The sequence below is a fragment of the Ursus arctos genome, unplaced genomic scaffold, assembly GCF_023065955.2.
Source record: "Ursus arctos isolate Adak ecotype North America unplaced genomic scaffold, UrsArc2.0 scaffold_32, whole genome shotgun sequence".
NCBI lineage: Eukaryota > Metazoa > Chordata > Mammalia > Carnivora > Ursidae > Ursus > Ursus arctos.
The window spans coordinates 32,959,087-33,239,910 of NW_026623008.1; positions in this window are offsets into that span (position 1 = coordinate 32,959,087).

Sequence of the window (280,824 nt, forward strand, 5' to 3'; positions counted from 1 at the left end):
TAGAGAACTTTTAAATTACCTGATATGTTTGTAATAAAGAGGAAGATTTAATATGCAGTCTTAATATTTTTATAACATGCACATTAGAATCATTGAAACCTGGCCTATCCAGGAAAATGAAAGATTTTGAAGGTGTCTCCTGGACCCAGAGATTTCTGGCTCCTGGGTCACACTTACAAAAGGGAAGCCTATCCCAGATCATGAAAACATTTCATTTTGGGGCTTCACATGCGCAGTATTGTATCAGCAATATTCCTTTGTAGTGAAAAGGGTTTTTTTTTTTGTTTGTTTGTTTCTGTTTTTGTTTTTCTGTGTTTGTTTGTTTTTTAAGAGAAAAAAAGCTGAAAAAAAAAATGAATCACTCATAGGTTACGTAGCTAGATACAAAAAGGCCACACTGCCTGATCCCACACACATGAAAACCCAGAAGAAGTAACTCACAGAGGCGGAGATGAGAGGGGAGCCGTGGCTACAGGGACTGGGCTGAGGGAATGAGCAGTATCTGACGAGTGGCACGGGAGTGTCTGGGAGGGAAATATTGTAGAAGGACAGGTTGTGAAACACTGTGTACCTAATGACACCTGGAGGTACAGTTTAAAAGGATCAGAGTAAAATTCCATGAAAACTCAATTTATCCTTTATTTATAGACCAGGATGTATTAAGCTATGAAATAGGTGCATGAACAACGCAAAAATTAGAAACACTGGAATGACAGGGGAGGGGAAGCCGTCCTTTGGGGATTCAGCGAGCAGGAACTGCTGCTCCGGGGCCGGGGCCGAGGCCGTATGCTCCACTGAGAGAGTTGGTAGGCGGCGCCCTTCGGCAAGCCCGATAACTGATGCTGTAGCCTGCTTGGACTCCGGGGCTGCCAAAGGTGCAGGTGGCTCTTGGAGCTGCTGACAGGGAGTCAGAGCTCTGTGTATATCCTCCGCTGGCTCTGAGAAGGCAAGTGACATCAGGGGCCCTTCAGGGACCTCCATAGTTAGTGCCGCAGCGTGCGCGGGCACCGGGGCTGCCAAAGGTGCAGGTGGGTCTTCAAGCTCCTGACAGGGAGTCAGAGCGCTGAGTATATCCTGCCGTGGCTCTGAAATGGGAGCTGTCATCACGCGCTCTTCAGGGACCTCCATGGCTGGTGCCGGAGCCTGCTCAGGCTCCCGCGCTGTCAAAGGTGCAGGTGACTCTTCTTGCACCTGAGAGAGGGTCAGCGCCCTGAGTATATCCTCTGTTGGCTCTGATATGGGACGTGGCCTAAGGGGCTCCTCAGGGACCTCCGTAGCTGGTGCTGCAGGCTGCTCGGGTTCCGGTGCTGCCAAGGGCGGAGGTGGCTCTTGGAGCTCCTGACAGGGAGTCAGAGCAGTGAGTATGTCCTGCGCCGGCTCTGACAGGGCAGGTGGCATCAGGGGCCCTTCAGGGACCTCCAGAGCTAGTGCTGCAGCGTGCGCGGGCGCCGGGGCTGCAAAAGGTGCAGGTGACTCTTCTAGCTCCCGACAGAGAGTCCGAGTTGTGAGTATAGCCTCCGCTGGCTCTGACATGTCACGTGGCCAAAGGGGCTCTTCAGGGACCTGCATAGGTAGGACTGGAGCCAGCTCGGGCTCCGGGGCTGCCAAGGGCGCAGGTGGCTCTTGGAGCTTCTGACAGGGAGTCAGAGCTGTTTGTATCTCCTGCGCCGTCTTCGACAGGGCAGGTGGCATCAGGGGCCTTTCAGGGACCTCCATAGCTGGAGCTGGAGCCTGCTCGGGCTCTGGGGCTGCCATAGATGCCAGTGGCTCTTGCAGCTCATGACCGTTCGTCAGAGCTGTGAGTGTATCCTCCGCTTCCTCTGACATGGCAAGTGGCATCGGGGGCCCTTCAGGAACCTCCATAGTTGGTGCTGCAGCGTGCGTGGGCGCCGGGGCTGCGAAAAGTGCCGGTCGGTCTTCAAGCTCCTGACAGGGAGTCAGAGCTGGGAGTATATCATCTGTGGGCTGTGACATGAGACGTGGCCCAAGGGGCTCTTCAGGGACCTCCGAAGCTGGTGCTGCAGGCTGCTCGGGCTCCGGCGCTGCCAAGGGCGGAGGTGGCTCTTGGAGCTCCTGACAGGGAGTCAGAGCAGTGAGCATGTCCTGCGCCGGCTCCGACAGGGCAGGTGGCATCAGGGGCCCTTCAGGGACCTCCATAGTTAGTGTTGCAGCATGCGCGGGTGCTCGGGCTGCGAAAGGTGCAGGTGGGTCTTCAAGATCCTGACATGCTGTCAGAGCTTTGAGTATATCCTGCCGTGGCCCTGAAATGGGAGCTGTCATCACGCGCTCTTCAGCGACCTCCATGGCTGGTGCCGGAGCCTGCTCAGGCTCCCGCACTGTCAAAGGTGCAGGTGACTCTTCTTGCACCTGAGAGAGGGTCAGAGCCCTGAGTATATCCTCTGTTGGCTCTGATATGGGACGTGGCCCAAGGGGCTCTTCAGGGACTTCCGTAGCTGGCGCTGCACGCTGCTCGGGTTCCGGTGCTGCCAAGGGCGGAGGTGGCCCTTGGAGCTCCTGACAGGGACTCAGAGCAGTGAGTATGTCCTGCGCCGGCTCCGACAGGGCAGGTGGCATCAGGGGCCCTTCAGGGACCTCCATAGTTGGTGCTGCAGCGTGTGTGGGCGCCGGGGCTGCGAAAAGTGCAGGCCGGTCTTCAAGCTCTTCACAGGGAGTCAGAGCTGTGAGTGTATCATCTGTTGGCTGTGACGTGAGACGTGGCCTACGGGGCTCTTCAGGGACCTCCGAATCTGGTGCTGCAGGCTTCTCGGGCTCCGGCGCAGCCAAGGCCGGAGGTGGCTCTTGGAGCTGCTGACAGGGGGTCAGAGTGCTGTGTACATCCTCCGGTGGCTCAGACATGGCAAGTGGCATCAGGGGCCCTTCAGGGACCTCCGTAGCTAGTGCTGCAGCGTGCGCGGATGCTGGGGCTGCGAAAAGTACAGGGCGGTCCTCAAGCTCCTGACAGGGAGTCAGAGCTGGGAGTATATCCTCTGTTGGCTGTGACATGGGACGCGGCCTAAGGGGCTCTTCAGGGACCTCCGAAGGTGGTGCTGCAGGCTGCTCGGGCTCCGGCGCTGCCAAGGCCGGACGTGGCTCCTGGAGCTCCTGAGAGGGAGTCAGAGCAGTGAGTATGTCCTGCGCCGTCTCCGACAGGGCAGGTGGCATCAGGGTCCCCTCAGGGACCTCCATAGGTAGTGCTGGAGCCTGCTCGGGCTCCAGGCTTTCCAAAGGTGCAGGTGACTCTTGTAGCTCCCGACAGAGAGTCAGAGCTGGGAGTATATCCTGCCGTGGCTCTGAAATGGCAGGTGTCATCACGGGCTCTTCAGGGACCTCCATGGCTGGTGCCGGAGTCTGCTCAGATTCCCGCACTGTCAAAGGTGCAGGTGACCTTTCTAGCACCTGACAGAGAGTCAGAGCTGTGAGTATATCCTCCGCTGGGTCTGACATGTCACGTGGCCTGAGGGGCTCTTGAGGGACCTCCATAGCTAGGACTGCAGCCTCCTCGGGCTCCGGGGCTGCCAAGGGCGCAGGTGGCTCTTGGAGCTTCTGACAGGGAGTCAGAGCTGTGAGTATGTCCTGCGCCGGCTCTGACAGGGCAGGTGGCATCAGGGGCCCTTCAGGGACCTCCATAGCTGGAGCAGGAGCCTGCTCGGGCTCTGGGGCTGCCATAGATGCCAGTGGCTCTTGCAGCTCATGACCGTTCGTCAGAGCTGTGAGTGTATCCTCCGCTTCCTCTGACATGGCAAGTGGCATAAGGGACCCTTCAGGGACCTCCAGAGCTAGTGCTGCAGCGTGCGTGGGCGCTGGGGCTGCGAAAGGTGCAGGTGGGTCTTCAAGCTCCTGATAGGGAGTCAGAGCTGGGAGTATATCCTCTGTTGGCTGTGACATGGGACGCGGCCTAAGGGGCTCTTCAGGGACCTCCGAAGGTGGTGCTGCAGGCTGCTCGGGCTCCGGCGCTGCCAAGGCCGGACGTGGCTCCTGGAGCTCCTGAGAGGGAGTCAGAGCAGTGAGTATGTCCTGCGCCGTCTCCGACAGGGCAGGTGGCATCAGGGTCCCCTCAGGGACCTCCATAGGTAGTGCTGGAGCCTGCTCGGGCTCCAGGCTTTCCAAAGGTGCAGGTGACTCTTGTAGCTCCCGACAGAGAGTCAGAGCTGGGAGTATATCCTGCCGTGGCTCTGACGTGGGAGGTGTCATCTCGGGCTCTTCAGGGACCTCCGTGGCTGGTGCTGGGGCCTGCTGAGGCTCCTGGCTTTCCAAGGGTGCAGGTGACTCTTGGACGTCCTCACGGTGGATCAGAGCTCTGACCACCAGCTGCACTGGGCCCGACACGACAGATGACGTCCCTGCTCTTTTGAGTTGCTGAGCTCCAGCAGCAGTGATGGGATTTTCCAGCTCAGGCTCTGAAGCTGCATCAGGCACCACAGTGGGAGCTGGGACTAGCTTTCGGCGCGGTTGCGGATCTCGCTGTGGGGCTGCTGCTGTCGCTCCAAGAAGAGAAAGTATGGTCATCATGATTGTCTTTCCATGTCCCTTCCAAATGAAGGCAACTTTGCCCACCACTCAGTATTGTCTAAGAACCCATCCCTGGGTGGTCTCCCCAAACTGTAGCCCATGGGGACAGTGATCTGAGACCACTCCTTGCTCCCAGCCACACTGCAGTCTGTGGAGGCTTGCTCTGTGTGGCCCACTCTCTCCCCTCCACAGGCCTCCATCAGTCACCCCCAGTCCTCCTCACCCCCAGCCTCCGGCTCAGCGGGCTCGAGGTGTCGCAGCCGAGAGAGGAGGAGCCAGGCACGTTGCTCCAGGTCTGAGCCTGGCACGAGGAACCCTACGTATGCCAGTAGTGTCTTTAGGCAGGGAAATTCCGGGGGCTGGAAGAAATCTTCAGGGTAGTGGTCCAGCCAGGTGCCCAGGATGGAGGAGATGCCCCTGGGGAGAGACAGGTGGGCAGAGGAGTCAGAGGACAGGGCACCTCCCACGCGGATGCCCCAGGGAGCCCCTGTCGGAACCTGGGCCCCTGGGTCCCCGGCTCCTGGCTGTCAGAGCCCATTCCTACTCCATGTCCACCTGTGATGTGGCAGAGCTGCCTGAGGCAGGCCTGGTCACTGAGGAGGGGCTGGCCCAAAGCCTCTGTGAGTGGGAGTCCTTGACCCCTGGTGTGACCATTTCTGTCCTCCAAGCGGAAGCTGGACACCCTGCTCAGTCTCCCTGCCCACTTGCCGCGTGACTTGCACTGCATGTGGGCAGGGAGGGGTGGCGTGTCTGGCGTGGTCATTGCTATGACTATCCAATCAAGGAGGGAACTAAGGGACTCTGTCCCATCCCTGGCCTTCCCAGGACCCTCCCGATACCGCCCACTTCCCCTCCCGTGCCTACGTGCTGCCTCGTTCAGTAGGTGCCAGGAGAGGGTGTCCTTGCGTGGACACTAATCTCCCACTGGCTGGGGGACGTCCAGTCCCCGAGCCCTCCCTGGGTCTCCTGAGTACCTGCTGAGCACCCAGTGTCGACGTTCCACCAGATGTGTGGAAGCCACGCCCTTTGTTCTGGGTCCCAGGATTAGGGTAGAGACAGGGCTGAGAGGCGGCGGGGATGGGGAATGACTCTGTTAGGGGCTGAGGCGGCCCTCCAGCCCGCTCTGCTCTCCCACAGTGCCCACACCCCACCCAGGGCTCTCCAGGCCCCCTTTCCTCTTCTGCAGAAGCAGCCCTCAGACCTGGACCCTCTCACAGGAATGGCAGATGTGTGGGATGAGGGTCCAGCAGCCCCCAGATCACAGTCCCCTCGCTGCCCTCTCGAAGAAGGAAGGGCCCTGTGCATTAGCCAAAGCTCACTCACGTGCCCCGCTGCTCCTGGTCTCCGCCGATCTCGTCCCAGGAAGAGAGGACGCATCCGTAGCTAGAGGAGGCCGGAGGGGTGGTGGGGGGATCGCATGAAATGCCCTGTGAACCCTCCCTCTCATCGTATCTAGTGTCACTGTCTGACTGCCGACTAGAATGGAGCCCTGGGGTGCTCCCGGGTGCTGTCTGCTGTGTGCGTGGGATCACAGTCAGCGCCCAGGGAAGCGTCTGCAGGTCTGCACCTAGAAGGGCATCCATCCTTTATGCTCGATGAATGAAAGGGCCCCCACCAGCCCCATCCCAGAGAGCTGAGTGGGCCTGGGGCCCCCTGCTCATGCCCGGGCATGCCTGCTCTGGTCTCACCCAGGACACAGACCCCAGATGGAGTGTCAGATGTCCTTTTCCAAGGGGAAAAGAGCCCAGCTCAAGACCGTGGTGACGGTGAGGGCTGAGGCAGAGGCTTCTTCATGGGGAGCGGGACGATGATCCACGAGCACGACCACAGCCCCCGTAGAGGACCTTTCCACAGGGCCAGGCGCCCAGGTGTCCTTACCCTCCAGGACCCCACTGAGTCCCTGTAATAACTCTGCCCCAGTCCGAGGAGCCCACTGAGGCTCCGCGAAGTTGGGTGGCATTCCCCAGACTCCCAGGCAGGAGGTGGGCAAATCCCACTGGGCTGTGGAGGGGCAGGGTGCTCACCTTGTCACCAGCTGGTCCAGCACCTCCTGGGTGGTAGCATAAGCTCTGTATGTGGCCAGGAACATGGAGACGTAGCTGAGGTCTCCGTCTAGGAAGGCGGGCAGCAGGTGTTCTACTCGCTTCTTCAGCAGCTCTGCCCGTTGGGGCCGCACCACGCAGGTCCCATTGCTCTTCACGGTTGAGGCCTTTCTAGCCTGAGGTGGGACAGGGGAGACATGCGGTCTTCACTGCGGTCACCAGGAGGGTTGGGGGTTGGAGCCCAGAGCAAACCCCCAGGCTCTCGGTGACGTAGGCAAAGAGGTGGGACAGGAGGGCCCACAGTAGACAAAAGGAGCAAGGTGCCTGGCTGGTTCCGTGGGTTCAGGGTCCGCCTCTTGGTTTCGGCTGAGCTCCTGATGCGCGCGTCCTGAGATCGAGTCCGTCGTCAGGCTTCGCACTTAGGGCAGGGTCTGCTTGAGGATCCTGTCTCTCCCTCTGTGTCTCCAACCCCCGTCTCTGTCTCTGTCTCTGTCTCTGTCTGTCTCTCAAAAACATAACTCGTGCAATCTCTTTAGGGAAAAAGGAGAATGGCAACAATACGGGGATGTGAGGTGGGGGGTGTGTGAATGGACGTCGGTATCTCAGGTCAGATCGTTAGCGGAGTATTGACAGCCGCTCCCTGCACTAACGGCATCGTCCCTGTGATTTCTGACGATGTATGTCAGGCTTGAGAACACAGAGACTGTTTCATGGGTGGGGGTGCTCGGGATTTTAGGGCACGTAGGATGTTCCGTGCAGCGCTGTGAGTTGGCAACAGAAGGGAATCACATGAACGTCCTGCCTCTGTGAAGGGCTCAGTGGCTGCGGTAACGGATGGGCCTTCTGGAATGTTGTGCAGCACAAGGAGGCGCCTGCTCCGGACCCTGGAGGGGCCCCAGGGATGGGTTCCTTCACAACCAAAGGGCAGAGCAATAGGCATAGTACCATGAGCCCCAGGCCCCTTTGGGGAAAAGTCTCCCAGCTCAGCAGGATCTCGAGCAAGGGATGAGAGGTGGTTTAAGGTCGCTTTTCTGATATTCGTACAGATATGTGGATAGGGACTGTGCATGGGGCCAAGGCCGTTGGCAGGGCCCTGACGGCAGGTTTGGGGAGGAGATGGGGATCCAGGTTCACATGGGAGCAGGAGTCCAGGAGGGAGCCCCGAGGAGCCCAGAGGCTGGTTTCTGGGATCTGGGTCCCTTTGTGCCGCATCGGTGCCCTGGGTGCTGGGTCCCTCCGGCACCTCCACTCACCCTGAGCCAGCGCTGGACTTTGTTGGCAGTAGGGGACTCCTTCCTGTCCTTCAAGGAGGTGGGGCAGGGGATCCCATCGTTCAGCTCCTGCCCTGTCTCCTGTGTGGAGCTCTGTAAAGACAGTGCCCGGCAGCCAGGCGGGAGGCCTCGGAGGTCTGTCTGGCTGCCTTTGCTGGTCCTCAGACCCAGGGGACTCCCTTGCAGGCCCACCACACCCCAGGATGCACGCAGCTCCACCATGGAGAGAAAAGTGACACAGCTCGAGGGCCTTGGATTCACTCTGGCCCTGGTGAGAGGCACCTCAGGAATCCTCTTTCCACCCTGCCCACCGTGGCATCGGTGTGAGCATGAAGGCATCCCCAGGGTATCCACTGCCCTGCAACCTCCTCCAGCCCAGGGCGGGACCTCCCCCACATACCCCTCTTTCCCTGAAACTGGGGGGATGGGGCTGCCCAGGGATGGCTCGGAGAGGTGGCCTGGCCTGGCCTGGCCTGGCCTGGCCTGGCCTAGGCCGCTCAGTATTACCTTCCGGCACCTCCTGGCAAAGGCCCTGCGGCGTCGGGGGCGCGGGTTGAGCCAGTGTCTGCAGCAGGTGAAAAGTCCCTCAGCCCGGGGTTTCTGGAAGCCAGAGCCCCGGAAAATGGGCACGCAGCAAGAGAACATCTTTCGCTATCGAATGTCTCTGGCCAAGTGAGCCTGATACGGGACCGCACTAGAATGTGGGTGCCTGGTGACCAGGGTTCCAAGTTCTGTGGGGGTCGGTTATCAGGGAAGTGACTTCACTTCCTGGGATCCCCTCCCCGAGTCCACACCTGGACTAGCACCTACACAAACAGTGCTCTGGGCTGCCGACTGCTCATCCCCTTTCTGCGTGCCATGCCACATGCGTACCCGGTGACACCAACACAACCCTCTCCGCAGGCCCTAGGGAAGGTCTGGGTGCAGCCAGGGCCCCAGCTTAGAAACACCCCGGGCTCTGACGCAAGTCTCCATCTTCCCTGATTGGGACCCCGGAGAAGCCGTTGTGCCCGTCAGGGATGGTCTGTGTCTTGCCTGTGCGATAGGGATTTTTCCAGCGGACTTCTTGCGGAAGTCCACAGGCATAGGTGGGATACCATCTAAGAAATTGGGGGAGTGGTGTCCCACGTAGGGAATACCTGCCACCACATTTTCTTCCTTTCTCACCTTCTCTGAGTCTGTAGCTCCTCCGATGCCACCCACAGTCCCTATTGTGTTGTGTGTGTATCTGTGCACATGTGTGGGCCCCAATACTCGTATTGTGCAGGCCCAGAAGATGAGAGTCCCACCTAGGGGTGGATGGGAAATAGCTTTCCCAGGTCTTAGGCTTTCTAATTTCCAAGGCAAACCCTGCAGAAGGCATTGGAGCCTTGGCTTAGAGGGGCTGAGCCCACCCTTACCCCTAGACGCTGCCAGTCGTGTGTCACGAGCCATCCCTCCTTTCCTCTGGGTGTCCTGCGGGCAGGGGTGCCGTCAGTGGGTTGCCCTGGCCTGGGCTCCTCCTCAGACGGGTACGTGCTGGGATGCCTCCTGCCTGGGATGTCGATGCTTCTTCTCATCACCCCCATACCATGTGCAGGTCTACAGCCAGTTCCAAAGCACAACCTCTTCCCGAGCTCCCAGTGAGTAGCTAGGTTCAGCCACGGCCCCACCGTTAAGGACACTCGGAGAGCTGGGTTCAGGCCTGGTTCTGCCTTCTTACCAGTCTGTGATTCTGGGCAAGGCACGGACCCTGCTGGGGTCTTCCCCTTGTTGCAGAGGCTGTCTCTTACGTAACTGATTTTCTTTTATTTGAAAGATTTTCTGTGTTGGTTTGAGAGACAGAGTGTGGGGGGTGGGGAGGATAGAGGGAGAGGGGAGACAGAATCTCAAGCCGACTCTGTGCTGAGTGTGATGCGCAACGCTGGTCTTGATCCCAAGACCCTGAGTTCGTGACCTGAGTCCAGATCACGAGTCGGAGGCGTAAGCAACTGAGCCACCCAGGCGCCCTGGCAAAAGAACACTTTCGATATATTTCCAGGCAATGCAGGGAAGTGACTAGTGCAAGGGGGAAGACAAACATGAGGGACTCTGCATTTCCCTAACTTACTGCCTAAAGAGATTTCATTTCTAGTCTACGGGTCAGGAATGTAGAACACAGGCGAAGCTCAGCCATTTCCATGAGTTGGAGACAGCAAGGTGGAAGTTTGGAGAAGTCAATATGGCTGTGGTTTACAGTACAGAATACTGAGGAGAGCTGCACAGAGAAAGAGGACCTCAGAAAGCCATCTAGGATCACTTTTGAGTTGTCATAGAATTCCGCAGTAGGGCACATGTGTGAGGAACGTAGGTGGTGTGGGGAAAATAATAGCGCAGGGGAAGCAGAGAGGAAAATGTCACTAGCCTTCACACACAATCAGGAAAAGTCTGTGCTACCGGCAGCAGGCAGAGTGGAAAACCTCGTAATTCGTGGGACATTGCAAAGAGAGCTCAGAATACCAACAGAACAGTAGCAAAATACATTGAAGACTACTGTGATACCACCTAACAAACCTTTGGAAAGCTAGTCTGGAAGGATAAAATAGTTTTCCAGGAACCTCCCCATCAGAACAATCCTCAAGGGTATGTGTAGAAATATAAGCCATAGTTAATATCTAACAATTAAAATTCACGATAGCTGCCTTCCAACAAAAGATTACCAGGATGCAAAGAAGGAGAAAAGTTCACCTCGTACTGAGGAGAAAGATTAAACAATAGAAACCTACCCAGAAATGAAAAAGACGATGGAAGTATTGCACATGGACATTCAAACCACTGTTAGAAAGAGGTTTTATATACGTAAGAATGTACACAAAGGATGAAGTGAAACAGAGATATAGAAAATATGAAAACAAGGAAAACCCAACTTCTGGAGCTGAACAGTAGCACGTCTAAGATGAAAAATGTAGTAGATGGCCTTTCTTTCACGTTAGACACTAAATAGCAAAAAGAGAGAGAGAGAGACAGAGACAGAGAGAGAGAGAACGTGAATGTATGATCATTGCAGTTGTCCAGAATAAAGCAGAGAAAAGGAAGGGTGCAAACCACGCCCTGCACACAAACACTAGAGTATGTGTGAGCTTTGTAGCAATTTCACGTGGCCTGGTAGATAAGAAATTGGCTGAGGTACAGAAAAAAACTGTTTGAAGAAGTAATGTCTGATTATTATCTGAATTGTATGAACCCTCTCCACCCAGAGATTCAAGAATGCAGGAATCCGGCCAACAAAACCCCCAAACATAAAGATCATGAAAAAAACCCTCCTTATCAACCTACATCCCAATAAAATTGCTTCAGACCAATGATAAAGAAAAAATCTAAAAAGCAGATGGAGATGAGTCCATTGCGTTACCTGTCACGTCCCTAATTCTGTAGATGGTCTCTGTTTCTTTCTGGTCTGTGGTACTCTTGGAGTGTCTCTTCACTTACAGGATCCCCCTTCCTATTTCTTGCAGGGTGGTTTCGCGGCCAAATCCTTTGAGTTCCTTTCTGTCCTGGAAGCTCTTTATCTCTGCTCCTATTCGGAATGCCTCCTTGCTGGGTAAAGTATTCTTGGCTGCATGTTTTTCTCATTTAGTACCCTGACTCGATCACGCCAGCCCTTTCTGGTGTGCCAGGTCTCCGTGGATAGGTATGTGGCTAGAAGACCCTCTTGTCTCAAGCTGCTTTCAGGATTTTCTCTTTGTGTCTGAAATTGCAAACGTCACTGTATATGTTAGGGTGTTCCTCTATTCCTGTGGATTTGGGGAAGAGTCCTCTCTACCTCTTGGACTTGAATGCCCGTTTCCCTCCCAGATTGGGGAAGTTCTCAGCTACGATCTACACAGACAGATCTTCTGTCCCTCTGTGTCTTCTCCCTCGGGGCCAGAAGTAATTCCAATATTGTTTCCTTTTGTGGCATCACTGATTTTTCGATTCCCCCACCCATGGTCCATTCGTTGGCTTTCTCTCTTTTCCTCGGCTTCCTTCCTTTCCGTCAGCTTGTCTTTGGTGTCCCTGACTCTGTCTTCTGCCTCATTGACCCTGGCCGTTAGAGTGTCCACATGCAATGTAGACTGCATCTCAGTTAGAGCCTTTGGAATTTGGGCCTGATTCGATTTCATTTCTGCACTCTGAGAGTCTCTCGTGTCATTTAGACTTTTTTCAAGCCCAGCTAGCAACTCTGTAATTGTCATCCTGAGTTCCAGCTCTGACATCTTACTTAAAACCGTATGCATTAGATCAGTGGCCGAGAGGGTTACCTCTGGCTCTTTCTTTTGCCGTGAATCCCTCCCTCTAGTCACTTTTCCCAGAGAAGAATGGATGGGGGAGAGAGAGATTAGGATCTCACAGGGTGGACAAAACAGGGTGAGCCACTTGGTCCCGAGTGTCTGTTGGTCTGTGTGTTGGAAGTCACTAAATCCCAAAATGGTAAAGAAAGCCAAACTCATATATACACAGAAATCAAATTGAATATAGCGACAGGAATCCAAGAATGAAGAATATGTGTATCAAATGTCAATGTAAAAAATGAAAGTTAAGAAAAGATTGAAAAATGAAGAGTTGCTAAAAGAAAAAGAAAAAGTAGTTGGAAAGGGAAAAAAGACAGAAAAAAAAAAAAAACAACGAAATGGAAAATGTTGAATGGAGAGAGAAATGAATGATGAGAAAAAGCCTCGAGCTCTAGGTGCTATTTTCCCCTAGCGCTGGAGTTTGGCCGTCCTCTTTGGTCTGTAAACTTGCTGTTCACTTGTTGTTTCACCTCGTTTTCGGGGGGCAGGGGCCTAGTGCCCTGTTTCGCAGGTGTTTTTGCCTGGACGGGGATGCACTGCCCCTTGCCAGGGGGCCCGGTGGGGCTCAGGGTCAGCGGGTTGCTCTGTGTGCCTTGCGTTCCCAGAGGGCTTTCCCCGCCTCTTGAGAGGGTGAGAATAAAAACGGCCGCCCGCATCTGTAGGCGCGGAGGTGTGATGCTGTTGTGCGCCAAGTTGTGTAGACGTCTGCGGTGCTCCCCACACCAAAGCTCCTTGGGGGAAGGCGGAGGGTCACAGCATTCCTGTCCTTTGCAGGGCTCCCAGACGGAGAGCTTCTGATCAAGTGGACTCCCCGTCAAGTGACTTCGTGCGAGGAGAGGGATCTCTCCCTTCTCCTCACTTGGGTCTCGAGCAGGAAGCGTAGGCACTGCTCTCACAACAACTGAACCGGAGGGTTATCGGGAATTGGGGCTGGCAGGGGCAGGGGGTCACTGCTGGAGGAGCCTGAGGGGTGTGGAGGGGCTATGCCCAGTGCCAAAGCCGCCGGTTGAGGCTCTGTCCATCCTGCAGCTTCCATGAGCACCCAGTGTGCTTTGGAAATGAGGAGGTCGTGGAATATAGGTGAGGTTCAGTGGGGTGGAACCCGGAGCCGACGACCAGGAGAGAATTCTTGAGACGTCTTTGGTGCAAAACTGGTGGTTTCTGACAGGACCCGTGGCAGATAGAGCTGCTGCCCCGGCTTGTGAGGGGTGGCTGATGATAAGACTATGGGGTTGGGGGAAGGGAAGGGAAAAGGGAGGTTGAGATAATACTTGCATATGTTAAAGAAGACTCCCAAGGTACACAGGCCTTGCCATTGTCTAGGGAAGGTGGTTTTGCCCTCTAGCAAGGCATGGACATTAAGACGGTTGGGAACTTCCTGGAGGCTGCAGATTAGAAGGACATTTCATTGTATCTACTTTCCCTTCAGGAAGCTAAGTAATTGATAGAAAGGCTTGGTTCTTGTAAAGTGCTAAGACGTTGGGAAACTGAGGGAGACTTAAGTCTTGCAGGATTGTGGTGTCTATAGGTGAACTATTTCTTTGCCCTTTAGGGCAGCCGGGAGTGCCTGAGGAATGTCACGTCCACCCCATGGTGGGGGGTGGGTGTGGGGTGTCAGTTCCGGCTTTGTCCTCCTCAGCTAGCCTTCTCTTGCCTCCTCAGTAAAGGTCCCTCCTGTTCACAGAGGTTCAAGCAGTTCTCGCTGTTGCCACCTAGTGGACATATGGATGAACACATTCAGGTCATGTCTGTGACTCCCTGAGCTGAGCGGCCCTGAGAGGTTGGTTCCTTCCTGCGAGGAGAGGGCCCAAAAAGGATGGACCCGGAGCAAGCAGACAAGTGTGGCCCGGCCGACGCCCCTCTGCTGGCCTGGAAGCAGGACCCGGTTGCTCTACTTAGAAGCTGAGTTCTAGAGCAAGAGGGGCTGGAGTGGCTGGGGTGTGTCCCGGGACGGGGTCTGGATGAGGGGTGTTCCAGGACGGGGGGTGGGGGTGGGGTGGGGGGGCAGGGCTGCTTGTGGAGGGAGGATCCATGAGGGCGGTAGGGACAGGCTCTCCCGTGCTCCACGGGTCCCGCCCAGGTAGCCTGGTGGCCTCAGTGCTGGCTTGTCTTCCTCGTGATTTCAGGGTTCATCTCTAGTCTCCGGGGACCCTCCTTTCCCGAGCAAGGCTCCACGGAAAGAAAGAGAGTATAGCTAGAGGACCCTGCAGCCAATACTCCCAACAATGGGACTAGCGTGTGTTCCAGAAATTGTGCTTTTAGGAAACAGCCCTAAAGCAGAAGAGATTTACGGCACATTGTACTCTTCACTTTAAGGAGGAGACTCAAAGAATTGGAGAGGTCTCAGTTGTTGGGCAGGTGGTGCTGCTGAGTAAATGATGTGTAGCCCCTGAAAATGCAGAAGGGGACAGGAGAGGAGTAGCAGTGCCTGTCCACTGTGGGGACCTCAGGCCGAACAAGAGCCCAGCTGTGGAACCCTCCCTGCCCCACCCTGTCCCCCACACAGGCAAACCCCCTCCCCCGCTCTCACTCACCCATACACTCCGAGGGAAAGGACTGGAAGAGGGACGCCATGTGTTATGGGCTATCATGGTAGAAGGTAGAAGGAATGTGTCTTCCTTTCTTCATATTTACATCACTCTTTTGCTACCAAAACGTAATCTGGCTGAAACCTTAGAGAACTTTTAAATTACCTGATATGTTTGTAATAAAGAGGAAGATTTAATATGCAGTCTTAATATTTTTATAACATGCACATTAGAATCATTGAAACCTGGCCTATCCAGGAAAATGAAAGATTTTGAAGGTGTCTCCTGGACCCAGAGATTTCTGGCTCCTGGGTCACACTTACAAAAGGGAAGCCTATCCCAGATCATGAAAACATTTCATTTTGGGGCTTCACATGCGCAGTATTGTATCAGCAATATTCCTTTGTAGTGAAAAGGGTTTTTTTTTTTGTTTGTTTGTTTCTGTTTTTGTTTTTCTGTGTTTGTTTGTTTTTTAAGAGAAAAAAAGCTGAAAAAAAAAATGAATCACTCATAGGTTACGTAGCTAGATACAAAAAGGCCACACTGCCTGATCCCACACACATGAAAACCCAGAAGAAGTAACTCACAGAGGCGGAGATGAGAGGGGAGCCGTGGCTACAGGGACTGGGCTGAGGGAATGAGCAGTATCTGACGAGTGGCACGGGAGTGTCTGGGAGGGAAATATTGTAGAAGGACAGGTTGTGAAACACTGTGTACCTAATGACACCTGGAGGTACAGTTTAAAAGGATCAGAGTAAAATTCCATGAAAACTCAATTTATCCTTTATTTATAGACCAGGATGTATTAAGCTATGAAATAGGTGCATGAACAACGCAAAAATTAGAAACACTGGAATGACAGGGGAGGGGAAGCCGTCCTTTGGGGATTCAGCGAGCAGGAACTGCTGCTCCGGGGCCGGGGCCGAGGCCGTATGCTCCACTGAGAGAGTTGGTAGGCGGCGCCCTTCGGCAAGCCCGATAACTGATGCTGTAGCCTGCTTGGACTCCGGGGCTGCCAAAGGTGCAGGTGGCTCTTGGAGCTGCTGACAGGGAGTCAGAGCTCTGTGTATATCCTCCGCTGGCTCTGAGAAGGCAAGTGACATCAGGGGCCCTTCAGGGACCTCCATAGTTAGTGCCGCAGCGTGCGCGGGCACCGGGGCTGCCAAAGGTGCAGGTGGGTCTTCAAGCTCCTGACAGGGAGTCAGAGCGCTGAGTATATCCTGCCGTGGCTCTGAAATGGGAGCTGTCATCACGCGCTCTTCAGGGACCTCCATGGCTGGTGCCGGAGCCTGCTCAGGCTCCCGCGCTGTCAAAGGTGCAGGTGACTCTTCTTGCACCTGAGAGAGGGTCAGCGCCCTGAGTATATCCTCTGTTGGCTCTGATATGGGACGTGGCCTAAGGGGCTCCTCAGGGACCTCCGTAGCTGGTGCTGCAGGCTGCTCGGGTTCCGGTGCTGCCAAGGGCGGAGGTGGCTCTTGGAGCTCCTGACAGGGAGTCAGAGCAGTGAGTATGTCCTGCGCCGGCTCTGACAGGGCAGGTGGCATCAGGGGCCCTTCAGGGACCTCCAGAGCTAGTGCTGCAGCGTGCGCGGGCGCCGGGGCTGCAAAAGGTGCAGGTGACTCTTCTAGCTCCCGACAGAGAGTCCGAGTTGTGAGTATAGCCTCCGCTGGCTCTGACATGTCACGTGGCCAAAGGGGCTCTTCAGGGACCTGCATAGGTAGGACTGGAGCCAGCTCGGGCTCCGGGGCTGCCAAGGGCGCAGGTGGCTCTTGGAGCTTCTGACAGGGAGTCAGAGCTGTTTGTATCTCCTGCGCCGTCTTCGACAGGGCAGGTGGCATCAGGGGCCTTTCAGGGACCTCCATAGCTGGAGCTGGAGCCTGCTCGGGCTCTGGGGCTGCCATAGATGCCAGTGGCTCTTGCAGCTCATGACCGTTCGTCAGAGCTGTGAGTGTATCCTCCGCTTCCTCTGACATGGCAAGTGGCATCGGGGGCCCTTCAGGAACCTCCATAGTTGGTGCTGCAGCGTGCGTGGGCGCCGGGGCTGCGAAAAGTGCCGGTCGGTCTTCAAGCTCCTGACAGGGAGTCAGAGCTGGGAGTATATCATCTGTGGGCTGTGACATGAGACGTGGCCCAAGGGGCTCTTCAGGGACCTCCGAAGCTGGTGCTGCAGGCTGCTCGGGCTCCGGCGCTGCCAAGGGCGGAGGTGGCTCTTGGAGCTCCTGACAGGGAGTCAGAGCAGTGAGCATGTCCTGCGCCGGCTCCGACAGGGCAGGTGGCATCAGGGGCCCTTCAGGGACCTCCATAGTTAGTGTTGCAGCATGCGCGGGTGCTCGGGCTGCGAAAGGTGCAGGTGGGTCTTCAAGATCCTGACATGCTGTCAGAGCTTTGAGTATATCCTGCCGTGGCCCTGAAATGGGAGCTGTCATCACGCGCTCTTCAGCGACCTCCATGGCTGGTGCCGGAGCCTGCTCAGGCTCCCGCACTGTCAAAGGTGCAGGTGACTCTTCTTGCACCTGAGAGAGGGTCAGAGCCCTGAGTATATCCTCTGTTGGCTCTGATATGGGACGTGGCCCAAGGGGCTCTTCAGGGACTTCCGTAGCTGGCGCTGCACGCTGCTCGGGTTCCGGTGCTGCCAAGGGCGGAGGTGGCCCTTGGAGCTCCTGACAGGGACTCAGAGCAGTGAGTATGTCCTGCGCCGGCTCCGACAGGGCAGGTGGCATCAGGGGCCCTTCAGGGACCTCCATAGTTGGTGCTGCAGCGTGTGTGGGCGCCGGGGCTGCGAAAAGTGCAGGCCGGTCTTCAAGCTCTTCACAGGGAGTCAGAGCTGTGAGTGTATCATCTGTTGGCTGTGACGTGAGACGTGGCCTACGGGGCTCTTCAGGGACCTCCGAATCTGGTGCTGCAGGCTTCTCGGGCTCCGGCGCAGCCAAGGCCGGAGGTGGCTCTTGGAGCTGCTGACAGGGGGTCAGAGTGCTGTGTACATCCTCCGGTGGCTCAGACATGGCAAGTGGCATCAGGGGCCCTTCAGGGACCTCCGTAGCTAGTGCTGCAGCGTGCGCGGATGCTGGGGCTGCGAAAAGTACAGGGCGGTCCTCAAGCTCCTGACAGGGAGTCAGAGCTGGGAGTATATCCTCTGTTGGCTGTGACATGGGACGCGGCCTAAGGGGCTCTTCAGGGACCTCCGAAGGTGGTGCTGCAGGCTGCTCGGGCTCCGGCGCTGCCAAGGCCGGACGTGGCTCCTGGAGCTCCTGAGAGGGAGTCAGAGCAGTGAGTATGTCCTGCGCCGTCTCCGACAGGGCAGGTGGCATCAGGGTCCCCTCAGGGACCTCCATAGGTAGTGCTGGAGCCTGCTCGGGCTCCAGGCTTTCCAAAGGTGCAGGTGACTCTTGTAGCTCCCGACAGAGAGTCAGAGCTGGGAGTATATCCTGCCGTGGCTCTGAAATGGCAGGTGTCATCACGGGCTCTTCAGGGACCTCCATGGCTGGTGCCGGAGCCTGCTCAGATTCCCGCACTGTCAAAGGTGCAGGTGACCTTTCTAGCACCTGACAGAGAGTCAGAGCTGTGAGTATATCCTCCGCTGGGTCTGACATGTCACGTGGCCTGAGGGGCTCTTGAGGGACCTCCATAGCTAGGACTGCAGCCTCCTCGGGCTCCGGGGCTGCCAAGGGCGCAGGTGGCTCTTGGAGCTTCTGACAGGGAGTCAGAGCTGTGAGTATGTCCTGCGCCGGCTCTGACAGGGCAGGTGGCATCAGGGGCCCTTCAGGGACCTCCATAGCTGGAGCAGGAGCCTGCTCGGGCTCTGGGGCTGCCATAGATGCCAGTGGCTCTTGCAGCTCATGACCGTTCGTCAGAGCTGTGACTGTATCCTCCGCTTCCTCTGACATGGCAAGTGGCATAAGGGACCCTTCAGGGACCTCCAGAGCTAGTGCTGCAGCGTGCGTGGGCGCTGGGGCTGCGAAAGGTGCAGGTGGGTCTTCAAGCTCCTGATAGGGAGTCAGAGCTGAGAGTATATCCTCTGTTGGCTGTGACATGGGACGCGGCCTAAGGGGCTCTTCAGGGACCTCCGAAGGTGGTGCTGCAGGCTGCTCGGGCTCCGGCGCTGCCAAGGCCGGACGTGGCTCCTGGAGCTCCTGAGAGGGAGTCAGAGCAGTGAGTATGTCCTGCGCCGTCTCCGACAGGGCAGGTGGCATCAGGGTCCCCTCAGGGACCTCCATAGGTAGTGCTGGAGCCTGCTCGGGCTCCAGGCTTTCCAAAGGTGCAGGTGACTCTTGTAGCTCCCGACAGAGAGTCAGAGCTGGGAGTATATCCTGCCGTGGCTCTGACGTGGGAGGTGTCATCTCGGGCTCTTCAGGGACCTCCGTGGCTGGTGCTGGGGCCTGCTGAGGCTCCTGGCTTTCCAAGGGTGCAGGTGACTCTTGGACGTCCTCACGGTGGATCAGAGCTCTGACCACCAGCTGCACTGGGCCCGACACGACAGATGACGTCCCTGCTCTTTTGAGTTGCTGAGCTCCAGCAGCAGTGATGGGATTTTCCAGCTCAGGCTCTGAAGCTGCATCAGGCACCACAGTGGGAGCTGGGACTAGCTTTCGGCGCGGTTGCGGATCTCGCTGTGGGGCTGCTGCTGTCGCTCCAAGAAGAGAAAGTATGGTCATCATGATTGTCTTTCCATGTCCCTTCCAAATGAAGGCAACTTTGCCCACCACTCAGTATTGTCTAAGAACCCATCCCTGGGTGGTCTCCCCAAACTGTAGCCCATGGGGACAGTGATCTGAGACCACTCCTTGCTCCCAGCCACACTGCAGTCTGTGGAGGCTTGCTCTGTGTGGCCCACTCTCTCCCCTCCACAGGCCTCCATCAGTCACCCCCAGTCCTCCTCACCCCCAGCCTCCGGCTCAGCGGGCTCGAGGTGTCGCAGCCGAGAGAGGAGGAGCCAGGCACGTTGCTCCAGGTCTGAGCCTGGCACGAGGAACCCTACGTATGCCAGTAGTGTCTTTAGGCAGGGAAATTCCGGGGGCTGGAAGAAATCTTCAGGGTAGTGGTCCAGCCAGGTGCCCAGGATGGAGGAGATGACCCTGGGGAGAGACAGGTGGGCAGAGGAGTCAGAGGACAGGGCACCTCCCACGCGGATGCCCCAGGGAGCCCCTGTCGGAACCTGGGCCCCTGGGTCCCCGGCTCCTGGCTGTCAGAGCCCATTCCTACTCCATGTCCACCTGTGATGTGGCAGAGCTGCCTGAGGCAGGCCTGGTCACTGAGGAGGGGCTGGCCCAAAGCCTCTGTGAGTGGGAGTCCTTGACCCCTGGTGTGACCATTTCTGTCCTCCAAGCGGAAGCTGGACACCCTGCTCAGTCTCCCTGCCCACTTGCCGCGTGACTTGCACTGCATGTGGGCAGGGAGGGGTGGCGTGTCTGGCGTGGTCATTGCTATGACTATCCAATCAAGGAGGGAACTAAGGGACTCTGTCCCATCCCTGGCCTTCCCAGGACCCTCCCGATACCGCCCACTTCCCCTCCCGTGCCTACGTGCTGCCTCGTTCAGTAGGTGCCAGGAGAGGGTGTCCTTGCGTGGACACTAATCTCCCACTGGCTGGGGGACGTCCAGTCCCCGAGCCCTCCCTGGGTCTCCTGAGTACCTGCTGAGCACCCAGTGTCGACGTTCCACCAGATGTGTGGAAGCCACGCCCTTTGTTCTGGGTCCCAGGATTAGGGTAGAGACAGGGCTGAGAGGCGGCGGGGATGGGGAATGACTCTGTTAGGGGCTGAGGCGGCCCTCCAGCCCGCTCTGCTCTCCCACAGTGCCCACACCCCACCCAGGGCTCTCCAGGCCCCCTTTCCTCTTCTGCAGAAGCAGCCCTCAGACCTGGACCCTCTCACAGGAATGGCAGATGTGTGGGATGAGGGTCCAGCAGCCCCCAGATCACAGTCCCCTCGCTGCCCTCTCGAAGAAGGAAGGGCCCTGTGCATTAGCCAAAGCTCACTCACGTGCCCCGCTGCTCCTGGTCTCCGCCGATCTCGTCCCAGGAAGAGAGGACGCATCCGTAGCTAGAGGAGGCCGGAGGGGTGGTGGGGGGATCGCATGAAATGCCCTGTGAACCCTCCCTCTCATCGTATCTAGTGTCACTGTCTGACTGCCGACTAGAATGGAGCCCTGGGGTGCTCCCGGGTGCTGTCTGCTGTGTGCGTGGGATCACAGTCAGCGCCCAGGGAAGCGTCTGCAGGTCTGCACCTAGAAGGGCATCCATCCTTTATGCTCGATGAATGAAAGGGCCCCCACCAGCCCCATCCCAGAGAGCTGAGTGGGCCTGGGGCCCCCTGCTCATGCCCGGGCATGCCTGCTCTGGTCTCACCCAGGACACAGACCCCAGATGGAGTGTCAGATGTCCTTTTCCAAGGGGAAAAGAGCCCAGCTCAAGACCGTGGTGACGGTGAGGGCTGAGGCAGAGGCTTCTTCATGGGGAGCGGGACGATGATCCACGAGCACGACCACAGCCCCCGTAGAGGACCTTTCCACAGGGCCAGGCGCCCAGGTGTCCTTACCCTCCAGGACCCCACTGAGTCCCTGTAATAACTCTGCCCCAGTCCGAGGAGCCCACTGAGGCTCCGCGAAGTTGGGTGGCATTCCCCAGACTCCCAGGCAGGAGGTGGGCAAATCCCACTGGGCTGTGGAGGGGCAGGGTGCTCACCTTGTCACCAGCTGGTCCAGCACCTCCTGGGTGGTAGCATAAGCTCTGTATGTGGCCAGGAACATGGAGACGTAGCTGAGGTCTCCGTCTAGGAAGGCGGGCAGCAGGTGTTCTACTCGCTTCTTCAGCAGCTCTGCCCGTTGGGGCCGCACCACGCAGGTCCCATTGCTCTTCACGGTTGAGGCCTTTCTAGCCTGAGGTGGGACAGGGGAGACATGCGGTCTTCACTGCGGTCACCAGGAGGGTTGGGGGTTGGAGCCCAGAGCAAACCCCCAGGCTCTCGGTGACGTAGGCAAAGAGGTGGGACAGGAGGGCCCACAGTAGACAAAAGGAGCAAGGTGCCTGGCTGGTTCCGTGGGTTCAGGGTCCGCCTCTTGGTTTCGGCTGAGCTCCTGATGCGCGCGTCCTGAGATCGAGTCCGTCGTCAGGCTTCGCACTTAGGGCAGGGTCTGCTTGAGGATCCTGTCTCTCCCTCTGTGTCTCCAACCCCCGTCTCTGTCTCTGTCTCTGTCTCTGTCTGTCTCTCAAAAACATAACTCGTGCAATCTCTTTAGGGAAAAAGGAGAATGGCAACAATACGGGGATGTGAGGTGGGGGGTGTGTGAATGGACGTCGGTATCTCAGGTCAGATCGTTAGCGGAGTATTGACAGCCGCTCCCTGCACTAACGGCATCGTCCCTGTGATTTCTGACGATGTATGTCAGGCTTGAGAACACAGAGACTGTTTCATGGGTGGGGGTGCTCGGGATTTTAGGGCACGTAGGATGTTCCGTGCAGCGCTGTGAGTTGGCAACAGAAGGGAATCACATGAACGTCCTGCCTCTGTGAAGGGCTCAGTGGCTGCGGTAACGGATGGGCCTTCTGGAATGTTGTGCAGCACAAGGAGGCGCCTGCTCCGGACCCTGGAGGGGCCCCAGGGATGGGTTCCTTCACAACCAAAGGGCAGAGCAATAGGCATAGTACCATGAGCCCCAGGCCCCTTTGGGGAAAAGTCTCCCAGCTCAGCAGGATCTCGAGCAAGGGATGAGAGGTGGTTTAAGGTCGCTTTTCTGATATTCGTACAGATATGTGGATAGGGACTGTGCATGGGGCCAAGGCCGTTGGCAGGGCCCTGACGGCAGGTTTGGGGAGGAGATGGGGATCCAGGTTCACATGGGAGCAGGAGTCCAGGAGGGAGCCCCGAGGAGCCCAGAGGCTGGTTTCTGGGATCTGGGTCCCTTTGTGCCGCATCGGTGCCCTGGGTGCTGGGTCCCTCCGGCACCTCCACTCACCCTGAGCCAGCGCTGGACTTTGTTGGCAGTAGGGGACTCCTTCCTGTCCTTCAAGGAGGTGGGGCAGGGGATCCCATCGTTCAGCTCCTGCCCTGTCTCCTGTGTGGAGCTCTGTAAAGACAGTGCCCGGCAGCCAGGCGGGAGGCCTCGGAGGTCTGTCTGGCTGCCTTTGCTGGTCCTCAGACCCAGGGGACTCCCTTGCAGACCCACCACACCCCAGGATGCACGCAGCTCCACCATGGAGAGAAAAGTGACACAGCTCGAGGGCCTTGGATTCACTCTGGCCCTGGTGAGAGGCACCTCAGGAATCCTCTTTCCACCCTGCCCACCGTGGCATCGGTGTGAGCATGAAGGCATCCCCAGGGTATCCACTGCCCTGCAACCTCCTCCAGCCCAGGGCGGGACCTCCCCCACATACCCCTCTTTCCCTGAAACTGGGGGGATGGGGCTGCCCAGGGATGGCTCGGAGAGGTGGCCTGGCCTGGCCTGGCCTGGCCTGGCCTAGGCCGCTCAGTATTACCTTCCGGCACCTCCTGGCAAAGGCCCTGCGGCGTCGGGGGCGCGGGTTGAGCCAGTGTCTGCAGCAGGTGAAAAGTCCCTCAGCCCGGGGTTTCTGGAAGCCAGAGCCCCGGAAAATGGGCACGCAGCAAGAGAACATCTTTCGCTATCGAATGTCTCTGGCCAAGTGAGCCTGATACGGGACCGCACTAGAATGTGGGTGCCTGGTGACCAGGGTTCCAAGTTCTGTGGGGGTCGGTTATCAGGGAAGTGACTTCACTTCCTGGGATCCCCTCCCCGAGTCCACACCTGGACTAGCACCTACACAAACAGTGCTCTGGGCTGCCGACTGCTCATCCCCTTTCTGCGTGCCATGCCACATGCGTACCCGGTGACACCAACACAACCCTCTCCGCAGGCCCTAGGGAAGGTCTGGGTGCAGCCAGGGCCCCAGCTTAGAAACACCCCGGGCTCTGACGCAAGTCTCCATCTTCCCTGATTGGGACCCCGGAGAAGCCGTTGTGCCCGTCAGGGATGGTCTGTGTCTTGCCTGTGCGATAGGGATTTTTCCAGCGGACTTCTTGCGGAAGTCCACAGGCATAGGTGGGATACCATCTAAGAAATTGGGGGAGTGGTGTCCCACGTAGGGAATACCTGCCACCACATTTTCTTCCTTTCTCACCTTCTCTGAGTCTGTAGCTCCTCCGATGCCACCCACAGTCCCTATTGTGTTGTGTGTGTATCTGTGCACATGTGTGGGCCCCAATACTCGTATTGTGCAGGCCCAGAAGATGAGAGTCCCACCTAGGGGTGGATGGGAAATAGCTTTCCCAGGTCTTAGGCTTTCTAATTTCCAAGGCAAACCCTGCAGAAGGCATTGGAGCCTTGGCTTAGAGGGGCTGAGCCCACCCTTACCCCTAGACGCTGCCAGTCGTGTGTCACGAGCCATCCCTCCTTTCCTCTGGGTGTCCTGCGGGCAGGGGTGCCGTCAGTGGGTTGCCCTGGCCTGGGCTCCTCCTCAGACGGGTACGTGCTGGGATGCCTCCTGCCTGGGATGTCGATGCTTCTTCTCATCACCCCCATACCATGTGCAGGTCTACAGCCAGTTCCAAAGCACAACCTCTTCCCGAGCTCCCAGTGAGTAGCTAGGTTCAGCCACGGCCCCACCGTTAAGGACACTCGGAGAGCTGGGTTCAGGCCTGGTTCTGCCTTCTTACCAGTCTGTGATTCTGGGCAAGGCACGGACCCTGCTGGGGTCTTCCCCTTGTTGCAGAGGCTGTCTCTTACGTAACTGATTTTCTTTTATTTGAAAGATTTTCTGTGTTGGTTTGAGAGACAGAGTGTGGGGGGTGGGGAGGATAGAGGGAGAGGGGAGACAGAATCTCAAGCCGACTCTGTGCTGAGTGTGATGCGCAACGCTGGTCTTGATCCCAAGACCCTGAGTTCGTGACCTGAGTCCAGATCACGAGTCGGAGGCGTAAGCAACTGAGCCACCCAGGCGCCCTGGCAAAAGAACACTTTCGATATATTTCCAGGCAATGCAGGGAAGTGACTAGTGCAAGGGGGAAGACAAACATGAGGGACTCTGCGTTTCCCTAACTTACTGCCTAAAGAGATTTCATTTCTAGTCTACGGGTCAGGAATGTAGAACACAGGCGAAGCTCAGCCATTTCCATGAGTTGGAGACAGCAAGGTGGAAGTTTGGAGAAGTCAATATGGCTGTGGTTTACAGTACAGAATACTGAGGAGAGCTGCACAGAGAAAGAGGACCTCAGAAAGCCATCTAGGATCACTTTTGAGTTGTCATAGAATTCCGCAGTAGGGCACATGTGTGAGGAACGTAGGTGGTGTGGGGAAAATAATAGCGCAGGGGAAGCAGAGAGGAAAATGTCACTAGCCTTCACACACAATCAGGAAAAGTCTGTGCTACCGGCAGCAGGCAGAGTGGAAAACCTCGTAATTCGTGGGACATTGCAAAGAGAGCTCAGAATACCAACAGAACAGTAGCAAAATACATTGAAGACTACTGTGATACCACCTAACAAACCTTTGGAAAGCTAGTCTGGAAGGATAAAATAGTTTTCCAGGAACCTCCCCATCAGAACAATCCTCAAGGGTATGTGTAGAAATATAAGCCATAGTTAATATCTAACAATTAAAATTCACGATAGCTGCCTTCCAACAAAAGATTACCAGGATGCAAAGAAGGAGAAAAGTTCACCTCGTACTGAGGAGAAAGATTAAACAATAGAAACCTACCCAGAAATGAAAAAGACGATGGAAGTATTGCACATGGACATTCAAACCACTGTTAGAAAGAGGTTTTATATACGTAAGAATGTACACAAAGGATGAAGTGAAACAGAGATATAGAAAATATGAAAACAAGGAAAACCCAACTTCTGGAGCTGAACAGTAGCACGTCTAAGATGAAAAATGTAGTAGATGGCCTTTCTTTCACGTTAGACACTAAATAGCAAAAAGAGAGAGAGAGAGACAGAGACAGAGAGAGAGAGAACGTGAATGTATGATCATTGCAGTTGTCCAGAATAAAGCAGAGAAAAGGAAGGGTGCAAACCACGCCCTGCACACAAACACTAGAGTATGTGTGAGCTTTGTAGCAATTTCACGTGGCCTGGTAGATAAGAAATTGGCTGAGGTACAGAAAAAAACTGTTTGAAGAAGTAATGTCTGATTATTATCTGAATTGTATGAACCCTCTCCACCCAGAGATTCAAGAATGCAGGAATCCGGCCAACAAAACCCCCAAACATAAAGATCATGAAAAAAACCCTCCTTATCAACCTACATCCCAATAAAATTGCTTCAGACCAATGATAAAGAAAAAATCTAAAAAGCAGATGGAGATGAGTCCATTGCGTTACCTGTCACGTCCCTAATTCTGTAGATGGTCTCTGTTTCTTTCTGGTCTGTGGTACTCTTGGAGTGTCTCTTCACTTACAGGATCCCCCTTCCTATTTCTTGCAGGGTGGTTTCGCGGCCAAATCCTTTGAGTCCCTTTCTGTCCTGGAAGCTCTTTATCTCTGCTCCTATTCGGAATGCCTCCTTGCTGGGTAAAGTATTCTTGGCTGCATGTTTTTCTCATTTAGTACCCTGACTCGATCACGCCAGCCCTTTCTGGTGTGCCAGGTCTCTGTGGATAGGTATGTGGCTAGAAGACCCTCTTGTCTCAAGCTGCTTTCAGGATTTTCTCTTTGTGTCTGAAATTGCAAACGTCACTGTATATGTTAGGGTGTTCCTCTATTCCTGTGGATTTGGGGAAGAGTCCTCTCTACCTCTTGGACTTGAATGCCCGTTTCCCTCCCAGATTGGGGAAGTTCTCAGCTATGATCTACACAGACAGATCTTCTGTCCCTCTGTGTCTTCTCCCTCGGGGCCAGAAGTAATTCCAATATTGTTTCCTTTTGTGGCATCACTGATTTTTCGATTCCCCCACCCATGGTCCATTCGTTGGCTTTCTCTCTTTTCCTCGGCTTCCTTCCTTTCCGTCAGCTTGTCTTTGGTGTCCCTGACTCTGTCTTCTGCCTCATTGACCCTGGCCGTTAGAGTGTCCACATGCAATGTAGACTGCATCTCAGTTAGAGCCTTTGGAATTTGGGCCTGATTCGATTTCATTTCTGCACTCTGAGAGTCTCTCGTGTCATTTAGACTTTTTTCAAGCCCAGCTAGCAACTCTGTAATTGTCATCCTGAGTTCCAGCTCTGACATCTTACTTAAAACCGTATGCATTAGATCAGTGGCCGAGAGGGTTACCTCTGGCTCTTTCTTTTGCCGTGAATCCCTCCCTCTAGTCACTTTTCCCAGAGAAGAATGGATGGGGGAGAGAGAGATTAGGATCTCACAGGGTGGACAAAACAGGGTGAGCCACTTGGTCCCGAGTGTCTGTTGGTCTGTGTGTTGGAAGTCACTAAATCCCAAAATGGTAAAGAAAGCCAAACTCATATATACACAGAAATCAAATTGAATATAGCGACAGGAATCCAAGAATGAAGAATATGTGTATCAAATGTCAATGTAAAAAATGAAAGTTAAGAAAAGATTGAAAAATGAAGAGTTGCTAAAAGAAAAAGAAAAAGTAGTTGGAAAGGGAAAAAAGACAGAAAAAAAAAAAAACAACGAAATGGAAAATGTTGAATGGAGAGAGAAATGAATGATGAGAAAAAGCCTCGAGCTCTAGGTGCTATTTTCCCCTAGCGCTGGAGTTTGGCCGTCCTCTTTGGTCTGTAAACTTGCTGTTCACTTGTTGTTTCACCTCGTTTTCGGGGGGCAGGGGCCTAGTGCCCTGTTTCGCAGGTGTTTTTGCCTGGACGGGGATGCACTGCCCCTTGCCAGGGGGCCCGGTGGGGCTCAGGGTCAGCGGGTTGCTCTGTGTGCCTTGCGTTCCCAGAGGGCTTTCCCCGCCTCTTGAGAGGGTGAGAATAAAAACGGCCGCCCGCATCTGTAGGCGCGGAGGTGTGATGCTGTTGTGCGCCAAGTTGTGTAGACGTCTGCGGTGCTCCCCACACCAAAGCTCCTGGGGGAAGGCGGAGGGTCACAGCATTCCTGTCCTTTGCAGGGCTCCCAGACGGAGAGCTTCTGATCAAGTGGACTCCCCGTCAAGTGACTTCGTGCGAGGAGAGGGATCTCTCCCTTCTCCTCACTTGGGTCTCGAGCAGGAAGCGTAGGCACTGCTCTCACAACAACTGAACCGGAGGGTTATCGGGAATTGGGGCTGGCAGGGGCAGGGGGTCACTGCTGGAGGAGCCTGAGGGGTGTGGAGGGGCTATGCCCAGTGCCAAAGCCGCCGGTTGAGGCTCTGTCCATCCTGCAGCTTCCATGAGCACCCAGTGTGCTTTGGAAATGAGGAGGTCGTGGAATATAGGTGAGGTTCAGTGGGGTGGAACCCGGAGCCGACGACCAGGAGAGAATTCTTGAGACGTCTTTGGTGCAAAACTGGTGGTTTCTGACAGGACCCGTGGCAGATAGAGCTGCTGCCCCGGCTTGTGAGGGGTGGCTGATGATAAGACTATGGGGTTGGGGGAAGGGAAGGGAAAAGGGAGGTTGAGATAATACTTGCATATGTTAAAGAAGACTCCCAAGGTACAGAGGCCTTGCCATTGTCTAGGGAAGGTGGTTTTGCCCTCTAGCAAGGCATGGACATTAAGACGGTTGGGAACTTCCTGGAGGCTGCAGATTAGAAGGACATTTCATTGTATCTACTTTCCCTTCAGGAAGCTAAGTAATTGATAGAAAGGCTTGGTTCTTGTAAAGTGCTAAGACGTTGGGAAACTGAGGGAGACTTAAGTCTTGCAGGATTGTGGTGTCTATAGGTGAACTATTTCTTTGCCCTTTAGGGCAGCCGGGAGTGCCTGAGGAATGTCACGTCCACCCCATGGTGGGGGGTGGGTGTGGGGTGTCAGTTCCGGCTTTGTCCTCCTCAGCTAGCCTTCTCTTGCCTCCTCAGTAAAGGTCCCTCCTGTTCACAGAGGTTCAAGCAGTTCTCGCTGTTGCCACCTAGTGGACATATGGATGAACACATTCAGGTCATGTCTGTGACTCCCTGAGCTGAGCGGCCCTGAGAGGTTGGTTCCTTCCTGCGAGGAGAGGGCCCAAAAAGGATGGACCCGGAGCAAGCAGACAAGTGTGGCCCGGCCGACGCCCCTCTGCTGGCCTGGAAGCAGGACCCGGTTGCTCTACTTAGAAGCTGAGTTCTAGAGCAAGAGGGGCTGGAGTGGCTGGGGTGTGTCCCGGGACGGGGTCTGGATGAGGGGTGTTCCAGGACGGGGGGTGGGGGTGGGGTGGGGGGGCAGGGCTGCTTGTGGAGGGAGGATCCATGAGGGCGGTAGGGACAGGCTCTCCCGTGCTCCACGGGTCCCGCCCAGGTAGCCTGGTGGCCTCAGTGCTGGCTTGTCTTCCTCGTGATTTCAGGGTTCATCTCTAGTCTCCGGGGACCCTCCTTTCCCGAGCAAGGCTCCACGGAAAGAAAGAGAGTATAGCTAGAGGACCCTGCAGCCAATACTCCCAACAATGGGACTAGCGTGTGTTCCAGAAATTGTGCTTTTAGGAGACAGCCCTAAAGCAGAAGAGATTTACGGCACATTGTACTCTTCACTTTAAGGAGGAGACTCAAAGAATTGGAGAGGTCTCAGTTGTTGGGCAGGTGGTGCTGCTGAGTAAATGATGTGTAGCCCCTGAAAATGCAGAAGGGGACAGGAGAGGAGTAGCAGTGCCTGTCCACTGTGGGGACCTCAGGCCGAACAAGAGCCCAGCTGTGGAACCCTCCCTGCCCCACCCTGTCCCCCACACAGGCAAACCCCCTCCCCCGCTCTCACTCACCCATACACTCCGAGGGAAAGGACTGGAAGAGGGACGCCATGTGTTATGGGCTATCATGGTAGAAGGTAGAAGGAATGTGTCTTCCTTTCTTCATATTTACATCACTCTTTTGCTACCAAAACGTAATCTGGCTGAAACCTTAGAGAACTTTTAAATTACCTGATATGTTTGTAATAAAGAGGAAGATTTAATATGCAGTCTTAATATTTTTATAACATGCACATTAGAATCATTGAAACCTGGCCTATCCAGGAAAATGAAAGATTTTGAAGGTGTCTCCTGGACCCAGAGATTTCTGGCTCCTGGGTCACACTTACAAAAGGGAAGCCTATCCCAGATCATGAAAACATTTCATTTTGGGGCTTCACATGCGCAGTATTGTATCAGCAATATTCCTTTGTAGTGAAAAGGGTTTTTTTTTTTGTTTGTTTGTTTCTGTTTTTGTTTTTCTGTGTTTGTTTGTTTTTTAAGAGAAAAAAAGCTGAAAAAAAAAATGAATCACTCATAGGTTACGTAGCTAGATACAAAAAGGCCACACTGCCTGATCCCACACACATGAAAACCCAGAAGAAGTAACTCACAGAGGCGGAGATGAGAGGGGAGCCGTGGCTACAGGGACTGGGCTGAGGGAATGAGCAGTATCTGACGAGTGGCACGGGAGTGTCTGGGAGGGAAATATTGTAGAAGGACAGGTTGTGAAACACTGTGTACCTAATGACACCTGGAGGTACAGTTTAAAAGGATCAGAGTAAAATTCCATGAAAACTCAATTTATCCTTTATTTATAGACCAGGATGTATTAAGCTATGAAATAGGTGCATGAACAACGCAAAAATTAGAAACACTGGAATGACAGGGGAGGGGAAGCCGTCCTTTGGGGATTCAGCGAGCAGGAACTGCTGCTCCGGGGCCGGGGCCGAGGCCGTATGCTCCACTGAGAGAGTTGGTAGGCGGCGCCCTTCGGCAAGCCCGATAACTGATGCTGTAGCCTGCTTGGACTCCGGGGCTGCCAAAGGTGCAGGTGGCTCTTGGAGCTGCTGACAGGGAGTCAGAGCTCTGTGTATATCCTCCGCTGGCTCTGAGAAGGCAAGTGACATCAGGGGCCCTTCAGGGACCTCCATAGTTAGTGCCGCAGCGTGCGCGGGCACCGGGGCTGCCAAAGGTGCAGGTGGGTCTTCAAGCTCCTGACAGGGAGTCAGAGCGCTGAGTATATCCTGCCGTGGCTCTGAAATGGGAGCTGTCATCACGCGCTCTTCAGGGACCTCCATGGCTGGTGCCGGAGCCTGCTCAGGCTCCCGCGCTGTCAAAGGTGCAGGTGACACTTCTTGCACCTGAGAGAGGGTCAGCGCCCTGAGTATATCCTCTGTTGGCTCTGATATGGGACGTGGCCTAAGGGGCTCCTCAGGGACCTCCGTAGCTGGTGCTGCAGGCTGCTCGGGTTCCGGTGCTGCCAAGGGCGGAGGTGGCTCTTGGAGCTCCTGACAGGGAGTCAGAGCAGTGAGTATGTCCTGCGCCGGCTCTGACAGGGCAGGTGGCATCAGGGGCCCTTCAGGGACCTCCAGAGCTAGTGCTGCAGCGTGCGCGGGCGCCGGGGCTGCAAAAGGTGCAGGTGACTCTTCTAGCTCCCGACAGAGAGTCCGAGTTGTGAGTATAGCCTCCGCTGGCTCTGACATGTCACGTGGCCAAAGGGGCTCTTCAGGGACCTGCATAGGTAGGACTGGAGCCAGCTCGGGCTCCGGGGCTGCCAAGGGCGCAGGTGGCTCTTGGAGCTTCTGACAGGGAGTCAGAGCTGTTTGTATCTCCTGCGCCGTCTTCGACAGGGCAGGTGGCATCAGGGGCCTTTCAGGGACCTCCATAGCTGGAGCTGGAGCCTGCTCGGGCTCTGGGGCTGCCATAGATGCCAGTGGCTCTTGCAGCTCATGACCGTTCGTCAGAGCTGTGAGTGTATCCTCCGCTTCCTCTGACATGGCAAGTGGCATCGGGGGCCCTTCAGGAACCTCCATAGTTGGTGCTGCAGCGTGCGTGGGCGCCGGGGCTGCGAAAAGTGCCGGTCGGTCTTCAAGCTCCTGACAGGGAGTCAGAGCTGGGAGTATATCATCTGTGGGCTGTGACATGAGACGTGGCCCAAGGGGCTCTTCAGGGACCTCCGAAGCTGGTGCTGCAGGCTGCTCGGGCTCCGGCGCTGCCAAGGGCGGAGGTGGCTCTTGGAGCTCCTGACAGGGAGTCAGAGCAGTGAGCATGTCCTGCGCCGGCTCCGACAGGGCAGGTGGCATCAGGGGCCCTTCAGGGACCTCCATAGTTAGTGTTGCAGCATGCGCGGGTGCTCGGGCTGCGAAAGGTGCAGGTGGGTCTTCAAGATCCTGACATGCTGTCAGAGCTTTGAGTATATCCTGCCGTGGCCCTGAAATGGGAGCTGTCATCACGCGCTCTTCAGCGACCTCCATGGCTGGTGCCGGAGCCTGCTCAGGCTCCCGCACTGTCAAAGGTGCAGGTGACTCTTCTTGCACCTGAGAGAGGGTCAGAGCCCTGAGTATATCCTCTGTTGGCTCTGATATGGGACGTGGCCCAAGGGGCTCTTCAGGGACTTCCGTAGCTGGCGCTGCACGCTGCTCGGGTTCCGGTGCTGCCAAGGGCGGAGGTGGCCCTTGGAGCTCCTGACAGGGACTCAGAGCAGTGAGTATGTCCTGCGCCGGCTCCGACAGGGCAGGTGGCATCAGGGGCCCTTCAGGGACCTCCATAGTTGGTGCTGCAGCGTGTGTGGGCGCCGGGGCTGCGAAAAGTGCAGGCCGGTCTTCAAGCTCTTCACAGGGAGTCAGAGCTGTGAGTGTATCATCTGTTGGCTGTGACGTGAGACGTGGCCTACGGGGCTCTTCAGGGACCTCCGAATCTGGTGCTGCAGGCTTCTCGGGCTCCGGCGCAGCCAAGGCCGGAGGTGGCTCTTGGAGCTGCTGACAGGGGGTCAGAGTGCTGTGTACATCCTCCGGTGGCTCAGACATGGCAAGTGGCATCAGGGGCCCTTCAGGGACCTCCGTAGCTAGTGCTGCAGCGTGCGCGGATGCTGGGGCTGCGAAAAGTACAGGGCGGTCCTCAAGCTCCTGACAGGGAGTCAGAGCTGGGAGTATATCCTCTGTTGGCTGTGACATGGGACGCGGCCTAAGGGGCTCTTCAGGGACCTCCGAAGGTGGTGCTGCAGGCTGCTCGGGCTCCGGCGCTGCCAAGGCCGGACGTGGCTCCTGGAGCTCCTGAGAGGGAGTCAGAGCAGTGAGTATGTCCTGCGCCGTCTCCGACAGGGCAGGTGGCATCAGGGTCCCCTCAGGGACCTCCATAGGTAGTGCTGGAGCCTGCTCGGGCTCCAGGCTTTCCAAAGGTGCAGGTGACTCTTGTAGCTCCCGACAGAGAGTCAGAGCTGGGAGTATATCCTGCCGTGGCTCTGAAATGGCAGGTGTCATCACGGGCTCTTCAGGGACCTCCATGGCTGGTGCCGGAGCCTGCTCAGATTCCCGCACTGTCAAAGGTGCAGGTGACCTTTCTAGCACCTGACAGAGAGTCAGAGCTGTGAGTATATCCTCCGCTGGGTCTGACATGTCACGTGGCCTGAGGGGCTCTTGAGGGACCTCCATAGCTAGGACTGCAGCCTCCTCGGGCTCCGGGGCTGCCAAGGGCGCAGGTGGCTCTTGGAGCTTCTGACAGGGAGTCAGAGCTGTGAGTATGTCCTGCGCCGGCTCTGACAGGGCAGGTGGCATCAGGGGCCCTTCAGGGACCTCCATAGCTGGAGCAGGAGCCTGCTCGGGCTCTGGGGCTGCCATAGATGCCAGTGGCTCTTGCAGCTCATGACCGTTCGTCAGAGCTGTGACTGTATCCTCCGCTTCCTCTGACATGGCAAGTGGCATAAGGGACCCTTCAGGGACCTCCAGAGCTAGTGCTGCAGCGTGCGTGGGCGCTGGGGCTGCGAAAGGTGCAGGTGGGTCTTCAAGCTCCTGATAGGGAGTCAGAGCTGAGAGTATATCCTCTGTTGGCTGTGACATGGGACGCGGCCTAAGGGGCTCTTCAGGGACCTCCGAAGGTGGTGCTGCAGGCTGCTCGGGCTCCGGCGCTGCCAAGGCCGGACGTGGCTCCTGGAGCTCCTGAGAGGGAGTCAGAGCAGTGAGTATGTCCTGCGCCGTCTCCGACAGGGCAGGTGGCATCAGGGTCCCCTCAGGGACCTCCATAGGTAGTGCTGGAGCCTGCTCGGGCTCCAGGCTTTCCAAAGGTGCAGGTGACTCTTGTAGCTCCCGACAGAGAGTCAGAGCTGGGAGTATATCCTGCCGTGGCTCTGACGTGGGAGGTGTCATCTCGGGCTCTTCAGGGACCTCCGTGGCTGGTGCTGGGGCCTGCTGAGGCTCCTGGCTTTCCAAGGGTGCAGGTGACTCTTGGACGTCCTCACGGTGGATCAGAGCTCTGACCACCAGCTGCACTGGGCCCGACACGACAGATGACGTCCCTGCTCTTTTGAGTTGCTGAGCTCCAGCAGCAGTGATGGGATTTTCCAGCTCAGGCTCTGAAGCTGCATCAGGCACCACAGTGGGAGCTGGGACTAGCTTTCGGCGCGGTTGCGGATCTCGCTGTGGGGCTGCTGCTGTCGCTCCAAGAAGAGAAAGTATGGTCATCATGATTGTCTTTCCATGTCCCTTCCAAATGAAGGCAACTTTGCCCACCACTCAGTATTGTCTAAGAACCCATCCCTGGGTGGTCTCCCCAAACTGTAGCCCATGGGGACAGTGATCTGAGACCACTCCTTGCTCCCAGCCACACTGCAGTCTGTGGAGGCTTGCTCTGTGTGGCCCACTCTCTCCCCTCCACAGGCCTCCATCAGTCACCCCCAGTCCTCCTCACCCCCAGCCTCCGGCTCAGCGGGCTCGAGGTGTCGCAGCCGAGAGAGGAGGAGCCAGGCACGTTGCTCCAGGTCTGAGCCTGGCACGAGGAACCCTACGTATGCCAGTAGTGTCTTTAGGCAGGGAAATTCCGGGGGCTGGAAGAAATCTTCAGGGTAGTGGTCCAGCCAGGTGCCCAGGATGGAGGAGATGACCCTGGGGAGAGACAGGTGGGCAGAGGAGTCAGAGGACAGGGCACCTCCCACGCGGATGCCCCAGGGAGCCCCTGTCGGAACCTGGGCCCCTGGGTCCCCGGCTCCTGGCTGTCAGAGCCCATTCCTACTCCATGTCCACCTGTGATGTGGCAGAGCTGCCTGAGGCAGGCCTGGTCACTGAGGAGGGGCTGGCCCAAAGCCTCTGTGAGTGGGAGTCCTTGACCCCTGGTGTGACCATTTCTGTCCTCCAAGCGGAAGCTGGACACCCTGCTCAGTCTCCCTGCCCACTTGCCGCGTGACTTGCACTGCATGTGGGCAGGGAGGGGTGGCGTGTCTGGCGTGGTCATTGCTATGACTATCCAATCAAGGAGGGAACTAAGGGACTCTGTCCCATCCCTGGCCTTCCCAGGACCCTCCCGATACCGCCCACTTCCCCTCCCGTGCCTACGTGCTGCCTCGTTCAGTAGGTGCCAGGAGAGGGTGTCCTTGCGTGGACACTAATCTCCCACTGGCTGGGGGACGTCCAGTCCCCGAGCCCTCCCTGGGTCTCCTGAGTACCTGCTGAGCACCCAGTGTCGACGTTCCACCAGATGTGTGGAAGCCACGCCCTTTGTTCTGGGTCCCAGGATTAGGGTAGAGACAGGGCTGAGAGGCGGCGGGGATGGGGAATGACTCTGTTAGGGGCTGAGGCGGCCCTCCAGCCCGCTCTGCTCTCCCACAGTGCCCACACCCCACCCAGGGCTCTCCAGGCCCCCTTTCCTCTTCTGCAGAAGCAGCCCTCAGACCTGGACCCTCTCACAGGAATGGCAGATGTGTGGGATGAGGGTCCAGCAGCCCCCAGATCACAGTCCCCTCGCTGCCCTCTCGAAGAAGGAAGGGCCCTGTGCATTAGCCAAAGCTCACTCACGTGCCCCGCTGCTCCTGGTCTCCGCCGATCTCGTCCCAGGAAGAGAGGACGCATCCGTAGCTAGAGGAGGCCGGAGGGGTGGTGGGGGGATCGCATGAAATGCCCTGTGAACCCTCCCTCTCATCGTATCTAGTGTCACTGTCTGACTGCCGACTAGAATGGAGCCCTGGGGTGCTCCCGGGTGCTGTCTGCTGTGTGCGTGGGATCACAGTCAGCGCCCAGGGAAGCGTCTGCAGGTCTGCACCTAGAAGGGCATCCATCCTTTATGCTCGATGAATGAAAGGGCCCCCACCAGCCCCATCCCAGAGAGCTGAGTGGGCCTGGGGCCCCCTGCTCATGCCCGGGCATGCCTGCTCTGGTCTCACCCAGGACACAGACCCCAGATGGAGTGTCAGATGTCCTTTTCCAAGGGGAAAAGAGCCCAGCTCAAGACCGTGGTGACGGTGAGGGCTGAGGCAGAGGCTTCTTCATGGGGAGCGGGACGATGATCCACGAGCACGACCACAGCCCCCGTAGAGGACCTTTCCACAGGGCCAGGCGCCCAGGTGTCCTTACCCTCCAGGACCCCACTGAGTCCCTGTAATAACTCTGCCCCAGTCCGAGGAGCCCACTGAGGCTCCGCAAAGTTGGGTGGCATTCCCCAGACTCCCAGGCAGGAGGTGGGCAAATCCCACTGGGCTGTGGAGGGGCAGGGTGCTCACCTTGTCACCAGCTGGTCCAGCACCTCCTGGGTGGTAGCATAAGCTCTGTATGTGGCCAGGAACATGGAGACGTAGCTGAGGTCTCCGTCTAGGAAGGCGGGCAGCAGGTGTTCTACTCGCTTCTTCAGCAGCTCTGCCCGTTGGGGCCGCACCACGCAGGTCCCATTGCTCTTCACGGTTGAGGCCTTTCTAGCCTGAGGTGGGACAGGGGAGACATGCGGTCTTCACTGCGGTCACCAGGAGGGTTGGGGGTTGGAGCCCAGAGCAAACCCCCAGGCTCTCGGTGACGTAGGCAAAGAGGTGGGACAGGAGGGCCCACAGTAGACAAAAGGAGCAAGGTGCCTGGCTGGTTCCGTGGGTTCAGGGTCCGCCTCTTGGTTTCGGCTGAGCTCCTGATGCGCGCGTCCTGAGATCGAGTCCGTCGTCAGGCTTCGCACTTAGGGCAGGGTCTGCTTGAGGATCCTGTCTCTCCCTCTGTGTCTCCAACCCCCGTCTCTGTCTCTGTCTCTGTCTCTGTCTGTCTCTCAAAAACATAACTCGTGCAATCTCTTTAGGGAAAAAGGAGAATGGCAACAATACGGGGATGTGAGGTGGGGGGTGTGTGAATGGACGTCGGTATCTCAGGTCAGATCGTTAGCGGAGTATTGACAGCCGCTCCCTGCACTAACGGCATCGTCCCTGTGATTTCTGACGATGTATGTCAGGCTTGAGAACACAGAGACTGTTTCATGGGTGGGGGTGCTCGGGATTTTAGGGCACGTAGGATGTTCCGTGCAGCGCTGTGAGTTGGCAACAGAAGGGAATCACATGAACGTCCTGCCTCTGTGAAGGGCTCAGTGGCTGCGGTAACGGATGGGCCTTCTGGAATGTTGTGCAGCACAAGGAGGCGCCTGCTCCGGACCCTGGAGGGGCCCCAGGGATGGGTTCCTTCACAACCAAAGGGCAGAGCAATAGGCATAGTACCATGAGCCCCAGGCCCCTTTGGGGAAAAGTCTCCCAGCTCAGCAGGATCTCGAGCAAGGGATGAGAGGTGGTTTAAGGTCGCTTTTCTGATATTCGTACAGATATGTGGATAGGGACTGTGCATGGGGCCAAGGCCGTTGGCAGGGCCCTGACGGCAGGTTTGGGGAGGAGATGGGGATCCAGGTTCACATGGGAGCAGGAGTCCAGGAGGGAGCCCCGAGGAGCCCAGAGGCTGGTTTCTGGGATCTGGGTCCCTTTGTGCCGCATCGGTGCCCTGGGTGCTGGGTCCCTCCGGCACCTCCACTCACCCTGAGCCAGCGCTGGACTTTGTTGGCAGTAGGGGACTCCTTCCTGTCCTTCAAGGAGGTGGGGCAGGGGATCCCATCGTTCAGCTCCTGCCCTGTCTCCTGTGTGGAGCTCTGTAAAGACAGTGCCCGGCAGCCAGGCGGGAGGCCTCGGAGGTCTGTCTGGCTGCCTTTGCTGGTCCTCAGACCCAGGGGACTCCCTTGCAGACCCACCACACCCCAGGATGCACGCAGCTCCACCATGGAGAGAAAAGTGACACAGCTCGAGGGCCTTGGATTCACTCTGGCCCTGGTGAGAGGCACCTCAGGAATCCTCTTTCCACCCTGCCCACCGTGGCATCGGTGTGAGCATGAAGGCATCCCCAGGGTATCCACTGCCCTGCAACCTCCTCCAGCCCAGGGCGGGACCTCCCCCACATACCCCTCTTTCCCTGAAACTGGGGGGATGGGGCTGCCCAGGGATGGCTCGGAGAGGTGGCCTGGCCTGGCCTGGCCTGGCCTGGCCTAGGCCGCTCAGTATTACCTTCCGGCACCTCCTGGCAAAGGCCCTGCGGCGTCGGGGGCGCGGGTTGAGCCAGTGTCTGCAGCAGGTGAAAAGTCCCTCAGCCCGGGGTTTCTGGAAGCCAGAGCCCCGGAAAATGGGCACGCAGCAAGAGAACATCTTTCGCTATCGAATGTCTCTGGCCAAGTGAGCCTGATACGGGACCGCACTAGAATGTGGGTGCCTGGTGACCAGGGTTCCAAGTTCTGTGGGGGTCGGTTATCAGGGAAGTGACTTCACTTCCTGGGATCCCCTCCCCGAGTCCACACCTGGACTAGCACCTACACAAACAGTGCTCTGGGCTGCCGACTGCTCATCCCCTTTCTGCGTGCCATGCCACATGCGTACCCGGTGACACCAACACAACCCTCTCCGCAGGCCCTAGGGAAGGTCTGGGTGCAGCCAGGGCCCCAGCTTAGAAACACCCCGGGCTCTGACGCAAGTCTCCATCTTCCCTGATTGGGACCCCGGAGAAGCCGTTGTGCCCGTCAGGGATGGTCTGTGTCTTGCCTGTGCGATAGGGATTTTTCCAGCGGACTTCTTGCGGAAGTCCACAGGCATAGGTGGGATACCATCTAAGAAATTGGGGGAGTGGTGTCCCACGTAGGGAATACCTGCCACCACATTTTCTTCCTTTCTCACCTTCTCTGAGTCTGTAGCTCCTCCGATGCCACCCACAGTCCCTATTGTGTTGTGTGTGTATCTGTGCACATGTGTGGGCCCCAATACTCGTATTGTGCAGGCCCAGAAGATGAGAGTCCCACCTAGGGGTGGATGGGAAATAGCTTTCCCAGGTCTTAGGCTTTCTAATTTCCAAGGCAAACCCTGCAGAAGGCATTGGAGCCTTGGCTTAGAGGGGCTGAGCCCACCCTTACCCCTAGACGCTGCCAGTCGTGTGTCACGAGCCATCCCTCCTTTCCTCTGGGTGTCCTGCGGGCAGGGGTGCCGTCAGTGGGTTGCCCTGGCCTGGGCTCCTCCTCAGACGGGTACGTGCTGGGATGCCTCCTGCCTGGGATGTCGATGCTTCTTCTCATCACCCCCATACCATGTGCAGGTCTACAGCCAGTTCCAAAGCACAACCTCTTCCCGAGCTCCCAGTGAGTAGCTAGGTTCAGCCACGGCCCCACCGTTAAGGACACTCGGAGAGCTGGGTTCAGGCCTGGTTCTGCCTTCTTACCAGTCTGTGATTCTGGGCAAGGCACGGACCCTGCTGGGGTCTTCCCCTTGTTGCAGAGGCTGTCTCTTACGTAACTGATTTTCTTTTATTTGAAAGATTTTCTGTGTTGGTTTGAGAGACAGAGTGTGGGGGGTGGGGAGGATAGAGGGAGAGGGGAGACAGAATCTCAAGCCGACTCTGTGCTGAGTGTGATGCGCAACGCTGGTCTTGATCCCAAGACCCTGAGTTCGTGACCTGAGTCCAGATCACGAGTCGGAGGCGTAAGCAACTGAGCCACCCAGGCGCCCTGGCAAAAGAACACTTTCGATATATTTCCAGGCAATGCAGGGAAGTGACTAGTGCAAGGGGGAAGACAAACATGAGGGACTCTGCGTTTCCCTAACTTACTGCCTAAAGAGATTTCATTTCTAGTCTACGGGTCAGGAATGTAGAACACAGGCGAAGCTCAGCCATTTCCATGAGTTGGAGACAGCAAGGTGGAAGTTTGGAGAAGTCAATATGGCTGTGGTTTACAGTACAGAATACTGAGGAGAGCTGCACAGAGAAAGAGGACCTCAGAAAGCCATCTAGGATCACTTTTGAGTTGTCATAGAATTCCGCAGTAGGGCACATGTGTGAGGAACGTAGGTGGTGTGGGGAAAATAATAGCGCAGGGGAAGCAGAGAGGAAAATGTCACTAGCCTTCACACACAATCAGGAAAAGTCTGTGCTACCGGCAGCAGGCAGAGTGGAAAACCTCGTAATTCGTGGGACATTGCAAAGAGAGCTCAGAATACCAACAGAACAGTAGCAAAATACATTGAAGACTACTGTGATACCACCTAACAAACCTTTGGAAAGCTAGTCTGGAAGGATAAAATAGTTTTCCAGGAACCTCCCCATCAGAACAATCCTCAAGGGTATGTGTAGAAATATAAGCCATAGTTAATATCTAACAATTAAAATTCACGATAGCTGCCTTCCAACAAAAGATTACCAGGATGCAAAGAAGGAGAAAAGTTCACCTCGTACTGAGGAGAAAGATTAAACAATAGAAACCTACCCAGAAATGAAAAAGACGATGGAAGTATTGCACATGGACATTCAAACCACTGTTAGAAAGAGGTTTTATATACGTAAGAATGTACACAAAGGATGAAGTGAAACAGAGATATAGAAAATATGAAAACAAGGAAAACCCAACTTCTGGAGCTGAACCGTAGCACGTCTAAGATGAAAAATGTAGTAGATGGCCTTTCTTTCACGTTAGACACTAAATAGCAAAAAGAGAGAGAGAGAGACAGAGACAGAGAGAGAGAGAACGTGAATGTATGATCATTGCAGTTGTCCAGAATAAAGCAGAGAAAAGGAAGGGTGCAAACCACGCCCTGCACACAAACACTAGAGTATGTGTGAGCTTTGTAGCAATTTCACGTGGCCTGGTAGATAAGAAATTGGCTGAGGTACAGAAAAAAACTGTTTGAAGAAGTAATGTCTGATTATTATCTGAATTGTATGAACCCTCTCCACCCAGAGATTCAAGAATGCAGGAATCCGGCCAACAAAACCCCCAAACATAAAGATCATGAAAAAAACCCTCCTTATCAACCTACATCCCAATAAAATTGCTTCAGACCAATGATAAAGAAAAAATCTAAAAAGCAGATGGAGATGAGTCCATTGCGTTACCTGTCACGTCCCTAATTCTGTAGATGGTCTCTGTTTCTTTCTGGTCTGTGGTACTCTTGGAGTGTCTCTTCACTTACAGGATCCCCCTTCCTATTTCTTGCAGGGTGGTTTCGCGGCCAAATCCTTTGAGTCCCTTTCTGTCCTGGAAGCTCTTTATCTCTGCTCCTATTCGGAATGCCTCCTTGCTGGGTAAAGTATTCTTGGCTGCATGTTTTTCTCATTTAGTACCCTGACTCGATCACGCCAGCCCTTTCTGGTGTGCCAGGTCTCTGTGGATAGGTATGTGGCTAGAAGACCCTCTTGTCTCAAGCTGCTTTCAGGATTTTCTCTTTGTGTCTGAAATTGCAAACGTCACTGTATATGTTAGGGTGTTCCTCTATTCCTGTGGATTTGGGGAAGAGTCCTCTCTACCTCTTGGACTTGAATGCCCGTTTCCCTCCCAGATTGGGGAAGTTCTCAGCTATGATCTACACAGACAGATCTTCTGTCCCTCTGTGTCTTCTCCCTCGGGGCCAGAAGTAATTCCAATATTGTTTCCTTTTGTGGCATCACTGATTTTTCGATTCCCCCACCCATGGTCCATTCGTTGGCTTTCTCTCTTTTCCTCGGCTTCCTTCCTTTCCGTCAGCTTGTCTTTGGTGTCCCTGACTCTGTCTTCTGCCTCATTGACCCTGGCCGTTAGAGTGTCCACATGCAATGTAGACTGCATCTCAGTTAGAGCCTTTGGAATTTGGGCCTGATTCGATTTCATTTCTGCACTCTGAGAGTCTCTCGTGTCATTTAGACTTTTTTCAAGCCCAGCTAGCAACTCTGTAATTGTCATCCTGAGTTCCAGCTCTGACATCTTACTTAAAACCGTATGCATTAGATCAGTGGCCGAGAGGGTTACCTCTGGCTCTTTCTTTTGCCGTGAATCCCTCCCTCTAGTCACTTTTCCCAGAGAAGAATGGATGGGGGAGAGAGAGATTAGGATCTCACAGGGTGGACAAAACAGGGTGAGCCACTTGGTCCCGAGTGTCTGTTGGTCTGTGTGTTGGAAGTCACTAAATCCCAAAATGGTAAAGAAAGCCAAACTCATATATACACAGAAATCAAATTGAATATAGCGACAGGAATCCAAGAATGAAGAATATGTGTATCAAATGTCAATGTAAAAAATGAAAGTTAAGAAAAGATTGAAAAATGAAGAGTTGCTAAAAGAAAAAGAAAAAGTAGTTGGAAAGGGAAAAAAGACAGAAAAAAAAAAAAACAACGAAATGGAAAATGTTGAATGGAGAGAGAAATGAATGATGAGAAAAAGCCTCGAGCTCTAGGTGCTATTTTCCCCTAGCGCTGGAGTTTGGCCGTCCTCTTTGGTCTGTAAACTTGCTGTTCACTTGTTGTTTCACCTCGTTTTCGGGGGGCAGGGGCCTAGTGCCCTGTTTCGCAGGTGTTTTTGCCTGGACGGGGATGCACTGCCCCTTGCCAGGGGGCCCGGTGGGGCTCAGGGTCAGCGGGTTGCTCTGTGTGCCTTGCGTTCCCAGAGGGCTTTCCCCGCCTCTTGAGAGGGTGAGAATAAAAACGGCCGCCCGCATCTGTAGGCGCGGAGGTGTGATGCTGTTGTGCGCCAAGTTGTGTAGACGTCTGCGGTGCTCCCCACACCAAAGCTCCTGGGGGAAGGCGGAGGGTCACAGCATTCCTGTCCTTTGCAGGGCTCCCAGACGGAGAGCTTCTGATCAAGTGGACTCCCCGTCAAGTGACTTCGTGCGAGGAGAGGGATCTCTCCCTTCTCCTCACTTGGGTCTCGAGCAGGAAGCGTAGGCACTGCTCTCACAACAACTGAACCGGAGGGTTATCGGGAATTGGGGCTGGCAGGGGCAGGGGGTCACTGCTGGAGGAGCCTGAGGGGTGTGGAGGGGCTATGCCCAGTGCCAAAGCCGCCGGTTGAGGCTCTGTCCATCCTGCAGCTTCCATGAGCACCCAGTGTGCTTTGGAAATGAGGAGGTCGTGGAATATAGGTGAGGTTCAGTGGGGTGGAACCCGGAGCCGACGACCAGGAGAGAATTCTTGAGACGTCTTTGGTGCAAAACTGGTGGTTTCTGACAGGACCCGTGGCAGATAGAGCTGCTGCCCCGGCTTGTGAGGGGTGGCTGATGATAAGACTATGGGGTTGGGGGAAGGGAAGGGAAAAGGGAGGTTGAGATAATACTTGCATATGTTAAAGAAGACTCCCAAGGTACAGAGGCCTTGCCATTGTCTAGGGAAGGTGGTTTTGCCCTCTAGCAAGGCATGGACATTAAGACGGTTGGGAACTTCCTGGAGGCTGCAGATTAGAAGGACATTTCATTGTATCTACTTTCCCTTCAGGAAGCTAAGTAATTGATAGAAAGGCTTGGTTCTTGTAAAGTGCTAAGACGTTGGGAAACTGAGGGAGACTTAAGTCTTGCAGGATTGTGGTGTCTATAGGTGAACTATTTCTTTGCCCTTTAGGGCAGCCGGGAGTGCCTGAGGAATGTCACGTCCACCCCATGGTGGGGGGTGGGTGTGGGGTGTCAGTTCCGGCTTTGTCCTCCTCAGCTAGCCTTCTCTTGCCTCCTCAGTAAAGGTCCCTCCTGTTCACAGAGGTTCAAGCAGTTCTCGCTGTTGCCACCTAGTGGACATATGGATGAACACATTCAGGTCATGTCTGTGACTCCCTGAGCTGAGCGGCCCTGAGAGGTTGGTTCCTTCCTGCGAGGAGAGGGCCCAAAAAGGATGGACCCGGAGCAAGCAGACAAGTGTGGCCCGGCCGACGCCCCTCTGCTGGCCTGGAAGCAGGACCCGGTTGCTCTACTTAGAAGCTGAGTTCTAGAGCAAGAGGGGCTGGAGTGGCTGGGGTGTGTCCCGGGACGGGGTCTGGATGAGGGGTGTTCCAGGACGGGGGGTGGGGGTGGGGTGGGGGGGCAGGGCTGCTTGTGGAGGGAGGATCCATGAGGGCGGTAGGGACAGGCTCTCCCGTGCTCCACGGGTCCCGCCCAGGTAGCCTGGTGGCCTCAGTGCTGGCTTGTCTTCCTCGTGATTTCAGGGTTCATCTCTAGTCTCCGGGGACCCTCCTTTCCCGAGCAAGGCTCCACGGAAAGAAAGAGAGTATAGCTAGAGGACCCTGCAGCCAATACTCCCAACAATGGGACTAGCGTGTGTTCCAGAAATTGTGCTTTTAGGAGACAGCCCTAAAGCAGAAGAGATTTACGGCACATTGTACTCTTCACTTTAAGGAGGAGACTCAAAGAATTGGAGAGGTCTCAGTTGTTGGGCAGGTGGTGCTGCTGAGTAAATGATGTGTAGCCCCTGAAAATGCAGAAGGGGACAGGAGAGGAGTAGCAGTGCCTGTCCACTGTGGGGACCTCAGGCCGAACAAGAGCCCAGCTGTGGAACCCTCCCTGCCCCACCCTGTCCCCCACACAGGCAAACCCCCTCCCCCGCTCTCACTCACCCATACACTCCGAGGGAAAGGACTGGAAGAGGGACGCCATGTGTTATGGGCTATCATGGTAGAAGGTAGAAGGAATGTGTCTTCCTTTCTTCATATTTACATCACTCTTTTGCTACCAAAACGTAATCTGGCTGAAACCTTAGAGAACTTTTAAATTACCTGATATGTTTGTAATAAAGAGGAAGATTTAATATGCAGTCTTAATATTTTTATAACATGCACATTAGAATCATTGAAACCTGGCCTATCCAGGAAAATGAAAGATTTTGAAGGTGTCTCCTGGACCCAGAGATTTCTGGCTCCTGGGTCACACTTACAAAAGGGAAGCCTATCCCAGATCATGAAAACATTTCATTTTGGGGCTTCACATGCGCAGTATTGTATCAGCAATATTCCTTTGTAGTGAAAAGGGTTTTTTTTTTTGTTTGTTTGTTTCTGTTTTTGTTTTTCTGTGTTTGTTTGTTTTTTAAGAGAAAAAAAGCTGAAAAAAAAAATGAATCACTCATAGGTTACGTAGCTAGATACAAAAAGGCCACACTGCCTGATCCCACACACATGAAAACCCAGAAGAAGTAACTCACAGAGGCGGAGATGAGAGGGGAGCCGTGGCTACAGGGACTGGGCTGAGGGAATGAGCAGTATCTGACGAGTGGCACGGGAGTGTCTGGGAGGGAAATATTGTAGAAGGACAGGTTGTGAAACACTGTGTACCTAATGACACCTGGAGGTACAGTTTAAAAGGATCAGAGTAAAATTCCATGAAAACTCAATTTATCCTTTATTTATAGACCAGGATGTATTAAGCTATGAAATAGGTGCATGAACAACGCAAAAATTAGAAACACTGGAATGACAGGGGAGGGGAAGCCGTCCTTTGGGGATTCAGCGAGCAGGAACTGCTGCTCCGGGGCCGGGGCCGAGGCCGTATGCTCCACTGAGAGAGTTGGTAGGCGGCGCCCTTCGGCAAGCCCGATAACTGATGCTGTAGCCTGCTTGGACTCCGGGGCTGCCAAAGGTGCAGGTGGCTCTTGGAGCTGCTGACAGGGAGTCAGAGCTCTGTGTATATCCTCCGCTGGCTCTGAGAAGGCAAGTGACATCAGGGGCCCTTCAGGGACCTCCATAGTTAGTGCCGCAGCGTGCGCGGGCACCGGGGCTGCCAAAGGTGCAGGTGGGTCTTCAAGCTCCTGACAGGGAGTCAGAGCGCTGAGTATATCCTGCCGTGGCTCTGAAATGGGAGCTGTCATCACGCGCTCTTCAGGGACCTCCATGGCTGGTGCCGGAGCCTGCTCAGGCTCCCGCGCTGTCAAAGGTGCAGGTGACACTTCTTGCACCTGAGAGAGGGTCAGCGCCCTGAGTATATCCTCTGTTGGCTCTGATATGGGACGTGGCCTAAGGGGCTCCTCAGGGACCTCCGTAGCTGGTGCTGCAGGCTGCTCGGGTTCCGGTGCTGCCAAGGGCGGAGGTGGCTCTTGGAGCTCCTGACAGGGAGTCAGAGCAGTGAGTATGTCCTGCGCCGGCTCTGACAGGGCAGGTGGCATCAGGGGCCCTTCAGGGACCTCCAGAGCTAGTGCTGCAGCGTGCGCGGGCGCCGGGGCTGCAAAAGGTGCAGGTGACTCTTCTAGCTCCCGACAGAGAGTCCGAGTTGTGAGTATAGCCTCCGCTGGCTCTGACATGTCACGTGGCCAAAGGGGCTCTTCAGGGACCTGCATAGGTAGGACTGGAGCCAGCTCGGGCTCCGGGGCTGCCAAGGGCGCAGGTGGCTCTTGGAGCTTCTGACAGGGAGTCAGAGCTGTTTGTATCTCCTGCGCCGTCTTCGACAGGGCAGGTGGCATCAGGGGCCTTTCAGGGACCTCCATAGCTGGAGCTGGAGCCTGCTCGGGCTCTGGGGCTGCCATAGATGCCAGTGGCTCTTGCAGCTCATGACCGTTCGTCAGAGCTGTGAGTGTATCCTCCGCTTCCTCTGACATGGCAAGTGGCATCGGGGGCCCTTCAGGAACCTCCATAGTTGGTGCTGCAGCGTGCGTGGGCGCCGGGGCTGCGAAAAGTGCCGGTCGGTCTTCAAGCTCCTGACAGGGAGTCAGAGCTGGGAGTATATCATCTGTGGGCTGTGACATGAGACGTGGCCCAAGGGGCTCTTCAGGGACCTCCGAAGCTGGTGCTGCAGGCTGCTCGGGCTCCGGCGCTGCCAAGGGCGGAGGTGGCTCTTGGAGCTCCTGACAGGGAGTCAGAGCAGTGAGCATGTCCTGCGCCGGCTCCGACAGGGCAGGTGGCATCAGGGGCCCTTCAGGGACCTCCATAGTTAGTGTTGCAGCATGCGCGGGTGCTCGGGCTGCGAAAGGTGCAGGTGGGTCTTCAAGATCCTGACATGCTGTCAGAGCTTTGAGTATATCCTGCCGTGGCCCTGAAATGGGAGCTGTCATCACGCGCTCTTCAGCGACCTCCATGGCTGGTGCCGGAGCCTGCTCAGGCTCCCGCACTGTCAAAGGTGCAGGTGACTCTTCTTGCACCTGAGAGAGGGTCAGAGCCCTGAGTATATCCTCTGTTGGCTCTGATATGGGACGTGGCCCAAGGGGCTCTTCAGGGACTTCCGTAGCTGGCGCTGCACGCTGCTCGGGTTCCGGTGCTGCCAAGGGCGGAGGTGGCCCTTGGAGCTCCTGACAGGGACTCAGAGCAGTGAGTATGTCCTGCGCCGGCTCCGACAGGGCAGGTGGCATCAGGGGCCCTTCAGGGACCTCCATAGTTGGTGCTGCAGCGTGTGTGGGCGCCGGGGCTGCGAAAAGTGCAGGCCGGTCTTCAAGCTCTTCACAGGGAGTCAGAGCTGTGAGTGTATCATCTGTTGGCTGTGACGTGAGACGTGGCCTACGGGGCTCTTCAGGGACCTCCGAATCTGGTGCTGCAGGCTTCTCGGGCTCCGGCGCAGCCAAGGCCGGAGGTGGCTCTTGGAGCTGCTGACAGGGGGTCAGAGTGCTGTGTACATCCTCCGGTGGCTCAGACATGGCAAGTGGCATCAGGGGCCCTTCAGGGACCTCCGTAGCTAGTGCTGCAGCGTGCGCGGATGCTGGGGCTGCGAAAAGTACAGGGCGGTCCTCAAGCTCCTGACAGGGAGTCAGAGCTGGGAGTATATCCTCTGTTGGCTGTGACATGGGACGCGGCCTAAGGGGCTCTTCAGGGACCTCCGAAGGTGGTGCTGCAGGCTGCTCGGGCTCCGGCGCTGCCAAGGCCGGACGTGGCTCCTGGAGCTCCTGAGAGGGAGTCAGAGCAGTGAGTATGTCCTGCGCCGTCTCCGACAGGGCAGGTGGCATCAGGGTCCCCTCAGGGACCTCCATAGGTAGTGCTGGAGCCTGCTCGGGCTCCAGGCTTTCCAAAGGTGCAGGTGACTCTTGTAGCTCCCGACAGAGAGTCAGAGCTGGGAGTATATCCTGCCGTGGCTCTGAAATGGCAGGTGTCATCACGGGCTCTTCAGGGACCTCCATGGCTGGTGCCGGAGCCTGCTCAGATTCCCGCACTGTCAAAGGTGCAGGTGACCTTTCTAGCACCTGACAGAGAGTCAGAGCTGTGAGTATATCCTCCGCTGGGTCTGACATGTCACGTGGCCTGAGGGGCTCTTGAGGGACCTCCATAGCTAGGACTGCAGCCTCCTCGGGCTCCGGGGCTGCCAAGGGCGCAGGTGGCTCTTGGAGCTTCTGACAGGGAGTCAGAGCTGTGAGTATGTCCTGCGCCGGCTCTGACAGGGCAGGTGGCATCAGGGGCCCTTCAGGGACCTCCATAGCTGGAGCAGGAGCCTGCTCGGGCTCTGGGGCTGCCATAGATGCCAGTGGCTCTTGCAGCTCATGACCGTTCGTCAGAGCTGTGACTGTATCCTCCGCTTCCTCTGACATGGCAAGTGGCATAAGGGACCCTTCAGGGACCTCCAGAGCTAGTGCTGCAGCGTGCGTGGGCGCTGGGGCTGCGAAAGGTGCAGGTGGGTCTTCAAGCTCCTGATAGGGAGTCAGAGCTGAGAGTATATCCTCTGTTGGCTGTGACATGGGACGCGGCCTAAGGGGCTCTTCAGGGACCTCCGAAGGTGGTGCTGCAGGCTGCTCGGGCTCCGGCGCTGCCAAGGCCGGACGTGGCTCCTGGAGCTCCTGAGAGGGAGTCAGAGCAGTGAGTATGTCCTGCGCCGTCTCCGACAGGGCAGGTGGCATCAGGGTCCCCTCAGGGACCTCCATAGGTAGTGCTGGAGCCTGCTCGGGCTCCAGGCTTTCCAAAGGTGCAGGTGACTCTTGTAGCTCCCGACAGAGAGTCAGAGCTGGGAGTATATCCTGCCGTGGCTCTGACGTGGGAGGTGTCATCTCGGGCTCTTCAGGGACCTCCGTGGCTGGTGCTGGGGCCTGCTGAGGCTCCTGGCTTTCCAAGGGTGCAGGTGACTCTTGGACGTCCTCACGGTGGATCAGAGCTCTGACCACCAGCTGCACTGGGCCCGACACGACAGATGACGTCCCTGCTCTTTTGAGTTGCTGAGCTCCAGCAGCAGTGATGGGATTTTCCAGCTCAGGCTCTGAAGCTGCATCAGGCACCACAGTGGGAGCTGGGACTAGCTTTCGGCGCGGTTGCGGATCTCGCTGTGGGGCTGCTGCTGTCGCTCCAAGAAGAGAAAGTATGGTCATCATGATTGTCTTTCCATGTCCCTTCCAAATGAAGGCAACTTTGCCCACCACTCAGTATTGTCTAAGAACCCATCCCTGGGTGGTCTCCCCAAACTGTAGCCCATGGGGACAGTGATCTGAGACCACTCCTTGCTCCCAGCCACACTGCAGTCTGTGGAGGCTTGCTCTGTGTGGCCCACTCTCTCCCCTCCACAGGCCTCCATCAGTCACCCCCAGTCCTCCTCACCCCCAGCCTCCGGCTCAGCGGGCTCGAGGTGTCGCAGCCGAGAGAGGAGGAGCCAGGCACGTTGCTCCAGGTCTGAGCCTGGCACGAGGAACCCTACGTATGCCAGTAGTGTCTTTAGGCAGGGAAATTCCGGGGGCTGGAAGAAATCTTCAGGGTAGTGGTCCAGCCAGGTGCCCAGGATGGAGGAGATGACCCTGGGGAGAGACAGGTGGGCAGAGGAGTCAGAGGACAGGGCACCTCCCACGCGGATGCCCCAGGGAGCCCCTGTCGGAACCTGGGCCCCTGGGTCCCCGGCTCCTGGCTGTCAGAGCCCATTCCTACTCCATGTCCACCTGTGATGTGGCAGAGCTGCCTGAGGCAGGCCTGGTCACTGAGGAGGGGCTGGCCCAAAGCCTCTGTGAGTGGGAGTCCTTGACCCCTGGTGTGACCATTTCTGTCCTCCAAGCGGAAGCTGGACACCCTGCTCAGTCTCCCTGCCCACTTGCCGCGTGACTTGCACTGCATGTGGGCAGGGAGGGGTGGCGTGTCTGGCGTGGTCATTGCTATGACTATCCAATCAAGGAGGGAACTAAGGGACTCTGTCCCATCCCTGGCCTTCCCAGGACCCTCCCGATACCGCCCACTTCCCCTCCCGTGCCTACGTGCTGCCTCGTTCAGTAGGTGCCAGGAGAGGGTGTCCTTGCGTGGACACTAATCTCCCACTGGCTGGGGGACGTCCAGTCCCCGAGCCCTCCCTGGGTCTCCTGAGTACCTGCTGAGCACCCAGTGTCGACGTTCCACCAGATGTGTGGAAGCCACGCCCTTTGTTCTGGGTCCCAGGATTAGGGTAGAGACAGGGCTGAGAGGCGGCGGGGATGGGGAATGACTCTGTTAGGGGCTGAGGCGGCCCTCCAGCCCGCTCTGCTCTCCCACAGTGCCCACACCCCACCCAGGGCTCTCCAGGCCCCCTTTCCTCTTCTGCAGAAGCAGCCCTCAGACCTGGACCCTCTCACAGGAATGGCAGATGTGTGGGATGAGGGTCCAGCAGCCCCCAGATCACAGTCCCCTCGCTGCCCTCTCGAAGAAGGAAGGGCCCTGTGCATTAGCCAAAGCTCACTCACGTGCCCCGCTGCTCCTGGTCTCCGCCGATCTCGTCCCAGGAAGAGAGGACGCATCCGTAGCTAGAGGAGGCCGGAGGGGTGGTGGGGGGATCGCATGAAATGCCCTGTGAACCCTCCCTCTCATCGTATCTAGTGTCACTGTCTGACTGCCGACTAGAATGGAGCCCTGGGGTGCTCCCGGGTGCTGTCTGCTGTGTGCGTGGGATCACAGTCAGCGCCCAGGGAAGCGTCTGCAGGTCTGCACCTAGAAGGGCATCCATCCTTTATGCTCGATGAATGAAAGGGCCCCCACCAGCCCCATCCCAGAGAGCTGAGTGGGCCTGGGGCCCCCTGCTCATGCCCGGGCATGCCTGCTCTGGTCTCACCCAGGACACAGACCCCAGATGGAGTGTCAGATGTCCTTTTCCAAGGGGAAAAGAGCCCAGCTCAAGACCGTGGTGACGGTGAGGGCTGAGGCAGAGGCTTCTTCATGGGGAGCGGGACGATGATCCACGAGCACGACCACAGCCCCCGTAGAGGACCTTTCCACAGGGCCAGGCGCCCAGGTGTCCTTACCCTCCAGGACCCCACTGAGTCCCTGTAATAACTCTGCCCCAGTCCGAGGAGCCCACTGAGGCTCCGCAAAGTTGGGTGGCATTCCCCAGACTCCCAGGCAGGAGGTGGGCAAATCCCACTGGGCTGTGGAGGGGCAGGGTGCTCACCTTGTCACCAGCTGGTCCAGCACCTCCTGGGTGGTAGCATAAGCTCTGTATGTGGCCAGGAACATGGAGACGTAGCTGAGGTCTCCGTCTAGGAAGGCGGGCAGCAGGTGTTCTACTCGCTTCTTCAGCAGCTCTGCCCGTTGGGGCCGCACCACGCAGGTCCCATTGCTCTTCACGGTTGAGGCCTTTCTAGCCTGAGGTGGGACAGGGGAGACATGCGGTCTTCACTGCGGTCACCAGGAGGGTTGGGGGTTGGAGCCCAGAGCAAACCCCCAGGCTCTCGGTGACGTAGGCAAAGAGGTGGGACAGGAGGGCCCACAGTAGACAAAAGGAGCAAGGTGCCTGGCTGGTTCCGTGGGTTCAGGGTCCGCCTCTTGGTTTCGGCTGAGCTCCTGATGCGCGCGTCCTGAGATCGAGTCCGTCGTCAGGCTTCGCACTTAGGGCAGGGTCTGCTTGAGGATCCTGTCTCTCCCTCTGTGTCTCCAACCCCCGTCTCTGTCTCTGTCTCTGTCTCTGTCTGTCTCTCAAAAACATAACTCGTGCAATCTCTTTAGGGAAAAAGGAGAATGGCAACAATACGGGGATGTGAGGTGGGGGGTGTGTGAATGGACGTCGGTATCTCAGGTCAGATCGTTAGCGGAGTATTGACAGCCGCTCCCTGCACTAACGGCATCGTCCCTGTGATTTCTGACGATGTATGTCAGGCTTGAGAACACAGAGACTGTTTCATGGGTGGGGGTGCTCGGGATTTTAGGGCACGTAGGATGTTCCGTGCAGCGCTGTGAGTTGGCAACAGAAGGGAATCACATGAACGTCCTGCCTCTGTGAAGGGCTCAGTGGCTGCGGTAACGGATGGGCCTTCTGGAATGTTGTGCAGCACAAGGAGGCGCCTGCTCCGGACCCTGGAGGGGCCCCAGGGATGGGTTCCTTCACAACCAAAGGGCAGAGCAATAGGCATAGTACCATGAGCCCCAGGCCCCTTTGGGGAAAAGTCTCCCAGCTCAGCAGGATCTCGAGCAAGGGATGAGAGGTGGTTTAAGGTCGCTTTTCTGATATTCGTACAGATATGTGGATAGGGACTGTGCATGGGGCCAAGGCCGTTGGCAGGGCCCTGACGGCAGGTTTGGGGAGGAGATGGGGATCCAGGTTCACATGGGAGCAGGAGTCCAGGAGGGAGCCCCGAGGAGCCCAGAGGCTGGTTTCTGGGATCTGGGTCCCTTTGTGCCGCATCGGTGCCCTGGGTGCTGGGTCCCTCCGGCACCTCCACTCACCCTGAGCCAGCGCTGGACTTTGTTGGCAGTAGGGGACTCCTTCCTGTCCTTCAAGGAGGTGGGGCAGGGGATCCCATCGTTCAGCTCCTGCCCTGTCTCCTGTGTGGAGCTCTGTAAAGACAGTGCCCGGCAGCCAGGCGGGAGGCCTCGGAGGTCTGTCTGGCTGCCTTTGCTGGTCCTCAGACCCAGGGGACTCCCTTGCAGACCCACCACACCCCAGGATGCACGCAGCTCCACCATGGAGAGAAAAGTGACACAGCTCGAGGGCCTTGGATTCACTCTGGCCCTGGTGAGAGGCACCTCAGGAATCCTCTTTCCACCCTGCCCACCGTGGCATCGGTGTGAGCATGAAGGCATCCCCAGGGTATCCACTGCCCTGCAACCTCCTCCAGCCCAGGGCGGGACCTCCCCCACATACCCCTCTTTCCCTGAAACTGGGGGGATGGGGCTGCCCAGGGATGGCTCGGAGAGGTGGCCTGGCCTGGCCTGGCCTGGCCTGGCCTAGGCCGCTCAGTATTACCTTCCGGCACCTCCTGGCAAAGGCCCTGCGGCGTCGGGGGCGCGGGTTGAGCCAGTGTCTGCAGCAGGTGAAAAGTCCCTCAGCCCGGGGTTTCTGGAAGCCAGAGCCCCGGAAAATGGGCACGCAGCAAGAGAACATCTTTCGCTATCGAATGTCTCTGGCCAAGTGAGCCTGATACGGGACCGCACTAGAATGTGGGTGCCTGGTGACCAGGGTTCCAAGTTCTGTGGGGGTCGGTTATCAGGGAAGTGACTTCACTTCCTGGGATCCCCTCCCCGAGTCCACACCTGGACTAGCACCTACACAAACAGTGCTCTGGGCTGCCGACTGCTCATCCCCTTTCTGCGTGCCATGCCACATGCGTACCCGGTGACACCAACACAACCCTCTCCGCAGGCCCTAGGGAAGGTCTGGGTGCAGCCAGGGCCCCAGCTTAGAAACACCCCGGGCTCTGACGCAAGTCTCCATCTTCCCTGATTGGGACCCCGGAGAAGCCGTTGTGCCCGTCAGGGATGGTCTGTGTCTTGCCTGTGCGATAGGGATTTTTCCAGCGGACTTCTTGCGGAAGTCCACAGGCATAGGTGGGATACCATCTAAGAAATTGGGGGAGTGGTGTCCCACGTAGGGAATACCTGCCACCACATTTTCTTCCTTTCTCACCTTCTCTGAGTCTGTAGCTCCTCCGATGCCACCCACAGTCCCTATTGTGTTGTGTGTGTATCTGTGCACATGTGTGGGCCCCAATACTCGTATTGTGCAGGCCCAGAAGATGAGAGTCCCACCTAGGGGTGGATGGGAAATAGCTTTCCCAGGTCTTAGGCTTTCTAATTTCCAAGGCAAACCCTGCAGAAGGCATTGGAGCCTTGGCTTAGAGGGGCTGAGCCCACCCTTACCCCTAGACGCTGCCAGTCGTGTGTCACGAGCCATCCCTCCTTTCCTCTGGGTGTCCTGCGGGCAGGGGTGCCGTCAGTGGGTTGCCCTGGCCTGGGCTCCTCCTCAGACGGGTACGTGCTGGGATGCCTCCTGCCTGGGATGTCGATGCTTCTTCTCATCACCCCCATACCATGTGCAGGTCTACAGCCAGTTCCAAAGCACAACCTCTTCCCGAGCTCCCAGTGAGTAGCTAGGTTCAGCCACGGCCCCACCGTTAAGGACACTCGGAGAGCTGGGTTCAGGCCTGGTTCTGCCTTCTTACCAGTCTGTGATTCTGGGCAAGGCACGGACCCTGCTGGGGTCTTCCCCTTGTTGCAGAGGCTGTCTCTTACGTAACTGATTTTCTTTTATTTGAAAGATTTTCTGTGTTGGTTTGAGAGACAGAGTGTGGGGGGTGGGGAGGATAGAGGGAGAGGGGAGACAGAATCTCAAGCCGACTCTGTGCTGAGTGTGATGCGCAACGCTGGTCTTGATCCCAAGACCCTGAGTTCGTGACCTGAGTCCAGATCACGAGTCGGAGGCGTAAGCAACTGAGCCACCCAGGCGCCCTGGCAAAAGAACACTTTCGATATATTTCCAGGCAATGCAGGGAAGTGACTAGTGCAAGGGGGAAGACAAACATGAGGGACTCTGCATTTCCCTAACTTACTGCCTAAAGAGATTTCATTTCTAGTCTACGGGTCAGGAATGTAGAACACAGGCGAAGCTCAGCCATTTCCATGAGTTGGAGACAGCAAGGTGGAAGTTTGGAGAAGTCAATATGGCTGTGGTTTACAGTACAGAATACTGAGGAGAGCTGCACAGAGAAAGAGGACCTCAGAAAGCCATCTAGGATCACTTTTGAGTTGTCATAGAATTCCGCAGTAGGGCACATGTGTGAGGAACGTAGGTGGTGTGGGGAAAATAATAGCGCAGGGGAAGCAGAGAGGAAAATGTCACTAGCCTTCACACACAATCAGGAAAAGTCTGTGCTACCGGCAGCAGGCAGAGTGGAAAACCTCGTAATTCGTGGGACATTGCAAAGAGAGCTCAGAATACCAACAGAACAGTAGCAAAATACATTGAAGACTACTGTGATACCACCTAACAAACCTTTGGAAAGCTAGTCTGGAAGGATAAAATAGTTTTCCAGGAACCTCCCCATCAGAACAATCCTCAAGGGTATGTGTAGAAATATAAGCCATAGTTAATATCTAACAATTAAAATTCACGATAGCTGCCTTCCAACAAAAGATTACCAGGATGCAAAGAAGGAGAAAAGTTCACCTCGTACTGAGGAGAAAGATTAAACAATAGAAACCTACCCAGAAATGAAAAAGACGATGGAAGTATTGCACATGGACATTCAAACCACTGTTAGAAAGAGGTTTTATATACGTAAGAATGTACACAAAGGATGAAGTGAAACAGAGATATAGAAAATATGAAAACAAGGAAAACCCAACTTCTGGAGCTGAACCGTAGCACGTCTAAGATGAAAAATGTAGTAGATGGCCTTTCTTTCACGTTAGACACTAAATAGCAAAAAGAGAGAGAGAGAGACAGAGACAGAGAGAGAGAGAACGTGAATGTATGATCATTGCAGTTGTCCAGAATAAAGCAGAGAAAAGGAAGGGTGCAAACCACGCCCTGCACACAAACACTAGAGTATGTGTGAGCTTTGTAGCAATTTCACGTGGCCTGGTAGATAAGAAATTGGCTGAGGTACAGAAAAAAACTGTTTGAAGAAGTAATGTCTGATTATTATCTGAATTGTATGAACCCTCTCCACCCAGAGATTCAAGAATGCAGGAATCCGGCCAACAAAACCCCCAAACATAAAGATCATGAAAAAAACCCTCCTTATCAACCTACATCCCAATAAAATTGCTTCAGACCAATGATAAAGAAAAAATCTAAAAAGCAGATGGAGATGAGTCCATTGCGTTACCTGTCACGTCCCTAATTCTGTAGATGGTCTCTGTTTCTTTCTGGTCTGTGGTACTCTTGGAGTGTCTCTTCACTTACAGGATCCCCCTTCCTATTTCTTGCAGGGTGGTTTCGCGGCCAAATCCTTTGAGTCCCTTTCTGTCCTGGAAGCTCTTTATCTCTGCTCCTATTCGGAATGCCTCCTTGCTGGGTAAAGTATTCTTGGCTGCATGTTTTTCTCATTTAGTACCCTGACTCGATCACGCCAGCCCTTTCTGGTGTGCCAGGTCTCTGTGGATAGGTATGTGGCTAGAAGACCCTCTTGTCTCAAGCTGCTTTCAGGATTTTCTCTTTGTGTCTGAAATTGCAAACGTCACTGTATATGTTAGGGTGTTCCTCTATTCCTGTGGATTTGGGGAAGAGTCCTCTCTACCTCTTGGACTTGAATGCCCGTTTCCCTCCCAGATTGGGGAAGTTCTCAGCTATGATCTACACAGACAGATCTTCTGTCCCTCTGTGTCTTCTCCCTCGGGGCCAGAAGTAATTCCAATATTGTTTCCTTTTGTGGCATCACTGATTTTTCGATTCCCCCACCCATGGTCCATTCGTTGGCTTTCTCTCTTTTCCTCGGCTTCCTTCCTTTCCGTCAGCTTGTCTTTGGTGTCCCTGACTCTGTCTTCTGCCTCATTGACCCTGGCCGTTAGAGTGTCCACATGCAATGTAGACTGCATCTCAGTTAGAGCCTTTGGAATTTGGGCCTGATTCGATTTCATTTCTGCACTCTGAGAGTCTCTCGTGTCATTTAGACTTTTTTCAAGCCCAGCTAGCAACTCTGTAATTGTCATCCTGAGTTCCAGCTCTGACATCTTACTTAAAACCGTATGCATTAGATCAGTGGCCGAGAGGGTTACCTCTGGCTCTTTCTTTTGCCGTGAATCCCTCCCTCTAGTCACTTTTCCCAGAGAAGAATGGATGGGGGAGAGAGAGATTAGGATCTCACAGGGTGGACAAAACAGGGTGAGCCACTTGGTCCCGAGTGTCTGTTGGTCTGTGTGTTGGAAGTCACTAAATCCCAAAATGGTAAAGAAAGCCAAACTCATATATACACAGAAATCAAATTGAATATAGCGACAGGAATCCAAGAATGAAGAATATGTGTATCAAATGTCAATGTAAAAAATGAAAGTTAAGAAAAGATTGAAAAATGAAGAGTTGCTAAAAGAAAAAGAAAAAGTAGTTGGAAAGGGAAAAAAGACAGAAAAAAAAAAAAAACAACGAAATGGAAAATGTTGAATGGAGAGAGAAATGAATGATGAGAAAAAGCCTCGAGCTCTAGGTGCTATTTTCCCCTAGCGCTGGAGTTTGGCCGTCCTCTTTGGTCTGTAAACTTGCTGTTCACTTGTTGTTTCACCTCGTTTTCGGGGGGCAGGGGCCTAGTGCCCTGTTTCGCAGGTGTTTTTGCCTGGACGGGGATGCACTGCCCCTTGCCAGGGGGCCCGGTGGGGCTCAGGGTCAGCGGGTTGCTCTGTGTGCCTTGCGTTCCCAGAGGGCTTTCCCCGCCTCTTGAGAGGGTGAGAATAAAAACGGCCGCCCGCATCTGTAGGCGCGGAGGTGTGATGCTGTTGTGCGCCAAGTTGTGTAGACGTCTGCGGTGCTCCCCACACCAAAGCTCCTGGGGGAAGGCGGAGGGTCACAGCATTCCTGTCCTTTGCAGGGCTCCCAGACGGAGAGCTTCTGATCAAGTGGACTCCCCGTCAAGTGACTTCGTGCGAGGAGAGGGATCTCTCCCTTCTCCTCACTTGGGTCTCGAGCAGGAAGCGTAGGCACTGCTCTCACAACAACTGAACCGGAGGGTTATCGGGAATTGGGGCTGGCAGGGGCAGGGGGTCACTGCTGGAGGAGCCTGAGGGGTGTGGAGGGGCTATGCCCAGTGCCAAAGCCGCCGGTTGAGGCTCTGTCCATCCTGCAGCTTCCATGAGCACCCAGTGTGCTTTGGAAATGAGGAGGTCGTGGAATATAGGTGAGGTTCAGTGGGGTGGAACCCGGAGCCGACGACCAGGAGAGAATTCTTGAGACGTCTTTGGTGCAAAACTGGTGGTTTCTGACAGGACCCGTGGCAGATAGAGCTGCTGCCCCGGCTTGTGAGGGGTGGCTGATGATAAGACTATGGGGTTGGGGGAAGGGAAGGGAAAAGGGAGGTTGAGATAATACTTGCATATGTTAAAGAAGACTCCCAAGGTACAGAGGCCTTGCCATTGTCTAGGGAAGGTGGTTTTGCCCTCTAGCAAGGCATGGACATTAAGACGGTTGGGAACTTCCTGGAGGCTGCAGATTAGAAGGACATTTCATTGTATCTACTTTCCCTTCAGGAAGCTAAGTAATTGATAGAAAGGCTTGGTTCTTGTAAAGTGCTAAGACGTTGGGAAACTGAGGGAGACTTAAGTCTTGCAGGATTGTGGTGTCTATAGGTGAACTATTTCTTTGCCCTTTAGGGCAGCCGGGAGTGCCTGAGGAATGTCACGTCCACCCCATGGTGGGGGGTGGGTGTGGGGTGTCAGTTCCGGCTTTGTCCTCCTCAGCTAGCCTTCTCTTGCCTCCTCAGTAAAGGTCCCTCCTGTTCACAGAGGTTCAAGCAGTTCTCGCTGTTGCCACCTAGTGGACATATGGATGAACACATTCAGGTCATGTCTGTGACTCCCTGAGCTGAGCGGCCCTGAGAGGTTGGTTCCTTCCTGCGAGGAGAGGGCCCAAAAAGGATGGACCCGGAGCAAGCAGACAAGTGTGGCCCGGCCGACGCCCCTCTGCTGGCCTGGAAGCAGGACCCGGTTGCTCTACTTAGAAGCTGAGTTCTAGAGCAAGAGGGGCTGGAGTGGCTGGGGTGTGTCCCGGGACGGGGTCTGGATGAGGGGTGTTCCAGGACGGGGGGTGGGGGTGGGGTGGGGGGGCAGGGCTGCTTGTGGAGGGAGGATCCATGAGGGCGGTAGGGACAGGCTCTCCCGTGCTCCACGGGTCCCGCCCAGGTAGCCTGGTGGCCTCAGTGCTGGCTTGTCTTCCTCGTGATTTCAGGGTTCATCTCTAGTCTCCGGGGACCCTCCTTTCCCGAGCAAGGCTCCACGGAAAGAAAGAGAGTATAGCTAGAGGACCCTGCAGCCAATACTCCCAACAATGGGACTAGCGTGTGTTCCAGAAATTGTGCTTTTAGGAGACAGCCCTAAAGCAGAAGAGATTTACGGCACATTGTACTCTTCACTTTAAGGAGGAGACTCAAAGAATTGGAGAGGTCTCAGTTGTTGGGCAGGTGGTGCTGCTGAGTAAATGATGTGTAGCCCCTGAAAATGCAGAAGGGGACAGGAGAGGAGTAGCAGTGCCTGTCCACTGTGGGGACCTCAGGCCGAACAAGAGCCCAGCTGTGGAACCCTCCCTGCCCCACCCTGTCCCCCACACAGGCAAACCCCCTCCCCCGCTCTCACTCACCCATACACTCCGAGGGAAAGGACTGGAAGAGGGACGCCATGTGTTATGGGCTATCATGGTAGAAGGTAGAAGGAATGTGTCTTCCTTTCTTCATATTTACATCACTCTTTTGCTACCAAAACGTAATCTGGCTGAAACCTTAGAGAACTTTTAAATTACCTGATATGTTTGTAATAAAGAGGAAGATTTAATATGCAGTCTTAATATTTTTATAACATGCACATTAGAATCATTGAAACCTGGCCTATCCAGGAAAATGAAAGATTTTGAAGGTGTCTCCTGGACCCAGAGATTTCTGGCTCCTGGGTCACACTTACAAAAGGGAAGCCTATCCCAGATCATGAAAACATTTCATTTTGGGGCTTCACATGCGCAGTATTGTATCAGCAATATTCCTTTGTAGTGAAAAGGGTTTTTTTTTTTGTTTGTTTGTTTCTGTTTTTGTTTTTCTGTGTTTGTTTGTTTTTTAAGAGAAAAAAAGCTGAAAAAAAAAATGAATCACTCATAGGTTACGTAGCTAGATACAAAAAGGCCACACTGCCTGATCCCACACACATGAAAACCCAGAAGAAGTAACTCACAGAGGCGGAGATGAGAGGGGAGCCGTGGCTACAGGGACTGGGCTGAGGGAATGAGCAGTATCTGACGAGTGGCACGGGAGTGTCTGGGAGGGAAATATTGTAGAAGGACAGGTTGTGAAACACTGTGTACCTAATGACACCTGGAGGTACAGTTTAAAAGGATCAGAGTAAAATTCCATGAAAACTCAATTTATCCTTTATTTATAGACCAGGATGTATTAAGCTATGAAATAGGTGCATGAACAACGCAAAAATTAGAAACACTGGAATGACAGGGGAGGGGAAGCCGTCCTTTGGGGATTCAGCGAGCAGGAACTGCTGCTCCGGGGCCGGGGCCGAGGCCGTATGCTCCACTGAGAGAGTTGGTAGGCGGCGCCCTTCGGCAAGCCCGATAACTGATGCTGTAGCCTGCTTGGACTCCGGGGCTGCCAAAGGTGCAGGTGGCTCTTGGAGCTGCTGACAGGGAGTCAGAGCTCTGTGTATATCCTCCGCTGGCTCTGAGAAGGCAAGTGACATCAGGGGCCCTTCAGGGACCTCCATAGTTAGTGCCGCAGCGTGCGCGGGCACCGGGGCTGCCAAAGGTGCAGGTGGGTCTTCAAGCTCCTGACAGGGAGTCAGAGCGCTGAGTATATCCTGCCGTGGCTCTGAAATGGGAGCTGTCATCACGCGCTCTTCAGGGACCTCCATGGCTGGTGCCGGAGCCTGCTCAGGCTCCCGCGCTGTCAAAGGTGCAGGTGACACTTCTTGCACCTGAGAGAGGGTCAGCGCCCTGAGTATATCCTCTGTTGGCTCTGATATGGGACGTGGCCTAAGGGGCTCCTCAGGGACCTCCGTAGCTGGTGCTGCAGGCTGCTCGGGTTCCGGTGCTGCCAAGGGCGGAGGTGGCTCTTGGAGCTCCTGACAGGGAGTCAGAGCAGTGAGTATGTCCTGCGCCGGCTCTGACAGGGCAGGTGGCATCAGGGGCCCTTCAGGGACCTCCAGAGCTAGTGCTGCAGCGTGCGCGGGCGCCGGGGCTGCAAAAGGTGCAGGTGACTCTTCTAGCTCCCGACAGAGAGTCCGAGTTGTGAGTATAGCCTCCGCTGGCTCTGACATGTCACGTGGCCAAAGGGGCTCTTCAGGGACCTGCATAGGTAGGACTGGAGCCAGCTCGGGCTCCGGGGCTGCCAAGGGCGCAGGTGGCTCTTGGAGCTTCTGACAGGGAGTCAGAGCTGTTTGTATCTCCTGCGCCGTCTTCGACAGGGCAGGTGGCATCAGGGGCCTTTCAGGGACCTCCATAGCTGGAGCTGGAGCCTGCTCGGGCTCTGGGGCTGCCATAGATGCCAGTGGCTCTTGCAGCTCATGACCGTTCGTCAGAGCTGTGAGTGTATCCTCCGCTTCCTCTGACATGGCAAGTGGCATCGGGGGCCCTTCAGGAACCTCCATAGTTGGTGCTGCAGCGTGCGTGGGCGCCGGGGCTGCGAAAAGTGCCGGTCGGTCTTCAAGCTCCTGACAGGGAGTCAGAGCTGGGAGTATATCATCTGTGGGCTGTGACATGAGACGTGGCCCAAGGGGCTCTTCAGGGACCTCCGAAGCTGGTGCTGCAGGCTGCTCGGGCTCCGGCGCTGCCAAGGGCGGAGGTGGCTCTTGGAGCTCCTGACAGGGAGTCAGAGCAGTGAGCATGTCCTGCGCCGGCTCCGACAGGGCAGGTGGCATCAGGGGCCCTTCAGGGACCTCCATAGTTAGTGTTGCAGCATGCGCGGGTGCTCGGGCTGCGAAAGGTGCAGGTGGGTCTTCAAGATCCTGACATGCTGTCAGAGCTTTGAGTATATCCTGCCGTGGCCCTGAAATGGGAGCTGTCATCACGCGCTCTTCAGCGACCTCCATGGCTGGTGCCGGAGCCTGCTCAGGCTCCCGCACTGTCAAAGGTGCAGGTGACTCTTCTTGCACCTGAGAGAGGGTCAGAGCCCTGAGTATATCCTCTGTTGGCTCTGATATGGGACGTGGCCCAAGGGGCTCTTCAGGGACTTCCGTAGCTGGCGCTGCACGCTGCTCGGGTTCCGGTGCTGCCAAGGGCGGAGGTGGCCCTTGGAGCTCCTGACAGGGACTCAGAGCAGTGAGTATGTCCTGCGCCGGCTCCGACAGGGCAGGTGGCATCAGGGGCCCTTCAGGGACCTCCATAGTTGGTGCTGCAGCGTGTGTGGGCGCCGGGGCTGCGAAAAGTGCAGGCCGGTCTTCAAGCTCTTCACAGGGAGTCAGAGCTGTGAGTGTATCATCTGTTGGCTGTGACGTGAGACGTGGCCTACGGGGCTCTTCAGGGACCTCCGAATCTGGTGCTGCAGGCTTCTCGGGCTCCGGCGCAGCCAAGGCCGGAGGTGGCTCTTGGAGCTGCTGACAGGGGGTCAGAGTGCTGTGTACATCCTCCGGTGGCTCAGACATGGCAAGTGGCATCAGGGGCCCTTCAGGGACCTCCGTAGCTAGTGCTGCAGCGTGCGCGGATGCTGGGGCTGCGAAAAGTACAGGGCGGTCCTCAAGCTCCTGACAGGGAGTCAGAGCTGGGAGTATATCCTCTGTTGGCTGTGACATGGGACGCGGCCTAAGGGGCTCTTCAGGGACCTCCGAAGGTGGTGCTGCAGGCTGCTCGGGCTCCGGCGCTGCCAAGGCCGGACGTGGCTCCTGGAGCTCCTGAGAGGGAGTCAGAGCAGTGAGTATGTCCTGCGCCGTCTCCGACAGGGCAGGTGGCATCAGGGTCCCCTCAGGGACCTCCATAGGTAGTGCTGGAGCCTGCTCGGGCTCCAGGCTTTCCAAAGGTGCAGGTGACTCTTGTAGCTCCCGACAGAGAGTCAGAGCTGGGAGTATATCCTGCCGTGGCTCTGAAATGGCAGGTGTCATCACGGGCTCTTCAGGGACCTCCATGGCTGGTGCCGGAGCCTGCTCAGATTCCCGCACTGTCAAAGGTGCAGGTGACCTTTCTAGCACCTGACAGAGAGTCAGAGCTGTGAGTATATCCTCCGCTGGGTCTGACATGTCACGTGGCCTGAGGGGCTCTTGAGGGACCTCCATAGCTAGGACTGCAGCCTCCTCGGGCTCCGGGGCTGCCAAGGGCGCAGGTGGCTCTTGGAGCTTCTGACAGGGAGTCAGAGCTGTGAGTATGTCCTGCGCCGGCTCTGACAGGGCAGGTGGCATCAGGGGCCCTTCAGGGACCTCCATAGCTGGAGCAGGAGCCTGCTCGGGCTCTGGGGCTGCCATAGATGCCAGTGGCTCTTGCAGCTCATGACCGTTCGTCAGAGCTGTGACTGTATCCTCCGCTTCCTCTGACATGGCAAGTGGCATAAGGGACCCTTCAGGGACCTCCAGAGCTAGTGCTGCAGCGTGCGTGGGCGCTGGGGCTGCGAAAGGTGCAGGTGGGTCTTCAAGCTCCTGATAGGGAGTCAGAGCTGAGAGTATATCCTCTGTTGGCTGTGACATGGGACGCGGCCTAAGGGGCTCTTCAGGGACCTCCGAAGGTGGTGCTGCAGGCTGCTCGGGCTCCGGCGCTGCCAAGGCTGGACGTGGCTCCTGGAGCTCCTGAGAGGGAGTCAGAGCAGTGAGTATGTCCTGCGCCGTCTCCGACAGGGCAGGTGGCATCAGGGTCCCCTCAGGGACCTCCATAGGTAGTGCTGGAGCCTGCTCGGGCTCCAGGCTTTCCAAAGGTGCAGGTGACTCTTGTAGCTCCCGACAGAGAGTCAGAGCTGGGAGTATATCCTGCCGTGGCTCTGACGTGGGAGGTGTCATCTCGGGCTCTTCAGGGACCTCCGTGGCTGGTGCTGGGGCCTGCTGAGGCTCCTGGCTTTCCAAGGGTGCAGGTGACTCTTGGACGTCCTCACGGTGGATCAGAGCTCTGACCACCAGCTGCACTGGGCCCGACACGACAGATGACGTCCCTGCTCTTTTGAGTTGCTGAGCTCCAGCAGCAGTGATGGGATTTTCCAGCTCAGGCTCTGAAGCTGCATCAGGCACCACAGTGGGAGCTGGGACTAGCTTTCGGCGCGGTTGCGGATCTCGCTGTGGGGCTGCTGCTGTCGCTCCAAGAAGAGAAAGTATGGTCATCATGATTGTCTTTCCATGTCCCTTCCAAATGAAGGCAACTTTGCCCACCACTCAGTATTGTCTAAGAACCCATCCCTGGGTGGTCTCCCCAAACTGTAGCCCATGGGGACAGTGATCTGAGACCACTCCTTGCTCCCAGCCACACTGCAGTCTGTGGAGGCTTGCTCTGTGTGGCCCACTCTCTCCCCTCCACAGGCCTCCATCAGTCACCCCCAGTCCTCCTCACCCCCAGCCTCCGGCTCAGCGGGCTCGAGGTGTCGCAGCCGAGAGAGGAGGAGCCAGGCACGTTGCTCCAGGTCTGAGCCTGGCACGAGGAACCCTACGTATGCCAGTAGTGTCTTTAGGCAGGGAAATTCCGGGGGCTGGAAGAAATCTTCAGGGTAGTGGTCCAGCCAGGTGCCCAGGATGGAGGAGATGCCCCTGGGGAGAGACAGGTGGGCAGAGGAGTCAGAGGACAGGGCACCTCCCACGCGGATGCCCCAGGGAGCCCCTGTCGGAACCTGGGCCCCTGGGTCCCCGGCTCCTGGCTGTCAGAGCCCATTCCTACTCCATGTCCACCTGTGATGTGGCAGAGCTGCCTGAGGCAGGCCTGGTCACTGAGGAGGGGCTGGCCCAAAGCCTCTGTGAGTGGGAGTCCTTGACCCCTGGTGTGACCATTTCTGTCCTCCAAGCGGAAGCTGGACACCCTGCTCAGTCTCCCTGCCCACTTGCCGCGTGACTTGCACTGCATGTGGGCAGGGAGGGGTGGCGTGTCTGGCGTGGTCATTGCTATGACTATCCAATCAAGGAGGGAACTAAGGGACTCTGTCCCATCCCTGGCCTTCCCAGGACCCTCCCGATACCGCCCACTTCCCCTCCCGTGCCTACGTGCTGCCTCGTTCAGTAGGTGCCAGGAGAGGGTGTCCTTGCGTGGACACTAATCTCCCACTGGCTGGGGGACGTCCAGTCCCCGAGCCCTCCCTGGGTCTCCTGAGTACCTGCTGAGCACCCAGTGTCGACGTTCCACCAGATGTGTGGAAGCCACGCCCTTTGTTCTGGGTCCCAGGATTAGGGTAGAGACAGGGCTGAGAGGCGGCGGGGATGGGGAATGACTCTGTTAGGGGCTGAGGCGGCCCTCCAGCCCGCTCTGCTCTCCCACAGTGCCCACACCCCACCCAGGGCTCTCCAGGCCCCCTTTCCTCTTCTGCAGAAGCAGCCCTCAGACCTGGACCCTCTCACAGGAATGGCAGATGTGTGGGATGAGGGTCCAGCAGCCCCCAGATCACAGTCCCCTCGCTGCCCTCTCGAAGAAGGAAGGGCCCTGTGCATTAGCCAAAGCTCACTCACGTGCCCCGCTGCTCCTGGTCTCCGCCGATCTCGTCCCAGGAAGAGAGGACGCATCCGTAGCTAGAGGAGGCCGGAGGGGTGGTGGGGGGATCGCATGAAATGCCCTGTGAACCCTCCCTCTCATCGTATCTAGTGTCACTGTCTGACTGCCGACTAGAATGGAGCCCTGGGGTGCTCCCGGGTGCTGTCTGCTGTGTGCGTGGGATCACAGTCAGCGCCCAGGGAAGCGTCTGCAGGTCTGCACCTAGAAGGGCATCCATCCTTTATGCTCGATGAATGAAAGGGCCCCCACCAGCCCCATCCCAGAGAGCTGAGTGGGCCTGGGGCCCCCTGCTCATGCCCGGGCATGCCTGCTCTGGTCTCACCCAGGACACAGACCCCAGATGGAGTGTCAGATGTCCTTTTCCAAGGGGAAAAGAGCCCAGCTCAAGACCGTGGTGATGGTGAGGGCTGAGGCAGAGGCTTCTTCATGGGGAGCGGGACGATGATCCACGAGCACGACCACAGCCCCCGTAGAGGACCTTTCCACAGGGCCAGGCGCCCAGGTGTCCTTACCCTCCAGGACCCCACTGAGTCCCTGTAATAACTCTGCCCCAGTCCGAGGAGCCCACTGAGGCTCCGCGAAGTTGGGTGGCATTCCCCAGACTCCCAGGCAGGAGGTGGGCAAATCCCACTGGGCTGTGGAGGGGCAGGGTGCTCACCTTGTCACCAGCTGGTCCAGCACCTCCTGGGTGGTAGCATAAGCTCTGTATGTGGCCAGGAACATGGAGACGTAGCTGAGGTCTCCGTCTAGGAAGGCGGGCAGCAGGTGTTCTACTCGCTTCTTCAGCAGCTCTGCCCGTTGGGGCCGCACCACGCAGGTCCCATTGCTCTTCACGGTTGAGGCCTTTCTAGCCTGAGGTGGGACAGGGGAGACATGCGGTCTTCACTGCGGTCACCAGGAGGGTTGGGGGTTGGAGCCCAGAGCAAACCCCCAGGCTCTCGGTGACGTAGGCAAAGAGGTGGGACAGGAGGGCCCACAGTAGACAAAAGGAGCAAGGTGCCTGGCTGGTTCCGTGGGTTCAGGGTCCGCCTCTTGGTTTCGGCTGAGCTCCTGATGCGCGCGTCCTGAGATCGAGTCCGTCGTCAGGCTTCGCACTTAGGGCAGGGTCTGCTTGAGGATCCTGTCTCTCCCTCTGTGTCTCCAACCCCCGTCTCTGTCTCTGTCTCTGTCTCTGTCTGTCTCTCAAAAACATAACTCGTGCAATCTCTTTAGGGAAAAAGGAGAATGGCAACAATACGGGGATGTGAGGTGGGGGGTGTGTGAATGGACGTCGGTATCTCAGGTCAGATCGTTAGCGGAGTATTGACAGCCGCTCCCTGCACTAACGGCATCGTCCCTGTGATTTCTGACGATGTATGTCAGGCTTGAGAACACAGAGACTGTTTCATGGGTGGGGGTGCTCGGGATTTTAGGGCACGTAGGATGTTCCGTGCAGCGCTGTGAGTTGGCAACAGAAGGGAATCACATGAACGTCCTGCCTCTGTGAAGGGCTCAGTGGCTGCGGTAACGGATGGGCCTTCTGGAATGTTGTGCAGCACAAGGAGGCGCCTGCTCCGGACCCTGGAGGGGCCCCAGGGATGGGTTCCTTCACAACCAAAGGGCAGAGCAATAGGCATAGTACCATGAGCCCCAGGCCCCTTTGGGGAAAAGTCTCCCAGCTCAGCAGGATCTCGAGCAAGGGATGAGAGGTGGTTTAAGGTCGCTTTTCTGATATTCGTACAGATATGTGGATAGGGACTGTGCATGGGGCCAAGGCCGTTGGCAGGGCCCTGACGGCAGGTTTGGGGAGGAGATGGGGATCCAGGTTCACATGGGAGCAGGAGTCCAGGAGGGAGCCCCGAGGAGCCCAGAGGCTGGTTTCTGGGATCTGGGTCCCTTTGTGCCGTATCGGTGCCCTGGGTGCTGGGTCCCTCCGGCACCTCCACTCACCCTGAGCCAGCGCTGGACTTTGTTGGCAGTAGGGGACTCCTTCCTGTCCTTCAAGGAGGTGGGGCAGGGGATCCCATCGTTCAGCTCCTGCCCTGTCTCCTGTGTGGAGCTCTGTAAAGACAGTGCCCGGCAGCCAGGCGGGAGGCCTCGGAGGTCTGTCTGGCTGCCTTTGCTGGTCCTCAGACCCAGGGGACTCCCTTGCAGGCCCACCACACCCCAGGATGCACGCAGCTCCACCATGGAGAGAAAAGTGACACAGCTCGAGGGCCTTGGATTCACTCTGGCCCTGGTGAGAGGCACCTCAGGAATCCTCTTTCCACCCTGCCCACCGTGGCATCGGTGTGAGCATGAAGGCATCCCCAGGGTATCCACTGCCCTGCAACCTCCTCCAGCCCAGGGCGGGACCTCCCCCACATACCCCTCTTTCCCTGAAACTGGGGGGATGGGGCTGCCCAGGGATGGCTCGGAGAGGTGGCCTGGCCTGGCCTGGCCTGGCCTGGCCTAGGCCGCTCAGTATTACCTTCCGGCACCTCCTGGCAAAGGCCCTGCGGCGTCGGGGGCGCGGGTTGAGCCAGTGTCTGCAGCAGGTGAAAAGTCCCTCAGCCCGGGGTTTCTGGAAGCCAGAGCCCCGGAAAATGGGCACGCAGCAAGAGAACATCTTTCGCTATCGAATGTCTCTGGCCAAGTGAGCCTGATACGGGACCGCACTAGAATGTGGGTGCCTGGTGACCAGGGTTCCAAGTTCTGTGGGGGTCGGTTATCAGGGAAGTGACTTCACTTCCTGGGATCCCCTCCCCGAGTCCACACCTGGACTAGCACCTACACAAACAGTGCTCTGGGCTGCCGACTGCTCATCCCCTTTCTGCGTGCCATGCCACATGCGTACCCGGTGACACCAACACAACCCTCTCCGCAGGCCCTAGGGAAGGTCTGGGTGCAGCCAGGGCCCCAGCTTAGAAACACCCCGGGCTCTGACGCAAGTCTCCATCTTCCCTGATTGGGACCCCGGAGAAGCCGTTGTGCCCGTCAGGGATGGTCTGTGTCTTGCCTGTGCGATAGGGATTTTTCCAGCGGACTTCTTGCGGAAGTCCACAGGCATAGGTGGGATACCATCTAAGAAATTGGGGGAGTGGTGTCCCACGTAGGGAATACCTGCCACCACATTTTCTTCCTTTCTCACCTTCTCTGAGTCTGTAGCTCCTCCGATGCCACCCACAGTCCCTATTGTGTTGTGTGTGTATCTGTGCACATGTGTGGGCCCCAATACTCGTATTGTGCAGGCCCAGAAGATGAGAGTCCCACCTAGGGGTGGATGGGAAATAGCTTTCCCAGGTCTTAGGCTTTCTAATTTCCAAGGCAAACCCTGCAGAAGGCATTGGAGCCTTGGCTTAGAGGGGCTGAGCCCACCCTTACCCCTAGACGCTGCCAGTCGTGTGTCACGAGCCATCCCTCCTTTCCTCTGGGTGTCCTGCGGGCAGGGGTGCCGTCAGTGGGTTGCCCTGGCCTGGGCTCCTCCTCAGACGGGTACGTGCTGGGATGCCTCCTGCCTGGGATGTCGATGCTTCTTCTCATCACCCCCATACCATGTGCAGGTCTACAGCCAGTTCCAAAGCACAACCTCTTCCCGAGCTCCCAGTGAGTAGCTAGGTTCAGCCACGGCCCCACCGTTAAGGACACTCGGAGAGCTGGGTTCAGGCCTGGTTCTGCCTTCTTACCAGTCTGTGATTCTGGGCAAGGCACGGACCCTGCTGGGGTCTTCCCCTTGTTGCAGAGGCTGTCTCTTACGTAACTGATTTTCTTTTATTTGAAAGATTTTCTGTGTTGGTTTGAGAGACAGAGTGTGGGGGGTGGGGAGGATAGAGGGAGAGGGGAGACAGAATCTCAAGCCGACTCTGTGCTGAGTGTGATGCGCAACGCTGGTCTTGATCCCAAGACCCTGAGTTCGTGACCTGAGTCCAGATCACGAGTCGGAGGCGTAAGCAACTGAGCCACCCAGGCGCCCTGGCAAAAGAACACTTTCGATATATTTCCAGGCAATGCAGGGAAGTGACTAGTGCAAGGGGGAAGACAAACATGAGGGACTCTGCATTTCCCTAACTTACTGCCTAAAGAGATTTCATTTCTAGTCTACGGGTCAGGAATGTAGAACACAGGCGAAGCTCAGCCATTTCCATGAGTTGGAGACAGCAAGGTGGAAGTTTGGAGAAGTCAATATGGCTGTGGTTTACAGTACAGAATACTGAGGAGAGCTGCACAGAGAAAGAGGACCTCAGAAAGCCATCTAGGATCACTTTTGAGTTGTCATAGAATTCCGCAGTAGGGCACATGTGTGAGGAACGTAGGTGGTGTGGGGAAAATAATAGCGCAGGGGAAGCAGAGAGGAAAATGTCACTAGCCTTCACACACAATCAGGAAAAGTCTGTGCTACCGGCAGCAGGCAGAGTGGAAAACCTCGTAATTCGTGGGACATTGCAAAGAGAGCTCAGAATACCAACAGAACAGTAGCAAAATACATTGAAGACTACTGTGATACCACCTAACAAACCTTTGGAAAGCTAGTCTGGAAGGATAAAATAGTTTTCCAGGAACCTCCCCATCAGAACAATCCTCAAGGGTATGTGTAGAAATATAAGCCATAGTTAATATCTAACAATTAAAATTCACGATAGCTGCCTTCCAACAAAAGATTACCAGGATGCAAAGAAGGAGAAAAGTTCACCTCGTACTGAGGAGAAAGATTAAACAATAGAAACCTACCCAGAAATGAAAAAGACGATGGAAGTATTGCACATGGACATTCAAACCACTGTTAGAAAGAGGTTTTATATACGTAAGAATGTACACAAAGGATGAAGTGAAACAGAGATATAGAAAATATGAAAACAAGGAAAACCCAACTTCTGGAGCTGAACAGTAGCACGTCTAAGATGAAAAATGTAGTAGATGGCCTTTCTTTCACGTTAGACACTAAATAGCAAAAAGAGAGAGAGAGAGACAGAGACAGAGAGAGAGAGAACGTGAATGTATGATCATTGCAGTTGTCCAGAATAAAGCAGAGAAAAGGAAGGGTGCAAACCACGCCCTGCACACAAACACTAGAGTATGTGTGAGCTTTGTAGCAATTTCACGTGGCCTGGTAGATAAGAAATTGGCTGAGGTACAGAAAAAAACTGTTTGAAGAAGTAATGTCTGATTATTATCTGAATTGTATGAACCCTCTCCACCCAGAGATTCAAGAATGCAGGAATCCAGCCAACAAAACCCCCAAACATAAAGATCATGAAAAAAACCCTCCTTATCAACCTACATCCCAATAAAATTGCTTCAGACCAATGATAAAGAAAAAATCTAAAAAAGCAGATGGAGATGAGTCCATTGCGTTACCTGTCACGTCCCTAATTCTGTAGATGGTCTCTGTTTCTTTCTGGTCTGTGGTACTCTTGGAGTGTCTCTTCACTTACAGGATCCCCCTTCCTATTTCTTGCAGGGTGGTTTCGCGGCCAAATCCTTTGAGTCCCTTTCTGTCCTGGAAGCTCTTTATCTCTGCTCCTATTCGGAATGCCTCCTTGCTGGGTAAAGTATTCTTGGCTGCATGTTTTTCTCATTTAGTACCCTGACTCGATCACGCCAGCCCTTTCTGGTGTGCCAGGTCTCCGTGGATAGGTATGTGGCTAGAAGACCCTCTTGTCTCAAGCTGCTTTCAGGATTTTCTCTTTGTGTCTGAAATTGCAAACGTCACTGTATATGTTAGGGTGTTCCTCTATTCCTGTGGATTTGGGGAAGAGTCCTCTCTACCTCTTGGACTTGAATGCCCGTTTCCCTCCCAGATTGGGGAAGTTCTCAGCTACGATCTACACAGACAGATCTTCTGTCCCTCTGTGTCTTCTCCCTCGGGGCCAGAAGTAATTCCAATATTGTTTCCTTTTGTGGCATCACTGATTTTTCGATTCCCCCACCCATGGTCCATTCGTTGGCTTTCTCTCTTTTCCTCGGCTTCCTTCCTTTCCGTCAGCTTGTCTTTGGTGTCCCTGACTCTGTCTTCTGCCTCATTGACCCTGGCCGTTAGAGTGTCCACATGCAATGTAGACTGCATCTCAGTTAGAGCCTTTGGAATTTGGGCCTGATTCGATTTCATTTCTGCACTCTGAGAGTCTCTCGTGTCATTTAGACTTTTTTCAAGCCCAGCTAGCAACTCTGTAATTGTCATCCTGAGTTCCAGCTCTGACATCTTACTTAAAACCGTATGCATTAGATCAGTGGCCGAGAGGGTTACCTCTGGCTCTTTCTTTTGCCGTGAATCCCTCCCTCTAGTCACTTTTCCCAGAGAAGAATGGATGGGGGAGAGAGAGATTAGGATCTCACAGGGTGGACAAAACAGGGTGAGCCACTTGGTCCCGAGTGTCTGTTGGTCTGTGTGTTGGAAGTCACTAAATCCCAAAATGGTAAAGAAAGCCAAACTCATATATACACAGAAATCAAATTGAATATAGCGACAGGAATCCAAGAATGAAGAATATGTGTATCAAATGTCAATGTAAAAAATGAAAGTTAAGAAAAGATTGAAAAATGAAGAGTTGCTAAAAGAAAAAGAAAAAGTAGTTGGAAAGGGAAAAAAGACAGAAAAAAAAAAAAAAAAACGAAATGGAAAATGTTGAATGGAGAGAGAAATGAATGATGAGAAAAAGCCTCGAGCTCTAGGTGCTATTTTCCCCTAGCGCTGGAGTTTGGCCGTCCTCTTTGGTCTGTAAACTTGCTGTTCACTTGTTGTTTCACCTCGTTTTCGGGGGGCAGGGGCCTAGTGCCCTGTTTCGCAGGTGTTTTTGCCTGGACGGGGATGCACTGCCCCTTGCCAGGGGGCCCGGTGGGGCTCAGGGTCAGCGGGTTGCTCTGTGTGCCTTGCGTTCCCAGAGGGCTTTCCCCGCCTCTTGAGAGGGTGAGAATAAAAACGGCCGCCCGCATCTGTAGGCGCGGAGGTGTGATGCTGTTGTGCGCCAAGTTGTGTAGACGTCTGCGGTGCTCCCCACACCAAAGCTCCTTGGGGGAAGGCGGAGGGTCACAGCATTCCTGTCCTTTGCAGGGCTCCCAGACGGAGAGCTTCTGATCAAGTGGACTCCCCGTCAAGTGACTTCGTGCGAGGAGAGGGATCTCTCCCTTCTCCTCACTTGGGTCTCGAGCAGGAAGCGTAGGCACTGCTCTCACAACAACTGAACCGGAGGGTTATCGGGAATTGGGGCTGGCAGGGGCAGGGGGTCACTGCTGGAGGAGCCTGAGGGGTGTGGAGGGGCTATGCCCAGTGCCAAAGCCGCCGGTTGAGGCTCTGTCCATCCTGCAGCTTCCATGAGCACCCAGTGTGCTTTGGAAATGAGGAGGTCGTGGAATATAGGTGAGGTTCAGTGGGGTGGAACCCGGAGCCGACGACCAGGAGAGAATTCTTGAGACGTCTTTGGTGCAAAACTGGTGGTTTCTGACAGGACCCGTGGCAGATAGAGCTGCTGCCCCGGCTTGTGAGGGGTGGCTGATGATAAGACTATGGGGTTGGGGGAAGGGAAGGGAAAAGGGAGGTTGAGATAATACTTGCATATGTTAAAGAAGACTCCCAAGGTACACAGGCCTTGCCATTGTCTAGGGAAGGTGGTTTTGCCCTCTAGCAAGGCATGGACATTAAGACGGTTGGGAACTTCCTGGAGGCTGCAGATTAGAAGGACATTTCATTGTATCTACTTTCCCTTCAGGAAGCTAAGTAATTGATAGAAAGGCTTGGTTCTTGTAAAGTGCTAAGACGTTGGGAAACTGAGGGAGACTTAAGTCTTGCAGGATTGTGGTGTCTATAGGTGAACTATTTCTTTGCCCTTTAGGGCAGCCGGGAGTGCCTGAGGAATGTCACGTCCACCCCATGGTGGGGGGTGGGTGTGGGGTGTCAGTTCCGGCTTTGTCCTCCTCAGCTAGCCTTCTCTTGCCTCCTCAGTAAAGGTCCCTCCTGTTCACAGAGGTTCAAGCAGTTCTCGCTGTTGCCACCTAGTGGACATATGGATGAACACATTCAGGTCATGTCTGTGACTCCCTGAGCTGAGCGGCCCTGAGAGGTTGGTTCCTTCCTGCGAGGAGAGGGCCCAAAAAGGATGGACCCGGAGCAAGCAGACAAGTGTGGCCCGGCCGACGCCCCTCTGCTGGCCTGGAAGCAGGACCCGGTTGCTCTACTTAGAAGCTGAGTTCTAGAGCAAGAGGGGCTGGAGTGGCTGGGGTGTGTCCCGGGACGGGGTCTGGATGAGGGGTGTTCCAGGACGGGGGGTGGGGGTGGGGTGGGGGGGCAGGGCTGCTTGTGGAGGGAGGATCCATGAGGGCGGTAGGGACAGGCTCTCCCGTGCTCCACGGGTCCCGCCCAGGTAGCCTGGTGGCCTCAGTGCTGGCTTGTCTTCCTCGTGATTTCAGGGTTCATCTCTAGTCTCCGGGGACCCTCCTTTCCCGAGCAAGGCTCCACGGAAAGAAAGAGAGTATAGCTAGAGGACCCTGCAGCCAATACTCCCAACAATGGGACTAGCGTGTGTTCCAGAAATTGTGCTTTTAGGAGACAGCCCTAAAGCAGAAGAGATTTACGGCACATTGTACTCTTCACTTTAAGGAGGAGACTCAAAGAATTGGAGAGGTCTCAGTTGTTGGGCAGGTGGTGCTGCTGAGTAAATGATGTGTAGCCCCTGAAAATGCAGAAGGGGACAGGAGAGGAGTAGCAGTGCCTGTCCACTGTGGGGACCTCAGGCCGAACAAGAGCCCAGCTGTGGAACCCTCCCTGCCCCACCCTGTCCCCCACACAGGCAAACCCCCTCCCCCGCTCTCACTCACCCATACACTCCGAGGGAAAGGACTGGAAGAGGGACGCCATGTGTTATGGGCTATCATGGTAGAAGGTAGAAGGAATGTGTCTTCCTTTCTTCATATTTACATCACTCTTTTGCTACCAAAACGTAATCTGGCTGAAACCTTAGAGAACTTTTAAATTACCTGATATGTTTGTAATAAAGAGGAAGATTTAATATGCAGTCTTAATATTTTTATAACATGCACATTAGAATCATTGAAACCTGGCCTATCCAGGAAAATGAAAGATTTTGAAGGTGTCTCCTGGACCCAGAGATTTCTGGCTCCTGGGTCACACTTACAAAAGGGAAGCCTATCCCAGATCATGAAAACATTTCATTTTGGGGCTTCACATGCGCAGTATTGTATCAGCAATATTCCTTTGTAGTGAAAAGGGTTTTTTTTTGTTTGTTTGTTTCTGTTTTTGTTTTTCTGTGTTTGTTTGTTTTTTAAGAGAAAAAAAGCTGAAAAAAAAAATGAATCACTCATAGGTTACGTAGCTAGATACAAAAAGGCCACACTGCCTGATCCCACACACATGAAAACCCAGAAGAAGTAACTCACAGAGGCGGAGATGAGAGGGGAGCCGTGGCTACAGGGACTGGGCTGAGGGAATGAGCAGTATCTGACGAGTGGCACGGGAGTGTCTGGGAGGGAAATATTGTAGAAGGACAGGTTGTGAAACACTGTGTACCTAATGACACCTGGAGGTACAGTTTAAAAGGATCAGAGTAAAATTCCATGAAAACTCAATTTATCCTTTATTTATAGACCAGAATGTATTAAGCTATGAAATAGGTGCATGAACAACGCAAAAATTAGAAACACTGGAATGACAGGGGAGGGGAAGCCGTCCTTTGGGGATTCAGCGAGCAGGAACTGCTGCTCCGGGGCCGGGGCCGAGGCCGTATGCTCCACTGAGAGAGTTGGTAGGCGGCGCCCTTCGGCAAGCCCGATAACTGATGCTGTAGCCTGCTTGGACTCCGGGGCTGCCAAAGGTGCAGGTGGCTCTTGGAGCTGCTGACAGGGAGTCAGAGCTCTGTGTATATCCTCCGCTGGCTCTGAGAAGGCAAGTGACATCAGGGGCCCTTCAGGGACCTCCATAGTTAGTGCCGCAGCGTGCGCGGGCACCGGGGCTGCCAAAGGTGCAGGTGGGTCTTCAAGCTCCTGACAGGGAGTCAGAGCGCTGAGTATATCCTGCCGTGGCTCTGAAATGGGAGCTGTCATCACGCGCTCTTCAGGGACCTCCATGGCTGGTGCCGGAGCCTGCTCAGGCTCCCGCGCTGTCAAAGGTGCAGGTGACTCTTCTTGCACCTGAGAGAGGGTCAGCGCCCTGAGTATATCCTCTGTTGGCTCTGATATGGGACGTGGCCTAAGGGGCTCCTCAGGGACCTCCGTAGCTGGTGCTGCAGGCTGCTCGGGTTCCGGTGCTGCCAAGGGCGGAGGTGGCTCTTGGAGCTCCTGACAGGGAGTCAGAGCAGTGAGTATGTCCTGCGCCGGCTCTGACAGGGCAGGTGGCATCAGGGGCCCTTCAGGGGCCTCCAGAGCTAGTGCTGCAGCGTGCGCGGGCGCCGGGGCTGCAAAAGGTGCAGGTGACTCTTCTAGCTCCCGACAGAGAGTCCGAGTTGTGAGTATAGCCTCCGCTGGCTCTGACATGTCACGTGGCCAAAGGGGCTCTTCAGGGACCTGCATAGGTAGGACTGGAGCCAGCTCGGGCTCCGGGGCTGCCAAGGGCGCAGGTGGCTCTTGGAGCTTCTGACAGGGAGTCAGAGCTGTTTGTATCTCCTGCGCCGTCTTCGACAGGGCAGGTGGCATCAGGGGCCTTTCAGGGACCTCCATAGCTGGAGCTGGAGCCTGCTCGGGCTCTGGGGCTGCCATAGATGCCAGTGGCTCTTGCAGCTCATGACCGTTCGTCAGAGCTGTGAGTGTATCCTCCGCTTCCTCTGACATGGCAAGTGGCATCGGGGGCCCTTCAGGAACCTCCATAGTTGGTGCTGCAGCGTGCGTGGGCGCCGGGGCTGCGAAAAGTGCCGGTCGGTCTTCAAGCTCCTGACAGGGAGTCAGAGCTGGGAGTATATCATCTGTGGGCTGTGACATGAGACGTGGCCCAAGGGGCTCTTCAGGGACCTCCGAAGCTGGTGCTGCAGGCTGCTCGGGCTCCGGCGCTGCCAAGGGCGGAGGTGGCTCTTGGAGCTCCTGACAGGGAGTCAGAGCAGTGAGCATGTCCTGCGCCGGCTCCGACAGGGCAGGTGGCATCAGGGGCCCTTCAGGGACCTCCATAGTTAGTGTTGCAGCATGCGCGGGTGCTCGGGCTGCGAAAGGTGCAGGTGGGTCTTCAAGATCCTGACATGCTGTCAGAGCTTTGAGTATATCCTGCCGTGGCCCTGAAATGGGAGCTGTCATCACGCGCTCTTCAGCGACCTCCATGGCTGGTGCCGGAGCCTGCTCAGGCTCCCGCACTGTCAAAGGTGCAGGTGACTCTTCTTGCACCTGAGAGAGGGTCAGAGCCCTGAGTATATCCTCTGTTGGCTCTGATATGGGACGTGGCCCAAGGGGCTCTTCAGGGACTTCCGTAGCTGGCGCTGCACGCTGCTCGGGTTCCGGTGCTGCCAAGGGCGGAGGTGGCCCTTGGAGCTCCTGACAGGGACTCAGAGCAGTGAGTATGTCCTGCGCCGGCTCCGACAGGGCAGGTGGCATCAGGGGCCCTTCAGGGACCTCCATAGTTGGTGCTGCAGCGTGTGTGGGCGCCGGGGCTGCGAAAAGTGCAGGCCGGTCTTCAAGCTCTTCACAGGGAGTCAGAGCTGTGAGTGTATCATCTGTTGGCTGTGACGTGAGACGTGGCCTACGGGGCTCTTCAGGGACCTCCGAATCTGGTGCTGCAGGCTTCTCGGGCTCCGGCGCAGCCAAGGCCGGAGGTGGCTCTTGGAGCTGCTGACAGGGGGTCAGAGTGCTGTGTACATCCTCCGGTGGCTCAGACATGGCAAGTGGCATCAGGGGCCCTTCAGGGACCTCCGTAGCTAGTGCTGCAGCGTGCGCGGATGCTGGGGCTGCGAAAAGTACAGGGCGGTCCTCAAGCTCCTGACAGGGAGTCAGAGCTGGGAGTATATCCTCTGTTGGCTGTGACATGGGACGCGGCCTAAGGGGCTCTTCAGGGACCTCCGAAGGTGGTGCTGCAGGCTGCTCGGGCTCCGGCGCTGCCAAGGCCGGACGTGGCTCCTGGAGCTCCTGAGAGGGAGTCAGAGCAGTGAGTATGTCCTGCGCCGTCTCCGACAGGGCAGGTGGCATCAGGGTCCCCTCAGGGACCTCCATAGGTAGTGCTGGAGCCTGCTCGGGCTCCAGGCTTTCCAAAGGTGCAGGTGACTCTTGTAGCTCCCGACAGAGAGTCAGAGCTGGGAGTATATCCTGCCGTGGCTCTGAAATGGCAGGTGTCATCACGGGCTCTTCAGGGACCTCCATGGCTGGTGCCGGAGCCTGCTCAGATTCCCGCACTGTCAAAGGTGCAGGTGACCTTTCTAGCACCTGACAGAGAGTCAGAGCTGTGAGTATATCCTCCGCTGGGTCTGACATGTCACGTGGCCTGAGGGGCTCTTGAGGGACCTCCATAGCTAGGACTGCAGCCTCCTCGGGCTCCGGGGCTGCCAAGGGCGCAGGTGGCTCTTGGAGCTTCTGACAGGGAGTCAGAGCTGTGAGTATGTCCTGCGCCGGCTCTGACAGGGCAGGTGGCATCAGGGGCCCTTCAGGGACCTCCATAGCTGGAGCAGGAGCCTGCTCGGGCTCTGGGGCTGCCATAGATGCCAGTGGCTCTTGCAGCTCATGACCGTTCGTCAGAGCTGTGAGTGTATCCTCCGCTTCCTCTGACATGGCAAGTGGCATAAGGGACCCTTCAGGGACCTCCAGAGCTAGTGCTGCAGCGTGCGTGGGCGCTGGGGCTGCGAAAGGTGCAGGTGGGTCTTCAAGCTCCTGATAGGGAGTCAGAGCTGGGAGTATATCCTCTGTTGGCTGTGACATGGGACGCGGCCTAAGGGGCTCTTCAGGGACCTCCGAAGGTGGTGCTGCAGGCTGCTCGGGCTCCGGCGCTGCCAAGGCCGGACGTGGCTCCTGGAGCTCCTGAGAGGGAGTCAGAGCAGTGAGTATGTCCTGCGCCGTCTCCGACAGGGCAGGTGGCATCAGGGTCCCCTCAGGGACCTCCATAGGTAGTGCTGGAGCCTGCTCGGGCTCCAGGCTTTCCAAAGGTGCAGGTGACTCTTGTAGCTCCCGACAGAGAGTCAGAGCTGGGAGTATATCCTGCCGTGGCTCTGACGTGGGAGGTGTCATCTCGGGCTCTTCAGGGACCTCCGTGGCTGGTGCTGGGGCCTGCTGAGGCTCCTGGCTTTCCAAGGGTGCAGGTGACTCTTGGACGTCCTCACGGTGGATCAGAGCTCTGACCACCAGCTGCACTGGGCCCGACACGACAGATGACGTCCCTGCTCTTTTGAGTTGCTGAGCTCCAGCAGCAGTGATGGGATTTTCCAGCTCAGGCTCTGAAGCTGCATCAGGCACCACAGTGGGAGCTGGGACTAGCTTTCGGCGCGGTTGCGGATCTCGCTGTGGGGCTGCTGCTGTCGCTCCAAGAAGAGAAAGTATGGTCATCATGATTGTCTTTCCATGTCCCTTCCAAATGAAGGCAACTTTGCCCACCACTCAGTATTGTCTAAGAACCCATCCCTGGGTGGTCTCCCCAAACTGTAGCCCATGGGGACAGTGATCTGAGACCACTCCTTGCTCCCAGCCACACTGCAGTCTGTGGAGGCTTGCTCTGTGTGGCCCACTCTCTCCCCTCCACAGGCCTCCATCAGTCACCCCCAGTCCTCCTCACCCCCAGCCTCCGGCTCAGCGGGCTCGAGGTGTCGCAGCCGAGAGAGGAGGAGCCAGGCACGTTGCTCCAGGTCTGAGCCTGGCACGAGGAACCCTACGTATGCCAGTAGTGTCTTTAGGCAGGGAAATTCCGGGGGCTGGAAGAAATCTTCAGGGTAGTGGTCCAGCCAGGTGCCCAGGATGGAGGAGATGCCCCTGGGGAGAGACAGGTGGGCAGAGGAGTCAGAGGACAGGGCACCTCCCACGCGGATGCCCCAGGGAGCCCCTGTCGGAACCTGGGCCCCTGGGTCCCCGGCTCCTGGCTGTCAGAGCCCATTCCTACTCCATGTCCACCTGTGATGTGGCAGAGCTGCCTGAGGCAGGCCTGGTCACTGAGGAGGGGCTGGCCCAAAGCCTCTGTGAGTGGGAGTCCTTGACCCCTGGTGTGACCATTTCTGTCCTCCAAGCGGAAGCTGGACACCCTGCTCAGTCTCCCTGCCCACTTGCCGCGTGACTTGCACTGCATGTGGGCAGGGAGGGGTGGCGTGTCTGGCGTGGTCATTGCTATGACTATCCAATCAAGGAGGGAACTAAGGGACTCTGTCCCATCCCTGGCCTTCCCAGGACCCTCCCGATACCGCCCACTTCCCCTCCCGTGCCTACGTGCTGCCTCGTTCAGTAGGTGCCAGGAGAGGGTGTCCTTGCGTGGACACTAATCTCCCACTGGCTGGGGGACGTCCAGTCCCCGAGCCCTCCCTGGGTCTCCTGAGTACCTGCTGAGCACCCAGTGTCGACGTTCCACCAGATGTGTGGAAGCCACGCCCTTTGTTCTGGGTCCCAGGATTAGGGTAGAGACAGGGCTGAGAGGCGGCGGGGATGGGGAATGACTCTGTTAGGGGCTGAGGCGGCCCTCCAGCCCGCTCTGCTCTCCCACAGTGCCCACACCCCACCCAGGGCTCTCCAGGCCCCCTTTCCTCTTCTGCAGAAGCAGCCCTCAGACCTGGACCCTCTCACAGGAATGGCAGATGTGTGGGATGAGGGTCCAGCAGCCCCCAGATCACAGTCCCCTCGCTGCCCTCTCGAAGAAGGAAGGGCCCTGTGCATTAGCCAAAGCTCACTCACGTGCCCCGCTGCTCCTGGTCTCCGCCGATCTCGTCCCAGGAAGAGAGGACGCATCCGTAGCTAGAGGAGGCCGGAGGGGTGGTGGGGGGATCGCATGAAATGCCCTGTGAACCCTCCCTCTCATCGTATCTAGTGTCACTGTCTGACTGCCGACTAGAATGGAGCCCTGGGGTGCTCCCGGGTGCTGTCTGCTGTGTGCGTGGGATCACAGTCAGCGCCCAGGGAAGCGTCTGCAGGTCTGCACCTAGAAGGGCATCCATCCTTTATGCTCGATGAATGAAAGGGCCCCCACCAGCCCCATCCCAGAGAGCTGAGTGGGCCTGGGGCCCCCTGCTCATGCCCGGGCATGCCTGCTCTGGTCTCACCCAGGACACAGACCCCAGATGGAGTGTCAGATGTCCTTTTCCAAGGGGAAAAGAGCCCAGCTCAAGACCGTGGTGACGGTGAGGGCTGAGGCAGAGGCTTCTTCATGGGGAGCGGGACGATGATCCACGAGCACGACCACAGCCCCCGTAGAGGACCTTTCCACAGGGCCAGGCGCCCAGGTGTCCTTACCCTCCAGGACCCCACTGAGTCCCTGTAATAACTCTGCCCCAGTCCGAGGAGCCCACTGAGGCTCCGCGAAGTTGGGTGGCATTCCCCAGACTCCCAGGCAGGAGGTGGGCAAATCCCACTGGGCTGTGGAGGGGCAGGGTGCTCACCTTGTCACCAGCTGGTCCAGCACCTCCTGGGTGGTAGCATAAGCTCTGTATGTGGCCAGGAACATGGAGACGTAGCTGAGGTCTCCGTCTAGGAAGGCGGGCAGCAGGTGTTCTACTCGCTTCTTCAGCAGCTCTGCCCGTTGGGGCCGCACCACGCAGGTCCCATTGCTCTTCACGGTTGAGGCCTTTCTAGCCTGAGGTGGGACAGGGGAGACATGCGGTCTTCACTGCGGTCACCAGGAGGGTTGGGGGTTGGAGCCCAGAGCAAACCCCCAGGCTCTCGGTGACGTAGGCAAAGAGGTGGGACAGGAGGGCCCACAGTAGACAAAAGGAGCAAGGTGCCTGGCTGGTTCCGTGGGTTCAGGGTCCGCCTCTTGGTTTCGGCTGAGCTCCTGATGCGCGCGTCCTGAGATCGAGTCCGTCGTCAGGCTTCGCACTTAGGGCAGGGTCTGCTTGAGGATCCTGTCTCTCCCTCTGTGTCTCCAACCCCCGTCTCTGTCTCTGTCTCTGTCTCTGTCTGTCTCTCAAAAACATAACTCGTGCAATCTCTTTAGGGAAAAAGGAGAATGGCAACAATACGGGGATGTGAGGTGGGGGGTGTGTGAATGGACGTCGGTATCTCAGGTCAGATCGTTAGCGGAGTATTGACAGCCGCTCCCTGCACTAACGGCATCGTCCCTGTGATTTCTGACGATGTATGTCAGGCTTGAGAACACAGAGACTGTTTCATGGGTGGGGGTGCTCGGGATTTTAGGGCACGTAGGATGTTCCGTGCAGCGCTGTGAGTTGGCAACAGAAGGGAATCACATGAACGTCCTGCCTCTGTGAAGGGCTCAGTGGCTGCGGTAACGGATGGGCCTTCTGGAATGTTGTGCAGCACAAGGAGGCGCCTGCTCCGGACCCTGGAGGGGCCCCAGGGATGGGTTCCTTCACAACCAAAGGGCAGAGCAATAGGCATAGTACCATGAGCCCCAGGCCCCTTTGGGGAAAAGTCTCCCAGCTCAGCAGGATCTCGAGCAAGGGATGAGAGGTGGTTTAAGGTCGCTTTTCTGATATTCGTACAGATATGTGGATAGGGACTGTGCATGGGGCCAAGGCCGTTGGCAGGGCCCTGACGGCAGGTTTGGGGAGGAGATGGGGATCCAGGTTCACATGGGAGCAGGAGTCCAGGAGGGAGCCCCGAGGAGCCCAGAGGCTGGTTTCTGGGATCTGGGTCCCTTTGTGCCGCATCGGTGCCCTGGGTGCTGGGTCCCTCCGGCACCTCCACTCACCCTGAGCCAGCGCTGGACTTTGTTGGCAGTAGGGGACTCCTTCCTGTCCTTCAAGGAGGTGGGGCAGGGGATCCCATCGTTCAGCTCCTGCCCTGTCTCCTGTGTGGAGCTCTGTAAAGACAGTGCCCGGCAGCCAGGCGGGAGGCCTCGGAGGTCTGTCTGGCTGCCTTTGCTGGTCCTCAGACCCAGGGGACTCCCTTGCAGACCCACCACACCCCAGGATGCACGCAGCTCCACCATGGAGAGAAAAGTGACACAGCTCGAGGGCCTTGGATTCACTCTGGCCCTGGTGAGAGGCACCTCAGGAATCCTCTTTCCACCCTGCCCACCGTGGCATCGGTGTGAGCATGAAGGCATCCCCAGGGTATCCACTGCCCTGCAACCTCCTCCAGCCCAGGGCGGGACCTCCCCCACATACCCCTCTTTCCCTGAAACTGGGGGGATGGGGCTGCCCAGGGATGGCTCGGAGAGGTGGCCTGGCCTGGCCTGGCCTGGCCTGGCCTAGGCCGCTCAGTATTACCTTCCGGCACCTCCTGGCAAAGGCCCTGCGGCGTCGGGGGCGCGGGTTGAGCCAGTGTCTGCAGCAGGTGAAAAGTCCCTCAGCCCGGGGTTTCTGGAAGCCAGAGCCCCGGAAAATGGGCACGCAGCAAGAGAACATCTTTCGCTATCGAATGTCTCTGGCCAAGTGAGCCTGATACGGGACCGCACTAGAATGTGGGTGCCTGGTGACCAGGGTTCCAAGTTCTGTGGGGGTCGGTTATCAGGGAAGTGACTTCACTTCCTGGGATCCCCTCCCCGAGTCCACACCTGGACTAGCACCTACACAAACAGTGCTCTGGGCTGCCGACTGCTCATCCCCTTTCTGCGTGCCATGCCACATGCGTACCCGGTGACACCAACACAACCCTCTCCGCAGGCCCTAGGGAAGGTCTGGGTGCAGCCAGGGCCCCAGCTTAGAAACACCCCGGGCTCTGACGCAAGTCTCCATCTTCCCTGTTTGGGACCCCGGAGAAGCCGTTGTGCCCGTCAGGGATGGTCTGTGTCTTGCCTGTGCGATAGGGATTTTTCCAGCGGACTTCTTGCGGAAGTCCACAGGCATAGGTGGGATACCATCTAAGAAATTGGGGGAGTGGTGTCCCACGTAGGGAATACCTGCCACCACATTTTCTTCCTTTCTCACCTTCTCTGAGTCTGTAGCTCCTCCGATGCCACCCACAGTCCCTATTGTGTTGTGTGTGTATCTGTGCACATGTGTGGGCCCCAATACTCGTATTGTGCAGGCCCAGAAGATGAGAGTCCCACCTAGGGGTGGATGGGAAATAGCTTTCCCAGGTCTTAGGCTTTCTAATTTCCAAGGCAAACCCTGCAGAAGGCATTGGAGCCTTGGCTTAGAGGGGCTGAGCCCACCCTTACCCCTAGACGCTGCCAGTCGTGTGTCACGAGCCATCCCTCCTTTCCTCTGGGTGTCCTGCGGGCAGGGGTGCCGTCAGTGGGTTGCCCTGGCCTGGGCTCCTCCTCAGACGGGTACGTGCTGGGATGCCTCCTGCCTGGGATGTCGATGCTTCTTCTCATCACCCCCATACCATGTGCAGGTCTACAGCCAGTTCCAAAGCACAACCTCTTCCCGAGCTCCCAGTGAGTAGCTAGGTTCAGCCACGGCCCCACCGTTAAGGACACTCGGAGAGCTGGGTTCAGGCCTGGTTCTGCCTTCTTACCAGTCTGTGATTCTGGGCAAGGCACGGACCCTGCTGGGGTCTTCCCCTTGTTGCAGAGGCTGTCTCTTACGTAACTGATTTTCTTTTATTTGAAAGATTTTCTGTGTTGGTTTGAGAGACAGAGTGTGGGGGGTGGGGAGGATAGAGGGAGAGGGGAGACAGAATCTCAAGCCGACTCTGTGCTGAGTGTGATGCGCAACGCTGGTCTTGATCCCAAGACCCTGAGTTCGTGACCTGAGTCCAGATCACGAGTCGGAGGCGTAAGCAACTGAGCCACCCAGGCGCCCTGGCAAAAGAACACTTTCGATATATTTCCAGGCAATGCAGGGAAGTGACTAGTGCAAGGGGGAAGACAAACATGAGGGACTCTGCGTTTCCCTAACTTACTGCCTAAAGAGATTTCATTTCTAGTCTACGGGTCAGGAATGTAGAACACAGGCGAAGCTCAGCCATTTCCATGAGTTGGAGACAGCAAGGTGGAAGTTTGGAGAAGTCAATATGGCTGTGGTTTACAGTACAGAATACTGAGGAGAGCTGCACAGAGAAAGAGGACCTCAGAAAGCCATCTAGGATCACTTTTGAGTTGTCATAGAATTCCGCAGTAGGGCACATGTGTGAGGAACGTAGGTGGTGTGGGGAAAATAATAGCGCAGGGGAAGCAGAGAGGAAAATGTCACTAGCCTTCACACACAATCAGGAAAAGTCTGTGCTACCGGCAGCAGGCAGAGTGGAAAACCTCGTAATTCGTGGGACATTGCAAAGAGAGCTCAGAATACCAACAGAACAGTAGCAAAATACATTGAAGACTACTGTGATACCACCTAACAAACCTTTGGAAAGCTAGTCTGGAAGGATAAAATAGTTTTCCAGGAACCTCCCCATCAGAACAATCCTCAAGGGTATGTGTAGAAATATAAGCCATAGTTAATATCTAACAATTAAAATTCACGATAGCTGCCTTCCAACAAAAGATTACCAGGATGCAAAGAAGGAGAAAAGTTCACCTCGTACTGAGGAGAAAGATTAAACAATAGAAACCTACCCAGAAATGAAAAAGACGATGGAAGTATTGCACATGGACATTCAAACCACTGTTAGAAAGAGGTTTTATATACGTAAGAATGTACACAAAGGATGAAGTGAAACAGAGATATAGAAAATATGAAAACAAGGAAAACCCAACTTCTGGAGCTGAACAGTAGCACGTCTAAGATGAAAAATGTAGTAGATGGCCTTTCTTTCACGTTAGACACTAAATAGCAAAAAGAGAGAGAGAGAGACAGAGACAGAGAGAGAGAGAACGTGAATGTATGATCATTGCAGTTGTCCAGAATAAAGCAGAGAAAAGGAAGGGTGCAAACCACGCCCTGCACACAAACACTAGAGTATGTGTGAGCTTTGTAGCAATTTCACGTGGCCTGGTAGATAAGAAATTGGCTGAGGTACAGAAAAAAACTGTTTGAAGAAGTAATGTCTGATTATTATCTGAATTGTATGAACCCTCTCCACCCAGAGATTCAAGAATGCAGGAATCCGGCCAACAAAACCCCCAAACATAAAGATCATGAAAAAAACCCTCCTTATCAACCTACATCCCAATAAAATTGCTTCAGACCAATGATAAAGAAAAAATCTAAAAAAGCAGATGGAGATGAGTCCATTGCGTTACCTGTCACGTCCCTAATTCTGTAGATGGTCTCTGTTTCTTTCTGGTCTGTGGTACTCTTGGAGTGTCTCTTCACTTACAGGATCCCCCTTCCTATTTCTTGCAGGGTGGTTTCGCGGCCAAATCCTTTGAGTCCCTTTCTGTCCTGGAAGCTCTTTATCTCTGCTCCTATTCGGAATGCCTCCTTGCTGGGTAAAGTATTCTTGGCTGCATGTTTTTCTCATTTAGTACCCTGACTCGATCACGCCAGCCCTTTCTGGTGTGCCAGGTCTCCGTGGATAGGTATGTGGCTAGAAGACCCTCTTGTCTCAAGCTGCTTTCAGGATTTTCTCTTTGTGTCTGAAATTGCAAACGTCACTGTATATGTTAGGGTGTTCCTCTATTCCTGTGGATTTGGGGAAGAGTCCTCTCTACCTCTTGGACTTGAATGCCCGTTTCCCTCCCAGATTGGGGAAGTTCTCAGCTACGATCTACACAGACAGATCTTCTGTCCCTCTGTGTCTTCTCCCTCGGGGCCAGAAGTAATTCCAATATTGTTTCCTTTTGTGGCATCACTGATTTTTCGATTCCCCCACCCATGGTCCATTCGTTGGCTTTCTCTCTTTTCCTCGGCTTCCTTCCTTTCCGTCAGCTTGTCTTTGGTGTCCCTGACTCTGTCTTCTGCCTCATTGACCCTGGCCGTTAGAGTGTCCACATGCAATGTAGACTGCATCTCAGTTAGAGCCTTTGGAATTTGGGCCTGATTCGATTTCATTTCTGCACTCTGAGAGTCTCTCGTGTCATTTAGACTTTTTTCAAGCCCAGCTAGCAACTCTGTAATTGTCATCCTGAGTTCCAGCTCTGACATCTTACTTAAAACCGTATGCATTAGATCAGTGGCCGAGAGGGTTACCTCTGGCTCTTTCTTTTGCCGTGAATCCCTCCCTCTAGTCACTTTTCCCAGAGAAGAATGGATGGGGGAGAGAGAGATTAGGATCTCACAGGGTGGACAAAACAGGGTGAGCCACTTGGTCCCGAGTGTCTGTTGGTCTGTGTGTTGGAAGTCACTAAATCCCAAAATGGTAAAGAAAGCCAAACTCATATATACACAGAAATCAAATTGAATATAGCGACAGGAATCCAAGAATGAAGAATATGTGTATCAAATGTCAATGTAAAAAATGAAAGTTAAGAAAAGATTGAAAAATGAAGAGTTGCTAAAAGAAAAAGAAAAAGTAGTTGGAAAGGGAAAAAAGACAGAAAAAAAAAAAAAACAACGAAATGGAAAATGTTGAATGGAGAGAGAAATGAATGATGAGAAAAAGCCTCGAGCTCTAGGTGCTATTTTCCCCTAGCGCTGGAGTTTGGCCGTCCTCTTTGGTCTGTAAACTTGCTGTTCACTTGTTGTTTCACCTCGTTTTCGGGGGGCAGGGGCCTAGTGCCCTGTTTCGCAGGTGTTTTTGCCTGGACGGGGATGCACTGCCCCTTGCCAGGGGGCCCGGTGGGGCTCAGGGTCAGCGGGTTGCTCTGTGTGCCTTGCGTTCCCAGAGGGCTTTCCCCGCCTCTTGAGAGGGTGAGAATAAAAACGGCCGCCCGCATCTGTAGGCGCGGAGGTGTGATGCTGTTGTGCGCCAAGTTGTGTAGACGTCTGCGGTGCTCCCCACACCAAAGCTCCTTGGGGGAAGGCGGAGGGTCACAGCATTCCTGTCCTTTGCAGGGCTCCCAGACGGAGAGCTTCTGATCAAGTGGACTCCCCGTCAAGTGACTTCGTGCGAGGAGAGGGATCTCTCCCTTCTCCTCACTTGGGTCTCGAGCAGGAAGCGTAGGCACTGCTCTCACAACAACTGAACCGGAGGGTTATCGGGAATTGGGGCTGGCAGGGGCAGGGGGTCACTGCTGGAGGAGCCTGAGGGGTGTGGAGGGGCTATGCCCAGTGCCAAAGCCGCCGGTTGAGGCTCTGTCCATCCTGCAGCTTCCATGAGCACCCAGTGTGCTTTGGAAATGAGGAGGTCGTGGAATATAGGTGAGGTTCAGTGGGGTGGAACCCGGAGCCGACGACCAGGAGAGAATTCTTGAGACGTCTTTGGTGCAAAACTGGTGGTTTCTGACAGGACCCGTGGCAGATAGAGCTGCTGCCCCGGCTTGTGAGGGGTGGCTGATGATAAGACTATGGGGTTGGGGGAAGGGAAGGGAAAAGGGAGGTTGAGATAATACTTGCATATGTTAAAGAAGACTCCCAAGGTACAGAGGCCTTGCCATTGTCTAGGGAAGGTGGTTTTGCCCTCTAGCAAGGCATGGACATTAAGACGGTTGGGAACTTCCTGGAGGCTGCAGATTAGAAGGACATTTCATTGTATCTACTTTCCCTTCAGGAAGCTAAGTAATTGATAGAAAGGCTTGGTTCTTGTAAAGTGCTAAGACGTTGGGAAACTGAGGGAGACTTAAGTCTTGCAGGATTGTGGTGTCTATAGGTGAACTATTTCTTTGCCCTTTAGGGCAGCCGGGAGTGCCTGAGGAATGTCACGTCCACCCCATGGTGGGGGGTGGGTGTGGGGTGTCAGTTCCGGCTTTGTCCTCCTCAGCTAGCCTTCTCTTGCCTCCTCAGTAAAGGTCCCTCCTGTTCACAGAGGTTCAAGCAGTTCTCGCTGTTGCCACCTAGTGGACATATGGATGAACACATTCAGGTCATGTCTGTGACTCCCTGAGCTGAGCGGCCCTGAGAGGTTGGTTCCTTCCTGCGAGGAGAGGGCCCAAAAAGGATGGACCCGGAGCAAGCAGACAAGTGTGGCCCGGCCGACGCCCCTCTGCTGGCCTGGAAGCAGGACCCGGTTGCTCTACTTAGAAGCTGAGTTCTAGAGCAAGAGGGGCTGGAGTGGCTGGGGTGTGTCCCGGGACGGGGTCTGGATGAGGGGTGTTCCAGGACGGGGGGTGGGGGTGGGGTGGGGGGGCAGGGCTGCTTGTGGAGGGAGGATCCATGAGGGCGGTAGGGACAGGCTCTCCCGTGCTCCACGGGTCCCGCCCAGGTAGCCTGGTGGCCTCAGTGCTGGCTTGTCTTCCTCGTGATTTCAGGGTTCATCTCTAGTCTCCGGGGACCCTCCTTTCCCGAGCAAGGCTCCACGGAAAGAAAGAGAGTATAGCTAGAGGACCCTGCAGCCAATACTCCCAACAATGGGACTAGCGTGTGTTCCAGAAATTGTGCTTTTAGGAGACAGCCCTAAAGCAGAAGAGATTTACGGCACATTGTACTCTTCACTTTAAGGAGGAGACTCAAAGAATTGGAGAGGTCTCAGTTGTTGGGCAGGTGGTGCTGCTGAGTAAATGATGTGTAGCCCCTGAAAATGCAGAAGGGGACAGGAGAGGAGTAGCAGTGCCTGTCCACTGTGGGGACCTCAGGCCGAACAAGAGCCCAGCTGTGGAACCCTCCCTGCCCCACCCTGTCCCCCACACAGGCAAACCCCCTCCCCCGCTCTCACTCACCCATACACTCCGAGGGAAAGGACTGGAAGAGGGACGCCATGTGTTATGGGCTATCATGGTAGAAGGTAGAAGGAATGTGTCTTCCTTTCTTCATATTTACATCACTCTTTTGCTACCAAAACGTAATCTGGCTGAAACCTTAGAGAACTTTTAAATTACCTGATATGTTTGTAATAAAGAGGAAGATTTAATATGCAGTCTTAATATTTTTATAACATGCACATTAGAATCATTGAAACCTGGCCTATCCAGGAAAATGAAAGATTTTGAAGGTGTCTCCTGGACCCAGAGATTTCTGGCTCCTGGGTCACACTTACAAAAGGGAAGCCTATCCCAGATCATGAAAACATTTCATTTTGGGGCTTCACATGCGCAGTATTGTATCAGCAATATTCCTTTGTAGTGAAAAGGGTTTTTTTTTTTGTTTGTTTGTTTCTGTTTTTGTTTTTCTGTGTTTGTTTGTTTTTTAAGAGAAAAAAAGCTGAAAAAAAAAATGAATCACTCATAGGTTACGTAGCTAGATACAAAAAGGCCACACTGCCTGATCCCACACACATGAAAACCCAGAAGAAGTAACTCACAGAGGCGGAGATGAGAGGGGAGCCGTGGCTACAGGGACTGGGCTGAGGGAATGAGCAGTATCTGACGAGTGGCACGGGAGTGTCTGGGAGGGAAATATTGTAGAAGGACAGGTTGTGAAACACTGTGTACCTAATGACACCTGGAGGTACAGTTTAAAAGGATCAGAGTAAAATTCCATGAAAACTCAATTTATCCTTTATTTATAGACCAGAATGTATTAAGCTATGAAATAGGTGCATGAACAACGCAAAAATTAGAAACACTGGAATGACAGGGGAGGGGAAGCCGTCCTTTGGGGATTCAGCGAGCAGGAACTGCTGCTCCGGGGCCGGGGCCGAGGCCGTATGCTCCACTGAGAGAGTTGGTAGGCGGCGCCCTTCGGCAAGCCCGATAACTGATGCTGTAGCCTGCTTGGACTCCGGGGCTGCCAAAGGTGCAGGTGGCTCTTGGAGCTGCTGACAGGGAGTCAGAGCTCTGTGTATATCCTCCGCTGGCTCTGAGAAGGCAAGTGACATCAGGGGCCCTTCAGGGACCTCCATAGTTAGTGCCGCAGCGTGCGCGGGCACCGGGGCTGCCAAAGGTGCAGGTGGGTCTTCAAGCTCCTGACAGGGAGTCAGAGCGCTGAGTATATCCTGCCGTGGCTCTGAAATGGGAGCTGTCATCACGCGCTCTTCAGGGACCTCCATGGCTGGTGCCGGAGCCTGCTCAGGCTCCCGCGCTGTCAAAGGTGCAGGTGACACTTCTTGCACCTGAGAGAGGGTCAGCGCCCTGAGTATATCCTCTGTTGGCTCTGATATGGGACGTGGCCTAAGGGGCTCCTCAGGGACCTCCGTAGCTGGTGCTGCAGGCTGCTCGGGTTCCGGTGCTGCCAAGGGCGGAGGTGGCTCTTGGAGCTCCTGACAGGGAGTCAGAGCAGTGAGTATGTCCTGCGCCGGCTCTGACAGGGCAGGTGGCATCAGGGGCCCTTCAGGGACCTCCAGAGCTAGTGCTGCAGCGTGCGCGGGCGCCGGGGCTGCAAAAGGTGCAGGTGACTCTTCTAGCTCCCGACAGAGAGTCCGAGTTGTGAGTATAGCCTCCGCTGGCTCTGACATGTCACGTGGCCAAAGGGGCTCTTCAGGGACCTGCATAGGTAGGACTGGAGCCAGCTCGGGCTCCGGGGCTGCCAAGGGCGCAGGTGGCTCTTGGAGCTTCTGACAGGGAGTCAGAGCTGTTTGTATCTCCTGCGCCGTCTTCGACAGGGCAGGTGGCATCAGGGGCCTTTCAGGGACCTCCATAGCTGGAGCTGGAGCCTGCTCGGGCTCTGGGGCTGCCATAGATGCCAGTGGCTCTTGCAGCTCATGACCGTTCGTCAGAGCTGTGAGTGTATCCTCCGCTTCCTCTGACATGGCAAGTGGCATCGGGGGCCCTTCAGGAACCTCCATAGTTGGTGCTGCAGCGTGCGTGGGCGCCGGGGCTGCGAAAAGTGCCGGTCGGTCTTCAAGCTCCTGACAGGGAGTCAGAGCTGGGAGTATATCATCTGTGGGCTGTGACATGAGACGTGGCCCAAGGGGCTCTTCAGGGACCTCCGAAGCTGGTGCTGCAGGCTGCTCGGGCTCCGGCGCTGCCAAGGGCGGAGGTGGCTCTTGGAGCTCCTGACAGGGAGTCAGAGCAGTGAGCATGTCCTGCGCCGGCTCCGACAGGGCAGGTGGCATCAGGGGCCCTTCAGGGACCTCCATAGTTAGTGTTGCAGCATGCGCGGGTGCTCGGGCTGCGAAAGGTGCAGGTGGGTCTTCAAGATCCTGACATGCTGTCAGAGCTTTGAGTATATCCTGCCGTGGCCCTGAAATGGGAGCTGTCATCACGCACTCTTCAGCGACCTCCATGGCTGGTGCCGGAGCCTGCTCAGGCTCCCGCACTGTCAAAGGTGCAGGTGACTCTTCTTGCACCTGAGAGAGGGTCAGAGCCCTGAGTATATCCTCTGTTGGCTCTGATATGGGACGTGGCCCAAGGGGCTCTTCAGGGACTTCCGTAGCTGGCGCTGCACGCTGCTCGGGTTCCGGTGCTGCCAAGGGCGGAGGTGGCCCTTGGAGCTCCTGACAGGGACTCAGAGCAGTGAGTATGTCCTGCGCCGGCTCCGACAGGGCAGGTGGCATCAGGGGCCCTTCAGGGACCTCCATAGTTGGTGCTGCAGCGTGTGTGGGCGCCGGGGCTGCGAAAAGTGCAGGCCGGTCTTCAAGCTCTTCACAGGGAGTCAGAGCTGTGAGTGTATCATCTGTTGGCTGTGACGTGAGACGTGGCCTACGGGGCTCTTCAGGGACCTCCGAATCTGGTGCTGCAGGCTTCTCGGGCTCCGGCGCAGCCAAGGCCGGAGGTGGCTCTTGGAGCTGCTGACAGGGGGTCAGAGTGCTGTGTACATCCTCCGGTGGCTCAGACATGGCAAGTGGCATCAGGGGCCCTTCAGGGACCTCCGTAGCTAGTGCTGCAGCGTGCGCGGATGCTGGGGCTGCGAAAAGTACAGGGCGGTCCTCAAGCTCCTGACAGGGAGTCAGAGCTGGGAGTATATCCTCTGTTGGCTGTGACATGGGACGCGGCCTAAGGGGCTCTTCAGGGACCTCCGAAGGTGGTGCTGCAGGCTGCTCGGGCTCCGGCGCTGCCAAGGCCGGACGTGGCTCCTGGAGCTCCTGAGAGGGAGTCAGAGCAGTGAGTATGTCCTGCGCCGTCTCCGACAGGGCAGGTGGCATCAGGGTCCCCTCAGGGACCTCCATAGGTAGTGCTGGAGCCTGCTCGGGCTCCAGGCTTTCCAAAGGTGCAGGTGACTCTTGTAGCTCCCGACAGAGAGTCAGAGCTGGGAGTATATCCTGCCGTGGCTCTGAAATGGCAGGTGTCATCACGGGCTCTTCAGGGACCTCCATGGCTGGTGCCGGAGCCTGCTCAGATTCCCGCACTGTCAAAGGTGCAGGTGACCTTTCTAGCACCTGACAGAGAGTCAGAGCTGTGAGTATATCCTCCGCTGGGTCTGACATGTCACGTGGCCTGAGGGGCTCTTGAGGGACCTCCATAGCTAGGACTGCAGCCTCCTCGGGCTCCGGGGCTGCCAAGGGCGCAGGTGGCTCTTGGAGCTTCTGACAGGGAGTCAGAGCTGTGAGTATGTCCTGCGCCGGCTCTGACAGGGCAGGTGGCATCAGGGGCCCTTCAGGGACCTCCATAGCTGGAGCAGGAGCCTGCTCGGGCTCTGGGGCTGCCATAGATGCCAGTGGCTCTTGCAGCTCATGACCGTTCGTCAGAGCTGTGAGTGTATCCTCCGCTTCCTCTGACATGGCAAGTGGCATAAGGGACCCTTCAGGGACCTCCAGAGCTAGTGCTGCAGCGTGCGTGGGCGCTGGGGCTGCGAAAGGTGCAGGTGGGTCTTCAAGCTCCTGATAGGGAGTCAGAGCTGGGAGTATATCCTCTGTTGGCTGTGACATGGGACGCGGCCTAAGGGGCTCTTCAGGGACCTCCGAAGGTGGTGCTGCAGGCTGCTCGGGCTCCGGCGCTGCCAAGGCCGGACGTGGCTCCTGGAGCTCCTGAGAGGGAGTCAGAGCAGTGAGTATGTCCTGCGCCGTCTCCGACAGGGCAGGTGGCATCAGGGTCCCCTCAGGGACCTCCATAGGTAGTGCTGGAGCCTGCTCGGGCTCCAGGCTTTCCAAAGGTGCAGGTGACTCTTGTAGCTCCCGACAGAGAGTCAGAGCTGGGAGTATATCCTGCCGTGGCTCTGACGTGGGAGGTGTCATCTCGGGCTCTTCAGGGACCTCCGTGGCTGGTGCTGGGGCCTGCTGAGGCTCCTGGCTTTCCAAGGGTGCAGGTGACTCTTGGACGTCCTCACGGTGGATCAGAGCTCTGACCACCAGCTGCACTGGGCCCGACACGACAGATGACGTCCCTGCTCTTTTGAGTTGCTGAGCTCCAGCAGCAGTGATGGGATTTTCCAGCTCAGGCTCTGAAGCTGCATCAGGCACCACAGTGGGAGCTGGGACTAGCTTTCGGCGCGGTTGCGGATCTCGCTGTGGGGCTGCTGCTGTCGCTCCAAGAAGAGAAAGTATGGTCATCATGATTGTCTTTCCATGTCCCTTCCAAATGAAGGCAACTTTGCCCACCACTCAGTATTGTCTAAGAACCCATCCCTGGGTGGTCTCCCCAAACTGTAGCCCATGGGGACAGTGATCTGAGACCACTCCTTGCTCCCAGCCACACTGCAGTCTGTGGAGGCTTGCTCTGTGTGGCCCACTCTCTCCCCTCCACAGGCCTCCATCAGTCACCCCCAGTCCTCCTCACCCCCAGCCTCCGGCTCAGCGGGCTCGAGGTGTCGCAGCCGAGAGAGGAGGAGCCAGGCACGTTGCTCCAGGTCTGAGCCTGGCACGAGGAACCCTACGTATGCCAGTAGTGTCTTTAGGCAGGGAAATTCCGGGGGCTGGAAGAAATCTTCAGGGTAGTGGTCCAGCCAGGTGCCCAGGATGGAGGAGATGACCCTGGGGAGAGACAGGTGGGCAGAGGAGTCAGAGGACAGGGCACCTCCCACGCGGATGCCCCAGGGAGCCCCTGTCGGAACCTGGGCCCCTGGGTCCCCGGCTCCTGGCTGTCAGAGCCCATTCCTACTCCATGTCCACCTGTGATGTGGCAGAGCTGCCTGAGGCAGGCCTGGTCACTGAGGAGGGGCTGGCCCAAAGCCTCTGTGAGTGGGAGTCCTTGACCCCTGGTGTGACCATTTCTGTCCTCCAAGCGGAAGCTGGACACCCTGCTCAGTCTCCCTGCCCACTTGCCGCGTGACTTGCACTGCATGTGGGCAGGGAGGGGTGGCGTGTCTGGCGTGGTCATTGCTATGACTATCCAATCAAGGAGGGAACTAAGGGACTCTGTCCCATCCCTGGCCTTCCCAGGACCCTCCCGATACCGCCCACTTCCCCTCCCGTGCCTACGTGCTGCCTCGTTCAGTAGGTGCCAGGAGAGGGTGTCCTTGCGTGGACACTAATCTCCCACTGGCTGGGGGACGTCCAGTCCCCGAGCCCTCCCTGGGTCTCCTGAGTACCTGCTGAGCACCCAGTGTCGACGTTCCACCAGATGTGTGGAAGCCACGCCCTTTGTTCTGGGTCCCAGGATTAGGGTAGAGACAGGGCTGAGAGGCGGCGGGGATGGGGAATGACTCTGTTAGGGGCTGAGGCGGCCCTCCAGCCCGCTCTGCTCTCCCACAGTGCCCACACCCCACCCAGGGCTCTCCAGGCCCCCTTTCCTCTTCTGCAGAAGCAGCCCTCAGACCTGGACCCTCTCACAGGAATGGCAGATGTGTGGGATGAGGGTCCAGCAGCCCCCAGATCACAGTCCCCTCGCTGCCCTCTCGAAGAAGGAAGGGCCCTGTGCATTAGCCAAAGCTCACTCACGTGCCCCGCTGCTCCTGGTCTCCGCCGATCTCGTCCCAGGAAGAGAGGACGCATCCGTAGCTAGAGGAGGCCGGAGGGGTGGTGGGGGGATCGCATGAAATGCCCTGTGAACCCTCCCTCTCATCGTATCTAGTGTCACTGTCTGACTGCCGACTAGAATGGAGCCCTGGGGTGCTCCCGGGTGCTGTCTGCTGTGTGCGTGGGATCACAGTCAGCGCCCAGGGAAGCGTCTGCAGGTCTGCACCTAGAAGGGCATCCATCCTTTATGCTCGATGAATGAAAGGGCCCCCACCAGCCCCATCCCAGAGAGCTGAGTGGGCCTGGGGCCCCCTGCTCATGCCCGGGCATGCCTGCTCTGGTCTCACCCAGGACACAGACCCCAGATGGAGTGTCAGATGTCCTTTTCCAAGGGGAAAAGAGCCCAGCTCAAGACCGTGGTGACGGTGAGGGCTGAGGCAGAGGCTTCTTCATGGGGAGCGGGACGATGATCCACGAGCACGACCACAGCCCCCGTAGAGGACCTTTCCACAGGGCCAGGCGCCCAGGTGTCCTTACCCTCCAGGACCCCACTGAGTCCCTGTAATAACTCTGCCCCAGTCCGAGGAGCCCACTGAGGCTCCGCGAAGTTGGGTGGCATTCCCCAGACTCCCAGGCAGGAGGTGGGCAAATCCCACTGGGCTGTGGAGGGGCAGGGTGCTCACCTTGTCACCAGCTGGTCCAGCACCTCCTGGGTGGTAGCATAAGCTCTGTATGTGGCCAGGAACATGGAGACGTAGCTGAGGTCTCCGTCTAGGAAGGCGGGCAGCAGGTGTTCTACTCGCTTCTTCAGCAGCTCTGCCCGTTGGGGCCGCACCACGCAGGTCCCATTGCTCTTCACGGTTGAGGCCTTTCTAGCCTGAGGTGGGACAGGGGAGACATGCGGTCTTCACTGCGGTCACCAGGAGGGTTGGGGGTTGGAGCCCAGAGCAAACCCCCAGGCTCTCGGTGACGTAGGCAAAGAGGTGGGACAGGAGGGCCCACAGTAGACAAAAGGAGCAAGGTGCCTGGCTGGTTCCGTGGGTTCAGGGTCCGCCTCTTGGTTTCGGCTGAGCTCCTGATGCGCGCGTCCTGAGATCGAGTCCGTCGTCAGGCTTCGCACTTAGGGCAGGGTCTGCTTGAGGATCCTGTCTCTCCCTCTGTGTCTCCAACCCCCGTCTCTGTCTCTGTCTCTGTCTCTGTCTGTCTCTCAAAAACATAACTCGTGCAATCTCTTTAGGGAAAAAGGAGAATGGCAACAATACGGGGATGTGAGGTGGGGGGTGTGTGAATGGACGTCGGTATCTCAGGTCAGATCGTTAGCGGAGTATTGACAGCCGCTCCCTGCACTAACGGCATCGTCCCTGTGATTTCTGATGATGTATGTCAGGCTTGAGAACACAGAGACTGTTTCATGGGTGGGGGTGCTCGGGATTTTAGGGCACGTAGGATGTTCCGTGCAGCGCTGTGAGTTGGCAACAGAAGGGAATCACATGAACGTCCTGCCTCTGTGAAGGGCTCAGTGGCTGCGGTAACGGATGGGCCTTCTGGAATGTTGTGCAGCACAAGGAGGCGCCTGCTCCGGACCCTGGAGGGGCCCCAGGGATGGGTTCCTTCACAACCAAAGGGCAGAGCAATAGGCATAGTACCATGAGCCCCAGGCCCCTTTGGGGAAAAGTCTCCCAGCTCAGCAGGATCTCGAGCAAGGGATGAGAGGTGGTTTAAGGTCGCTTTTCTGATATTCGTACAGATATGTGGATAGGGACTGTGCATGGGGCCAAGGCCGTTGGCAGGGCCCTGACGGCAGGTTTGGGGAGGAGATGGGGATCCAGGTTCACATGGGAGCAGGAGTCCAGGAGGGAGCCCCGAGGAGCCCAGAGGCTGGTTTCTGGGATCTGGGTCCCTTTGTGCCGCATCGGTGCCCTGGGTGCTGGGTCCCTCCGGCACCTCCACTCACCCTGAGCCAGCGCTGGACTTTGTTGGCAGTAGGGGACTCCTTCCTGTCCTTCAAGGAGGTGGGGCAGGGGATCCCATCGTTCAGCTCCTGCCCTGTCTCCTGTGTGGAGCTCTGTAAAGACAGTGCCCGGCAGCCAGGCGGGAGGCCTCGGAGGTCTGTCTGGCTGCCTTTGCTGGTCCTCAGACCCAGGGGACTCCCTTGCAGGCCCACCACACCCCAGGATGCACGCAGCTCCACCATGGAGAGAAAAGTGACACAGCTCGAGGGCCTTGGATTCACTCTGGCCCTGGTGAGAGGCACCTCAGGAATCCTCTTTCCACCCTGCCCACCGTGGCATCGGTGTGAGCATGAAGGCATCCCCAGGGTATCCACTGCCCTGCAACCTCCTCCAGCCCAGGGCGGGACCTCCCCCACATACCCCTCTTTCCCTGAAACTGGGGGGATGGGGCTGCCCAGGGATGGCTCGGAGAGGTGGCCTGGCCTGGCCTGGCCTAGGCCGCTCAGTATTACCTTCCGGCACCTCCTGGCAAAGGCCCTGCGGCGTCGGGGGCGCGGGTTGAGCCAGTGTCTGCAGCAGGTGAAAAGTCCCTCAGCCCGGGGTTTCTGGAAGCCAGAGCCCCGGAAAATGGGCACGCAGCAAGAGAACATCTTTCGCTATCGAATGTCTCTGGCCAAGTGAGCCTGATACGGGACCGCACTAGAATGTGGGTGCCTGGTGACCAGGGTTCCAAGTTCTGTGGGGGTCGGTTATCAGGGAAGTGACTTCACTTCCTGGGATCCCCTCCCCGAGTCCACACCTGGACTAGCACCTACACAAACAGTGCTCTGGGCTGCCGACTGCTCATCCCCTTTCTGCGTGCCATGCCACATGCGTACCCGGTGACACCAACACAACCCTCTCCGCAGGCCCTAGGGAAGGTCTGGGTGCAGCCAGGGCCCCAGCTTAGAAACACCCCGGGCTCTGACGCAAGTCTCCATCTTCCCTGATTGGGACCCCGGAGAAGCCGTTGTGCCCGTCAGGGATGGTCTGTGTCTTGCCTGTGCGATAGGGATTTTTCCAGCGGACTTCTTGCGGAAGTCCACAGGCATAGGTGGGATACCATCTAAGAAATTGGGGGAGTGGTGTCCCACGTAGGGAATACCTGCCACCACATTTTCTTCCTTTCTCACCTTCTCTGAGTCTGTAGCTCCTCCGATGCCACCCACAGTCCCTATTGTGTTGTGTGTGTATCTGTGCACATGTGTGGGCCCCAATACTCGTATTGTGCAGGCCCAGAAGATGAGAGTCCCACCTAGGGGTGGATGGGAAATAGCTTTCCCAGGTCTTAGGCTTTCTAATTTCCAAGGCAAACCCTGCAGAAGGCATTGGAGCCTTGGCTTAGAGGGGCTGAGCCCACCCTTACCCCTAGACACTGCCAGTCGTGTGTCACGAGCCATCCCTCCTTTCCTCTGGGTGTCCTGCGGGCAGGGGTGCCGTCAGTGGGTTGCCCTGGCCTGGGCTCCTCCTCAGACGGGTACGTGCTGGGATGCCTCCTGCCTGGGATGTCGATGCTTCTTCTCATCACCCCCATACCATGTGCAGGTCTACAGCCAGTTCCAAAGCACAACCTCTTCCCGAGCTCCCAGTGAGTAGCTAGGTTCAGCCACGGCCCCACCGTTAAGGACACTCGGAGAGCTGGGTTCAGGCCTGGTTCTGCCTTCTTACCAGTCTGTGATTCTGGGCAAGGCACGGACCCTGCTGGGGTCTTCCCCTTGTTGCAGAGGCTGTCTCTTACGTAACTGATTTTCTTTTATTTGAAAGATTTTCTGTGTTGGTTTGAGAGACAGAGTGTGGGGGGTGGGGAGGATAGAGGGAGAGGGGAGACAGAATCTCAAGCCGACTCTGTGCTGAGTGTGATGCGCAACGCTGGTCTTGATCCCAAGACCCTGAGTTCGTGACCTGAGTCCAGATCACGAGTCGGAGGCGTAAGCAACTGAGCCACCCAGGCGCCCTGGCAAAAGAACACTTTCGATATATTTCCAGGCAATGCAGGGAAGTGACTAGTGCAAGGGGGAAGACAAACATGAGGGACTCTGCGTTTCCCTAACTTACTGCCTAAAGAGATTTCATTTCTAGTCTACGGGTCAGGAATGTAGAACACAGGCGAAGCTCAGCCATTTCCATGAGTTGGAGACAGCAAGGTGGAAGTTTGGAGAAGTCAATATGGCTGTGGTTTACAGTACAGAATACTGAGGAGAGCTGCACAGAGAAAGAGGACCTCAGAAAGCCATCTAGGATCACTTTTGAGTTGTCATAGAATTCCGCAGTAGGGCACATGTGTGAGGAACGTAGGTGGTGTGGGGAAAATAATAGCGCAGGGGAAGCAGAGAGGAAAATGTCACTAGCCTTCACACACAATCAGGAAAAGTCTGTGCTACCGGCAGCAGGCAGAGTGGAAAACCTCGTAATTCGTGGGACATTGCAAAGAGAGCTCAGAATACCAACAGAACAGTAGCAAAATACATTGAAGACTACTGTGATACCACCTAACAAACCTTTGGAAAGCTAGTCTGGAAGGATAAAATAGTTTTCCAGGAACCTCCCCATCAGAACAATCCTCAAGGGTATGTGTAGAAATATAAGCCATAGTTAATATCTAACAATTAAAATTCACGATAGCTGCCTTCCAACAAAAGATTACCAGGATGCAAAGAAGGAGAAAAGTTCACCTCGTACTGAGGAGAAAGATTAAACAATAGAAACCTACCCAGAAATGAAAAAGACGATGGAAGTATTGCACATGGACATTCAAACCACTGTTAGAAAGAGGTTTTATATACGTAAGAATGTACACAAAGGATGAAGTGAAACAGAGATATAGAAAATATGAAAACAAGGAAAACCCAACTTCTGGAGCTGAACCGTAGCACGTCTAAGATGAAAAATGTAGTAGATGGCCTTTCTTTCACGTTAGACACTAAATAGCAAAAAGAGAGAGAGAGAGACAGAGACAGAGAGAGAGAGAACGTGAATGTATGATCATTGCAGTTGTCCAGAATAAAGCAGAGAAAAGGAAGGGTGCAAACCACGCCCTGCACACAAACACTAGAGTATGTGTGAGCTTTGTAGCAATTTCACGTGGCCTGGTAGATAAGAAATTGGCTGAGGTACAGAAAAAAACTGTTTGAAGAAGTAATGTCTGATTATTATCTGAATTGTATGAACCCTCTCCACCCAGAGATTCAAGAATGCAGGAATCCAGCCAACAAAACCCCCAAACATAAAGATCATGAAAAAAACCCTCCTTATCAACCTACATCCCAATAAAATTGCTTCAGACCAATGATAAAGAAAAAATCTAAAAAAGCAGATGGAGATGAGTCCATTGCGTTACCTGTCACGTCCCTAATTCTGTAGATGGTCTCTGTTTCTTTCTGGTCTGTGGTACTCTTGGAGTGTCTCTTCACTTACAGGATCCCCCTTCCTATTTCTTGCAGGGTGGTTTCGCGGCCAAATCCTTTGAGTCCCTTTCTGTCCTGGAAGCTCTTTATCTCTGCTCCTATTCGGAATGCCTCCTTGCTGGGTAAAGTATTCTTGGCTGCATGTTTTTCTCATTTAGTACCCTGACTCGATCACGCCAGCCCTTTCTGGTGTGCCAGGTCTCCGTGGATAGGTATGTGGCTAGAAGACCCTCTTGTCTCAAGCTGCTTTCAGGATTTTCTCTTTGTGTCTGAAATTGCAAACGTCACTGTATATGTTAGGGTGTTCCTCTATTCCTGTGGATTTGGGGAAGAGTCCTCTCTACCTCTTGGACTTGAATGCCCGTTTCCCTCCCAGATTGGGGAAGTTCTCAGCTACGATCTACACAGACAGATCTTCTGTCCCTCTGTGTCTTCTCCCTCGGGGCCAGAAGTAATTCCAATATTGTTTCCTTTTGTGGCATCACTGATTTTTCGATTCCCCCACCCATGGTCCATTCGTTGGCTTTCTCTCTTTTCCTCGGCTTCCTTCCTTTCCGTCAGCTTGTCTTTGGTGTCCCTGACTCTGTCTTCTGCCTCATTGACCCTGGCCGTTAGAGTGTCCACATGCAATGTAGACTGCATCTCAGTTAGAGCCTTTGGAATTTGGGCCTGATTCGATTTCATTTCTGCACTCTGAGAGTCTCTCGTGTCATTTAGACTTTTTTCAAGCCCAGCTAGCAACTCTGTAATTGTCATCCTGAGTTCCAGCTCTGACATCTTACTTAAAACCGTATGCATTAGATCAGTGGCCGAGAGGGTTACCTCTGGCTCTTTCTTTTGCCGTGAATCCCTCCCTCTAGTCACTTTTCCCAGAGAAGAATGGATGGGGGAGAGAGAGATTAGGATCTCACAGGGTGGACAAAACAGGGTGAGCCACTTGGTCCCGAGTGTCTGTTGGTCTGTGTGTTGGAAGTCACTAAATCCCAAAATGGTAAAGAAAGCCAAACTCATATATACACAGAAATCAAATTGAATATAGCGACAGGAATCCAAGAATGAAGAATATGTGTATCAAATGTCAATGTAAAAAATGAAAGTTAAGAAAAGATTGAAAAATGAAGAGTTGCTAAAAGAAAAAGAAAAAGTAGTTGGAAAGGGAAAAAAGACAGAAAAAAAAAAAAAAACAACGAAATGGAAAATGTTGAATGGAGAGAGAAATGAATGATGAGAAAAAGCCTCGAGCTCTAGGTGCTATTTTCCCCTAGCGCTGGAGTTTGGCCGTCCTCTTTGGTCTGTAAACTTGCTGTTCACTTGTTGTTTCACCTCGTTTTCGGGGGGCAGGGGCCTAGTGCCCTGTTTCGCAGGTGTTTTTGCCTGGACGGGGATGCACTGCCCCTTGCCAGGGGGCCCGGTGGGGCTCAGGGTCAGCGGGTTGCTCTGTGTGCCTTGCGTTCCCAGAGGGCTTTCCCCGCCTCTTGAGAGGGTGAGAATAAAAACGGCCGCCCGCATCTGTAGGCGCGGAGGTGTGATGCTGTTGTGCGCCAAGTTGTGTAGACGTCTGCGGTGCTCCCCACACCAAAGCTCCTTGGGGGAAGGCGGAGGGTCACAGCATTCCTGTCCTTTGCAGGGCTCCCAGACGGAGAGCTTCTGATCAAGTGGACTCCCCGTCAAGTGACTTCGTGCGAGGAGAGGGATCTCTCCCTTCTCCTCACTTGGGTCTCGAGCAGGAAGCGTAGGCACTGCTCTCACAACAACTGAACCGGAGGGTTATCGGGAATTGGGGCTGGCAGGGGCAGGGGGTCACTGCTGGAGGAGCCTGAGGGGTGTGGAGGGGCTATGCCCAGTGCCAAAGCCGCCGGTTGAGGCTCTGTCCATCCTGCAGCTTCCATGAGCACCCAGTGTGCTTTGGAAATGAGGAGGTCGTGGAATATAGGTGAGGTTCAGTGGGGTGGAACCCGGAGCCGACGACCAGGAGAGAATTCTTGAGACGTCTTTGGTGCAAAACTGGTGGTTTCTGACAGGACCCGTGGCAGATAGAGCTGCTGCCCCGGCTTGTGAGGGGTGGCTGATGATAAGACTATGGGGTTGGGGGAAGGGAAGGGAAAAGGGAGGTTGAGATAATACTTGCATATGTTAAAGAAGACTCCCAAGGTACAGAGGCCTTGCCATTGTCTAGGGAAGGTGGTTTTGCCCTCTAGCAAGGCATGGACATTAAGACGGTTGGGAACTTCCTGGAGGCTGCAGATTAGAAGGACATTTCATTGTATCTACTTTCCCTTCAGGAAGCTAAGTAATTGATAGAAAGGCTTGGTTCTTGTAAAGTGCTAAGACGTTGGGAAACTGAGGGAGACTTAAGTCTTGCAGGATTGTGGTGTCTATAGGTGAACTATTTCTTTGCCCTTTAGGGCAGCCGGGAGTGCCTGAGGAATGTCACGTCCACCCCATGGTGGGGGGTGGGTGTGGGGTGTCAGTTCCGGCTTTGTCCTCCTCAGCTAGCCTTCTCTTGCCTCCTCAGTAAAGGTCCCTCCTGTTCACAGAGGTTCAAGCAGTTCTCGCTGTTGCCACCTAGTGGACATATGGATGAACACATTCAGGTCATGTCTGTGACTCCCTGAGCTGAGCGGCCCTGAGAGGTTGGTTCCTTCCTGCGAGGAGAGGGCCCAAAAAGGATGGACCCGGAGCAAGCAGACAAGTGTGGCCCGGCCGACGCCCCTCTGCTGGCCTGGAAGCAGGACCCGGTTGCTCTACTTAGAAGCTGAGTTCTAGAGCAAGAGGGGCTGGAGTGGCTGGGGTGTGTCCCGGGACGGGGTCTGGATGAGGGGTGTTCCAGGACGGGGGGTGGGGGTGGGGTGGGGGGGCAGGGCTGCTTGTGGAGGGAGGATCCATGAGGGCGGTAGGGACAGGCTCTCCCGTGCTCCACGGGTCCCGCCCAGGTAGCCTGGTGGCCTCAGTGCTGGCTTGTCTTCCTCGTGATTTCAGGGTTCATCTCTAGTCTCCGGGGACCCTCCTTTCCCGAGCAAGGCTCCACGGAAAGAAAGAGAGTATAGCTAGAGGACCCTGCAGCCAATACTCCCAACAATGGGACTAGCGTGTGTTCCAGAAATTGTGCTTTTAGGAGACAGCCCTAAAGCAGAAGAGATTTAGGGCACATTGTACTCTTCACTTTAAGGAGGAGACTCAAAGAATTGGAGAGGTCTCAGTTGTTGGGCAGGTGGTGCTGCTGAGTAAATGATGTGTAGCCCCTGAAAATGCAGAAGGGGACAGGAGAGGAGTAGCAGTGCCTGTCCACTGTGGGGACCTCAGGCCGAACAAGAGCCCAGCTGTGGAACCCTCCCTGCCCCACCCTGTCCCCCACACAGGCAAACCCCCTCCCCCGCTCTCACTCACCCATACACTCCGAGGGAAAGGACTGGAAGAGGGACGCCATGTGTTATGGGCTATCATGGTAGAAGGTAGAAGGAATGTGTCTTCCTTTCTTCATATTTACATCACTCTTTTGCTACCAAAACGTAATCTGGCTGAAACCTTAGAGAACTTTTAAATTACCTGATATGTTTGTAATAAAGAGGAAGATTTAATATGCAGTCTTAATATTTTTATAACATGCACATTAGAATCATTGAAACCTGGCCTATCCAGGAAAATGAAAGATTTTGAAGGTGTCTCCTGGACCCAGAGATTTCTGGCTCCTGGGTCACACTTACAAAAGGGAAGCCTATCCCAGATCATGAAAACATTTCATTTTGGGGCTTCACATGCGCAGTATTGTATCAGCAATATTCCTTTGTAGTGAAAAGGGTTTTTTTTTTTGTTTGTTTGTTTCTGTTTTTGTTTTTCTGTGTTTGTTTGTTTTTTAAGAGAAAAAAAGCTGAAAAAAAAAATGAATCACTCATAGGTTACGTAGCTAGATACAAAAAGGCCACACTGCCTGATCCCACACACATGAAAACCCAGAAGAAGTAACTCACAGAGGCGGAGATGAGAGGGGAGCCGTGGCTACAGGGACTGGGCTGAGGGAATGAGCAGTATCTGACGAGTGGCACGGGAGTGTCTGGGAGGGAAATATTGTAGAAGGACAGGTTGTGAAACACTGTGTACCTAATGACACCTGGAGGTACAGTTTAAAAGGATCAGAGTAAAATTCCATGAAAACTCAATTTATCCTTTATTTATAGACCAGGATGTATTAAGCTATGAAATAGGTGCATGAACAACGCAAAAATTAGAAACACTGGAATGACAGGGGAGGGGAAGCCGTCCTTTGGGGATTCAGCGAGCAGGAACTGCTGCTCCGGGGCCGGGGCCGAGGCCGTATGCTCCACTGAGAGAGTTGGTAGGCGGCGCCCTTCGGCAAGCCCGATAACTGATGCTGTAGCCTGCTTGGACTCCGGGGCTGCCAAAGGTGCAGGTGGCTCTTGGAGCTGCTGACAGGGAGTCAGAGCTCTGTGTATATCCTCCGCTGGCTCTGAGAAGGCAAGTGACATCAGGGGCCCTTCAGGGACCTCCATAGTTAGTGCCGCAGCGTGCGCGGGCACCGGGGCTGCCAAAGGTGCAGGTGGGTCTTCAAGCTCCTGACAGGGAGTCAGAGCGCTGAGTATATCCTGCCGTGGCTCTGAAATGGGAGCTGTCATCACGCGCTCTTCAGGGACCTCCATGGCTGGTGCCGGAGCCTGCTCAGGCTCCCGCGCTGTCAAAGGTGCAGGTGACACTTCTTGCACCTGAGAGAGGGTCAGCGCCCTGAGTATATCCTCTGTTGGCTCTGATATGGGACGTGGCCTAAGGGGCTCCTCAGGGACCTCCGTAGCTGGTGCTGCAGGCTGCTCGGGTTCCGGTGCTGCCAAGGGCGGAGGTGGCTCTTGGAGCTCCTGACAGGGAGTCAGAGCAGTGAGTATGTCCTGCGCCGGCTCTGACAGGGCAGGTGGCATCAGGGGCCCTTCAGGGGCCTCCAGAGCTAGTGCTGCAGCGTGCGCGGGCGCCGGGGCTGCAAAAGGTGCAGGTGACTCTTCTAGCTCCCGACAGAGAGTCCGAGTTGTGAGTATAGCCTCCGCTGGCTCTGACATGTCACGTGGCCAAAGGGGCTCTTCAGGGACCTGCATAGGTAGGACTGGAGCCAGCTCGGGCTCCGGGGCTGCCAAGGGCGCAGGTGGCTCTTGGAGCTTCTGACAGGGAGTCAGAGCTGTTTGTATCTCCTGCGCCGTCTTCGACAGGGCAGGTGGCATCAGGGGCCTTTCAGGGACCTCCATAGCTGGAGCTGGAGCCTGCTCGGGCTCTGGGGCTGCCATAGATGCCAGTGGCTCTTGCAGCTCATGACCGTTCGTCAGAGCTGTGAGTGTATCCTCCGCTTCCTCTGACATGGCAAGTGGCATCGGGGGCCCTTCAGGAACCTCCATAGTTGGTGCTGCAGCGTGCGTGGGCGCCGGGGCTGCGAAAAGTGCCGGTCGGTCTTCAAGCTCCTGACAGGGAGTCAGAGCTGGGAGTATATCATCTGTGGGCTGTGACATGAGACGTGGCCCAAGGGGCTCTTCAGGGACCTCCGAAGCTGGTGCTGCAGGCTGCTCGGGCTCCGGCGCTGCCAAGGGCGGAGGTGGCTCTTGGAGCTCCTGACAGGGAGTCAGAGCAGTGAGCATGTCCTGCGCCGGCTCCGACAGGGCAGGTGGCATCAGGGGCCCTTCAGGGACCTCCATAGTTAGTGTTGCAGCATGCGCGGGTGCTCGGGCTGCGAAAGGTGCAGGTGGGTCTTCAAGATCCTGACATGCTGTCAGAGCTTTGAGTATATCCTGCCGTGGCCCTGAAATGGGAGCTGTCATCACGCGCTCTTCAGCGACCTCCATGGCTGGTGCCGGAGCCTGCTCAGGCTCCCGCACTGTCAAAGGTGCAGGTGACTCTTCTTGCACCTGAGAGAGGGTCAGAGCCCTGAGTATATCCTCTGTTGGCTCTGATATGGGACGTGGCCCAAGGGGCTCTTCAGGGACTTCCGTAGCTGGCGCTGCACGCTGCTCGGGTTCCGGTGCTGCCAAGGGCGGAGGTGGCCCTTGGAGCTCCTGACAGGGACTCAGAGCAGTGAGTATGTCCTGCGCCGGCTCCGACAGGGCAGGTGGCATCAGGGGCCCTTCAGGGACCTCCATAGTTGGTGCTGCAGCGTGTGTGGGCGCCGGGGCTGCGAAAAGTGCAGGCCGGTCTTCAAGCTCTTCACAGGGAGTCAGAGCTGTGAGTGTATCATCTGTTGGCTGTGACGTGAGACGTGGCCTACGGGGCTCTTCAGGGACCTCCGAATCTGGTGCTGCAGGCTTCTCGGGCTCCGGCGCAGCCAAGGCCGGAGGTGGCTCTTGGAGCTGCTGACAGGGTGTCAGAGTGCTGTGTACATCCTCCGGTGGCTCAGACATGGCAAGTGGCATCAGGGGCCCTTCAGGGACCTCCGTAGCTAGTGCTGCAGCGTGCGCGGATGCTGGGGCTGCGAAAAGTACAGGGCGGTCCTCAAGCTCCTGACAGGGAGTCAGAGCTGGGAGTATATCCTCTGTTGGCTGTGACATGGGACGCGGCCTAAGGGGCTCTTCAGGGACCTCCGAAGGTGGTGCTGCAGGCTGCTCGGGCTCCGGCGCTGCCAAGGCCGGACGTGGCTCCTGGAGCTCCTGAGAGGGAGTCAGAGCAGTGAGTATGTCCTGCGCCGTCTCCGACAGGGCAGGTGGCATCAGGGTCCCCTCAGGGACCTCCATAGGTAGTGCTGGAGCCTGCTCGGGCTCCAGGCTTTCCAAAGGTGCAGGTGACTCTTGTAGCTCCCGACAGAGAGTCAGAGCTGGGAGTATATCCTGCCGTGGCTCTGAAATGGCAGGTGTCATCACGGGCTCTTCAGGGACCTCCATGGCTGGTGCCGGAGCCTGCTCAGATTCCCGCACTGTCAAAGGTGCAGGTGACCTTTCTAGCACCTGACAGAGAGTCAGAGCTGTGAGTATATCCTCCGCTGGGTCTGACATGTCACGTGGCCTGAGGGGCTCTTGAGGGACCTCCATAGCTAGGACTGCAGCCTCCTCGGGCTCCGGGGCTGCCAAGGGCGCAGGTGGCTCTTGGAGCTTCTGACAGGGAGTCAGAGCTGTGAGTATGTCCTGCGCCGGCTCTGACAGGGCAGGTGGCATCAGGGGCCCTTCAGGGACCTCCATAGCTGGAGCAGGAGCCTGCTCGGGCTCTGGGGCTGCCATAGATGCCAGTGGCTCTTGCAGCTCATGACCGTTCGTCAGAGCTGTGAGTGTATCCTCCGCTTCCTCTGACATGGCAAGTGGCATAAGGGACCCTTCAGGGACCTCCAGAGCTAGTGCTGCAGCGTGCGTGGGCGCTGGGGCTGCGAAAGGTGCAGGTGGGTCTTCAAGCTCCTGATAGGGAGTCAGAGCTGGGAGTATATCCTCTGTTGGCTGTGACATGGGACGCGGCCTAAGGGGCTCTTCAGGGACCTCCGAAGGTGGTGCTGCAGGCTGCTCGGGCTCCGGCGCTGCCAAGGCCGGACGTGGCTCCTGGAGCTCCTGAGAGGGAGTCAGAGCAGTGAGTATGTCCTGCGCCGTCTCCGACAGGGCAGGTGGCATCAGGGTCCCCTCAGGGACCTCCATAGGTAGTGCTGGAGCCTGCTCGGGCTCCAGGCTTTCCAAAGGTGCAGGTGACTCTTGTAGCTCCCGACAGAGAGTCAGAGCTGGGAGTATATCCTGCCGTGGCTCTGACGTGGGAGGTGTCATCTCGGGCTCTTCAGGGACCTCCGTGGCTGGTGCTGGGGCCTGCTGAGGCTCCTGGCTTTCCAAGGGTGCAGGTGACTCTTGGACGTCCTCACGGTGGATCAGAGCTCTGACCACCAGCTGCACTGGGCCCGACACGACAGATGACGTCCCTGCTCTTTTGAGTTGCTGAGCTCCAGCAGCAGTGATGGGATTTTCCAGCTCAGGCTCTGAAGCTGCATCAGGCACCACAGTGGGAGCTGGGACTAGCTTTCGGCGCGGTTGCGGATCTCGCTGTGGGGCTGCTGCTGTCGCTCCAAGAAGAGAAAGTATGGTCATCATGATTGTCTTTCCATGTCCCTTCCAAATGAAGGCAACTTTGCCCACCACTCAGTATTGTCTAAGAACCCATCCCTGGGTGGTCTCCCCAAACTGTAGCCCATGGGGACAGTGATCTGAGACCACTCCTTGCTCCCAGCCACACTGCAGTCTGTGGAGGCTTGCTCTGTGTGGCCCACTCTCTCCCCTCCACAGGCCTCCATCAGTCACCCCCAGTCCTCCTCACCCCCAGCCTCCGGCTCAGCGGGCTCGAGGTGTCGCAGCCGAGAGAGGAGGAGCCAGGCACGTTGCTCCAGGTCTGAGCCTGGCACGAGGAACCCTACGTATGCCAGTAGTGTCTTTAGGCAGGGAAATTCCGGGGGCTGGAAGAAATCTTCAGGGTAGTGGTCCAGCCAGGTGCCCAGGATGGAGGAGATGCCCCTGGGGAGAGACAGGTGGGCAGAGGAGTCAGAGGACAGGGCACCTCCCACGCGGATGCCCCAGGGAGCCCCTGTCGGAACCTGGGCCCCTGGGTCCCCGGCTCCTGGCTGTCAGAGCCCATTCCTACTCCATGTCCACCTGTGATGTGGCAGAGCTGCCTGAGGCAGGCCTGGTCACTGAGGAGGGGCTGGCCCAAAGCCTCTGTGAGTGGGAGTCCTTGACCCCTGGTGTGACCATTTCTGTCCTCCAAGCGGAAGCTGGACACCCTGCTCAGTCTCCCTGCCCACTTGCCGCGTGACTTGCACTGCATGTGGGCAGGGAGGGGTGGCGTGTCTGGCGTGGTCATTGCTATGACTATCCAATCAAGGAGGGAACTAAGGGACTCTGTCCCATCCCTGGCCTTCCCAGGACCCTCCCGATACCGCCCACTTCCCCTCCCGTGCCTACGTGCTGCCTCGTTCAGTAGGTGCCAGGAGAGGGTGTCCTTGCGTGGACACTAATCTCCCACTGGCTGGGGGACGTCCAGTCCCCGAGCCCTCCCTGGGTCTCCTGAGTACCTGCTGAGCACCCAGTGTCGACGTTCCACCAGATGTGTGGAAGCCACGCCCTTTGTTCTGGGTCCCAGGATTAGGGTAGAGACAGGGCTGAGAGGCGGCGGGGATGGGGAATGACTCTGTTAGGGGCTGAGGCGGCCCTCCAGCCCGCTCTGCTCTCCCACAGTGCCCACACCCCACCCAGGGCTCTCCAGGCCCCCTTTCCTCTTCTGCAGAAGCAGCCCTCAGACCTGGACCCTCTCACAGGAATGGCAGATGTGTGGGATGAGGGTCCAGCAGCCCCCAGATCACAGTCCCCTCGCTGCCCTCTCGAAGAAGGAAGGGCCCTGTGCATTAGCCAAAGCTCACTCACGTGCCCCGCTGCTCCTGGTCTCCGCCGATCTCGTCCCAGGAAGAGAGGACGCATCCGTAGCTAGAGGAGGCCGGAGGGGTGGTGGGGGGATCGCATGAAATGCCCTGTGAACCCTCCCTCTCATCGTATCTAGTGTCACTGTCTGACTGCCGACTAGAATGGAGCCCTGGGGTGCTCCCGGGTGCTGTCTGCTGTGTGCGTGGGATCACAGTCAGCGCCCAGGGAAGCGTCTGCAGGTCTGCACCTAGAAGGGCATCCATCCTTTATGCTCGATGAATGAAAGGGCCCCCACCAGCCCCATCCCAGAGAGCTGAGTGGGCCTGGGGCCCCCTGCTCATGCCCGGGCATGCCTGCTCTGGTCTCACCCAGGACACAGACCCCAGATGGAGTGTCAGATGTCCTTTTCCAAGGGGAAAAGAGCCCAGCTCAAGACCGTGGTGACGGTGAGGGCTGAGGCAGAGGCTTCTTCATGGGGAGCGGGACGATGATCCACGAGCACGACCACAGCCCCCGTAGAGGACCTTTCCACAGGGCCAGGCGCCCAGGTGTCCTTACCCTCCAGGACCCCACTGAGTCCCTGTAATAACTCTGCCCCAGTCCGAGGAGCCCACTGAGGCTCCGCGAAGTTGGGTGGCATTCCCCAGACTCCCAGGCAGGAGGTGGGCAAATCCCACTGGGCTGTGGAGGGGCAGGGTGCTCACCTTGTCACCAGCTGGTCCAGCACCTCCTGGGTGGTAGCATAAGCTCTGTATGTGGCCAGGAACATGGAGACGTAGCTGAGGTCTCCGTCTAGGAAGGCGGGCAGCAGGTGTTCTACTCGCTTCTTCAGCAGCTCTGCCCGTTGGGGCCGCACCACGCAGGTCCCATTGCTCTTCACGGTTGAGGCCTTTCTAGCCTGAGGTGGGACAGGGGAGACATGCGGTCTTCACTGCGGTCACCAGGAGGGTTGGGGGTTGGAGCCCAGAGCAAACCCCCAGGCTCTCGGTGACGTAGGCAAAGAGGTGGGACAGGAGGGCCCACAGTAGACAAAAGGAGCAAGGTGCCTGGCTGGTTCCGTGGGTTCAGGGTCCGCCTCTTGGTTTCGGCTGAGCTCCTGATGCGCGCGTCCTGAGATCGAGTCCGTCGTCAGGCTTCGCACTTAGGGCAGGGTCTGCTTGAGGATCCTGTCTCTCCCTCTGTGTCTCCAACCCCCGTCTCTGTCTCTGTCTCTGTCTCTGTCTGTCTCTCAAAAACATAACTCGTGCAATCTCTTTAGGGAAAAAGGAGAATGGCAACAATACGGGGATGTGAGGTGGGGGGTGTGTGAATGGACGTCGGTATCTCAGGTCAGATCGTTAGCGGAGTATTGACAGCCGCTCCCTGCACTAACGGCATCGTCCCTGTGATTTCTGACGATGTATGTCAGGCTTGAGAACACAGAGACTGTTTCATGGGTGGGGGTGCTCGGGATTTTAGGGCACGTAGGATGTTCCGTGCAGCGCTGTGAGTTGGCAACAGAAGGGAATCACATGAACGTCCTGCCTCTGTGAAGGGCTCAGTGGCTGCGGTAACGGATGGGCCTTCTGGAATGTTGTGCAGCACAAGGAGGCGCCTGCTCCGGACCCTGGAGGGGCCCCAGGGATGGGTTCCTTCACAACCAAAGGGCAGAGCAATAGGCATAGTACCATGAGCCCCAGGCCCCTTTGGGGAAAAGTCTCCCAGCTCAGCAGGATCTCGAGCAAGGGATGAGAGGTGGTTTAAGGTCGCTTTTCTGATATTCGTACAGATATGTGGATAGGGACTGTGCATGGGGCCAAGGCCGTTGGCAGGGCCCTGACGGCAGGTTTGGGGAGGAGATGGGGATCCAGGTTCACATGGGAGCAGGAGTCCAGGAGGGAGCCCCGAGGAGCCCAGAGGCTGGTTTCTGGGATCTGGGTCCCTTTGTGCCGCATCGGTGCCCTGGGTGCTGGGTCCCTCCGGCACCTCCACTCACCCTGAGCCAGCGCTGGACTTTGTTGGCAGTAGGGGACTCCTTCCTGTCCTTCAAGGAGGTGGGGCAGGGGATCCCATCGTTCAGCTCCTGCCCTGTCTCCTGTGTGGAGCTCTGTAAAGACAGTGCCCGGCAGCCAGGCGGGAGGCCTCGGAGGTCTGTCTGGCTGCCTTTGCTGGTCCTCAGACCCAGGGGACTCCCTTGCAGACCCACCACACCCCAGGATGCACGCAGCTCCACCATGGAGAGAAAAGTGACACAGCTCGAGGGCCTTGGATTCACTCTGGCCCTGGTGAGAGGCACCTCAGGAATCCTCTTTCCACCCTGCCCACCGTGGCATCGGTGTGAGCATGAAGGCATCCCCAGGGTATCCACTGCCCTGCAACCTCCTCCAGCCCAGGGCGGGACCTCCCCCACATACCCCTCTTTCCCTGAAACTGGGGGGATGGGGCTGCCCAGGGATGGCTCGGAGAGGTGGCCTGGCCTGGCCTGGCCTGGCCTGGCCTAGGCCGCTCAGTATTACCTTCCGGCACCTCCTGGCAAAGGCCCTGCGGCGTCGGGGGCGCGGGTTGAGCCAGTGTCTGCAGCAGGTGAAAAGTCCCTCAGCCCGGGGTTTCTGGAAGCCAGAGCCCCGGAAAATGGGCACGCAGCAAGAGAACATCTTTCGCTATCGAATGTCTCTGGCCAAGTGAGCCTGATACGGGACCGCACTAGAATGTGGGTGCCTGGTGACCAGGGTTCCAAGTTCTGTGGGGGTCGGTTGTCAGGGAAGTGACTTCACTTCCTGGGATCCCCTCCCCGAGTCCACACCTGGACTAGCACCTACACAAACAGTGCTCTGGGCTGCCGACTGCTCATCCCCTTTCTGCGTGCCATGCCACATGCGTACCCGGTGACACCAACACAACCCTCTCCGCAGGCCCTAGGGAAGGTCTGGGTGCAGCCAGGGCCCCAGCTTAGAAACACCCCGGGCTCTGACGCAAGTCTCCATCTTCCCTGATTGGGACCCCGGAGAAGCCGTTGTGCCCGTCAGGGATGGTCTGTGTCTTGCCTGTGCGATAGGGATTTTTCCAGCGGACTTCTTGCGGAAGTCCACAGGCATAGGTGGGATACCATCTAAGAAATTGGGGGAGTGGTGTCCCACGTAGGGAATACCTGCCACCACATTTTCTTCCTTTCTCACCTTCTCTGAGTCTGTAGCTCCTCCGATGCCACCCACAGTCCCTATTGTGTTGTGTGTGTATCTGTGCACATGTGTGGGCCCCAATACTCGTATTGTGCAGGCCCAGAAGATGAGAGTCCCACCTAGGGGTGGATGGGAAATAGCTTTCCCAGGTCTTAGGCTTTCTAATTTCCAAGGCAAACCCTGCAGAAGGCATTGGAGCCTTGGCTTAGAGGGGCTGAGCCCACCCTTACCCCTAGACGCTGCCAGTCGTGTGTCACGAGCCATCCCTCCTTTCCTCTGGGTGTCCTGCGGGCAGGGGTGCCGTCAGTGGGTTGCCCTGGCCTGGGCTCCTCCTCAGACGGGTACGTGCTGGGATGCCTCCTGCCTGGGATGTCGATGCTTCTTCTCATCACCCCCATACCATGTGCAGGTCTACAGCCAGTTCCAAAGCACAACCTCTTCCCGAGCTCCCAGTGAGTAGCTAGGTTCAGCCACGGCCCCACCGTTAAGGACACTCGGAGAGCTGGGTTCAGGCCTGGTTCTGCCTTCTTACCAGTCTGTGATTCTGGGCAAGGCACGGACCCTGCTGGGGTCTTCCCCTTGTTGCAGAGGCTGTCTCTTACGTAACTGATTTTCTTTTATTTGAAAGATTTTCTGTGTTGGTTTGAGAGACAGAGTGTGGGGGGTGGGGAGGATAGAGGGAGAGGGGAGACAGAATCTCAAGCCGACTCTGTGCTGAGTGTGATGCGCAACGCTGGTCTTGATCCCAAGACCCTGAGTTCGTGACCTGAGTCCAGATCACGAGTCGGAGGCGTAAGCAACTGAGCCACCCAGGCGCCCTGGCAAAAGAACACTTTCGATATATTTCCAGGCAATGCAGGGAAGTGACTAGTGCAAGGGGGAAGACAAACATGAGGGACTCTGCATTTCCCTAACTTACTGCCTAAAGAGATTTCATTTCTAGTCTACGGGTCAGGAATGTAGAACACAGGCGAAGCTCAGCCATTTCCATGAGTTGGAGACAGCAAGGTGGAAGTTTGGAGAAGTCAATATGGCTGTGGTTTACAGTACAGAATACTGAGGAGAGCTGCACAGAGAAAGAGGACCTCAGAAAGCCATCTAGGATCACTTTTGAGTTGTCATAGAATTCCGCAGTAGGGCACATGTGTGAGGAACGTAGGTGGTGTGGGGAAAATAATAGCGCAGGGGAAGCAGAGAGGAAAATGTCACTAGCCTTCACACACAATCAGGAAAAGTCTGTGCTACCGGCAGCAGGCAGAGTGGAAAACCTCGTAATTCGTGGGACATTGCAAAGAGAGCTCAGAATACCAACAGAACAGTAGCAAAATACATTGAAGACTACTGTGATACCACCTAACAAACCTTTGGAAAGCTAGTCTGGAAGGATAAAATAGTTTTCCAGGAACCTCCCCATCAGAACAATCCTCAAGGGTATGTGTAGAAATATAAGCCATAGTTAATATCTAACAATTAAAATTCACGATAGCTGCCTTCCAACAAAAGATTACCAGGATGCAAAGAAGGAGAAAAGTTCACCTCGTACTGAGGAGAAAGATTAAACAATAGAAACCTACCCAGAAATGAAAAAGACGATGGAAGTATTGCACATGGACATTCAAACCACTGTTAGAAAGAGGTTTTATATACGTAAGAATGTACACAAAGGATGAAGTGAAACAGAGATATAGAAAATATGAAAACAAGGAAAACCCAACTTCTGGAGCTGAACCGTAGCACGTCTAAGATGAAAAATGTAGTAGATGGCCTTTCTTTCACGTTAGACACTAAATAGCAAAAAGAGAGAGAGAGAGACAGAGACAGAGAGAGAGAGAACGTGAATGTATGATCATTGCAGTTGTCCAGAATAAAGCAGAGAAAAGGAAGGGTGCAAACCACGCCCTGCACACAAACACTAGAGTATGTGTGAGCTTTGTAGCAATTTCACGTGGCCTGGTAGATAAGAAATTGGCTGAGGTACAGAAAAAAACTGTTTGAAGAAGTAATGTCTGATTATTATCTGAATTGTATGAACCCTCTCCACCCAGAGATTCAAGAATGCAGGAATCCAGCCAACAAAACCCCCAAACATAAAGATCATGAAAAAAACCCTCCTTATCAACCTACATCCCAATAAAATTGCTTCAGACCAATGATAAAGAAAAAATCTAAAAAAGCAGATGGAGATGAGTCCATTGCGTTACCTGTCACGTCCCTAATTCTGTAGATGGTCTCTGTTTCTTTCTGGTCTGTGGTACTCTTGGAGTGTCTCTTCACTTACAGGATCCCCCTTCCTATTTCTTGCAGGGTGGTTTCGCGGCCAAATCCTTTGAGTCCCTTTCTGTCCTGGAAGCTCTTTATCTCTGCTCCTATTCGGAATGCCTCCTTGCTGGGTAAAGTATTCTTGGCTGCATGTTTTTCTCATTTAGTACCCTGACTCGATCACGCCAGCCCTTTCTGGTGTGCCAGGTCTCCGTGGATAGGTATGTGGCTAGAAGACCCTCTTGTCTCAAGCTGCTTTCAGGATTTTCTCTTTGTGTCTGAAATTGCAAACGTCACTGTATATGTTAGGGTGTTCCTCTATTCCTGTGGATTTGGGGAAGAGTCCTCTCTACCTCTTGGACTTGAATGCCCGTTTCCCTCCCAGATTGGGGAAGTTCTCAGCTACGATCTACACAGACAGATCTTCTGTCCCTCTGTGTCTTCTCCCTCGGGGCCAGAAGTAATTCCAATATTGTTTCCTTTTGTGGCATCACTGATTTTTCGATTCCCCCACCCATGGTCCATTCGTTGGCTTTCTCTCTTTTCCTCGGCTTCCTTCCTTTCCGTCAGCTTGTCTTTGGTGTCCCTGACTCTGTCTTCTGCCTCATTGACCCTGGCCGTTAGAGTGTCCACATGCAATGTAGACTGCATCTCAGTTAGAGCCTTTGGAATTTGGGCCTGATTCGATTTCATTTCTGCACTCTGAGAGTCTCTCGTGTCATTTAGACTTTTTTCAAGCCCAGCTAGCAACTCTGTAATTGTCATCCTGAGTTCCAGCTCTGACATCTTACTTAAAACCGTATGCATTAGATCAGTGGCCGAGAGGGTTACCTCTGGCTCTTTCTTTTGCCGTGAATCCCTCCCTCTAGTCACTTTTCCCAGAGAAGAATGGATGGGGGAGAGAGAGATTAGGATCTCACAGGGTGGACAAAACAGGGTGAGCCACTTGGTCCCGAGTGTCTGTTGGTCTGTGTGTTGGAAGTCACTAAATCCCAAAATGGTAAAGAAAGCCAAACTCATATATACACAGAAATCAAATTGAATATAGCGACAGGAATCCAAGAATGAAGAATATGTGTATCAAATGTCAATGTAAAAAATGAAAGTTAAGAAAAGATTGAAAAATGAAGAGTTGCTAAAAGAAAAAGAAAAAGTAGTTGGAAAGGGAAAAAAGACAGAAAAAAAAAAAAAAACAACGAAATGGAAAATGTTGAATGGAGAGAGAAATGAATGATGAGAAAAAGCCTCGAGCTCTAGGTGCTATTTTCCCCTAGCGCTGGAGTTTGGCCGTCCTCTTTGGTCTGTAAACTTGCTGTTCACTTGTTGTTTCACCTCGTTTTCGGGGGGCAGGGGCCTAGTGCCCTGTTTCGCAGGTGTTTTTGCCTGGACGGGGATGCACTGCCCCTTGCCAGGGGGCCCGGTGGGGCTCAGGGTCAGCGGGTTGCTCTGTGTGCCTTGCGTTCCCAGAGGGCTTTCCCCGCCTCTTGAGAGGGTGAGAATAAAAACGGCCGCCCGCATCTGTAGGCGCGGAGGTGTGATGCTGTTGTGCGCCAAGTTGTGTAGACGTCTGCGGTGCTCCCCACACCAAAGCTCCTTGGGGGAAGGCGGAGGGTCACAGCATTCCTGTCCTTTGCAGGGCTCCCAGACGGAGAGCTTCTGATCAAGTGGACTCCCCGTCAAGTGACTTCGTGCGAGGAGAGGGATCTCTCCCTTCTCCTCACTTGGGTCTCGAGCAGGAAGCGTAGGCACTGCTCTCACAACAACTGAACCGGAGGGTTATCGGGAATTGGGGCTGGCAGGGGCAGGGGGTCACTGCTGGAGGAGCCTGAGGGGTGTGGAGGGGCTATGCCCAGTGCCAAAGCCGCCGGTTGAGGCTCTGTCCATCCTGCAGCTTCCATGAGCACCCAGTGTGCTTTGGAAATGAGGAGGTCGTGGAATATAGGTGAGGTTCAGTGGGGTGGAACCCGGAGCCGACGACCAGGAGAGAATTCTTGAGACGTCTTTGGTGCAAAACTGGTGGTTTCTGACAGGACCCGTGGCAGATAGAGCTGCTGCCCCGGCTTGTGAGGGGTGGCTGATGATAAGACTATGGGGTTGGGGGAAGGGAAGGGAAAAGGGAGGTTGAGATAATACTTGCATATGTTAAAGAAGACTCCCAAGGTACAGAGGCCTTGCCATTGTCTAGGGAAGGTGGTTTTGCCCTCTAGCAAGGCATGGACATTAAGACGGTTGGGAACTTCCTGGAGGCTGCAGATTAGAAGGACATTTCATTGTATCTACTTTCCCTTCAGGAAGCTAAGTAATTGATAGAAAGGCTTGGTTCTTGTAAAGTGCTAAGACGTTGGGAAACTGAGGGAGACTTAAGTCTTGCAGGATTGTGGTGTCTATAGGTGAACTATTTCTTTGCCCTTTAGGGCAGCCGGGAGTGCCTGAGGAATGTCACGTCCACCCCATGGTGGGGGGTGGGTGTGGGGTGTCAGTTCCGGCTTTGTCCTCCTCAGCTAGCCTTCTCTTGCCTCCTCAGTAAAGGTCCCTCCTGTTCACAGAGGTTCAAGCAGTTCTCGCTGTTGCCACCTAGTGGACATATGGATGAACACATTCAGGTCATGTCTGTGACTCCCTGAGCTGAGCGGCCCTGAGAGGTTGGTTCCTTCCTGCGAGGAGAGGGCCCAAAAAGGATGGACCCGGAGCAAGCAGACAAGTGTGGCCCGGCCGACGCCCCTCTGCTGGCCTGGAAGCAGGACCCGGTTGCTCTACTTAGAAGCTGAGTTCTAGAGCAAGAGGGGCTGGAGTGGCTGGGGTGTGTCCCGGGACGGGGTCTGGATGAGGGGTGTTCCAGGACGGGGGGTGGGGGTGGGGTGGGGGGGCAGGGCTGCTTGTGGAGGGAGGATCCATGAGGGCGGTAGGGACAGGCTCTCCCGTGCTCCACGGGTCCCGCCCAGGTAGCCTGGTGGCCTCAGTGCTGGCTTGTCTTCCTCGTGATTTCAGGGTTCATCTCTAGTCTCCGGGGACCCTCCTTCCCCGAGCAAGGCTCCACGGAAAGAAAGAGAGTATAGCTAGAGGACCCTGCAGCCAATACTCCCAACAATGGGACTAGCGTGTGTTCCAGAAATTGTGCTTTTAGGAGACAGCCCTAAAGCAGAAGAGATTTACGGCACATTGTACTCTTCACTTTAAGGAGGAGACTCAAAGAATTGGAGAGGTCTCAGTTGTTGGGCAGGTGGTGCTGCTGAGTAAATGATGTGTAGCCCCTGAAAATGCAGAAGGGGACAGGAGAGGAGTAGCAGTGCCTGTCCACTGTGGGGACCTCAGGCCGAACAAGAGCCCAGCTGTGGAACCCTCCCTGCCCCACCCTGTCCCCCACACAGGCAAACCCCCTCCCCCGCTCTCACTCACCCATACACTCCGAGGGAAAGGACTGGAAGAGGGACGCCATGTGTTATGGGCTATCATGGTAGAAGGTAGAAGGAATGTGTCTTCCTTTCTTCATATTTACATCACTCTTTTGCTACCAAAACGTAATCTGGCTGAAACCTTAGAGAACTTTTAAATTACCTGATATGTTTGTAATAAAGAGGAAGATTTAATATGCAGTCTTAATATTTTTATAACATGCACATTAGAATCATTGAAACCTGGCCTATCCAGGAAAATGAAAGATTTTGAAGGTGTCTCCTGGACCCAGAGATTTCTGGCTCCTGGGTCACACTTACAAAAGGGAAGCCTATCCCAGATCATGAAAACATTTCATTTTGGGGCTTCACATGCGCAGTATTGTATCAGCAATATTCCTTTGTAGTGAAAAGGGTTTTTTTTTTTGTTTGTTTGTTTCTGTTTTTGTTTTTCTGTGTTTGTTTGTTTTTTAAGAGAAAAAAAGCTGAAAAAAAAAATGAATCACTCATAGGTTACGTAGCTAGATACAAAAAGGCCACACTGCCTGATCCCACACACATGAAAACCCAGAAGAAGTAACTCACAGAGGCGGAGATGAGAGGGGAGCCGTGGCTACAGGGACTGGGCTGAGGGAATGAGCAGTATCTGACGAGTGGCACGGGAGTGTCTGGGAGGGAAATATTGTAGAAGGACAGGTTGTGAAACACTGTGTACCTAATGACACCTGGAGGTACAGTTTAAAAGGATCAGAGTAAAATTCCATGAAAACTCAATTTATCCTTTATTTATAGACCAGGATGTATTAAGCTATGAAATAGGTGCATGAACAACGCAAAAATTAGAAACACTGGAATGACAGGGGAGGGGAAGCCGTCCTTTGGGGATTCAGCGAGCAGGAACTGCTGCTCCGGGGCCGGGGCCGAGGCCGTATGCTCCACTGAGAGAGTTGGTAGGCGGCGCCCTTCGGCAAGCCCGATAACTGATGCTGTAGCCTGCTTGGACTCCGGGGCTGCCAAAGGTGCAGGTGGCTCTTGGAGCTGCTGACAGGGAGTCAGAGCTCTGTGTATATCCTCCGCTGGCTCTGAGAAGGCAAGTGACATCAGGGGCCCTTCAGGGACCTCCATAGTTAGTGCCGCAGCGTGCGTGGGCACCGGGGCTGCCAAAGGTGCAGGTGGGTCTTCAAGCTCCTGACAGGGAGTCAGAGCGCTGAGTATATCCTGCCGTGGCTCTGAAATGGGAGCTGTCATCACGCGCTCTTCAGGGACCTCCATGGCTGGTGCCGGAGCCTGCTCAGGCTCCCGCGCTGTCAAAGGTGCAGGTGACACTTCTTGCACCTGAGAGAGGGTCAGCGCCCTGAGTATATCCTCTGTTGGCTCTGATATGGGACGTGGCCTAAGGGGCTCCTCAGGGACCTCCGTAGCTGGTGCTGCAGGCTGCTCGGGTTCCGGTGCTGCCAAGGGCGGAGGTGGCTCTTGGAGCTCCTGACAGGGAGTCAGAGCAGTGAGTATGTCCTGCGCCGGCTCTGACAGGGCAGGTGGCATCAGGGGCCCTTCAGGGGCCTCCAGAGCTAGTGCTGCAGCGTGCGCGGGCGCCGGGGCTGCAAAAGGTGCAGGTGACTCTTCTAGCTCCCGACAGAGAGTCCGAGTTGTGAGTATAGCCTCCGCTGGCTCTGACATGTCACGTGGCCAAAGGGGCTCTTCAGGGACCTGCATAGGTAGGACTGGAGCCAGCTCGGGCTCCGGGGCTGCCAAGGGCGCAGGTGGCTCTTGGAGCTTCTGACAGGGAGTCAGAGCTGTTTGTATCTCCTGCGCCGTCTTCGACAGGGCAGGTGGCATCAGGGGCCTTTCAGGGACCTCCATAGCTGGAGCTGGAGCCTGCTCGGGCTCTGGGGCTGCCATAGATGCCAGTGGCTCTTGCAGCTCATGACCGTTCGTCAGAGCTGTGAGTGTATCCTCCGCTTCCTCTGACATGGCAAGTGGCATCGGGGGCCCTTCAGGAACCTCCATAGTTGGTGCTGCAGCGTGCGTGGGCGCCGGGGCTGCGAAAAGTGCCGGTCGGTCTTCAAGCTCCTGACAGGGAGTCAGAGCTGGGAGTATATCATCTGTGGGCTGTGACATGAGACGTGGCCCAAGGGGCTCTTCAGGGACCTCCGAAGCTGGTGCTGCAGGCTGCTCGGGCTCCGGCGCTGCCAAGGGCGGAGGTGGCTCTTGGAGCTCCTGACAGGGAGTCAGAGCAGTGAGCATGTCCTGCGCCGGCTCCGACAGGGCAGGTGGCATCAGGGGCCCTTCAGGGACCTCCATAGTTAGTGTTGCAGCATGCGCGGGTGCTCGGGCTGCGAAAGGTGCAGGTGGGTCTTCAAGATCCTGACATGCTGTCAGAGCTTTGAGTATATCCTGCCGTGGCCCTGAAATGGGAGCTGTCATCACGCGCTCTTCAGCGACCTCCATGGCTGGTGCCGGAGCCTGCTCAGGCTCCCGCACTGTCAAAGGTGCAGGTGACTCTTCTTGCACCTGAGAGAGGGTCAGAGCCCTGAGTATATCCTCTGTTGGCTCTGATATGGGACGTGGCCCAAGGGGCTCTTCAGGGACTTCCGTAGCTGGCGCTGCACGCTGCTCGGGTTCCGGTGCTGCCAAGGGCGGAGGTGGCCCTTGGAGCTCCTGACAGGGACTCAGAGCAGTGAGTATGTCCTGCGCCGGCTCCGACAGGGCAGGTGGCATCAGGGGCCCTTCAGGGACCTCCATAGTTGGTGCTGCAGCGTGTGTGGGCGCCGGGGCTGCGAAAAGTGCAGGCCGGTCTTCAAGCTCTTCACAGGGAGTCAGAGCTGTGAGTGTATCATCTGTTGGCTGTGACGTGAGACGTGGCCTACGGGGCTCTTCAGGGACCTCCGAATCTGGTGCTGCAGGCTTCTCGGGCTCCGGCGCAGCCAAGGCCGGAGGTGGCTCTTGGAGCTGCTGACAGGGGGTCAGAGTGCTGTGTACATCCTCCGGTGGCTCAGACATGGCAAGTGGCATCAGGGGCCCTTCAGGGACCTCCGTAGCTAGTGCTGCAGCGTGCGCGGATGCTGGGGCTGCGAAAAGTACAGGGCGGTCCTCAAGCTCCTGACAGGGAGTCAGAGCTGGGAGTATATCCTCTGTTGGCTGTGACATGGGACGCGGCCTAAGGGGCTCTTCAGGGACCTCCGAAGGTGGTGCTGCAGGCTGCTCGGGCTCCGGCGCTGCCAAGGCCGGACGTGGCTCCTGGAGCTCCTGAGAGGGAGTCAGAGCAGTGAGTATGTCCTGCGCCGTCTCCGACAGGGCAGGTGGCATCAGGGTCCCCTCAGGGACCTCCATAGGTAGTGCTGGAGCCTGCTCGGGCTCCAGGCTTTCCAAAGGTGCAGGTGACTCTTGTAGCTCCCGACAGAGAGTCAGAGCTGGGAGTATATCCTGCCGTGGCTCTGAAATGGCAGGTGTCATCACGGGCTCTTCAGGGACCTCCATGGCTGGTGCCGGAGCCTGCTCAGATTCCCGCACTGTCAAAGGTGCAGGTGACCTTTCTAGCACCTGACAGAGAGTCAGAGCTGTGAGTATATCCTCCGCTGGGTCTGACATGTCACGTGGCCTGAGGGGCTCTTGAGGGACCTCCATAGCTAGGACTGCAGCCTCCTCGGGCTCCGGGGCTGCCAAGGGCGCAGGTGGCTCTTGGAGCTTCTGACAGGGAGTCAGAGCTGTGAGTATGTCCTGCGCCGGCTCTGACAGGGCAGGTGGCATCAGGGGCCCTTCAGGGACCTCCATAGCTGGAGCAGGAGCCTGCTCGGGCTCTGGGGCTGCCATAGATGCCAGTGGCTCTTGCAGCTCATGACCGTTCGTCAGAGCTGTGACTGTATCCTCCGCTTCCTCTGACATGGCAAGTGGCATAAGGGACCCTTCAGGGACCTCCAGAGCTAGTGCTGCAGCGTGCGTGGGCGCTGGGGCTGCGAAAGGTGCAGGTGGGTCTTCAAGCTCCTGATAGGGAGTCAGAGCTGGGAGTATATCCTCTGTTGGCTGTGACATGGGACGCGGCCTAAGGGGCTCTTCAGGGACCTCCGAAGGTGGTGCTGCAGGCTGCTCGGGCTCCGGCGCTGCCAAGGCCGGACGTGGCTCCTGGAGCTCCTGAGAGGGAGTCAGAGCAGTGAGTATGTCCTGCGCCGTCTCCGACAGGGCAGGTGGCATCAGGGTCCCCTCAGGGACCTCCATAGGTAGTGCTGGAGCCTGCTCGGGCTCCAGGCTTTCCAAAGGTGCAGGTGACTCTTGTAGCTCCCGACAGAGAGTCAGAGCTGGGAGTATATCCTGCCGTGGCTCTGACGTGGGAGGTGTCATCTCGGGCTCTTCAGGGACCTCCGTGGCTGGTGCTGGGGCCTGCTGAGGCTCCTGGCTTTCCAAGGGTGCAGGTGACTCTTGGACGTCCTCACGGTGGATCAGAGCTCTGACCACCAGCTGCACTGGGCCCGACACGACAGATGACGTCCCTGCTCTTTTGAGTTGCTGAGCTCCAGCAGCAGTGATGGGATTTTCCAGCTCAGGCTCTGAAGCTGCATCAGGCACCACAGTGGGAGCTGGGACTAGCTCTCTGCGCGGTTGCGGATCTCGCTGTGGGGCTGCTGCTGTCGCTCCAAGAAGAGAAAGTATGGTCATCATGATTGTCTTTCCATGTCCCTTCCAAATGAAGGCAACTTTGCCCACCACTCAGTATTGTCTAAGAACCCATCCCTGGGTGGTCTCCCCAAACTGTAGCCCATGGGGACAGTGATCTGAGACCACTCCTTGCTCCCAGCCACACTGCAGTCTGTGGAGGCTTGCTCTGTGTGGCCCACTCTCTCCCCTCCACAGGCCTCCATCAGTCACCCCCAGTCCTCCTCACCCCCAGCCTCCGGCTCAGCGGGCTCGAGGTGTCGCAGCCGAGAGAGGAGGAGCCAGGCACGTTGCTCCAGGTCTGAGCCTGGCACGAGGAACCCTACGTATGCCAGTAGTGTCTTTAGGCAGGGAAATTCCGGGGGCTGGAAGAAATCTTCAGGGTAGTGGTCCAGCCAGGTGCCCAGGATGGAGGAGATGACCCTGGGGAGAGACAGGTGGGCAGAGGAGTCAGAGGACAGGGCACCTCCCACGCGGATGCCCCAGGGAGCCCCTGTCGGAACCTGGGCCCCTGGGTCCCCGGCTCCTGGCTGTCAGAGCCCATTCCTACTCCATGTCCACCTGTGATGTGGCAGAGCTGCCTGAGGCAGGCCTGGTCACTGAGGAGGGGCTGGCCCAAAGCCTCTGTGAGTGGGAGTCCTTGACCCCTGGTGTGACCATTTCTGTCCTCCAAGCGGAAGCTGGACACCCTGCTCAGTCTCCCTGCCCACTTGCCGCGTGACTTGCACTGCATGTGGGCAGGGAGGGGTGGCGTGTCTGGCGTGGTCATTGCTATGACTATCCAATCAAGGAGGGAACTAAGGGACTCTGTCCCATCCCTGGCCTTCCCAGGACCCTCCCGATACCGCCCACTTCCCCTCCCGTGCCTACGTGCTGCCTCGTTCAGTAGGTGCCAGGAGAGGGTGTCCTTGCGTGGACACTAATCTCCCACTGGCTGGGGGACGTCCAGTCCCCGAGCCCTCCCTGGGTCTCCTGAGTACCTGCTGAGCACCCAGTGTCGACGTTCCACCAGATGTGTGGAAGCCACGCCCTTTGTTCTGGGTCCCAGGATTAGGGTAGAGACAGGGCTGAGAGGCGGCGGGGATGGGGAATGACTCTGTTAGGGGCTGAGGCGGCCCTCCAGCCCGCTCTGCTCTCCCACAGTGCCCACACCCCACCCAGGGCTCTCCAGGCCCCCTTTCCTCTTCTGCAGAAGCAGCCCTCAGACCTGGACCCTCTCACAGGAATGGCAGATGTGTGGGATGAGGGTCCAGCAGCCCCCAGATCACAGTCCCCTCGCTGCCCTCTCGAAGAAGGAAGGGCCCTGTGCATTAGCCAAAGCTCACTCACGTGCCCCGCTGCTCCTGGTCTCCGCCGATCTCGTCCCAGGAAGAGAGGACGCATCCGTAGCTAGAGGAGGCCGGAGGGGTGGTGGGGGGATCGCATGAAATGCCCTGTGAACCCTCCCTCTCATCGTATCTAGTGTCACTGTCTGACTGCCGACTAGAATGGAGCCCTGGGGTGCTCCCGGGTGCTGTCTGCTGTGTGCGTGGGATCACAGTCAGCGCCCAGGGAAGCGTCTGCAGGTCTGCACCTAGAAGGGCATCCATCCTTTATGCTCGATGAATGAAAGGGCCCCCACCAGCCCCATCCCAGAGAGCTGAGTGGGCCTGGGGCCCCCTGCTCATGCCCGGGCATGCCTGCTCTGGTCTCACCCAGGACACAGACCCCAGATGGAGTGTCAGATGTCCTTTTCCAAGGGGAAAAGAGCCCAGCTCAAGACCGTGGTGACGGTGAGGGCTGAGGCAGAGGCTTCTTCATGGGGAGCGGGACGATGATCCACGAGCACGACCACAGCCCCCGTAGAGGACCTTTCCACAGGGCCAGGCGCCCAGGTGTCCTTACCCTCCAGGACCCCACTGAGTCCCTGTAATAACTCTGCCCCAGTCCGAGGAGCCCACTGAGGCTCCGCGAAGTTGGGTGGCATTCCCCAGACTCCCAGGCAGGAGGTGGGCAAATCCCACTGGGCTGTGGAGGGGCAGGGTGCTCACCTTGTCACCAGCTGGTCCAGCACCTCCTGGGTGGTAGCATAAGCTCTGTATGTGGCCAGGAACATGGAGACGTAGCTGAGGTCTCCGTCTAGGAAGGCGGGCAGCAGGTGTTCTACTCGCTTCTTCAGCAGCTCTGCCCGTTGGGGCCGCACCACGCAGGTCCCATTGCTCTTCACGGTTGAGGCCTTTCTAGCCTGAGGTGGGACAGGGGAGACATGCGGTCTTCACTGCGGTCACCAGGAGGGTTGGGGGTTGGAGCCCAGAGCAAACCCCCAGGCTCTCGGTGACGTAGGCAAAGAGGTGGGACAGGAGGGCCCACAGTAGACAAAAGGAGCAAGGTGCCTGGCTGGTTCCGTGGGTTCAGGGTCCGCCTCTTGGTTTCGGCTGAGCTCCTGATGCGCGCGTCCTGAGATCGAGTCCGTCGTCAGGCTTCGCACTTAGGGCAGGGTCTGCTTGAGGATCCTGTCTCTCCCTCTGTGTCTCCAACCCCCGTCTCTGTCTCTGTCTCTGTCTCTGTCTGTCTCTCAAAAACATAACTCGTGCAATCTCTTTAGGGAAAAAGGAGAATGGCAACAATACGGGGATGTGAGGTGGGGGGTGTGTGAATGGACGTCGGTATCTCAGGTCAGATCGTTAGCGGAGTATTGACAGCCGCTCCCTGCACTAACGGCATCGTCCCTGTGATTTCTGACGATGTATGTCAGGCTTGAGAACACAGAGACTGTTTCATGGGTGGGGGTGCTCGGGATTTTAGGGCACGTAGGATGTTCCGTGCAGCGCTGTGAGTTGGCAACAGAAGGGAATCACATGAACGTCCTGCCTCTGTGAAGGGCTCAGTGGCTGCGGTAACGGATGGGCCTTCTGGAATGTTGTGCAGCACAAGGAGGCGCCTGCTCCGGACCCTGGAGGGGCCCCAGGGATGGGTTCCTTCACAACCAAAGGGCAGAGCAATAGGCATAGTACCATGAGCCCCAGGCCCCTTTGGGGAAAAGTCTCCCAGCTCAGCAGGATCTCGAGCAAGGGATGAGAGGTGGTTTAAGGTCGCTTTTCTGATATTCGTACAGATATGTGGATAGGGACTGTGCATGGGGCCAAGGCCGTTGGCAGGGCCCTGACGGCAGGTTTGGGGAGGAGATGGGGATCCAGGTTCACATGGGAGCAGGAGTCCAGGAGGGAGCCCCGAGGAGCCCAGAGGCTGGTTTCTGGGATCTGGGTCCCTTTGTGCCGCATCGGTGCCCTGGGTGCTGGGTCCCTCCGGCACCTCCACTCACCCTGAGCCAGCGCTGGACTTTGTTGGCAGTAGGGGACTCCTTCCTGTCCTTCAAGGAGGTGGGGCAGGGGATCCCATCGTTCAGCTCCTGCCCTGTCTCCTGTGTGGAGCTCTGTAAAGACAGTGCCCGGCAGCCAGGCGGGAGGCCTCGGAGGTCTGTCTGGCTGCCTTTGCTGGTCCTCAGACCCAGGGGACTCCCTTGCAGGCCCACCACACCCCAGGATGCACGCAGCTCCACCATGGAGAGAAAAGTGACACAGCTCGAGGGCCTTGGATTCACTCTGGCCCTGGTGAGAGGCACCTCAGGAATCCTCTTTCCACCCTGCCCACCGTGGCATCGGTGTGAGCATGAAGGCATCCCCAGGGTATCCACTGCCCTGCAACCTCCTCCAGCCCAGGGCGGGACCTCCCCCACATACCCCTCTTTCCCTGAAACTGGGGGGATGGGGCTGCCCAGGGATGGCTCGGAGAGGTGGCCTGGCCTGGCCTGGCCTGGCCTGGCCTAGGCCGCTCAGTATTACCTTCCGGCACCTCCTGGCAAAGGCCCTGCGGCGTCGGGGGCGCGGGTTGAGCCAGTGTCTGCAGCAGGTGAAAAGTCCCTCAGCCCGGGGTTTCTGGAAGCCAGAGCCCCGGAAAATGGGCACGCAGCAAGAGAACATCTTTCGCTATCGAATGTCTCTGGCCAAGTGAGCCTGATACGGGACCGCACTAGAATGTGGGTGCCTGGTGACCAGGGTTCCAAGTTCTGTGGGGGTCGGTTATCAGGGAAGTGACTTCACTTCCTGGGATCCCCTCCCCGAGTCCACACCTGGACTAGCACCTACACAAACAGTGCTCTGGGCTGCCGACTGCTCATCCCCTTTCTGCGTGCCATGCCACATGCGTACCCGGTGACACCAACACAACCCTCTCCGCAGGCCCTAGGGAAGGTCTGGGTGCAGCCAGGGCCCCAGCTTAGAAACACCCCGGGCTCTGACGCAAGTCTCCATCTTCCCTGATTGGGACCCCGGAGAAGCCGTTGTGCCCGTCAGGGATGGTCTGTGTCTTGCCTGTGCGATAGGGATTTTTCCAGCGGACTTCTTGCGGAAGTCCACAGGCATAGGTGGGATACCATCTAAGAAATTGGGGGAGTGGTGTCCCACGTAGGGAATACCTGCCACCACATTTTCTTCCTTTCTCACCTTCTCTGAGTCTGTAGCTCCTCCGATGCCACCCACAGTCCCTATTGTGTTGTGTGTGTATCTGTGCACATGTGTGGGCCCCAATACTCGTATTGTGCAGGCCCAGAAGATGAGAGTCCCACCTAGGGGTGGATGGGAAATAGCTTTCCCAGGTCTTAGGCTTTCTAATTTCCAAGGCAAACCCTGCAGAAGGCATTGGAGCCTTGGCTTAGAGGGGCTGAGCCCACCCTTACCCCTAGACGCTGCCAGTCGTGTGTCACGAGCCATCCCTCCTTTCCTCTGGGTGTCCTGCGGGCAGGGGTGCCGTCAGTGGGTTGCCCTGGCCTGGGCTCCTCCTCAGACGGGTACGTGCTGGGATGCCTCCTGCCTGGGATGTCGATGCTTCTTCTCATCACCCCCATACCATGTGCAGGTCTACAGCCAGTTCCAAAGCACAACCTCTTCCCGAGCTCCCAGTGAGTAGCTAGGTTCAGCCACGGCCCCACCGTTAAGGACACTCGGAGAGCTGGGTTCAGGCCTGGTTCTGCCTTCTTACCAGTCTGTGATTCTGGGCAAGGCACGGACCCTGCTGGGGTCTTCCCCTTGTTGCAGAGGCTGTCTCTTACGTAACTGATTTTCTTTTATTTGAAAGATTTTCTGTGTTGGTTTGAGAGACAGAGTGTGGGGGGTGGGGAGGATAGAGGGAGAGGGGAGACAGAATCTCAAGCCGACTCTGTGCTGAGTGTGATGCGCAACGCTGGTCTTGATCCCAAGACCCTGAGTTCGTGACCTGAGTCCAGATCACGAGTCGGAGGCGTAAGCAACTGAGCCACCCAGGCGCCCTGGCAAAAGAACACTTTCGATATATTTCCAGGCAATGCAGGGAAGTGACTAGTGCAAGGGGGAAGACAAACATGAGGGACTCTGCGTTTCCCTAACTTACTGCCTAAAGAGATTTCATTTCTAGTCTACGGGTCAGGAATGTAGAACACAGGCGAAGCTCAGCCATTTCCATGAGTTGGAGACAGCAAGGTGGAAGTTTGGAGAAGTCAATATGGCTGTGGTTTACAGTACAGAATACTGAGGAGAGCTGCACAGAGAAAGAGGACCTCAGAAAGCCATCTAGGATCACTTTTGAGTTGTCATAGAATTCCGCAGTAGGGCACATGTGTGAGGAACGTAGGTGGTGTGGGGAAAATAATAGCGCAGGGGAAGCAGAGAGGAAAATGTCACTAGCCTTCACACACAATCAGGAAAAGTCTGTGCTACCGGCAGCAGGCAGAGTGGAAAACCTCGTAATTCGTGGGACATTGCAAAGAGAGCTCAGAATACCAACAGAACAGTAGCAAAATACATTGAAGACTACTGTGATACCACCTAACAAACCTTTGGAAAGCTAGTCTGGAAGGATAAAATAGTTTTCCAGGAACCTCCCCATCAGAACAATCCTCAAGGGTATTTGTAGAAATATAAGCCATAGTTAATATCTAACAATTAAAATTCACGATAGCTGCCTTCCAACAAAAGATTACCAGGATGCAAAGAAGGAGAAAAGTTCACCTCGTACTGAGGAGAAAGATTAAACAATAGAAACCTACCCAGAAATGAAAAAGACGATGGACGTATTGCACATGGACATTCAAACCACTGTTAGAAAGAGGTTTTATATACGTAAGAATGTACACAAAGGATGAAGTGAAACAGAGATATAGAAAATATGAAAACAAGGAAAACCCAACTTCTGGAGCTGAACCGTAGCACGTCTAAGATGAAAAATGTAGTAGATGGCCTTTCTTTCACGTTAGACACTAAATAGCAAAAAGAGAGAGAGAGAGACAGAGACAGAGAGAGAGAGAACGTGAATGTATGATCATTGCAGTTGTCCAGAATAAAGCAGAGAAAAGGAAGGGTGCAAACCACGCCCTGCACACAAACACTAGAGTATGTGTGAGCTTTGTAGCAATTTCACGTGGCCTGGTAGATAAGAAATTGGCTGAGGTACAGAAAAAAACTGTTTGAAGAAGTAATGTCTGATTATTATCTGAATTGTATGAACCCTCTCCACCCAGAGATTCAAGAATGCAGGAATCCAGCCAACAAAACCCCCAAACATAAAGATCATGAAAAAAACCCTCCTTATCAACCTACATCCCAATAAAATTGCTTCAGACCAATGATAAAGAAAAAATCTAAAAAAGCAGATGGAGATGAGTCCATTGCGTTACCTGTCACGTCCCTAATTCTGTAGATGGTCTCTGTTTCTTTCTGGTCTGTGGTACTCTTGGAGTGTCTCTTCACTTACAGGATCCCCCTTCCTATTTCTTGCAGGGTGGTTTCGCGGCCAAATCCTTTGAGTCCCTTTCTGTCCTGGAAGCTCTTTATCTCTGCTCCTATTCGGAATGCCTCCTTGCTGGGTAAAGTATTCTTGGCTGCATGTTTTTCTCATTTAGTACCCTGACTCGATCACGCCAGCCCTTTCTGGTGTGCCAGGTCTCCGTGGATAGGTATGTGGCTAGAAGACCCTCTTGTCTCAAGCTGCTTTCAGGATTTTCTCTTTGTGTCTGAAATTGCAAACGTCACTGTATATGTTAGGGTGTTCCTCTATTCCTGTGGATTTGGGGAAGAGTCCTCTCTACCTCTTGGACTTGAATGCCCGTTTCCCTCCCAGATTGGGGAAGTTCTCAGCTACGATCTACACAGACAGATCTTCTGTCCCTCTGTGTCTTCTCCCTCGGGGCCAGAAGTAATTCCAATATTGTTTCCTTTTGTGGCATCACTGATTTTTCGATTCCCCCACCCATGGTCCATTCGTTGGCTTTCTCTCTTTTCCTCGGCTTCCTTCCTTTCCGTCAGCTTGTCTTTGGTGTCCCTGACTCTGTCTTCTGCCTCATTGACCCTGGCCGTTAGAGTGTCCACATGCAATGTAGACTGCATCTCAGTTAGAGCCTTTGGAATTTGGGCCTGATTCGATTTCATTTCTGCACTCTGAGAGTCTCTCGTGTCATTTAGACTTTTTTCAAGCCCAGCTAGCAACTCTGTAATTGTCATCCTGAGTTCCAGCTCTGACATCTTACTTAAAACCGTATGCATTAGATCAGTGGCCGAGAGGGTTACCTCTGGCTCTTTCTTTTGCCGTGAATCCCTCCCTCTAGTCACTTTTCCCAGAGAAGAATGGATGGGGGAGAGAGAGATTAGGATCTCACAGGGTGGACAAAACAGGGTGAGCCACTTGGTCCCGAGTGTCTGTTGGTCTGTGTGTTGGAAGTCACTAAATCCCAAAATGGTAAAGAAAGCCAAACTCATATATACACAGAAATCAAATTGAATATAGCGACAGGAATCCAAGAATGAAGAATATGTGTATCAAATGTCAATGTAAAAAATGAAAGTTAAGAAAAGATTGAAAAATGAAGAGTTGCTAAAAGAAAAAGAAAAAGTAGTTGGAAAGGGAAAAAAGACAGAAAAAAAAAAAAAACAACGAAATGGAAAATGTTGAATGGAGAGAGAAATGAATGATGAGAAAAAGCCTCGAGCTCTAGGTGCTATTTTCCCCTAGCGCTGGAGTTTGGCCGTCCTCTTTGGTCTGTAAACTTGCTGTTCACTTGTTGTTTCACCTCGTTTTCGGGGGGCAGGGGCCTAGTGCCCTGTTTCGCAGGTGTTTTTGCCTGGACGGGGATGCACTGCCCCTTGCCAGGGGGCCCGGTGGGGCTCAGGGTCAGCGGGTTGCTCTGTGTGCCTTGCGTTCCCAGAGGGCTTTCCCCGCCTCTTGAGAGGGTGAGAATAAAAACGGCCGCCCGCATCTGTAGGCGCGGAGGTGTGATGCTGTTGTGCGCCAAGTTGTGTAGACGTCTGCGGTGCTCCCCACACCAAAGCTCCTTGGGGGAAGGCGGAGGGTCACAGCATTCCTGTCCTTTGCAGGGCTCCCAGACGGAGAGCTTCTGATCAAGTGGACTCCCCGTCAAGTGACTTCGTGCGAGGAGAGGGATCTCTCCCTTCTCCTCACTTGGGTCTCGAGCAGGAAGCGTAGGCACTGCTCTCACAACAACTGAACCGGAGGGTTATCGGGAATTGGGGCTGGCAGGGGCAGGGGGTCACTGCTGGAGGAGCCTGAGGGGTGTGGAGGGGCTATGCCCAGTGCCAAAGCCGCCGGTTGAGGCTCTGTCCATCCTGCAGCTTCCATGAGCACCCAGTGTGCTTTGGAAATGAGGAGGTCGTGGAATATAGGTGAGGTTCAGTGGGGTGGAACCCGGAGCCGACGACCAGGAGAGAATTCTTGAGACGTCTTTGGTGCAAAACTGGTGGTTTCTGACAGGACCCGTGGCAGATAGAGCTGCTGCCCCGGCTTGTGAGGGGTGGCTGATGATAAGACTATGGGGTTGGGGGAAGGGAAGGGAAAAGGGAGGTTGAGATAATACTTGCATATGTTAAAGAAGACTCCCAAGGTACAGAGGCCTTGCCATTGTCTAGGGAAGGTGGTTTTGCCCTCTAGCAAGGCATGGACATTAAGACGGTTGGGAACTTCCTGGAGGCTGCAGATTAGAAGGACATTTCATTGTATCTACTTTCCCTTCAGGAAGCTAAGTAATTGATAGAAAGGCTTGGTTCTTGTAAAGTGCTAAGACGTTGGGAAACTGAGGGAGACTTAAGTCTTGCAGGATTGTGGTGTCTATAGGTGAACTATTTCTTTGCCCTTTAGGGCAGCCGGGAGTGCCTGAGGAATGTCACGTCCACCCCATGGTGGGGGGTGGGTGTGGGGTGTCAGTTCCGGCTTTGTCCTCCTCAGCTAGCCTTCTCTTGCCTCCTCAGTAAAGGTCCCTCCTGTTCACAGAGGTTCAAGCAGTTCTCGCTGTTGCCACCTAGTGGACATATGGATGAACACATTCAGGTCATGTCTGTGACTCCCTGAGCTGAGCGGCCCTGAGAGGTTGGTTCCTTCCTGCGAGGAGAGGGCCCAAAAAGGATGGACCCGGAGCAAGCAGACAAGTGTGGCCCGGCCGACGCCCCTCTGCTGGCCTGGAAGCAGGACCCGGTTGCTCTACTTAGAAGCTGAGTTCTAGAGCAAGAGGGGCTGGAGTGGCTGGGGTGTGTCCCGGGACGGGGTCTGGATGAGGGGTGTTCCAGGACGGGGGGTGGGGGTGGGGTGGGGGGGCAGGGCTGCTTGTGGAGGGAGGATCCATGAGGGCGGTAGGGACAGGCTCTCCCGTGCTCCACGGGTCCCGCCCAGGTAGCCTGGTGGCCTCAGTGCTGGCTTGTCTTCCTCGTGATTTCAGGGTTCATCTCTAGTCTCCGGGGACCCTCCTTTCCCGAGCAAGGCTCCACGGAAAGAAAGAGAGTATAGCTAGAGGACCCTGCAGCCAATACTCCCAACAATGGGACTAGCGTGTGTTCCAGAAATTGTGCTTTTAGGAGACAGCCCTAAAGCAGAAGAGATTTACGGCACATTGTACTCTTCACTTTAAGGAGGAGACTCAAAGAATTGGAGAGGTCTCAGTTGTTGGGCAGGTGGTGCTGCTGAGTAAATGATGTGTAGCCCCTGAAAATGCAGAAGGGGACAGGAGAGGAGTAGCAGTGCCTGTCCACTGTGGGGACCTCAGGCCGAACAAGAGCCCAGCTGTGGAACCCTCCCTGCCCCACCCTGTCCCCCACACAGGCAAACCCCCTCCCCCGCTCTCACTCACCCATACACTCCGAGGGAAAGGACTGGAAGAGGGACGCCATGTGTTATGGGCTATCATGGTAGAAGGTAGAAGGAATGTGTCTTCCTTTCTTCATATTTACATCACTCTTTTGCTACCAAAACGTAATCTGGCTGAAACCTTAGAGAACTTTTAAATTACCTGATATGTTTGTAATAAAGAGGAAGATTTAATATGCAGTCTTAATATTTTTATAACATGCACATTAGAATCATTGAAACCTGGCCTATCCAGGAAAATGAAAGATTTTGAAGGTGTCTCCTGGACCCAGAGATTTCTGGCTCCTGGGTCACACTTACAAAAGGGAAGCCTATCCCAGATCATGAAAACATTTCATTTTGGGGCTTCACATGCGCAGTATTGTATCAGCAATATTCCTTTGTAGTGAAAAGGGTTTTTTTTTTTGTTTGTTTGTTTCTGTTTTTGTTTTTCTGTGTTTGTTTGTTTTTTAAGAGAAAAAAAGCTGAAAAAAAAAATGAATCACTCATAGGTTACGTAGCTAGATACAAAAAGGCCACACTGCCTGATCCCACACACATGAAAACCCAGAAGAAGTAACTCACAGAGGCGGAGATGAGAGGGGAGCCGTGGCTACAGGGACTGGGCTGAGGGAATGAGCAGTATCTGACGAGTGGCACGGGAGTGTCTGGGAGGGAAATATTGTAGAAGGACAGGTTGTGAAACACTGTGTACCTAATGACACCTGGAGGTACAGTTTAAAAGGATCAGAGTAAAATTCCATGAAAACTCAATTTATCCTTTATTTATAGACCAGAATGTATTAAGCTATGAAATAGGTGCATGAACAACGCAAAAATTAGAAACACTGGAATGACAGGGGAGGGGAAGCCGTCCTTTGGGGATTCAGCGAGCAGGAACTGCTGCTCCGGGGCCGGGGCCGAGGCCGTATGCTCCACTGAGAGAGTTGGTAGGCGGCGCCCTTCGGCAAGCCCGATAACTGATGCTGTAGCCTGCTTGGACTCCGGGGCTGCCAAAGGTGCAGGTGGCTCTTGGAGCTGCTGACAGGGAGTCAGAGCTCTGTGTATATCCTCCGCTGGCTCTGAGAAGGCAAGTGACATCAGGGGCCCTTCAGGGACCTCCATAGTTAGTGCCGCAGCGTGCGCGGGCACCGGGGCTGCCAAAGGTGCAGGTGGGTCTTCAAGCTCCTGACAGGGAGTCAGAGCGCTGAGTATATCCTGCCGTGGCTCTGAAATGGGAGCTGTCATCACGCGCTCTTCAGGGACCTCCATGGCTGGTGCCGGAGCCTGCTCAGGCTCCCGCGCTGTCAAAGGTGCAGGTGACACTTCTTGCACCTGAGAGAGGGTCAGCGCCCTGAGTATATCCTCTGTTGGCTCTGATATGGGACGTGGCCTAAGGGGCTCCTCAGGGACCTCCGTAGCTGGTGCTGCAGGCTGCTCGGGTTCCGGTGCTGCCAAGGGCGGAGGTGGCTCTTGGAGCTCCTGACAGGGAGTCAGAGCAGTGAGTATGTCCTGCGCCGGCTCTGACAGGGCAGGTGGCATCAGGGGCCCTTCAGGGGCCTCCAGAGCTAGTGCTGCAGCGTGCGCGGGCGCCGGGGCTGCAAAAGGTGCAGGTGACTCTTCTAGCTCCCGACAGAGAGTCCGAGTTGTGAGTATAGCCTCCGCTGGCTCTGACATGTCACGTGGCCAAAGGGGCTCTTCAGGGACCTGCATAGGTAGGACTGGAGCCAGCTCGGGCTCCGGGGCTGCCAAGGGCGCAGGTGGCTCTTGGAGCTTCTGACAGGGAGTCAGAGCTGTTTGTATCTCCTGCGCCGTCTTCGACAGGGCAGGTGGCATCAGGGGCCTTTCAGGGACCTCCATAGCTGGAGCTGGAGCCTGCTCGGGCTCTGGGGCTGCCATAGATGCCAGTGGCTCTTGCAGCTCATGACCGTTCGTCAGAGCTGTGAGTGTATCCTCCGCTTCCTCTGACATGGCAAGTGGCATCGGGGGCCCTTCAGGAACCTCCATAGTTGGTGCTGCAGCGTGCGTGGGCGCCGGGGCTGCGAAAAGTGCCGGTCGGTCTTCAAGCTCCTGACAGGGAGTCAGAGCTGGGAGTATATCATCTGTGGGCTGTGACATGAGACGTGGCCCAAGGGGCTCTTCAGGGACCTCCGAAGCTGGTGCTGCAGGCTGCTCGGGCTCCGGCGCTGCCAAGGGCGGAGGTGGCTCTTGGAGCTCCTGACAGGGAGTCAGAGCAGTGAGCATGTCCTGCGCCGGCTCCGACAGGGCAGGTGGCATCAGGGGCCCTTCAGGGACCTCCATAGTTAGTGTTGCAGCATGCGCGGGTGCTCGGGCTGCGAAAGGTGCAGGTGGGTCTTCAAGATCCTGACATGCTGTCAGAGCTTTGAGTATATCCTGCCGTGGCCCTGAAATGGGAGCTGTCATCACGCGCTCTTCAGCGACCTCCATGGCTGGTGCCGGAGCCTGCTCAGGCTCCCGCACTGTCAAAGGTGCAGGTGACTCTTCTTGCACCTGAGAGAGGGTCAGAGCCCTGAGTATATCCTCTGTTGGCTCTGATATGGGACGTGGCCCAAGGGGCTCTTCAGGGACTTCCGTAGCTGGCGCTGCACGCTGCTCGGGTTCCGGTGCTGCCAAGGGCGGAGGTGGCCCTTGGAGCTCCTGACAGGGACTCAGAGCAGTGAGTATGTCCTGCGCCGGCTCCGACAGGGCAGGTGGCATCAGGGGCCCTTCAGGGACCTCCATAGTTGGTGCTGCAGCGTGTGTGGGCGCCGGGGCTGCGAAAAGTGCAGGCCGGTCTTCAAGCTCTTCACAGGGAGTCAGAGCTGTGAGTGTATCATCTGTTGGCTGTGACGTGAGACGTGGCCTACGGGGCTCTTCAGGGACCTCCGAATCTGGTGCTGCAGGCTTCTCGGGCTCCGGCGCAGCCAAGGCCGGAGGTGGCTCTTGGAGCTGCTGACAGGGGGTCAGAGTGCTGTGTACATCCTCCGGTGGCTCAGACATGGCAAGTGGCATCAGGGGCCCTTCAGGGACCTCCGTAGCTAGTGCTGCAGCGTGCGCGGATGCTGGGGCTGCGAAAAGTACAGGGCGGTCCTCAAGCTCCTGACAGGGAGTCAGAGCTGGGAGTATATCCTCTGTTGGCTGTGACATGGGACGCGGCCTAAGGGGCTCTTCAGGGACCTCCGAAGGTGGTGCTGCAGGCTGCTCGGGCTCCGGCGCTGCCAAGGCCGGACGTGGCTCCTGGAGCTCCTGAGAGGGAGTCAGAGCAGTGAGTATGTCCTGCGCCGTCTCCGACAGGGCAGGTGGCATCAGGGTCCCCTCAGGGACCTCCATAGGTAGTGCTGGAGCCTGCTCGGGCTCCAGGCTTTCCAAAGGTGCAGGTGACTCTTGTAGCTCCCGACAGAGAGTCAGAGCTGGGAGTATATCCTGCCGTGGCTCTGAAATGGCAGGTGTCATCACGGGCTCTTCAGGGACCTCCATGGCTGGTGCCGGAGCCTGCTCAGATTCCCGCACTGTCAAAGGTGCAGGTGACCTTTCTAGCACCTGACAGAGAGTCAGAGCTGTGAGTATATCCTCCGCTGGGTCTGACATGTCACGTGGCCTGAGGGGCTCTTGAGGGACCTCCATAGCTAGGACTGCAGCCTCCTCGGGCTCCGGGGCTGCCAAGGGCGCAGGTGGCTCTTGGAGCTTCTGACAGGGAGTCAGAGCTGTGAGTATGTCCTGCGCCGGCTCTGACAGGGCAGGTGGCATCAGGGGCCCTTCAGGGACCTCCATAGCTGGAGCAGGAGCCTGCTCGGGCTCTGGGGCTGCCATAGATGCCAGTGGCTCTTGCAGCTCATGACCGTTCGTCAGAGCTGTGACTGTATCCTCCGCTTCCTCTGACATGGCAAGTGGCATAAGGGACCCTTCAGGGACCTCCAGAGCTAGTGCTGCAGCGTGCGTGGGCGCTGGGGCTGCGAAAGGTGCAGGTGGGTCTTCAAGCTCCTGATAGGGAGTCAGAGCTGGGAGTATATCCTCTGTTGGCTGTGACATGGGACGCGGCCTAAGGGGCTCTTCAGGGACCTCCGAAGGTGGTGCTGCAGGCTGCTCGGGCTCCGGCGCTGCCAAGGCCGGACGTGGCTCCTGGAGCTCCTGAGAGGGAGTCAGAGCAGTGAGTATGTCCTGCGCCGTCTCCGACAGGACAGGTGGCATCAGGGTCCCCTCAGGGACCTCCATAGGTAGTGCTGGAGCCTGCTCGGGCTCCAGGCTTTCCAAAGGTGCAGGTGACTCTTGTAGCTCCCGACAGAGAGTCAGAGCTGGGAGTATATCCTGCCGTGGCTCTGACGTGGGAGGTGTCATCTCGGGCTCTTCAGGGACCTCCGTGGCTGGTGCTGGGGCCTGCTGAGGCTCCTGGATTTCCAAGGGTGCAGGTGACTCTTGGACGTCCTCACGGTGGATCAGAGCTCTGACCACCAGCTGCACTGGGCCCGACACGACAGATGACGTCCCTGCTCTTTTGAGTTGCTGAGCTCCAGCAGCAGTGATGGGATTTTCCAGCTCAGGCTCTGAAGCTGCATCAGGCACCACAGTGGGAGCTGGGACTAGCTCTCTGCGCGGTTGCGGATCTCGCTGTGGGGCTGCTGCTGTCGCTCCAAGAAAAAGTATGGTCATCATGATTATCTTTCCATGTCCCTTCCAAATGAAGGCAACTTTGCCCACCACTCAGTATTGTCTAAGAACCCATCCCTGGGTGGTCTCCCCAAACTGTAGCCCATGGGGACAGTGATCTGAGACCACTCCTTGCTCCCAGCCACACTGCAGTCTGTGGAGGCTTGCTCTGTGTGGCCCACTCTCTCCCCTCCACAGGCCTCCATCAGTCACCCCCAGTCCTCCTCACCCCCAGCCTCCGGCTCAGCGGGCTCGAGGTGTCGCAGCCGAGAGAGGAGGAGCCAGGCACGTTGCTCCAGGTCTGAGCCTGGCACGAGGAACCCTACGTATGCCAGTAGTGTCTTTAGGCAGGGAAATTCCGGGGGCTGGAAGAAATCTTCAGGGTAGTGGTCCAGCCAGGTGCCCAGGATGGAGGAGATGACCCTGGGGACAGACAGGTGGGCAGAGGAGTCAGAGGACAGGGCACCTCCCACGCGGATGCCCCAGGGAGCCCCTGTCGGAACCTGGGCCCCTGGGTCCCCGGCTCCTGGCTGTCAGAGCCCATTCCTACTCCATGTCCACCTGTGATGTGGCAGAGCTGCCTGAGGCAGGCCTGGTCACTGAGGAGGGGCTGGCCCAAAGCCTCTGTGAGTGGGAGTCCTTGACCCCTGGTGTGACCATTTCTGTCCTCCAAGCGGAAGCTGGACACCCTGCTCAGTCTCCCTGCCCACTTGCCGCGTGACTTGCACTGCATGTGGGCAGGGAGGGGTGGCGTGTCTGGCGTGGTCATTGCTATGACTATCCAATCAAGGAGGGAACTAAGGGACTCTGTCCCATCCCTGGCCTTCCCAGGACCCTCCCGATACCGCCCACTTCCCCTCCCGTGCCTACGTGCTGCCTCGTTCAGTAGGTGCCAGGAGAGGGTGTCCTTGCGTGGACACTAATCTCCCACTGGCTGGGGGACGTCCAGTCCCCGAGCCCTCCCTGGGTCTCCTGAGTACCTGCTGAGCACCCAGTGTCGACGTTCCACCAGATGTGTGGAAGCCACGCCCTTTGTTCTGGGTCCCAGGATTAGGGTAGAGACAGGGCTGAGAGGCGGCGGGGATGGGGAATGACTCTGTTAGGGGCTGAGGCGGCCCTCCAGCCCGCTCTGCTCTCCCACAGTGCCCACACCCCACCCAGGGCTCTCCAGGCCCCCTTTCCTCTTCTGCAGAAGCAGCCCTCAGACCTGGACCCTCTCACAGGAATGGCAGATGTGTGGGATGAGGGTCCAGCAGTCCCCAGATCACAGTCCCCTCGCTGCCCTCTCGAAGAAGGAAGGGCCCTGTGCATTAGCCAAAGCTCACTCACGTGCCCCGCTGCTCCTGGTCTCCGCCGATCTCGTCCCAGGAAGAGAGGACGCATCCGTAGCTAGAGGAGGCCGGAGGGGTGGTGGGGGGATCGCATGAAATGCCCTGTGAACCCTCCCTCTCATCGTATCTAGTGTCACTGTCTGACTGCCGACTAGAATGGAGCCCTGGGGTGCTCCCGGGTGCTGTCTGCTGTGTGCGTGGGATCACAGTCAGCGCCCAGGGAAGCGTCTGCAGGTCTGCACCTAGAAGGGCATCCATCCTTTATGCTCGATGAATGAAAGGGCCCCCACCAGCCCCATCCCAGAGAGCTGAGTGGGCCTGGGGCCCCCTGCTCATGCCCGGGCATGCCTGCTCTGGTCTCACCCAGGACACAGACCCCAGATGGAGTGTCAGATGTCCTTTTCCAAGGGGAAAAGAGCCCAGCTCAAGACCGTGGTGACGGTGAGGGCTGAGGCAGAGGCTTCTTCATGGGGAGCGGGACGATGATCCACGAGCACGACCACAGCCCCCGTAGAGGACCTTTCCACAGGGCCAGGCGCCCAGGTGTCCTTACCCTCCAGGACCCCACTGAGTCCCTGTAATAACTCTGCCCCAGTCCGAGGAGCCCACTGAGGCTCCGCGAAGTTGGGTGGCATTCCCCAGACTCCCAGGCAGGAGGTGGGCAAATCCCACTGGGCTGTGGAGGGGCAGGGTGCTCACCTTGTCACCAGCTGGTCCAGCACCTCCTGGGTGGTAGCATAAGCTCTGTATGTGGCCAGGAACATGGAGACGTAGCTGAGGTCTCCGTCTAGGAAGGCGGGCAGCAGGTGTTCTACTCGCTTCTTCAGCAGCTCTGCCCGTTGGGGCCGCACCACGCAGGTCCCATTGCTCTTCACGGTTGAGGCCTTTCTAGCCTGAGGTGGGACAGGGGAGACATGCGGTCTTCACTGCGGTCACCAGGAGGGTTGGGGGTTGGAGCCCAGAGCAAACCCCCAGGCTCTCGGTGACGTAGGCAAAGAGGTGGGACAGGAGGGCCCACAGTAGACAAAAGGAGCAAGGTGCCTGGCTGGTTCCGTGGGTTCAGGGTCCGCCTCTTGGTTTCGGCTGAGCTCCTGATGCGCGCGTCCTGAGATCGAGTCCGTCGTCAGGCTTCGCACTTAGGGCAGGGTCTGCTTGAGGATCCTGTCTCTCCCTCTGTGTCTCCAACCCCCGTCTCTGTCTCTGTCTCTGTCTCTGTCTGTCTCTCAAAAACATAACTCGTGCAATCTCTTTAGGGAAAAAGGAGAATGGCAACAATACGGGGATGTGAGGTGGGGGGTGTGTGAATGGACGTCGGTATCTCAGGTCAGATCGTTAGCGGAGTATTGACAGCCGCTCCCTGCACTAACGGCATCGTCCCTGTGATTTCTGACGATGTATGTCAGGCTTGAGAACACAGAGACTGTTTCATGGGTGGGGGTGCTCGGGATTTTAGGGCACGTAGGATGTTCCGTGCAGCGCTGTGAGTTGGCAACAGAAGGGAATCACATGAACGTCCTGCCTCTGTGAAGGGCTCAGTGGCTGCGGTAACGGATGGGCCTTCTGGAATGTTGTGCAGCACAAGGAGGCGCCTGCTCCGGACCCTGGAGGGGCCCCAGGGATGGGTTCCTTCACAACCAAAGGGCAGAGCAATAGGCATAGTACCATGAGCCCCAGGCCCCTTTGGGGAAAAGTCTCCCAGCTCAGCAGGATCTCGAGCAAGGGATGAGAGGTGGTTTAAGGTCGCTTTTCTGATATTCGTACAGATATGTGGATAGGGACTGTGCATGGGGCCAAGGCCGTTGGCAGGGCCCTGACGGCAGGTTTGGGGAGGAGATGGGGATCCAGGTTCACATGGGAGCAGGAGTCCAGGAGGGAGCCCCGAGGAGCCCAGAGGCTGGTTTCTGGGATCTGGGTCCCTTTGTGCCGCATCGGTGCCCTGGGTGCTGGGTCCCTCCGGCACCTCCACTCACCCTGAGCCAGCGCTGGACTTTGTTGGCAGTAGGGGACTCCTTCCTGTCCTTCAAGGAGGTGGGGCAGGGGATCCCATCGTTCAGCTCCTGCCCTGTCTCCTGTGTGGAGCTCTGTAAAGACAGTGCCCGGCAGCCAGGCGGGAGGCCTCGGAGGTCTGTCTGGCTGCCTTTGCTGGTCCTCAGACCCAGGGGACTCCCTTGCAGGCCCACCACACCCCAGGATGCACGCAGCTCCACCATGGAGAGAAAAGTGACACAGCTCGAGGGCCTTGGATTCACTCTGGCCCTGGTGAGAGGCACCTCAGGAATCCTCTTTCCACCCTGCCCACCGTGGCATCGGTGTGAGCATGAAGGCATCCCCAGGGTATCCACTGCCCTGCAACCTCCTCCAGCCCAGGGCGGGACCTCCCCCACATACCCCTCTTTCCCTGAAACTGGGGGGATGGGGCTGCCCAGGGATGGCTCGGAGAGGTGGCCTGGCCTGGCCTGGCCTGGCCTGGCCTAGGCCGCTCAGTATTACCTTCCGGCACCTCCTGGCAAAGGCCCTGCGGCGTCGGGGGCGCGGGTTGAGCCAGTGTCTGCAGCAGGTGAAAAGTCCCTCAGCCCGGGGTTTCTGGAAGCCAGAGCCCCGGAAAATGGGCACGCAGCAAGAGAACATCTTTCGCTATCGAATGTCTCTGGCCAAGTGAGCCTGATACGGGACCGCACTAGAATGTGGGTGCCTGGTGACCAGGGTTCCAAGTTCTGTGGGGGTCGGTTATCAGGGAAGTGACTTCACTTCCTGGGATCCCCTCCCCGAGTCCACACCTGGACTAGCACCTACACAAACAGTGCTCTGGGCTGCCGACTGCTCATCCCCTTTCTGCGTGCCATGCCACATGCGTACCCGGTGACACCAACACAACCCTCTCCGCAGGCCCTAGGGAAGGTCTGGGTGCAGCCAGGGCCCCAGCTTAGAAACACCCCGGGCTCTGACGCAAGTCTCCATCTTCCCTGATTGGGACCCCGGAGAAGCCGTTGTGCCCGTCAGGGATGGTCTGTGTCTTGCCTGTGCGATAGGGATTTTTCCAGCGGACTTCTTGCGGAAGTCCACAGGCATAGGTGGGATACCATCTAAGAAATTGGGGGAGTGGTGTCCCACGTAGGGAATACCTGCCACCACATTTTCTTCCTTTCTCACCTTCTCTGAGTCTGTAGCTCCTCCGATGCCACCCACAGTCCCTATTGTGTTGTGTGTGTATCTGTGCACATGTGTGGGCCCCAATACTCGTATTGTGCAGGCCCAGAAGATGAGAGTCCCACCTAGGGGTGGATGGGAAATAGCTTTCCCAGGTCTTAGGCTTTCTAATTTCCAAGGCAAACCCTGCAGAAGGCATTGGAGCCTTGGCTTAGAGGGGCTGAGCCCACCCTTACCCCTAGACGCTGCCAGTCGTGTGTCACGAGCCATCCCTCCTTTCCTCTGGGTGTCCTGCGGGCAGGGGTGCCGTCAGTGGGTTGCCCTGGCCTGGGCTCCTCCTCAGACGGGTACGTGCTGGGATGCCTCCTGCCTGGGATGTCGATGCTTCTTCTCATCACCCCCATACCATGTCCAGGTCTACAGCCAGTTCCAAAGCACAACCTCTTCCCGAGCTCCCAGTGAGTAGCTAGGTTCAGCCACGGCCCCACCGTTAAGGACACTCGGAGAGCTGGGTTCAGGCCTGGTTCTGCCTTCTTACCAGTCTGTGATTCTGGGCAAGGCACGGACCCTGCTGGGGTCTTCCCCTTGTTGCAGAGGCTGTCTCTTACGTAACTGATTTTCTTTTATTTGAAAGATTTTCTGTGTTGGTTTGAGAGACAGAGTGTGGGGGGTGGGGAGGATAGAGGGAGAGGGGAGACAGAATCTCAAGCCGACTCTGTGCTGAGTGTGATGCGCAACGCTGGTCTTGATCCCAAGACCCTGAGTTCGTGACCTGAGTCCAGATCACGAGTCGGAGGCGTAAGCAACTGAGCCACCCAGGCGCCCTGGCAAAAGAACACTTTCGATATATTTCCAGGCAATGCAGGGAAGTGACTAGTGCAAGGGGGAAGACAAACATGAGGGACTCTGCGTTTCCCTAACTTACTGCCTAAAGAGATTTCATTTCTAGTCTACGGGTCAGGAATGTAGAACACAGGCGAAGCTCAGCCATTTCCATGAGTTGGAGACAGCAAGGTGGAAGTTTGGAGAAGTCAATATGGCTGTGGTTTACAGTACAGAATACTGAGGAGAGCTGCACAGAGAAAGAGGACCTCAGAAAGCCATCTAGGATCACTTTTGAGTTGTCATAGAATTCCGCAGTAGGGCACATGTGTGAGGAACGTAGGTGGTGTGGGGAAAATAATAGCGCAGGGGAAGCAGAGAGGAAAATGTCACTAGCCTTCACACACAATCAGGAAAAGTCTGTGCTACCGGCAGCAGGCAGAGTGGAAAACCTCGTAATTCGTGGGACATTGCAAAGAGAGCTCAGAATACCAACAGAACAGTAGCAAAATACATTGAAGACTACTGTGATACCACCTAACAAACCTTTGGAAAGCTAGTCTGGAAGGATAAAATAGTTTTCCAGGAACCTCCCCATCAGAACAATCCTCAAGGGTATGTGTAGAAATATAAGCCATAGTTAATATCTAACAATTAAAATTCACGATAGCTGCCTTCCAACAAAAGATTACCAGGATGCAAAGAAGGAGAAAAGTTCACCTCGTACTGAGGAGAAAGATTAAACAATAGAAACCTACCCAGAAATGAAAAAGACGATGGAAGTATTGCACATGGACATTCAAACCACTGTTAGAAAGAGGTTTTATATACGTAAGAATGTACACAAAGGATGAAGTGAAACAGAGATATAGAAAATATGAAAACAAGGAAAACCCAACTTCTGGAGCTGAACCGTAGCACGTCTAAGATGAAAAATGTAGTAGATGGCCTTTCTTTCACGTTAGACACTAAATAGCAAAAAGAGAGAGAGAGAGACAGAGACAGAGAGAGAGAGAACGTGAATGTATGATCATTGCAGTTGTCCAGAATAAAGCAGAGAAAAGGAAGGGTGCAAACCACGCCCTGCACACAAACACTAGAGTATGTGTGAGCTTTGTAGCAATTTCACGTGGCCTGGTAGATAAGAAATTGGCTGAGGTACAGAAAAAAACTGTTTGAAGAAGTAATGTCTGATTATTATCTGAATTGTATGAACCCTCTCCACCCAGAGATTCAAGAATGCAGGAATCCAGCCAACAAAACCCCCAAACATAAAGATCATGAAAAAAACCCTCCTTATCAACCTACATCCCAATAAAATTGCTTCAGACCAATGATAAAGAAAAAATCTAAAAAAGCAGATGGAGATGAGTCCATTGCGTTACCTGTCACGTCCCTAATTCTGTAGATGGTCTCTGTTTCTTTCTGGTCTGTGGTACTCTTGGAGTGTCTCTTCACTTACAGGATCCCCCTTCCTATTTCTTGCAGGGTGGTTTCGCGGCCAAATCCTTTGAGTCCCTTTCTGTCCTGGAAGCTCTTTATCTCTGCTCCTATTCGGAATGCCTCCTTGCTGGGTAAAGTATTCTTGGCTGCATGTTTTTCTCATTTAGTACCCTGACTCGATCACGCCAGCCCTTTCTGGTGTGCCAGGTCTCCGTGGATAGGTATGTGGCTAGAAGACCCTCTTGTCTCAAGCTGCTTTCAGGATTTTCTCTTTGTGTCTGAAATTGCAAACGTCACTGTATATGTTAGGGTGTTCCTCTATTCCTGTGGATTTGGGGAAGAGTCCTCTCTACCTCTTGGACTTGAATGCCCGTTTCCCTCCCAGATTGGGGAAGTTCTCAGCTACGATCTACACAGACAGATCTTCTGTCCCTCTGTGTCTTCTCCCTCGGGGCCAGAAGTAATTCCAATATTGTTTCCTTTTGTGGCATCACTGATTTTTCGATTCCCCCACCCATGGTCCATTCGTTGGCTTTCTCTCTTTTCCTCGGCTTCCTTCCTTTCCGTCAGCTTGTCTTTGGTGTCCCTGACTCTGTCTTCTGCCTCATTGACCCTGGCCGTTAGAGTGTCCACATGCAATGTAGACTGCATCTCAGTTAGAGCCTTTGGAATTTGGGCCTGATTCGATTTCATTTCTGCACTCTGAGAGTCTCTCGTGTCATTTAGACTTTTTTCAAGCCCAGCTAGCAACTCTGTAATTGTCATCCTGAGTTCCAGCTCTGACATCTTACTTAAAACCGTATGCATTAGATCAGTGGCCGAGAGGGTTACCTCTGGCTCTTTCTTTTGCCGTGAATCCCTCCCTCTAGTCACTTTTCCCAGAGAAGAATGGATGGGGGAGAGAGAGATTAGGATCTCACAGGGTGGACAAAACAGGGTGAGCCACTTGGTCCCGAGTGTCTGTTGGTCTGTGTGTTGGAAGTCACTAAATCCCAAAATGGTAAAGAAAGCCAAACTCATATATACACAGAAATCAAATTGAATATAGCGACAGGAATCCAAGAATGAAGAATATGTGTATCAAATGTCAATGTAAAAAATGAAAGTTAAGAAAAGATTGAAAAATGAAGAGTTGCTAAAAGAAAAAGAAAAAGTAGTTGGAAAGGGAAAAAAGACAGAAAAAAAAAAAAAAACAACGAAATGGAAAATGTTGAATGGAGAGAGAAATGAATGATGAGAAAAAGCCTCGAGCTCTAGGTGCTATTTTCCCCTAGCGCTGGAGTTTGGCCGTCCTCTTTGGTCTGTAAACTTGCTGTTCACTTGTTGTTTCACCTCGTTTTCGGGGGGCAGGGGCCTAGTGCCCTGTTTCGCAGGTGTTTTTGCCTGGACGGGGATGCACTGCCCCTTGCCAGGGGGCCCGGTGGGGCTCAGGGTCAGCGGGTTGCTCTGTGTGCCTTGCGTTCCCAGAGGGCTTTCCCCGCCTCTTGAGAGGGTGAGAATAAAAACGGCCGCCCGCATCTGTAGGCGCGGAGGTGTGATGCTGTTGTGCGCCAAGTTGTGTAGACGTCTGCGGTGCTCCCCACACCAAAGCTCCTTGGGGGAAGGCGGAGGGTCACAGCATTCCTGTCCTTTGCAGGGCTCCCAGACGGAGAGCTTCTGATCAAGTGGACTCCCCGTCAAGTGACTTCGTGCGAGGAGAGGGATCTCTCCCTTCTCCTCACTTGGGTCTCGAGCAGGAAGCGTAGGCACTGCTCTCACAACAACTGAACCGGAGGGTTATCGGGAATTGGGGCTGGCAGGGGCAGGGGGTCACTGCTGGAGGAGCCTGAGGGGTGTGGAGGGGCTATGCCCAGTGCCAAAGCCGCCGGTTGAGGCTCTGTCCATCCTGCAGCTTCCATGAGCACCCAGTGTGCTTTGGAAATGAGGAGGTCGTGGAATATAGGTGAGGTTCAGTGGGGTGGAACCCGGAGCCGACGACCAGGAGAGAATTCTTGAGACGTCTTTGGTGCAAAACTGGTGGTTTCTGACAGGACCCGTGGCAGATAGAGCTGCTGCCCCGGCTTGTGAGGGGTGGCTGATGATAAGACTATGGGGTTGGGGGAAGGGAAGGGAAAAGGGAGGTTGAGATAATACTTGCATATGTTAAAGAAGACTCCCAAGGTACAGAGGCCTTGCCATTGTCTAGGGAAGGTGGTTTTGCCCTCTAGCAAGGCATGGACATTAAGACGGTTGGGAACTTCCTGGAGGCTGCAGATTAGAAGGACATTTCATTGTATCTACTTTCCCTTCAGGAAGCTAAGTAATTGATAGAAAGGCTTGGTTCTTGTAAAGTGCTAAGACGTTGGGAAACTGAGGGAGACTTAAGTCTTGCAGGATTGTGGTGTCTATAGGTGAACTATTTCTTTGCCCTTTAGGGCAGCCGGGAGTGCCTGAGGAATGTCACGTCCACCCCATGGTGGGGGGTGGGTGTGGGGTGTCAGTTCCGGCTTTGTCCTCCTCAGCTAGCCTTCTCTTGCCTCCTCAGTAAAGGTCCCTCCTGTTCACAGAGGTTCAAGCAGTTCTCGCTGTTGCCACCTAGTGGACATATGGATGAACACATTCAGGTCATGTCTGTGACTCCCTGAGCTGAGCGGCCCTGAGAGGTTGGTTCCTTCCTGCGAGGAGAGGGCCCAAAAAGGATGGACCCGGAGCAAGCAGACAAGTGTGGCCCGGCCGACGCCCCTCTGCTGGCCTGGAAGCAGGACCCGGTTGCTCTACTTAGAAGCTGAGTTCTAGAGCAAGAGGGGCTGGAGTGGCTGGGGTGTGTCCCGGGACGGGGTCTGGATGAGGGGTGTTCCAGGACGGGGGGTGGGGGTGGGGTGGGGGGGCAGGGCTGCTTGTGGAGGGAGGATCCATGAGGGCGGTAGGGACAGGCTCTCCCGTGCTCCACGGGTCCCGCCCAGGTAGCCTGGTGGCCTCAGTGCTGGCTTGTCTTCCTCGTGATTTCAGGGTTCATCTCTAGTCTCCGGGGACCCTCCTTTCCCGAGCAAGGCTCCACGGAAAGAAAGAGAGTATAGCTAGAGGACCCTGCAGCCAATACTCCCAACAATGGGACTAGCGTGTGTTCCAGAAATTGTGCTTTTAGGAGACAGCCCTAAAGCAGAAGAGATTTACGGCACATTGTACTCTTCACTTTAAGGAGGAGACTCAAAGAATTGGAGAGGTCTCAGTTGTTGGGCAGGTGGTGCTGCTGAGTAAATGATGTGTAGCCCCTGAAAATGCAGAAGGGGACAGGAGAGGAGTAGCAGTGCCTGTCCACTGTGGGGACCTCAGGCCGAACAAGAGCCCAGCTGTGGAACCCTCCCTGCCCCACCCTGTCCCCCACACAGGCAAACCCCCTCCCCCGCTCTCACTCACCCATACACTCCGAGGGAAAGGACTGGAAGAGGGACGCCATGTGTTATGGGCTATCATGGTAGAAGGTAGAAGGAATGTGTCTTCCTTTCTTCATATTTACATCACTCTTTTGCTACCAAAACGTAATCTGGCTGAAACCTTAGAGAACTTTTAAATTACCTGATATGTTTGTAATAAAGAGGAAGATTTAATATGCAGTCTTAATATTTTTATAACATGCACATTAGAATCATTGAAACCTGGCCTATCCAGGAAAATGAAAGATTTTGAAGGTGTCTCCTGGACCCAGAGATTTCTGGCTCCTGGGTCACACTTACAAAAGGGAAGCCTATCCCAGATCATGAAAACATTTCATTTTGGGGCTTCACATGCGCAGTATTGTATCAGCAATATTCCTTTGTAGTGAAAAGGGTTTTTTTTTTTTGTTTGTTTGTTTCTGTTTTTGTTTTTCTGTGTTTGTTTGTTTTTTAAGAGAAAAAAAGCTGAAAAAAAAAATGAATCACTCATAGGTTACGTAGCTAGATACAGAAAGGCCACACTGCCTGATCCCACACACATGAAAACCCAGAAGAAGTAACTCACAGAGGCGGAGATGAGAGGGGAGCCGTGGCTACAGGGACTGGGCTGAGGGAATGAGCAGTATCTGACGAGTGGCACGGGAGTGTCTGGGAGGGAAATATTGTAGAAGGACAGGTTGTGAAACACTGTGTACCTAATGACACCTGGAGGTACAGTTTAAAAGGATCAGAGTAAAATTCCATGAAAACTCAATTTATCCTTTATTTATAGACCAGGATGTATTAAGCTATGAAATAGGTGCATGAACAACGCAAAAATTAGAAACACTGGAATGACAGGGGAGGGGAAGCCGTCCTTTGGGGATTCAGCGAGCAGGAACTGCTGCTCCGGGGCCGGGGCCGAGGCCGTATGCTCCACTGAGAGAGTTGGTAGGCGGCGCCCTTCGGCAAGCCCGATAACTGATGCTGTAGCCTGCTTGGACTCCGGGGCTGCCAAAGGTGCAGGTGGCTCTTGGAGCTGCTGACAGGGAGTCAGAGCTCTGTGTATATCCTCCGCTGGCTCTGAGAAGGCAAGTGACATCAGGGGCCCTTCAGGGACCTCCATAGTTAGTGCCGCAGCGTGCGCGGGCACCGGGGCTGCCAAAGGTGCAGGTGGGTCTTCAAGCTCCTGACAGGGAGTCAGAGCGCTGAGTATATCCTGCCGTGGCTCTGAAATGGGAGCTGTCATCACGCGCTCTTCAGGGACCTCCATGGCTGGTGCCGGAGCCTGCTCAGGCTCCCGCGCTGTCAAAGGTGCAGGTGACTCTTCTTGCACCTGAGAGAGGGTCAGCGCCCTGAGTATATCCTCTGTTGGCTCTGATATGGGACGTGGCCTAAGGGGCTCCTCAGGGACCTCCGTAGCTGGTGCTGCAGGCTGCTCGGGTTCCGGTGCTGCCAAGGGCGGAGGTGGCTCTTGGAGCTCCTGACAGGGAGTCAGAGCAGTGAGTATGTCCTGCGCCGGCTCTGACAGGGCAGGTGGCATCAGGGGCCCTTCAGGGACCTCCAGAGCTAGTGCTGCAGCGTGCGCGGGCGCCGGGGCTGCAAAAGGTGCAGGTGACTCTTCTAGCTCCCGACAGAGAGTCCGAGTTGTGAGTATAGCCTCCGCTGGCTCTGACATGTCACGTGGCCAAAGGGGCTCTTCAGGGACCTGCATAGGTAGGACTGGAGCCAGCTCGGGCTCCGGGGCTGCCAAGGGCGCAGGTGGCTCTTGGAGCTTCTGACAGGGAGTCAGAGCTGTTTGTATCTCCTGCGCCGTCTTCGACAGGGCAGGTGGCATCAGGGGCCTTTCAGGGACCTCCATAGCTGGAGCTGGAGCCTGCTCGGGCTCTGGGGCTGCCATAGATGCCAGTGGCTCTTGCAGCTCATGACCGTTCGTCAGAGCTGTGAGTGTATCCTCCGCTTCCTCTGACATGGCAAGTGGCATCGGGGGCCCTTCAGGAACCTCCATAGTTGGTGCTGCAGCGTGCGTGGGCGCCGGGGCTGCGAAAAGTGCCGGTCGGTCTTCAAGCTCCTGACAGGGAGTCAGAGCTGGGAGTATATCATCTGTGGGCTGTGACATGAGACGTGGCCCAAGGGGCTCTTCAGGGACCTCCGAAGCTGGTGCTGCAGGCTGCTCGGGCTCCGGCGCTGCCAAGGGCGGAGGTGGCTCTTGGAGCTCCTGACAGGGAGTCAGAGCAGTGAGCATGTCCTGCGCCGGCTCCGACAGGGCAGGTGGCATCAGGGGCCCTTCAGGGACCTCCATAGTTAGTGTTGCAGCATGCGCGGGTGCTCGGGCTGCGAAAGGTGCAGGTGGGTCTTCAAGATCCTGACATGCTGTCAGAGCTTTGAGTATATCCTGCCGTGGCCCTGAAATGGGAGCTGTCATCACGCGCTCTTCAGCGACCTCCATGGCTGGTGCCGGAGCCTGCTCAGGCTCCCGCACTGTCAAAGGTGCAGGTGACTCTTCTTGCACCTGAGAGAGGGTCAGAGCCCTGAGTATATCCTCTGTTGGCTCTGATATGGGACGTGGCCCAAGGGGCTCTTCAGGGACTTCCGTAGCTGGCGCTGCACGCTGCTCGGGTTCCGGTGCTGCCAAGGGCGGAGGTGGCCCTTGGAGCTCCTGACAGGGACTCAGAGCAGTGAGTATGTCCTGCGCCGGCTCCGACAGGGCAGGTGGCATCAGGGGCCCTTCAGGGACCTCCATAGTTGGTGCTGCAGCGTGTGTGGGCGCCGGGGCTGCGAAAAGTGCAGGCCGGTCTTCAAGCTCTTCACAGGGAGTCAGAGCTGTGAGTGTATCATCTGTTGGCTGTGACGTGAGACGTGGCCTACGGGGCTCTTCAGGGACCTCCGAATCTGGTGCTGCAGGCTTCTCGGGCTCCGGCGCAGCCAAGGCCGGAGGTGGCTCTTGGAGCTGCTGACAGGGGGTCAGAGTGCTGTGTACATCCTCCGGTGGCTCAGACATGGCAAGTGGCATCAGGGGCCCTTCAGGGACCTCCGTAGCTAGTGCTGCAGCGTGCGCGGATGCTGGGGCTGCGAAAAGTACAGGGCGGTCCTCAAGCTCCTGACAGGGAGTCAGAGCTGGGAGTATATCCTCTGTTGGCTGTGACATGGGACGCGGCCTAAGGGGCTCTTCAGGGACCTCCGAAGGTGGTGCTGCAGGCTGCTCGGGCTCCGGCGCTGCCAAGGCCGGACGTGGCTCCTGGAGCTCCTGAGAGGGAGTCAGAGCAGTGAGTATGTCCTGCGCCGTCTCCGACAGGGCAGGTGGCATCAGGGTCCCCTCAGGGACCTCCATAGGTAGTGCTGGAGCCTGCTCGGGCTCCAGGCTTTCCAAAGGTGCAGGTGACTCTTGTAGCTCCCGACAGAGAGTCAGAGCTGGGAGTATATCCTGCCGTGGCTCTGAAATGGCAGGTGTCATCACGGGCTCTTCAGGGACCTCCATGGCTGGTGCCGGAGCCTGCTCAGATTCCCGCACTGTCAAAGGTGCAGGTGACCTTTCTAGCACCTGACAGAGAGTCAGAGCTGTGAGTATATCCTCCGCTGGGTCTGACATGTCACGTGGCCTGAGGGGCTCTTGAGGGACCTCCATAGCTAGGACTGCAGCCTCCTCGGGCTCCGGGGCTGCCAAGGGCGCAGGTGGCTCTTGGAGCTTCTGACAGGGAGTCAGAGCTGTGAGTATGTCCTGCGCCGGCTCTGACAGGGCAGGTGGCATCAGGGGCCCTTCAGGGACCTCCATAGCTGGAGCAGGAGCCTGCTCGGGCTCTGGGGCTGCCATAGATGCCAGTGGCTCTTGCAGCTCATGACCGTTCGTCAGAGCTGTGAGTGTATCCTCCGCTTCCTCTGACATGGCAAGTGGCGTAAGGGACCCTTCAGGGACCTCCAGAGCTAGTGCTGCAGCGTGCGTGGGCGCTGGGGCTGCGAAAGGTGCAGGTGGGTCTTCAAGCTCCTGATAGGGAGTCAGAGCTGGGAGTATATCCTCTGTTGGCTGTGACATGGGACGCGGCCTAAGGGGCTCTTCAGGGACCTCCGAAGGTGGTGCTGCAGGCTGCTCGGGCTCCGGCGCTGCCAAGGCCGGACGTGGCTCCTGGAGCTCCTGAGAGGGAGTCAGAGCAGTGAGTATGTCCTGCGCCGTCTCCGACAGGACAGGTGGCATCAGGGTCCCCTCAGGGACCTCCATAGGTAGTGCTGGAGCCTGCTCGGGCTCCAGGCTTTCCAAAGGTGCAGGTGACTCTTGTAGCTCCCGACAGAGAGTCAGAGCTGGGAGTATATCCTGCCGTGGCTCTGACGTGGGAGGTGTCATCTCGGGCTCTTCAGGGACCTCCGTGGCTGGTGCTGGGGCCTGCTGAGGCTCCTGGCTTTCCAAGGGTGCAGGTGACTCTTGGACGTCCTCACGGTGGATCAGAGCTCTGACCACCAGCTGCACTGGGCCCGACACGACAGATGACGTCCCTGCTCTTTTGAGTTGCTGAGCTCCAGCAGCAGTGATGGGATTTTCCAGCTCAGGCTCTGAAGCTGCATCAGGCACCACAGTGGGAGCTGGGACTAGCTCTCTGCGCGGTTGCGGATCTCGCTGTGGGGCTGCTGCTGTCGCTCCAAGAAGAGAAAGTATGGTCATCATGATTGTCTTTCCATGTCCCTTCCAAATGAAGGCAACTTTGCCCACCACTCAGTATTGTCTAAGAACCCATCCCTGGGTGGTCTCCCCAAACTGTAGCCCATGGGGACAGTGATCTGAGACCACTCCTTGCTCCCAGCCACACTGCAGTCTGTGGAGGCTTGCTCTGTGTGGCCCACTCTCTCCCCTCCACAGGCCTCCATCAGTCACCCCCAGTCCTCCTCACCCCCAGCCTCCGGCTCAGCGGGCTCGAGGTGTCGCAGCCGAGAGAGGAGGAGCCAGGCACGTTGCTCCAGGTCTGAGCCTGGCACGAGGAACCCTACGTATGCCAGTAGTGTCTTTAGGCAGGGAAATTCCGGGGGCTGGAAGAAATCTTCAGGGTAGTGGTCCAGCCAGGTGCCCAGGATGGAGGAGATGACCCTGGGGAGAGACAGGTGGGCAGAGGAGTCAGAGGACAGGGCACCTCCCACGCGGATGCCCCAGGGAGCCCCTGTCGGAACCTGGGCCCCTGGGTCCCCGGCTCCTGGCTGTCAGAGCCCATTCCTACTCCATGTCCACCTGTGATGTGGCAGAGCTGCCTGAGGCAGGCCTGGTCACTGAGGAGGGGCTGGCCCAAAGCCTCTGTGAGTGGGAGTCCTTGACCCCTGGTGTGACCATTTCTGTCCTCCAAGCGGAAGCTGGACACCCTGCTCAGTCTCCCTGCCCACTTGCCGCGTGACTTGCACTGCATGTGGGCAGGGAGGGGTGGCGTGTCTGGCGTGGTCATTGCTATGACTATCCAATCAAGGAGGGAACTAAGGGACTCTGTCCCATCCCTGGCCTTCCCAGGACCCTCCCGATACCGCCCACTTCCCCTCCCGTGCCTACGTGCTGCCTCGTTCAGTAGGTGCCAGGAGAGGGTGTCCTTGCGTGGACACTAATCTCCCACTGGCTGGGGGACGTCCAGTCCCCGAGCCCTCCCTGGGTCTCCTGAGTACCTGCTGAGCACCCAGTGTCGACGTTCCACCAGATGTGTGGAAGCCACGCCCTTTGTTCTGGGTCCCAGGATTAGGGTAGAGACAGGGCTGAGAGGCGGCGGGGATGGGGAATGACTCTGTTAGGGGCTGAGGCGGCCCTCCAGCCCGCTCTGCTCTCCCACAGTGCCCACACCCCACCCAGGGCTCTCCAGGCCCCCTTTCCTCTTCTGCAGAAGCAGCCCTCAGACCTGGACCCTCTCACAGGAATGGCAGATGTGTGGGATGAGGGTCCAGCAGCCCCCAGATCACAGTCCCCTCGCTGCCCTCTCGAAGAAGGAAGGGCCCTGTGCATTAGCCAAAGCTCACTCACGTGCCCCGCTGCTCCTGGTCTCCGCCGATCTCGTCCCAGGAAGAGAGGACGCATCCGTAGCTAGAGGAGGCCGGAGGGGTGGTGGGGGGATCGCATGAAATGCCCTGTGAACCCTCCCTCTCATCGTATCTAGTGTCACTGTCTGACTGCCGACTAGAATGGAGCCCTGGGGTGCTCCCGGGTGCTGTCTGCTGTGTGCGTGGGATCACAGTCAGCGCCCAGGGAAGCGTCTGCAGGTCTGCACCTAGAAGGGCATCCATCCTTTATGCTCGATGAATGAAAGGGCCCCCACCAGCCCCATCCCAGAGAGCTGAGTGGGCCTGGGGCCCCCTGCTCATGCCCGGGCATGCCTGCTCTGGTCTCACCCAGGACACAGACCCCAGATGGAGTGTCAGATGTCCTTTTCCAAGGGGAAAAGAGCCCAGCTCAAGACCGTGGTGACGGTGAGGGCTGAGGCAGAGGCTTCTTCATGGGGAGCGGGACGATGATCCACGAGCACGACCACAGCCCCCGTAGAGGACCTTTCCACAGGGCCAGGCGCCCAGGTGTCCTTACCCTCCAGGACCCCACTGAGTCCCTGTAATAACTCTGCCCCAGTCCGAGGAGCCCACTGAGGCTCCGCGAAGTTGGGTGGCATTCCCCAGACTCCCAGGCAGGAGGTGGGCAAATCCCACTGGGCTGTGGAGGGGCAGGGTGCTCACCTTGTCACCAGCTGGTCCAGCACCTCCTGGGTGGTAGCATAAGCTCTGTATGTGGCCAGGAACATGGAGACGTAGCTGAGGTCTCCGTCTAGGAAGGCGGGCAGCAGGTGTTCTACTCGCTTCTTCAGCAGCTCTGCCCGTTGGGGCCGCACCACGCAGGTCCCATTGCTCTTCACGGTTGAGGCCTTTCTAGCCTGAGGTGGGACAGGGGAGACATGCGGTCTTCACTGCGGTCACCAGGAGGGTTGGGGGTTGGAGCCCAGAGCAAACCCCCAGGCTCTCGGTGACGTAGGCAAAGAGGTGGGACAGGAGGGCCCACAGTAGACAAAAGGAGCAAGGTGCCTGGCTGGTTCCGTGGGTTCAGGGTCCGCCTCTTGGTTTCGGCTGAGCTCCTGATGCGCGCGTCCTGAGATCGAGTCCGTCGTCAGGCTTCGCACTTAGGGCAGGGTCTGCTTGAGGATCCTGTCTCTCCCTCTGTGTCTCCAACCCCCGTCTCTGTCTCTGTCTCTGTCTCTGTCTGTCTCTCAAAAACATAACTCGTGCAATCTCTTTAGGGAAAAAGGAGAATGGCAACAATACGGGGATGTGAGGTGGGGGGTGTGTGAATGGACGTCGGTATCTCAGGTCAGATCGTTAGCGGAGTATTGACAGCCGCTCCCTGCACTAACGGCATCGTCCCTGTGATTTCTGACGATGTATGTCAGGCTTGAGAACACAGAGACTGTTTCATGGGTGGGGGTGCTCGGGATTTTAGGGCACGTAGGATGTTCCGTGCAGCGCTGTGAGTTGGCAACAGAAGGGAATCACATGAACGTCCTGCCTCTGTGAAGGGCTCAGTGGCTGCGGTAACGGATGGGCCTTCTGGAATGTTGTGCAGCACAAGGAGGCGCCTGCTCCGGACCCTGGAGGGGCCCCAGGGATGGGTTCCTTCACAACCAAAGGGCAGAGCAATAGGCATAGTACCATGAGCCCCAGGCCCCTTTGGGGAAAAGTCTCCCAGCTCAGCAGGATCTCGAGCAAGGGATGAGAGGTGGTTTAAGGTCGCTTTTCTGATATTCGTACAGATATGTGGATAGGGACTGTGCATGGGGCCAAGGCCGTTGGCAGGGCCCTGACGGCAGGTTTGGGGAGGAGATGGGGATCCAGGTTCACATGGGAGCAGGAGTCCAGGAGGGAGCCCCGAGGAGCCCAGAGGCTGGTTTCTGGGATCTGGGTCCCTTTGTGCCGCATCGGTGCCCTGGGTGCTGGGTCCCTCCGGCACCTCCACTCACCCTGAGCCAGCGCTGGACTTTGTTGGCAGTAGGGGACTCCTTCCTGTCCTTCAAGGAGGTGGGGCAGGGGATCCCATCGTTCAGCTCCTGCCCTGTCTCCTGTGTGGAGCTCTGTAAAGACAGTGCCCGGCAGCCAGGCGGGAGGCCTCGGAGGTCTGTCTGGCTGCCTTTGCTGGTCCTCAGACCCAGGGGACTCCCTTGCAGGCCCACCACACCCCAGGATGCACGCAGCTCCACCATGGAGAGAAAAGTGACACAGCTCGAGGGCCTTGGATTCACTCTGGCCCTGGTGAGAGGCACCTCAGGAATCCTCTTTCCACCCTGCCCACCGTGGCATCGGTGTGAGCATGAAGGCATCCCCAGGGTATCCACTGCCCTGCAACCTCCTCCAGCCCAGGGCGGGACCTCCCCCACATACCCCTCTTTCCCTGAAACTGGGGGGATGGGGCTGCCCAGGGATGGCTCGGAGAGGTGGCCTGGCCTGGCCTGGCCTGGCCTGGCCTAGGCCGCTCAGTATTACCTTCCGGCACCTCCTGGCAAAGGCCCTGCGGCGTCGGGGGCGCGGGTTGAGCCAGTGTCTGCAGCAGGTGAAAAGTCCCTCAGCCCGGGGTTTCTGGAAGCCAGAGCCCCGGAAAATGGGCACGCAGCAAGAGAACATCTTTCGCTATCGAATGTCTCTGGCCAAGTGAGCCTGATACGGGACCGCACTAGAATGTGGGTGCCTGGTGACCAGGGTTCCAAGTTCTGTGGGGGTCGGTTATCAGGGAAGTGACTTCACTTCCTGGGATCCCCTCCCCGAGTCCACACCTGGACTAGCACCTACACAAACAGTGCTCTGGGCTGCCGACTGCTCATCCCCTTTCTGCGTGCCATGCCACATGCGTACCCGGTGACACCAACACAACCCTCTCCGCAGGCCCTAGGGAAGGTCTGGGTGCAGCCAGGGCCCCAGCTTAGAAACACCCCGGGCTCTGACGCAAGTCTCCATCTTCCCTGATTGGGACCCCGGAGAAGCCGTTGTGCCCGTCAGGGATGGTCTGTGTCTTGCCTGTGCGATAGGGATTTTTCCAGCGGACTTCTTGCGGAAGTCCACAGGCATAGGTGGGATACCATCTAAGAAATTGGGGGAGTGGTGTCCCACGTAGGGAATACCTGCCACCACATTTTCTTCCTTTCTCACCTTCTCTGAGTCTGTAGCTCCTCCGATGCCACCCACAGTCCCTATTGTGTTGTGTGTGTATCTGTGCACATGTGTGGGCCCCAATACTCGTATTGTGCAGGCCCAGAAGATGAGAGTCCCACCTAGGGGTGGATGGGAAATAGCTTTCCCAGGTCTTAGGCTTTCTAATTTCCAAGGCAAACCCTGCAGAAGGCATTGGAGCCTTGGCTTAGAGGGGCTGAGCCCACCCTTACCCCTAGACGCTGCCAGTCGTGTGTCACGAGCCATCCCTCCTTTCCTCTGGGTGTCCTGCGGGCAGGGGTGCCGTCAGTGGGTTGCCCTGGCCTGGGCTCCTCCTCAGACGGGTACGTGCTGGGATGCCTCCTGCCTGGGATGTCGATGCTTCTTCTCATCACCCCCATACCATGTGCAGGTCTACAGCCAGTTCCAAAGCACAACCTCTTCCCGAGCTCCCAGTGAGTAGCTAGGTTCAGCCACGGCCCCACCGTTAAGGACACTCGGAGAGCTGGGTTCAGGCCTGGTTCTGCCTTCTTACCAGTCTGTGATTCTGGGCAAGGCACGGACCCTGCTGGGGTCTTCCCCTTGTTGCAGAGGCTGTCTCTTACGTAACTGATTTTCTTTTATTTGAAAGATTTTCTGTGTTGGTTTGAGAGACAGAGTGTGGGGGGTGGGGAGGATAGAGGGAGAGGGGAGACAGAATCTCAAGCCGACTCTGTGCTGAGTGTGATGCGCAACGCTGGTCTTGATCCCAAGACCCTGAGTTCGTGACCTGAGTCCAGATCACGAGTCGGAGGCGTAAGCAACTGAGCCACCCAGGCGCCCTGGCAAAAGAACACTTTCGATATATTTCCAGGCAATGCAGGGAAGTGACTAGTGCAAGGGGGAAGACAAACATGAGGGACTCTGCGTTTCCCTAACTTACTGCCTAAAGAGATTTCATTTCTAGTCTACGGGTCAGGAATGTAGAACACAGGCGAAGCTCAGCCATTTCCATGAGTTGGAGACAGCAAGGTGGAAGTTTGGAGAAGTCAATATGGCTGTGGTTTACAGTACAGAATACTGAGGAGAGCTGCACAGAGAAAGAGGACCTCAGAAAGCCATCTAGGATCACTTTTGAGTTGTCATAGAATTCCGCAGTAGGGCACATGTGTGAGGAACGTAGGTGGTGTGGGGAAAATAATAGCGCAGGGGAAGCAGAGAGGAAAATGTCACTAGCCTTCACACACAATCAGGAAAAGTCTGTGCTACCGGCAGCAGGCAGAGTGGAAAACCTCGTAATTCGTGGGACATTGCAAAGAGAGCTCAGAATACCAACAGAACAGTAGCAAAATACATTGAAGACTACTGTGATACCACCTAACAAACCTTTGGAAAGCTAGTCTGGAAGGATAAAATAGTTTTCCAGGAACCTCCCCATCAGAACAATCCTCAAGGGTATGTGTAGAAATATAAGCCATAGTTAATATCTAACAATTAAAATTCACGATAGCTGCCTTCCAACAAAAGATTACCAGGATGCAAAGAAGGAGAAAAGTTCACCTCGTACTGAGGAGAAAGATTAAACAATAGAAACCTACCCAGAAATGAAAAAGACGATGGAAGTATTGCACATGGACATTCAAACCACTGTTAGAAAGAGGTTTTATATACGTAAGAATGTACACAAAGGATGAAGTGAAACAGAGATATAGAAAATATGAAAACAAGGAAAACCCAACTTCTGGAGCTGAACCGTAGCACGTCTAAGATGAAAAATGTAGTAGATGGCCTTTCTTTCACGTTAGACACTAAATAGCAAAAAGAGAGAGAGAGAGACAGAGACAGAGAGAGAGAGAACGTGAATGTATGATCATTGCAGTTGTCCAGAATAAAGCAGAGAAAAGGAAGGGTGCAAACCACGCCCTGCACACAAACACTAGAGTATGTGTGAGCTTTGTAGCAATTTCACGTGGCCTGGTAGATAAGAAATTGGCTGAGGTACAGAAAAAAACTGTTTGAAGAAGTAATGTCTGATTATTATCTGAATTGTATGAACCCTCTCCACCCAGAGATTCAAGAATGCAGGAATCCAGCCAACAAAACCCCCAAACATAAAGATCATGAAAAAAACCCTCCTTATCAACCTACATCCCAATAAAATTGCTTCAGACCAATGATAAAGAAAAAATCTAAAAAAGCAGATGGAGATGAGTCCATTGCGTTACCTGTCACGTCCCTAATTCTGTAGATGGTCTCTGTTTCTTTCTGGTCTGTGGTACTCTTGGAGTGTCTCTTCACTTACAGGATCCCCCTTCCTATTTCTTGCAGGGTGGTTTCGCGGCCAAATCCTTTGAGTCCCTTTCTGTCCTGGAAGCTCTTTATCTCTGCTCCTATTCGGAATGCCTCCTTGCTGGGTAAAGTATTCTTGGCTGCATGTTTTTCTCATTTAGTACCCTGACTCGATCACGCCAGCCCTTTCTGGTGTGCCAGGTCTCCGTGGATAGGTATGTGGCTAGAAGACCCTCTTGTCTCAAGCTGCTTTCAGGATTTTCTCTTTGTGTCTGAAATTGCAAACGTCACTGTATATGTTAGGGTGTTCCTCTATTCCTGTGGATTTGGGGAAGAGTCCTCTCTACCTCTTGGACTTGAATGCCCGTTTCCCTCCCAGATTGGGGAAGTTCTCAGCTACGATCTACACAGACAGATCTTCTGTCCCTCTGTGTCTTCTCCCTCGGGGCCAGAAGTAATTCCAATATTGTTTCCTTTTGTGGCATCACTGATTTTTCGATTCCCCCACCCATGGTCCATTCGTTGGCTTTCTCTCTTTTCCTCGGCTTCCTTCCTTTCCGTCAGCTTGTCTTTGGTGTCCCTGACTCTGTCTTCTGCCTCATTGACCCTGGCCGTTAGAGTGTCCACATGCAATGTAGACTGCATCTCAGTTAGAGCCTTTGGAATTTGGGCCTGATTCGATTTCATTTCTGCACTCTGAGAGTCTCTCGTGTCATTTAGACTTTTTTCAAGCCCAGCTAGCAACTCTGTAATTGTCATCCTGAGTTCCAGCTCTGACATCTTACTTAAAACCGTATGCATTAGATCAGTGGCCGAGAGGGTTACCTCTGGCTCTTTCTTTTGCCGTGAATCCCTCCCTCTAGTCACTTTTCCCAGAGAAGAATGGATGGGGGAGAGAGAGATTAGGATCTCACAGGGTGGACAAAACAGGGTGAGCCACTTGGTCCCGAGTGTCTGTTGGTCTGTGTGTTGGAAGTCACTAAATCCCAAAATGGTAAAGAAAGCCAAACTCATATATACACAGAAATCAAATTGAATATAGCGACAGGAATCCAAGAATGAAGAATATGTGTATCAAATGTCAATGTAAAAAATGAAAGTTAAGAAAAGATTGAAAAATGAAGAGTTGCTAAAAGAAAAAGAAAAAGTAGTTGGAAAGGGAAAAAAGACAGAAAAAAAAAAAAAAACAACGAAATGGAAAATGTTGAATGGAGAGAGAAATGAATGATGAGAAAAAGCCTCGAGCTCTAGGTGCTATTTTCCCCTAGCGCTGGAGTTTGGCCGTCCTCTTTGGTCTGTAAACTTGCTGTTCACTTGTTGTTTCACCTCGTTTTCGGGGGGCAGGGGCCTAGTGCCCTGTTTCGCAGGTGTTTTTGCCTGGACGGGGATGCACTGCCCCTTGCCAGGGGGCCCGGTGGGGCTCAGGGTCAGCGGGTTGCTCTGTGTGCCTTGCGTTCCCAGAGGGCTTTCCCCGCCTCTTGAGAGGGTGAGAATAAAAACGGCCGCCCGCATCTGTAGGCGCGGAGGTGTGATGCTGTTGTGCGCCAAGTTGTGTAGACGTCTGCGGTGCTCCCCACACCAAAGCTCCTTGGGGGAAGGCGGAGGGTCACAGCATTCCTGTCCTTTGCAGGGCTCCCAGACGGAGAGCTTCTGATCAAGTGGACTCCCCGTCAAGTGACTTCGTGCGAGGAGAGGGATCTCTCCCTTCTCCTCACTTGGGTCTCGAGCAGGAAGCGTAGGCACTGCTCTCACAACAACTGAACCGGAGGGTTATCGGGAATTGGGGCTGGCAGGGGCAGGGGGTCACTGCTGGAGGAGCCTGAGGGGTGTGGAGGGGCTATGCCCAGTGCCAAAGCCGCCGGTTGAGGCTCTGTCCATCCTGCAGCTTCCATGAGCACCCAGTGTGCTTTGGAAATGAGGAGGTCGTGGAATATAGGTGAGGTTCAGTGGGGTGGAACCCGGAGCCGACGACCAGGAGAGAATTCTTGAGACGTCTTTGGTGCAAAACTGGTGGTTTCTGACAGGACCCGTGGCAGATAGAGCTGCTGCCCCGGCTTGTGAGGGGTGGCTGATGATAAGACTATGGGGTTGGGGGAAGGGAAGGGAAAAGGGAGGTTGAGATAATACTTGCATATGTTAAAGAAGACTCCCAAGGTACAGAGGCCTTGCCATTGTCTAGGGAAGGTGGTTTTGCCCTCTAGCAAGGCATGGACATTAAGACGGTTGGGAACTTCCTGGAGGCTGCAGATTAGAAGGACATTTCATTGTATCTACTTTCCCTTCAGGAAGCTAAGTAATTGATAGAAAGGCTTGGTTCTTGTAAAGTGCTAAGACGTTGGGAAACTGAGGGAGACTTAAGTCTTGCAGGATTGTGGTGTCTATAGGTGAACTATTTCTTTGCCCTTTAGGGCAGCCGGGAGTGCCTGAGGAATGTCACGTCCACCCCATGGTGGGGGGTGGGTGTGGGGTGTCAGTTCCGGCTTTGTCCTCCTCAGCTAGCCTTCTCTTGCCTCCTCAGTAAAGGTCCCTCCTGTTCACAGAGGTTCAAGCAGTTCTCGCTGTTGCCACCTAGTGGACATATGGATGAACACATTCAGGTCATGTCTGTGACTCCCTGAGCTGAGCGGCCCTGAGAGGTTGGTTCCTTCCTGCGAGGAGAGGGCCCAAAAAGGATGGACCCGGAGCAAGCAGACAAGTGTGGCCCGGCCGACGCCCCTCTGCTGGCCTGGAAGCAGGACCCGGTTGCTCTACTTAGAAGCTGAGTTCTAGAGCAAGAGGGGCTGGAGTGGCTGGGGTGTGTCCCGGGACGGGGTCTGGATGAGGGGTGTTCCAGGACGGGGGGTGGGGGTGGGGTGGGGGGGCAGGGCTGCTTGTGGAGGGAGGATCCATGAGGGCGGTAGGGACAGGCTCTCCCGTGCTCCACGGGTCCCGCCCAGGTAGCCTGGTGGCCTCAGTGCTGGCTTGTCTTCCTCGTGATTTCAGGGTTCATCTCTAGTCTCCGGGGACCCTCCTTTCCCGAGCAAGGCTCCACGGAAAGAAAGAGAGTATAGCTAGAGGACCCTGCAGCCAATACTCCCAACAATGGGACTAGCGTGTGTTCCAGAAATTGTGCTTTTAGGAGACAGCCCTAAAGCAGAAGAGATTTACGGCACATTGTACTCTTCACTTTAAGGAGGAGACTCAAAGAATTGGAGAGGTCTCAGTTGTTGGGCAGGTGGTGCTGCTGAGTAAATGATGTGTAGCCCCTGAAAATGCAGAAGGGGACAGGAGAGGAGTAGCAGTGCCTGTCCACTGTGGGGACCTCAGGCCGAACAAGAGCCCAGCTGTGGAACCCTCCCTGCCCCACCCTGTCCCCCACACAGGCAAACCCCCTCCCCCGCTCTCACTCACCCATACACTCCGAGGGAAAGGACTGGAAGAGGGACGCCATGTGTTATGGGCTATCATGGTAGAAGGTAGAAGGAATGTGTCTTCCTTTCTTCATATTTACATCACTCTTTTGCTACCAAAACGTAATCTGGCTGAAACCTTAGAGAACTTTTAAATTACCTGATATGTTTGTAATAAAGAGGAAGATTTAATATGCAGTCTTAATATTTTTATAACATGCACATTAGAATCATTGAAACCTGGCCTATCCAGGAAAATGAAAGATTTTGAAGGTGTCTCCTGGACCCAGAGATTTCTGGCTCCTGGGTCACACTTACAAAAGGGAAGCCTATCCCAGATCATGAAAACATTTCATTTTGGGGCTTCACATGCGCAGTATTGTATCAGCAATATTCCTTTGTAGTGAAAAGGGTTTTTTTTTTTGTTTGTTTGTTTCTGTTTTTGTTTTTCTGTGTTTGTTTGTTTTTTAAGAGAAAAAAAGCTGAAAAAAAAAATGAATCACTCATAGGTTACGTAGCTAGATACAGAAAGGCCACACTGCCTGATCCCACACACATGAAAACCCAGAAGAAGTAACTCACAGAGGCGGAGATGAGAGGGGAGCCGTGGCTACAGGGACTGGGCTGAGGGAATGAGCAGTATCTGACGAGTGGCACGGGAGTGTCTGGGAGGGAAATATTGTAGAAGGACAGGTTGTGAAACACTGTGTACCTAATGACACCTGGAGGTACAGTTTAAAAGGATCAGAGTAAAATTCCATGAAAACTCAATTTATCCTTTATTTATAGACCAGGATGTATTAAGCTATGAAATAGGTGCATGAACAACGCAAAAATTAGAAACACTGGAATGACAGGGGAGGGGAAGCCGTCCTTTGGGGATTCAGCGAGCAGGAACTGCTGCTCCGGGGCCGGGGCCGAGGCCGTATGCTCCACTGAGAGAGTTGGTAGGCGGCGCCCTTCGGCAAGCCCGATAACTGATGCTGTAGCCTGCTTGGACTCCGGGGCTGCCAAAGGTGCAGGTGGCTCTTGGAGCTGCTGACAGGGAGTCAGAGCTCTGTGTATATCCTCCGCTGGCTCTGAGAAGGCAAGTGACATCAGGGGCCCTTCAGGGACCTCCATAGTTAGTGCCGCAGCGTGCGCGGGCACCGGGGCTGCCAAAGGTGCAGGTGGGTCTTCAAGCTCCTGACAGGGAGTCAGAGCGCTGAGTATATCCTGCCGTGGCTCTGAAATGGGAGCTGTCATCACGCGCTCTTCAGGGACCTCCATGGCTGGTGCCGGAGCCTGCTCAGGCTCCCGCGCTGTCAAAGGTGCAGGTGACTCTTCTTGCACCTGAGAGAGGGTCAGCGCCCTGAGTATATCCTCTGTTGGCTCTGATATGGGACGTGGCCTAAGGGGCTCCTCAGGGACCTCCGTAGCTGGTGCTGCAGGCTGCTCGGGTTCCGGTGCTGCCAAGGGCGGAGGTGGCTCTTGGAGCTCCTGACAGGGAGTCAGAGCAGTGAGTATGTCCTGCGCCGGCTCTGACAGGGCAGGTGGCATCAGGGGCCCTTCAGGGACCTCCAGAGCTAGTGCTGCAGCGTGCGCGGGCGCCGGGGCTGCAAAAGGTGCAGGTGACTCTTCTAGCTCCCGACAGAGAGTCCGAGTTGTGAGTATAGCCTCCGCTGGCTCTGACATGTCACGTGGCCAAAGGGGCTCTTCAGGGACCTGCATAGGTAGGACTGGAGCCAGCTCGGGCTCCGGGGCTGCCAAGGGCGCAGGTGGCTCTTGGAGCTTCTGACAGGGAGTCAGAGCTGTTTGTATCTCCTGCGCCGTCTTCGACAGGGCAGGTGGCATCAGGGGCCTTTCAGGGACCTCCATAGCTGGAGCTGGAGCCTGCTCGGGCTCTGGGGCTGCCATAGATGCCAGTGGCTCTTGCAGCTCATGACCGTTCGTCAGAGCTGTGAGTGTATCCTCCGCTTCCTCTGACATGGCAAGTGGCATCGGGGGCCCTTCAGGAACCTCCATAGTTGGTGCTGCAGCGTGCGTGGGCGCCGGGGCTGCGAAAAGTGCCGGTCGGTCTTCAAGCTCCTGACAGGGAGTCAGAGCTGGGAGTATATCATCTGTGGGCTGTGACATGAGACGTGGCCCAAGGGGCTCTTCAGGGACCTCCGAAGCTGGTGCTGCAGGCTGCTCGGGCTCCGGCGCTGCCAAGGGCGGAGGTGGCTCTTGGAGCTCCTGACAGGGAGTCAGAGCAGTGAGCATGTCCTGCGCCGGCTCCGACAGGGCAGGTGGCATCAGGGGCCCTTCAGGGACCTCCATAGTTAGTGTTGCAGCATGCGCGGGTGCTCGGGCTGCGAAAGGTGCAGGTGGGTCTTCAAGATCCTGACATGCTGTCAGAGCTTTGAGTATATCCTGCCGTGGCCCTGAAATGGGAGCTGTCATCACGCGCTCTTCAGCGACCTCCATGGCTGGTGCCGGAGCCTGCTCAGGCTCCCGCACTGTCAAAGGTGCAGGTGACTCTTCTTGCACCTGAGAGAGGGTCAGAGCCCTGAGTATATCCTCTGTTGGCTCTGATATGGGACGTGGCCCAAGGGGCTCTTCAGGGACTTCCGTAGCTGGCGCTGCACGCTGCTCGGGTTCCGGTGCTGCCAAGGGCGGAGGTGGCCCTTGGAGCTCCTGACAGGGACTCAGAGCAGTGAGTATGTCCTGCGCCGGCTCCGACAGGGCAGGTGGCATCAGGGGCCCTTCAGGGACCTCCATAGTTGGTGCTGCAGCGTGTGTGGGCGCCGGGGCTGCGAAAAGTGCAGGCCGGTCTTCAAGCTCTTCACAGGGAGTCAGAGCTGTGAGTGTATCATCTGTTGGCTGTGACGTGAGACGTGGCCTACGGGGCTCTTCAGGGACCTCCGAATCTGGTGCTGCAGGCTTCTCGGGCTCCGGCGCAGCCAAGGCCGGAGGTGGCTCTTGGAGCTGCTGACAGGGGGTCAGAGTGCTGTGTACATCCTCCGGTGGCTCAGACATGGCAAGTGGCATCAGGGGCCCTTCAGGGACCTCCGTAGCTAGTGCTGCAGCGTGCGCGGATGCTGGGGCTGCGAAAAGTACAGGGCGGTCCTCAAGCTCCTGACAGGGAGTCAGAGCTGGGAGTATATCCTCTGTTGGCTGTGACATGGGACGCGGCCTAAGGGGCTCTTCAGGGACCTCCGAAGGTGGTGCTGCAGGCTGCTCGGGCTCCGGCGCTGCCAAGGCCGGACGTGGCTCCTGGAGCTCCTGAGAGGGAGTCAGAGCAGTGAGTATGTCCTGCGCCGTCTCCGACAGGGCAGGTGGCATCAGGGTCCCCTCAGGGACCTCCATAGGTAGTGCTGGAGCCTGCTCGGGCTCCAGGCTTTCCAAAGGTGCAGGTGACTCTTGTAGCTCCCGACAGAGAGTCAGAGCTGGGAGTATATCCTGCCGTGGCTCTGAAATGGCAGGTGTCATCACGGGCTCTTCAGGGACCTCCATGGCTGGTGCCGGAGCCTGCTCAGATTCCCGCACTGTCAAAGGTGCAGGTGACCTTTCTAGCACCTGACAGAGAGTCAGAGCTGTGAGTATATCCTCCGCTGGGTCTGACATGTCACGTGGCCTGAGGGGCTCTTGAGGGACCTCCATAGCTAGGACTGCAGCCTCCTCGGGCTCCGGGGCTGCCAAGGGCGCAGGTGGCTCTTGGAGCTTCTGACAGGGAGTCAGAGCTGTGAGTATGTCCTGCGCCGGCTCTGACAGGGCAGGTGGCATCAGGGGCCCTTCAGGGACCTCCATAGCTGGAGCAGGAGCCTGCTCGGGCTCTGGGGCTGCCATAGATGCCAGTGGCTCTTGCAGCTCATGACCGTTCGTCAGAGCTGTGAGTGTATCCTCCGCTTCCTCTGACATGGCAAGTGGCGTAAGGGACCCTTCAGGGACCTCCAGAGCTAGTGCTGCAGCGTGCGTGGGCGCTGGGGCTGCGAAAGGTGCAGGTGGGTCTTCAAGCTCCTGATAGGGAGTCAGAGCTGGGAGTATATCCTCTGTTGGCTGTGACATGGGACGCGGCCTAAGGGGCTCTTCAGGGACCTCCGAAGGTGGTGCTGCAGGCTGCTCGGGCTCCGGCGCTGCCAAGGCCGGACGTGGCTCCTGGAGCTCCTGAGAGGGAGTCAGAGCAGTGAGTATGTCCTGCGCCGTCTCCGACAGGACAGGTGGCATCAGGGTCCCCTCAGGGACCTCCATAGGTAGTGCTGGAGCCTGCTCGGGCTCCAGGCTTTCCAAAGGTGCAGGTGACTCTTGTAGCTCCCGACAGAGAGTCAGAGCTGGGAGTATATCCTGCCGTGGCTCTGACGTGGGAGGTGTCATCTCGGGCTCTTCAGGGACCTCCGTGGCTGGTGCTGGGGCCTGCTGAGGCTCCTGGCTTTCCAAGGGTGCAGGTGACTCTTGGACGTCCTCACGGTGGATCAGAGCTCTGACCACCAGCTGCACTGGGCCCGACACGACAGATGACGTCCCTGCTCTTTTGAGTTGCTGAGCTCCAGCAGCAGTGATGGGATTTTCCAGCTCAGGCTCTGAAGCTGCATCAGGCACCACAGTGGGAGCTGGGACTAGCTCTCTGCGCGGTTGCGGATCTCGCTGTGGGGCTGCTGCTGTCGCTCCAAGAAGAGAAAGTATGGTCATCATGATTGTCTTTCCATGTCCCTTCCAAATGAAGGCAACTTTGCCCACCACTCAGTATTGTCTAAGAACCCATCCCTGGGTGGTCTCCCCAAACTGTAGCCCATGGGGACAGTGATCTGAGACCACTCCTTGCTCCCAGCCACACTGCAGTCTGTGGAGGCTTGCTCTGTGTGGCCCACTCTCTCCCCTCCACAGGCCTCCATCAGTCACCCCCAGTCCTCCTCACCCCCAGCCTCCGGCTCAGCGGGCTCGAGGTGTCGCAGCCGAGAGAGGAGGAGCCAGGCACGTTGCTCCAGGTCTGAGCCTGGCACGAGGAACCCTACGTATGCCAGTAGTGTCTTTAGGCAGGGAAATTCCGGGGGCTGGAAGAAATCTTCAGGGTAGTGGTCCAGCCAGGTGCCCAGGATGGAGGAGATGACCCTGGGGAGAGACAGGTGGGCAGAGGAGTCAGAGGACAGGGCACCTCCCACGCGGATGCCCCAGGGAGCCCCTGTCGGAACCTGGGCCCCTGGGTCCCCGGCTCCTGGCTGTCAGAGCCCATTCCTACTCCATGTCCACCTGTGATGTGGCAGAGCTGCCTGAGGCAGGCCTGGTCACTGAGGAGGGGCTGGCCCAAAGCCTCTGTGAGTGGGAGTCCTTGACCCCTGGTGTGACCATTTCTGTCCTCCAAGCGGAAGCTGGACACCCTGCTCAGTCTCCCTGCCCACTTGCCGCGTGACTTGCACTGCATGTGGGCAGGGAGGGGTGGCGTGTCTGGCGTGGTCATTGCTATGACTATCCAATCAAGGAGGGAACTAAGGGACTCTGTCCCATCCCTGGCCTTCCCAGGACCCTCCCGATACCGCCCACTTCCCCTCCCGTGCCTACGTGCTGCCTCGTTCAGTAGGTGCCAGGAGAGGGTGTCCTTGCGTGGACACTAATCTCCCACTGGCTGGGGGACGTCCAGTCCCCGAGCCCTCCCTGGGTCTCCTGAGTACCTGCTGAGCACCCAGTGTCGACGTTCCACCAGATGTGTGGAAGCCACGCCCTTTGTTCTGGGTCCCAGGATTAGGGTAGAGACAGGGCTGAGAGGCGGCGGGGATGGGGAATGACTCTGTTAGGGGCTGAGGCGGCCCTCCAGCCCGCTCTGCTCTCCCACAGTGCCCACACCCCACCCAGGGCTCTCCAGGCCCCCTTTCCTCTTCTGCAGAAGCAGCCCTCAGACCTGGACCCTCTCACAGGAATGGCAGATGTGTGGGATGAGGGTCCAGCAGCCCCCAGATCACAGTCCCCTCGCTGCCCTCTCGAAGAAGGAAGGGCCCTGTGCATTAGCCAAAGCTCACTCACGTGCCCCGCTGCTCCTGGTCTCCGCCGATCTCGTCCCAGGAAGAGAGGACGCATCCGTAGCTAGAGGAGGCCGGAGGGGTGGTGGGGGGATCGCATGAAATGCCCTGTGAACCCTCCCTCTCATCGTATCTAGTGTCACTGTCTGACTGCCGACTAGAATGGAGCCCTGGGGTGCTCCCGGGTGCTGTCTGCTGTGTGCGTGGGATCACAGTCAGCGCCCAGGGAAGCGTCTGCAGGTCTGCACCTAGAAGGGCATCCATCCTTTATGCTCGATGAATGAAAGGGCCCCCACCAGCCCCATCCCAGAGAGCTGAGTGGGCCTGGGGCCCCCTGCTCATGCCCGGGCATGCCTGCTCTGGTCTCACCCAGGACACAGACCCCAGATGGAGTGTCAGATGTCCTTTTCCAAGGGGAAAAGAGCCCAGCTCAAGACCGTGGTGACGGTGAGGGCTGAGGCAGAGGCTTCTTCATGGGGAGCGGGACGATGATCCACGAGCACGACCACAGCCCCCGTAGAGGACCTTTCCACAGGGCCAGGCGCCCAGGTGTCCTTACCCTCCAGGACCCCACTGAGTCCCTGTAATAACTCTGCCCCAGTCCGAGGAGCCCACTGAGGCTCCGCGAAGTTGGGTGGCATTCCCCAGACTCCCAGGCAGGAGGTGGGCAAATCCCACTGGGCTGTGGAGGGGCAGGGTGCTCACCTTGTCACCAGCTGGTCCAGCACCTCCTGGGTGGTAGCATAAGCTCTGTATGTGGCCAGGAACATGGAGACGTAGCTGAGGTCTCCGTCTAGGAAGGCGGGCAGCAGGTGTTCTACTCGCTTCTTCAGCAGCTCTGCCCGTTGGGGCCGCACCACGCAGGTCCCATTGCTCTTCACGGTTGAGGCCTTTCTAGCCTGAGGTGGGACAGGGGAGACATGCGGTCTTCACTGCGGTCACCAGGAGGGTTGGGGGTTGGAGCCCAGAGCAAACCCCCAGGCTCTCGGTGACGTAGGCAAAGAGGTGGGACAGGAGGGCCCACAGTAGACAAAAGGAGCAAGGTGCCTGGCTGGTTCCGTGGGTTCAGGGTCCGCCTCTTGGTTTCGGCTGAGCTCCTGATGCGCGCGTCCTGAGATCGAGTCCGTCGTCAGGCTTCGCACTTAGGGCAGGGTCTGCTTGAGGATCCTGTCTCTCCCTCTGTGTCTCCAACCCCCGTCTCTGTCTCTGTCTCTGTCTCTGTCTGTCTCTCAAAAACATAACTCGTGCAATCTCTTTAGGGAAAAAGGAGAATGGCAACAATACGGGGATGTGAGGTGGGGGGTGTGTGAATGGACGTCGGTATCTCAGGTCAGATCGTTAGCGGAGTATTGACAGCCGCTCCCTGCACTAACGGCATCGTCCCTGTGATTTCTGACGATGTATGTCAGGCTTGAGAACACAGAGACTGTTTCATGGGTGGGGGTGCTCGGGATTTTAGGGCACGTAGGATGTTCCGTGCAGCGCTGTGAGTTGGCAACAGAAGGGAATCACATGAACGTCCTGCCTCTGTGAAGGGCTCAGTGGCTGCGGTAACGGATGGGCCTTCTGGAATGTTGTGCAGCACAAGGAGGCGCCTGCTCCGGACCCTGGAGGGGCCCCAGGGATGGGTTCCTTCACAACCAAAGGGCAGAGCAATAGGCATAGTACCATGAGCCCCAGGCCCCTTTGGGGAAAAGTCTCCCAGCTCAGCAGGATCTCGAGCAAGGGATGAGAGGTGGTTTAAGGTCGCTTTTCTGATATTCGTACAGATATGTGGATAGGGACTGTGCATGGGGCCAAGGCCGTTGGCAGGGCCCTGACGGCAGGTTTGGGGAGGAGATGGGGATCCAGGTTCACATGGGAGCAGGAGTCCAGGAGGGAGCCCCGAGGAGCCCAGAGGCTGGTTTCTGGGATCTGGGTCCCTTTGTGCCGCATCGGTGCCCTGGGTGCTGGGTCCCTCCGGCACCTCCACTCACCCTGAGCCAGCGCTGGACTTTGTTGGCAGTAGGGGACTCCTTCCTGTCCTTCAAGGAGGTGGGGCAGGGGATCCCATCGTTCAGCTCCTGCCCTGTCTCCTGTGTGGAGCTCTGTAAAGACAGTGCCCGGCAGCCAGGCGGGAGGCCTCGGAGGTCTGTCTGGCTGCCTTTGCTGGTCCTCAGACCCAGGGGACTCCCTTGCAGGCCCACCACACCCCAGGATGCACGCAGCTCCACCATGGAGAGAAAAGTGACACAGCTCGAGGGCCTTGGATTCACTCTGGCCCTGGTGAGAGGCACCTCAGGAATCCTCTTTCCACCCTGCCCACCGTGGCATCGGTGTGAGCATGAAGGCATCCCCAGGGTATCCACTGCCCTGCAACCTCCTCCAGCCCAGGGCGGGACCTCCCCCACATACCCCTCTTTCCCTGAAACTGGGGGGATGGGGCTGCCCAGGGATGGCTCGGAGAGGTGGCCTGGCCTGGCCTGGCCTGGCCTGGCCTAGGCCGCTCAGTATTACCTTCCGGCACCTCCTGGCAAAGGCCCTGCGGCGTCGGGGGCGCGGGTTGAGCCAGTGTCTGCAGCAGGTGAAAAGTCCCTCAGCCCGGGGTTTCTGGAAGCCAGAGCCCCGGAAAATGGGCACGCAGCAAGAGAACATCTTTCGCTATCGAATGTCTCTGGCCAAGTGAGCCTGATACGGGACCGCACTAGAATGTGGGTGCCTGGTGACCAGGGTTCCAAGTTCTGTGGGGGTCGGTTATCAGGGAAGTGACTTCACTTCCTGGGATCCCCTCCCCGAGTCCACACCTGGACTAGCACCTACACAAACAGTGCTCTGGGCTGCCGACTGCTCATCCCCTTTCTGCGTGCCATGCCACATGCGTACCCGGTGACACCAACACAACCCTCTCCGCAGGCCCTAGGGAAGGTCTGGGTGCAGCCAGGGCCCCAGCTTAGAAACACCCCGGGCTCTGACGCAAGTCTCCATCTTCCCTGATTGGGACCCCGGAGAAGCCGTTGTGCCCGTCAGGGATGGTCTGTGTCTTGCCTGTGCGATAGGGATTTTTCCAGCGGACTTCTTGCGGAAGTCCACAGGCATAGGTGGGATACCATCTAAGAAATTGGGGGAGTGGTGTCCCACGTAGGGAATACCTGCCACCACATTTTCTTCCTTTCTCACCTTCTCTGAGTCTGTAGCTCCTCCGATGCCACCCACAGTCCCTATTGTGTTGTGTGTGTATCTGTGCACATGTGTGGGCCCCAATACTCGTATTGTGCAGGCCCAGAAGATGAGAGTCCCACCTAGGGGTGGATGGGAAATAGCTTTCCCAGGTCTTAGGCTTTCTAATTTCCAAGGCAAACCCTGCAGAAGGCATTGGAGCCTTGGCTTAGAGGGGCTGAGCCCACCCTTACCCCTAGACGCTGCCAGTCGTGTGTCACGAGCCATCCCTCCTTTCCTCTGGGTGTCCTGCGGGCAGGGGTGCCGTCAGTGGGTTGCCCTGGCCTGGGCTCCTCCTCAGACGGGTACGTGCTGGGATGCCTCCTGCCTGGGATGTCGATGCTTCTTCTCATCACCCCCATACCATGTGCAGGTCTACAGCCAGTTCCAAAGCACAACCTCTTCCCGAGCTCCCAGTGAGTAGCTAGGTTCAGCCACGGCCCCACCGATAAGGACACTCGGAGAGCTGGGTTCAGGCCTGGTTCTGCCTTCTTACCAGTCTGTGATTCTGGGCAAGGCACGGACCCTGCTGGGGTCTTCCCCTTGTTGCAGAGGCTGTCTCTTACGTAACTGATTTTCTTTTATTTGAAAGATTTTCTGTGTTGGTTTGAGAGACAGAGTGTGGGGGGTGGGGAGGATAGAGGGAGAGGGGAGACAGAATCTCAAGCCGACTCTGTGCTGAGTGTGATGCGCAACGCTGGTCTTGATCCCAAGACCCTGAGTTCGTGACCTGAGTCCAGATCACGAGTCGGAGGCGTAAGCAACTGAGCCACCCAGGCGCCCTGGCAAAAGAACACTTTCGATATATTTCCAGGCAATGCAGGGAAGTGACTAGTGCAAGGGGGAAGACAAACATGAGGGACTCTGCGTTTCCCTAACTTACTGCCTAAAGAGATTTCATTTCTAGTCTACGGGTCAGGAATGTAGAACACAGGCGAAGCTCAGCCATTTCCATGAGTTGGAGACAGCAAGGTGGAAGTTTGGAGAAGTCAATATGGCTGTGGTTTACAGTACAGAATACTGAGGAGAGCTGCACAGAGAAAGAGGACCTCAGAAAGCCATCTAGGATCACTTTTGAGTTGTCATAGAATTCCGCAGTAGGGCACATGTGTGAGGAACGTAGGTGGTGTGGGGAAAATAATAGCGCAGGGGAAGCAGAGAGGAAAATGTCACTAGCCTTCACACACAATCAGGAAAAGTCTGTGCTACCGGCAGCAGGCAGAGTGGAAAACCTCGTAATTCGTGGGACATTGCAAAGAGAGCTCAGAATACCAACAGAACAGTAGCAAAATACATTGAAGACTACTGTGATACCACCTAACAAACCTTTGGAAAGCTAGTCTGGAAGGATAAAATAGTTTTCCAGGAACCTCCCCATCAGAACAATCCTCAAGGGTATGTGTAGAAATATAAGCCATAGTTAATATCTAACAATTAAAATTCACGATAGCTGCCTTCCAACAAAAGATTACCAGGATGCAAAGAAGGAGAAAAGTTCACCTCGTACTGAGGAGAAAGATTAAACAATAGAAACCTACCCAGAAATGAAAAAGACGATGGAAGTATTGCACATGGACATTCAAACCACTGTTAGAAAGAGGTTTTATATACGTAAGAATGTACACAAAGGATGAAGTGAAACAGAGATATAGAAAATATGAAAACAAGGAAAACCCAACTTCTGGAGCTGAACCGTAGCACGTCTAAGATGAAAAATGTAGTAGATGGCCTTTCTTTCACGTTAGACACTAAATAGCAAAAAGAGAGAGAGAGAGACAGAGACAGAGAGAGAGAGAACGTGAATGTATGATCATTGCAGTTGTCCAGAATAAAGCAGAGAAAAGGAAGGGTGCAAACCACGCCCTGCACACAAACACTAGAGTATGTGTGAGCTTTGTAGCAATTTCACGTGGCCTGGTAGATAAGAAATTGGCTGAGGTACAGAAAAAAACTGTTTGAAGAAGTAATGTCTGATTATTATCTGAATTGTATGAACCCTCTCCACCCAGAGATTCAAGAATGCAGGAATCCAGCCAACAAAACCCCCAAACATAAAGATCATGAAAAAAACCCTCCTTATCAACCTACATCCCAATAAAATTGCTTCAGACCAATGATAAAGAAAAAATCTAAAAAAGCAGATGGAGATGAGTCCATTGCGTTACCTGTCACGTCCCTAATTCTGTAGATGGTCTCTGTTTCTTTCTGGTCTGTGGTACTCTTGGAGTGTCTCTTCACTTACAGGATCCCCCTTCCTATTTCTTGCAGGGTGGTTTCGCGGCCAAATCCTTTGAGTCCCTTTCTGTCCTGGAAGCTCTTTATCTCTGCTCCTATTCGGAATGCCTCCTTGCTGGGTAAAGTATTCTTGGCTGCATGTTTTTCTCATTTAGTACCCTGACTCGATCACGCCAGCCCTTTCTGGTGTGCCAGGTCTCCGTGGATAGGTATGTGGCTAGAAGACCCTCTTGTCTCAAGCTGCTTTCAGGATTTTCTCTTTGTGTCTGAAATTGCAAACGTCACTGTATATGTTAGGGTGTTCCTCTATTCCTGTGGATTTGGGGAAGAGTCCTCTCTACCTCTTGGACTTGAATGCCCGTTTCCCTCCCAGATTGGGGAAGTTCTCAGCTACGATCTACACAGACAGATCTTCTGTCCCTCTGTGTCTTCTCCCTCGGGGCCAGAAGTAATTCCAATATTGTTTCCTTTTGTGGCATCACTGATTTTTCGATTCCCCCACCCATGGTCCATTCGTTGGCTTTCTCTCTTTTCCTCGGCTTCCTTCCTTTCCGTCAGCTTGTCTTTGGTGTCCCTGACTCTGTCTTCTGCCTCATTGACCCTGGCCGTTAGAGTGTCCACATGCAATGTAGACTGCATCTCAGTTAGAGCCTTTGGAATTTGGGCCTGATTCGATTTCATTTCTGCACTCTGAGAGTCTCTCGTGTCATTTAGACTTTTTTCAAGCCCAGCTAGCAACTCTGTAATTGTCATCCTGAGTTCCAGCTCTGACATCTTACTTAAAACCGTATGCATTAGATCAGTGGCCGAGAGGGTTACCTCTGGCTCTTTCTTTTGCCGTGAATCCCTCCCTCTAGTCACTTTTCCCAGAGAAGAATGGATGGGGGAGAGAGAGATTAGGATCTCACAGGGTGGACAAAACAGGGTGAGCCACTTGGTCCCGAGTGTCTGTTGGTCTGTGTGTTGGAAGTCACTAAATCCCAAAATGGTAAAGAAAGCCAAACTCATATATACACAGAAATCAAATTGAATATAGCGACAGGAATCCAAGAATGAAGAATATGTGTATCAAATGTCAATGTAAAAAATGAAAGTTAAGAAAAGATTGAAAAATGAAGAGTTGCTAAAAGAAAAAGAAAAAGTAGTTGGAAAGGGAAAAAAGACAGAAAAAAAAAAAAAAACAACGAAATGGAAAATGTTGAATGGAGAGAGAAATGAATGATGAGAAAAAGCCTCGAGCTCTAGGTGCTATTTTCCCCTAGCGCTGGAGTTTGGCCGTCCTCTTTGGTCTGTAAACTTGCTGTTCACTTGTTGTTTCACCTCGTTTTCGGGGGGCAGGGGCCTAGTGCCCTGTTTCGCAGGTGTTTTTGCCTGGACGGGGATGCACTGCCCCTTGCCAGGGGGCCCGGTGGGGCTCAGGGTCAGCGGGTTGCTCTGTGTGCCTTGCGTTCCCAGAGGGCTTTCCCCGCCTCTTGAGAGGGTGAGAATAAAAACGGCCGCCCGCATCTGTAGGCGCGGAGGTGTGATGCTGTTGTGCGCCAAGTTGTGTAGACGTCTGCGGTGCTCCCCACACCAAAGCTCCTTGGGGGAAGGCGGAGGGTCACAGCATTCCTGTCCTTTGCAGGGCTCCCAGACGGAGAGCTTCTGATCAAGTGGACTCCCCGTCAAGTGACTTCGTGCGAGGAGAGGGATCTCTCCCTTCTCCTCACTTGGGTCTCGAGCAGGAAGCGTAGGCACTGCTCTCACAACAACTGAACCGGAGGGTTATCGGGAATTGGGGCTGGCAGGGGCAGGGGGTCACTGCTGGAGGAGCCTGAGGGGTGTGGAGGGGCTATGCCCAGTGCCAAAGCCGCCGGTTGAGGCTCTGTCCATCCTGCAGCTTCCATGAGCACCCAGTGTGCTTTGGAAATGAGGAGGTCGTGGAATATAGGTGAGGTTCAGTGGGGTGGAACCCGGAGCCGACGACCAGGAGAGAATTCTTGAGACGTCTTTGGTGCAAAACTGGTGGTTTCTGACAGGACCCGTGGCAGATAGAGCTGCTGCCCCGGCTTGTGAGGGGTGGCTGATGATAAGACTATGGGGTTGGGGGAAGGGAAGGGAAAAGGGAGGTTGAGATAATACTTGCATATGTTAAAGAAGACTCCCAAGGTACAGAGGCCTTGCCATTGTCTAGGGAAGGTGGTTTTGCCCTCTAGCAAGGCATGGACATTAAGACGGTTGGGAACTTCCTGGAGGCTGCAGATTAGAAGGACATTTCATTGTATCTACTTTCCCTTCAGGAAGCTAAGTAATTGATAGAAAGGCTTGGTTCTTGTAAAGTGCTAAGACGTTGGGAAACTGAGGGAGACTTAAGTCTTGCAGGATTGTGGTGTCTATAGGTGAACTATTTCTTTGCCCTTTAGGGCAGCCGGGAGTGCCTGAGGAATGTCACGTCCACCCCATGGTGGGGGGTGGGTGTGGGGTGTCAGTTCCGGCTTTGTCCTCCTCAGCTAGCCTTCTCTTGCCTCCTCAGTAAAGGTCCCTCCTGTTCACAGAGGTTCAAGCAGTTCTCGCTGTTGCCACCTAGTGGACATATGGATGAACACATTCAGGTCATGTCTGTGACTCCCTGAGCTGAGCGGCCCTGAGAGGTTGGTTCCTTCCTGCGAGGAGAGGGCCCAAAAAGGATGGACCCGGAGCAAGCAGACAAGTGTGGCCCGGCCGACGCCCCTCTGCTGGCCTGGAAGCAGGACCCGGTTGCTCTACTTAGAAGCTGAGTTCTAGAGCAAGAGGGGCTGGAGTGGCTGGGGTGTGTCCCGGGACGGGGTCTGGATGAGGGGTGTTCCAGGACGGGGGGTGGGGGTGGGGTGGGGGGGCAGGGCTGCTTGTGGAGGGAGGATCCATGAGGGCGGTAGGGACAGGCTCTCCCGTGCTCCACGGGTCCCGCCCAGGTAGCCTGGTGGCCTCAGTGCTGGCTTGTCTTCCTCGTGATTTCAGGGTTCATCTCTAGTCTCCGGGGACCCTCCTTTCCCGAGCAAGGCTCCACGGAAAGAAAGAGAGTATAGCTAGAGGACCCTGCAGCCAATACTCCCAACAATGGGACTAGCGTGTGTTCCAGAAATTGTGCTTTTAGGAGACAGCCCTAAAGCAGAAGAGATTTACGGCACATTGTACTCTTCACTTTAAGGAGGAGACTCAAAGAATTGGAGAGGTCTCAGTTGTTGGGCAGGTGGTGCTGCTGAGTAAATGATGTGTAGCCCCTGAAAATGCAGAAGGGGACAGGAGAGGAGTAGCAGTGCCTGTCCACTGTGGGGACCTCAGGCCGAACAAGAGCCCAGCTGTGGAACCCTCCCTGCCCCACCCTGTCCCCCACACAGGCAAACCCCCTCCCCCGCTCTCACTCACCCATACACTCCGAGGGAAAGGACTGGAAGAGGGACGCCATGTGTTATGGGCTATCATGGTAGAAGGTAGAAGGAATGTGTCTTCCTTTCTTCATATTTACATCACTCTTTTGCTACCAAAACGTAATCTGGCTGAAACCTTAGAGAACTTTTAAATTACCTGATATGTTTGTAATAAAGAGGAAGATTTAATATGCAGTCTTAATATTTTTATAACATGCACATTAGAATCATTGAAACCTGGCCTATCCAGGAAAATGAAAGATTTTGAAGGTGTCTCCTGGACCCAGAGATTTCTGGCTCCTGGGTCACACTTACAAAAGGGAAGCCTATCCCAGATCATGAAAACATTTCATTTTGGGGCTTCACATGCGCAGTATTGTATCAGCAATATTCCTTTGTAGTGAAAAGGGTTTTTTTTTTTTTGTTTGTTTGTTTCTGTTTTTGTTTTTCTGTGTTTGTTTGTTTTTTAAGAGAAAAAAAGCTGAAAAAAAAAATGAATCACTCATAGGTTACGTAGCTAGATACAGAAAGGCCACACTGCCTGATCCCACACACATGAAAACCCAGAAGAAGTAACTCACAGAGGCGGAGATGAGAGGGGAGCCGTGGCTACAGGGACTGGGCTGAGGGAATGAGCAGTATCTGACGAGTGGCACGGGAGTGTCTGGGAGGGAAATATTGTAGAAGGACAGGTTGTGAAACACTGTGTACCTAATGACACCTGGAGGTACAGTTTAAAAGGATCAGAGTAAAATTCCATGAAAACTCAATTTATCCTTTATTTATAGACCAGGATGTATTAAGCTATGAAATAGGTGCATGAACAACGCAAAAATTAGAAACACTGGAATGACAGGGGAGGGGAAGCCGTCCTTTGGGGATTCAGCGAGCAGGAACTGCTGCTCCGGGGCCGGGGCCGAGGCCGTATGCTCCACTGAGAGAGTTGGTAGGCGGCGCCCTTCGGCAAGCCCGATAACTGATGCTGTAGCCTGCTTGGACTCCGGGGCTGCCAAAGGTGCAGGTGGCTCTTGGAGCTGCTGACAGGGAGTCAGAGCTCTGTGTATATCCTCCGCTGGCTCTGAGAAGGCAAGTGACATCAGGGGCCCTTCAGGGACCTCCATAGTTAGTGCCGCAGCGTGCGCGGGCACCGGGGCTGCCAAAGGTGCAGGTGGGTCTTCAAGCTCCTGACAGGGAGTCAGAGCGCTGAGTATATCCTGCCGTGGCTCTGAAATGGGAGCTGTCATCACGCGCTCTTCAGGGACCTCCATGGCTGGTGCCGGAGCCTGCTCAGGCTCCCGCGCTGTCAAAGGTGCAGGTGACTCTTCTTGCACCTGAGAGAGGGTCAGCGCCCTGAGTATATCCTCTGTTGGCTCTGATATGGGACGTGGCCTAAGGGGCTCCTCAGGGACCTCCGTAGCTGGTGCTGCAGGCTGCTCGGGTTCCGGTGCTGCCAAGGGCGGAGGTGGCTCTTGGAGCTCCTGACAGGGAGTCAGAGCAGTGAGTATGTCCTGCGCCGGCTCTGACAGGGCAGGTGGCATCAGGGGCCCTTCAGGGACCTCCAGAGCTAGTGCTGCAGCGTGCGCGGGCGCCGGGGCTGCAAAAGGTGCAGGTGACTCTTCTAGCTCCCGACAGAGAGTCCGAGTTGTGAGTATAGCCTCCGCTGGCTCTGACATGTCACGTGGCCAAAGGGGCTCTTCAGGGACCTGCATAGGTAGGACTGGAGCCAGCTCGGGCTCCGGGGCTGCCAAGGGCGCAGGTGGCTCTTGGAGCTTCTGACAGGGAGTCAGAGCTGTTTGTATCTCCTGCGCCGTCTTCGACAGGGCAGGTGGCATCAGGGGCCTTTCAGGGACCTCCATAGCTGGAGCTGGAGCCTGCTCGGGCTCTGGGGCTGCCATAGATGCCAGTGGCTCTTGCAGCTCATGACCGTTCGTCAGAGCTGTGAGTGTATCCTCCGCTTCCTCTGACATGGCAAGTGGCATCGGGGGCCCTTCAGGAACCTCCATAGTTGGTGCTGCAGCGTGCGTGGGCGCCGGGGCTGCGAAAAGTGCCGGTCGGTCTTCAAGCTCCTGACAGGGAGTCAGAGCTGGGAGTATATCATCTGTGGGCTGTGACATGAGACGTGGCCCAAGGGGCTCTTCAGGGACCTCCGAAGCTGGTGCTGCAGGCTGCTCGGGCTCCGGCGCTGCCAAGGGCGGAGGTGGCTCTTGGAGCTCCTGACAGGGAGTCAGAGCAGTGAGCATGTCCTGCGCCGGCTCCGACAGGGCAGGTGGCATCAGGGGCCCTTCAGGGACCTCCATAGTTAGTGTTGCAGCATGCGCGGGTGCTCGGGCTGCGAAAGGTGCAGGTGGGTCTTCAAGATCCTGACATGCTGTCAGAGCTTTGAGTATATCCTGCCGTGGCCCTGAAATGGGAGCTGTCATCACGCGCTCTTCAGCGACCTCCATGGCTGGTGCCGGAGCCTGCTCAGGCTCCCGCACTGTCAAAGGTGCAGGTGACTCTTCTTGCACCTGAGAGAGGGTCAGAGCCCTGAGTATATCCTCTGTTGGCTCTGATATGGGACGTGGCCCAAGGGGCTCTTCAGGGACTTCCGTAGCTGGCGCTGCACGCTGCTCGGGTTCCGGTGCTGCCAAGGGCGGAGGTGGCCCTTGGAGCTCCTGACAGGGACTCAGAGCAGTGAGTATGTCCTGCGCCGGCTCCGACAGGGCAGGTGGCATCAGGGGCCCTTCAGGGACCTCCATAGTTGGTGCTGCAGCGTGTGTGGGCGCCGGGGCTGCGAAAAGTGCAGGCCGGTCTTCAAGCTCTTCACAGGGAGTCAGAGCTGTGAGTGTATCATCTGTTGGCTGTGACGTGAGACGTGGCCTACGGGGCTCTTCAGGGACCTCCGAATCTGGTGCTGCAGGCTTCTCGGGCTCCGGCGCAGCCAAGGCCGGAGGTGGCTCTTGGAGCTGCTGACAGGGGGTCAGAGTGCTGTGTACATCCTCCGGTGGCTCAGACATGGCAAGTGGCATCAGGGGCCCTTCAGGGACCTCCGTAGCTAGTGCTGCAGCGTGCGCGGATGCTGGGGCTGCGAAAAGTACAGGGCGGTCCTCAAGCTCCTGACAGGGAGTCAGAGCTGGGAGTATATCCTCTGTTGGCTGTGACATGGGACGCGGCCTAAGGGGCTCTTCAGGGACCTCCGAAGGTGGTGCTGCAGGCTGCTCGGGCTCCGGCGCTGCCAAGGCCGGACGTGGCTCCTGGAGCTCCTGAGAGGGAGTCAGAGCAGTGAGTATGTCCTGCGCCGTCTCCGACAGGGCAGGTGGCATCAGGGTCCCCTCAGGGACCTCCATAGGTAGTGCTGGAGCCTGCTCGGGCTCCAGGCTTTCCAAAGGTGCAGGTGACTCTTGTAGCTCCCGACAGAGAGTCAGAGCTGGGAGTATATCCTGCCGTGGCTCTGAAATGGCAGGTGTCATCACGGGCTCTTCAGGGACCTCCATGGCTGGTGCCGGAGCCTGCTCAGATTCCCGCACTGTCAAAGGTGCAGGTGACCTTTCTAGCACCTGACAGAGAGTCAGAGCTGTGAGTATATCCTCCGCTGGGTCTGACATGTCACGTGGCCTGAGGGGCTCTTGAGGGACCTCCATAGCTAGGACTGCAGCCTCCTCGGGCTCCGGGGCTGCCAAGGGCGCAGGTGGCTCTTGGAGCTTCTGACAGGGAGTCAGAGCTGTGAGTATGTCCTGCGCCGGCTCTGACAGGGCAGGTGGCATCAGGGGCCCTTCAGGGACCTCCATAGCTGGAGCAGGAGCCTGCTCGGGCTCTGGGGCTGCCATAGATGCCAGTGGCTCTTGCAGCTCATGACCGTTCGTCAGAGCTGTGAGTGTATCCTCCGCTTCCTCTGACATGGCAAGTGGCATAAGGGACCCTTCAGGGACCTCCAGAGCTAGTGCTGCAGCGTGCGTGGGCGCTGGGGCTGCGAAAGGTGCAGGTGGGTCTTCAAGCTCCTGATAGGGAGTCAGAGCTGGGAGTATATCCTCTGTTGGCTGTGACATGGGACGCGGCCTAAGGGGCTCTTCAGGGACCTCCGAAGGTGGTGCTGCAGGCTGCTCGGGCTCCGGCGCTGCCAAGGCCGGACGTGGCTCCTGGAGCTCCTGAGAGGGAGTCAGAGCAGTGAGTATGTCCTGCGCCGTCTCCGACAGGGCAGGTGGCATCAGGGTCCCCTCAGGGACCTCCATAGGTAGTGCTGGAGCCTGCTCGGGCTCCAGGCTTTCCAAAGGTGCAGGTGACTCTTGTAGCTCCCGACAGAGAGTCAGAGCTGGGAGTATATCCTGCCGTGGCTCTGACGTGGGAGGTGTCATCTCGGGCTCTTCAGGGACCTCCGTGGCTGGTGCTGGGGCCTGCTGAGGCTCCTGGCTTTCCAAGGGTGCAGGTGACTCTTGGACGTCCTCACGGTGGATCAGAGCTCTGACCACCAGCTGCACTGGGCCCGACACGACAGATGACGTCCCTGCTCTTTTGAGTTGCTGAGCTCCAGCAGCAGTGATGGGATTTTCCAGCTCAGGCTCTGAAGCTGCATCAGGCACCACAGTGGGAGCTGGGACTAGCTCTCTGCGCGGTTGCGGATCTCGCTGTGGGGCTGCTGCTGTCGCTCCAAGAAGAGAAAGTATGGTCATCATGATTGTCTTTCCATGTCCCTTCCAAATGAAGGCAACTTTGCCCACCACTCAGTATTGTCTAAGAACCCATCCCTGGGTGGTCTCCCCAAACTGTAGCCCATGGGGACAGTGATCTGAGACCACTCCTTGCTCCCAGCCACACTGCAGTCTGTGGAGGCTTGCTCTGTGTGGCCCACTCTCTCCCCTCCACAGGCCTCCATCAGTCACCCCCAGTCCTCCTCACCCCCAGCCTCCGGCTCAGCGGGCTCGAGGTGTCGCAGCCGAGAGAGGAGGAGCCAGGCACGTTGCTCCAGGTCTGAGCCTGGCACGAGGAACCCTACGTATGCCAGTAGTGTCTTTAGGCAGGGAAATTCCGGGGGCTGGAAGAAATCTTCAGGGTAGTGGTCCAGCCAGGTGCCCAGGATGGAGGAGATGACCCTGGGGAGAGACAGGTGGGCAGAGGAGTCAGAGGACAGGGCACCTCCCACGCGGATGCCCCAGGGAGCCCCTGTCGGAACCTGGGCCCCTGGGTCCCCGGCTCCTGGCTGTCAGAGCCCATTCCTACTCCATGTCCACCTGTGATGTGGCAGAGCTGCCTGAGGCAGGCCTGGTCACTGAGGAGGGGCTGGCCCAAAGCCTCTGTGAGTGGGAGTCCTTGACCCCTGGTGTGACCATTTCTGTCCTCCAAGCGGAAGCTGGACACCCTGCTCAGTCTCCCTGCCCACTTGCCGCGTGACTTGCACTGCATGTGGGCAGGGAGGGGTGGCGTGTCTGGCGTGGTCATTGCTATGACTATCCAATCAAGGAGGGAACTAAGGGACTCTGTCCCATCCCTGGCCTTCCCAGGACCCTCCCGATACCGCCCACTTCCCCTCCCGTGCCTACGTGCTGCCTCGTTCAGTAGGTGCCAGGAGAGGGTGTCCTTGCGTGGACACTAATCTCCCACTGGCTGGGGGACGTCCAGTCCCCGAGCCCTCCCTGGGTCTCCTGAGTACCTGCTGAGCACCCAGTGTCGACGTTCCACCAGATGTGTGGAAGCCACGCCCTTTGTTCTGGGTCCCAGGATTAGGGTAGAGACAGGGCTGAGAGGCGGCGGGGATGGGGAATGACTCTGTTAGGGGCTGAGGCGGCCCTCCAGCCCGCTCTGCTCTCCCACAGTGCCCACACCCCACCCAGGGCTCTCCAGGCCCCCTTTCCTCTTCTGCAGAAGCAGCCCTCAGACCTGGACCCTCTCACAGGAATGGCAGATGTGTGGGATGAGGGTCCAGCAGCCCCCAGATCACAGTCCCCTCGCTGCCCTCTCGAAGAAGGAAGGGCCCTGTGCATTAGCCAAAGCTCACTCACGTGCCCCGCTGCTCCTGGTCTCCGCCGATCTCGTCCCAGGAAGAGAGGACGCATCCGTAGCTAGAGGAGGCCGGAGGGGTGGTGGGGGGATCGCATGAAATGCCCTGTGAACCCTCCCTCTCATCGTATCTAGTGTCACTGTCTGACTGCCGACTAGAATGGAGCCCTGGGGTGCTCCCGGGTGCTGTCTGCTGTGTGCGTGGGATCACAGTCAGCGCCCAGGGAAGCGTCTGCAGGTCTGCACCTAGAAGGGCATCCATCCTTTATGCTCGATGAATGAAAGGGCCCCCACCAGCCCCATCCCAGAGAGCTGAGTGGGCCTGGGGCCCCCTGCTCATGCCCGGGCATGCCTGCTCTGGTCTCACCCAGGACACAGACCCCAGATGGAGTGTCAGATGTCCTTTTCCAAGGGGAAAAGAGCCCAGCTCAAGACCGTGGTGACGGTGAGGGCTGAGGCAGAGGCTTCTTCATGGGGAGCGGGACGATGATCCACGAGCACGACCACAGCCCCCGTAGAGGACCTTTCCACAGGGCCAGGCGCCCAGGTGTCCTTACCCTCCAGGACCCCACTGAGTCCCTGTAATAACTCTGCCCCAGTCCGAGGAGCCCACTGAGGCTCCGCGAAGTTGGGTGGCATTCCCCAGACTCCCAGGCAGGAGGTGGGCAAATCCCACTGGGCTGTGGAGGGGCAGGGTGCTCACCTTGTCACCAGCTGGTCCAGCACCTCCTGGGTGGTAGCATAAGCTCTGTATGTGGCCAGGAACATGGAGACGTAGCTGAGGTCTCCGTCTAGGAAGGCGGGCAGCAGGTGTTCTACTCGCTTCTTCAGCAGCTCTGCCCGTTGGGGCCGCACCACGCAGGTCCCATTGCTCTTCACGGTTGAGGCCTTTCTAGCCTGAGGTGGGACAGGGGAGACATGCGGTCTTCACTGCGGTCACCAGGAGGGTTGGGGGTTGGAGCCCAGAGCAAACCCCCAGGCTCTCGGTGACGTAGGCAAAGAGGTGGGACAGGAGGGCCCACAGTAGACAAAAGGAGCAAGGTGCCTGGCTGGTTCCGTGGGTTCAGGGTCCGCCTCTTGGTTTCGGCTGAGCTCCTGATGCGCGCGTCCTGAGATCGAGTCCGTCGTCAGGCTTCGCACTTAGGGCAGGGTCTGCTTGAGGATCCTGTCTCTCCCTCTGTGTCTCCAACCCCCGTCTCTGTCTCTGTCTCTGTCTCTGTCTGTCTCTCAAAAACATAACTCGTGCAATCTCTTTAGGGAAAAAGGAGAATGGCAACAATACGGGGATGTGAGGTGGGGGGTGTGTGAATGGACGTCGGTATCTCAGGTCAGATCGTTAGCGGAGTATTGACAGCCGCTCCCTGCACTAACGGCATCGTCCCTGTGATTTCTGACGATGTATGTCAGGCTTGAGAACACAGAGACTGTTTCATGGGTGGGGGTGCTCGGGATTTTAGGGCACGTAGGATGTTCCGTGCAGCGCTGTGAGTTGGCAACAGAAGGGAATCACATGAACGTCCTGCCTCTGTGAAGGGCTCAGTGGCTGCGGTAACGGATGGGCCTTCTGGAATGTTGTGCAGCACAAGGAGGCGCCTGCTCCGGACCCTGGAGGGGCCCCAGGGATGGGTTCCTTCACAACCAAAGGGCAGAGCAATAGGCATAGTACCATGAGCCCCAGGCCCCTTTGGGGAAAAGTCTCCCAGCTCAGCAGGATCTCGAGCAAGGGATGAGAGGTGGTTTAAGGTCGCTTTTCTGATATTCGTACAGATATGTGGATAGGGACTGTGCATGGGGCCAAGGCCGTTGGCAGGGCCCTGACGGCAGGTTTGGGGAGGAGATGGGGATCCAGGTTCACATGGGAGCAGGAGTCCAGGAGGGAGCCCCGAGGAGCCCAGAGGCTGGTTTCTGGGATCTGGGTCCCTTTGTGCCGCATCGGTGCCCTGGGTGCTGGGTCCCTCCGGCACCTCCACTCACCCTGAGCCAGCGCTGGACTTTGTTGGCAGTAGGGGACTCCTTCCTGTCCTTCAAGGAGGTGGGGCAGGGGATCCCATCGTTCAGCTCCTGCCCTGTCTCCTGTGTGGAGCTCTGTAAAGACAGTGCCCGGCAGCCAGGCGGGAGGCCTCGGAGGTCTGTCTGGCTGCCTTTGCTGGTCCTCAGACCCAGGGGACTCCCTTGCAGACCCACCACACCCCAGGATGCACGCAGCTCCACCATGGAGAGAAAAGTGACACAGCTCGAGGGCCTTGGATTCACTCTGGCCCTGGTGAGAGGCACCTCAGGAATCCTCTTTCCACCCTGCCCACCGTGGCATCGGTGTGAGCATGAAGGCATCCCCAGGGTATCCACTGCCCTGCAACCTCCTCCAGCCCAGGGCGGGACCTCCCCCACATACCCCTCTTTCCCTGAAACTGGGGGGATGGGGCTGCCCAGGGATGGCTCGGAGAGGTGGCCTGGCCTGGCCTGGCCTGGCCTGGCCTAGGCCGCTCAGTATTACCTTCCGGCACCTCCTGGCAAAGGCCCTGCGGCGTCGGGGGCGCGGGTTGAGCCAGTGTCTGCAGCAGGTGAAAAGTCCCTCAGCCCGGGGTTTCTGGAAGCCAGAGCCCCGGAAAATGGGCACGCAGCAAGAGAACATCTTTCGCTATCGAATGTCTCTGGCCAAGTGAGCCTGATACGGGACCGCACTAGAATGTGGGTGCCTGGTGACCAGGGTTCCAAGTTCTGTGGGGGTCGGTTATCAGGGAAGTGACTTCACTTCCTGGGATCCCCTCCCCGAGTCCACACCTGGACTAGCACCTACACAAACAGTGCTCTGGGCTGCCGACTGCTCATCCCCTTTCTGCGTGCCATGCCACATGCGTACCCGGTGACACCAACACAACCCTCTCCGCAGGCCCTAGGGAAGGTCTGGGTGCAGCCAGGGCCCCAGCTTAGAAACACCCCGGGCTCTGACGCAAGTCTCCATCTTCCCTGTTTGGGACCCCGGAGAAGCCGTTGTGCCCGTCAGGGATGGTCTGTGTCTTGCCTGTGCGATAGGGATTTTTCCAGCGGACTTCTTGCGGAAGTCCACAGGCATAGGTGGGATACCATCTAAGAAATTGGGGGAGTGGTGTCCCACGTAGGGAATACCTGCCACCACATTTTCTTCCTTTCTCACCTTCTCTGAGTCTGTAGCTCCTCCGATGCCACCCACAGTCCCTATTGTGTTGTGTGTGTATCTGTGCACATGTGTGGGCCCCAATACTCGTATTGTGCAGGCCCAGAAGATGAGAGTCCCACCTAGGGGTGGATGGGAAATAGCTTTCCCAGGTCTTAGGCTTTCTAATTTCCAAGGCAAACCCTGCAGAAGGCATTGGAGCCTTGGCTTAGAGGGGCTGAGCCCACCCTTACCCCTAGACGCTGCCAGTCGTGTGTCACGAGCCATCCCTCCTTTCCTCTGGGTGTCCTGCGGGCAGGGGTGCCGTCAGTGGGTTGCCCTGGCCTGGGCTCCTCCTCAGACGGGTACGTGCTGGGATGCCTCCTGCCTGGGATGTCGATGCTTCTTCTCATCACCCCCATACCATGTGCAGGTCTACAGCCAGTTCCAAAGCACAACCTCTTCCCGAGCTCCCAGTGAGTAGCTAGGTTCAGCCACGGCCCCACCGTTAAGGACACTCGGAGAGCTGGGTTCAGGCCTGGTTCTGCCTTCTTACCAGTCTGTGATTCTGGGCAAGGCACGGACCCTGCTGGGGTCTTCCCCTTGTTGCAGAGGCTGTCTCTTACGTAACTGATTTTCTTTTATTTGAAAGATTTTCTGTGTTGGTTTGAGAGACAGAGTGTGGGGGGTGGGGAGGATAGAGGGAGAGGGGAGACAGAATCTCAAGCCGACTCTGTGCTGAGTGTGATGCGCAACGCTGGTCTTGATCCCAAGACCCTGAGTTCGTGACCTGAGTCCAGATCACGAGTCGGAGGCGTAAGCAACTGAGCCACCCAGGCGCCCTGGCAAAAGAACACTTTCGATATATTTCCAGGCAATGCAGGGAAGTGACTAGTGCAAGGGGGAAGACAAACATGAGGGACTCTGCATTTCCCTAACTTACTGCCTAAAGAGATTTCATTTCTAGTCTACGGGTCAGGAATGTAGAACACAGGCGAAGCTCAGCCATTTCCATGAGTTGGAGACAGCAAGGTGGAAGTTTGGAGAAGTCAATATGGCTGTGGTTTACAGTACAGAATACTGAGGAGAGCTGCACAGAGAAAGAGGACCTCAGAAAGCCATCTAGGATCACTTTTGAGTTGTCATAGAATTCCGCAGTAGGGCACATGTGTGAGGAACGTAGGTGGTGTGGGGAAAATAATAGCGCAGGGGAAGCAGAGAGGAAAATGTCACTAGCCTTCACACACAATCAGGAAAAGTCTGTGCTACCGGCAGCAGGCAGAGTGGAAAACCTCGTAATTCGTGGGACATTGCAAAGAGAGCTCAGAATACCAACAGAACAGTAGCAAAATACATTGAAGACTACTGTGATACCACCTAACAAACCTTTGGAAAGCTAGTCTGGAAGGATAAAATAGTTTTCCAGGAACCTCCCCATCAGAACAATCCTCAAGGGTATGTGTAGAAATATAAGCCATAGTTAATATCTAACAATTAAAATTCACGATAGCTGCCTTCCAACAAAAGATTACCAGGATGCAAAGAAGGAGAAAAGTTCACCTCGTACTGAGGAGAAAGATTAAACAATAGAAACCTACCCAGAAATGAAAAAGACGATGGAAGTATTGCACATGGACATTCAAACCACTGTTAGAAAGAGGTTTTATATACGTAAGAATGTACACAAAGGATGAAGTGAAACAGAGATATAGAAAATATGAAAACAAGGAAAACCCAACTTCTGGAGCTGAACCGTAGCACGTCTAAGATGAAAAATGTAGTAGATGGCCTTTCTTTCACGTTAGACACTAAATAGCAAAAAGAGAGAGAGAGAGACAGAGACAGAGAGAGAGAGAACGTGAATGTATGATCATTGCAGTTGTCCAGAATAAAGCAGAGAAAAGGAAGGGTGCAAACCACGCCCTGCACACAAACACTAGAGTATGTGTGAGCTTTGTAGCAATTTCACGTGGCCTGGTAGATAAGAAATTGGCTGAGGTACAGAAAAAAACTGTTTGAAGAAGTAATGTCTGATTATTATCTGAATTGTATGAACCCTCTCCACCCAGAGATTCAAGAATGCAGGAATCCAGCCAACAAAACCCCCAAACATAAAGATCATGAAAAAAACCCTCCTTATCAACCTACATCCCAATAAAATTGCTTCAGACCAATGATAAAGAAAAAATCTAAAAAGCAGATGGAGATGAGTCCATTGCGTTACCTGTCACGTCCCTAATTCTGTAGATGGTCTCTGTTTCTTTCTGGTCTGTGGTACTCTTGGAGTGTCTCTTCACTTACAGGATCCCCCTTCCTATTTCTTGCAGGGTGGTTTCGCGGCCAAATCCTTTGAGTTCCTTTCTGTCCTGGAAGCTCTTTATCTCTGCTCCTATTCGGAATGCCTCCTTGCTGGGTAAAGTATTCTTGGCTGCATGTTTTTCTCATTTAGTACCCTGACTCGATCACGCCAGCCCTTTCTGGTGTGCCAGGTCTCCGTGGATAGGTATGTGGCTAGAAGACCCTCTTGTCTCAAGCTGCTTTCAGGATTTTCTCTTTGTGTCTGAAATTGCAAACGTCACTGTATATGTTAGGGTGTTCCTCTATTCCTGTGGATTTGGGGAAGAGTCCTCTCTACCTCTTGGACTTGAATGCCCGTTTCCCTCCCAGATTGGGGAAGTTCTCAGCTACGATCTACACAGACAGATCTTCTGTCCCTCTGTGTCTTCTCCCTCGGGGCCAGAAGTAATTCCAATATTGTTTCCTTTTGTGGCATCACTGATTTTTCGATTCCCCTACCCATGGTCCATTCGTTGGCTTTCTCTCTTTTCCTCGGCTTCCTTCCTTTCCGTCAGCTTGTCTTTGGTGTCCCTGACTCTGTCTTCTGCCTCATTGACCCTGGCCGTTAGAGTGTCCACATGCAATGTAGACTGCATCTCAGTTAGAGCCTTTGGAATTTGGGCCTGATTCGATTTCATTTCTGCACTCTGAGAGTCTCTCGTGTCATTTAGACTTTTTTCAAGCCCAGCTAGCAACTCTGTAATTGTCATCCTGAGTTCCAGCTCTGACATCTTACTTAAAACCGTATGCATTAGATCAGTGGCCGAGAGGGTTACCTCTGGCTCTTTCTTTTGCCGTGAATCCCTCCCTCTAGTCACTTTTCCCAGAGAAGAATGGATGGGGGAGAGAGAGATTAGGATCTCACAGGGTGGACAAAACAGGGTGAGCCACTTGGTCCCGAGTGTCTGTTGGTCTGTGTGTTGGAAGTCACTAAATCCCAAAATGGTAAAGAAAGCCAAACTCATATATACACAGAAATCAAATTGAATATAGCGACAGGAATCCAAGAATGAAGAATATGTGTATCAAATGTCAATGTAAAAAATGAAAGTTAAGAAAAGATTGAAAAATGAAGAGTTGCTAAAAGAAAAAGAAAAAGTAGTTGGAAAGGGAAAAAAGACAGAAAAAAAAAAACAACAACGAAATGGAAAATGTTGAATGGAGAGAGAAATGAATGATGAGAAAAAGCCTCGAGCTCTAGGTGCTATTTTCCCCTAGCGCTGGAGTTTGGCCGTCCTCTTTGGTCTGTAAACTTGCTGTTCACTTGTTGTTTCACCTCGTTTTCGGGGGGCAGGGGCCTAGTGCCCTGTTTCGCAGGTGTTTTTGCCTGGACGGGGATGCACTGCCCCTTGCCAGGGGGCCCGGTGGGGCTCAGGGTCAGCGGGTTGCTCTGTGTGCCTTGCGTTCCCAGAGGGCTTTCCCCGCCTCTTGAGAGGGTGAGAATAAAAACGGCCGCCCGCATCTGTAGGCGCGGAGGTGTGATGCTGTTGTGCGCCAAGTTGTGTAGACGTCTGCGGTGCTCCCCACACCAAAGCTCCTGGGGGAAGGCGGAGGGTCACAGCATTCCTGTCCTTTGCAGGGCTCCCAGACGGAGAGCTTCTGATCAAGTGGACTCCCCGTCAAGTGACTTCGTGCGAGGAGAGGGATCTCTCCCTTCTCCTCACTTGGGTCTCGAGCAGGAAGCGTAGGCACTGCTCTCACAACAACTGAACCGGAGGGTTATCGGGAATTGGGGCTGGCAGGGGCAGGGGGTCACTGCTGGAGGAGCCTGAGGGGTGTGGAGGGGCTATGCCCAGTGCCAAAGCCACCGGTTGAGGCTCTGTCCATCCTGCAGCTTCCATGAGCACCCAGTGTGCTTTGGAAATGAGGAGGTCGTGGAATATAGGTGAGGTTCAGTGGGGTGGAACCCGGAGCCGACGACCAGGAGAGAATTCTTGAGACGTCTTTGGTGCAAAACTGGTGGTTTCTGACAGGACCCGTGGCAGATAGAGCTGCTGCCCCGGCTTGTGAGGGGTGGCTGATGATAAGACTATGGGGTTGGGGGAAGGGAAGGGAAAAGGGAGGTTGAGATAATACTTGCATATGTTAAAGAAGACTCCCAAGGTACAGAGGCCTTGCCATTGTCTAGGGAAGGTGGTTTTGCCCTCTAGCAAGGCATGGACATTAAGACGGTTGGGAACTTCCTGGAGGCTGCAGATTAGAAGGACATTTCATTGTATCTACTTTCCCTTCAGGAAGCTAAGTAATTGATAGAAAGGCTTGGTTCTTGTAAAGTGCTAAGACGTTGGGAAACTGAGGGAGACTTAAGTCTTGCAGGATTGTGGTGTCTATAGGTGAACTATTTCTTTGCCCTTTAGGGCAGCCGGGAGTGCCTGAGGAATGTCACGTCCACCCCATGGTGGGGGGTGGGTGTGGGGTGTCAGTTCCGGCTTTGTCCTCCTCAGCTAGCCTTCTCTTGCCTCCTCAGTAAAGGTCCCTCCTGTTCACAGAGGTTCAAGCAGTTCTCGCTGTTGCCACCTAGTGGACATATGGATGAACACATTCAGGTCATGTCTGTGACTCCCTGAGCTGAGCGGCCCTGAGAGGTTGGTTCCTTCCTGCGAGGAGAGGGCCCAAAAAGGATGGACCCGGAGCAAGCAGACAAGTGTGGCCCGGCCGACGCCCCTCTGCTGGCCTGGAAGCAGGACCCGGTTGCTCTACTTAGAAGCTGAGTTCTAGAGCAAGAGGGGCTGGAGTGGCTGGGGTGTGTCCCGGGACGGGGTCTGGATGAGGGGTGTTCCAGGACGGGGGGTGGGGGTGGGGTGGGGGGGCAGGGCTGCTTGTGGAGGGAGGATCCATGAGGGCGGTAGGGACAGGCTCTCCCGTGCTCCACGGGTCCCGCCCAGGTAGCCTGGTGGCCTCAGTGCTGGCTTGTCTTCCTCGTGATTTCAGGGTTCATCTCTAGTCTCCGGGGACCCTCCTTTCCCGAGCAAGGCTCCACGGAAAGAAAGAGAGTATAGCTAGAGGACCCTGCAGCCAATACTCCCAACAATGGGACTAGCGTGTGTTCCAGAAATTGTGCTTTTAGGAAACAGCCCTAAAGCAGAAGAGATTTACGGCACATTGTACTCTTCACTTTAAGGAGGAGACTCAAAGAATTGGAGAGGTCTCAGTTGTTGGGCAGGTGGTGCTGCTGAGTAAATGATGTGTAGCCCCTGAAAATGCAGAAGGGGACAGGAGAGGAGTAGCAGTGCCTGTCCACTGTGGGGACCTCAGGCCGAACAAGAGCCCAGCTGTGGAACCCTCCCTGCCCCACCCTGTCCCCCACACAGGCAAACCCCCTCCCCCGCTCTCACTCACCCATACACTCCGAGGGAAAGGACTGGAAGAGGGACGCCATGTGTTATGGGCTATCATGGTAGAAGGTAGAAGGAATGTGTCTTCCTTTCTTCATATTTACATCACTCTTTTGCTACCAAAACGTAATCTGGCTGAAACCTTAGAGAACTTTTAAATTACCTGATATGTTTGTAATAAAGAGGAAGATTTAATATGCAGTCTTAATATTTTTATAACATGCACATTAGAATCATTGAAACCTGGCCTATCCAGGAAAATGAAAGATTTTGAAGGTGTCTCCTGGACCCAGAGATTTCTGGCTCCTGGGTCACACTTACAAAAGGGAAGCCTATCCCAGATCATGAAAACATTTCATTTTGGGGCTTCACATGCGCAGTATTGTATCAGCAATATTCCTTTGTAGTGAAAAGGGTTTTTTTTTTTGTTTGTTTGTTTCTGTTTTTGTTTTTCTGTGTTTGTTTGTTTTTTAAGAGAAAAAAAGCTGAAAAAAAAAATGAATCACTCATAGGTTACGTAGCTAGATACAGAAAGGCCACACTGCCTGATCCCACACACATGAAAACCCAGAAGAAGTAACTCACAGAGGCGGAGATGAGAGGGGAGCCGTGGCTACAGGGACTGGGCTGAGGGAATGAGCAGTATCTGACGAGTGGCACGGGAGTGTCTGGGAGGGAAATATTGTAGAAGGACAGGTTGTGAAACACTGTGTACCTAATGACACCTGGAGGTACAGTTTAAAAGGATCAGAGTAAAATTCCATGAAAACTCAATTTATCCTTTATTTATAGACCAGGATGTATTAAGCTATGAAATAGGTGCATGAACAACGCAAAAATTAGAAACACTGGAATGACAGGGGAGGGGAAGCCGTCCTTTGGGGATTCAGCGAGCAGGAACTGCTGCTCCGGGGCCGGGGCCGAGGCCGTATGCTCCACTGAGAGAGTTGGTAGGCGGCGCCCTTCGGCAAGCCCGATAACTGATGCTGTAGCCTGCTTGGACTCCGGGGCTGCCAAAGGTGCAGGTGGCTCTTGGAGCTGCTGACAGGGAGTCAGAGCTCTGTGTATATCCTCCGCTGGCTCTGAGAAGGCAAGTGACATCAGGGGCCCTTCAGGGACCTCCATAGTTAGTGCCGCAGCGTGCGCGGGCACCGGGGCTGCCAAAGGTGCAGGTGGGTCTTCAAGCTCCTGACAGGGAGTCAGAGCGCTGAGTATATCCTGCCGTGGCTCTGAAATGGGAGCTGTCATCACGCGCTCTTCAGGGACCTCCATGGCTGGTGCCGGAGCCTGCTCAGGCTCCCGCGCTGTCAAAGGTGCAGGTGACTCTTCTTGCACCTGAGAGAGGGTCAGCGCCCTGAGTATATCCTCTGTTGGCTCTGATATGGGACGTGGCCTAAGGGGCTCCTCAGGGACCTCCGTAGCTGGTGCTGCAGGCTGCTCGGGTTCCGGTGCTGCCAAGGGCGGAGGTGGCTCTTGGAGCTCCTGACAGGGAGTCAGAGCAGTGAGTATGTCCTGCGCCGGCTCTGACAGGGCAGGTGGCATCAGGGGCCCTTCAGGGACCTCCAGAGCTAGTGCTGCAGCGTGCGCGGGCGCCGGGGCTGCAAAAGGTGCAGGTGACTCTTCTAGCTCCCGACAGAGAGTCCGAGTTGTGAGTATAGCCTCCGCTGGCTCTGACATGTCACGTGGCCAAAGGGGCTCTTCAGGGACCTGCATAGGTAGGACTGGAGCCAGCTCGGGCTCCGGGGCTGCCAAGGGCGCAGGTGGCTCTTGGAGCTTCTGACAGGGAGTCAGAGCTGTTTGTATCTCCTGCGCCGTCTTCGACAGGGCAGGTGGCATCAGGGGCCTTTCAGGGACCTCCATAGCTGGAGCTGGAGCCTGCTCGGGCTCTGGGGCTGCCATAGATGCCAGTGGCTCTTGCAGCTCATGACCGTTCGTCAGAGCTGTGAGTGTATCCTCCGCTTCCTCTGACATGGCAAGTGGCATCGGGGGCCCTTCAGGAACCTCCATAGTTGGTGCTGCAGCGTGCGTGGGCGCCGGGGCTGCGAAAAGTGCCGGTCGGTCTTCAAGCTCCTGACAGGGAGTCAGAGCTGGGAGTATATCATCTGTGGGCTGTGACATGAGACGTGGCCCAAGGGGCTCTTCAGGGACCTCCGAAGCTGGTGCTGCAGGCTGCTCGGGCTCCGGCGCTGCCAAGGGCGGAGGTGGCTCTTGGAGCTCCTGACAGGGAGTCAGAGCAGTGAGCATGTCCTGCGCCGGCTCCGACAGGGCAGGTGGCATCAGGGGCCCTTCAGGGACCTCCATAGTTAGTGTTGCAGCATGCGCGGGTGCTCGGGCTGCGAAAGGTGCAGGTGGGTCTTCAAGATCCTGACATGCTGTCAGAGCTTTGAGTATATCCTGCCGTGGCCCTGAAATGGGAGCTGTCATCACGCGCTCTTCAGCGACCTCCATGGCTGGTGCCGGAGCCTGCTCAGGCTCCCGCACTGTCAAAGGTGCAGGTGACTCTTCTTGCACCTGAGAGAGGGTCAGAGCCCTGAGTATATCCTCTGTTGGCTCTGATATGGGACGTGGCCCAAGGGGCTCTTCAGGGACTTCCGTAGCTGGCGCTGCACGCTGCTCGGGTTCCGGTGCTGCCAAGGGCGGAGGTGGCCCTTGGAGCTCCTGACAGGGACTCAGAGCAGTGAGTATGTCCTGCGCCGGCTCCGACAGGGCAGGTGGCATCAGGGGCCCTTCAGGGACCTCCATAGTTGGTGCTGCAGCGTGTGTGGGCGCCGGGGCTGCGAAAAGTGCAGGCCGGTCTTCAAGCTCTTCACAGGGAGTCAGAGCTGTGAGTGTATCATCTGTTGGCTGTGACGTGAGACGTGGCCTACGGGGCTCTTCAGGGACCTCCGAATCTGGTGCTGCAGGCTTCTCGGGCTCCGGCGCAGCCAAGGCCGGAGGTGGCTCTTGGAGCTGCTGACAGGGGGTCAGAGTGCTGTGTACATCCTCCGGTGGCTCAGACATGGCAAGTGGCATCAGGGGCCCTTCAGGGACCTCCGTAGCTAGTGCTGCAGCGTGCGCGGATGCTGGGGCTGCGAAAAGTACAGGGCGGTCCTCAAGCTCCTGACAGGGAGTCAGAGCTGGGAGTATATCCTCTGTTGGCTGTGACATGGGACGCGGCCTAAGGGGCTCTTCAGGGACCTCCGAAGGTGGTGCTGCAGGCTGCTCGGGCTCCGGCGCTGCCAAGGCCGGACGTGGCTCCTGGAGCTCCTGAGAGGGAGTCAGAGCAGTGAGTATGTCCTGCGCCGTCTCCGACAGGGCAGGTGGCATCAGGGTCCCCTCAGGGACCTCCATAGGTAGTGCTGGAGCCTGCTCGGGCTCCAGGCTTTCCAAAGGTGCAGGTGACTCTTGTAGCTCCCGACAGAGAGTCAGAGCTGGGAGTATATCCTGCCGTGGCTCTGAAATGGCAGGTGTCATCACGGGCTCTTCAGGGACCTCCATGGCTGGTGCCGGAGCCTGCTCAGATTCCCGCACTGTCAAAGGTGCAGGTGACCTTTCTAGCACCTGACAGAGAGTCAGAGCTGTGAGTATATCCTCCGCTGGGTCTGACATGTCACGTGGCCTGAGGGGCTCTTGAGGGACCTCCATAGCTAGGACTGCAGCCTCCTCGGGCTCCGGGGCTGCCAAGGGCGCAGGTGGCTCTTGGAGCTTCTGACAGGGAGTCAGAGCTGTGAGTATGTCCTGCGCCGGCTCTGACAGGGCAGGTGGCATCAGGGGCCCTTCAGGGACCTCCATAGCTGGAGCAGGAGCCTGCTCGGGCTCTGGGGCTGCCATAGATGCCAGTGGCTCTTGCAGCTCATGACCGTTCGTCAGAGCTGTGAGTGTATCCTCCGCTTCCTCTGACATGGCAAGTGGCATAAGGGACCCTTCAGGGACCTCCAGAGCTAGTGCTGCAGCGTGCGTGGGCGCTGGGGCTGCGAAAGGTGCAGGTGGGTCTTCAAGCTCCTGATAGGGAGTCAGAGCTGGGAGTATATCCTCTGTTGGCTGTGACATGGGACGCGGCCTAAGGGGCTCTTCAGGGACCTCCGAAGGTGGTGCTGCAGGCTGCTCGGGCTCCGGCGCTGCCAAGGCCGGACGTGGCTCCTGGAGCTCCTGAGAGGGAGTCAGAGCAGTGAGTATGTCCTGCGCCGTCTCCGACAGGGCAGGTGGCATCAGGGTCCCCTCAGGGACCTCCATAGGTAGTGCTGGAGCCTGCTCGGGCTCCAGGCTTTCCAAAGGTGCAGGTGACTCTTGTAGCTCCCGACAGAGAGTCAGAGCTGGGAGTATATCCTGCCGTGGCTCTGACGTGGGAGGTGTCATCTCGGGCTCTTCAGGGACCTCCGTGGCTGGTGCTGGGGCCTGCTGAGGCTCCTGGCTTTCCAAGGGTGCAGGTGACTCTTGGACGTCCTCACGGTGGATCAGAGCTCTGACCACCAGCTGCACTGGGCCCGACACGACAGATGACGTCCCTGCTCTTTTGAGTTGCTGAGCTCCAGCAGCAGTGATGGGATTTTCCAGCTCAGGCTCTGAAGCTGCATCAGGCACCACAGTGGGAGCTGGGACTAGCTCTCTGCGCGGTTGCGGATCTCGCTGTGGGGCTGCTGCTGTCGCTCCAAGAAGAGAAAGTATGGTCATCATGATTGTCTTTCCATGTCCCTTCCAAATGAAGGCAACTTTGCCCACCACTCAGTATTGTCTAAGAACCCATCCCTGGGTGGTCTCCCCAAACTGTAGCCCATGGGGACAGTGATCTGAGACCACTCCTTGCTCCCAGCCACACTGCAGTCTGTGGAGGCTTGCTCTGTGTGGCCCACTCTCTCCCCTCCACAGGCCTCCATCAGTCACCCCCAGTCCTCCTCACCCCCAGCCTCCGGCTCAGCGGGCTCGAGGTGTCGCAGCCGAGAGAGGAGGAGCCAGGCACGTTGCTCCAGGTCTGAGCCTGGCACGAGGAACCCTACGTATGCCAGTAGTGTCTTTAGGCAGGGAAATTCCGGGGGCTGGAAGAAATCTTCAGGGTAGTGGTCCAGCCAGGTGCCCAGGATGGAGGAGATGACCCTGGGGACAGACAGGTGGGCAGAGGAGTCAGAGGACAGGGCACCTCCCACGCGGATGCCCCAGGGAGCCCCTGTCGGAACCTGGGCCCCTGGGTCCCCGGCTCCTGGCTGTCAGAGCCCATTCCTACTCCATGTCCACCTGTGATGTGGCAGAGCTGCCTGAGGCAGGCCTGGTCACTGAGGAGGGGCTGGCCCAAAGCCTCTGTGAGTGGGAGTCCTTGACCCCTGGTGTGACCATTTCTGTCCTCCAAGCGGAAGCTGGACACCCTGCTCAGTCTCCCTGCCCACTTGCCGCGTGACTTGCACTGCATGTGGGCAGGGAGGGGTGGCGTGTCTGGCGTGGTCATTGCTATGACTATCCAATCAAGGAGGGAACTAAGGGACTCTGTCCCATCCCTGGCCTTCCCAGGACCCTCCCGATACCGCCCACTTCCCCTCCCGTGCCTACGTGCTGCCTCGTTCAGTAGGTGCCAGGAGAGGGTGTCCTTGCGTGGACACTAATCTCCCACTGGCTGGGGGACGTCCAGTCCCCGAGCCCTCCCTGGGTCTCCTGAGTACCTGCTGAGCACCCAGTGTCGACGTTCCACCAGATGTGTGGAAGCCACGCCCTTTGTTCTGGGTCCCAGGATTAGGGTAGAGACAGGGCTGAGAGGCGGCGGGGATGGGGAATGACTCTGTTAGGGGCTGAGGCTGCCCTCCAGCCCGCTCTGCTCTCCCACAGTGCCCACACCCCACCCAGGGCTCTCCAGGCCCCCTTTCCTCTTCTGCAGAAGCAGCCCTCAGACCTGGACCCTCTCACAGGAATGGCAGATGTGTGGGATGAGGGTCCAGCAGCCCCCAGATCACAGTCCCCTCGCTGCCCTCTCGAAGAAGGAAGGGCCCTGTGCATTAGCCAAAGCTCACTCACGTGCCCCGCTGCTCCTGGTCTCCGCCGATCTCGTCCCAGGAAGAGAGGACGCATCCGTAGCTAGAGGAGGCCGGAGGGGTGGTGGGGGGATCGCATGAAATGCCCTGTGAACCCTCCCTCTCATCGTATCTAGTGTCACTGTCTGACTGCCGACTAGAATGGAGCCCTGGGGTGCTCCCGGGTGCTGTCTGCTGTGTGCGTGGGATCACAGTCAGCGCCCAGGGAAGCGTCTGCAGGTCTGCACCTAGAAGGGCATCCATCCTTTATGCTCGATGAATGAAAGGGCCCCCACCAGCCCCATCCCAGAGAGCTGAGTGGGCCTGGGGCCCCCTGCTCATGCCCGGGCATGCCTGCTCTGGTCTCACCCAGGACACAGACCCCAGATGGAGTGTCAGATGTCCTTTTCCAAGGGGAAAAGAGCCCAGCTCAAGACCGTGGTGACGGTGAGGGCTGAGGCAGAGGCTTCTTCATGGGGAGCGGGACGATGATCCACGAGCACGACCACAGCCCCCGTAGAGGACCTTTCCACAGGGCCAGGCGCCCAGGTGTCCTTACCCTCCAGGACCCCACTGAGTCCCTGTAATAACTCTGCCCCAGTCCGAGGAGCCCACTGAGGCTCCGCGAAGTTGGGTGGCATTCCCCAGACTCCCAGGCAGGAGGTGGGCAAATCCCACTGGGCTGTGGAGGGGCAGGGTGCTCACCTTGTCACCAGCTGGTCCAGCACCTCCTGGGTGGTAGCATAAGCTCTGTATGTGGCCAGGAACATGGAGACGTAGCTGAGGTCTCCGTCTAGGAAGGCGGGCAGCAGGTGTTCTACTCGCTTCTTCAGCAGCTCTGCCCGTTGGGGCCGCACCACGCAGGTCCCATTGCTCTTCACGGTTGAGGCCTTTCTAGCCTGAGGTGGGACAGGGGAGACATGCGGTCTTCACTGCGGTCACCAGGAGGGTTGGGGGTTGGAGCCCAGAGCAAACCCCCAGGCTCTCGGTGACGTAGGCAAAGAGGTGGGACAGGAGGGCCCACAGTAGACAAAAGGAGCAAGGTGCCTGGCTGGTTCCGTGGGTTCAGGGTCCGCCTCTTGGTTTCGGCTGAGCTCCTGATGCGCGCGTCCTGAGATCGAGTCCGTCGTCAGGCTTCGCACTTAGGGCAGGGTCTGCTTGAGGATCCTGTCTCTCCCTCTGTGTCTCCAACCCCCGTCTCTGTCTCTGTCTCTTTCTCTGTCTCTGTCTCTGTCTGTCTCTCAAAAACATAACTCGTGCAATCTCTTTAGGGAAAAAGGAGAATGGCAACAATACGGGGATGTGAGGTGGGGGGTGTGTGAATGGACGTCGGTATCTCAGGTCAGATCGTTAGTGGAGTATTGACAGCCGCTCCCTGCACTAACGGCATCGTCCCTGTGATTTCTGACGATGTATGTCAGGCTTGAGAACACAGAGACTGTTTCATGGGTGGGGGTGCTCGGGATTTTAGGGCACGTAGGATGTTCCGTGCAGCGCTGTGAGTTGGCAACAGAAGGGAATCACATGAACGTCCTGCCTCTGTGAAGGGCTCAGTGGCTGCGGTAACGGATGGGCCTTCTGGAATGTTGTGCAGCACAAGGAGGCGCCTGCTCCGGACCCTGGAGGGGCCCCAGGGATGGGTTCCTTCACAACCAAAGGGCAGAGCAATAGGCATAGTACCATGAGCCCCAGGCCCCTTTGGGGAAAAGTCTCCCAGCTCAGCAGGATCTCGAGCAAGGGATGAGAGGTGGTTTAAGGTCGCTTTTCTGATATTCGTACAGATATGTGGATAGGGACTGTGCATGGGGCCAAGGCCGTTGGCAGGGCCCTGACGGCAGGTTTGGGGAGGAGATGGGGATCCAGGTTCACATGGGAGCAGGAGTCCAGGAGGGAGCCCCGAGGAGCCCAGAGGCTGGTTTCTGGGATCTGGGTCCCTTTGTGCCGCATCGGTGCCCTGGGTGCTGGGTCCCTCCGGCACCTCCACTCACCCTGAGCCAGCGCTGGACTTTGTTGGCAGTAGGGGACTCCTTCCTGTCCTTCAAGGAGGTGGGGCAGGGGATCCCATCGTTCAGCTCCTGCCCTGTCTCCTGTGTGGAGCTCTGTAAAGACAGTGCCCGGCAGCCAGGCGGGAGGCCTCGGAGGTCTGTCTGGCTGCCTTTGCTGGTCCTCAGACCCAGGGGACTCCCTTGCAGACCCACCACACCCCAGGATGCACGCAGCTCCACCATGGAGAGAAAAGTGACACAGCTCGAGGGCCTTGGATTCACTCTGGCCCTGGTGAGAGGCACCTCAGGAATCCTCTTTCCACCCTGCCCACCGTGGCATCGGTGTGAGCATGAAGGCATCCCCAGGGTATCCACTGCCCTGCAACCTCCTCCAGCCCAGGGCGGGACCTCCCCCACATACCCCTCTTTCCCTGAAACTGGGGGGATGGGGCTGCCCAGGGATGGCTCGGAGAGGTGGCCTGGCCTGGCCTGGCCTGGCCTGGCCTAGGCCGCTCAGTATTACCTTCCGGCACCTCCTGGCAAAGGCCCTGCGGCGTCGGGGGCGCGGGTTGAGCCAGTGTCTGCAGCAGGTGAAAAGTCCCTCAGCCCGGGGTTTCTGGAAGCCAGAGCCCCGGAAAATGGGCACGCAGCAAGAGAACATCTTTCGCTATCGAATGTCTCTGGCCAAGTGAGCCTGATACGGGACCGCACTAGAATGTGGGTGCCTGGTGACCAGGGTTCCAAGTTCTGTGGGGGTCGGTTATCAGGGAAGTGACTTCACTTCCTGGGATCCCCTCCCCGAGTCCACACCTGGACTAGCACCTACACAAACAGTGCTCTGGGCTGCCGACTGCTCATCCCCTTTCTGCGTGCCATGCCACATGCGTACCCGGTGACACCAACACAACCCTCTCCGCAGGCCCTAGGGAAGGTCTGGGTGCAGCCAGGGCCCCAGCTTAGAAACACCCCGGGCTCTGACGCAAGTCTCCATCTTCCCTGTTTGGGACCCCGGAGAAGCCGTTGTGCCCGTCAGGGATGGTCTGTGTCTTGCCTGTGCGATAGGGATTTTTCCAGCGGACTTCTTGCGGAAGTCCACAGGCATAGGTGGGATACCATCTAAGAAATTGGGGGAGTGGTGTCCCACGTAGGGAATACCTGCCACCACATTTTCTTCCTTTCTCACCTTCTCTGAGTCTGTAGCTCCTCCGATGCCACCCACAGTCCCTATTGTGTTGTGTGTGTATCTGTGCACATGTGTGGGCCCCAATACTCGTATTGTGCAGGCCCAGAAGATGAGAGTCCCACCTAGGGGTGGATGGGAAATAGCTTTCCCAGGTCTTAGGCTTTCTAATTTCCAAGGCAAACCCTGCAGAAGGCATTGGAGCCTTGGCTTAGAGGGGCTGAGCCCACCCTTACCCCTAGACGCTGCCAGTCGTGTGTCACGAGCCATCCCTCCTTTCCTCTGGGTGTCCTGCGGGCAGGGGTGCCGTCAGTGGGTTGCCCTGGCCTGGGCTCCTCCTCAGACGGGTACGTGCTGGGATGCCTCCTGCCTGGGATGTCGATGCTTCTTCTCATCACCCCCATACCATGTGCAGGTCTACAGCCAGTTCCAAAGCACAACCTCTTCCCGAGCTCCCAGTGAGTAGCTAGGTTCAGCCACGGCCCCACCGTTAAGGACACTCGGAGAGCTGGGTTCAGGCCTGGTTCTGCCTTCTTACCAGTCTGTGATTCTGGGCAAGGCACGGACCCTGCTGGGGTCTTCCCCTTGTTGCAGAGGCTGTCTCTTACGTAACTGATTTTCTTTTATTTGAAAGATTTTCTGTGTTGGTTTGAGAGACAGAGTGTGGGGGGTGGGGAGGATAGAGGGAGAGGGGAGACAGAATCTCAAGCCGACTCTGTGCTGAGTGTGATGCGCAACGCTGGTCTTGATCCCAAGACCCTGAGTTCGTGACCTGAGTCCAGATCACGAGTCGGAGGCGTAAGCAACTGAGCCACCCAGGCGCCCTGGCAAAAGAACACTTTCGATATATTTCCAGGCAATGCAGGGAAGTGACTAGTGCAAGGGGGAAGACAAACATGAGGGACTCTGCATTTCCCTAACTTACTGCCTAAAGAGATTTCATTTCTAGTCTACGGGTCAGGAATGTAGAACACAGGCGAAGCTCAGCCATTTCCATGAGTTGGAGACAGCAAGGTGGAAGTTTGGAGAAGTCAATATGGCTGTGGTTTACAGTACAGAATACTGAGGAGAGCTGCACAGAGAAAGAGGACCTCAGAAAGCCATCTAGGATCACTTTTGAGTTGTCATAGAATTCCGCAGTAGGGCACATGTGTGAGGAACGTAGGTGGTGTGGGGAAAATAATAGCGCAGGGGAAGCAGAGAGGAAAATGTCACTAGCCTTCACACACAATCAGGAAAAGTCTGTGCTACCGGCAGCAGGCAGAGTGGAAAACCTCGTAATTCGTGGGACATTGCAAAGAGAGCTCAGAATACCAACAGAACAGTAGCAAAATACATTGAAGACTACTGTGATACCACCTAACAAACCTTTGGAAAGCTAGTCTGGAAGGATAAAATAGTTTTCCAGGAACCTCCCCATCAGAACAATCCTCAAGGGTATGTGTAGAAATATAAGCCATAGTTAATATCTAACAATTAAAATTCACGATAGCTGCCTTCCAACAAAAGATTACCAGGATGCAAAGAAGGAGAAAAGTTCACCTCGTACTGAGGAGAAAGATTAAACAATAGAAACCTACCCAGAAATGAAAAAGACGATGGAAGTATTGCACATGGACATTCAAACCACTGTTAGAAAGAGGTTTTATATACGTAAGAATGTACACAAAGGATGAAGTGAAACAGAGATATAGAAAATATGAAAACAAGGAAAACCCAACTTCTGGAGCTGAACCGTAGCACGTCTAAGATGAAAAATGTAGTAGATGGCCTTTCTTTCACGTTAGACACTAAATAGCAAAAAGAGAGAGAGAGAGACAGAGACAGAGAGAGAGAGAACGTGAATGTATGATCATTGCAGTTGTCCAGAATAAAGCAGAGAAAAGGAAGGGTGCAAACCACGCCCTGCACACAAACACTAGAGTATGTGTGAGCTTTGTAGCAATTTCACGTGGCCTGGTAGATAAGAAATTGGCTGAGGTACAGAAAAAAACTGTTTGAAGAAGTAATGTCTGATTATTATCTGAATTGTATGAACCCTCTCCACCCAGAGATTCAAGAATGCAGGAATCCAGCCAACAAAACCCCCAAACATAAAGATCATGAAAAAAACCCTCCTTATCAACCTACATCCCAATAAAATTGCTTCAGACCAATGATAAAGAAAAAATCTAAAAAGCAGATGGAGATGAGTCCATTGCGTTACCTGTCACGTCCCTAATTCTGTAGATGGTCTCTGTTTCTTTCTGGTCTGTGGTACTCTTGGAGTGTCTCTTCACTTACAGGATCCCCCTTCCTATTTCTTGCAGGGTGGTTTCGCGGCCAAATCCTTTGAGTTCCTTTCTGTCCTGGAAGCTCTTTATCTCTGCTCCTATTCGGAATGCCTCCTTGCTGGGTAAAGTATTCTTGGCTGCATGTTTTTCTCATTTAGTACCCTGACTCGATCACGCCAGCCCTTTCTGGTGTGCCAGGTCTCCGTGGATAGGTATGTGGCTAGAAGACCCTCTTGTCTCAAGCTGCTTTCAGGATTTTCTCTTTGTGTCTGAAATTGCAAACGTCACTGTATATGTTAGGGTGTTCCTCTATTCCTGTGGATTTGGGGAAGAGTCCTCTCTACCTCTTGGACTTGAATGCCCGTTTCCCTCCCAGATTGGGGAAGTTCTCAGCTACGATCTACACAGACAGATCTTCTGTCCCTCTGTGTCTTCTCCCTCGGGGCCAGAAGTAATTCCAATATTGTTTCCTTTTGTGGCATCACTGATTTTTCGATTCCCCCACCCATGGTCCATTCGTTGGCTTTCTCTCTTTTCCTCGGCTTCCTTCCTTTCCGTCAGCTTGTCTTTGGTGTCCCTGACTCTGTCTTCTGCCTCATTGACCCTGGCCGTTAGAGTGTCCACATGCAATGTAGACTGCATCTCAGTTAGAGCCTTTGGAATTTGGGCCTGATTCGATTTCATTTCTGCACTCTGAGAGTCTCTCGTGTCATTTAGACTTTTTTCAAGCCCAGCTAGCAACTCTGTAATTGTCATCCTGAGTTCCAGCTCTGACATCTTACTTAAAACCGTATGCATTAGATCAGTGGCCGAGAGGGTTACCTCTGGCTCTTTCTTTTGCCGTGAATCCCTCCCTCTAGTCACTTTTCCCAGAGAAGAATGGATGGGGGAGAGAGAGATTAGGATCTCACAGGGTGGACAAAACAGGGTGAGCCACTTGGTCCCGAGTGTCTGTTGGTCTGTGTGTTGGAAGTCACTAAATCCCAAAATGGTAAAGAAAGCCAAACTCATATATACACAGAAATCAAATTGAATATAGCGACAGGAATCCAAGAATGAAGAATATGTGTATCAAATGTCAATGTAAAAAATGAAAGTTAAGAAAAGATTGAAAAATGAAGAGTTGCTAAAAGAAAAAGAAAAAGTAGTTGGAAAGGGAAAAAAGACAGAAAAAAAAAAAAACAACGAAATGGAAAATGTTGAATGGAGAGAGAAATGAATGATGAGAAAAAGCCTCGAGCTCTAGGTGCTATTTTCCCCTAGCGCTGGAGTTTGGCCGTCCTCTTTGGTCTGTAAACTTGCTGTTCACTTGTTGTTTCACCTCGTTTTCGGGGGGCAGGGGCCTAGTGCCCTGTTTCGCAGGTGTTTTTGCCTGGACGGGGATGCACTGCCCCTTGCCAGGGGGCCCGGTGGGGCTCAGGGTCAGCGGGTTGCTCTGTGTGCCTTGCGTTCCCAGAGGGCTTTCCCCGCCTCTTGAGAGGGTGAGAATAAAAACGGCCGCCCGCATCTGTAGGCGCGGAGGTGTGATGCTGTTGTGCGCCAAGTTGTGTAGACGTCTGCGGTGCTCCCCACACCAAAGCTCCTGGGGGAAGGCGGAGGGTCACAGCATTCCTGTCCTTTGCAGGGCTCCCAGACGGAGAGCTTCTGATCAAGTGGACTCCCCGTCAAGTGACTTCGTGCGAGGAGAGGGATCTCTCCCTTCTCCTCACTTGGGTCTCGAGCAGGAAGCGTAGGCACTGCTCTCACAACAACTGAACCGGAGGGTTATCGGGAATTGGGGCTGGCAGGGGCAGGGGGTCACTGCTGGAGGAGCCTGAGGGGTGTGGAGGGGCTATGCCCAGTGCCAAAGCCGCCGGTTGAGGCTCTGTCCATCCTGCAGCTTCCATGAGCACCCAGTGTGCTTTGGAAATGAGGAGGTCGTGGAATATAGGTGAGGTTCAGTGGGGTGGAACCCGGAGCCGACGACCAGGAGAGAATTCTTGAGACGTCTTTGGTGCAAAACTGGTGGTTTCTGACAGGACCCGTGGCAGATAGAGCTGCTGCCCTGGCTTGTGAGGGGTGGCTGATGATAAGACTATGGGGTTGGGGGAAGGGAAGGGAAAAGGGAGGTTGAGATAATACTTGCATATGTTAAAGAAGACTCCCAAGGTACAGAGGCCTTGCCATTGTCTAGGGAAGGTGGTTTTGCCCTCTAGCAAGGCATGGACATTAAGACGGTTGGGAACTTCCTGGAGGCTGCAGATTAGAAGGACATTTCATTGTATCTACTTTCCCTTCAGGAAGCTAAGTAATTGATAGAAAGGCTTGGTTCTTGTAAAGTGCTAAGACGTTGGGAAACTGAGGGAGACTTAAGTCTTGCAGGATTGTGGTGTCTATAGGTGAACTATTTCTTTGCCCTTTAGGGCAGCCGGGAGTGCCTGAGGAATGTCACGTCCACCCCATGGTGGGGGGTGGGTGTGGGGTGTCAGTTCCGGCTTTGTCCTCCTCAGCTAGCCTTCTCTTGCCTCCTCAGTAAAGGTCCCTCCTGTTCACAGAGGTTCAAGCAGTTCTCGCTGTTGCCACCTAGTGGACATATGGATGAACACATTCAGGTCATGTCTGTGACTCCCTGAGCTGAGCGGCCCTGAGAGGTTGGTTCCTTCCTGCGAGGAGAGGGCCCAAAAAGGATGGACCCGGAGCAAGCAGACAAGTGTGGCCCGGCCGACGCCCCTCTGCTGGCCTGGAAGCAGGACCCGGTTGCTCTACTTAGAAGCTGAGTTCTAGAGCAAGAGGGGCTGGAGTGGCTGGGGTGTGTCCCGGGACGGGGTCTGGATGAGGGGTGTTCCAGGACGGGGGGTGGGGGTGGGGTGGGGGGGCAGGGCTGCTTGTGGAGGGAGGATCCATGAGGGCGGTAGGGACAGGCTCTCCCGTGCTCCACGGGTCCCGCCCAGGTAGCCTGGTGGCCTCAGTGCTGGCTTGTCTTCCTCGTGATTTCAGGGTTCATCTCTAGTCTCCGGGGACCCTCCTTTCCCGAGCAAGGCTCCACGGAAAGAAAGAGAGTATAGCTAGAGGACCCTGCAGCCAATACTCCCAACAATGGGACTAGCGTGTGTTCCAGAAATTGTGCTTTTAGGAAACAGCCCTAAAGCAGAAGAGATTTACGGCACATTGTACTCTTCACTTTAAGGAGGAGACTCAAAGAATTGGAGAGGTCTCAGTTGTTGGGCAGGTGGTGCTGCTGAGTAAATGATGTGTAGCCCCTGAAAATGCAGAAGGGGACAGGAGAGGAGTAGCAGTGCCTGTCCACTGTGGGGACCTCAGGCCGAACAAGAGCCCAGCTGTGGAACCCTCCCTGCCCCACCCTGTCCCCCACACAGGCAAACCCCCTCCCCCGCTCTCACTCACCCATACACTCCGAGGGAAAGGACTGGAAGAGGGACGCCATGTGTTATGGGCTATCATGGTAGAAGGTAGAAGGAATGTGTCTTCCTTTCTTCATATTTACATCACTCTTTTGCTACCAAAACGTAATCTGGCTGAAACCTTAGAGAACTTTTAAATTACCTGATATGTTTGTAATAAAGAGGAAGATTTAATATGCAGTCTTAATATTTTTATAACATGCACATTAGAATCATTGAAACCTGGCCTATCCAGGAAAATGAAAGATTTTGAAGGTGTCTCCTGGACCCAGAGATTTCTGGCTCCTGGGTCACACTTACAAAAGGGAAGCCTATCCCAGATCATGAAAACATTTCATTTTGGGGCTTCACATGCGCAGTATTGTATCAGCAATATTCCTTTGTAGTGAAAAGGGTTTTTTTTTTTTGTTTGTTTGTTTCTGTTTTTGTTTTTCTGTGTTTGTTTGTTTTTTAAGAGAAAAAAAGCTGAAAAAAAAAATGAATCACTCATAGGTTACGTAGCTAGATACAGAAAGGCCACACTGCCTGATCCCACACACATGAAAACCCAGAAGAAGTAACTCACAGAGGCGGAGATGAGAGGGGAGCCGTGGCTACAGGGACTGGGCTGAGGGAATGAGCAGTATCTGACGAGTGGCACGGGAGTGTCTGGGAGGGAAATATTGTAGAAGGACAGGTTGTGAAACACTGTGTACCTAATGACACCTGGAGGTACAGTTTAAAAGGATCAGAGTAAAATTCCATGAAAACTCAATTTATCCTTTATTTATAGACCAGGATGTATTAAGCTATGAAATAGGTGCATGAACAACGCAAAAATTAGAAACACTGGAATGACAGGGGAGGGGAAGCCGTCCTTTGGGGATTCAGCGAGCAGGAACTGCTGCTCCGGGGCCGGGGCCGAGGCCGTATGCTCCACTGAGAGAGTTGGTAGGCGGCGCCCTTCGGCAAGCCCGATAACTGATGCTGTAGCCTGCTTGGACTCCGGGGCTGCCAAAGGTGCAGGTGGCTCTTGGAGCTGCTGACAGGGAGTCAGAGCTCTGTGTATATCCTCCGCTGGCTCTGAGAAGGCAAGTGACATCAGGGGCCCTTCAGGGACCTCCATAGTTAGTGCCGCAGCGTGCGCGGGCACCGGGGCTGCCAAAGGTGCAGGTGGGTCTTCAAGCTCCTGACAGGGAGTCAGAGCGCTGAGTATATCCTGCCGTGGCTCTGAAATGGGAGCTGTCATCACGCGCTCTTCAGGGACCTCCATGGCTGGTGCCGGAGCCTGCTCAGGCTCCCGCGCTGTCAAAGGTGCAGGTGACTCTTCTTGCACCTGAGAGAGGGTCAGCGCCCTGAGTATATCCTCTGTTGGCTCTGATATGGGACGTGGCCTAAGGGGCTCCTCAGGGACCTCCGTAGCTGGTGCTGCAGGCTGCTCGGGTTCCGGTGCTGCCAAGGGCGGAGGTGGCTCTTGGAGCTCCTGACAGGGAGTCAGAGCAGTGAGTATGTCCTGCGCCGGCTCTGACAGGGCAGGTGGCATCAGGGGCCCTTCAGGGACCTCCAGAGCTAGTGCTGCAGCGTGCGCGGGCGCCGGGGCTGCAAAAGGTGCAGGTGACTCTTCTAGCTCCCGACAGAGAGTCCGAGTTGTGAGTATAGCCTCCGCTGGCTCTGACATGTCACGTGGCCAAAGGGGCTCTTCAGGGACCTGCATAGGTAGGACTGGAGCCAGCTCGGGCTCCGGGGCTGCCAAGGGCGCAGGTGGCTCTTGGAGCTTCTGACAGGGAGTCAGAGCTGTTTGTATCTCCTGCGCCGTCTTCGACAGGGCAGGTGGCATCAGGGGCCTTTCAGGGACCTCCATAGCTGGAGCTGGAGCCTGCTCGGGCTCTGGGGCTGCCATAGATGCCAGTGGCTCTTGCAGCTCATGACCGTTCGTCAGAGCTGTGAGTGTATCCTCCGCTTCCTCTGACATGGCAAGTGGCATCGGGGGCCCTTCAGGAACCTCCATAGTTGGTGCTGCAGCGTGCGTGGGCGCCGGGGCTGCGAAAAGTGCCGGTCGGTCTTCAAGCTCCTGACAGGGAGTCAGAGCTGGGAGTATATCATCTGTGGGCTGTGACATGAGACGTGGCCCAAGGGGCTCTTCAGGGACCTCCGAAGCTGGTGCTGCAGGCTGCTCGGGCTCCGGCGCTGCCAAGGGCGGAGGTGGCTCTTGGAGCTCCTGACAGGGAGTCAGAGCAGTGAGCATGTCCTGCGCCGGCTCCGACAGGGCAGGTGGCATCAGGGGCCCTTCAGGGACCTCCATAGTTAGTGTTGCAGCATGCGCGGGTGCTCGGGCTGCGAAAGGTGCAGGTGGGTCTTCAAGATCCTGACATGCTGTCAGAGCTTTGAGTATATCCTGCCGTGGCCCTGAAATGGGAGCTGTCATCACGCGCTCTTCAGCGACCTCCATGGCTGGTGCCGGAGCCTGCTCAGGCTCCCGCACTGTCAAAGGTGCAGGTGACTCTTCTTGCACCTGAGAGAGGGTCAGAGCCCTGAGTATATCCTCTGTTGGCTCTGATATGGGACGTGGCCCAAGGGGCTCTTCAGGGACTTCCGTAGCTGGCGCTGCACGCTGCTCGGGTTCCGGTGCTGCCAAGGGCGGAGGTGGCCCTTGGAGCTCCTGACAGGGACTCAGAGCAGTGAGTATGTCCTGCGCCGGCTCCGACAGGGCAGGTGGCATCAGGGGCCCTTCAGGGACCTCCATAGTTGGTGCTGCAGCGTGTGTGGGCGCCGGGGCTGCGAAAAGTGCAGGCCGGTCTTCAAGCTCTTCACAGGGAGTCAGAGCTGTGAGTGTATCATCTGTTGGCTGTGACGTGAGACGTGGCCTACGGGGCTCTTCAGGGACCTCCGAATCTGGTGCTGCAGGCTTCTCGGGCTCCGGCGCAGCCAAGGCCGGAGGTGGCTCTTGGAGCTGCTGACAGGGGGTCAGAGTGCTGTGTACATCCTCCGGTGGCTCAGACATGGCAAGTGGCATCAGGGGCCCTTCAGGGACCTCCGTAGCTAGTGCTGCAGCGTGCGCGGATGCTGGGGCTGCGAAAAGTACAGGGCGGTCCTCAAGCTCCTGACAGGGAGTCAGAGCTGGGAGTATATCCTCTGTTGGCTGTGACATGGGACGCGGCCTAAGGGGCTCTTCAGGGACCTCCGAAGGTGGTGCTGCAGGCTGCTCGGGCTCCGGCGCTGCCAAGGCCGGACGTGGCTCCTGGAGCTCCTGAGAGGGAGTCAGAGCAGTGAGTATGTCCTGCGCCGTCTCCGACAGGGCAGGTGGCATCAGGGTCCCCTCAGGGACCTCCATAGGTAGTGCTGGAGCCTGCTCGGGCTCCAGGCTTTCCAAAGGTGCAGGTGACTCTTGTAGCTCCCGACAGAGAGTCAGAGCTGGGAGTATATCCTGCCGTGGCTCTGAAATGGCAGGTGTCATCACGGGCTCTTCAGGGACCTCCATGGCTGGTGCCGGAGCCTGCTCAGATTCCCGCACTGTCAAAGGTGCAGGTGACCTTTCTAGCACCTGACAGAGAGTCAGAGCTGTGAGTATATCCTCCGCTGGGTCTGACATGTCACGTGGCCTGAGGGGCTCTTGAGGGACCTCCATAGCTAGGACTGCAGCCTCCTCGGGCTCCGGGGCTGCCAAGGGCGCAGGTGGCTCTTGGAGCTTCTGACAGGGAGTCAGAGCTGTGAGTATGTCCTGCGCCGGCTCTGACAGGGCAGGTGGCATCAGGGGCCCTTCAGGGACCTCCATAGCTGGAGCAGGAGCCTGCTCGGGCTCTGGGGCTGCCATAGATGCCAGTGGCTCTTGCAGCTCATGACCGTTCGTCAGAGCTGTGAGTGTATCCTCCGCTTCCTCTGACATGGCAAGTGGCATAAGGGACCCTTCAGGGACCTCCAGAGCTAGTGCTGCAGCGTGCGTGGGCGCTGGGGCTGCGAAAGGTGCAGGTGGGTCTTCAAGCTCCTGATAGGGAGTCAGAGCTGGGAGTATATCCTCTGTTGGCTGTGACATGGGACGCGGCCTAAGGGGCTCTTCAGGGACCTCCGAAGGTGGTGCTGCAGGCTGCTCGGGCTCCGGCGCTGCCAAGGCCGGACGTGGCTCCTGGAGCTCCTGAGAGGGAGTCAGAGCAGTGAGTATGTCCTGCGCCGTCTCCGACAGGGCAGGTGGCATCAGGGTCCCCTCAGGGACCTCCATAGGTAGTGCTGGAGCCTGCTCGGGCTCCAGGCTTTCCAAAGGTGCAGGTGACTCTTGTAGCTCCCGACAGAGAGTCAGAGCTGGGAGTATATCCTGCCGTGGCTCTGACGTGGGAGGTGTCATCTCGGGCTCTTCAGGGACCTCCGTGGCTGGTGCTGGGGCCTGCTGAGGCTCCTGGCTTTCCAAGGGTGCAGGTGACTCTTGGACGTCCTCACGGTGGATCAGAGCTCTGACCACCAGCTGCACTGGGCCCGACACGACAGATGACGTCCCTGCTCTTTTGAGTTGCTGAGCTCCAGCAGCAGTGATGGGATTTTCCAGCTCAGGCTCTGAAGCTGCATCAGGCACCACAGTGGGAGCTGGGACTAGCTTTCGGCGCGGTTGCGGATCTCGCTGTGGGGCTGCTGCTGTCGCTCCAAGAAGAGAAAGTATGGTCATCATGATTGTCTTTCCATGTCCCTTCCAAATGAAGGCAACTTTGCCCACCACTCAGTATTGTCTAAGAACCCATCCCTGGGTGGTCTCCCCAAACTGTAGCCCATGGGGACAGTGATCTGAGACCACTCCTTGCTCCCAGCCACACTGCAGTCTGTGGAGGCTTGCTCTGTGTGGCCCACTCTCTCCCCTCCACAGGCCTCCATCAGTCACCCCCAGTCCTCCTCACCCCCAGCCTCCGGCTCAGCGGGCTCGAGGTGTCGCAGCCGAGAGAGGAGGAGCCAGGCACGTTGCTCCAGGTCTGAGCCTGGCACGAGGAACCCTACGTATGCCAGTAGTGTCTTTAGGCAGGGAAATTCCGGGGGCTGGAAGAAATCTTCAGGGTAGTGGTCCAGCCAGGTGCCCAGGATGGAGGAGATGACCCTGGGGACAGACAGGTGGGCAGAGGAGTCAGAGGACAGGGCACCTCCCACGCGGATGCCCCAGGGAGCCCCTGTCGGAACCTGGGCCCCTGGGTCCCCGGCTCCTGGCTGTCAGAGCCCATTCCTACTCCATGTCCACCTGTGATGTGGCAGAGCTGCCTGAGGCAGGCCTGGTCACTGAGGAGGGGCTGGCCCAAAGCCTCTGTGAGTGGGAGTCCTTGACCCCTGGTGTGACCATTTCTGTCCTCCAAGCGGAAGCTGGACACCCTGCTCAGTCTCCCTGCCCACTTGCCGCGTGACTTGCACTGCATGTGGGCAGGGAGGGGTGGCGTGTCTGGCGTGGTCATTGCTATGACTATCCAATCAAGGAGGGAACTAAGGGACTCTGTCCCATCCCTGGCCTTCCCAGGACCCTCCCGATACCGCCCACTTCCCCTCCCGTGCCTACGTGCTGCCTCGTTCAGTAGGTGCCAGGAGAGGGTGTCCTTGCGTGGACACTAATCTCCCACTGGCTGGGGGACGTCCAGTCCCCGAGCCCTCCCTGGGTCTCCTGAGTACCTGCTGAGCACCCAGTGTCGACGTTCCACCAGATGTGTGGAAGCCACGCCCTTTGTTCTGGGTCCCAGGATTAGGGTAGAGACAGGGCTGAGAGGCGGCGGGGATGGGGAATGACTCTGTTAGGGGCTGAGGCTGCCCTCCAGCCCGCTCTGCTCTCCCACAGTGCCCACACCCCACCCAGGGCTCTCCAGGCCCCCTTTCCTCTTCTGCAGAAGCAGCCCTCAGACCTGGACCCTCTCACAGGAATGGCAGATGTGTGGGATGAGGGTCCAGCAGCCCCCAGATCACAGTCCCCTCGCTGCCCTCTCGAAGAAGGAAGGGCCCTGTGCATTAGCCAAAGCTCACTCACGTGCCCCGCTGCTCCTGGTCTCCGCCGATCTCGTCCCAGGAAGAGAGGACGCATCCGTAGCTAGAGGAGGCCGGAGGGGTGGTGGGGGGATCGCATGAAATGCCCTGTGAACCCTCCCTCTCATCGTATCTAGTGTCACTGTCTGACTGCCGACTAGAATGGAGCCCTGGGGTGCTCCCGGGTGCTGTCTGCTGTGTGCGTGGGATCACAGTCAGCGCCCAGGGAAGCGTCTGCAGGTCTGCACCTAGAAGGGCATCCATCCTTTATGCTCGATGAATGAAAGGGCCCCCACCAGCCCCATCCCAGAGAGCTGAGTGGGCCTGGGGCCCCCTGCTCATGCCCGGGCATGCCTGCTCTGGTCTCACCCAGGACACAGACCCCAGATGGAGTGTCAGATGTCCTTTTCCAAGGGGAAAAGAGCCCAGCTCAAGACCGTGGTGACGGTGAGGGCTGAGGCAGAGGCTTCTTCATGGGGAGCGGGACGATGATCCACGAGCACGACCACAGCCCCCGTAGAGGACCTTTCCACAGGGCCAGGCGCCCAGGTGTCCTTACCCTCCAGGACCCCACTGAGTCCCTGTAATAACTCTGCCCCAGTCCGAGGAGCCCACTGAGGCTCCGCGAAGTTGGGTGGCATTCCCCAGACTCCCAGGCAGGAGGTGGGCAAATCCCACTGGGCTGTGGAGGGGCAGGGTGCTCACCTTGTCACCAGCTGGTCCAGCACCTCCTGGGTGGTAGCATAAGCTCTGTATGTGGCCAGGAACATGGAGACGTAGCTGAGGTCTCCGTCTAGGAAGGCGGGCAGCAGGTGTTCTACTCGCTTCTTCAGCAGCTCTGCCCGTTGGGGCCGCACCACGCAGGTCCCATTGCTCTTCACGGTTGAGGCCTTTCTAGCCTGAGGTGGGACAGGGGAGACATGCGGTCTTCACTGCGGTCACCAGGAGGGTTGGGGGTTGGAGCCCAGAGCAAACCCCCAGGCTCTCGGTGACGTAGGCAAAGAGGTGGGACAGGAGGGCCCACAGTAGACAAAAGGAGCAAGGTGCCTGGCTGGTTCCGTGGGTTCAGGGTCCGCCTCTTGGTTTCGGCTGAGCTCCTGATGCGCGCGTCCTGAGATCGAGTCCGTCGTCAGGCTTCGCACTTAGGGCAGGGTCTGCTTGAGGATCCTGTCTCTCCCTCTGTGTCTCCAACCCCCGTCTCTGTCTCTGTCTCTGTCTCTGTCTGTCTCTCAAAAACATAACTCGTGCAATCTCTTTAGGGAAAAAGGAGAATGGCAACAATACGGGGATGTGAGGTGGGGGGTGTGTGAATGGACGTCGGTATCTCAGGTCAGATCGTTAGCGGAGTATTGACAGCCGCTCCCTGCACTAACGGCATCGTCCCTGTGATTTCTGACGATGTATGTCAGGCTTGAGAACACAGAGACTGTTTCATGGGTGGGGGTGCTCGGGATTTTAGGGCACGTAGGATGTTCCGTGCAGCGCTGTGAGTTGGCAACAGAAGGGAATCACATGAACGTCCTGCCTCTGTGAAGGGCTCAGTGGCTGCGGTAACGGATGGGCCTTCTGGAATGTTGTGCAGCACAAGGAGGCGCCTGCTCCGGACCCTGGAGGGGCCCCAGGGATGGGTTCCTTCACAACCAAAGGGCAGAGCAATAGGCATAGTACCATGAGCCCCAGGCCCCTTTGGGGAAAAGTCTCCCAGCTCAGCAGGATCTCGAGCAAGGGATGAGAGGTGGTTTAAGGTCGCTTTTCTGATATTCGTACAGATATGTGGATAGGGACTGTGCATGGGGCCAAGGCCGTTGGCAGGGCCCTGACGGCAGGTTTGGGGAGGAGATGGGGATCCAGGTTCACATGGGAGCAGGAGTCCAGGAGGGAGCCCCGAGGAGCCCAGAGGCTGGTTTCTGGGATCTGGGTCCCTTTGTGCCGCATCGGTGCCCTGGGTGCTGGGTCCCTCCGGCACCTCCACTCACCCTGAGCCAGCGCTGGACTTTGTTGGCAGTAGGGGACTCCTTCCTGTCCTTCAAGGAGGTGGGGCAGGGGATCCCATCGTTCAGCTCCTGCCCTGTCTCCTGTGTGGAGCTCTGTAAAGACAGTGCCCGGCAGCCAGGCGGGAGGCCTCGGAGGTCTGTCTGGCTGCCTTTGCTGGTCCTCAGACCCAGGGGACTCCCTTGCAGACCCACCACACCCCAGGATGCACGCAGCTCCACCATGGAGAGAAAAGTGACACAGCTCGAGGGCCTTGGATTCACTCTGGCCCTGGTGAGAGGCACCTCAGGAATCCTCTTTCCACCCTGCCCACCGTGGCATCGGTGTGAGCATGAAGGCATCCCCAGGGTATCCACTGCCCTGCAACCTCCTCCAGCCCAGGGCGGGACCTCCCCCACATACCCCTCTTTCCCTGAAACTGGGGGGATGGGGCTGCCCAGGGATGGCTCGGAGAGGTGGCCTGGCCTGGCCTGGCCTGGCCTGGCCTAGGCCGCTCAGTATTACCTTCCGGCACCTCCTGGCAAAGGCCCTGCGGCGTTGGGGGCGCGGGTTGAGCCAGTGTCTGCAGCAGGTGAAAAGTCCCTCAGCCCGGGGTTTCTGGAAGCCAGAGCCCCGGAAAATGGGCACGCAGCAAGAGAACATCTTTCGCTATCGAATGTCTCTGGCCAAGTGAGCCTGATACGGGACCGCACTAGAATGTGGGTGCCTGGTGACCAGGGTTCCAAGTTCTGTGGGGGTCGGTTATCAGGGAAGTGACTTCACTTCCTGGGATCCCCTCCCCGAGTCCACACCTGGACTAGCACCTACACAAACAGTGCTCTGGGCTGCCGACTGCTCATCCCCTTTCTGCGTGCCATGCCACATGCGTACCCGGTGACACCAACACAACCCTCTCCGCAGGCCCTAGGGAAGGTCTGGGTGCAGCCAGGGCCCCAGCTTAGAAACACCCCGGGCTCTGACGCAAGTCTCCATCTTCCCTGTTTGGGACCCCGGAGAAGCCGTTGTGCCCGTCAGGGATGGTCTGTGTCTTGCCTGTGCGATAGGGATTTTTCCAGCGGACTTCTTGCGGAAGTCCACAGGCATAGGTGGGATACCATCTAAGAAATTGGGGGAGTGGTGTCCCACGTAGGGAATACCTGCCACCACATTTTCTTCCTTTCTCACCTTCTCTGAGTCTGTAGCTCCTCCGATGCCACCCACAGTCCCTATTGTGTTGTGTGTGTATCTGTGCACATGTGTGGGCCCCAATACTCGTATTGTGCAGGCCCAGAAGATGAGAGTCCCACCTAGGGGTGGATGGGAAATAGCTTTCCCAGGTCTTAGGCTTTCTAATTTCCAAGGCAAACCCTGCAGAAGGCATTGGAGCCTTGGCTTAGAGGGGCTGAGCCCACCCTTACCCCTAGACGCTGCCAGTCGTGTGTCACGAGCCATCCCTCCTTTCCTCTGGGTGTCCTGCGGGCAGGGGTGCCGTCAGTGGGTTGCCCTGGCCTGGGCTCCTCCTCAGACGGGTACGTGCTGGGATGCCTCCTGCCTGGGATGTCGATGCTTCTTCTCATCACCCCCATACCATGTGCAGGTCTACAGCCAGTTCCAAAGCACAACCTCTTCCCGAGCTCCCAGTGAGTAGCTAGGTTCAGCCACGGCCCCACCGTTAAGGACACTCGGAGAGCTGGGTTCAGGCCTGGTTCTGCCTTCTTACCAGTCTGTGATTCTGGGCAAGGCACGGACCCTGCTGGGGTCTTCCCCTTGTTGCAGAGGCTGTCTCTTACGTAACTGATTTTCTTTTATTTGAAAGATTTTCTGTGTTGGTTTGAGAGACAGAGTGTGGGGGGTGGGGAGGATAGAGGGAGAGGGGAGACAGAATCTCAAGCCGACTCTGTGCTGAGTGTGATGCGCAACGCTGGTCTTGATCCCAAGACCCTGAGTTCGTGACCTGAGTCCAGATCACGAGTCGGAGGCGTAAGCAACTGAGCCACCCAGGCGCCCTGGCAAAAGAACACTTTCGATATATTTCCAGGCAATGCAGGGAAGTGACTAGTGCAAGGGGGAAGACAAACATGAGGGACTCTGCATTTCCCTAACTTACTGCCTAAAGAGATTTCATTTCTAGTCTACGGGTCAGGAATGTAGAACACAGGCGAAGCTCAGCCATTTCCATGAGTTGGAGACAGCAAGGTGGAAGTTTGGAGAAGTCAATATGGCTGTGGTTTACAGTACAGAATACTGAGGAGAGCTGCACAGAGAAAGAGGACCTCAGAAAGCCATCTAGGATCACTTTTGAGTTGTCATAGAATTCCGCAGTAGGGCACATGTGTGAGGAACGTAGGTGGTGTGGGGAAAATAATAGCGCAGGGGAAGCAGAGAGGAAAATGTCACTAGCCTTCACACACAATCAGGAAAAGTCTGTGCTACCGGCAGCAGGCAGAGTGGAAAACCTCGTAATTCGTGGGACATTGCAAAGAGAGCTCAGAATACCAACAGAACAGTAGCAAAATACATTGAAGACTACTGTGATACCACCTAACAAACCTTTGGAAAGCTAGTCTGGAAGGATAAAATAGTTTTCCAGGAACCTCCCCATCAGAACAATCCTCAAGGGTATGTGTAGAAATATAAGCCATAGTTAATATCTAACAATTAAAATTCACGATAGCTGCCTTCCAACAAAAGATTACCAGGATGCAAAGAAGGAGAAAAGTTCACCTCGTACTGAGGAGAAAGATTAAACAATAGAAACCTACCCAGAAATGAAAAAGACGATGGAAGTATTGCACATGGACATTCAAACCACTGTTAGAAAGAGGTTTTATATACGTAAGAATGTACACAAAGGATGAAGTGAAACAGAGATATAGAAAATATGAAAACAAGGAAAACCCAACTTCTGGAGCTGAACCGTAGCACGTCTAAGATGAAAAATGTAGTAGATGGCCTTTCTTTCACGTTAGACACTAAATAGCAAAAAGAGAGAGAGAGAGACAGAGACAGAGAGAGAGAGAACGTGAATGTATGATCATTGCAGTTGTCCAGAATAAAGCAGAGAAAAGGAAGGGTGCAAACCACGCCCTGCACACAAACACTAGAGTATGTGTGAGCTTTGTAGCAATTTCACGTGGCCTGGTAGATAAGAAATTGGCTGAGGTACAGAAAAAAACTGTTTGAAGAAGTAATGTCTGATTATTATCTGAATTGTATGAACCCTCTCCACCCAGAGATTCAAGAATGCAGGAATCCAGCCAACAAAACCCCCAAACATAAAGATCATGAAAAAAACCCTCCTTATCAACCTACATCCCAATAAAATTGCTTCAGACCAATGATAAAGAAAAAATCTAAAAAGCAGATGGAGATGAGTCCATTGCGTTACCTGTCACGTCCCTAATTCTGTAGATGGTCTCTGTTTCTTTCTGGTCTGTGGTACTCTTGGAGTGTCTCTTCACTTACAGGATCCCCCTTCCTATTTCTTGCAGGGTGGTTTCGCGGCCAAATCCTTTGAGTTCCTTTCTGTCCTGGAAGCTCTTTATCTCTGCTCCTATTCGGAATGCCTCCTTGCTGGGTAAAGTATTCTTGGCTGCATGTTTTTCTCATTTAGTACCCTGACTCGATCACGCCAGCCCTTTCTGGTGTGCCAGGTCTCCGTGGATAGGTATGTGGCTAGAAGACCCTCTTGTCTCAAGCTGCTTTCAGGATTTTCTCTTTGTGTCTGAAATTGCAAACGTCACTGTATATGTTAGGGTGTTCCTCTATTCCTGTGGATTTGGGGAAGAGTCCTCTCTACCTCTTGGACTTGAATGCCCGTTTCCCTCCCAGATTGGGGAAGTTCTCAGCTACGATCTACACAGACAGATCTTCTGTCCCTCTGTGTCTTCTCCCTCGGGGCCAGAAGTAATTCCAATATTGTTTCCTTTTGTGGCATCACTGATTTTTCGATTCCCCCACCCATGGTCCATTCGTTGGCTTTCTCTCTTTTCCTCGGCTTCCTTCCTTTCCGTCAGCTTGTCTTTGGTGTCCCTGACTCTGTCTTCTGCCTCATTGACCCTGGCCGTTAGAGTGTCCACATGCAATGTAGACTGCATCTCAGTTAGAGCCTTTGGAATTTGGGCCTGATTCGATTTCATTTCTGCACTCTGAGAGTCTCTCGTGTCATTTAGACTTTTTTCAAGCCCAGCTAGCAACTCTGTAATTGTCATCCTGAGTTCCAGCTCTGACATCTTACTTAAAACCGTATGCATTAGATCAGTGGCCGAGAGGGTTACCTCTGGCTCTTTCTTTTGCCGTGAATCCCTCCCTCTAGTCACTTTTCCCAGAGAAGAATGGATGGGGGAGAGAGAGATTAGGATCTCACAGGGTGGACAAAACAGGGTGAGCCACTTGGTCCCGAGTGTCTGTTGGTCTGTGTGTTGGAAGTCACTAAATCCCAAAATGGTAAAGAAAGCCAAACTCATATATACACAGAAATCAAATTGAATATAGCGACAGGAATCCAAGAATGAAGAATATGTGTATCAAATGTCAATGTAAAAAATGAAAGTTAAGAAAAGATTGAAAAATGAAGAGTTGCTAAAAGAAAAAGAAAAAGTAGTTGGAAAGGGAAAAAAGACAGAAAAAAAAAAACAACAACGAAATGGAAAATGTTGAATGGAGAGAGAAATGAATGATGAGAAAAAGCCTCGAGCTCTAGGTGCTATTTTCCCCTAGCGCTGGAGTTTGGCCGTCCTCTTTGGTCTGTAAACTTGCTGTTCACTTGTTGTTTCACCTCGTTTTCGGGGGGCAGGGGCCTAGTGCCCTGTTTCGCAGGTGTTTTTGCCTGGACGGGGATGCACTGCCCCTTGCCAGGGGGCCCGGTGGGGCTCAGGGTCAGCGGGTTGCTCTGTGTGCCTTGCGTTCCCAGAGGGCTTTCCCCGCCTCTTGAGAGGGTGAGAATAAAAACGGCCGCCCGCATCTGTAGGCGCGGAGGTGTGATGCTGTTGTGCGCCAAGTTGTGTAGACGTCTGCGGTGCTCCCCACACCAAAGCTCCTGGGGGAAGGCGGAGGGTCACAGCATTCCTGTCCTTTGCAGGGCTCCCAGACGGAGAGCTTCTGATCAAGTGGACTCCCCGTCAAGTGACTTCGTGCGAGGAGAGGGATCTCTCCCTTCTCCTCACTTGGGTCTCGAGCAGGAAGCGTAGGCACTGCTCTCACAACAACTGAACCGGAGGGTTATCGGGAATTGGGGCTGGCAGGGGCAGGGGGTCACTGCTGGAGGAGCCTGAGGGGTGTGGAGGGGCTATGCCCAGTGCCAAAGCCACCGGTTGAGGCTCTGTCCATCCTGCAGCTTCCATGAGCACCCAGTGTGCTTTGGAAATGAGGAGGTCGTGGAATATAGGTGAGGTTCAGTGGGGTGGAACCCGGAGCCGACGACCAGGAGAGAATTCTTGAGACGTCTTTGGTGCAAAACTGGTGGTTTCTGACAGGACCCGTGGCAGATAGAGCTGCTGCCCCGGCTTGTGAGGGGTGGCTGATGATAAGACTATGGGGTTGGGGGAAGGGAAGGGAAAAGGGAGGTTGAGATAATACTTGCATATGTTAAAGAAGACTCCCAAGGTACAGAGGCCTTGCCATTGTCTAGGGAAGGTGGTTTTGCCCTCTAGCAAGGCATGGACATTAAGACGGTTGGGAACTTCCTGGAGGCTGCAGATTAGAAGGACATTTCATTGTATCTACTTTCCCTTCAGGAAGCTAAGTAATTGATAGAAAGGCTTGGTTCTTGTAAAGTGCTAAGACGTTGGGAAACTGAGGGAGACTTAAGTCTTGCAGGATTGTGGTGTCTATAGGTGAACTATTTCTTTGCCCTTTAGGGCAGCCGGGAGTGCCTGAGGAATGTCACGTCCACCCCATGGTGGGGGGTGGGTGTGGGGTGTCAGTTCCGGCTTTGTCCTCCTCAGCTAGCCTTCTCTTGCCTCCTCAGTAAAGGTCCCTCCTGTTCACAGAGGTTCAAGCAGTTCTCGCTGTTGCCACCTAGTGGACATATGGATGAACACATTCAGGTCATGTCTGTGACTCCCTGAGCTGAGCGGCCCTGAGAGGTTGGTTCCTTCCTGCGAGGAGAGGGCCCAAAAAGGATGGACCCGGAGCAAGCAGACAAGTGTGGCCCGGCCGACGCCCCTCTGCTGGCCTGGAAGCAGGACCCGGTTGCTCTACTTAGAAGCTGAGTTCTAGAGCAAGAGGGGCTGGAGTGGCTGGGGTGTGTCCCGGGACGGGGTCTGGATGAGGGGTGTTCCAGGACGGGGGGTGGGGGTGGGGTGGGGGGGCAGGGCTGCTTGTGGAGGGAGGATCCATGAGGGCGGTAGGGACAGGCTCTCCCGTGCTCCACGGGTCCCGCCCAGGTAGCCTGGTGGCCTCAGTGCTGGCTTGTCTTCCTCGTGATTTCAGGGTTCATCTCTAGTCTCCGGGGACCCTCCTTTCCCGAGCAAGGCTCCACGGAAAGAAAGAGAGTATAGCTAGAGGACCCTGCAGCCAATACTCCCAACAATGGGACTAGCGTGTGTTCCAGAAATTGTGCTTTTAGGAAACAGCCCTAAAGCAGAAGAGATTTACGGCACATTGTACTCTTCACTTTAAGGAGGAGACTCAAAGAATTGGAGAGGTCTCAGTTGTTGGGCAGGTGGTGCTGCTGAGTAAATGATGTGTAGCCCCTGAAAATGCAGAAGGGGACAGGAGAGGAGTAGCAGTGCCTGTCCACTGTGGGGACCTCAGGCCGAACAAGAGCCCAGCTGTGGAACCCTCCCTGCCCCACCCTGTCCCCCACACAGGCAAACCCCCTCCCCCGCTCTCACTCACCCATACACTCCGAGGGAAAGGACTGGAAGAGGGACGCCATGTGTTATGGGCTATCATGGTAGAAGGTAGAAGGAATGTGTCTTCCTTTCTTCATATTTACATCACTCTTTTGCTACCAAAACGTAATCTGGCTGAAACCTTAGAGAACTTTTAAATTACCTGATATGTTTGTAATAAAGAGGAAGATTTAATATGCAGTCTTAATATTTTTATAACATGCACATTAGAATCATTGAAACCTGGCCTATCCAGGAAAATGAAAGATTTTGAAGGTGTCTCCTGGACCCAGAGATTTCTGGCTCCTGGGTCACACTTACAAAAGGGAAGCCTATCCCAGATCATGAAAACATTTCATTTTGGGGCTTCACATGCGCAGTATTGTATCAGCAATATTCCTTTGTAGTGAAAAGGGTTTTTTTTTTGTTTGTTTGTTTCTGTTTTTGTTTTTCTGTGTTTGTTTGTTTTTTAAGAGAAAAAAAGCTGAAAAAAAAAATGAATCACTCATAGGTTACGTAGCTAGATACAGAAAGGCCACACTGCCTGATCCCACACACATGAAAACCCAGAAGAAGTAACTCACAGAGGCGGAGATGAGAGGGGAGCCGTGGCTACAGGGACTGGGCTGAGGGAATGAGCAGTATCTGACGAGTGGCACGGGAGTGTCTGGGAGGGAAATATTGTAGAAGGACAGGTTGTGAAACACTGTGTACCTAATGACACCTGGAGGTACAGTTTAAAAGGATCAGAGTAAAATTCCATGAAAACTCAATTTATCCTTTATTTATAGACCAGGATGTATTAAGCTATGAAATAGGTGCATGAACAACGCAAAAATTAGAAACACTGGAATGACAGGGGAGGGGAAGCCGTCCTTTGGGGATTCAGCGAGCAGGAACTGCTGCTCCGGGGCCGGGGCCGAGGCCGTATGCTCCACTGAGAGAGTTGGTAGGCGGCGCCCTTCGGCAAGCCCGATAACTGATGCTGTAGCCTGCTTGGACTCCGGGGCTGCCAAAGGTGCAGGTGGCTCTTGGAGCTGCTGACAGGGAGTCAGAGCTCTGTGTATATCCTCCGCTGGCTCTGAGAAGGCAAGTGACATCAGGGGCCCTTCAGGGACCTCCATAGTTAGTGCCGCAGCGTGCGCGGGCACCGGGGCTGCCAAAGGTGCAGGTGGGTCTTCAAGCTCCTGACAGGGAGTCAGAGCGCTGAGTATATCCTGCCGTGGCTCTGAAATGGGAGCTGTCATCACGCGCTCTTCAGGGACCTCCATGGCTGGTGCCGGAGCCTGCTCAGGCTCCCGCGCTGTCAAAGGTGCAGGTGACTCTTCTTGCACCTGAGAGAGGGTCAGCGCCCTGAGTATATCCTCTGTTGGCTCTGATATGGGACGTGGCCTAAGGGGCTCCTCAGGGACCTCCGTAGCTGGTGCTGCAGGCTGCTCGGGTTCCGGTGCTGCCAAGGGCGGAGGTGGCTCTTGGAGCTCCTGACAGGGAGTCAGAGCAGTGAGTATGTCCTGCGCCGGCTCTGACAGGGCAGGTGGCATCAGGGGCCCTTCAGGGACCTCCAGAGCTAGTGCTGCAGCGTGCGCGGGCGCCGGGGCTGCAAAAGGTGCAGGTGACTCTTCTAGCTCCCGACAGAGAGTCCGAGTTGTGAGTATAGCCTCCGCTGGCTCTGACATGTCACGTGGCCAAAGGGGCTCTTCAGGGACCTGCATAGGTAGGACTGGAGCCAGCTCGGGCTCCGGGGCTGCCAAGGGCGCAGGTGGCTCTTGGAGCTTCTGACAGGGAGTCAGAGCTGTTTGTATCTCCTGCGCCGTCTTCGACAGGGCAGGTGGCATCAGGGGCCTTTCAGGGACCTCCATAGCTGGAGCTGGAGCCTGCTCGGGCTCTGGGGCTGCCATAGATGCCAGTGGCTCTTGCAGCTCATGACCGTTCGTCAGAGCTGTGAGTGTATCCTCCGCTTCCTCTGACATGGCAAGTGGCATCGGGGGCCCTTCAGGAACCTCCATAGTTGGTGCTGCAGCGTGCGTGGGCGCCGGGGCTGCGAAAAGTGCCGGTCGGTCTTCAAGCTCCTGACAGGGAGTCAGAGCTGGGAGTATATCATCTGTGGGCTGTGACATGAGACGTGGCCCAAGGGGCTCTTCAGGGACCTCCGAAGCTGGTGCTGCAGGCTGCTCGGGCTCCGGCGCTGCCAAGGGCGGAGGTGGCTCTTGGAGCTCCTGACAGGGAGTCAGAGCAGTGAGCATGTCCTGCGCCGGCTCCGACAGGGCAGGTGGCATCAGGGGCCCTTCAGGGACCTCCATAGTTAGTGTTGCAGCATGCGCGGGTGCTCGGGCTGCGAAAGGTGCAGGTGGGTCTTCAAGATCCTGACATGCTGTCAGAGCTTTGAGTATATCCTGCCGTGGCCCTGAAATGGGAGCTGTCATCACGCGCTCTTCAGCGACCTCCATGGCTGGTGCCGGAGCCTGCTCAGGCTCCCGCACTGTCAAAGGTGCAGGTGACTCTTCTTGCACCTGAGAGAGGGTCAGAGCCCTGAGTATATCCTCTGTTGGCTCTGATATGGGACGTGGCCCAAGGGGCTCTTCAGGGACTTCCGTAGCTGGCGCTGCACGCTGCTCGGGTTCCGGTGCTGCCAAGGGCGGAGGTGGCCCTTGGAGCTCCTGACAGGGACTCAGAGCAGTGAGTATGTCCTGCGCCGGCTCCGACAGGGCAGGTGGCATCAGGGGCCCTTCAGGGACCTCCATAGTTGGTGCTGCAGCGTGTGTGGGCGCCGGGGCTGCGAAAAGTGCAGGCCGGTCTTCAAGCTCTTCACAGGGAGTCAGAGCTGTGAGTGTATCATCTGTTGGCTGTGACGTGAGACGTGGCCTACGGGGCTCTTCAGGGACCTCCGAATCTGGTGCTGCAGGCTTCTCGGGCTCCGGCGCAGCCAAGGCCGGAGGTGGCTCTTGGAGCTGCTGACAGGGGGTCAGAGTGCTGTGTACATCCTCCGGTGGCTCAGACATGGCAAGTGGCATCAGGGGCCCTTCAGGGACCTCCGTAGCTAGTGCTGCAGCGTGCGCGGATGCTGGGGCTGCGAAAAGTACAGGGCGGTCCTCAAGCTCCTGACAGGGAGTCAGAGCTGGGAGTATATCCTCTGTTGGCTGTGACATGGGACGCGGCCTAAGGGGCTCTTCAGGGACCTCCGAAGGTGGTGCTGCAGGCTGCTCGGGCTCCGGCGCTGCCAAGGCCGGACGTGGCTCCTGGAGCTCCTGAGAGGGAGTCAGAGCAGTGAGTATGTCCTGCGCCGTCTCCGACAGGGCAGGTGGCATCAGGGTCCCCTCAGGGACCTCCATAGGTAGTGCTGGAGCCTGCTCGGGCTCCAGGCTTTCCAAAGGTGCAGGTGACTCTTGTAGCTCCCGACAGAGAGTCAGAGCTGGGAGTATATCCTGCCGTGGCTCTGAAATGGCAGGTGTCATCACGGGCTCTTCAGGGACCTCCATGGCTGGTGCCGGAGCCTGCTCAGATTCCCGCACTGTCAAAGGTGCAGGTGACCTTTCTAGCACCTGACAGAGAGTCAGAGCTGTGAGTATATCCTCCGCTGGGTCTGACATGTCACGTGGCCTGAGGGGCTCTTGAGGGACCTCCATAGCTAGGACTGCAGCCTCCTCGGGCTCCGGGGCTGCCAAGGGCGCAGGTGGCTCTTGGAGCTTCTGACAGGGAGTCAGAGCTGTGAGTATGTCCTGCGCCGGCTCTGACAGGGCAGGTGGCATCAGGGGCCCTTCAGGGACCTCCATAGCTGGAGCAGGAGCCTGCTCGGGCTCTGGGGCTGCCATAGATGCCAGTGGCTCTTGCAGCTCATGACCGTTCGTCAGAGCTGTGAGTGTATCCTCCGCTTCCTCTGACATGGCAAGTGGCATAAGGGACCCTTCAGGGACCTCCAGAGCTAGTGCTGCAGCGTGCGTGGGCGCTGGGGCTGCGAAAGGTGCAGGTGGGTCTTCAAGCTCCTGATAGGGAGTCAGAGCTGGGAGTATATCCTCTGTTGGCTGTGACATGGGACGCGGCCTAAGGGGCTCTTCAGGGACCTCCGAAGGTGGTGCTGCAGGCTGCTCGGGCTCCGGCGCTGCCAAGGCCGGACGTGGCTCCTGGAGCTCCTGAGAGGGAGTCAGAGCAGTGAGTATGTCCTGCGCCGTCTCCGACAGGGCAGGTGGCATCAGGGTCCCCTCAGGGACCTCCATAGGTAGTGCTGGAGCCTGCTCGGGCTCCAGGCTTTCCAAAGGTGCAGGTGACTCTTGTAGCTCCCGACAGAGAGTCAGAGCTGGGAGTATATCCTGCCGTGGCTCTGACGTGGGAGGTGTCATCTCGGGCTCTTCAGGGACCTCCGTGGCTGGTGCTGGGGCCTGCTGAGGCTCCTGGCTTTCCAAGGGTGCAGGTGACTCTTGGACGTCCTCACGGTGGATCAGAGCTCTGACCACCAGCTGCACTGGGCCCGACACGACAGATGACGTCCCTGCTCTTTTGAGTTGCTGAGCTCCAGCAGCAGTGATGGGATTTTCCAGCTCAGGCTCTGAAGCTGCATCAGGCACCACAGTGGGAGCTGGGACTAGCTTTCGGCGCGGTTGCGGATCTCGCTGTGGGGCTGCTGCTGTCGCTCCAAGAAGAGAAAGTATGGTCATCATGATTGTCTTTCCATGTCCCTTCCAAATGAAGGCAACTTTGCCCACCACTCAGTATTGTCTAAGAACCCATCCCTGGGTGGTCTCCCCAAACTGTAGCCCATGGGGACAGTGATCTGAGACCACTCCTTGCTCCCAGCCACACTGCAGTCTGTGGAGGCTTGCTCTGTGTGGCCCACTCTCTCCCCTCCACAGGCCTCCATCAGTCACCCCCAGTCCTCCTCACCCCCAGCCTCCGGCTCAGCGGGCTCGAGGTGTTGCAGCCGAGAGAGGAGGAGCCAGGCACGTTGCTCCAGGTCTGAGCCTGGCACGAGGAACCCTACGTATGCCAGTAGTGTCTTTAGGCAGGGAAATTCCGGGGGCTGGAAGAAATCTTCAGGGTAGTGGTCCAGCCAGGTGCCCAGGATGGAGGAGATGACCCTGGGGACAGACAGGTGGGCAGAGGAGTCAGAGGACAGGGCACCTCCCACGCGGATGCCCCAGGGAGCCCCTGTCGGAACCTGGGCCCCTGGGTCCCCGGCTCCTGGCTGTCAGAGCCCATTCCTACTCCATGTCCACCTGTGATGTGGCAGAGCTGCCTGAGGCAGGCCTGGTCACTGAGGAGGGGCTGGCCCAAAGCCTCTGTGAGTGGGAGTCCTTGACCCCTGGTGTGACCATTTCTGTCCTCCAAGCGGAAGCTGGACACCCTCCTCAGTCTCCCTGCCCACTTGCCGCGTGACTTGCACTGCATGTGGGCAGGGAGGGGTGGCGTGTCTGGCGTGGTCATTGCTATGACTATCCAATCAAGGAGGGAACTAAGGGACTCTGTCCCATCCCTGGCCTTCCCAGGACCCTCCCGATACCGCCCACTTCCCCTCCCGTGCCTACGTGCTGCCTCGTTCAGTAGGTGCCAGGAGAGGGTGTCCTTGCGTGGACACTAATCTCCCACTGGCTGGGGGACGTCCAGTCCCCGAGCCCTCCCTGGGTCTCCTGAGTACCTGCTGAGCACCCAGTGTCGACGTTCCACCAGATGTGTGGAAGCCACGCCCTTTGTTCTGGGTCCCAGGATTAGGGTAGAGACAGGGCTGAGAGGCGGCGGGGATGGGGAATGACTCTGTTAGGGGCTGAGGCTGCCCTCCAGCCCGCTCTGCTCTCCCACAGTGCCCACACCCCACCCAGGGCTCTCCAGGCCCCCTTTCCTCTTCTGCAGAAGCAGCCCTCAGACCTGGACCCTCTCACAGGAATGGCAGATGTGTGGGATGAGGGTCCAGCAGCCCCCAGATCACAGTCCCCTCGCTGCCCTCTCGAAGAAGGAAGGGCCCTGTGCATTAGCCAAAGCTCACTCACGTGCCCCGCTGCTCCTGGTCTCCGCCGATCTCGTCCCAGGAAGAGAGGACGCATCCGTAGCTAGAGGAGGCCGGAGGGGTGGTGGGGGGATCGCATGAAATGCCCTGTGAACCCTCCCTCTCATCGTATCTAGTGTCACTGTCTGACTGCCGACTAGAATGGAGCCCTGGGGTGCTCCCGGGTGCTGTCTGCTGTGTGCGTGGGATCACAGTCAGCGCCCAGGGAAGCGTCTGCAGGTCTGCACCTAGAAGGGCATCCATCCTTTATGCTCGATGAATGAAAGGGCCCCCACCAGCCCCATCCCAGAGAGCTGAGTGGGCCTGGGGCCCCCTGCTCATGCCCGGGCATGCCTGCTCTGGTCTCACCCAGGACACAGACCCCAGATGGAGTGTCAGATGTCCTTTTCCAAGGGGAAAAGAGCCCAGCTCAAGACCGTGGTGACGGTGAGGGCTGAGGCAGAGGCTTCTTCATGGGGAGCGGGACGATGATCCACGAGCACGACCACAGCCCCCGTAGAGGACCTTTCCACAGGGCCAGGCGCCCAGGTGTCCTTACCCTCCAGGACCCCACTGAGTCCCTGTAATAACTCTGCCCCAGTCCGAGGAGCCCACTGAGGCTCCGCGAAGTTGGGTGGCATTCCCCAGACTCCCAGGCAGGAGGTGGGCAAATCCCACTGGGCTGTGGAGGGGCAGGGTGCTCACCTTGTCACCAGCTGGTCCAGCACCTCCTGGGTGGTAGCATAAGCTCTGTATGTGGCCAGGAACATGGAGACGTAGCTGAGGTCTCCGTCTAGGAAGGCGGGCAGCAGGTGTTCTACTCGCTTCTTCAGCAGCTCTGCCCGTTGGGGCCGCACCACGCAGGTCCCATTGCTCTTCACGGTTGAGGCCTTTCTAGCCTGAGGTGGGACAGGGGAGACATGCGGTCTTCACTGCGGTCACCAGGAGGGTTGGGGGTTGGAGCCCAGAGCAAACCCCCAGGCTCTCGGTGACGTAGGCAAAGAGGTGGGACAGGAGGGCCCACAGTAGACAAAAGGAGCAAGGTGCCTGGCTGGTTCCGTGGGTTCAGGGTCCGCCTCTTGGTTTCGGCTGAGCTCCTGATGCGCGCGTCCTGAGATCGAGTCCGTCGTCAGGCTTCGCACTTAGGGCAGGGTCTGCTTGAGGATCCTGTCTCTCCCTCTGTGTCTCCAACCCCCGTCTCTGTCTCTGTCTCTTTCTCTGTCTCTGTCTCTGTCTGTCTCTCAAAAACATAACTCGTGCAATCTCTTTAGGGAAAAAGGAGAATGGCAACAATACGGGGATGTGAGGTGGGGGGTGTGTGAATGGACGTCGGTATCTCAGGTCAGATCGTTAGCGGAGTATTGACAGCCGCTCCCTGCACTAACGGCATCGTCCCTGTGATTTCTGACGATGTATGTCAGGCTTGAGAACACAGAGACTGTTTCATGGGTGGGGGTGCTCGGGATTTTAGGGCACGTAGGATGTTCCGTGCAGCGCTGTGAGTTGGCAACAGAAGGGAATCACATGAACGTCCTGCCTCTGTGAAGGGCTCAGTGGCTGCGGTAACGGATGGGCCTTCTGGAATGTTGTGCAGCACAAGGAGGCGCCTGCTCCGGACCCTGGAGGGGCCCCAGGGATGGGTTCCTTCACAACCAAAGGGCAGAGCAATAGGCATAGTACCATGAGCCCCAGGCCCCTTTGGGGAAAAGTCTCCCAGCTCAGCAGGATCTCGAGCAAGGGATGAGAGGTGGTTTAAGGTCGCTTTTCTGATATTCGTACAGATATGTGGATAGGGACTGTGCATGGGGCCAAGGCCGTTGGCAGGGCCCTGACGGCAGGTTTGGGGAGGAGATGGGGATCCAGGTTCACATGGGAGCAGGAGTCCAGGAGGGAGCCCCGAGGAGCCCAGAGGCTGGTTTCTGGGATCTGGGTCCCTTTGTGCCGCATCGGTGCCCTGGGTGCTGGGTCCCTCCGGCACCTCCACTCACCCTGAGCCAGCGCTGGACTTTGTTGGCAGTAGGGGACTCCTTCCTGTCCTTCAAGGAGGTGGGGCAGGGGATCCCATCGTTCAGCTCCTGCCCTGTCTCCTGTGTGGAGCTCTGTAAAGACAGTGCCCGGCAGCCAGGCGGGAGGCCTCGGAGGTCTGTCTGGCTGCCTTTGCTGGTCCTCAGACCCAGGGGACTCCCTTGCAGACCCACCACACCCCAGGATGCACGCAGCTCCACCATGGAGAGAAAAGTGACACAGCTCGAGGGCCTTGGATTCACTCTGGCCCTGGTGAGAGGCACCTCAGGAATCCTCTTTCCACCCTGCCCACCGTGGCATCGGTGTGAGCATGAAGGCATCCCCAGGGTATCCACTGCCCTGCAACCTCCTCCAGCCCAGGGCGGGACCTCCCCCACATACCCCTCTTTCCCTGAAACTGGGGGGATGGGGCTGCCCAGGGATGGCTCGGAGAGGTGGCCTGGCCTGGCCTGGCCTGGCCTGGCCTAGGCCGCTCAGTATTACCTTCCGGCACCTCCTGGCAAAGGCCCTGCGGCGTCGGGGGCGCGGGTTGAGCCAGTGTCTGCAGCAGGTGAAAAGTCCCTCAGCCCGGGGTTTCTGGAAGCCAGAGCCCCGGAAAATGGGCACGCAGCAAGAGAACATCTTTCGCTATCGAATGTCTCTGGCCAAGTGAGCCTGATACGGGACCGCACTAGAATGTGGGTGCCTGGTGACCAGGGTTCCAAGTTCTGTGGGGGTCGGTTATCAGGGAAGTGACTTCACTTCCTGGGATCCCCTCCCCGAGTCCACACCTGGACTAGCACCTACACAAACAGTGCTCTGGGCTGCCGACTGCTCATCCCCTTTCTGCGTGCCATGCCACATGCGTACCCGGTGACACCAACACAACCCTCTCCGCAGGCCCTAGGGAAGGTCTGGGTGCAGCCAGGGCCCCAGCTTAGAAACACCCCGGGCTCTGACGCAAGTCTCCATCTTCCCTGATTGGGACCCCGGAGAAGCCGTTGTGCCCGTCAGGGATGGTCTGTGTCTTGCCTGTGCGATAGGGATTTTTCCAGCGGACTTCTTGCGGAAGTCCACAGGCATAGGTGGGATACCATCTAAGAAATTGGGGGAGTGGTGTCCCACGTAGGGAATACCTGCCACCACATTTTCTTCCTTTCTCACCTTCTCTGAGTCTGTAGCTCCTCCGATGCCACCCACAGTCCCTATTGTGTTGTGTGTGTATCTGTGCACATGTGTGGGCCCCAATACTCGTATTGTGCAGGCCCAGAAGATGAGAGTCCCACCTAGGGGTGGATGGGAAATAGCTTTCCCAGGTCTTAGGCTTTCTAATTTCCAAGGCAAACCCTGCAGAAGGCATTGGAGCCTTGGCTTAGAGGGGCTGAGCCCACCCTTACCCCTAGACGCTGCCAGTCGTGTGTCACGAGCCATCCCTCCTTTCCTCTGGGTGTCCTGCGGGCAGGGGTGCCGTCAGTGGGTTGCCCTGGCCTGGGCTCCTCCTCAGACGGGTACGTGCTGGGATGCCTCCTGCCTGGGATGTCGATGCTTCTTCTCATCACCCCCATACCATGTGCAGGTCTACAGCCAGTTCCAAAGCACAACCTCTTCCCGAGCTCCCAGTGAGTAGCTAGGTTCAGCCACGGCCCCACCGTTAAGGACACTCGGAGAGCTGGGTTCAGGCCTGGTTCTGCCTTCTTACCAGTCTGTGATTCTGGGCAAGGCACGGACCCTGCTGGGGTCTTCCCCTTGTTGCAGAGGCTGTCTCTTACGTAACTGATTTTCTTTTATTTGAAAGATTTTCTGTGTTGGTTTGAGAGACAGAGTGTGGGGGGTGGGGAGGATAGAGGGAGAGGGGAGACAGAATCTCAAGCCGACTCTGTGCTGAGTGTGATGCGCAACGCTGGTCTTGATCCCAAGACCCTGAGTTCGTGACCTGAGTCCAGATCACGAGTCGGAGGCGTAAGCAACTGAGCCACCCAGGCGCCCTGGCAAAAGAACACTTTCGATATATTTCCAGGCAATGCAGGGAAGTGACTAGTGCAAGGGGGAAGACAAACATGAGGGACTCTGCATTTCCCTAACTTACTGCCTAAAGAGATTTCATTTCTAGTCTACGGGTCAGGAATGTAGAACACAGGCGAAGCTCAGCCATTTCCATGAGTTGGAGACAGCAAGGTGGAAGTTTGGAGAAGTCAATATGGCTGTGGTTTACAGTACAGAATACTGAGGAGAGCTGCACAGAGAAAGAGGACCTCAGAAAGCCATCTAGGATCACTTTTGAGTTGTCATAGAATTCCGCAGTAGGGCACATGTGTGAGGAACGTAGGTGGTGTGGGGAAAATAATAGCGCAGGGGAAGCAGAGAGGAAAATGTCACTAGCCTTCACACACAATCAGGAAAAGTCTGTGCTACCGGCAGCAGGCAGAGTGGAAAACCTCGTAATTCGTGGGACATTGCAAAGAGAGCTCAGAATACCAACAGAACAGTAGCAAAATACATTGAAGACTACTGTGATACCACCTAACAAACCTTTGGAAAGCTAGTCTGGAAGGATAAAATAGTTTTCCAGGAACCTCCCCATCAGAACAATCCTCAAGGGTATGTGTAGAAATATAAGCCATAGTTAATATCTAACAATTAAAATTCACGATAGCTGCCTTCCAACAAAAGATTACCAGGATGCAAAGAAGGAGAAAAGTTCACCTCGTACTGAGGAGAAAGATTAAACAATAGAAACCTACCCAGAAATGAAAAAGACGATGGAAGTATTGCACATGGACATTCAAACCACTGTTAGAAAGAGGTTTTATATACGTAAGAATGTACACAAAGGATGAAGTGAAACAGAGATATAGAAAATATGAAAACAAGGAAAACCCAACTTCTGGAGCTGAACCGTAGCACGTCTAAGATGAAAAATGTAGTAGATGGCCTTTCTTTCACGTTAGACACTAAATAGCAAAAAGAGAGAGAGAGAGACAGAGACAGAGAGAGAGAGAACGTGAATGTATGATCATTGCAGTTGTCCAGAATAAAGCAGAGAAAAGGAAGGGTGCAAACCACGCCCTGCACACAAACACTAGAGTATGTGTGAGCTTTGTAGCAATTTCACGTGGCCTGGTAGATAAGAAATTGGCTGAGGTACAGAAAAAAACTGTTTGAAGAAGTAATGTCTGATTATTATCTGAATTGTATGAACCCTCTCCACCCAGAGATTCAAGAATGCAGGAATCCAGCCAACAAAACCCCCAAACATAAAGATCATGAAAAAAACCCTCCTTATCAACCTACATCCCAATAAAATTGCTTCAGACCAATGATAAAGAAAAAATCTAAAAAAGCAGATGGAGATGAGTCCATTGCGTTACCTGTCACGTCCCTAATTCTGTAGATGGTCTCTGTTTCTTTCTGGTCTGTGGTACTCTTGGAGTGTCTCTTCACTTACAGGATCCCCCTTCCTATTTCTTGCAGGGTGGTTTCGCGGCCAAATCCTTTGAGTCCCTTTCTGTCCTGGAAGCTCTTTATCTCTGCTCCTATTCGGAATGCCTCCTTGCTGGGTAAAGTATTCTTGGCTGCATGTTTTTCTCATTTAGTACCCTGACTCGATCACGCCAGCCCTTTCTGGTGTGCCAGGTCTCCGTGGATAGGTATGTGGCTAGAAGACCCTCTTGTCTCAAGCTGCTTTCAGGATTTTCTCTTTGTGTCTGAAATTGCAAACGTCACTGTATATGTTAGGGTGTTCCTCTATTCCTGTGGATTTGGGGAAGAGTCCTCTCTACCTCTTGGACTTGAATGCCCGTTTCCCTCCCAGATTGGGGAAGTTCTCAGCTACGATCTACACAGACAGATCTTCTGTCCCTCTGTGTCTTCTCCCTCGGGGCCAGAAGTAATTCCAATATTGTTTCCTTTTGTGGCATCACTGATTTTTCGATTCCCCCACCCATGGTCCATTCGTTGGCTTTCTCTCTTTTCCTCGGCTTCCTTCCTTTCCGTCAGCTTGTCTTTGGTGTCCCTGACTCTGTCTTCTGCCTCATTGACCCTGGCCGTTAGAGTGTCCACATGCAATGTAGACTGCATCTCAGTTAGAGCCTTTGGAATTTGGGCCTGATTCGATTTCATTTCTGCACTCTGAGAGTCTCTCGTGTCATTTAGACTTTTTTCAAGCCCAGCTAGCAACTCTGTAATTGTCATCCTGAGTTCCAGCTCTGACATCTTACTTAAAACCGTATGCATTAGATCAGTGGCCGAGAGGGTTACCTCTGGCTCTTTCTTTTGCCGTGAATCCCTCCCTCTAGTCACTTTTCCCAGAGAAGAATGGATGGGGGAGAGAGAGATTAGGATCTCACAGGGTGGACAAAACAGGGTGAGCCACTTGGTCCCGAGTGTCTGTTGGTCTGTGTGTTGGAAGTCACTAAATCCCAAAATGGTAAAGAAAGCCAAACTCATATATACACAGAAATCAAATTGAATATAGCGACAGGAATCCAAGAATGAAGAATATGTGTATCAAATGTCAATGTAAAAAATGAAAGTTAAGAAAAGATTGAAAAATGAAGAGTTGCTAAAAGAAAAAGAAAAAGTAGTTGGAAAGGGAAAAAAGACAGAAAAAAAAAAAAAACAACGAAATGGAAAATGTTGAATGGAGAGAGAAATGAATGATGAGAAAAAGCCTCGAGCTCTAGGTGCTATTTTCCCCTAGCGCTGGAGTTTGGCCGTCCTCTTTGGTCTGTAAACTTGCTGTTCACTTGTTGTTTCACCTCGTTTTCGGGGGGCAGGGGCCTAGTGCCCTGTTTCGCAGGTGTTTTTGCCTGGACGGGGATGCACTGCCCCTTGCCAGGGGGCCCGGTGGGGCTCAGGGTCAGCGGGTTGCTCTGTGTGCCTTGCGTTCCCAGAGGGCTTTCCCCGCCTCTTGAGAGGGTGAGAATAAAAACGGCCGCCCGCATCTGTAGGCGCGGAGGTGTGATGCTGTTGTGCGCCAAGTTGTGTAGACGTCTGCGGTGCTCCCCACACCAAAGCTCCTTGGGGGAAGGCGGAGGGTCACAGCATTCCTGTCCTTTGCAGGGCTCCCAGACGGAGAGCTTCTGATCAAGTGGACTCCCCGTCAAGTGACTTCGTGCGAGGAGAGGGATCTCTCCCTTCTCCTCACTTGGGTCTCGAGCAGGAAGCGTAGGCACTGCTCTCACAACAACTGAACCGGAGGGTTATCGGGAATTGGGGCTGGCAGGGGCAGGGGGTCACTGCTGGAGGAGCCTGAGGGGTGTGGAGGGGCTATGCCCAGTGCCAAAGCCGCCGGTTGAGGCTCTGTCCATCCTGCAGCTTCCATGAGCACCCAGTGTGCTTTGGAAATGAGGAGGTCGTGGAATATAGGTGAGGTTCAGTGGGGTGGAACCCGGAGCCGACGACCAGGAGAGAATTCTTGAGACGTCTTTGGTGCAAAACTGGTGGTTTCTGACAGGACCCGTGGCAGATAGAGCTGCTGCCCCGGCTTGTGAGGGGTGGCTGATGATAAGACTATGGGGTTGGGGGAAGGGAAGGGAAAAGGGAGGTTGAGATAATACTTGCATATGTTAAAGAAGACTCCCAAGGTACAGAGGCCTTGCCATTGTCTAGGGAAGGTGGTTTTGCCCTCTAGCAAGGCATGGACATTAAGACGGTTGGGAACTTCCTGGAGGCTGCAGATTAGAAGGACATTTCATTGTATCTACTTTCCCTTCAGGAAGCTAAGTAATTGATAGAAAGGCTTGGTTCTTGTAAAGTGCTAAGACGTTGGGAAACTGAGGGAGACTTAAGTCTTGCAGGATTGTGGTGTCTATAGGTGAACTATTTCTTTGCCCTTTAGGGCAGCCGGGAGTGCCTGAGGAATGTCACGTCCACCCCATGGTGGGGGGTGGGTGTGGGGTGTCAGTTCCGGCTTTGTCCTCCTCAGCTAGCCTTCTCTTGCCTCCTCAGTAAAGGTCCCTCCTGTTCACAGAGGTTCAAGCAGTTCTCGCTGTTGCCACCTAGTGGACATATGGATGAACACATTCAGGTCATGTCTGTGACTCCCTGAGCTGAGCGGCCCTGAGAGGTTGGTTCCTTCCTGCGAGGAGAGGGCCCAAAAAGGATGGACCCGGAGCAAGCAGACAAGTGTGGCCCGGCCGACGCCCCTCTGCTGGCCTGGAAGCAGGACCCGGTTGCTCTACTTAGAAGCTGAGTTCTAGAGCAAGAGGGGCTGGAGTGGCTGGGGTGTGTCCCGGGACGGGGTCTGGATGAGGGGTGTTCCAGGACGGGGGGTGGGGGTGGGGTGGGGGGGCAGGGCTGCTTGTGGAGGGAGGATCCATGAGGGCGGTAGGGACAGGCTCTCCCGTGCTCCACGGGTCCCGCCCAGGTAGCCTGGTGGCCTCAGTGCTGGCTTGTCTTCCTCGTGATTTCAGGGTTCATCTCTAGTCTCCGGGGACCCTCCTTTCCCGAGCAAGGCTCCACGGAAAGAAAGAGAGTATAGCTAGAGGACCCTGCAGCCAATACTCCCAACAATGGGACTAGCGTGTGTTCCAGAAATTGTGCTTTTAGGAGACAGCCCTAAAGCAGAAGAGATTTAGGGCACATTGTACTCTTCACTTTAAGGAGGAGACTCAAAGAATTGGAGAGGTCTCAGTTGTTGGGCAGGTGGTGCTGCTGAGTAAATGATGTGTAGCCCCTGAAAATGCAGAAGGGGACAGGAGAGGAGTAGCAGTGCCTGTCCACTGTGGGGACCTCAGGCCGAACAAGAGCCCAGCTGTGGAACCCTCCCTGCCCCACCCTGTCCCCCACACAGGCAAACCCCCTCCCCCGCTCTCACTCACCCATACACTCCGAGGGAAAGGACTGGAAGAGGGACGCCACGTGTTATGGGCTATCATGGTAGAAGGTAGAAGGAATGTGTCTTCCTTTCTTCATATTTACATCACTCTTTTGCTACCAAAACGTAATCTGGCTGAAACCTTAGAGAACTTTTAAATTACCTGATATGTTTGTAATAAAGAGGAAGATTTAATATGCAGTCTTAATATTTTTATAACATGCACATTAGAATCATTGAAACCTGGCCTATCCAGGAAAATGAAAGATTTTGAAGGTGTCTCCTGGACCCAGAGATTTCTGGCTCCTGGGTCACACTTACAAAAGGGAAGCCTATCCCAGATCATGAAAACATTTCATTTTGGGGCTTCACATGCGCAGTATTGTATCAGCAATATTCCTTTGTAGTGAAAAGGGTTTTTTTTTTTGTTTGTTTGTTTCTGTTTTTGTTTTTCTGTGTTTGTTTGTTTTTTAAGAGAAAAAAAGCTGAAAAAAAAAATGAATCACTCATAGGTTACGTAGCTAGATACAAAAAGGCCACACTGCCTGATCCCACACACATGAAAACCCAGAAGAAGTAACTCACAGAGGCGGAGATGAGAGGGGAGCCGTGGCTACAGGGACTGGGCTGAGGGAATGAGCAGTATCTGACGAGTGGCACGGGAGTGTCTGGGAGGGAAATATTGTAGAAGGACAGGTTGTGAAACACTGTGTACCTAATGACACCTGGAGGTACAGTTTAAAAGGATCAGAGTAAAATTCCATGAAAACTCAATTTATCCTTTATTTATAGACCAGGATGTATTAAGCTATGAAATAGGTGCATGAACAACGCAAAAATTAGAAACACTGGAATGACAGGGGAGGGGAAGCCGTCCTTTGGGGATTCAGCGAGCAGGAACTGCTGCTCCGGGGCCGGGGCCGAGGCCGTATGCTCCACTGAGAGAGTTGGTAGGCGGCGCCCTTCGGCAAGCCCGATAACTGATGCTGTAGCCTGCTTGGACTCCGGGGCTGCCAAAGGTGCAGGTGGCTCTTGGAGCTGCTGACAGGGAGTCAGAGCTCTGTGTATATCCTCCGCTGGCTCTGAGAAGGCAAGTGACATCAGGGGCCCTTCAGGGACCTCCATAGTTAGTGCCGCAGCGTGCGCGGGCACCGGGGCTGCCAAAGGTGCAGGTGGGTCTTCAAGCTCCTGACAGGGAGTCAGAGCGCTGAGTATATCCTGCCGTGGCTCTGAAATGGGAGGTGTCATCACGGGCTCTTCAGGGACCTCCATGGCTGGTGCCGGAGCCTGCTCAGGCTCCCGCGCTGTCAAAGGTGCAGGTGACTCTTCTTGCACCTGAGAGAGGGTCAGCGCCCTGAGTATATCCTCTGTTGGCTCTGATATGGGACGTGGCCTAAGGGGCTCCTCAGGGACCTCCGTAGCTGGTGCTGCAGGCTGCTCGGGTTCCGGTGCTGCCAAGGGCGGAGGTGGCTCTTGGAGCTCCTGACAGGGAGTCAGAGCAGTGAGTATGTCCTGCGCCGGCTCTGACAGGGCAGGTGGCATCAGGGGCCCTTCAGGGACCTCCAGAGCTAGTGCTGCAGCGTGCGCGGGCGCCGGGGCTGCAAAAGGTGCAGGTGACTCTTCTAGCTCCCGACAGAGAGTCCGAGTTGTGAGTATAGCCTCCGCTGGCTCTGACATGTCACGTGGCCAAAGGGGCTCTTCAGGGACCTGCATAGGTAGGACTGGAGCCAGCTCGGGCTCCGGGGCTGCCAAGGGCGCAGGTGGCTCTTGGAGCTTCTGACAGGGAGTCAGAGCTGTTTGTATCTCCTGCGCCGTCTTCGACAGGGCAGGTGGCATCAGGGGCCTTTCAGGGACCTCCATAGCTGGAGCTGGAGCCTGCTCGGGCTCTGGGGCTGCCATAGATGCCAGTGGCTCTTGCAGCTCATGACCGTTCGTCAGAGCTGTGAGTGTATCCTCCGCTTCCTCTGACATGGCAAGTGGCATCGGGGGCCCTTCAGGAACCTCCATAGTTGGTGCTGCAGCGTGCGTGGGCGCCGGGGCTGCGAAAAGTGCCGGTCGGTCTTCAAGCTCCTGACAGGGAGTCAGAGCTGGGAGTATATCATCTGTGGGCTGTGACATGAGACGTGGCCCAAGGGGCTCTTCAGGGACCTCCGAAGCTGGTGCTGCAGGCTGCTCGGGCTCCGGCGCTGCCAAGGGCGGAGGTGGCTCTTGGAGCTCCTGACAGGGAGTCAGAGCAGTGAGCATGTCCTGCGCCGGCTCCGACAGGGCAGGTGGCATCAGGGGCCCTTCAGGGACCTCCATAGTTAGTGTTGCAGCATGCGCGGGTGCTCGGGCTGCGAAAGGTGCAGGTGGGTCTTCAAGATCCTGACATGCTGTCAGAGCTTTGAGTATATCCTGCCGTGGCCCTGAAATGGGAGCTGTCATCACGCGCTCTTCAGCGACCTCCATGGCTGGTGCCGGAGCCTGCTCAGGCTCCCGCACTGTCAAAGGTGCAGGTGACTCTTCTTGCACCTGAGAGAGGGTCAGAGCCCTGAGTATATCCTCTGTTGGCTCTGATATGGGACGTGGCCCAAGGGGCTCTTCAGGGACTTCCGTAGCTGGCGCTGCACGCTGCTCGGGTTCCGGTGCTGCCAAGGGCGGAGGTGGCCCTTGGAGCTCCTGACAGGGACTCAGAGCAGTGAGTATGTCCTGCGCCGGCTCCGACAGGGCAGGTGGCATCAGGGGCCCTTCAGGGACCTCCATAGTTGGTGCTGCAGCGTGTGTGGGCGCCGGGGCTGCGAAAAGTGCAGGCCGGTCTTCAAGCTCTTCACAGGGAGTCAGAGCTGTGAGTGTATCATCTGTTGGCTGTGACGTGAGACGTGGCCTACGGGGCTCTTCAGGGACCTCCGAATCTGGTGCTGCAGGCTTCTCGGGCTCCGGCGCAGCCAAGGCCGGAGGTGGCTCTTGGAGCTGCTGACAGGGGGTCAGAGTGCTGTGTACATCCTCCGGTGGCTCAGACATGGCAAGTGGCATCAGGGGCCCTTCAGGGACCTCCGTAGCTAGTGCTGCAGCGTGCGCGGATGCTGGGGCTGCGAAAAGTACAGGGCGGTCCTCAAGCTCCTGACAGGGAGTCAGAGCTGGGAGTATATCCTCTGTTGGCTGTGACATGGGACGCGGCCTAAGGGGCTCTTCAGGGACCTCCGAAGGTGGTGCTGCAGGCTGCTCGGGCTCCGGCGCTGCCAAGGCCGGACGTGGCTCCTGGAGCTCCTGAGAGGGAGTCAGAGCAGTGAGTATGTCCTGCGCCGTCTCCGACAGGGCAGGTGGCATCAGGGTCCCCTCAGGGACCTCCATAGGTAGTGCTGGAGCCTGCTCGGGCTCCAGGCTTTCCAAAGGTGCAGGTGACTCTTGTAGCTCCCGACAGAGAGTCAGAGCTGGGAGTATATCCTGCCGTGGCTCTGAAATGGCAGGTGTCATCACGGGCTCTTCAGGGACCTCCATGGCTGGTGCCGGAGCCTGCTCAGATTCCCGCACTGTCAAAGGTGCAGGTGACCTTTCTAGCACCTGACAGAGAGTCAGAGCTGTGAGTATATCCTCCGCTGGGTCTGACATGTCACGTGGCCTGAGGGGCTCTTGAGGGACCTCCATAGCTAGGACTGCAGCCTCCTCGGGCTCCGGGGCTGCCAAGGGCGCAGGTGGCTCTTGGAGCTTCTGACAGGGAGTCAGAGCTGTGAGTATGTCCTGCGCCGGCTCTGACAGGGCAGGTGGCATCAGGGGCCCTTCAGGGACCTCCATAGCTGGAGCAGGAGCCTGCTCGGGCTCTGGGGCTGCCATAGATGCCAGTGGCTCTTGCAGCTCATGACCGTTCGTCAGAGCTGTGACTGTATCCTCCGCTTCCTCTGACATGGCAAGTGGCATAAGGGACCCTTCAGGGACCTCCAGAGCTAGTGCTGCAGCGTGCGTGGGCGCTGGGGCTGCGAAAGGTGCAGGTGGGTCTTCAAGCTCCTGATAGGGAGTCAGAGCTGGGAGTATATCCTCTGTTGGCTGTGACATGGGACGCGGCCTAAGGGGCTCTTCAGGGACCTCCGAAGGTGGTGCTGCAGGCTGCTCGGGCTCCGGCGCTGCCAAGGCCGGACGTGGCTCCTGGAGCTCCTGAGAGGGAGTCAGAGCAGTGAGTATGTCCTGCGCCGTCTCCGACAGGGCAGGTGGCATCAGGGTCCCCTCAGGGACCTCCATAGGTAGTGCTGGAGCCTGCTCGGGCTCCAGGCTTTCCAAAGGTGCAGGTGACTCTTGTAGCTCCCGACAGAGAGTCAGAGCTGGGAGTATATCCTGCCGTGGCTCTGACGTGGGAGGTGTCATCTCGGGCTCTTCAGGGACCTCCGTGGCTGGTGCTGGGGCCTGCTGAGGCTCCTGGCTTTCCAAGGGTGCAGGTGACTCTTGGACGTCCTCACGGTGGATCAGAGCTCTGACCACCAGCTGCACTGGGCCCGACACGACAGATGACGTCCCTGCTCTTTTGAGTTGCTGAGCTCCAGCAGCAGTGATGGGATTTTCCAGCTCAGGCTCTGAAGCTGCATCAGGCACCACAGTGGGAGCTGGGACTAGCTTTCGGCGCGGTTGCGGATCTCGCTGTGGGGCTGCTGCTGTCGCTCCAAGAAGAGAAAGTATGGTCATCATGATTGTCTTTCCATGTCCCTTCCAAATGAAGGCAACTTTGCCCACCACTCAGTATTGTCTAAGAACCCATCCCTGGGTGGTCTCCCCAAACTGTAGCCCATGGGGACAGTGATCTGAGACCACTCCTTGCTCCCAGCCACACTGCAGTCTGTGGAGGCTTGCTCTGTGTGGCCCACTCTCTCCCCTCCACAGGCCTCCATCAGTCACCCCCAGTCCTCCTCACCCCCAGCCTCCGGCTCAGCGGGCTCGAGGTGTCGCAGCCGAGAGAGGAGGAGCCAGGCACGTTGCTCCAGGTCTGAGCCTGGCACGAGGAACCCTACGTATGCCAGTAGTGTCTTTAGGCAGGGAAATTCCGGGGGCTGGAAGAAATCTTCAGGGTAGTGGTCCAGCCAGGTGCCCAGGATGGAGGAGATGACCCTGGGGACAGACAGGTGGGCAGAGGAGTCAGAGGACAGGGCACCTCCCACGCGGATGCCCCAGGGAGCCCCTGTCGGAACCTGGGCCCCTGGGTCCCCGGCTCCTGGCTGTCAGAGCCCATTCCTACTCCATGTCCACCTGTGATGTGGCAGAGCTGCCTGAGGCAGGCCTGGTCACTGAGGAGGGGCTGGCCCAAAGCCTCTGTGAGTGGGAGTCCTTGACCCCTGGTGTGACCATTTCTGTCCTCCAAGCGGAAGCTGGACACCCTGCTCAGTCTCCCTGCCCACTTGCCGCGTGACTTGCACTGCATGTGGGCAGGGAGGGGTGGCGTGTCTGGCGTGGTCATTGCTATGACTATCCAATCAAGGAGGGAACTAAGGGACTCTGTCCCATCCCTGGCCTTCCCAGGACCCTCCCGATACCGCCCACTTCCCCTCCCGTGCCTACGTGCTGCCTCGTTCAGTAGGTGCCAGGAGAGGGTGTCCTTGCGTGGACACTAATCTCCCACTGGCTGGGGGACGTCCAGTCCCCGAGCCCTCCCTGGGTCTCCTGAGTACCTGCTGAGCACCCAGTGTCGACGTTCCACCAGATGTGTGGGTGCCACGCCCTTTGTTCTGGGTCCCAGGATTAGGGTAGAGACAGGGCTGAGAGGCGGCGGGGATGGGGAATGACTCTGTTAGGGGCTGAGGCGGCCCTCCAGCCCGCTCTGCTCTCCCACAGTGCCCACACCCCACCCAGGGCTCTCCAGGCCCCCTTTCCTCTTCTGCAGAAGCAGCCCTCAGACCTGGACCCTCTCACAGGAATGGCAGATGTGTGGGATGAGGGTCCAGCAGCCCCCAGATCACAGTCCCCTCGCTGCCCTCTCGAAGAAGGAAGGGCCCTGTGCATTAGCCAAAGCTCACTCACGTGCCCCGCTGCTCCTGGTCTCCGCCGATCTCGTCCCAGGAAGAGAGGACGCATCCGTAGCTAGAGGAGGCCGGAGGGGTGGTGGGGGGATCGCATGAAATGCCCTGTGAACCCTCCCTCTCATCGTATCTAGTGTCACTGTCTGACTGCCGACTAGAATGGAGCCCTGGGGTGCTCCCGGGTGCTGTCTGCTGTGTGCGTGGGATCACAGTCAGCGCCCAGGGAAGCGTCTGCAGGTCTGCACCTAGAAGGGCATCCATCCTTTATGCTCGATGAATGAAAGGGCCCCCACCAGCCCCATCCCAGAGAGCTGAGTGGGCCTGGGGCCCCCTGCTCATGCCCGGGCATGCCTGCTCTGGTCTCACCCAGGACACAGACCCCAGATGGAGTGTCAGATGTCCTTTTCCAAGGGGAAAAGAGCCCAGCTCAAGACCGTGGTGACGGTGAGGGCTGAGGCAGAGGCTTCTTCATGGGGAGCGGGACGATGATCCACGAGCACGACCACAGCCCCCGTAGAGGACCTTTCCACAGGGCCAGGCGCCCAGGTGTCCTTACCCTCCAGGACCCCACTGAGTCCCTGTAATAACTCTGCCCCAGTCCGAGGAGCCCACTGAGGCTCCGCGAAGTTGGGTGGCATTCCCCAGACTCCCAGGCAGGAGGTGGGCAAATCCCACTGGGCTGTGGAGGGGCAGGGTGCTCACCTTGTCACCAGCTGGTCCAGCACCTCCTGGGTGGTAGCATAAGCTCTGTATGTGGCCAGGAACATGGAGACGTAGCTGAGGTCTCCGTCTAGGAAGGCGGGCAGCAGGTGTTCTACTCGCTTCTTCAGCAGCTCTGCCCGTTGGGGCCGCACCACGCAGGTCCCATTGCTCTTCACGGTTGAGGCCTTTCTAGCCTGAGGTGGGACAGGGGAGACATGCGGTCTTCACTGCGGTCACCAGGAGGGTTGGGGGTTGGAGCCCAGAGCAAACCCCCAGGCTCTCGGTGACGTAGGCAAAGAGGTGGGACAGGAGGGCCCACAGTAGACAAAAGGAGCAAGGTGCCTGGCTGGTTCCGTGGGTTCAGGGTCCGCCTCTTGGTTTCGGCTGAGCTCCTGATGCGCGCGTCCTGAGATCGAGTCCGTCGTCAGGCTTCGCACTTAGGGCAGGGTCTGCTTGAGGATCCTGTCTCTCCCTCTGTGTCTCCAACCCCCGTCTCTGTCTCTGTCTCTGTCTCTGTCTGTCTCTCAAAAACATAACTCGTGCAATCTCTTTAGGGAAAAAGGAGAATGGCAACAATACGGGGATGTGAGGTGGGGGGTGTGTGAATGGACGTCGGTATCTCAGGTCAGATCGTTAGCTGAGTATTGACAGCCGCTCCCTGCACTAACGGCATCGTCCCTGTGATTTCTGACGATGTATGTCAGGCTTGAGAACACAGAGACTGTTTCATGGGTGGGGGTGCTCGGGATTTTAGGGCACGTAGGATGTTCCGTGCAGCGCTGTGAGTTGGCAACAGAAGGGAATCACATGAACGTCCTGCCTCTGTGAAGGGCTCAGTGGCTGCGGTAACGGATGGGCCTTCTGGAATGTTGTGCAGCACAAGGAGGCGCCTGCTCCGGACCCTGGAGGGGCCCCAGGGATGGGTTCCTTCACAACCAAAGGGCAGAGCAATAGGCATAGTACCATGAGCCCCAGGCCCCTTTGGGGAAAAGTCTCCCAGCTCAGCAGGATCTCGAGCAAGGGATGAGAGGTGGTTTAAGGTCGCTTTTCTGATATTCGTACAGATATGTGGATAGGGACTGTGCATGGGGCCAAGGCCGTTGGCAGGGCCCTGACGGCAGGTTTGGGGAGGAGATGGGGATCCAGGTTCACATGGGAGCAGGAGTCCAGGAGGGAGCCCCGAGGAGCCCAGAGGCTGGTTTCTGGGATCTGGGTCCCTTTGTGCCGCATCGGTGCCCTGGGTGCTGGGTCCCTCCGGCACCTCCACTCACCCTGAGCCAGCGCTGGACTTTGTTGGCAGTAGGGGACTCCTTCCTGTCCTTCAAGGAGGTGGGGCAGGGGATCCCATCGTTCAGCTCCTGCCCTGTCTCCTGTGTGGAGCTCTGTAAAGACAGTGCCCGGCAGCCAGGCGGGAGGCCTCGGAGGTCTGTCTGGCTGCCTTTGCTGGTCCTCAGACCCAGGGGACTCCCTTGCAGACCCACCACACCCCAGGATGCACGCAGCTCCACCATGGAGAGAAAAGTGACACAGCTCGAGGGCCTTGGATTCACTCTGGCCCTGGTGAGAGGCACCTCAGGAATCCTCTTTCCACCCTGCCCACCGTGGCATCGGTGTGAGCATGAAGGCATCCCCAGGGTATCCACTGCCCTGCAACCTCCTCCAGCCCAGGGCGGGACCTCCCCCACATACCCCTCTTTCCCTGAAACTGGGGGGATGGGGCTGCCCAGGGATGGCTCGGAGAGGTGGCCTGGCCTGGCCTGGCCTGGCCTGGCCTAGGCCGCTCAGTATTACCTTCCGGCACCTCCTGGCAAAGGCCCTGCGGCGTCGGGGGCGCGGGTTGAGCCAGTGTCTGCAGCAGGTGAAAAGTCCCTCAGCCCGGGGTTTCTGGAAGCCAGAGCCCCGGAAAATGGGCACGCAGCAAGAGAACATCTTTCGCTATCGAATGTCTCTGGCCAAGTGAGCCTGATACGGGACCGCACTAGAATGTGGGTGCCTGGTGACCAGGGTTCCAAGTTCTGTGGGGGTCGGTTATCAGGGAAGTGACTTCACTTCCTGGGATCCCCTCCCCGAGTCCACACCTGGACTAGCACCTACACAAACAGTGCTCTGGGCTGCCGACTGCTCATCCCCTTTCTGCGTGCCATGCCACATGCGTACCCGGTGACACCAACACAACCCTCTCCGCAGGCCCTAGGGAAGGTCTGGGTGCAGCCAGGGCCCCAGCTTAGAAACACCCCGGGCTCTGACGCAAGTCTCCATCTTCCCTGATTGGGACCCCGGAGAAGCCGTTGTGCCCGTCAGGGATGGTCTGTGTCTTGCCTGTGCGATAGGGATTTTTCCAGCGGACTTCTTGCGGAAGTCCACAGGCATAGGTGGGATACCATCTAAGAAATTGGGGGAGTGGTGTCCCACGTAGGGAATACCTGCCACCACATTTTCTTCCTTTCTCACCTTCTCTGAGTCTGTAGCTCCTCCGATGCCACCCACAGTCCCTATTGTGTTGTGTGTGTATCTGTGCACATGTGTGGGCCCCAATACTCGTATTGTGCAGGCCCAGAAGATGAGAGTCCCACCTAGGGGTGGATGGGAAATAGCTTTCCCAGGTCTTAGGCTTTCTAATTTCCAAGGCAAACCCTGCAGAAGGCATTGGAGCCTTGGCTTAGAGGGGCTGAGCCCACCCTTACCCCTAGACGCTGCCAGTCGTGTGTCACGAGCCATCCCTCCTTTCCTCTGGGTGTCCTGCGGGCAGGGGTGCCGTCAGTGGGTTGCCCTGGCCTGGGCTCCTCCTCAGACGGGTACGTGCTGGGATGCCTCCTGCCTGGGATGTCGATGCTTCTTCTCATCACCCCCATACCATGTGCAGGTCTACAGCCAGTTCCAAAGCACAACCTCTTCCCGAGCTCCCAGTGAGTAGCTAGGTTCAGCCACGGCCCCACCGTTAAGGACACTCGGAGAGCTGGGTTCAGGCCTGGTTCTGCCTTCTTACCAGTCTGTGATTCTGGGCAAGGCACGGACCCTGCTGGGGTCTTCCCCTTGTTGCAGAGGCTGTCTCTTACGTAACTGATTTTCTTTTATTTGAAAGATTTTCTGTGTTGGTTTGAGAGACAGAGTGTGGGGGGTGGGGAGGATAGAGGGAGAGGGGAGACAGAATCTCAAGCCGACTCTGTGCTGAGTGTGATGCGCAACGCTGGTCTTGATCCCAAGACCCTGAGTTCGTGACCTGAGTCCAGATCACGAGTCGGAGGCGTAAGCAACTGAGCCACCCAGGCGCCCTGGCAAAAGAACACTTTCGATATATTTCCAGGCAATGCAGGGAAGTGACTAGTGCAAGGGGGAAGACAAACATGAGGGACTCTGCATTTCCCTAACTTACTGCCTAAAGAGATTTCATTTCTAGTCTACGGGTCAGGAATGTAGAACACAGGCGAAGCTCAGCCATTTCCATGAGTTGGAGACAGCAAGGTGGAAGTTTGGAGAAGTCAATATGGCTGTGGTTTACAGTACAGAATACTGAGGAGAGCTGCACAGAGAAAGAGGACCTCAGAAAGCCATCTAGGATCACTTTTGAGTTGTCATAGAATTCCGCAGTAGGGCACATGTGTGAGGAACGTAGGTGGTGTGGGGAAAATAATAGCGCAGGGGAAGCAGAGAGGAAAATGTCACTAGCCTTCACACACAATCAGGAAAAGTCTGTGCTACCGGCAGCAGGCAGAGTGGAAAACCTCGTAATTCGTGGGACATTGCAAAGAGAGCTCAGAATACCAACAGAACAGTAGCAAAATACATTGAAGACTACTGTGATACCACCTAACAAACCTTTGGAAAGCTAGTCTGGAAGGATAAAATAGTTTTCCAGGAACCTCCCCATCAGAACAATCCTCAAGGGTATGTGTAGAAATATAAGCCATAGTTAATATCTAACAATTAAAATTCACGATAGCTGCCTTCCAACAAAAGATTACCAGGATGCAAAGAAGGAGAAAAGTTCACCTCGTACTGAGGAGAAAGATTAAACAATAGAAACCTACCCAGAAATGAAAAAGACGATGGAAGTATTGCACATGGACATTCAAACCACTGTTAGAAAGAGGTTTTATATACGTAAGAATGTACACAAAGGATGAAGTGAAACAGAGATATAGAAAATATGAAAACAAGGAAAACCCAACTTCTGGAGCTGAACCGTAGCACGTCTAAGATGAAAAATGTAGTAGATGGCCTTTCTTTCACGTTAGACACTAAATAGCAAAAAGAGAGAGAGAGAGACAGAGACAGAGAGAGAGAGAACGTGAATGTATGATCATTGCAGTTGTCCAGAATAAAGCAGAGAAAAGGAAGGGTGCAAACCACGCCCTGCACACAAACACTAGAGTATGTGTGAGCTTTGTAGCAATTTCACGTGGCCTGGTAGATAAGAAATTGGCTGAGGTACAGAAAAAAACTGTTTGAAGAAGTAATGTCTGATTATTATCTGAATTGTATGAACCCTCTCCACCCAGAGATTCAAGAATGCAGGAATCCAGCCAACAAAACCCCCAAACATAAAGATCATGAAAAAAACCCTCCTTATCAACCTACATCCCAATAAAATTGCTTCAGACCAATGATAAAGAAAAAATCTAAAAAAGCAGATGGAGATGAGTCCATTGCGTTACCTGTCACGTCCCTAATTCTGTAGATGGTCTCTGTTTCTTTCTGGTCTGTGGTACTCTTGGAGTGTCTCTTCACTTACAGGATCCCCCTTCCTATTTCTTGCAGGGTGGTTTCGCGGCCAAATCCTTTGAGTCCCTTTCTGTCCTGGAAGCTCTTTATCTCTGCTCCTATTCGGAATGCCTCCTTGCTGGGTAAAGTATTCTTGGCTGCATGTTTTTCTCATTTAGTACCCTGACTCGATCACGCCAGCCCTTTCTGGTGTGCCAGGTCTCCGTGGATAGGTATGTGGCTAGAAGACCCTCTTGTCTCAAGCTGCTTTCAGGATTTTCTCTTTGTGTCTGAAATTGCAAACGTCACTGTATATGTTAGGGTGTTCCTCTATTCCTGTGGATTTGGGGAAGAGTCCTCTCTACCTCTTGGACTTGAATGCCCGTTTCCCTCCCAGATTGGGGAAGTTCTCAGCTACGATCTACACAGACAGATCTTCTGTCCCTCTGTGTCTTCTCCCTCGGGGCCAGAAGTAATTCCAATATTGTTTCCTTTTGTGGCATCACTGATTTTTCGATTCCCCCACCCATGGTCCATTCGTTGGCTTTCTCTCTTTTCCTCGGCTTCCTTCCTTTCCGTCAGCTTGTCTTTGGTGTCCCTGACTCTGTCTTCTGCCTCATTGACCCTGGCCGTTAGAGTGTCCACATGCAATGTAGACTGCATCTCAGTTAGAGCCTTTGGAATTTGGGCCTGATTCGATTTCATTTCTGCACTCTGAGAGTCTCTCGTGTCATTTAGACTTTTTTCAAGCCCAGCTAGCAACTCTGTAATTGTCATCCTGAGTTCCAGCTCTGACATCTTACTTAAAACCGTATGCATTAGATCAGTGGCCGAGAGGGTTACCTCTGGCTCTTTCTTTTGCCGTGAATCCCTCCCTCTAGTCACTTTTCCCAGAGAAGAATGGATGGGGGAGAGAGAGATTAGGATCTCACAGGGTGGACAAAACAGGGTGAGCCACTTGGTCCCGAGTGTCTGTTGGTCTGTGTGTTGGAAGTCACTAAATCCCAAAATGGTAAAGAAAGCCAAACTCATATATACACAGAAATCAAATTGAATATAGCGACAGGAATCCAAGAATGAAGAATATGTGTATCAAATGTCAATGTAAAAAATGAAAGTTAAGAAAAGATTGAAAAATGAAGAGTTGCTAAAAGAAAAAGAAAAAGTAGTTGGAAAGGGAAAAAAGACAGAAAAAAAAAAAAACAACGAAATGGAAAATGTTGAATGGAGAGAGAAATGAATGATGAGAAAAAGCCTCGAGCTCTAGGTGCTATTTTCCCCTAGCGCTGGAGTTTGGCCGTCCTCTTTGGTCTGTAAACTTGCTGTTCACTTGTTGTTTCACCTCGTTTTCGGGGGGCAGGGGCCTAGTGCCCTGTTTCGCAGGTGTTTTTGCCTGGACGGGGATGCACTGCCCCTTGCCAGGGGGCCCGGTGGGGCTCAGGGTCAGCGGGTTGCTCTGTGTGCCTTGCGTTCCCAGAGGGCTTTCCCCGCCTCTTGAGAGGGTGAGAATAAAAACGGCCGCCCGCATCTGTAGGCGCGGAGGTGTGATGCTGTTGTGCGCCAAGTTGTGTAGACGTCTGCGGTGCTCCCCACACCAAAGCTCCTTGGGGGAAGGCGGAGGGTCACAGCATTCCTGTCCTTTGCAGGGCTCCCAGACGGAGAGCTTCTGATCAAGTGGACTCCCCGTCAAGTGACTTCGTGCGAGGAGAGGGATCTCTCCCTTCTCCTCACTTGGGTCTCGAGCAGGAAGCGTAGGCACTGCTCTCACAACAACTGAACCGGAGGGTTATCGGGAATTGGGGCTGGCAGGGGCAGGGGGTCACTGCTGGAGGAGCCTGAGGGGTGTGGAGGGGCTATGCCCAGTGCCAAAGCCGCCGGTTGAGGCTCTGTCCATCCTGCAGCTTCCATGAGCACCCAGTGTGCTTTGGAAATGAGGAGGTCGTGGAATATAGGTGAGGTTCAGTGGGGTGGAACCCGGAGCCGACGACCAGGAGAGAATTCTTGAGACGTCTTTGGTGCAAAACTGGTGGTTTATGACAGGACCCGTGGCAGATAGAGCTGCTGCCCCGGCTTGTGAGGGGTGGCTGATGATAAGACTATGGGGTTGGGGGAAGGGAAGGGAAAAGGGAGGTTGAGATAATACTTGCATATGTTAAAGAAGACTCCCAAGGTACAGAGGCCTTGCCATTGTCTAGGGAAGGTGGTTTTGCCCTCTAGCAAGGCATGGACATTAAGACGGTTGGGAACTTCCTGGAGGCTGCAGATTAGAAGGACATTTCATTGTATCTACTTTCCCTTCAGGAAGCTAAGTAATTGATAGAAAGGCTTGGTTCTTGTAAAGTGCTAAGACGTTGGGAAACTGAGGGAGACTTAAGTCTTGCAGGATTGTGGTGTCTATAGGTGAACTATTTCTTTGCCCTTTAGGGCAGCCGGGAGTGCCTGAGGAATGTCACGTCCACCCCATGGTGGGGGGTGGGTGTGGGGTGTCAGTTCCGGCTTTGTCCTCCTCAGCTAGCCTTCTCTTGCCTCCTCAGTAAAGGTCCCTCCTGTTCACAGAGGTTCAAGCAGTTCTCGCTGTTGCCACCTAGTGGACATATGGATGAACACATTCAGGTCATGTCTGTGACTCCCTGAGCTGAGCGGCCCTGAGAGGTTGGTTCCTTCCTGCGAGGAGAGGGCCCAAAAAGGATGGACCCGGAGCAAGCAGACAAGTGTGGCCCGGCCGACGCCCCTCTGCTGGCCTGGAAGCAGGACCCGGTTGCTCTACTTAGAAGCTGAGTTCTAGAGCAAGAGGGGCTGGAGTGGCTGGGGTGTGTCCCGGGACGGGGTCTGGATGAGGGGTGTTCCAGGACGGGGGGTGGGGGTGGGGTGGGGGGCAGGGCTGCTTGTGGAGGGAGGATCCATGAGGGCGGTAGGGACAGGCTCTCCCGTGCTCCACGGGTCCCGCCCAGGTAGCCTGGTGGCCTCAGTGCTGGCTTGTCTTCCTCGTGATTTCAGGGTTCATCTCTAGTCTCCGGGGACCCTCCTTTCCCGAGCAAGGCTCCACGGAAAGAAAGAGAGTATAGCTAGAGGACCCTGCAGCCAATACTCCCAACAATGGGACTAGCGTGTGTTCCAGAAATTGTGCTTTTAGGAGACAGCCCTAAAGCAGAAGAGATTTAGGGCACATTGTACTCTTCACTTTAAGGAGGAGACTCAAAGAATTGGAGAGGTCTCAGTTGTTGGGCAGGTGGTGCTGCTGAGTAAATGATGTGTAGCCCCTGAAAATGCAGAAGGGGACAGGAGAGGAGTAGCAGTGCCTGTCCACTGTGGGGACCTCAGGCCGAACAAGAGCCCAGCTGTGGAACCCTCCCTGCCCCACCCTGTCCCCCACACAGGCAAACCCCCTCCCCCGCTCTCACTCACCCATACACTCCGAGGGAAAGGACTGGAAGAGGGACGCCATGTGTTATGGGCTATCATGGTAGAAGGTAGAAGGAATGTGTCTTCCTTTCTTCATATTTACATCACTCTTTTGCTACCAAAACGTAATCTGGCTGAAACCTTAGAGAACTTTTAAATTACCTGATATGTTTGTAATAAAGAGGAAGATTTAATATGCAGTCTTAATATTTTTATAACATGCACATTAGAATCATTGAAACCTGGCCTATCCAGGAAAATGAAAGATTTTGAAGGTGTCTCCTGGACCCAGAGATTTCTGGCTCCTGGGTCACACTTACAAAAGGGAAGCCTATCCCAGATCATGAAAACATTTCATTTTGGGGCTTCACATGCGCAGTATTGTATCAGCAATATTCCTTTGTAGTGAAAAGGGTTTTTTTTTTTGTTTGTTTGTTTCTGTTTTTGTTTTTCTGTGTTTGTTTGTTTTTTAAGAGAAAAAAAGCTGAAAAAAAAAATGAATCACTCATAGGTTACGTAGCTAGATACAAAAAGGCCACACTGCCTGATCCCACACACATGAAAACCCAGAAGAAGTAACTCACAGAGGCGGAGATGAGAGGGGAGCCGTGGCTACAGGGACTGGGCTGAGGGAATGAGCAGTATCTGACGAGTGGCACGGGAGTGTCTGGGAGGGAAATATTGTAGAAGGACAGGTTGTGAAACACTGTGTACCTAATGACACCTGGAGGTACAGTTTAAAAGGATCAGAGTAAAATTCCATGAAAACTCAATTTATCCTTTATTTATAGACCAGAATGTATTAAGCTATGAAATAGGTGCATGAACAACGCAAAAATTAGAAACACTGGAATGACAGGGGAGGGGAAGCCGTCCTTTGGGGATTCAGCGAGCAGGAACTGCTGCTCCGGGGCCGGGGCCGAGGCCGTATGCTCCACTGAGAGAGTTGGTAGGCGGCGCCCTTCGGCAAGCCCGATAACTGATGCTGTAGCCTGCTTGGACTCCGGGGCTGCCAAAGGTGCAGGTGGCTCTTGGAGCTGCTGACAGGGAGTCAGAGCTCTGTGTATATCCTCCGCTGGCTCTGAGAAGGCAAGTGACATCAGGGGCCCTTCAGGGACCTCCATAGTTAGTGCCGCAGCGTGCGCGGGCACCGGGGCTGCCAAAGGTGCAGGTGGGTCTTCAAGCTCCTGACAGGGAGTCAGAGCGCTGAGTATATCCTGCCGTGGCTCTGAAATGGGAGCTGTCATCACGCGCTCTTCAGGGACCTCCATGGCTGGTGCCGGAGCCTGCTCAGGCTCCCGCGCTGTCAAAGGTGCAGGTGACACTTCTTGCACCTGAGAGAGGGTCAGCGCCCTGAGTATATCCTCTGTTGGCTCTGATATGGGACGTGGCCTAAGGGGCTCCTCAGGGACCTCCGTAGCTGGTGCTGCAGGCTGCTCGGGTTCCGGTGCTGCCAAGGGCGGAGGTGGCTCTTGGAGCTCCTGACAGGGAGTCAGAGCAGTGAGTATGTCCTGCGCCGGCTCTGACAGGGCAGGTGGCATCAGGGGCCCTTCAGGGACCTCCAGAGCTAGTGCTGCAGCGTGCGCGGGCGCCGGGGCTGCAAAAGGTGCAGGTGACTCTTCTAGCTCCCGACAGAGAGTCCGAGTTGTGAGTATAGCCTCCGCTGGCTCTGACATGTCACGTGGCCAAAGGGGCTCTTCAGGGACCTGCATAGGTAGGACTGGAGCCAGCTCGGGCTCCGGGGCTGCCAAGGGCGCAGGTGGCTCTTGGAGCTTCTGACAGGGAGTCAGAGCTGTTTGTATCTCCTGCGCCGTCTTCGACAGGGCAGGTGGCATCAGGGGCCTTTCAGGGACCTCCATAGCTGGAGCTGGAGCCTGCTCGGGCTCTGGGGCTGCCATAGATGCCAGTGGCTCTTGCAGCTCATGACCGTTCGTCAGAGCTGTGAGTGTATCCTCCGCTTCCTCTGACATGGCAAGTGGCATCGGGGGCCCTTCAGGAACCTCCATAGTTGGTGCTGCAGCGTGCGTGGGCGCCGGGGCTGCGAAAAGTGCCGGTCGGTCTTCAAGCTCCTGACAGGGAGTCAGAGCTGGGAGTATATCATCTGTGGGCTGTGACATGAGACGTGGCCCAAGGGGCTCTTCAGGGACCTCCGAAGCTGGTGCTGCAGGCTGCTCGGGCTCCGGCGCTGCCAAGGGCGGAGGTGGCTCTTGGAGCTCCTGACAGGGAGTCAGAGCAGTGAGCATGTCCTGCGCCGGCTCCGACAGGGCAGGTGGCATCAGGGGCCCTTCAGGGACCTCCATAGTTAGTGTTGCAGCATGCGCGGGTGCTCGGGCTGCGAAAGGTGCAGGTGGGTCTTCAAGATCCTGACATGCTGTCAGAGCTTTGAGTATATCCTGCCGTGGCCCTGAAATGGGAGCTGTCATCACGCGCTCTTCAGCGACCTCCATGGCTGGTGCCGGAGCCTGCTCAGGCTCCCGCACTGTCAAAGGTGCAGGTGACTCTTCTTGCACCTGAGAGAGGGTCAGAGCCCTGAGTATATCCTCTGTTGGCTCTGATATGGGACGTGGCCCAAGGGGCTCTTCAGGGACTTCCGTAGCTGGCGCTGCACGCTGCTCGGGTTCCGGTGCTGCCAAGGGCGGAGGTGGCCCTTGGAGCTCCTGACAGGGACTCAGAGCAGTGAGTATGTCCTGCGCCGGCTCCGACAGGGCAGGTGGCATCAGGGTCCCCTCAGGGACCTCCATAGGTAGTGCTGGAGCCTGCTCGGGCTCCAGGCTTTCCAAAGGTGCAGGTGACTCTTGTAGCTCCCGACAGAGAGTCAGAGCTGGGAGTATATCCTGCCGTGGCTCTGAAATGGCAGGTGTCATCACGGGCTCTTCAGGGACCTCCATGGCTGGTGCCGGAGCCTGCTCAGATTCCCGCACTGTCAAAGGTGCAGGTGACCTTTCTAGCACCTGACAGAGAGTCAGAGCTGTGAGTATATCCTCCGCTGGGTCTGACATGTCACGTGGCCTGAGGGGCTCTTGAGGGACCTCCATAGCTAGGACTGCAGCCTCCTCGGGCTCCGGGGCTGCCAAGGGCGCAGGTGGCTCTTGGAGCTTCTGACAGGGAGTCAGAGCTGTGAGTATGTCCTGCGCCGGCTCTGACAGGGCAGGTGGCATCAGGGGCCCTTCAGGGACCTCCATAGCTGGAGCAGGAGCCTGCTCGGGCTCTGGGGCTGCCATAGATGCCAGTGGCTCTTGCAGCTCATGACCGTTCGTCAGAGCTGTGAGTGTATCCTCCGCTTCCTCTGACATGGCAAGTGGCATAAGGGACCCTTCAGGGACCTCCAGAGCTTGTGCTGCAGCGTGCGTGGGCGCTGGGGCTGCGAAAGGTGCAGGTGGGTCTTCAAGCTCCTGATAGGGAGTCAGAGCTGGGAGTATATCCTCTGTTGGCTGTGACATGGGACGCGGCCTAAGGGGCTCTTCAGGGACCTCCGAATCTGGTGCTGCAGGCTTCTCGGGCTCCGGCGCAGCCAAGGCCGGAGGTGGCTCTTGGAGCTGCTGACAGGGGGTCAGAGTGCTGTGTACATCCTCCGGTGGCTCAGACATGGCAAGTGGCATCAGGGGCCCTTCAGGGACCTCCGTAGCTAGTGCTGCAGCGTGCGCGGATGCTGGGGCTGCGAAAAGTACAGGGCGGTCCTCAAGCTCCTGACAGGGAGTCAGAGCTGGGAGTATATCCTCTGTTGGCTGTGACATGGGACGCGGCCTAAGGGGCTCTTCAGGGACCTCCGAAGGTGGTGCTGCAGGCTGCTCGGGCTCCGAAGCTGCCAAGGCCGGACGTGGCTCCTGGAGCTCCTGAGAGGGAGTCAGAGCAGTGAGTATGTCCTGCGCCGTCTCCAACAGGGCAGGTGGCATCAGGGTCCCCTCAGGGACCTCCATAGGTAGTGCTGGAGCCTGCTCGGGCTCCAGGCTTTCCAAAGGTGCAGGTGACTCTTGTAGCTCCCGACAGAGAGTCAGAGCTGGGAGTATATCCTGCCGTGGCTCTGAAATGGCAGGTGTCATCACGGGCTCTTCAGGGACCTCCATGGCTGGTGCCGGAGCCTGCTCAGATTCCCGCACTGTCAAAGGTGCAGGTGACCTTTCTAGCACCTGACAGAGAGTCAGAGCTGTGAGTATATCCTCCGCTGGTTCTGACATGTCACGTGGCCTGAGGGGCTCTTGAGGGACCTCCATAGCTAGGACTGCAGCCTCCTCGGGCTCCGGGGCTGCCAAGGGCGCAGGTGGCTCTTGGAGCTTCTGACAGGGAGTCAGAGCTGTGAGTATGTCCTGCGCCGTCTCCGACAGGACAGGTGGCATCAGGGTCCCCTCAGGGACCTCCATAGGTAGTGCTGGAGCCTGCTCGGGCTCCAGGCTTTCCAAAGGTGCAGGTGACTCTTGTAGCTCCCGACAGAGAGTCAGAGCTGGGAGTATATCCTGCCGTGGCTCTGACGTGGGAGGTGTCATCTCGGGCTCTTCAGGGACCTCCGTGGCTGGTGCTGGGGCCTGCTGAGGCTCCTGGCTTTCCAAGGGTGCAGGTGACTCTTGGACGTCCTCACGGTGGATCAGAGCTCTGACCACCAGCTGCACTGGGCCCGACACGACAGATGACGTCCCTGCTCTTTTGAGTTGCTGAGCTCCAGCAGCAGTGATGGGATTTTCCAGCTCAGGCTCTGAAGCTGCATCAGGCACCACAGTGGGAGCTGGGACTAGCTTTCGGCGCGGTTGCGGATCTCGCTGTGGGGCTGCTGCTGTCGCTCCAAGAAGAGAAAGTATGGTCATCATGATTGTCTTTCCATGTCCCTTCCAAATGAAGGCAACTTTGCCCACCACTCAGTATTGTCTAAGAACCCATCCCTGGGTGGTCTCCCCAAACTGTAGCCCATGGGGACAGTGATCTGAGACCACTCCTTGCTCCCAGCCACACTGCAGTCTGTGGAGGCTTGCTCTGTGTGGCCCACTCTCTCCCCTCCACAGGCCTCCATCAGTCACCCCCAGTCCTCCTCACCCCCAGCCTCCGGCTCAGCGGGCTCGAGGTGTCGCAGCCGAGAGAGGAGGAGCCAGGCACGTTGCTCCAGGTCTGAGCCTGGCACGAGGAACCCTACGTATGCCAGTAGTGTCTTTAGGCAGGGAAATTCCGGGGGCTGGAAGAAATCTTCAGGGTAGTGGTCCAGCCAGGTGCCCAGGATGGAGGAGATGACCCTGGGGACAGACAGGTGGGCAGAGGAGTCAGAGGACAGGGCACCTCCCACGCGGATGCCCCAGGGAGCCCCTGTCGGAACCTGGGCCCCTGGGTCCCCGGCTCCTGGCTGTCAGAGCCCATTCCTACTCCATGTCCACCTGTGATGTGGCAGAGCTGCCTGAGGCAGGCCTGGTCACTGAGGAGGGGCTGGCCCAAAGCCTCTGTGAGTGGGAGTCCTTGACCCCTGGTGTGACCATTTCTGTCCTCCAAGCGGAAGCTGGACACCCTGCTCAGTCTCCCTGCCCACTTGCCGCGTGACTTGCACTGCATGTGGGCAGGGAGGGGTGGCGTGTCTGGCGTGGTCATTGCTATGACTATCCAATCAAGGAGGGAACTAAGGGACTCTGTCCCATCCCTGGCCTTCCCAGGACCCTCCCGATACCGCCCACTTCCCCTCCCGTGCCTACGTGCTGCCTCGTTCAGTAGGTGCCAGGAGAGGGTGTCCTTGCGTGGACACTAATCTCCCACTGGCTGGGGGACGTCCAGTCCCCGAGCCCTCCCTGGGTCTCCTGAGTACCTGCTGAGCACCCAGTGTCGACGTTCCACCAGATGTGTGGAAGCCACGCCCTTTGTTCTGGGTCCCAGGATTAGGGTAGAGACAGGGCTGAGAGGCGGCGGGGATGGGGAATGACTCTGTTAGGGGCTGAGGCGGCCCTCCAGCCCGCTCTGCTCTCCCACAGTGCCCACACCCCACCCAGGGCTCTCCAGGCCCCCTTTCCTCTTCTGCAGAAGCAGCCCTCAGACCTGGACCCTCTCACAGGAATGGCAGATGTGTGGGATGAGGGTCCAGCAGCCCCCAGATCACAGTCCCCTCGCTGCCCTCTCGAAGAAGGAAGGGCCCTGTGCATTAGCCAAAGCTCACTCACGTGCCCCGCTGCTCCTGGTCTCCGCCGATCTCGTCCCAGGAAGAGAGGACGCATCCGTAGCTAGAGGAGGCCGGAGGGGTGGTGGGGGGATCGCATGAAATGCCCTGTGAACCCTCCCTCTCATCGTATCTAGTGTCACTGTCTGACTGCCGACTAGAATGGAGCCCTGGGGTGCTCCCGGGTGCTGTCTGCTGTGTGCGTGGGATCACAGTCAGCGCCCAGGGAAGCGTCTGCAGGTCTGCACCTAGAAGGGCATCCATCCTTTATGCTCGATGAATGAAAGGGCCCCCACCAGCCCCATCCCAGAGAGCTGAGTGGGCCTGGGGCCCCCTGCTCATGCCCGGGCATGCCTGCTCTGGTCTCACCCAGGACACAGACCCCAGATGGAGTGTCAGATGTCCTTTTCCAAGGGGAAAAGAGCCCAGCTCAAGACCGTGGTGACGGTGAGGGCTGAGGCAGAGGCTTCTTCATGGGGAGCGGGACGATGATCCACGAGCACGACCACAGCCCCCGTAGAGGACCTTTCCACAGGGCCAGGCGCCCAGGTGTCCTTACCCTCCAGGACCCCACTGAGTCCCTGTAATAACTCTGCCCCAGTCCGAGGAGCCCACTGAGGCTCCGCGAAGTTGGGTGGCATTCCCCAGACTCCCAGGCAGGAGGTGGGCAAATCCCACTGGGCTGTGGAGGGGCAGGGTGCTCACCTTGTCACCAGCTGGTCCAGCACCTCCTGGGTGGTAGCATAAGCTCTGTATGTGGCCAGGAACATGGAGACGTAGCTGAGGTCTCCGTCTAGGAAGGCGGGCAGCAGGTGTTCTACTCGCTTCTTCAGCAGCTCTGCCCGTTGGGGCCGCACCACGCAGGTCCCATTGCTCTTCACGGTTGAGGCCTTTCTAGCCTGAGGTGGGACAGGGGAGACATGCGGTCTTCACTGCGGTCACCAGGAGGGTTGGGGGTTGGAGCCCAGAGCAAACCCCCAGGCTCTCGGTGACGTAGGCAAAGAGGTGGGACAGGAGGGCCCACAGTAGACAAAAGGAGCAAGGTGCCTGGCTGGTTCCGTGGGTTCAGGGTCCGCCTCTTGGTTTCGGCTGAGCTCCTGATGCGCGCGTCCTGAGATCGAGTCCGTCGTCAGGCTTCGCACTTAGGGCAGGGTCTGCTTGAGGATCCTGTCTCTCCCTCTGTGTCTCCAACCCCCGTCTCTGTCTCTGTCTCTTTCTCTGTCTCTGTCTCTGTCTGTCTCTCAAAAACATAACTCGTGCAATCTCTTTAGGGAAAAAGGAGAATGGCAACAATACGGGGATGTGAGGTGGGGGGTGTGTGAATGGACGTCGGTATCTCAGGTCAGATCGTTAGTGGAGTATTGACAGCCGCTCCCTGCACTAACGGCATCGTCCCTGTGATTTCTGACGATGTATGTCAGGCTTGAGAACACAGAGACTGTTTCATGGGTGGGGGTGCTCGGGATTTTAGGGCACGTAGGATGTTCCGTGCAGCGCTGTGAGTTGGCAACAGAAGGGAATCACATGAACGTCCTGCCTCTGTGAAGGGCTCAGTGGCTGCGGTAACGGATGGGCCTTCTGGAATGTTGTGCAGCACAAGGAGGCGCCTGCTCCGGACCCTGGAGGGGCCCCAGGGATGGGTTCCTTCACAACCAAAGGGCAGAGCAATAGGCATAGTACCATGAGCCCCAGGCCCCTTTGGGGAAAAGTCTCCCAGCTCAGCAGGATCTCGAGCAAGGGATGAGAGGTGGTTTAAGGTCGCTTTTCTGATATTCGTACAGATATGTGGATAGGGACTGTGCATGGGGCCAAGGCCGTTGGCAGGGCCCTGACGGCAGGTTTGGGGAGGAGATGGGGATCCAGGTTCACATGGGAGCAGGAGTCCAGGAGGGAGCCCCGAGGAGCCCAGAGGCTGGTTTCTGGGATCTGGGTCCCTTTGTGCCGCATCGGTGCCCTGGGTGCTGGGTCCCTCCGGCACCTCCACTCACCCTGAGCCAGCGCTGGACTTTGTTGGCAGTAGGGGACTCCTTCCTGTCCTTCAAGGAGGTGGGGCAGGGGATCCCATCGTTCAGCTCCTGCCCTGTCTCCTGTGTGGAGCTCTGTAAAGACAGTGCCCAGCAGCCAGGCGGGAGGCCTCGGAGGTCTGTCTGGCTGCCTTTGCTGGTCCTCAGACCCAGGGGACTCCCTTGCAGACCCACCACACCCCAGGATGCACGCAGCTCCACCATGGAGAGAAAAGTGACACAGCTCGAGGGCCTTGGATTCACTCTGGCCCTGGTGAGAGGCACCTCAGGAATCCTCTTTCCACCCTGCCCACCGTGGCATCGGTGTGAGCATGAAGGCATCCCCAGGGTATCCACTGCCCTGCAACCTCCTCCAGCCCAGGGCGGGACCTCCCCCACATACCCCTCTTTCCCTGAAACTGGGGGGATGGGGCTGCCCAGGGATGGCTCGGAGAGGTGGCCTGGCCTGGCCTGGCCTGGCCTGGCCTAGGCCGCTCAGTATTACCTTCCGGCACCTCCTGGCAAAGGCCCTGCGGCGTCGGGGGCGCGGGTTGAGCCAGTGTCTGCAGCAGGTGAAAAGTCCCTCAGCCCGGGGTTTCTGGAAGCCAGAGCCCCGGAAAATGGGCACGCAGCAAGAGAACATCTTTCGCTATCGAATGTCTCTGGCCAAGTGAGCCTGATACGGGACCGCACTAGAATGTGGGTGCCTGGTGACCAGGGTTCCAAGTTCTGTGGGGGTCGGTTATCAGGGAAGTGACTTCACTTCCTGGGATCCCCTCCCCGAGTCCACACCTGGACTAGCACCTACACAAACAGTGCTCTGGGCTGCCGACTGCTCATCCCCTTTCTGCGTGCCATGCCACATGCGTACCCGGTGACACCAACACAACCCTCTCCGCAGGCCCTAGGGAAGGTCTGGGTGCAGCCAGGGCCCCAGCTTAGAAACACCCCGGGCTCTGACGCAAGTCTCCATCTTCCCTGTTTGGGACCCCGGAGAAGCCGTTGTGCCCGTCAGGGATGGTCTGTGTCTTGCCTGTGCGATAGGGATTTTTCCAGCGGACTTCTTGCGGAAGTCCACAGGCATAGGTGGGATACCATCTAAGAAATTGGGGGAGTGGTGTCCCACGTAGGGAATACCTGCCACCACATTTTCTTCCTTTCTCACCTTCTCTGAGTCTGTAGCTCCTCCGATGCCACCCACAGTCCCTATTGTGTTGTGTGTGTATCTGTGCACATGTGTGGGCCCCAATACTCGTATTGTGCAGGCCCAGAAGATGAGAGTCCCACCTAGGGGTGGATGGGAAATAGCTTTCCCAGGTCTTAGGCTTTCTAATTTCCAAGGCAAACCCTGCAGAAGGCATTGGAGCCTTGGCTTAGAGGGGCTGAGCCCACCCTTACCCCTAGACGCTGCCAGTCGTGTGTCACGAGCCATCCCTCCTTTCCTCTGGGTGTCCTGCGGGCAGGGGTGCCGTCAGTGGGTTGCCCTGGCCTGGGCTCCTCCTCAGACGGGTACGTGCTGGGATGCCTCCTGCCTGGGATGTCGATGCTTCTTCTCATCACCCCCATACCATGTGCAGGTCTACAGCCAGTTCCAAAGCACAACCTCTTCCCGAGCTCCCAGTGAGTAGCTAGGTTCAGCCACGGCCCCACCGTTAAGGACACTCGGAGAGCTGGGTTCAGGCCTGGTTCTGCCTTCTTACCAGTCTGTGATTCTGGGCAAGGCACGGACCCTGCTGGGGTCTTCCCCTTGTTGCAGAGGCTGTCTCTTACGTAACTGATTTTCTTTTATTTGAAAGATTTTCTGTGTTGGTTTGAGAGACAGAGTGTGGGGGGTGGGGAGGATAGAGGGAGAGGGGAGACAGAATCTCAAGCCGACTCTGTGCTGAGTGTGATGCGCAACGCTGGTCTTGATCCCAAGACCCTGAGTTCGTGACCTGAGTCCAGATCACGAGTCGGAGGCGTAAGCAACTGAGCCACCCAGGCGCCCTGGCAAAAGAACACTTTCGATATATTTCCAGGCAATGCAGGGAAGTGACTAGTGCAAGGGGGAAGACAAACATGAGGGACTCTGCATTTCCCTAACTTACTGCCTAAAGAGATTTCATTTCTAGTCTACGGGTCAGGAATGTAGAACACAGGCGAAGCTCAGCCATTTCCATGAGTTGGAGACAGCAAGGTGGAAGTTTGGAGAAGTCAATATGGCTGTGGTTTACAGTACAGAATACTGAGGAGAGCTGCACAGAGAAAGAGGACCTCAGAAAGCCATCTAGGATCACTTTTGAGTTGTCATAGAATTCCGCAGTAGGGCACATGTGTGAGGAACGTAGGTGGTGTGGGGAAAATAATAGCGCAGGGGAAGCAGAGAGGAAAATGTCACTAGCCTTCACACACAATCAGGAAAAGTCTGTGCTACCGGCAGCAGGCAGAGTGGAAAACCTCGTAATTCGTGGGACATTGCAAAGAGAGCTCAGAATACCAACAGAACAGTAGCAAAATACATTGAAGACTACTGTGATACCACCTAACAAACCTTTGGAAAGCTAGTCTGGAAGGATAAAATAGTTTTCCAGGAACCTCCCCATCAGAACAATCCTCAAGGGTATGTGTAGAAATATAAGCCATAGTTAATATCTAACAATTAAAATTCACGATAGCTGCCTTCCAACAAAAGATTACCAGGATGCAAAGAAGGAGAAAAGTTCACCTCGTACTGAGGAGAAAGATTAAACAATAGAAACCTACCCAGAAATGAAAAAGACGATGGAAGTATTGCACATGGACATTCAAACCACTGTTAGAAAGAGGTTTTATATACGTAAGAATGTACACAAAGGATGAAGTGAAACAGAGATATAGAAAATATGAAAACAAGGAAAACCCAACTTCTGGAGCTGAACCGTAGCACGTCTAAGATGAAAAATGTAGTAGATGGCCTTTCTTTCACGTTAGACACTAAATAGCAAAAAGAGAGAGAGAGAGACAGAGACAGAGAGAGAGAGAACGTGAATGTATGATCATTGCAGTTGTCCAGAATAAAGCAGAGAAAAGGAAGGGTGCAAACCACGCCCTGCACACAAACACTAGAGTATGTGTGAGCTTTGTAGCAATTTCACGTGGCCTGGTAGATAAGAAATTGGCTGAGGTACAGAAAAAAACTGTTTGAAGAAGTAATGTCTGATTATTATCTGAATTGTATGAACCCTCTCCACCCAGAGATTCAAGAATGCAGGAATCCAGCCAACAAAACCCCCAAACATAAAGATCATGAAAAAAACCCTCCTTATCAACCTACATCCCAATAAAATTGCTTCAGACCAATGATAAAGAAAAAATCTAAAAAGCAGATGGAGATGAGTCCATTGCGTTACCTGTCACGTCCCTAATTCTGTAGATGGTCTCTGTTTCTTTCTGGTCTGTGGTACTCTTGGAGTGTCTCTTCACTTACAGGATCCCCCTTCCTATTTCTTGCAGGGTGGTTTCGCGGCCAAATCCTTTGAGTTCCTTTCTGTCCTGGAAGCTCTTTATCTCTGCTCCTATTCGGAATGCCTCCTTGCTGGGTAAAGTATTCTTGGCTGCATGTTTTTCTCATTTAGTACCCTGACTCGATCACGCCAGCCCTTTCTGGTGTGCCAGGTCTCCGTGGATAGGTATGTGGCTAGAAGACCCTCTTGTCTCAAGCTGCTTTCAGGATTTTCTCTTTGTGTCTGAAATTGCAAACGTCACTGTATATGTTAGGGTGTTCCTCTATTCCTGTGGATTTGGGGAAGAGTCCTCTCTACCTCTTGGACTTGAATGCCCGTTTCCCTCCCAGATTGGGGAAGTTCTCAGCTACGATCTACACAGACAGATCTTCTGTCCCTCTGTGTCTTCTCCCTCGGGGCCAGAAGTAATTCCAATATTGTTTCCTTTTGTGGCATCACTGATTTTTCGATTCCCCCACCCATGGTCCATTCGTTGGCTTTCTCTCTTTTCCTCGGCTTCCTTCCTTTCCGTCAGCTTGTCTTTGGTGTCCCTGACTCTGTCTTCTGCCTCATTGACCCTGGCCGTTAGAGTGTCCACATGCAATGTAGACTGCATCTCAGTTAGAGCCTTTGGAATTTGGGCCTGATTCGATTTCATTTCTGCACTCTGAGAGTCTCTCGTGTCATTTAGACTTTTTTCAAGCCCAGCTAGCAACTCTGTAATTGTCATCCTGAGTTCCAGCTCTGACATCTTACTTAAAACCGTATGCATTAGATCAGTGGCCGAGAGGGTTACCTCTGGCTCTTTCTTTTGCCGTGAATCCCTCCCTCTAGTCACTTTTCCCAGAGAAGAATGGATGGGGGAGAGAGAGATTAGGATCTCACAGGGTGGACAAAACAGGGTGAGCCACTTGGTCCCGAGTGTCTGTTGGTCTGTGTGTTGGAAGTCACTAAATCCCAAAATGGTAAAGAAAGCCAAACTCATATATACACAGAAATCAAATTGAATATAGCGACAGGAATCCAAGAATGAAGAATATGTGTATCAAATGTCAATGTAAAAAATGAAAGTTAAGAAAAGATTGAAAAATGAAGAGTTGCTAAAAGAAAAAGAAAAAGTAGTTGGAAAGGGAAAAAAGACAGAAAAAAAAAAACAACAACGAAATGGAAAATGTTGAATGGAGAGAGAAATGAATGATGAGAAAAAGCCTCGAGCTCTAGGTGCTATTTTCCCCTAGCGCTGGAGTTTGGCCGTCCTCTTTGGTCTGTAAACTTGCTGTTCACTTGTTGTTTCACCTCGTTTTCGGGGGGCAGGGGCCTAGTGCCCTGTTTCGCAGGTGTTTTTGCCTGGACGGGGATGCACTGCCCCTTGCCAGGGGGCCCGGTGGGGCTCAGGGTCAGCGGGTTGCTCTGTGTGCCTTGCGTTCCCAGAGGGCTTTCCCCGCCTCTTGAGAGGGTGAGAATAAAAACGGCCGCCCGCATCTGTAGGCGCGGAGGTGTGATGCTGTTGTGCGCCAAGTTGTGTAGACGTCTGCGGTGCTCCCCACACCAAAGCTCCTGGGGGAAGGCGGAGGGTCACAGCATTCCTGTCCTTTGCAGGGCTCCCAGACGGAGAGCTTCTGATCAAGTGGACTCCCCGTCAAGTGACTTCGTGCGAGGAGAGGGATCTCTCCCTTCTCCTCACTTGGGTCTCGAGCAGGAAGCGTAGGCACTGCTCTCACAACAACTGAACCGGAGGGTTATCGGGAATTGGGGCTGGCAGGGGCAGGGGGTCACTGCTGGAGGAGCCTGAGGGGTGTGGAGGGGCTATGCCCAGTGCCAAAGCCGCCGGTTGAGGCTCTGTCCATCCTGCAGCTTCCATGAGCACCCAGTGTGCTTTGGAAATGAGGAGGTCGTGGAATATAGGTGAGGTTCAGTGGGGTGGAACCCGGAGCCGACGACCAGGAGAGAATTCTTGAGACGTCTTTGGTGCAAAACTGGTGGTTTCTGACAGGACCCGTGGCAGATAGAGCTGCTGCCCCGGCTTGTGAGGGGTGGCTGATGATAAGACTATGGGGTTGGGGGAAGGGAAGGGAAAAGGGAGGTTGAGATAATACTTGCATATGTTAAAGAAGACTCCCAAGGTACAGAGGCCTTGCCATTGTCTAGGGAAGGTGGTTTTGCCCTCTAGCAAGGCATGGACATTAAGACGGTTGGGAACTTCCTGGAGGCTGCAGATTAGAAGGACATTTCATTGTATCTACTTTCCCTTCAGGAAGCTAAGTAATTGATAGAAAGGCTTGGTTCTTGTAAAGTGCTAAGACGTTGGGAAACTGAGGGAGACTTAAGTCTTGCAGGATTGTGGTGTCTATAGGTGAACTATTTCTTTGCCCTTTAGGGCAGCCGGGAGTGCCTGAGGAATGTCACGTCCACCCCATGGTGGGGGGTGGGTGTGGGGTGTCAGTTCCGGCTTTGTCCTCCTCAGCTAGCCTTCTCTTGCCTCCTCAGTAAAGGTCCCTCCTGTTCACAGAGGTTCAAGCAGTTCTCGCTGTTGCCACCTAGTGGACATATGGATGAACACATTCAGGTCATGTCTGTGACTCCCTGAGCTGAGCGGCCCTGAGAGGTTGGTTCCTTCCTGCGAGGAGAGGGCCCAAAAAGGATGGACCCGGAGCAAGCAGACAAGTGTGGCCCGGCCGACGCCCCTCTGCTGGCCTGGAAGCAGGACCCGGTTGCTCTACTTAGAAGCTGAGTTCTAGAGCAAGAGGGGCTGGAGTGGCTGGGGTGTGTCCCGGGACGGGGTCTGGATGAGGGGTGTTCCAGGACGGGGGGTGGGGGTGGGGTGGGGGGGCAGGGCTGCTTGTGGAGGGAGGATCCATGAGGGCGGTAGGGACAGGCTCTCCCGTGCTCCACGGGTCCCGCCCAGGTAGCCTGGTGGCCTCAGTGCTGGCTTGTCTTCCTCGTGATTTCAGGGTTCATCTCTAGTCTCCGGGGACCCTCCTTTCCCGAGCAAGGCTCCACGGAAAGAAAGAGAGTATAGCTAGAGGACCCTGCAGCCAATACTCCCAACAATGGGACTAGCGTGTGTTCCAGAAATTGTGCTTTTAGGAAACAGCCCTAAAGCAGAAGAGATTTACGGCACATTGTACTCTTCACTTTAAGGAGGAGACTCAAAGAATTGGAGAGGTCTCAGTTGTTGGGCAGGTGGTGCTGCTGAGTAAATGATGTGTAGCCCCTGAAAATGCAGAAGGGGACAGGAGAGGAGTAGCAGTGCCTGTCCACTGTGGGGACCTCAGGCCGAACAAGAGCCCAGCTGTGGAACCCTCCCTGCCCCACCCTGTCCCCCACACAGGCAAACCCCCTCCCCCGCTCTCACTCACCCATACACTCCGAGGGAAAGGACTGGAAGAGGGACGCCATGTGTTATGGGCTATCATGGTAGAAGGTAGAAGGAATGTGTCTTCCTTTCTTCATATTTACATCACTCTTTTGCTACCAAAACGTAATCTGGCTGAAACCTTAGAGAACTTTTAAATTACCTGATATGTTTGTAATAAAGAGGAAGATTTAATATGCAGTCTTAATATTTTTATAACATGCACATTAGAATCATTGAAACCTGGCCTATCCAGGAAAATGAAAGATTTTGAAGGTGTCTCCTGGACCCAGAGATTTCTGGCTCCTGGGTCACACTTACAAAAGGGAAGCCTATCCCAGATCATGAAAACATTTCATTTTGGGGCTTCACATGCGCAGTATTGTATCAGCAATATTCCTTTGTAGTGAAAAGGGTTTTTTTTTTTGTTTGTTTGTTTCTGTTTTTGTTTTTCTGTGTTTGTTTGTTTTTTAAGAGAAAAAAAGCTGAAAAAAAAAATGAATCACTCATAGGTTACGTAGCTAGATACAGAAAGGCCACACTGCCTGATCCCACACACATGAAAACCCAGAAGAAGTAACTCACAGAGGCGGAGATGAGAGGGGAGCCGTGGCTACAGGGACTGGGCTGAGGGAATGAGCAGTATCTGACGAGTGGCACGGGAGTGTCTGGGAGGGAAATATTGTAGAAGGACAGGTTGTGAAACACTGTGTACCTAATGACACCTGGAGGTACAGTTTAAAAGGATCAGAGTAAAATTCCATGAAAACTCAATTTATCCTTTATTTATAGACCAGGATGTATTAAGCTATGAAATAGGTGCATGAACAACGCAAAAATTAGAAACACTGGAATGACAGGGGAGGGGAAGCCGTCCTTTGGGGATTCAGCGAGCAGGAACTGCTGCTCCGGGGCCGGGGCCGAGGCCGTATGCTCCACTGAGAGAGTTGGTAGGCGGCGCCCTTCGGCAAGCCCGATAACTGATGCTGTAGCCTGCTTGGACTCCGGGGCTGCCAAAGGTGCAGGTGGCTCTTGGAGCTGCTGACAGGGAGTCAGAGCTCTGTGTATATCCTCCGCTGGCTCTGAGAAGGCAAGTGACATCAGGGGCCCTTCAGGGACCTCCATAGTTAGTGCCGCAGCGTGCGCGGGCACCGGGGCTGCCAAAGGTGCAGGTGGGTCTTCAAGCTCCTGACAGGGAGTCAGAGCGCTGAGTATATCCTGCCGTGGCTCTGAAATGGGAGCTGTCATCACGCGCTCTTCAGGGACCTCCATGGCTGGTGCCGGAGCCTGCTCAGGCTCCCGCGCTGTCAAAGGTGCAGGTGACTCTTCTTGCACCTGAGAGAGGGTCAGCGCCCTGAGTATATCCTCTGTTGGCTCTGATATGGGACGTGGCCTAAGGGGCTCCTCAGGGACCTCCGTAGCTGGTGCTGCAGGCTGCTCGGGTTCCGGTGCTGCCAAGGGCGGAGGTGGCTCTTGGAGCTCCTGACAGGGAGTCAGAGCAGTGAGTATGTCCTGCGCCGGCTCTGACAGGGCAGGTGGCATCAGGGGCCCTTCAGGGACCTCCAGAGCTAGTGCTGCAGCGTGCGCGGGCGCCGGGGCTGCAAAAGGTGCAGGTGACTCTTCTAGCTCCCGACAGAGAGTCCGAGTTGTGAGTATAGCCTCCGCTGGCTCTGACATGTCACGTGGCCAAAGGGGCTCTTCAGGGACCTGCATAGGTAGGACTGGAGCCAGCTCGGGCTCCGGGGCTGCCAAGGGCGCAGGTGGCTCTTGGAGCTTCTGACAGGGAGTCAGAGCTGTTTGTATCTCCTGCGCCGTCTTCGACAGGGCAGGTGGCATCAGGGGCCTTTCAGGGACCTCCATAGCTGGAGCTGGAGCCTGCTCGGGCTCTGGGGCTGCCATAGATGCCAGTGGCTCTTGCAGCTCATGACCGTTCGTCAGAGCTGTGAGTGTATCCTCCGCTTCCTCTGACATGGCAAGTGGCATCGGGGGCCCTTCAGGAACCTCCATAGTTGGTGCTGCAGCGTGCGTGGGCGCCGGGGCTGCGAAAAGTGCCGGTCGGTCTTCAAGCTCCTGACAGGGAGTCAGAGCTGGGAGTATATCATCTGTGGGCTGTGACATGAGACGTGGCCCAAGGGGCTCTTCAGGGACCTCCGAAGCTGGTGCTGCAGGCTGCTCGGGCTCCGGCGCTGCCAAGGGCGGAGGTGGCTCTTGGAGCTCCTGACAGGGAGTCAGAGCAGTGAGCATGTCCTGCGCCGGCTCCGACAGGGCAGGTGGCATCAGGGGCCCTTCAGGGACCTCCATAGTTAGTGTTGCAGCATGCGCGGGTGCTCGGGCTGCGAAAGGTGCAGGTGGGTCTTCAAGATCCTGACATGCTGTCAGAGCTTTGAGTATATCCTGCCGTGGCCCTGAAATGGGAGCTGTCATCACGCGCTCTTCAGCGACCTCCATGGCTGGTGCCGGAGCCTGCTCAGGCTCCCGCACTGTCAAAGGTGCAGGTGACTCTTCTTGCACCTGAGAGAGGGTCAGAGCCCTGAGTATATCCTCTGTTGGCTCTGATATGGGACGTGGCCCAAGGGGCTCTTCAGGGACTTCCGTAGCTGGCGCTGCACGCTGCTCGGGTTCCGGTGCTGCCAAGGGCGGAGGTGGCCCTTGGAGCTCCTGACAGGGACTCAGAGCAGTGAGTATGTCCTGCGCCGGCTCCGACAGGGCAGGTGGCATCAGGGTCCCCTCAGGGACCTCCATAGGTAGTGCTGGAGCCTGCTCGGGCTCCAGGCTTTCCAAAGGTGCAGGTGACTCTTGTAGCTCCCGACAGAGAGTCAGAGCTGGGAGTATATCCTGCCGTGGCTCTGAAATGGCAGGTGTCATCACGGGCTCTTCAGGGACCTCCATGGCTGGTGCCGGAGCCTGCTCAGATTCCCGCACTGTCAAAGGTGCAGGTGACCTTTCTAGCACCTGACAGAGAGTCAGAGCTGTGAGTATATCCTCCGCTGGGTCTGACATGTCACGTGGCCTGAGGGGCTCTTGAGGGACCTCCATAGCTAGGACTGCAGCCTCCTCGGGCTCCGGGGCTGCCAAGGGCGCAGGTGGCTCTTGGAGCTTCTGACAGGGAGTCAGAGCTGTGAGTATGTCCTGCGCCGGCTCTGACAGGGCAGGTGGCATCAGGGGCCCTTCAGGGACCTCCATAGCTGGAGCAGGAGCCTGCTCGGGCTCTGGGGCTGCCATAGATGCCAGTGGCTCTTGCAGCTCATGACCGTTCGTCAGAGCTGTGAGTGTATCCTCCGCTTCCTCTGACATGGCAAGTGGCATAAGGGACCCTTCAGGGACCTCCAGAGCTTGTGCTGCAGCGTGCGTGGGCGCTGGGGCTGCGAAAGGTGCAGGTGGGTCTTCAAGCTCCTGATAGGGAGTCAGAGCTGGGAGTATATCCTCTGTTGGCTGTGACATGGGACGCGGCCTAAGGGGCTCTTCAGGGACCTCCGAATCTGGTGCTGCAGGCTTCTCGGGCTCCGGCGCAGCCAAGGCCGGAGGTGGCTCTTGGAGCTGCTGACAGGGGGTCAGAGTGCTGTGTACATCCTCCGGTGGCTCAGACATGGCAAGTGGCATCAGGGGCCCTTCAGGGACCTCCGTAGCTAGTGCTGCAGCGTGCGCGGATGCTGGGGCTGCGAAAAGTACAGGGCGGTCCTCAAGCTCCTGACAGGGAGTCAGAGCTGGGAGTATATCCTCTGTTGGCTGTGACATGGGACGCGGCCTAAGGGGCTCTTCAGGGACCTCCGAAGGTGGTGCTGCAGGCTGCTCGGGCTCCGAAGCTGCCAAGGCCGGACGTGGCTCCTGGAGCTCCTGAGAGGGAGTCAGAGCAGTGAGTATGTCCTGCGCCGTCTCCAACAGGGCAGGTGGCATCAGGGTCCCCTCAGGGACCTCCATAGGTAGTGCTGGAGCCTGCTCGGGCTCCAGGCTTTCCAAAGGTGCAGGTGACTCTTGTAGCTCCCGACAGAGAGTCAGAGCTGGGAGTATATCCTGCCGTGGCTCTGAAATGGCAGGTGTCATCACGGGCTCTTCAGGGACCTCCATGGCTGGTGCCGGAGCCTGCTCAGATTCCCGCACTGTCAAAGGTGCAGGTGACCTTTCTAGCACCTGACAGAGAGTCAGAGCTGTGAGTATATCCTCCGCTGGGTCTGACATGTCACGTGGCCTGAGGGGCTCTTGAGGGACCTCCATAGCTAGGACTGCAGCCTCCTCGGGCTCCGGGGCTGCCAAGGGCGCAGGTGGCTCTTGGAGCTTCTGACAGGGAGTCAGAGCTGTGAGTATGTCCTGCGCCGGCTCTGACAGGGCAGGTGGCATCAGGGGCCCTTCAGGGACCTCCATAGCTGGAGCAGGAGCCTGCTCGGGCTCTGGGGCTGCCATAGATGCCAGTGGCTCTTGCAGCTCATGACCGTTCGTCAGAGCTGTGAGTGTATCCTCCGCTTCCTCTGACATGGCAAGTGGCATAAGGGACCCTTCAGGGACCTCCAGAGCTAGTGCTGCAGCGTGCGTGGGCGCTGGGGCTGCGAAAGGTGCAGGTGGGTCTTCAAGCTCCTGATAGGGAGTCAGAGCTGGGAGTATATCCTCTGTTGGCTGTGACATGGGACGCGGCCTAAGGGGCTCTTCAGGGACCTCCGAAGGTGGTGCTGCAGGCTGCTCGGGCTCCGGCGCTGCCAAGGCCGGACGTGGCTCCTGGAGCTCCTGAGAGGGAGTCAGAGCAGTGAGTATGTCCTGCGCCGTCTCCGACAGGGCAGGTGGCATCAGGGTCCCCTCAGGGACCTCCATAGGTAGTGCTGGAGCCTGCTCGGGCTCCAGGCTTTCCAAAGGTGCAGGTGACTCTTGTAGCTCCCGACAGAGAGTCAGAGCTGGGAGTATATCCTGCCGTGGCTCTGACGTGGGAGGTGTCATCTCGGGCTCTTCAGGGACCTCCGTGGCTGGTGCTGGGGCCTGCTGAGGCTCCTGGCTTTCCAAGGGTGCAGGTGACTCTTGGACGTCCTCACGGTGGATCAGAGCTCTGACCACCAGCTGCACTGGGCCCGACACGACAGATGACGTCCCTGCTCTTTTGAGTTGCTGAGCTCCAGCAGCAGTGATGGGATTTTCCAGCTCAGGCTCTGAAGCTGCATCAGGCACCACAGTGGGAGCTGGGACTAGCTTTCGGCGCGGTTGCGGATCTCGCTGTGGGGCTGCTGCTGTCGCTCCAAGAAGAGAAAGTATGGTCATCATGATTGTCTTTCCATGTCCCTTCCAAATGAAGGCAACTTTGCCCACCACTCAGTATTGTCTAAGAACCTATCCCTGGGTGGTCTCCCCAAACTGTAGCCCATGGGGACAGTGATCTGAGACCACTCCTTGCTCCCAGCCACACTGCAGTCTGTGGAGGCTTGCTCTGTGTGGCCCACTCTCTCCCCTCCACAGGCCTCCATCAGTCACCCCCAGTCCTCCTCACCCCCAGCCTCCGGCTCAGCGGGCTCGAGGTGTCGCAGCCGAGAGAGGAGGAGCCAGGCACGTTGCTCCAGGTCTGAGCCTGGCACGAGGAACCCTACGTATGCCAGTAGTGTCTTTAGGCAGGGAAATTCCGGGGGCTGGAAGAAATCTTCAGGGTAGTGGTCCAGCCAGGTGCCCAGGATGGAGGAGATGACCCTGGGGACAGACAGGTGGGCAGAGGAGTCAGAGGACAGGGCACCTCCCACGCGGATGCCCCAGGGAGCCCCTGTCGGAACCTGGGCCCCTGGGTCCCCGGCTCCTGGCTGTCAGAGCCCATTCCTACTCCATGTCCACCTGTGATGTGGCAGAGCTGCCTGAGGCAGGCCTGGTCACTGAGGAGGGGCTGGCCCAAAGCCTCTGTGAGTGGGAGTCCTTGACCCCTGGTGTGACCATTTCTGTCCTCCAAGCGGAAGCTGGACACCCTGCTCAGTCTCCCTGCCCACTTGCCGCGTGACTTGCACTGCATGTGGGCAGGGAGGGGTGGCGTGTCTGGCGTGGTCATTGCTATGACTATCCAATCAAGGAGGGAACTAAGGGACTCTGTCCCATCCCTGGCCTTCCCAGGACCCTCCCGATACCGCCCACTTCCCCTCCCGTGCCTACGTGCTGCCTGTTCAGTAGGTGCCAGGAGAGGGTGTCCTTGCGTGGACACTAATCTCCCACTGGCTGGGGGACGTCCAGTCCCTGAGCCCTCCCTGGGTCTCCTGAGTACCTGCTGAGCACCCAGTGTCGACGTTCCACCAGATGTGTGGAAGCCACGCCCTTTGTTCTGGGTCCCAGGATTAGGGTAGAGACAGGGCTGAGAGGCGGCGGGGATGGGGAATGACTCTGTTAGGGGCTGAGGCTGCCCTCCAGCCCGCTCTGCTCTCCCACAGTGCCCACACCCCACCCAGGGCTCTCCAGGCCCCCTTTCCTCTTCTGCAGAAGCAGCCCTCAGACCTGGACCCTCTCACAGGAATGGCAGATGTGTGGGATGAGGGTCCAGCAGCCCCCAGATCACAGTCCCCTCGCTGCCCTCTCGAAGAAGGAAGGGCCCTGTGCATTAGCCAAAGCTCACTCACGTGCCCCGCTGCTCCTGGTCTCCGCCGATCTCGTCCCAGGAAGAGAGGACGCATCCGTAGCTAGAGGAGGCCGGAGGGGTGGTGGGGGGATCGCATGAAATGCCCTGTGAACCCTCCCTCTCATCGTATCTAGTGTCACTGTCTGACTGCCGACTAGAATGGAGCCCTGGGGTGCTCCCGGGTGCTGTCTGCTGTGTGCGTGGGATCACAGTCAGCGCCCAGGGAAGCGTCTGCAGGTCTGCACCTAGAAGGGCATCCATCCTTTATGCTCGATGAATGAAAGGGCCCCCACCAGCCCCATCCCAGAGAGCTGAGTGGGCCTGGGGCCCCCTGCTCATGCCCGGGCATGCCTGCTCTGGTCTCACCCAGGACACAGACCCCAGATGGAGTGTCAGATGTCCTTTTCCAAGGGGAAAAGAGCCCAGCTCAAGACCGTGGTGACGGTGAGGGCTGAGGCAGAGGCTTCTTCATGGGGAGCGGGACGATGATCCACGAGCACGACCACAGCCCCCGTAGAGGACCTTTCCACAGGGCCAGGCGCCCAGGTGTCCTTACCCTCCAGGACCCCACTGAGTCCCTGTAATAACTCTGCCCCAGTCCGAGGAGCCCACTGAGGCTCCGCGAAGTTGGGTGGCATTCCCCAGACTCCCAGGCAGGAGGTGGGCAAATCCCACTGGGCTGTGGAGGGGCAGGGTGCTCACCTTGTCACCAGCTGGTCCAGCACCTCCTGGGTGGTAGCATAAGCTCTGTATGTGGCCAGGAACATGGAGACGTAGCTGAGGTCTCCGTCTAGGAAGGCGGGCAGCAGGTGTTCTACTCGCTTCTTCAGCAGCTCTGCCCGTTGGGGCCGCACCACGCAGGTCCCATTGCTCTTCACGGTTGAGGCCTTTCTAGCCTGAGGTGGGACAGGGGAGACATGCGGTCTTCACTGCGGTCACCAGGAGGGTTGGGGGTTGGAGCCCAGAGCAAACCCCCAGGCTCTCGGTGACGTAGGCAAAGAGGTGGGACAGGAGGGCCCACAGTAGACAAAAGGAGCAAGGTGCCTGGCTGGTTCCGTGGGTTCAGGGTCCGCCTCTTGGTTTCGGCTGAGCTCCTGATGCGCGCGTCCTGAGATCGAGTCCGTCGTCAGGCTTCGCACTTAGGGCAGGGTCTGCTTGAGGATCCTGTCTCTCCCTCTGTGTCTCCAACCCCCGTCTCTGTCTCTGTCTCTGTCTCTGTCTGTCTCTCAAAAACATAACTCGTGCAATCTCTTTAGGGAAAAAGGAGAATGGCAACAATACGGGGATGTGAGGTGGGGGGTGTGTGAATGGACGTCGGTATCTCAGGTCAGATCGTTAGCGGAGTATTGACAGCCGCTCCCTGCACTAACGGCATCGTCCCTGTGATTTCTGACGATGTATGTCAGGCTTGAGAACACAGAGACTGTTTCATGGGTGGGGGTGCTCGGGATTTTAGGGCACGTAGGATGTTCCGTGCAGCGCTGTGAGTTGGCAACAGAAGGGAATCACATGAACGTCCTGCCTCTGTGAAGGGCTCAGTGGCTGCGGTAACGGATGGGCCTTCTGGAATGTTGTGCAGCACAAGGAGGCGCCTGCTCCGGACCCTGGAGGGGCCCCAGGGATGGGTTCCTTCACAACCAAAGGGCAGAGCAATAGGCATAGTACCATGAGCCCCAGGCCCCTTTGGGGAAAAGTCTCCCAGCTCAGCAGGATCTCGAGCAAGGGATGAGAGGTGGTTTAAGGTCGCTTTTCTGATATTCGTACAGATATGTGGATAGGGACTGTGCATGGGGCCAAGGCCGTTGGCAGGGCCCTGACGGCAGGTTTGGGGAGGAGATGGGGATCCAGGTTCACATGGGAGCAGGAGTCCAGGAGGGAGCCCCGAGGAGCCCAGAGGCTGGTTTCTGGGATCTGGGTCCCTTTGTGCCGCATCGGTGCCCTGGGTGCTGGGTCCCTCCGGCACCTCCACTCACCCTGAGCCAGCGCTGGACTTTGTTGGCAGTAGGGGACTCCTTCCTGTCCTTCAAGGAGGTGGGGCAGGGGATCCCATCGTTCAGCTCCTGCCCTGTCTCCTGTGTGGAGCTCTGTAAAGACAGTGCCCGGCAGCCAGGCGGGAGGCCTCGGAGGTCTGTCTGGCTGCCTTTGCTGGTCCTCAGACCCAGGGGACTCCCTTGCAGACCCACCACACCCCAGGATGCACGCAGCTCCACCATGGAGAGAAAAGTGACACAGCTCGAGGGCCTTGGATTCACTCTGGCCCTGGTGAGAGGCACCTCAGGAATCCTCTTTCCACCCTGCCCACCGTGGCATCGGTGTGAGCATGAAGGCATCCCCAGGGTATCCACTGCCCTGCAACCTCCTCCAGCCCAGGGCGGGACCTCCCCCACATACCCCTCTTTCCCTGAAACTGGGGGGATGGGGCTGCCCAGGGATGGCTCGGAGAGGTGGCCTGGCCTGGCCTGGCCTGGCCTGGCCTAGGCCGCTCAGTATTACCTTCCGGCACCTCCTGGCAAAGGCCCTGCGGCGTCGGGGGCGCGGGTTGAGCCAGTGTCTGCAGCAGGTGAAAAGTCCCTCAGCCCGGGGTTTCTGGAAGCCAGAGCCCCGGAAAATGGGCACGCAGCAAGAGAACATCTTTCGCTATCGAATGTCTCTGGCCAAGTGAGCCTGATACGGGACCGCACTAGAATGTGGGTGCCTGGTGACCAGGGTTCCAAGTTCTGTGGGGGTCGGTTATCAGGGAAGTGACTTCACTTCCTGGGATCCCCTCCCCGAGTCCACACCTGGACTAGCACCTACACAAACAGTGCTCTGGGCTGCCGACTGCTCATCCCCTTTCTGCGTGCCATGCCACATGCGTACCCGGTGACACCAACACAACCCTCTCCGCAGGCCCTAGGGAAGGTCTGGGTGCAGCCAGGGCCCCAGCTTAGAAACACCCCGGGCTCTGACGCAAGTCTCCATCTTCCCTGTTTGGGACCCCGGAGAAGCCGTTGTGCCCGTCAGGGATGGTCTGTGTCTTGCCTGTGCGATAGGGATTTTTCCAGCGGACTTCTTGCGGAAGTCCACAGGCATAGGTGGGATACCATCTAAGAAATTGGGGGAGTGGTGTCCCACGTAGGGAATACCTGCCACCACATTTTCTTCCTTTCTCACCTTCTCTGAGTCTGTAGCTCCTCCGATGCCACCCACAGTCCCTATTGTGTTGTGTGTGTATCTGTGCACATGTGTGGGCCCCAATACTCGTATTGTGCAGGCCCAGAAGATGAGAGTCCCACCTAGGGGTGGATGGGAAATAGCTTTCCCAGGTCTTAGGCTTTCTAATTTCCAAGGCAAACCCTGCAGAAGGCATTGGAGCCTTGGCTTAGAGGGGCTGAGCCCACCCTTACCCCTAGACGCTGCCAGTCGTGTGTCACGAGCCATCCCTCCTTTCCTCTGGGTGTCCTGCGGGCAGGGGTGCCGTCAGTGGGTTGCCCTGGCCTGGGCTCCTCCTCAGACGGGTACGTGCTGGGATGCCTCCTGCCTGGGATGTCGATGCTTCTTCTCATCACCCCCATACCATGTGCAGGTCTACAGCCAGTTCCAAAGCACAACCTCTTCCCGAGCTCCCAGTGAGTAGCTAGGTTCAGCCACGGCCCCACCGTTAAGGACACTCGGAGAGCTGGGTTCAGGCCTGGTTCTGCCTTCTTACCAGTCTGTGATTCTGGGCAAGGCACGGACCCTGCTGGGGTCTTCCCCTTGTTGCAGAGGCTGTCTCTTACGTAACTGATTTTCTTTTATTTGAAAGATTTTCTGTGTTGGTTTGAGAGACAGAGTGTGGGGGGTGGGGAGGATAGAGGGAGAGGGGAGACAGAATCTCAAGCCGACTCTGTGCTGAGTGTGATGCGCAACGCTGGTCTTGATCCCAAGACCCTGAGTTCGTGACCTGAGTCCAGATCACGAGTCGGAGGCGTAAGCAACTGAGCCACCCAGGCGCCCTGGCAAAAGAACACTTTCGATATATTTCCAGGCAATGCAGGGAAGTGACTAGTGCAAGGGGGAAGACAAACATGAGGGACTCTGCATTTCCCTAACTTACTGCCTAAAGAGATTTCATTTCTAGTCTACGGGTCAGGAATGTAGAACACAGGCGAAGCTCAGCCATTTCCATGAGTTGGAGACAGCAAGGTGGAAGTTTGGAGAAGTCAATATGGCTGTGGTTTACAGTACAGAATACTGAGGAGAGCTGCACAGAGAAAGAGGACCTCAGAAAGCCATCTAGGATCACTTTTGAGTTGTCATAGAATTCCGCAGTAGGGCACATGTGTGAGGAACGTAGGTGGTGTGGGGAAAATAATAGCGCAGGGGAAGCAGAGAGGAAAATGTCACTAGCCTTCACACACAATCAGGAAAAGTCTGTGCTACCGGCAGCAGGCAGAGTGGAAAACCTCGTAATTCGTGGGACATTGCAAAGAGAGCTCAGAATACCAACAGAACAGTAGCAAAATACATTGAAGACTACTGTGATACCACCTAACAAACCTTTGGAAAGCTAGTCTGGAAGGATAAAATAGTTTTCCAGGAACCTCCCCATCAGAACAATCCTCAAGGGTATGTGTAGAAATATAAGCCATAGTTAATATCTAACAATTAAAATTCACGATAGCTGCCTTCCAACAAAAGATTACCAGGATGCAAAGAAGGAGAAAAGTTCACCTCGTACTGAGGAGAAAGATTAAACAATAGAAACCTACCCAGAAATGAAAAAGACGATGGAAGTATTGCACATGGACATTCAAACCACTGTTAGAAAGAGGTTTTATATACGTAAGAATGTACACAAAGGATGAAGTGAAACAGAGATATAGAAAATATGAAAACAAGGAAAACCCAACTTCTGGAGCTGAACCGTAGCACGTCTAAGATGAAAAATGTAGTAGATGGCCTTTCTTTCACGTTAGACACTAAATAGCAAAAAGAGAGAGAGAGAGACAGAGACAGAGAGAGAGAGAACGTGAATGTATGATCATTGCAGTTGTCCAGAATAAAGCAGAGAAAAGGAAGGGTGCAAACCACGCCCTGCACACAAACACTAGAGTATGTGTGAGCTTTGTAGCAATTTCACGTGGCCTGGTAGATAAGAAATTGGCTGAGGTACAGAAAAAAACTGTTTGAAGAAGTAATGTCTGATTATTATCTGAATTGTATGAACCCTCTCCACCCAGAGATTCAAGAATGCAGGAATCCAGCCAACAAAACCCCCAAACATAAAGATCATGAAAAAAACCCTCCTTATCAACCTACATCCCAATAAAATTGCTTCAGACCAATGATAAAGAAAAAATCTAAAAAGCAGATGGAGATGAGTCCATTGCGTTACCTGTCACGTCCCTAATTCTGTAGATGGTCTCTGTTTCTTTCTGGTCTGTGGTACTCTTGGAGTGTCTCTTCACTTACAGGATCCCCCTTCCTATTTCTTGCAGGGTGGTTTCGCGGCCAAATCCTTTGAGTTCCTTTCTGTCCTGGAAGCTCTTTATCTCTGCTCCTATTCGGAATGCCTCCTTGCTGGGTAAAGTATTCTTGGCTGCATGTTTTTCTCATTTAGTACCCTGACTCGATCACGCCAGCCCTTTCTGGTGTGCCAGGTCTCCGTGGATAGGTATGTGGCTAGAAGACCCTCTTGTCTCAAGCTGCTTTCAGGATTTTCTCTTTGTGTCTGAAATTGCAAACGTCACTGTATATGTTAGGGTGTTCCTCTATTCCTGTGGATTTGGGGAAGAGTCCTCTCTACCTCTTGGACTTGAATGCCCGTTTCCCTCCCAGATTGGGGAAGTTCTCAGCTACGATCTACACAGACAGATCTTCTGTCCCTCTGTGTCTTCTCCCTCGGGGCCAGAAGTAATTCCAATATTGTTTCCTTTTGTGGCATCACTGATTTTTCGATTCCCCCACCCATGGTCCATTCGTTGGCTTTCTCTCTTTTCCTCGGCTTCCTTCCTTTCCGTCAGCTTGTCTTTGGTGTCCCTGACTCTGTCTTCTGCCTCATTGACCCTGGCCGTTAGAGTGTCCACATGCAATGTAGACTGCATCTCAGTTAGAGCCTTTGGAATTTGGGCCTGATTCGATTTCATTTCTGCACTCTGAGAGTCTCTCGTGTCATTTAGACTTTTTTCAAGCCCAGCTAGCAACTCTGTAATTGTCATCCTGAGTTCCAGCTCCGACATCTTACTTAAAACCGTATGCATTAGATCAGTGGCCGAGAGGGTTACCTCTGGCTCTTTCTTTTGCCGTGAATCCCTCCCTCTAGTCACTTTTCCCAGAGAAGAATGGATGGGGGAGAGAGAGATTAGGATCTCACAGGGTGGACAAAACAGGGTGAGCCACTTGGTCCCGAGTGTCTGTTGGTCTGTGTGTTGGAAGTCACTAAATCCCAAAATGGTAAAGAAAGCCAAACTCATATATACACAGAAATCAAATTGAATATAGCGACAGGAATCCAAGAATGAAGAATATGTGTATCAAATGTCAATGTAAAAAATGAAAGTTAAGAAAAGATTGAAAAATGAAGAGTTGCTAAAAGAAAAAGAAAAAGTAGTTGGAAAGGGAAAAAAGACAGAAAAAAAAAAAAACAACGAAATGGAAAATGTTGAATGGAGAGAGAAATGAATGATGAGAAAAAGCCTCGAGCTCTAGGTGCTATTTTCCCCTAGCGCTGGAGTTTGGCCGTCCTCTTTGGTCTGTAAACTTGCTGTTCACTTGTTGTTTCACCTCGTTTTCGGGGGGCAGGGGCCTAGTGCCCTGTTTCGCAGGTGTTTTTGCCTGGACGGGGATGCACTGCCCCTTGCCAGGGGGCCCGGTGGGGCTCAGGGTCAGCGGGTTGCTCTGTGTGCCTTGCGTTCCCAGAGGGCTTTCCCCGCCTCTTGAGAGGGTGAGAATAAAAACGGCCGCCCGCATCTGTAGGCGCGGAGGTGTGATGCTGTTGTGCGCCAAGTTGTGTAGACGTCTGCGGTGCTCCCCACACCAAAGCTCCTGGGGGAAGGCGGAGGGTCACAGCATTCCTGTCCTTTGCAGGGCTCCCAGACGGAGAGCTTCTGATCAAGTGGACTCCCCGTCAAGTGACTTCGTGCGAGGAGAGGGATCTCTCCCTTCTCCTCACTTGGGTCTCGAGCAGGAAGCGTAGGCACTGCTCTCACAACAACTGAACCGGAGGGTTATCGGGAATTGGGGCTGGCAGGGGCAGGGGGTCACTGCTGGAGGAGCCTGAGGGGTGTGGAGGGGCTATGCCCAGTGCCAAAGCCGCCGGTTGAGGCTCTGTCCATCCTGCAGCTTCCATGAGCACCCAGTGTGCTTTGGAAATGAGGAGGTCGTGGAATATAGGTGAGGTTCAGTGGGGTGGAACCCGGAGCCGACGACCAGGAGAGAATTCTTGAGACGTCTTTGGTGCAAAACTGGTGGTTTCTGACAGGACCCGTGGCAGATAGAGCTGCTGCCCCGGCTTGTGAGGGGTGGCTGATGATAAGACTATGGGGTTGGGGGAAGGGAAGGGAAAAGGGAGGTTGAGATAATACTTGCATATGTTAAAGAAGACTCCCAAGGTACAGAGGCCTTGCCATTGTCTAGGGAAGGTGGTTTTGCCCTCTAGCAAGGCATGGACATTAAGACGGTTGGGAACTTCCTGGAGGCTGCAGATTAGAAGGACATTTCATTGTATCTACTTTCCCTTCAGGAAGCTAAGTAATTGATAGAAAGGCTTGGTTCTTGTAAAGTGCTAAGACGTTGGGAAACTGAGGGAGACTTAAGTCTTGCAGGATTGTGGTGTCTATAGGTGAACTATTTCTTTGCCCTTTAGGGCAGCCGGGAGTGCCTGAGGAATGTCACGTCCACCCCATGGTGGGGGGTGGGTGTGGGGTGTCAGTTCCGGCTTTGTCCTCCTCAGCTAGCCTTCTCTTGCCTCCTCAGTAAAGGTCCCTCCTGTTCACAGAGGTTCAAGCAGTTCTCGCTGTTGCCACCTAGTGGACATATGGATGAACACATTCAGGTCATGTCTGTGACTCCCTGAGCTGAGCGGCCCTGAGAGGTTGGTTCCTTCCTGCGAGGAGAGGGCCCAAAAAGGATGGACCCGGAGCAAGCAGACAAGTGTGGCCCGGCCGACGCCCCTCTGCTGGCCTGGAAGCAGGACCCGGTTGCTCTACTTAGAAGCTGAGTTCTAGA